The following is a 277,085-nucleotide window of genomic DNA, read 5'->3' on the forward strand; positions in this document are numbered from 1 at the left end:
AGTGGGTGTGTTTTGCACTTCAGGGCCACCGTAGTACGGGAATGTAAATTAATTATTGGAGAAGAAAAAAAGTTTCACATTGCAAGAGCCTTACTGCCTACCTGAGAAGCAAGATCATTTGAGGAAGTGGAGAGGAACTTGAATATTGCAGAGGTCCTGATCTCACTCCCACGTATCATAGTTGTGCAGCGAGTTCTAAGACTTTTCTGTTTGCAATTATATTTGTTCTGTATTCAGTTCAAAATCTTCCTGGCTTCTAGTACAGGTCTGGTGTACTGTCATAATTTACCAGGATTCAGAAATATTTTTCACTCCTAAGGTCCCCCATCTTATCAGGGAGATAATTGCATCACTGAGACTTCCAAGGTCTTTATCTGAAGAAATTCTTACACAAGCCATATGCACAAGATTGGATGGGCTCAAGGTAAGAATGGAGCACAAAGCTATGATCCAAATGTTGTCCCGTAATATCTAAAATCTAGGCAAATGGGAAAACAATCCTGAGCCTCAGCTGCATGCAAAGATATCATTAAGGCGTTCATTCCCAGCTAATGTCAACATTCCAAGCAGCAAAAAGCAGTAAAATCAGAGCTTTCTGCCAGATCAGTGTATACTGCTGGTGTTTTAAAGATCAGTGGGTGCAGAGCCTCAGGCCTATACCTTGTCATCTACAATGCAGTTCATCCACATGTGACACTGTGCGCCCCCGCACTTCTAGTGAGGTTACCACTGTGTCTGACAGTATGATGAATGCTACTGCGACCTGAAGCACAAGTCACCCATGACACTTCCTATCTAGATAATGAGAGGGCCTATTCACCAGCTGAAGCACCCCCATTGCCTGCTTGCATGCACTCCAGTGACAACACTGAACCCTGAGAGGCAGCATATGCCATTACAGTTTTCCTCATTACTGGACCAGCATGCACTGGAGGAGGAGGGGCACTGACTTCAGCTGGACACACACACACACACAGAAAAAGGACATGGGAATCTTCATTGTCAGATGAGAGCCCATCAGTGGTTCTAGCTAGCGGCAACATAGGGTAATGCCTGCGGAAGTATCATTAGTGCTGAAAGTCTTTAAACCCTTTAGGCTCCTTTCCCTTAACCTCCCTGCTGTCCTTCGTCAATTTCCATGGTAACGATTGCTGCGTTGCTTTCGAAACCCCTCTAAGATCAATCAGTCACGAGGTGGGGGATCTGTAGTCGTAGAGAGACGATGGTGTGATAAAGAAACAGGTCTGGGCCCTCCGCATGCAAGGCACTTGTTAACACATTGTCCCATGTGTCCATTCGCCATCCTAGCCCAGCCACATCATAATCAATAACTCTCAGACAGCTTCCTAAAGCATACCCGGCAACAATTTACATTTATTTATTTAGCAGACGTTTTTATCCAAAGCGACTTCCTAGAGAGAGCTTTACAAAGTGCATAGGTCACTGATCAGTGGCGGAACTAGAGTTTTATATATCCAAGGGGTGGCCAAGGCTACTTCAGGGGGTCCATTGTCCAGAGTCTTGGGTCACTGTTTTAATTAATATATACAGTATAATCTGGGTCATAAGTAGCCTGGCTCTGCCCTCCTACGTACTTCAGCTCAATTTGGATTTTGCTTCTGTACTAGGTCTGGGAGTTTGACTTTGAAGTCGGTTTTCAGAAACAATGTTTTTGTAGGTCCAATCAGCGAACAGAGGGAGTGGCTGAGAACAATGACGTTAATGTCGTGCACTAGTTTGAGTAGTTCAGTAATGGCGGCGGAGAAAGATGCGAGCGAAGCTATTCTGCGGTTGTGGCAACGCTGCCGAATATCCATAGGTTAAAGCCGGAGCAAGAACATTCCTTGCTGAGTTTTGTTGGTGGCCATGATGTTGTGGCCCTCCTCCCCACGGGGTTCGGGAAAAGTTTGATTTTCCAGCTACAGCAGCTAGCTCCGTTACAGTAGTGGTGAAGGAGTTGGCTAAGGTGAACGCTTGTGATTGGTTATGGCAAATCAGAGTGGCTCTGGGCAGATCCAATAGTTTTAAACTTCAACAGAGGACCCGCCTTCAAGGAAGTTAACGTTTGTCAATGGAGCAATCCCAGACCCTCTGTACAAATGAAATGTACGAGGGTCTGGTTAGGACCAGGCTAGGTCATAAGTGCTGGAACATACAAAATATTTTTAGGAAAAAAAGCTCAAGCACCAGGGACTTATAATAGCATTTCTGTGTTACAGAAATAACACAGTACATAGTTTATTTACAAAACAAAGTGAATTTACAAACCCCAAAAAACACTGCAATTTGTCTTGACAGGTAGCAAAAATGGACTTGAAAAATATAAATAACTTGCTGCCCAACCACATTACAAATTTACAGTATAATAGTTATGTTCATATATTATATTAACTAATAGCAGCAATCAGTGAGGGCTGTTCGAATAGCGATGTCAAGAAGAGCAGTGGTAAAATACAAGTTATGAAAAGAGACAGCGTCCGTGTCTTTTTGTCCACAGGATCATATACAATTAGATCTAAACCGAACTTACAAAGAGCTCGGTTACACTACCAAAGTTGAATTTGTAATGTTGTTAGCGATGCTAGCGTTATTTTGCAAGAGCTAGCTAGCCTATAACATTTCACTGGGTCTTGCAGCTGTTTGATTAACTGAAATTATTATAAAATGTTATGTTCTACTAGCCATTTGCCTACTTTAGCAAGTCACTGTATTTCCAAGCCCTTAGTGTAACTGAGATAGCCTAAATAATTCCTCTTTCAAGTAATAAGCCCCCGTTCAAGTGTTGAGCATTAAATCAGCTGCACAGTCCGTAGAAATCTTGAGACAAAGCCACTTTTTTGTTCTAAAACCGGATTATAATTTTTTTTACAATTGGAGTAGCCTACAAGCCTACTGACTGTCTCAGTTTGTCTGTTATTGAAGTCGAAGTTCCATCATTAACTTACACAGCTACTGTAGGCTCATCAACATTCGTAAAAAATTATTAGGAAACCTAAACCCAATGCAAACCTTAAAACTTACTTCAAATATTAGGCCTTTTTCAGTCGCAAAAAGAGCTTGTGGAGCTGTGGAAATATTAATTATTCTGCTGTCTGTTCTTCTTATTCTTCTGTATCTCACAACAAATGTCTCTCTTTGATTTGAATAATGCACCGCAACGCAGCTTCTTTCAACAAGAGGTCAAATTAAATGTCAATCAGAATCAAATTTCCTGTAGCGAATTGCATTTTGGGGTGGCACCCGGGGATGCCAATCAGATGTCAGGGGTGTCCAGTGCCACCCCGGATATGGAGCTAGAAAGCTGACAAAAGTATCTGAATTTGAATATGAAAAATCTGAAATATTTGTGTGTCGAATTTCATAAAACTGAAATATTTTGCTGTTGAATATATAATATCTGAATTATTTGTATGCCGAATTTAATAAAACTGAATTATTTTGATCCAAAAATACAAATTTCTAAAATTCAGATTGCAAGAATTCAGATTCTTGAAATTCAGATTGCAGGAATTCAGATTCTTGAAATTCAGATTGCTGAAATTTAGATTCTTGAAATTCAGATTGCGGAAATTCAGATTCAGATTTTGTCTGAACTAGGCCAAAGGTGAAACAGTTTGCCTTCACAGGGAAAAGTAGACAATTTCAGAACGACCGAATCTAGACATTCTCTGACCGAATTTTACCTCAGAACAAAAGCTAAGAGTTGCTCGTTGGAGGAAGAGTATGAGTATGGAGCAAGTGCTTATGAAACTTGTAAAAACTTGTGTCTTCTCCTCTGCCAAAATCGGCAGTTACTGTTACCAAGTGAGTCGAGACAGAGTCGGAGGGCGGCGGAGACCGATGGAAGACGCGGAACAACTGGCAATAGCATATATTTATGTTCCGTTGTTCTGTTTTTCTGTGTTGGAGTTCTTTTAAGAGATTGATGGCATCAACATCCAGCCTGATATAAAATCATGAACTTCAATTGTGTCTCTTAATTATAATACCCACACAGAAAAGACACAGTCAAGCATATTTTTCATTGTCTCCTTATTCCTATCAAAGTCAATGTTCAGCCTATAGACTATGTTCATTTCCTAAGTGACATTTCAGATCGGTTATGGATAGTGAACTATTTGTTGTCTGAGAGATCGGACATAGTATTTAACAGCATAGATATAAGGAGTTATCTATGGTTAACAGGATATATCTGTAGTGCGGCCGGGTGTGATTGGATTCATCGTCCACACGTCGTCTGGAAGTCAGTTTCGATCAAATGCCAACGATCTCCATACTAGATCTTGCCGACGTATCATCTACACATCGGGACATATGTGTGCTTGCTATCCCAGATACGTATGTGTGATCTGGGTATTCCTCCAACTAGCAACTCAGTTTGTTCTGATTTAAAGTTCGGTCGTTCTGAAATCGTCTACTTTTTCCTGTGAAAGCAAGCTGTTTCACCTTTAGCCTAGTTCAGACAAAATCTGAATCTGAATTTCCGCAATCTGAATTTCCGCAATCTGAATTTCAGCAATCTGAATTTCAAGAATCTGAATTTCAGCAATCTGAATTTCAAGAATCTGAATTCCTGCAATCTGAATTTTAGAAATTTGTATTTTTGGATCAAAATAATTCAGTTTTATTAAATTCGGCATACAAATAATTCAGATATTATATATTCAACAGCAAAATATTTAAGTTTTATGAAAACACACAAATATTTCAGATTTTTCATATTCAAATTCAGATACTTTTGTCAGCTTTCTAGCTCCATACCCGGACACCCCTCTGGCTCCGCTACTGTTACTGATAATAACAACAAGATGGCCCCAAAGCATTGCGGGTAGCCAAAACAAGAAGCACACATTGTGAACAACCAAAAAATAAGTGCCAAAGGGAAGAACCATACAAGCATGTAGTTAAGCAAGTTACAAGTTACAAGTTGCAATCTTCTGAGGTTGTTGCTAATTAAATAACCTGTGTCATTCAAACACTGTGTTCACCAGCTAAGCACAGATCAAGAGCCTGAGTGTTGTTAGCTTGTAGGGGCAACGATGACCTCGGAATGGATATAAAGTCTACATTATAAGGGAAACTAGTTATCAGTGTTGGGAGCAGAGCAAAACCTTGTTCACTGCTGGATCAGATCAATAGTCTCTGCCCAAGCCTGCACAGGAATAAAGCCCACAGAGCCGATGATAAAACTCTTGTTGTGGGAGAGCTTGCACCTAGGCTGTGGGTCATCAAATATAAACCAATGAGCTATAAGATCACAAAGCTGTCCACAGCGCTACCACGCCATAGTGATAGAAAGCCTCCCTCTCTTACTCCGCTGGTAAAATACAGGCAATTAATGGGGAGATGTCAGGCGTTGTGTAGTGATTTAAAACCAAAGTCTATTTTCTCTCGTCTCCATTCCTCTCGTGCTAGCCAATTGGCTAAGTGATTAATGAACTTACGAAGCACACTGTGCACTGCACTATCTACTGTGTTTATAAGAGAGAAAACACAAAACATGTCCACTAGCCAATATTTTAGTAAGCTATATACAGCTCAAACTACAGTAGCATCCCATTTCAGATCTTAAGGAGTTTTCAAAATTCATGATCTTGATTTGTGTGTGTGTGTTGGGGGAGGCTACTGTATGTATGTAGACTTGTTCAGATGTGTTGTGGAAATATATCCACAATCCAATTATCATCAAAATGTCCTTGCTGCTCTCACTGTCACACTCGGTATAGTCTATCAGGGGAACATTCTGTCTTCCATCATATTTTTACATAATATAATTAACTGCCAAAGAAAACACACACATTGTCATAATGACAGTCTACTGTATAGTTCTGTTCATACCCAGGGGAAGCTCCCAGGAAAGTCAGTCAACCAATTACCAACTTACAGTATTGTATGAAAATTCAGGAGATAAGACAACCGATAATAATTAAATCCCTATTACAGATGTGACTAATGACAGACATGAATAATAAGAACAGTAGAGGGCAGTCATTCAATAAGGCACTGTTACTTTCATTAAAGTGTTAAAATGTTAAAACAAGCAAAGATAAATGCAGAGGTATGTATAACAACCAAATACTAGATACAAATCTAGACCCCCAGAGGCCAGACAAATGAGGCGAACTGTGAATGTTCCCCTATAATGATAACCCTACTCACGAATGTCTTTCAAGAGCTGTAGCTCAGCATGAGAGTTTGATAGCTAGCCCCAGATTGTCAGTCAGCAGGAAGTTGTTGCTCAGCTCATTAGCACTAGCAGCTGTTTCTTTGTGAACTATCTTGAGTGTTGCTTTCAGAAGAAGGCAGCCATGTCAAAGGGTTTAGGGGGGGGGCAGGTACATCTCACACTGGACCAAGAGGACCACCCAACCACAATGCGGAGAAGCAACTGAAAGTCCAATAACTTACCAAAAACTTGTAATAGGCAACTAGAAAATACAGACAGAAAGAGACAGAAACAGAGAGCAGGGGATCTATCAAATTTCAATGGCCAATGTATGAAGCACAGGATCCTCTGTATCTCATTGAACACCGTGAGGGGAAGACTAAGACCCCTCCAATGAAAACTAAATATCATGATTAATAATTATGCAAGAAGCTGATTCGTTTTACACGTCAGTGTACTTCTTGCAGATGAGTGGTATGAAATTATCTTAATAAAAGTATTACTGTTGCTGGAGGGACCACCGATCATTTAAGTAAATATATTTCACCAATAACTATGAATGAGTAGAGATCATCTGTTGTTTAATACATCCAGTGTGTGCGCTCTAGAAATACGTCTTTCTGCTCCACTCACACTAAATTTAATGACACACTGCCCCCTCTTGGAGAATCATACCCATGAAAAACATATTGAGACACAACTTGGCTTTCTAATGAGCCGATAAACCAAATTCGTGGTGACACCTAAGGCTATGGAACACTGGGAACTTTCATCAAGCCATCCATCAACTGTGTCCAATACCTTTCTTCAGTTAAAATGGGCTCTGAAGAGAAAAACATACAATTTCCAACCTAAGAACACGCTGCTGTCCAACATCTCGCTGGGTTCCCTGGTGTCCATTTGGAAGCCCTATGTCACAGTAATAGGGCTTCCAAACGGACAGTCAGACAGAGTTGCAGCAAAAAATATTTTGGTCCCAGGGCAGAGTGGACGCCTATAAACTGTGAAGCCACAGTGGGGCGATGATTGGGACTGAATGTTGACCTTGGAGCCATATGGTCAGGGAGATGAAGGAGGAGGAGTGGCAGAAGAAAGTATTGATCTGAGAGGAGAGAGACTCTTCAAACCAAGGGAGTCCGATGTCAGCGTTTGCCTGCCTCCCTAGTCGACTTGACTCTATACCCATTAGCAAGTCATCAGTAATCGGACTCACATACCTAATTATCATCATTACAGCAGTAAAAATATCACTTGAGATTCAACTAGGAGGTTGCTGCTGGGGTTTAGAGTTTCTCTCTGATGGGATTGGGCCTGCAATATGCACATTTATTCATAGCTTTAGTTTGCTCAAACACCCGATAGGATGGGATCCGCTGTAGGGATTTATGCCTAGTAGGGGGTTTGTCCTGTCCCACAAACCTGTGCATACAGATAAGCGTGGCTCACTGTACTGAATGCTGAGTGGAAAGAAAGGGCCATTTGATTATTATCAACCTGCTTCGAGACTAAAATCAATATTCCTTCCAGACCTCCCTCCACTGGGCTTGTCACAAAGGAAATCAGCAGTGAATCGGCCTTCTCTGGTCAATGGGTCTCTAATTAGGGACATTAAGTGGCTCTTAGCCTATGGCTCTGGGGAATTCATCCATGGCTTACCAGCATGGCTGTACATTGAGAGGCAAAGAGGACTGATGGGTTCCAGGCTATGTTTGGCACATGTATATTTACTTTTAATGACCATCTCATGGCGTAAAGATGGATGAGGGACTTGTGAGGTGGAACAATGTACGTACATAACGATGTAAGTTCAAAACACCTGACGTGGTATAGGTGGTCAGTCCAATTTCAAGAACAAGTCAGCATGGGTTCAATTTTCCCAACCGTCTCATCCACAGAACCTTTATTGGATCAGGAAATGAGTGCTGGTTCTGCTGATGAATGATGGCCATAAATCCAATAAAGCAGCAGAGATTATTAGAAATGCCAGGGGCCATTTTGTAACGGCTCGATCCGTTATTGGGTACCATATGAAATATGATGTTGATTCGAAGCACAAGCTGGCCATTAAAAGCATATCACTGTCAGGGAAGTTTAATGCTTCATGATTATTCATGAACGTTTACTTGGCTACTTTTGGTCTGGCGGCTACCAGATATTCCTTCCTGCATGGAACAACATATCTGTTATGACAATGTTAAAATGTGTATGTAATGGTTCGATTGCTTGCTTTAACTTATGGATCTGGAATGGGACTTCAGTGACCACCGGTAAACTCCACAAACTTCAGTATCACAAATTTATTTGGTGACAGCGGTGGGATCCCTTAATTAGTTTTGAGGTTGTAGTTGGATAGAGACAGTGAGTATAAGCAACAGCAGTGGTGAAGAAGGGTCCAGTCCCGGCAACATCGAGTGCGACAACTGCCGTGAGGTGTTCCTGGAGTGGCTGCTTGTGAGTTGTGGATGGTGTTCCAGGACGAGAGGGGTGTCTGCATCTTTGCCGTGGACCTTTGGAGGAGGGGACTGCCTGATTTCAGTCTTCTAGAGCTGTTGGACAGAGACGTTGCGGACTGCACTATCCTGTTATAATAAAGATACAGTAAGAGACACTTCAGAATGTCAGAAGAGGAGTATGATGTGGCTGGTCCTAGGGCAGGAACGAGCCATGATGGAGATGACCCACCTGCTTCTTTGTTCAAGGGTGGAGGTAACACTTTGGTACAACTGCAGTCACAGATTTAGGATCTGAGTAGCAAACATGATGCAGTAAGGTCAAGCTTCGTATGGGGCGACAGGATGCGCAAGCTGTTGATCTGTTTTTCTACTTGAGGGAAGCGTTTAGAGAGAAGCGCACTACTCCTCAACTGTTACATGCTTTCTATGCCCGCAGACAGTTAGACGGGGAAGACTTGAGGGATTATTCACATGCGCTCCCTCAGTTACTTACTCTGTAAGTAACTGAGCGCTCTCCAACAATTACGCAATGCAGTAGTTGATACACAGCTAGCACTTAGAGACCAGTTAATTGAAGGTGTGCGTGACTCCATCCTACGGCGTGAATTGCGTAGGTTTATTAGAGAGAGGCCTGAGTCTGATTTGTTTGGTGTACGAGAGGAAGCACTGATGTGGACTCTTGAAGACCACCCAGTAGCTCTAATGTGGCAAGAAACAGAAATCTAGCAGTTGGTGGCCCAGAGGAGGTTTCGGGAGGGGTCAACTTGACAAGTAATGTACCGACTGACATGACATGCTCTCTCTGCAGACTGCCGGTGCAGAAGGTGGTAGTAAGGGTGATAGACCCAGAGTGAAACCAAAGTATACGAATGATGGTCAGCTCATATGTCTGCGTTACATTTACATTTCTGCATTTAGCAGACGCTTTTATCCAAAGCGACTTCCAAGAGAGAGCTTTACAAAAGAGCATAGGTCACTGATCATAACAACGAGGTAGTCCCAAACATTGCAAGCAGCCAAAACATGAAGCATACATTGTGCCCATAAGAGCATGCAGTTATACAAGTTACAAATTAAAAACGACATGAACCACAAAAAGAAATTGTGAGGGTGTGGGGCATATGGCTAGGCAGTGTCCCACGCGTGGGCCAGGAAGTCAATCTACTGTTATGCGTAGTCCGGCGGTGCAGGGAAACGGGACCCCTCCATTGCTATGAGCTGTGCAATGCAAGGAAAGTCAGAAGGCTCAAAGAATCCGTCAACCAAAGAGCACTTCTTAGAAAATGCTGTAGGCAAGTGTCCAGAAGTAGACATCGAGATAGGTGGCATTTCTTTTAGATGCCTACTTGACACAGGAAGTAATGTAAGCACTTTGACAGAAGGATTTTTCAGAGACCATCTTCATGGGGAAGATGAGGACATGCACTGTACAGCTAAGTGGCTTAGAATAACAGCAGCCAACAAATTACCACTACCCTACTTGGGCTACGTAGAGTTAGACATACAAGTGATGGAGCTCACCATTCCAGAGTGTGGGTTCTTAATAATCAAAGATGACAATACAAAGACGGACAACACCAAGGAGTCAGACTCATCTCCACCTGGGATTATTGGAATGAACGTCACCAAACGGTGTAGGCAGTTGGTACTCTCAGAGTTTGACACAACTTTAGAAGTGGAGTTGGGCTCTGCTTGGAGGAAGGCGTTCCACCGGGTGCAAGAGGCAGAACTTATTAGAAAGGTGTCCACTGCTCGTGTGGCTGGCAAACACAAGGTGTATGTACCCGCTCTATCTGTTACCATGGTCAATACAAGGGGCGCCAGGAGACAGTCTGATAGAGACTCCAGCCTTCTGTTTGAGCCGGGTAATGTCGCACTTCCCGGTGGGTTAAAAGTTGTTCCTACTGTTGTATCGGCCAACAGTCATGTATTTTCAGTCACGTAATTAACTTCTCACCGGAGGGTGTCTGGCTACCCGCTAAAGTGAAGTTAGGTATGCTTAGCCAGTGTGAATGTTTTGAGGGTGACCCCTGTGAGGTGAAGTTTCAGCGTATTTCCGCTAACCATGAAGACGTGACTATAAACTGGAGGGACGATAAAGGATCGAACGGTAACATACGGAGCCTACTGGACCGACTCCACCTAGGAGGTACACCAGCACAGCAGGCAGAGCTTGGTGTGCTGCTGATGAAGTATGCAGATGTGTTCGCAGCTCAGGAGGAGGATCTGGGATACACAGATCGAGTTGAACATGAAATCCCTTTGGTAGACGAAACACCGGTCTCCCAGCCCTACCGGTGAATACCACCCAATCAATACAAGGAGGTAAGGGAGCATATCTCGGAGCTGCTGAGGAGAGGAGTGATCCAAGAGAGCTCAAGCTCCTACGCCTCACCGATAGTGTTGGTGCGCAAGTCGGATGGAAGTCTAAGACTATGTGTAGACTACAGGAGGTTGAACTCGAAGACCAGGCGTGACGCGTTTCCACTGCCTCGCATTGACGAAAGTCTGGATGCACTGAGCGGTGCAGAGTTCTTTTCAACAATCGACCTTACAAGCGGATACCACCAAGTGGCGGTTCGGGAAAGCGATAGGGACAAGACGGCGTTTACCACGCCATTTGGCCTATATGAGTACTTGAGAATGCCCTTTGGGTTGTGCAATGCGCCTGCAACCTTTCAGCGCCTTATACAGGCTACACTGAACAATCTGGTCTTCCAAATTGTATTGATTTATTTGGATGATTTGCTTGTGTTTTCACCGACGTTCCAGGATCATCTATTAAGGCTAGAAACAGTTCTACAGAGGTTGAAGGAGACAGGGCTGAAGGTTAAAGTGGAAAAGAGTCATTTCCTCCAGCCTGAGGTCAGGTTTCTTGGTCACAGTGTCAGCTCAAGGCATAAGTACAGACCCTGACAAGATAAGTGCAGTGAAGGCATGGCCTATGCCTAGTACTGTAAAAGAGCTTAGGTCCTTTCTTGGATTTTGTAGTTACCATCAGAGGTTCATTGAGGGTCTTTTCCAAGTTGCAGGGCCTTTGCACGATGTTGTAAATCTCAGTATGAAGGAGAGTAGCCAGGCTAGAGCTAGTCAGTTGTCATGTTCTGCTTGGACACCACAGTGTCTATAAGCGTTTGAGCTGCTCAAGGGAAAGCTAACTAGTACTCCCACACTTGGTTATGCAGACTTTACTGTTCCATTTATACTGGAAACAGACGCTAGTGGTCTAGGTTTGGTTGCAGTTCTGTATCAAGTTCAAGGGGGGAAGAGAAAAGTCATAGCCTATGCGAGTCGGAGGCTCAGAGGGGCTGAGAAGAATGATTGAAATTATAGCAGCATGAAGCTGGAACTCCTTGCGTTAAAGTGAGCGGTCACAGAGAAGTTTAGGAGTTATCTTTTAGGGTCCAAGTTTACCATCATCACAGACAATAACCCTTTGTGTCACCTCTCCACTGCTAAGTTAGGAGCCATTCAGCAGCGATGGGTTGCTCAGCTAGCTGTATTTGAGTTTGATGTGAAGTATCGCCCCGGCCGATGCAATTCTGCAGCCGATTCTCTCTCTTGGCAACCAGCAACTGACGAGCCAGACCCAGACAGTGAAGATGCGGAGTACGACGGGTGTGTGGCCATATGTGACATCCTCAGAACAGGTACCACTCCGCCGCAGCCTAAGATTCGTGCACCCCAGACTCCATTCTTGGCTACTCGCCCACTTGAAGTAGTCGCCGTGGACTACACTATGCTCGAGCGCGCCACAGATGGTCGCGAGAATGTACTTGTCATGACAGATGTCTTCACTAAGTTTAGTCAAGCTTTTGCGACACGAGATCAGAAAGCAGACACAACTGCCAAAGTCATCCTGAAAGAGTGGTTCAGGCAGGAGGACTGAGTAGTTTTGTTGACCGATACTTTATTCCACATGATACAATACATCATTGTAATATTTGATTTGGCGTATGGTTGTGCTTGCAGCGGCTCCCTGCCGCACCCAACGAAGACAGCGTCTCCTGAGACACCGTCTCGACTTCCGGGCAGAGAGCAGCAACAGCATTCCCCCTGAGAAAGAAGAAAAAGAAGACCAGACAAAAGGGTGGAGGCCGGGAGAGTTTGAGTCGCACTAGCAATGCAGGAGCTGGGATCCCTGCTATATACCCCGCCCTATTAGGAGGGTGTGCCTGACGCGTGATGACGGTTTGCTAGTCGCGCTAGGTCTCGCGTCCCCCTGCATGAACCTGCTTCACTTGTTTCATGAAGTACGGGGTGCCAGAACGCCTATACTCGGACCAGGGTAGGAATTTTTTACAGAGAGTTCTGTAATCGCTGAACTATGCAAGTTATATGGAGTGAAGAAGACCCGTACAACACCGCACCATCCTCAGGGGAACCCACAGTGTGAGAGGTTTAACAGAACGGTACATGATCTCTTGCGCACACTTCCACCTGAAAAGAAACACTGTTGGCCTCAACATCTGGCAGAGCTTGTGTATACGTGTAACGTCACGCCACATGCGACCACAGGTTATTCACCCTACCATCTGCTGTTTGGAGTCCACCCACACCTTCCGATTGATGCAATGCTGGGCCAAGAGCGAGAGAAGGATGGCCAACCTTACTGGTTGGTTGAACACCAGGAACGCCTCCAATATGCACACGCAAAAGCAAGAGAGTGTGCTGAGAGGAAGGCTGCAGACAGGCTGGCCCAGCAGCAAGGGAAAGTTTATTGCCTGTAGAAGTTGGGCAAAGGGTGTATCTTCGCTATTGACCGCCAGGAAGGAACAAAATCCAGAGTTTGTGTTGATCAAGGAAGTCAGGTACCCAGTGATTGGGCAAGTGGACGATCGGGAACCTGAGGTGATTGAATAGGCAGAAAGGCATCAGGATGCGGTTCCTAGAGACATGCTCGGGGGTGAGGATCCATTGGGACAGGAGATGAATTACGTTCCTGACGGCAACCCGCTGGTGGAATCCCCGCCTAACATGCATCCCATGCCGAAGAGCCTGTGTTTACCAACTGAGGAACCTGAAGTACAGCCTGTACCTGTTCCAAGGAAGAGGAGGGAAGGAAGTTTTAGAGTAGACACGCCCATTACCCCACCTCTGAAAAGTCAGAGGACGACCGCAGGGATAAACAGAAACCCGTTTAACTTACCAAGGTCAGCAAGCAATGCAGTGTCTTTTAGTCCAGATGTACTCTCTCAGGTGTTGGCGGGCATGGTTCTGCATATCGCAAATCTAAAGGAGTAATGTGTAGGCTGTGTAGGTTATGTAGGAAGTCACCGAGGACGTTGACTTGAAGCACGGGAGAATGTAACCAGGTGAGCAAGGAGTAGGGATTGTTTTTGAGCTGTTTTGAGCTGTTAAATACCATTGTTTGTGTTATTTGCTTAGATAGCGGCTTCTTGGTTGGGGTTACACTGTCACCTTAAGAGCAGTTCACGGTTAGCTCGCGAGGGTGGTGAAATCACGTTTCACGTCATAAAGTTAGCGCGGGTAGAATACTGGAAGAACTAGCTTCCGATACCGTCGTATGGTGAGCTGAAACAGCGGAATAGCAGGGGAGATATTGTTGGTGGTGTCTTTCGGGTTTCCATGTGTGGTTTGGCGCGCAGACTGTACACCAGTAGAAAAAGAGCCACTACTGTTGCTTATACTGTTGCCTATTTTGTACCTATCGAATACATCTTGCTAAGTTAGGAAATGAGTATTTTTCTGTTCTGAAAGCTCCTCCAAGCTTAAAGATTAATACTGTACTTAATTAGTGCAGTCAGGGAATCAAACCCACAAATAAATATTAAAACAATCTTTACATTACTGTGTCCGGTCTGACTATTACCGAGCCACATAAGCATTTAGGTAAAATTTAGTGATAGCGTGGTGGTCTATAGAGGTGATAGTGGCCTAATTGTGGAGGGGAGATGGGTGGAGGAGGTGCAGCCCCTTTGGGTGGTGTGCTCTGATTCAGCTGCTGTCCTATAGTCCTAGTATAAAGTCAGGTAGGTTAGACAAAATAGACCTGTTGGTGGACTTGATGGAAGTGTTGATGAGAGGGTGGGGGTGGTGGTGCCATTTTGCTTGGTGCCAGCTCACATAGGTGTGGTGGGGAGGACAAGAGAGAGCGTGGATGTGGAGGTGCCATTGGGAAAGAGAGAGGTCAAACTTTTGATTAAGGTGGTGCGGACTGGGGTCTAGCAAAGGCAGTGGGATGATTGCCAGAAAGGAAGGTGGTTCTATCGGGTGAGCAGGTGTCTTAGGGGGAGCAGGAGGTAATGTGAAATAGGCTGAAGTTTGGGCACACTGCGTTGAACGTTGAAGGTAATGGGGAAGCATGATTCTGGTTTGTGTGAGATAAAAATAAAGATCTGGAGGTCTTTTTTTGAATATGAAGTTATGTTTACCAACCGTCTCTGGAGGAGGGGATCCCTCTCTGAATTGCTCCTCCCAAGGTTTCTTCCATTTTTTTTCCCGTTGGGAGTTTTTCTGGGAGTTTTTCCTTGTCTTCCTTGAGGGTTTAGGTTGGTTGAGGGGCAGTTCTATGGGCGCATGTGAAGCCCTCTGTGACATGTTTGCGTGTAAAAAGGGCTATACAAATACATTTGATTTGATTTGATTTGATGTTTGCATGCTGTGGGGCAAAAATCCACACAGTTGTCAGCATGTATCTGTTTTATCAGTTAGCATCATTTTCTCGTCAGACATGATAGCTCTGATCTGTCAGGAACACCAAAGCATAGTGACCAAAGATCAGCGTCTCATTTGCAAACACGTTACATTTGTTACTGCCTAGATTTGCAAGCACAGATTAATTTCCCCCTTAATTTGCTTGTTTGTTTGCTTTCCAGATTTGACTAACTCAGAAGAGCAGCTTCATGGATGCAATATTGTTTATGCACATTTTCAAGTATTTTGTACTGTTTAATGTAATGTTTTTCAACATGGCCTTGTATTTATAAATGTTGTTGTCACTAAAACGTTTTCAAATGGACTGTGTGACTATAGCATGGAATGTAAGGCTCAGTGACTCTGGGCGTTGCTATATTTTTTACCTTCCAGGGCTCAGTGTGTAATTACGAACTGTACGTGCCTCCCCACAAAATGCTTACTGGCCAGCTAAAGTGGCCACCACAATGTGCTTCTCCATGTCGATTTTAGATCACATTATTCTGCGCACGTATTCTCAAAATCCTATTTCAATAGTAGTTGGGCATAGAAAGTTGACTTTATTGATTACTTTAGGTCAGAACAGAATCACGTCATCCACAGAAAACTCGATCACAGGATTGAGACGGAAGCTACCCAAAAGTTTCCTCAATAAGTCATCCAGTTCTCCTGTAGTAGGGCTGTGTACTTCCTGCACGTAAAATTAAAAATGTGCACTTCTCATCAGGGGCTTTGGTTTGATGATAAAAGGGTGGGACATGACCCACCCACTTTTTGAAAATGGCAAATTTGCCCCCCTCCCACACTTTTTACTCAAATTATTTTATTTAACAGCAGCATCCTCAGTTATTAAAAAAGCTGTCCCCCGTCATATTTGAAAACGAGCCTATACCCCTGCAACTCACAGTGTGAATTCTCAAAAAGCTCTCATGCTACACCTTCAGGTGCAGAGGTTCTTGTAGGGGTGTAAATCTCAAGTTTCATCACAATGAAATACTTCATTAACACTTTTAGCCAACCATCTTAAAACTTCCATTCTGTGGCCCATACTTTCGACACAGTATTAAGACATAGTACACCTAAGCCCATTCCACTTCCATTTCCTAAAAATAAATAAATAATGGTGAAAAAGATTTTACAAAAACATATCTAAAAACCTAAAGCTTGTTGTTTGGTCCATAAGTTGTCCAATTTCTCGAAAAGTTTGTCCACCATCTGCTTTGCAACAGTGTGTCTCAGTCTGAAATAAATGAAGATACTAACATCATGTTTAACTTTGTCCATTTCATTTTGTTTTTTTTCAGCACTAGTTCAGTTGCTATGAAACATATGGCTTGAGATATGGATTTCCATCACATGAGACAGAAAACATCTGGTAAATAAAAAATGAAAGGACATGGCTTCAAGAAACAACACAAGGCACAAGGTTAGATAACTTGAATTGCTTCAAAGTAGTTTAGGACTTTATTAATATTCATTGACCTGTCTGTCTGATGAATTGTCTGGCTGCTGTTTGCAGGCTGTCCTGCTGCCCCCCTCCACCCCCAGCTCAATGACAGGTTCTCTAACAGGGACAGTGCAGAGCATCTATTATGTTGGGATTGGCTCAAATCCCAACACAATATATCCAGTGCAGTGGTGTGTGTGTGTCTGTGCCTACCTGTGCTGTGTGTTCAGTACACGTGGCTTGGTATGTGTTAAATCCTCCCTTGTGTTAAACACTCCCTTAACCTAGCCGTCCTCCAGAACTACAGACCAGTTTCACTAATACCCTTCTTTTCACAAACAATTGAACGCGCTGTATTTAACCAACTGTCAAACTTTCTCTCTCAGAACAACCTGCTTGACCCCAACCAATTGGGCTTCAAGACTGGCCACTCCACAGAAACTGCCCTCCTGTCAGTCACCTCTGCCCTCCAGTCTGCCACAGTGGCTTCAAGGTCATCCATCATCATTCTGCTGGACCTTTCTGCAGCGTTTGATACGGTTAACCATCAGATCCTGCTCGCCAGACTTTTCTGCAATGGGCATTACTGGCACTGCACTTCAGTGGATCTCATCCTACCTGTCGGGAAGTTCCTACCAGGTCTCCTGGGGAGGCAAAGTGTCAGGACCCCGCCAGCTCTCCACTGGTGTCCCACAAGGCTCCGTCCTTGGACCCCTCCTCTTCTCCCTGTGCACCACCTCACTTGGACCAATAATCACCTCACATGGCTTCTCCTACCACTGCTATGCTGTCGACACACAGCTGTACCTGTCGTACCCCCGGCTGATCCGGGGATCTCAGCTAGGATCGAGGCCTGCCTCACAGACATCTCCGCCTGGATGACCAAGCACCACCTCCAGCTGAACCTTGCCAAAACAGAACTTCTCATCATCCCGGCCAAGCCCTTCATCTCCCACGATCTCTCAATCACCCTGGGATCTGCGACGGTGACCCCTTCATCCTCTGCCAGGAACCTCGGTGACCATGGATGACGAGCTCTCCCTCACAGCCCACATTGCTGCAGTCTCCCAGTCGTGTAGATTCACCTTCTACAACATCCAGAAGATCAAGAGATACCTGTCTGAGCATTCCACCCAGCTGCTAGTCCAAGCACTTGTCCTCTCGAAGTTGGACTACTGCAACTCGCTGCTCACCAGTCTACCAGCATGCGCAACCCACCCTCTCCAGAGGATTCAAAACACAGCAGCCCATCTGGTCTTCACTACCCAGACGCTCCCATGTTACCCCGCTCCTCATCCTCCTTCACTGGCTACCCATCACGGCCCGTATCAGATTCAAGACCCTGGTACTGACCTTCCGAGCGGTGAACGGGACTGCACCCGACTACATCAAGTCTCTCCTCCAGCCTTACACCCCCACCCGCCACCTACGGTCTTCTTCTGACAACCATCTGATGGTCCCAACGCTCAAGAACGCCCGGTCCCAACACAAGCTCTTCTCCTGTCTGGCCCCCCAATGGTGGAATCAACTCCCCATCTCCATCAGAGACACTGACTGTCTCCCCACCTTCAAGAAAAGGCTTAAGATGCACTTGTTCCGGGAGTACAACAGTACTTAGGAATGATTTGCTGGACCAGATGCTAGTTTCCTCCAGGATCATAATGACTCTTATTGAGAGACTTGTTGCTCTTATTGGTTAGTTGTAATGGATTTAAATTATTGTACTCGCTGTGAAATATTTTACTGTTGATTGCTTTTCTACAGGTACACTCTTGCACTTTTTGAGGTTCATGTTGTCTAATTGTAACTTTTTTAACTACATGCTCTTATGGTTCTTCCCTTTGGCACTTATTTGGTTTTTCACAATGTATGCTTCATGTTTTGGCTGCCCGCAATATTTGGGGCTATCTTGTTGTTATGATCAGTGACCTGTGCACTTTTGTAAAGCTCTCTCTTGGAAGTCGCTTTGGATAAAAGCGTCTGCTAAATAAATAAATGTAAATCATTGTTCCTTCTCCCCTCATGTGTTCACCTGTCTGTCTGGCTAGATGCTGATGACATGGCTTCTCTTCAAGCCGTCTGCTGGACACGCTGTTAAATTGTAGGGTGAGTGAGTCCTTGGCTTCTCTTGACAAGTTACTCAAGCCCGGAAATAGGCTGTCAATCACAGGGTGTCCTACGCCCGCAATCATTACAGCAGCCCTCAAGATGGATCCCTCTAAATACAGGAAGTGATTGGTGAGCGCTGTGATTGGTCTGAAAAGGCTGCTGTTGGACTTGTGACAGCTCCTTCTCCTCATTCTCTTTAGAGTTCCTCTCCTTGCTCCAGGCCTCCCTCCCTCCAGCCCTCGGGACACACTCTATTGTCTGGTCCTGCTGCCCAGCCTGAGCTGCAGATGACCTCCAGGGGGTGCCCTGGGTCAGCAGTACGGCCAGGTGTCCCTGCATGCACTGCTCTACAGGCCGTCTCCCCTGCAGGGGTCTCTCATTCCCCTTGCCTGGCAGAGTGACTGGTGGACATACGTACCCCACAGCAGGCTATACGTGCTCTCCAGGTTGCCCCAGCCAATCCCCCCTATATGGGTCAGGGAAGTAGAGAACATAACAGACTGGAGATTGTTTCGTTGGAGCAGATAAGGTGAAGCAGAGAAGGGATTGTCTCCCTCCGTTTAGTGGTAAAGAGGGGTAAGGGGTGTAAACAGGGGTAATGTTCATTTTCATCGTACAGCCATAAAAACCTAACACACCTGTATATTCTTCTAAAGCAATGTGACACTGTCTAACTATATGCTTGTTTTCTACACCACAGATGCTGTCTGTTTTCTATCCTCAATTTTTCATGCCAATTATTGACCCTTCTTTTAGAATGTGATGCACAACCACGAAGACAAGTTATACACTAAAGAATGTCGTTGTATTCATTTATCAAAACAGGAAAGCTGTGGTTCCACACAGAAACGTTGTCTGTCACTCAGCTCATGTGGATAGACACCGTACTCCCCATGTTAAATTACCCTGAATAATTAATTCCATCGCACCTTCATTGGCACTCGCCACATTTCCAACACCAACACCAACTGGACAGAGGCCAACTGTCTGCCGGTATAGAACTGTTCTTGAATTTATGCTTTCATATCGCTTTCACGTTTTTTAAAATACGGTTATTGATGAATTTGATACAAAAACATCATTGCAGTATTATACTTCGGCAAGCGTCCGTTGTCTTGATTGACGGTCTATCCTTGAGAACGCCACTCATCGGGAAAAAGTGCGTGCAGTGGTGCTGAAAAGCTGATCTGTCTTTACACTGTTGTTGATTCCAGTGTTGATTCGTGCCTAACACTTGGGAGGTCATAATACACAGGAAGCCGCACAGCGCAACTTCAAATTGTCTGCTACAATTTGGGATAGATTTATCGGGATAGAAAATTACAACGCAAAAGAAGTTAACTGAGAAACACTAAAGTTACTCAAACATAAGCCAGTTTGTTAACTGTATTTTTTGTTGTAGTCATGGACAAAATGCTACCTGCCCAAGAGGCCGCTAAAATCTATCACACCAATTACGTAAGGAACGCGCGAGCAATAGGCGTCCTATGGGCAATTTTCACAATTTGTTTCGGCATAATCACGGTCGTGGTCTTTATTCAGCCGTACTGGATTGGGGACAGCGTCAACACCCCGCAGGCTGGGTACTTCGGCCTCTTCCACTACTGCATCGGCAACGCTTTAACTTCTGAGCTGACATGCAAGGGCAGCGCATTGGATTTTGCCTCAATCCCCTCCGGAGCCTTCAGAACCGCCTTGTTCTTTGTGGGGACGTCTATGCTATTAATAGTGGGCTGCATGGTGTGCTTTAGTTTATTCTTCTTCTGCAACGCTGGGAGTGTGTACAAGATATGTGCGTGGATGCAGCTTGCTTCAGGTAAGACAATCTGTGTCCAGTAAACAGGGGCGTCGTGGGGAAATGTTAAGCCCATGTTTAGGTGCCCATTAAGTCCACTAGGCACCTTAAAATAGATGTTGATCACCTAGACTATATCTCTACCAACTTTCTGACATTTGGGGCCTGTCAACCCTAAGGAATTGAAACATTCTACAAAACAACTGATAAATAACTTAAATAGATAAATAGTCATTTGATTGTTTGTTACAACCAAAAATTAGCTGTGAGGGTAAGATGAGCTCATTTGTCAAAAGACACCATAATGACACCTCCACGCTGTTTGTAGTGTCGTGTCCAGTTACCTCACAGTTGCTCTAGGTGGCAATTATAGCGGCAATGGATTCTGTTGCAGACGAGATGCTGATATTTATGCCTACGGGGTCAGATAGATGTAACACGATCCAGAAGTTATGCATGCAAACAATTGATAATGTAGGTATAATTATGGAAAAAATGCAACCGTTACGTATACTAATAACATGGTTTTGTCTCGCCGCCGCTGTAGCGGTCCTGATGTTAATGGGTTGCATGATCTACCCGGATGGATGGGACGCCCCGGAGGTGAAGCGCATGTGCGGCCAGCGGACGGACAAGTATAGTCTGGGCAACTGCACAGTGCGCTGGGCCTACATCCTGGCCATCATCAGTATCCTAGACGCCCTTATCCTGGCTTTCCTGGCCTTCAGCCTGGGAAACCGGCAGGATAAGCTGCTGCCAGACGACTTTGAGGTGGAAGGAGCAGGTGAGAAGGTTATGATTTTTCCTGTTGAGAACTGATGTAGGATTTGTGTCAAATAAACCACACAGAAAATGTTTCAAATCATTCTGTACTTTAATATTTTTATTGTCATATTTATTTTTTACTGCCCATCTTCTCATCACAGAAAAGCCTTAAACCAGAAGTGCCCTGACCTGTCTTCCAATAAGGTCAGCGTCAAAGACAACAACTCCATGACTAAGTACAGTATGAAGAGTATCCAGTGCAACAATGGACTGTGTTTTCTTCACATTGTTAATAGAATATTAACATTTTTGGGGCCAATACACCCTACTTTCATGGTTACCAGGCTTTGACTGCAGTGATTTTAATTCGTTTTAGCAGTACAATATAAAACCGAAACATGCTTCTATTACAGCATTGTCTGAATAGGACTTATCAGTGATAGGGATTTTTTTGTAAACAGAATTACATTTTCAATTGTATGTGACTTGTTGCAATATTCATGTCTCTTGAGAAATTGTGTTTTTATTTACTTGCCTGAAAAACAAATCTAATTCCTGAAATAGAAAGTAACCACTTAAACAATTGAATGGGACATTAAATCACATGGGGCGACATTATAAAGCAGGACATAAAAATAAGCTTGCAAACTTCTTCCAAATGCTTTATTAAAACCTTACTACCCAGCCAAATAATTTTAGCTAAGACATAGAATTTGTTAAAAACTGTACAGAACTGTAATATACAGAACAAGGCCAACTCTTTGGTACATGTATATACAGACACACACAAATCGTTTTTTTCTTTTTTTTCTTCACAATTGTTCTCATGAGTCTTTTATGCTTTATATACTGAAATATTCCTGAATCCCATAAAGACCCTGAAGGAAAACCAGCCTCCCAACAAAGTGAACTAACTATTAAGTGACATGGAACTCACTACTGGCAGTACCCATCTTCACGGGCAGCCCCGGGTTCCCTATTAAATACATCTAATGGCTCTATGTGAGGAGATACCGAGACTGCAGTTTCTGCAGTCACTTCAGTCAGTCTAGTCACTCTGCAGCTTCCTAATACTACAGCAATACAAAACAATCATTCCCCACAGGTGTAACATAAGATTATTTTCCATAAAGTGAAAACTGCACTAAGGGCCAAAATGAACTGAACTGGAGAGGCGGGGGGGGGGGGCAGTTTTACAGAGGCTAAAGTGGACATTAAGGGCAATGTTCTCTTCATCTCTTCTGGAGTGTTGAGCAAAACAAAACAAGGATGAGGGAAGCTGCCTGCCTTTAAAACCCAAGTCCTCTTAAAGGGGGAGGTGGAGTGGGTTAGCAGAGCACAGCAGTTTTGTTCCAACAGGACCAATACAACCCCCAAGCACAAAGGGAGGACCGGAATAGATTCAAATACACAAACTGGACAGGAGGATTACTCAACCATTAAAACAAAATGTAAGAAAACCTGAAAACGGAAAAAAAATACTCGTCAGATATGCTTGAGCTGGAAAGTGATCTGTTGCATTCTCTCGTGAATGAGGGAGAGGGATCAAAAAAAAATAAATAAAAAAAAAGTGATAATGAGTTGCAGTGAGGCCAGAGGCCACCACTAGAGGGCAATCCAGGGGTGGCGCAGGCAATCGGCTGCTGTGGCTCTCTTCTCTGGGATGAGCTCCAGCATGGGGAGCAGGAAGTCAGCGAAACACTCAGCCTCCTCCTTGGGCCACTCGTATTTGTCCACCAGCACCTCCATCAGGCCCCAGGGCTTCAGCTTGGTGATGTGCTTCAGGTCACCTGGGGAAGGGAGCACAAGATCATTCATACTGCTTCAATGGGCCGCCATGACAGCGACATGACAATCACACAGGTTGTGACAATAGGAGGCATCAAAAAGGTATCGCTTGGTACACGACACCTAGAATCAGCGACACACACGACAAGGCTTATGGCAGCTGACAAGACATAAGCCTAATATCAGACAAATAGACAGTGCATGTGTACAGTCATGGCCATAAGTTTTGGCAATGACAAATGTTGTGTTTTGCAAAGTTTGCTGGTTCAGTATTTGAGGAAAATGTTTTCACGTTTCTATTAGTGCTATCAAATGATTTAAATATTTAATCGCGATTAAAGTCATAGTTCACTCACAATTAATCGCACATTTTTATCTATTCTAAATGTCCCTTAATTTATTTTTGTCCCATAATTTTTTCTAATTTTAATGCTCTTATCAACTTTTTTTTAAATTGAAAACAATGTTGGCATACTGTAGTGTTCAATTTCACATTAACACTTTCACTTTGAGCATTCATTCACACTTGGAGCAAATAATCCATGTCCATCAATAAAAGGTTGAAAAAAATACTTTGTCACACAGAGAATTCGCATCAGCTGTGTGCTTACTTTGGTCTTGTCAATGGAACAATTTGGCAACTTCGTAAAAGTAAACTTTCCATTCAGAATCCATCCATTGCCATCCATTTTGCATCTAGCGCTCACCATCCACTCAAAGCATAACGTAAGCCGACTACTCTTTGGCTGGCTCGCAAACAAGTGTGTGTGACGTGCCTGTTGTTTTGTTTCCGGTCTATCTACATCCGTTGTGGTGTTGTAGTTTTTCTAACGTTACTAGTTGTTACAACAGCATGTGAAAAAAACTACAACATTTGCTAGGCCAAAAAGAACGCTAATCTCGCGATAAAAAAATGTACGCCGTTAAAATGGGTTTGCGTTAACGCATTTAACTGACAGCACTAGTTTCTATAGAATACTGGAATACAAAGAGGCACATTTCATATTTTTTTGGGGGCAAACATTTTCAATATATGCAAATCGTCCCTTCTTTTACAGCAGTCAATCTGCTCTTAAAATCCAATCAGAATGATTGTGATTTCACCGGGCTAGAACTAGTTCACACTTTCCCCTGTGCTGATGATATGACTTACTGTAATTATGTTAGCGGACATTTTATGCCAAAGCCCAGCAAGCTTTGCAAACACAAAATGTATGTCGCTCCCAATATTTTTGGCCATGGCTGTATATATATCTGTATGTACATATAAATAAATGTTTTTAATGTATGATAAGAAAAGTTGCATCCATCACTTCATTGCGATACGATTAGTTTAACAGAACCGTTTTACCTTTCTTGGTGAAAAAATCCTTGGAATATTTTCCCACCGCTATGAGTTTGCGAGGAACAGTCCCTAGCAGCTCAATGATCAACGCTATGTGGTCTGTCAACGAAATAGATAAGAGTCCCAGCGGACCAGAGGAGAGGGGGAGGGGACGACACAAACAAGTTAATCAGATTTAGTTCTGGTCACTAGGTCCACCTGGGGCGTAGGAGGAAGGGCAGGAACAGGTGATGGGACGGGGTGGTCGCTCTGACAGCATGGAGATGCACCAGCCTATCAGCATGACAGCATCAGTCTGGTACTACTTCCGACCACACCGTAAGATGTTGAGCTACATTCAATTTAGATAATGCTCATCTTTTCCAGATCAGTTGGGGTCTAAAGTTGGAGTGGAATGTCCATAATCACTCACAAGTAGCAGATTGCATCAAATTTAGACCAAAAGCTCCTGCACAGAGTTTAAGTTTTAAAACTGATTACGTATCCAATATTTGCAACAGTCCTGGCTTTTAAGAAGGTGGTTGTGGTTCCCTTGCCTCATTCTGGGCATCAATCAGGGCAGGAAAAGAATACTTAATAAGCATTGGTGCAGCTGGAAAGGTACTGTCAGAGGATCCATTGTACCCCAACCCTCCCTCTCCTTCCTCCTCCACAACCTCCAGATGGGCTTCAAACACAGGGGCAGCGTACCTCTCCTGGTGAAGTATTCCTGTGACAGTTTCCCCCTCAGAGCATAGTGGCGTGGAATTTTACCTAGCAACTCAATAATTAGGGCTAGGTGGTCTGGAAATCGCAGAGAAGGAGCGAGTGAAAACAGGAAGGGGGGTTGAAAGGAAGGGGAAGAGAGGAGAGGAAGCTGGGCATTACATTAAAAGACAAATGGAGAATTATGGATTTAACACGTCATGTAGAGGATGAATCATCATCTGCCTAAAGGCTCTGAACACATCTGACAAAATATGAACGTTAAGGAGCAAGAGGAAGCAATAAATGTAGCCCGTGCGCAAATATATATATATATATATATATAAATGAAAAGTTAAGCTATTAAGATGGAAAAGGTTAAAACTGAGAAGGTTTTAAAAGTGCTGTCAGTTCACATACTCAAAACACACCAAACCAGGGTAGTCAGTGAGAACAGCAGTCAGGACAAGGCTGTAGCAAAGATCTTAATGGTGGTCTGTTTATCAAACGACAATTGAAGAGTTGGTGTACTTTACTTTTTATCTGCAGCCGTGCCAATAAGCCTGAAGCTACATTAACACAAACCTGGCAACCCCTAAGTCTGCACAAATATGTGACGTGGGCATCCGTGAACAAGACAAGCGAAGCAGCAGGAAAGAGTGGTGGAGAGAGTGAGGGAAGGAAGGGGGGGAGGAGAGAGAGGCAGGTGAGCAAAACGTATTCGGGGGAGATAAAAAAATCTTTGGTGGAAATATGGCAATGTATGTTAGAGGGGGAAATAGACACAGGAATGCAGGTACATAACATTACATGACTTGCTTCAAGTAGATTTGATATTGATCCATCAGGAATTTGTAGCAGTACCTATATATTAGCAACACTAGAATACACATTTAAATACTTTCTATATACCTCACAAAGGCTCAAACTAAAATCAAATGACATCATTGCAATGCCGTACCTGAGGCAAACATGTTCTCAAACACAACTGTCATTAATGTGACTCCAATGTTGGACCAGCTACACAAATGGCACAATATTGCCCCTACTGAAAACAGCCCGTTAAGCATTTTAATAACAGTCTATATATGAATAAATACCTACTGGTGAATACATACTCTTTTCAAATTGGAAGGATAAATGTGACCGTGCAGTTATTGAGGGCATTTTACAGTAGATGTGGGTTTAGCATCTTCTCTGTGTGGTGGCTGTACGTGTTTCCAGTAACACCGGACACTATGTCTTGGTTAACCCTTTAGCACGTACACTTATGTGATTTGTTTGCCCCAACAACAATCAAATTCTTGAACAGCTCGACGATGATAAGAGCGTGTGCGTAACACTGGGGTGACCGTTGGATATTTCAGAATTCACGTGCTAAAGGGTTATTAACTTCTTCCAAACAGCACAGCTGACAGATTCACATCTGAAAATATATAATGCAAGAAGGCTGATATGGAGGCCGACAGAGGGACTAGCTCCCAAAGCAAGCAGGCAGTGCACAGCTACCTTCGTCCCTGGAGTAATCTTCCCCCGAATGTGGTTCAAACAAGTAGTCCCCCGTGGCCAGCTCGAACGCCTGCGGATGAAAACCACAGACGGCATGATGACAGGAAACGGACACTAATGCGAGCGAAGGGGGGGAGCGATAATTATAATAATCATCTGTTCTCCACGGGGTCATTAAGACTTCATGAGTAGTGTTAACGGGCCTCACCATGCAGGCAGTGCTCCATACGTCGGCTGGTGTGTTGTATCCGGAGCCAATCAGCACCTCTAGGGAGCGGTACTGCCGTGTCTGAATGTCCTCCGTAAAGTGCTTGTGCTGGAAGGGTGGGATGGGTAGAGTGCACAATTTTGGCAATGATATCAATCAAAGCGACACAACTAACAGAACCAAGGACCCATATAGGGGGAATCTCCATAGAGACAGGCTTTAGCAACAGCAACATCAAATGAAGCCTGCGTTTGAAGAACTTTCTTTGAAACAAAGACTAGAATGGAATCCATTTCCAACTCACTACAAGTGCACCTGTGTGAATTTGGTCCAATGTCAAAGACTCAGGACTTCAAATCCCTGAAGTCATTATCAGACTACTCACCACCCAGCAGGCGTTTCCCAGGTCTGCGATCTTGACATTGATCTTGTCTGCGTTGAGGGGCTCCAGGGGGTTAACCAGGAAGCTGCCGGCAGCGAGTTTGGCTTTGTGGACGGCAGAAGGAGGACAGGGAGAGAGATATGGGGCAAATTTGAGACGATTATAAAATGATTCCCAAAAGACCCATTCTGACTTTTTTTATACACTCAAAAAGCACAAGCCAATTTCACTTGCACAATCAGCTCTGCAACAACCCCTTGGGCATTTCATTAAATGTGATATTGTGGGCAAAAATGTATCACAGTTGTAAAGTGCCTGTCAAACATTTGGAAACACCTAGTGTTTTATCATGCATGCTCCTACTGTTTATATGCAACAAACTAGGTAACTTACAGGTTGAAGATTTACTTCTACTCCCCGAATATTTACTACCCACGACAAATATTGGTACGAAAAGCTTAATTTAACTGTCACCTTGATAAAATGAACCAAATAATTAAAGGCTAGGTGTTTCCAAACTTTTAACAGGCACTGTAATGTCATAAGAACCCCACGTAATTGTTTTCTTCTAATATTCCCATAAGGAGCTCGGAGAAAGGCCATCGTAACACACCCATGTGTGTCGTATCAGGCTGCTGACCGTTTTTTAGGCTCTCCTGGGCTCCGTACTGGCAGTCAACACTCTCCTCCGTCCCCTCAGGACTTTGGCTCTGCAGCTCTCCCTCCTCCAGCCCCCCAGGGGGCCCCCTCTCAGCCGCCCCGATGTTCACAGCCCCGCCTCTACCCTCACTCTCCAGGCCCTGCTCCTCAGGAGAGGGCGAAGGGGATGCCAGCCCGTTGAACACAGGGCCGGGCTGGAAGTCCTCATGTTGCGTCTCCTGGGTGGAACCCGGCACCTCTGCTGGCTCCACGTTGCCGTTGTGTCGGTCCTCTTCCCTCCACAGCACCTGCCCCTGCTCCTCCTCTTTATCCTCCAGGTGGAGGCCGTTACAGTTCACCTCCGCCATGCCCTCTGGTCCCTTCTGCGCCGCCTCCGTGATGGCAATGCACTCTGGGGAAAACAGAAAAGAGATATCGGTGTAAATTATCGATTGAAGCATGTGACGAGCACGGCCCGAGAATGTTCAGTGTGTGGCCAGGGGCGGTTCTAGGGAGGGCCAGTGCCCTTGTGACAAGCTTGGGCCCCCTTGTGGCCCAGCTAAATGTAGTCTGAATAATTATAAACATGGCATTTTGCCTGCTAATGCCTGTGATGCAGTGAAGAAAACTATATGACAACAATAATGTTCAATGTAACTGGCCCCTCTAACAGTACAACTGGCCCCAGCTTGGCCCCCCCCAGTTGAAATGGCCTAGAACCTTCCCTGTGCTTGGCTGGTGTTCCCCGGAACTTACCATCCATCTCCTCGTTCCCTAGCTCCTGCACCGAGGCCTGCCTGAGAGGGACGCACGGTCGCTGGTCTCTGGGGGACTCAGGGTCCTCTTCGTCATCCTCCTCCTCCTCCTCCTCCTGCTCGCGGGTTTCCGGAGCCTTCTCCATCTCCTCCAGGTCCATGATGCACTTCTCCAGCAGCTCCGCCTGGCGCTTCTGCTTCTTCTTTAGTTTCTTCTTCTTGTTCTTAGACATCTTGATGGCCTGAAAAGCAAACATAATTCTGGGGTTAAAAGGGGAACAGGTTTGTGTGGCTTAATAAATAAAAAGCTGTCGTCTTTTCGTGAGGTGACTTACCTGTTTTGGTGCTGGTGCCGTGCTCACTGGAAAAGGGAAATGGAACACAGTTGAATGAGCCAAAGAAATCTGAGCTGATGTGTCTGTGTGTGTCCATGTGTGTGCCCATACCTGCAGATCCTGATGGAGGGGGCGCCCCGGCCTTCTGCCACTCGGTGGCTTCAGCCGCCAGCCTCCTGACGTAGGGCTCGTTGACGCTCATCAGGATGTTCTCCGGCTTGATGTCCGTGTGGATGATCTTACACTTAGTGTGGAGGTAGTCCAGACCCTGGAGAACCTTTGAAGCACAGCCCCAGACACGCGATGGGTTAGTGGAAACTGACTCTGGATCACATTTCACCATGTATCGGCCGCACTACGGTTACAGGAAAATCATTGAGTCTAATGTAAACAGTATGTTTACATTAGAGACAAGACAACACACAAGGACAAAAGTACACAATTTGTCACGGGGAAGAAAATGAAAGATGACACCGGCCTCCAGTTACCTGACGTATGATGCTCTTGACACAGGGCAGGGGCAGGCCCTGGTAGTTGGACTTGATAATCCACTTCAGAAGGTGGTGCCCCAGGACCTCAAAAACCATGCACACGTCTTAGAAAACAGGAGTCAAGGAAGAAAATACTGAAGACTCATTAGGATGGTGTCTGTGTGGAACAAAGGTGTTGATTTAAGTGAGACACTTTGCTATTGCTGGCCCGCCCACCCTAAAGCCTTTGACCTTGTCAGAAATAGTCTGAAAGCAAAGAAGGTCCTTGAATCCTAATGCTGAGGAGAGAGAACGCTAGAAGAGTATCCGTATAGAATCACCTTTTCAAAGTGTTATAAAGGGAAGTGTCATTTTACTCTTCTCCCCAGGATTTAAGGGCAGCTGGGTCAGGGCGTTGAGGCAGACAGAGAGAAAAGAAAAAGGGTTTCTGATTGGAAGAGAACAGACTAGGTTCCATTCTGCCCGCCAATCAGCTGTTGTTTACATTGTGACGGGTATGCAGGTCCTTGGCTATTTGATACTGGAGCGGGGGAGGGCAAATCCTTAGGCATTCTCACCCACTTTTCAAGCCAAGGTATTTTCCATGGGGAAATTACTATGAATGGATACTATGTTGTTGATGTGGAATATAGATATATATGCAAAGAATATAGATATTGAGTCGAGCAAAACAATAAAACATTTTTGACCTGTACCAGATCAAATGGCCCTCAAGACTGAAGGATACGAGTTCCGTTGATGCCAGAGATCTTGAAATCGTCTAGTAGCTGAACCACCATCTCCCTGTTGGGATCATCGGGATCTGTGTTTCGGACCTACACACAAACACAACACTTATATTTCCAACACTAACAAGTATCGTAAAGACACCAGGGGTCTCATTTATGAAACTGTGCGTAGGATTCTTACAAAAAAGAATAACAGTCTGTCCAAATGCCTAAAATGGCATACGCCCAAACCAATTCCGATTTATTAAACCGTGTGTACGCACACCTGTAAGCAATGTTCCCTTTATAATTCACAGATTACCCAGTGTGCGTACATGAATCAGCATCTTATCCCGCCCTGAACACGCCCATTTTCAACCATAAATAGTCAATGCAAAGCACCTCATGAATGCTGATCCAGTATATTAATGACCCTTGCATGCGATTGTTCTTTTATTACGGTGAATCATGGTGACAGGTGGGAAAATAATACTTTCTCAGACACTGACATTGAAATACTAGTAGGCGAGCGTAATACGTTAACACACGTTTCTTCATGCCGGTCTTGTTATGAACAGTATTAAAGTTTGGACTGTAGTGTAGCAATTGCGCAAGAGCTTAACGGCTGTATTTCCAGTTGACATATGATGATATATGCACAGTATTAAATACATTTATTTTGTTAAACACTGTTCTGCTGTTATCTAAAGCTAGGATGTGTGATGTTAAACTGTGTTCCATGCAGTCAGGCCATCTACTTCTCCTGCACTCCAATAGTGAACAATGTGATGGTGACCATGCTGAATTTTGATTTAAGATTTGAGTTGGATTTTACAAGGGGTTTATGGAACAATTATCACTAGTACAAGCACAAATAATACTGCTGAATTTAATCTTCATGATAATGATATGGAGTGGAAAAAAACATGTGTGAGGAAAACTACAAGTAGTGCTGTCAGTTAAATGTGTTATTAAATTAAAAAAAATTATTGTGAGATTAACGTTCTTTTTGGCCTCGCAAACTTTGTTGTTTTTTTCACATGCTGTTGCAACAACTACTGACGTTAGAAAAACTACAACACCACACCGGATCTAGCTAGACCGGAAACAAAACAACAGGCACACTCAGGGCCGGTCCTTCCTATAGGCGACATAGGCACCGGCCTAGGGCGGCATAAAAGGGGGCGGCAATTTCCCAATTGCATCCATTAATTAACCGTCCCGCACTACGCAGGGGGCACCAACCGCGCCAAGTCATTTGTGTTGTAATTGGGGGGCGGCGCCCTGATTTGCGCCTCGAAAAAAGTTGCCAAATGGTTCCACCAAAGTGATCTGAGTGTTTTGGCGTTGTGAACTGAGCTATCATCGCAGCACGTCCAGTCTGAAATACCACTTGATGGCCTATCACACAGCTGATGCGATTTCTCCCCCCCTCGTCAAAGCTAGGCAGTTGCAATGTTGTTTTCAATAAATAAATAAAAATCTTTGCACTAAGCAATCCGATCCACTTTTACATGTTGATAAGAGCATTAAAATGAAAAAAAATTATGGGACAAAAAGAAATCAAGGGACAGTTAGAATAGATAAAAATGTGCGATTAATTGCGAGTTAACTATGACATTAATACAATTAAATATTTTAATTGTTTGACAGCACTAATTACGAGTAATCGTTCTTCCCACATTTACTTTCTGCAGTCTGACTACAGTATACCACCTCACCATCTAGGTCACCCATTCCCACTCACTGCGTTTACATGGATTCGAATAACTGGCTTATTTGGACTGAAATAGAATGATCAGTTTCTTGTTCGAATAATTGCGGTCCGACTACGATCCGATCGACACCCCGGCACAAACAAACAATAGCGCCGTTTGCATTCGCAGTACTCCTATTGTCATCATGCACAAAATGTAGAGGGGCGTAGCTTCACCTTGCTCTCCGTCTTTCTTGAAATGTTGATGTTGTTGTTGTTGGTAGTGGTGAATAGGTCAAGCCGAAAGGGCTGTATCACCACTAGTTGTAATTAAAACAGCGCCACGTATCGTACTGGGATATGACATGCTTTTGGCCAATGATTCGGTTTATTCACTGCCATATATATATATACATATATATTCGGATAATAGCAGTTGCCCCAAAAATTCGTATTATCCGAATAAAGCTAGATTCGAATTGATACCATCATGTAAACGCAGTGACTGTCTCCAAAATGTGCAGGTGTCATAGTTTGCGTGGAGGACCGCACATTCTGCCATCAAGTTTAATTTGTATAAATCGCAAACTTTGCGTGGGAAGTGGCATACGCAAATGTTCAGACCCATTTTGTGCCTACGTCACGTTAACTGTATTACAGTAACTGGATACAAGTCAACCATATGATTATTTAGTTTGTATTGTTCCGTCAAAAGTATATGGCGGAGTGCTCTCATTATGCTTTCAACAGCTACTCACAGATCGGAGCAGTTTGATCTCATCCACAGCTGTCTCTGTGTAATGCTCTGCACTCTTCACCACCTTCATGGCCACAAACCTCTTCATCCTGAAACCATAACGCACATCAGAGCAGAACAAAGATAAATACAATCTATTTGGCGTGGATCTGCAAGACTGATGGCTGGATGAGTTCTTACTGGATATCCCAGGCTAGCCATACAGTTGAGAAATGGCCCCATCCCAGCTTACGGATCACATGGTACTTCCCATTAAAGAGGTCTCCTATTTTAACGTGGTGGTAGCCACCTAGACACAAAAGAGAGCGAGAGAGAGAGAGATGGGTAAACATAGGTGCAGCCTGTGTGAGAAAAGAGGAATGTTGTGTATCCAGAGCTGAGAAGTACGAGGTTCTGTTGGGGGCAAGCTCTCACCCTTGCAGTAGTCATTGGGATCCTCCTGCTCCTCGTCATCAGAGCCCAGGATCTCTTCCTCTGGCTCTTGTGGAGAAACATCTGCCTGGGGTTGCTGCTGCTGGGCCAATCCCCTGGGATGAGCTGGCTGCCTGGAGGACACGCATTGCAAAGAAACATCAACACACACACACAGCATCTGATCGACTTTGACACTATTCTTTTCCTCGATGACCCAAATATTCTCATTAAACAGGATAAATTCATCAAATAAAACAATTGTCCCAACTCCTTCATGTTAAACGCTCACTAAACCACCTTCATTTTAGGTACATTTTGATCCAGGGAGACATTTTTTATCATCATTTCCAATGCTGATGACTGGCTACCTAGCCTGACCTTGACATCTGATAGGCTATATGACTGGTGGCCTTTCAAATCTAGATGTCTTTAACATGAGTTAAACTCCTCAAAATATAAAGCACAAAGCAAAGACACCCCCCCCCCCACACACACACAAAAAAAAAATAATATTTGGAACACATGGCCTTGTGTACCTAATATACAGTACTGTTTGTGATAAAACGCTATGGTTTCAAATGAGTGTACTGGTCAGGGTCATTGAAACATCTGCAAGGCTGGGCTGTTATCATCAAAATGTCACGCTTCACTGGGTAGAGATGCAGGCTTCATAGCTCTTGTTTTAAATATAACAGGAGACATTATGTAACACTCTGGAGGATGCCTGGGATAGCATGGCAGTTAGGTAAATCACAACAATTGTTACTGTAAAAAGTTGGCGAGCATTCCACACTTGGCCAGGCTCTAATTGCATGTTATAGTTTCAGTTCTGCATTGACAATGTGTAATCAAGATACAGCTATTGTGTGCACAAAAAAAGCAGATGTAATTTAAATGTCTTCTGCATATTAGTATTCCCATATCATTATGGCCACCAGTTTGCTTAGAACAATATCTTCTTTGGTCAATTTAAAACAGTAACCCTAACTGATCTGGCCTAACATATCATTGATAGGTTGAAGGGGCAGTCAATCCTGGAATGTATGAACCTCTACACTGACAGGCAGTACGTCCATTAAGCTTGACAGATCTTTTTTAGCACACCCCTCTCAATTAGTGCATTTGTTTTCAGTCAAGATGTAGCTATAAACACATGCCCAGCGTGTTTGTGTAATAATGCAGAATACTAGACAACTTACTTCTTGCTGGTCTTCTTCGCCTTTGCCCTCTTCTTCCTTGCTTGGAGTGCCAGAACTGTAATAAGCAGCCTAGTTTTAGATAACTCCAGATATGTAGAAGACAATTTAGTGATAACAATGCTGGACATTTATAAAATAGTGGCCATAATTATTACGGTTCAAGGTTATATTAAGTTGGAGAGAGATTTGACTAAAACTAGGTTCGCATGCAAACCTAATTTAGACTAGCTGGCGCAAGTTAGCAAGTAGGCTACGTTTTGCATGCAACCAACCTTCTCGGTTACACACACTCCAGTCTTCGTGTGGCCCACAAACATATATTTGGCGTTAACCAACCATGTCACGAACACAATATATTGTTCAATGAGGATTTGCTAAGTGCAATACATCAAATATATAAAGCTAACGCATGATGATGGTTTAGCTAGCGCTGAGAGCTTTGGAACGTCATTAGCTAACACAGTACTAGCTAGCACCTAGCATTTCGTTGCTGCGTGACAGCAATGGCATGCATTTCCAACATTATGTTTCTGCTGATGTGATGGCATTCAGAGAACTGCAGCATTCAAATAAAACATTGAAACATTGTATTAAGTATTGTAAGTTAAAAGTGTAACGTATTGTCATCAGTTGTTTATCTATTTGCTATGTCTTAGGAAGATTACCTTTTCTCTCCATGTTGGCCGGCGGCTTCGAAGCTAGGCTAGCTGAGTAGTTCAACGCATGCGCGTTGTCCAGCTACAAATCTGCAAACCACCTTGCCACTTCCTAAAATCGAGTCATTATTTGGGTCCGATAATAGCATACACTTGTGTAGTGCAAATACATATCCATCCTTTAAAACTTTACTGACGACTTTTCGTTCACAAGCACATGTGATCCCAAACGAATATGAATATTTCTAAACATATATAATATGAATGATGCGATTAATGAAACATTTACCTACATCTGACTACCCTTTGTCTACAGGCTACAGTGCAATAAAACTTGAGAAAACATGCAATGAACAAACGTAACTGATGATAAAGTCTTATTAAATCTAGTGTCTCATTAAATCCATAGATTGTGATTGAAAAATCGTTTTAACACATGTAGACGTGAAACTGAAACATTCCTGGACACATACTGTAACTGCATATACACATTATACATAAATCTTCCAGATGTGTTACGAATTCTGAATATAAGACAATATACACTTCCTTAAAAATAACTGTCTTTATTTCTTTATAAACAAAGGCGTGATGATATTAGTTAAACTGCTGGACTGTAGTATTCAGATATGGGGATGAAAGACACAATACCATACCTTCAGATTATAAATACCTCAACAAAGTATAAATACATCTAATTCCCTCATTCTTTTAGTCATTTCTGTAATATTTTTATGAGCATTGTTTTAGCATAATATTTCAAATTCCTGTAAACACACAACTCACTCTCACACAGACACACGCAAACAAACACAAGATGTACATGCTGATAAAGTGATTGCTTAATGGAATAATAAACCACAGTCGTAAAAGATTCTAAAATAAACTATGGAACAGATATTTACATACATTTGATTCAATTTTGTAAGTTAAACCAACAAATAAACGCTTTCCCTATTTCAGCGCCAGGTTAATTGGCACCTAAAGTCACATACCATCATGGGTCAGACATCTCCATCTAATTTTAAATAATAACTGGTTAGTCATTGGACTATCACCCATCTATTTAGACAAAAGCCCTTGCAAGAGCAGTTTCCTAAAACATCTCTGATGAAGCACGTGAGATGAGATAGAAACTGGAAGCTAAAAAATGAACAAATAAGAAAATATCTACCAGATTACACCACGATGGTTGAGTTTAATGAATAATGTCTGGTTTCCAACCCTAACCATAAGCACTACATCTTATGGTCAAGCAGCAGACCAAAACAATTTCATGAAGGATGAGGTTGTGTATACCCTATACCATATTTATTCTCACTGATTAAAAATGCCCTATAATTTGGTTAAGTTTTCACAGTATTGTAAAAGCCTTGAAGATATCCCTAAATATCCTTAAAAATCCTAATATCCTATGGGCCATTTTGTGACAACCTGTGACACCAGGCTATGATTGACAGATTGGCAGTGTGAGAAACAGTGAATGACAAAGCATTACTCCATCGCTATTCAATCCTAAATTCATAGGCATAATAGCACAGCTATATATTTCCCCCAGGACGTTTCAGCATATTTTTTGAGTGTCACAGTGATAAGTCAGAACTCGCATAAAAACCTCTTTAGAATACAAAACGACTTAAAACAGACAAAAACAGAAGCGTGACTTATTCCAGCAATGAACCAAGGATAGTGGTTGGTTTTGACATGCTTCAGTGTCATTCAAAACATACCATTCATACAAATAATCAGGATTTGTTGACAGTGACAAGCTTCGAGAAGTCTTTTCTTTACCTTAAAAATCGTTTTGGAACTACTACATCAAAATAGTGGGAGAAGAATGCAAGCTTGCCAGATAAAAAATATTGACTATGGTAGGCACTCAAATGATATAGTTTTCCCAAAGGGTCATGTGATACTTATGCAGATCCCTTCAGCTGTTACAGAGTTGTGGGACAGGGGGTGTGCTCTGTGTAGTCAGCGGCTCTCATGATTCCATGTCGTCCCCAAACAATGGAGCCTCAAAACTGACCAGTTCCTCATAAGTTAACCCTGTAAAAAGACATGGAAATGGGAGATAAATGTGATAATGGCACAGTGCATAAAATATCTACAGAACACAATGTTGCACAACTACAAAATGTGTTTAGAGCTTTGTCATCTCCAAATCTCTGTAGCACCTACGTTTCCATTCCTCAATCTCAAGCTCGCGACTCTCGAAACTCTGGTCATACGGTTCAGCCTCCGGTTCATCGTCCGGGTCATGGTACTGAGCGAAGTAGGGATGAGCCAGAGCCTCGGCTGCTGTGATGCGCTTATCAGTGTCCAGAACCAGCATCTTCTCCAACAGGTCCACCGCTACAGCCAGAGCAACATTATAGGCCCAGGAAGATACATCAGGCCACTGACACTGAGAATGATTATGACCACTGACGCAACTCTAAAATCTTTCGCCCATATAGGGATCTGTCTTTCTCAGGCTTATTGCACGTCTGTCCTACCTTGTGGATTGGCTCCTATAAACACATCAGCAAAATTCCTCTTGGGCATTTGTGGTAAAGAGTTGATGTAATTCCTAGCCTGTGGAGAGAAATGTTTTTATTAAACTCAGTCACTGCCAAAGGCAACCTGCTGCCCACATAATATAACCTTGATCTACCCATCCAGCCTACATTAGTGTTTTTCTCTTGATTATTAGACACAAGGAAACAACAGAAGTTCATTCAGGGAGCATGTGAATACGAGAATACTTACTCAGCCACTTAAGCACTGTCACTTGATTACAAAAGATGAGTGCATCAAATTGACAGTGCAGCAGAAAGATTTTGGCAGCAAATTCAGTAAATGAGCACAAAGCCAGTGAAAGGAGGAGAGGGGGGGGGGGAAAAGTTCTCAACTTATTTTTAGGTGTAGTAATGATCGAGTTACTTGTTAAAAAATGTACGCGTAAACTCCTGAGAGTTAGTGTGTTGTGTGAGGCATATTGATGCTCTGCACTGCTTTAGCAAGCAAAATGTTATGAGCCGGTAAAGGTTGCCACTGTCACTCACATGCAGCAGGCAGGTTTCATTTGAATTTGTAGGCGAGACATAAAACTTCTCGGCTGGTTGTCAGCGAACATTCTGTTCCTTTTGGTCAACTAAAGGACACTGGATTAAGGAGACTTGCCATCAATGTTGTTCACGAGGCGGCTAAGCCTAACAGCCAAGATCATTGCCAACTCCTGGATTTATAAAAAGTTCAATAAAAAAAATGTAAATACATCTTTACATTCTTGGCTCTAGGCTTGGTCGAACTTTTTTCCGAGAGCCCGGTCCTGTTCTGGACTACAGAAGGGTTTGTTGTGTGGGTCCTGCTCACCTCGTGGCTGGGCATCCTGCTTATTAGAGACACCGGGGGCGTTCCTGTCAGCCGCATTATCTGCTGAAGCTGGTTTATATCTACGGAGGCGCATGTCAAGGGGGATACAGCGGTAAGGTAGAGATGGTAGCAGCTGGAACCAGTGTGGTGGCCAGAACCTTGACCTCTACGAGAGCAGCCCAATGTTTGAAGTGTGAGGTAAGAGTGAGGGAAGCGTAAGAGGGCAAGGGATGAGAGGAGAGTTAGGCAGCAGGCAGAAACAGGCGATTAAGGCTTGGTGTGTGAGGAAGGAAGGGAAACTTCAGTTAGTGAGGAAGAAAAAGTCAGTAAGAAGTTAATGAGTAATCAGTCTCAGCACGTAACACATGAACGTCTAGGAAATGTCAATCAATAGGGGACTAAATCAGTAACTAGATTTTGCATATGCAGGGAGAGAGAGTAAATGCATACTGATGCATACCAAACCAGTCTTTTCTTTGGGTTGCAAATTTAGAACACAGGACTTGGTAGTGCATATGTGAACTATGAACTCACAGACTCTGAAGAAATTTTCATCAAGAGTTCAGGCCCTGGGGTTCCGACGAGCAGCATGATAAGCTTCAATTGATCAATGTCTACCAGACCACGGTAAAGGAACAGGAACTGGACGCAGACGTGGAGTCATCAGCCGGCACTGACCGGTTAGTACACAACCTCCCTCTCTAGAACACCAAAACTGGTTTTTCTATGTTTATCAACATTGTAATTTATGAGATCCTAATACATTACTTTATTAATAGTTAACTTCCACTGGTATTTTAAGGTGCATGCACTACTCTGGATGGTCAATATCAACAGGATTGTGCACAGTCAGACAACTGCCAAGTGCCATCTAGTGCGTAGATGAGAAACATGGACGCTGAGACAGTTTGCTAATGGAAAACCAGGCCAGAATTGACCCTTCCTTAAAAAGCGGTTGGTGTGACAACCATGGCAGGCAGGCAGGCATGAAGACAAACAGCAAATGGGAGCCAGCACACATTCAGCAGGAACAGAGATTTGATGTCCATAAACAGACGTATAGGTGTGTAGCGAGGGAAGACTGCCGCCAACGTGCTGCAACAAAGGACTTCCTTAGTGTGGAGAAATTATAAGCAGCTGTGGCATGTAGAAAAGTCTGGAAACGGTGCGTGACAAGAACAAGAACTATCAATCAATGCAGACACACTTGAGAGGACTCTACAGCTTCATAAAAAAAACATGCTAGAGGGTAAGAAAGGAGTATAAGAAGGATTAGTGGCACAAAAAGGTAGGACCAAGGACGAGACAGAAGTTAGGAAAAATACACAAGCAAAGACATGGCTCAGAACGCACAAACACGGACAACCATTTTCTGCTACTCAACCTGCAAAAGAAGCCGAAAGCACAACAAAAGCCGGCACGGCTGTCAACTGGTGTGCTCTGGCGCCATGAGTCACCAACCACCCATGTAAATGAACACCTTCAATTATTTAGGTCAAGTCGAGGACTCATATCATGACTAATCAAGACAGCGATGAAAGGATACGGTCAGTGCCAGGAAACAGAGTTCGTCCAGTAAGGAGTTCCGCCATTATGCACCCCACAGACCAGATGTCAACTGAAGAGTAAGTAGGACAACAACATGAGTATCAAAACTTAAACAGAAGCTATTTCAGTGCATGACAGAAGACTTGAACTCCAAAGTAACTTGAAGGGGAGAGTTTGTGAGCAGCCGTTGTGGTCTTCACCTGTCATGTTGTAGTGCATCCAGTTGAGCATGATCTCAGGAGCGCGGTACCAGCGCGTCGCCACGTAGCCCGTCATCTCATCGTCTGTGTGGCGCGCCAGCCCAAAGTCCAGGATCTGCCCAGGTTACGGAGAGACATCATCAGGTGATGCTGACAGGTGAACCATCAAGACGGCTAATACATGGATCACTCTTGATCACTTGGCCTAAAAGTCTGTTCGCCCTGAGCTTCAAGCCAAGGTGAATCTGTGGTTAGCTTAATATAGGGGGGGTGTGACTGACCTTGAGTTCACAGTCTTCGTTCACAGCCAGATTACTTGGTTTCAGGTCCTGGATGGTGTACAAGATTGATGATATTAATCTCCTAATGGTCACATCTCTATTCAAACATCAACGTATTTAACCAGCGCTGACTGGTTCAAGATAAATATGCGCTTTGATTTAGCCTTTGGGTAAAAAAGCTACACAGTGCGAGTCAGTGTGAGATATAAAGTCACTGTTTATCGTTTTTCTTCCTTTTCCTTTTTATTGTGTTTGCACAAGGCGAGCCCTAGCCAGGCAAGGTTGAAGCGCCGTTAAACCAACACAAGGACGCACTGTGTGTACTACAGAGCAGAATGGATGACTGGTCTCTGTCCTGACTGAATCACAGCCACATCAAACAAGGGACTTACTCTGTGAATGATGTCTGCCGAGTGGATGTACTGAGAGGGAAGAGCGGGGGGGAGAGAGAGAGACAGACATAGAGAAAAAAAGGACAGAAAAGATTATTAGATTTAGGTAAAATCATTGATTGATCAGAAATGTATTTATGGGACCAGTTCAACAGTTCCCTGTAACTGAACTGCAGGTTCTGTAATTGTGCTGTGCATCATGTCAAGATGTGCCACCTTAAGTCCCCGGAGAATTTGGTATATTAGGAACTGGACATGGTCGTCTGTCAGTTTCTGACACTTGACAATGTTGTTAAGGTCCGCGCCCATCAGGTGAGTCACCAGGTAGCTGAAAAACACATAGTAGAAAGACCATTTGAAAGAGACTGAGGTTATGACCTCACTTCAAAACACAACAACAAGGCATTGGACACACACAAAAACTTGGAAATGCATCCTCTAGGTCCTTATGTCAGAGAATATGATAAGTGATATGATTTCTGTTGTGTCATGCCACCTTGATCACGATTATGGAAAGGTACAGTGCCAAGAAAAGGCCTTGGGAATGGGATTTGGTAGTTGTGCCAGAACATTTCTGCAGCCACCATCATCTTTTAGATTCCAACCACATCAGCTGTCCCAAAGCACAACAAGTTCCACATTTGGGAACACAAACACAAAAACGTGTGTGTGCAAGACGCTCACAAAACGACACAGCTAAAAAGCTGGTGGGTGTCTGGGCAATCCTGAGGCCATCTTCAGTGAAGGTGAATACTAGCACAGAATAATCATCACTGTCACAGTTCCAGACATTCAGAATGGGAACATTGGTGAGGTATGAAAAAAAACATTAGTGGGAAGAAACAAATTATTTAAATAAATACATTATTGTCTTGCCCACCATTGCATATCCAGGTCATTGCTGTCCCATATTACATGGTTGAGAGTCAGCTCAGGTACCCTGCTCATATGTCCAAGCACCCTAGGCTTTCAGTGGGCCTAGCACTCCACAAATGGAATGTCATTAGACCTAAACCCACACGCACAAAGATAAGTGGTCTTAATGGAGCTGCATCAGTGGACAATACAAATCAAATAACCTTGGCAGTTTATGAAACCTCTACGGTTGTCATGTACTTCAGAGGGAAAGGGGGGAGAGGGGAGGCAGTAGGCCAAGTGGTTAGCAAGTCAGAGGTAACGCCTATCTCATGACTAGACAAAGGCTCATCGACTTTTTTTCACGCAGTAAAGTGAATGCTTGAAATAGCATCCGGTTAAGCTTGGGCTTGTACTTCCTGTCTCTGGTCAGAACGACTGACACCAAATACAAATACACGACACTGGGCAGGGTTGAAAGAAGAAACATTAATAAAATATATTAATAGTGGGTTCCCTCATCAGTCTTGATCCACGGATACTCACAATCCCTTTTCTTGTCCTTCTCCCTCCTCTTCCTATAGAAACAGGAGTAGAGGTGGAGCTATGGACTTCCCCTTGTGTGTCATGCTATCATTGCTGATGGAAAGGGGGGGCATCACTATATTAATATCATGTGGTTTTCCTGGACAGAGCTGAGATCCGTTTCTAAGCTGGCGTGGGCACAGAGATGGAGCAAGTGAAAACAGCTGCTCTGCTGAATGTTTTATTGAGAGCAAGAGGGCAGCAGAGCATTTGAAAGGCAATAGATCAGGATTCCTGATTCTCTCCCTCTGGATCTGTGTGACCAGGTATGACCTCCACTCTCCACAGTGTTCATCTGGGGGCAGTGGGGCAATTTGAGAGCACAAGTGGGGGGGGGGGGGGGTCATTTCAAAACTCAAAACAGACTTAGCTTGGTGCAGAACTAATAGTAACTATCAAAGGACACTCCTCACCAAAGAAAGATTCTTCAACTAGCCCCAGTGAAAAAGTCATTACGTGAAAGAAAATGCCAGCATTCAATCTGCAGGCCAGTCTCCAGGGGCTTGCCTAGCCTTGCATGGCAATCCTGAACAACAAGCAGCTACTGCCATTGCTGTGGTGGATTATTCATGTCAAGCGAGTTTACTCACACATCATTGAACTCCTCCAGACTTGTGGCAGGTGTAAAGACATCAAGAAGCCCGATCACCTATGACAAAGACAAGTCGCTGGACAAGTAAATAATGCACAGACTAGAGCGGTTTAGTGGCTACTGCTTGGTTTAAGCATGAGCTGTCATGCCCTATGTCCTAGGTGAAACAGTGCATCGCTGGTACAGTTGCATATTTTGTTACTCCCTGCAGCTTTTTAAAAGAGGAAGATGATTAAATGTGCGTATCTAAACTGATGTGGTGCTCGTGTGTGTGAGAAAGGAACTCACGTTCTCGTGTTTCATGTGCTTCAGCAGTCGTAACTCTCTGTAAGTTCTCTTGGCGTGGATGATGGACTGGAAAGGCCGAGAAAGTTTCTTCACCGCTATCTTCATACCCGTCTTGTCATCGTACGACGAGCTGCCACAGACACAGAACAATCGGCATGTTATAGCTTTGTCTCCAGCTGCAATTTAATGATGGCTTGGCTAACATTACCCCTTTAACAATGAACAATATCAATCTTGGCATGTCTGAATGGGAATCATTTCCATGCATCAATATGTCACAAGCATTAACTTAGACTTTAGAAATTATGCAAGGTTGTCATCTTACTATAAATGCAGTAGTGTGTGTGTGTGTGTTTTGTGTGTCTGTGGCTCGGTTATCTCCAGAACCGTGCAATGTATAAAGTTAAAATGTGGCAGGTGTATTTCATGCTCTGGACCCAAGGACATGCAGTGAAGTTGAGCGGTTTGCAAGAAACACATACTGAAGTGTTTGCCGGCAACAGGCACTGCAACACTATTCCAGATTTAAACTAATTTTGTCTGTCATTAATTACTTTAAAAAGTCTCACAAAAGGGCTGAGTGCGCAGTTAAAACCATATCAAGTGCTGAATTGAAGGAAAAATAGGAACATCAGCAGAAAATGTCTTCTCTCAGCAAACATAGGTAGGACCTGCAGATCTACTGGTGACAGACTGAGAACTCTCTCTCTCTCTCTCACTCTCTCACTCTCTCACTCTCTCACTCTCTCACTTCCTCTTCTTGTGTCTGAGCTAACCACAGTCAGAATGGATAGATGCCTGCCAAAGTCATTACAGGAGTACACACAGAAGCAATAGTGAGCTCTAGAAATGTTGTAAGGACTCCAAATTCTGTGTTTTATGATTAGAGTAAATAAAATAAAAATCAATCAATGTTATCTGTGCGATAATAAAACAACCTTTAGATTAAATGTTCCTAAATTCCACAACAATTGAAGTTAGGGATGGAAAGATATCACAATTGGCCATTTTAGCTAAATATATACTGTCCTAATAGTCGTTATATATGCGTCTACCGGTCTTTCATTCAGTACACATTTGACCCAATTGTAATCTAACCTGCATCAGATATCCTACTGCTTAGCAACAGTGCAGCTGTCTTCTTTGGGCTGCAAAACAAACATCTGGTGAGAAAAACAACCCTGCCGAGTCCAGCCATGCGGACATGTCCGATTGTCATGTCACAACATGAACTGTCAAGACTGCAGTTTGAGGCTTCACTTTAGTTTCTCTAAAGAACTCAAAACATTTTTTTTTTTAAGTTATTAAGTGATTCTGACAGGGACAAAACAACAAAATATGACTTCCTCCTGTGGGAATTTAGCGAAACGGAACACTGCAATCTTGAAGTAAAATTACGACATCTCTTCAACCTTTCAAACCTAGACATGAGTAATTTAAAAAGCACATCATGATCAATGTACAACCGTTTATAAATCCTATAGTAGCTGGAGGAATGCTAGTTGATCAATGCGCTTCGAAAGTAGGCCTATTATAACTACAGTGTAATATTCATATCTCCTTTCACCATCAATGTAACTAGCTAGCGTTACTAGTAACCAAACTACAGTAAACGCAGTTTGCAGACGGGCGCATTTTCCAAATTACTTAGACAAAGCTGCCAGTCTACAAAACTATAACTGTCAGGCATTAGATTCACGTTTTCCAATTAAACGTCCATGCATAGTTCCAGTACTTGTACTTCCAGTACAAGTTTAAGTTTAACTAATCATTCATCAATCATTTTAGCTTAAGTGTTCCTTGCAATCGCTTATGCTGCAAATTAGAGATCGTGGCCCTCGGCGAGGTGGCTAGCAGGCTAGTACTACTCTAATCTAGGTCCGTAGAGCTAACCTTAGCATCGATGCAGGCCTCTCTCCTAAATGAATGCGGTCGGTGCCTATAGTTTACGTACGCAGACTGGGCTACTTACCAAACCGATCCGTAGGCCCCAGAACCGACAGGGGACAGGCTCTGGTACCGTTCAGGAACCTCCCAAGTAGCCTTGTTGACCTCCTGTCTATAGAACTTGGGTCTTTCTCTTTGCGACATTCCTGCAGAACTCTCACTGAAACCAAGTTGTGACTTCTGCTTTTTCTTAGTCAAGGGTGGTTGCCTAGATTCCTGGAATTTAAGTAAATGTGCGCCCCAGTCTAGAAAGAATCTTAAAACTTCAGATACAAATGAGAATGTATCCCTGAATCGAGGATCCTTTACCAGCAAAGTGCAACCAGTCTTTATTTTAGCAGTTCTGGAAAAAGTCGAGTCAGTAGGCGCTCCTTGCGTGCAGCTTCTGGTATTTCGCTACCAGTGGTTCTCATTAGGTCGACATGTTTTGCTTGCCGGTGTTCGCCAAAACCACAGAAAATAGTTCGGAGCGGCAGTACACAAATTCTGTAACGTGTAAAGAGGTTCAAATACATACAGATTGAACCATAAACTGAAATCGGCAGTCGTGTTTCATCAAAGCTGTAGTGCAGCTAGAATATTTCACGCATGCTATTTTTCCTTGTTGTAGATTAAATACAATTTCCCCACCCGATCAACAGCCGGCAGTCCATGAGCACCAAAACGAATGGACTCTCACATGTCGCGAGACCGGTTCTAACTCTCGAAGGGTAATAAAATACAGTAGGCCCGTAGAAATTACCCCCGCAGCCCCCACACCGCGGGGGCTGCAGATGGTCAGACAGACCGCCGAGCCCGCAGGTAGCTAACTGTAGCATAGCTCTGATCCTGCTACGCGGACTGGTGTTATTGATGGGCCGTCAATGTAATTTTCCAAGCTAAACCTGATCAAAACATCTCAGAAGCTCCATGTCACAACAGAAGCTGTCAGGTCTGGCCATCCTAAGCATAAAGAATACATGTACACGCGCTTACATGTAAAGAGCGTGGTTAAAGACTTTGCACAAAGATTTGCTCATGAATGTCAGCAGCATTTTGAGAGTGGGGGGTCTGGGGATTTCTCCCCTATAATTTGTTTAAAGATGTAGATGCAATTTCCCGCATTCTGGTGCATTTACCACAACTATTTACCATAGTTGTTATAAATATACTGAGGACATAAAAATATTTTGAAAACTAAACTTCCCAATAAGCTATGCCATGGGACATCTTCAACTACCTGTCACCTTTCAGCACTCACCTCAGCAACAGACCTGTCTCCAATGCCCCTGCATGCTGCCCTTGCCTCTGACTCACTCTCAACAACCGAGGCTATATCAGGAGACATGGAGATGCATTGAGCATTCTTTCATATTGATCATTGAAATAAGCTTAATGTAGATTGTTCATATGAAGATTTCTGAGATGTAAATCATGTTATCAGCATATCAAATTCACAATTGGTATAGGTTTAGTGGCCTAACAATTATGTGGGCTACATCCAAAAATTAGCATCTCCCTAAAGCATGACTGGACAGTTCAGAAATTGTCAAACGTGTGTTCAAACCTGTAGTCTTTTCCACAGATCACATCCTTAGGGTATAAGCTTTCAGAGGATATATGGTTTTAATGGTTGAATCAGTTTTGCCTTCATGTTACAGACTAACATGTAGCAATGAAATTCTGCTAATTGCCAAAATTACAAGTTGAGCAACCTTGTTTAATTTGGAAGACAATTCTGAAATAAAGGTTACTTTTTCCTTCTTTTTTTCAGTCGTTAGAAAAACTAGCATGTTAGCTAAGGTTAACTCCAGATTAGGTCACGGTCGTTATGGCAATATAAAAAAACACCAGCAATTTATTTTACATTTAGATTTTTACATTTATTCATTTAGCAGACACTTTTATCCAAAGCGACTTCCAAGAGACAGCTTTACAAAGTGCATAGGTCACTGATAATAACAACAAGATGGCCCCAAAACATTGCAAGTGAGCCAAAACATGAAGCACATATTGTGAACAACCAAAATAAGTGCCAAAGGAACCAAGTTGTAATTAAACAACATGAACCGCTCGCTATAAGTGCAAGTGTACCTGTGGAAAAACAAGCAACCATAAAAACAATATAACACAGCGAGTAGAAACATTTTACTCAGTTACCACTAACCACAAGAGCAACAAGTCTTTAAGCAAGAGTCATTGTGATCCTTGAGGAAACTAACATCGGGTCAAGCAAACCATTCCTAAGTACCGTTGTACAAGTGCGTTTGAGCCTTTTCTTGAAGGTGGAGAGACAGTCAGTGTCTCTGATGGAGGTGGGGAGTTGATTCCACCACTGGGGGGCCAGACAGAAGAAGAGCTTGTGTTGAGACCGGGCGATATTGAGGGGTGGAACCACCTGGCGGTTGTCTGAAGAAGACCGTAGGTGGTGGGTGGGGGTGTAATGCTGCAGGAGAGACTTTTGTAGCTACTCGGAAAAAACTTCCTTGTCATCTCTTTCTGCCTGAAACAGACGCCTAGGTCTGAACACGGCCAAAAGCACAACATATTTCAGACCCAGATTAAGAAATCAACAAATACTGTTCCACTTGTAATGGGTAAATAAAGTAGTATAGGCCTACATGGTATTGCCTAGTGCTAGATGTAAGTAAAAAGCTTGCTCATCTAGCAAGCTATAATTATAATGTTTGCAGAAGGATCTTTGTGACTTAACTAATGCTATTATAGTCAGAGAATGTCTCATAAGGGTGCTTTGGCCACTGAAGGGAAAACTTGGGCAACTCTGACTTACTTTCCTCTTCCTCGAAGAAAACCTCCTTATGTCCATCTCCTCTGTGGAACAGTCATGTCTGAAGTGCTAGCTGCAAGTGCAATGCGTCGATCAATGAGTATGGGAGTTGAATCTGGGTGCGTGATGCTGTTTGTCTAGAAAACGCAGAGTGGACTTCTATATCCATGGATATTCTCCCTACTGATAAAGTGGAACGGATTTGATTGTGAAGCAATGGAAAGATCGCTGGACAAGTAAACCAGTCATGCACTAATATTTAATCGCAAATGTGGGGGGGTCCTAACAATTATTTTTTAGTGAGGGGGACCCCAAGTTACATTGCGGCGACGCCTATGGATTTGCTAAAAGACGCACAATTTAAGATTAAGCCTACTGTTCCTTGTTTATTCAGTTTATAGCAGTTTATTCTTGCTCTGCTAATCAGCTCTGCCAACTGCGAAAGAGCCTTCAGTGCCCAAAAGAGAATACAATCAGATGTCCAAAGCAGTCTCATATCCTCACGCCCTCACGCCTTTCAGACCTGATCCTTATTTCAACAGAAGGCCCAGAGCTTCAGCAGTAGACCGATGAACCATTGTCAGCACTAGAGAGGTGGCTGAAGTCAAGTAGCAAGAGAAAGCCATTTGCAAAAAATTGTAGATTAAATCCATATGCAAAGAATAATTGACAGATAATGTACTTGCATTGTTCATGCATTTCATGTAAAAAGTCTGGCGAGTAAAATAAAAAAAAATACTTGCCAATGGCGACTCAAGCTTCATTGTGTCCGTAGAGGGTTGCATATATATTTACTTTTATAATTTTCACACCCCTAAGGATCCCTCAATATTTGAACTACATAGACATCAAAATGTTCGTATTGGTCCCAGCAAAAAGTGCTTTGTGTCGCACAAGGGAATTCAGTGCTAGCCTAACGTTACAATGCCAGCACACGTTAGTAACGACACATATAAAACGTTCTGGTAGGACTGAGTGATATCAGCAAGCCCTCAGCATTAGTACCGTAGCTAAAAGTCTAGGAAAGTTGAGGCTACTTTTCGCTAGGTAGGCTACCTATGAACATGTCTTAATCTGCTAGACAAGTGGGTTCCCCTTCGTTCTTTTGGTGAGCAATCTCACGAGCCCTACTTACCCGGCGTCATGGAGCCGACCAGCTAAATAGTTATTTAGCACTAGCTTTGCTACCATACTGTACCTACACAGCTGGCAGCTGTGCTCCGTTTTGCTCCTAGATTCAGACCTAACCCCGCTAAATTGTATATTAAGCTATAACTACTAGACTGTGTGGGAATCGCAGGAGCTAACCAGTCGAAGGGCGTACAAAAATACAGGGTGTTGATATTTACAGCCTGGAAACACCCATCTGCAACCGACGCAAGAACACCCCACAATTTCCCCAGAAATTTTTGGCTGTGTGAGAATATTTGTTTGAAAAAAGTCTGGATGTTGCCCCAAACATTATTATTTAACAAAGTTAAATATGTTTCTTTAGATAGATTATCCATAGATAGGCTACTATCCTGCAAGTCATTACATGAGGAAGTTTTAAAATGATATATTTTTTAATTGTACCATATGTGAGTACAGTACCAGCTTTCATCTGTTCTGGTATTGCTCTCAAGCTAAAAACTTCGTCTAAATCTTTCAAAATTAATAATTGAAAATGTTTACATGGACTTTGTACTTGGGGTTTTGTCTTAGTAAGGAAAGTAATGTTTAGTTAGGAAGTCTGGTGCCTTTAGTCTCTTCCACATGGTGGAAGGAAGGTATAAGGTGGAAGGTATATAGTTTATTATTAATTCAACAACGGTATCGGTGCATCCCTAATACAAATATAAGTAAAATATAATGTGCTACGCTACGAAGGGGAACCACGCACCCTGTCCAAAATTATCATAACATTTAAAAAAAATTATAATAAAAAAAAACTTTTCAGGGGTAGAGCCTCAGACTCCCCAGCAGATTTTGTCCCCCCCAATATTGACTCCATGGCTACGGCCTTGTAGCCTGACGTTGTCATACTCATAATTCTAGTCAGAATATGAGTCTGAGAACTCTCCGTTGGGCTTTGACTACAGGGCGTGTTTCAAACGAGCCTGGAAAACAAATGCCTCTTCGCTCAATTGGATAGATCTACAACCAATCAGAGCAACAGAGTATGTGACGTATGTTAAGCACCGCATAGTTGTTGTCAACAGAACTAAACTACAAGCAGACTTGAAGTATGCTTGAAGAATGAATACAAACGATTTTTGCCGGTGTTGTAAAATTAATTAAAGGGTAGGGAGAGTACTTGTTCACACGGTCAACCTTTTTGAGCAAAACAATAAAGGGCAATGCATATACGAAGTTCTCCGTTTAGGATTACAACTCCATCGGGGCCAGCTGATAAATTAAACTTTTACCGAATCCCGTAGGAAGGACGGCAAAAACATATTTTCCATCGACAAATGCCTTGATTTGGTCTCTCTGTTCCTTTTTCAAAATTAATGCGCTGTCGATGTCTTCTAAAACAGACTCGATGGCAGAATCACAACATCCCAGATCTCCAGCGGTAGCCATGTTTGTTCAAAAGGAATTCAACTTAAGCGCTCTTTTGTGACGTGGGTGATTACGTTACTGTTGATCATCTGTCCATCATCGTATAAAGCCCGCCCTGGCAATTTCATTGGTTCGCCCAGATTCTGGTTTTCTGTAGTTGGTCCCCAATATGAGACCCTACAGACCCAATTTCCCGAACAAATTTCTTTTGGGCGGGGAGAAGTTGGGCTGGCAGCCAGGCTAACGGCCTTGTGCGAAAGTAGGAAATAAACTTTTTGACAAAGACGCAAATATCTTTATACGATATTGAAATTCCACGTGAATTGATGCATAAGAAATCTTTGGTCAACAAAACATTAATTAAATATAGCTCCTGATAATACTATTAGTAAAATACACATAAGGCACTGTTCCATGGTTTTGTAAGAACACTTGAAATTAATTAAACAATCATTCAAGCATGACACTTTAACCAACACAACAGTATAAACGGCTGCAATCTATAATCCATAAACAAACTTGTTTTATCTTTGAAAAATTTACAAGAATACAACAAACAATTATAATTCATGGATTGAACCACAGGCATAGTATAGAGTCCACAGAAATGTAATAGCCTTTACACTACTGCTCTACACATCAACAAAGCATTTACAATTTATACTCCCTTATAGAAGTTCACCAGGCATTAAAGTGAAAGTGTAAAAATGAATTTTATTCATAAAAATATAAAATCTACTCATGGCAATAAGTTTTGGCAATGACAAATGTTGTGTTTTGCAAAGTTTGCTGGTTCAGTATTTGAGGAAAATGTTTTAATATGTTTCTATAGAATACTGGAATACAATAAGGCACATTTCATATTTTTTGTTTTTTGGGGGGTGAGAATTTTAATATATGCAAATAGTCCCTTCTTTTACAGCAGTCAATCTGGTCTTAAAAGCCAATCAGAATGATAGAGTGATTTCACCTGGCTACAATTACCTCACACTTTCCCCTGTGCTGATGATATGACTTACTGAAATTATGTTAGCAGTCATTTTATGCCAAGGCCCAGCAAGCTTTGGAAACACAAAATGTATGTCGCTCCCAATACTTTTGGCCACGGCTGTACATCCCCATATATTGTGAAGAAACCTCATGGTGACATTTATAGTAAATGCATGTTGCGTCTTCCAGTATTGTTGGTCCATTCATACAATGCTACTTTGACATCCCATGTTGTTTGAGTACTACACAGGTAGCTCTGTCCCTGCTCTAATTCATCTCCATGTCCAGGCCTGAGGAGGACTTCAGAGGTACAGAATCAAATCCATCAGAGGTTCTCTGTTATGAAAGAAAAGATTGATTAAACTGTTACAAATAACCTAAACCATTGAAACCCAGGTAGAGCTTCTTTTTTTAAAACACATTTTCCAATATTACTTGACTTTTAAGACACACTGATGCTCACCTCTCTTGAGAAGGACTTGATCCTGGTGAAGAAGGATTTCTTGGTGAGGTAGATGAGGTCGTCCTCTGCGTCCTCTCCCTCCATGATGGCGCAGCTGTCTGCAGCAGGGAGCTCACACTCCTTCTCCCCAGAGCTCATGACCAGCTTGGAGTACTTATACTGCAGTCTGGACACACACACACACCAAGTAAAAATAAAAAAACATACGTACATCAATTTTGTATTTTTAAATAAATATTTAAAAAGACGGCATAGACTAATACTGTTGGAAACCGTTGAGAGAAGCAGACCAATAATTCCAATCTACCAGTGCTTGCACAAGGATGAACTTAAACCTGAAGACCACTACTAGTACAACTTCTTGTATACTTCCCATATGCAACTGTCTTTGTAATATGGCACTCATTTGTATTTACACTTTGTGTCTACATGATTTCACAATCCAGAGAACCAACACTGCTGCCATGTACAGTATCCATAGCTAATAAAAAGTGTGTTGCTGTGAATCTAGCAACCCAAAATACTATGGAAACATTTTCCACAAAAGTAACCAAGAAAAAATGAAAACCTGTCTGGAGCCAGACATGGAGTCTCACTTGCGTGTCTTCTTCCAGAAGTAGCAGCTGAGACTGATGAGTAAAAGGGCAGCGATCGTTCCTGTGGTCACTCCGAATTTGAGCCAGATATCCAGGGTCACGCAGGCGCTCACCTTCTGGTCTGGTAGGTATACCCCGCCAGTGCACTGCAAGGGCTGCACCCACACATAGGTGGTTCTCTGAGAAAGTGACAGAGAGAGAGAGAGACACACGCCCACACGTTTAGGACTGCGGTGTATCAGTATGACAAATCTGTTAAATTAATGTGTATAAAGTCATTTCAACTTTCTAGGCTTGTTACCTGAATGCCCTGGATGCAGGCGCTCACTATCTCCCTGTAGTGACTCTCTGTACAGAGGGGACATGCGTACTGAGACTGCCATAGGAAGTGGAAAGAGCAGCCATCACATGTGCCCTCAGAACAGTTGCTGTGAAGCAATGTAATACAGTTACAACACTGAACTTCTAGTCCTGGATTACATGCTGCATTTACTGTATACAATATCTCAGATTTTTTTCTTTATCTTTATCTTCAGATTTCACGTGAAAGCTACACATTAGCTCAAGATGAATTCAATTGACTGCTTTTCATATATGCACTGTAACTCAATAAAATGATTGTAGTGGTTGCTTGTTCAGTTTGTATTTATTTTTAGTATGAAGTATTAGAGGGCATTTGTGGTAGAGAGGCTGCAGTTTCCAAACGTATCCACACGAGGGATAATGTTCACCAAGTATAGACTTGGCACAGTCAAGTCCATCTTCCAAGGTCAGCAGTTCACTCCAGTCAGTCATGGTGTGGTGTACCATACCTTGGCAGGGTAATCTGGTCTTTGGCTGTTAAAGTGGGATCACATCTCAGTCGGATGGTTGTGGACCTGCCCTTTTTACACGCCTGTGTCGTTTCACTGGCCCTGAAGAGACAGATAAGAACATGAACCTTGTGTGTTCATATAAAAAAAGCAAAAGTCGCACGCTTTTTGTGAATGTGAGATGGAAGAGGGCATGACCGCTACCTGTAGTAGAAGATGACATCAGGATGGTCTTGCTGGTTGGGGAAAGAGTGCTGCAGAGAGGAGATGCCACTCAGGCTTGTCTCTGTGGTCACACCTTCACAAACAAACAGAAAACATTCAAAGACAAACTGATTCTATTAAACCATTCTGGCTCACTTCCTTTGATTATTAACATTGATATGACAGTAAACAGTATCACGAGTTGAGAAGGACATGTTCACACCTATTTGAAACACAAGATTACCTCAAGGAGGGAAGTACAGAAAGCACAGTACAAACAGTAAAAGTAAACAATGAGCGCCTTCGATGGTTATGATAAAAAATATATATATTGTAGGTTTAGTATAAAATGACCCTACACAAAGGAGCATTTAGTCATTGTTACAAAGGTTTAAAACGTTATATTCTCGAACCCTAGTCTAGACAACTCCATTACACCAAAACATTATATGAATCAATTAGTCTGTCTACTGTTGTACCATGGATTCCATTTCAGAGCGATGTTAATGTTTGGATGTTTCTTACCGACAAGCTTGTCCCCAATACTGAAGGGCTGGGAAGACACCATGCTCTGGCCCCTGATGTCTGAGGGAACCACGGTGGACTGGCAGGCATAGCCTTCGATCTCCCTTCTGTTCTCTGTCACGTTGTCCACACACCTGGCCATCTTTCTACCCTGCGCACAGTAGTAAAAACCCCAAATACACCTGGTACTACGACCTGATTGAAAACATACAACTTTAACAGAGACAAAAAGTGCAGGAACGTGTATTTGAACGTGAAATAAACGTGAAATAAACGAAATAAACCGTGATCTTGTGCTACGCAAGTAGACAATTTTTCACCTCCGTTCCGCATAGGGCCATGTTGAAGTGATGGAAGTATCTGAGGCCTTTGCTAGTGAAGCGTGAGCCACTCTGGAAGCAGGTGACGTTGGCCATGGGAGAGAAGTCGTAGCGCAGCAACTCCCCTCTGCCGGAGCGCAGAGCCAGACTGCAGTCGCTGACACAGGCTGATCTGGCCTGGGGTGATAACAAAGTTATCCACTTGGAATACACTGAGGGAAAAGTCTTCCATGTAGATTTGTTGAACATTTACGTCAAAGATTCTTGAAAGTACTAGGACAGTAGCACTGGTCTGGTGCTAGGGCTCAAGATCAAGTAATGATAACATATTATAAGTGTGATGGTAAGTGGTTTGTTTACAACAACTACCTTGTTGGTGTGTGTGTTGGGTCCACAGGGTATACAAGCATCCTGTCCTACTTGATGCTCAGCCAGGATGTAGGTGTTGGGCGGACAACTCCTGCACACCCCCGTTCCGTTGACCATGTAGCGTCCAGGGGGACATGGGACGCAGGCGGAGCCCGCGCCGGAGGAACCGAGGGCACAGTGGTGACACCGTGAAGCCACGCCCCCCACAACGTTGGTCACAAGGACTGAGTACATTTTGGCAAAGTCCGCGCTGTACTGTCGTTCCTAGAATAGAGAACACACCCAAAGCCGTGTTATGCTACGTTTGACGGGAAATCCACCCTGAAAAGGACAGATTGGCTCTCCGTGGAAAGAGGCTCTGGCTGGTATGTGCATCTGTTGCATTCCCCTACACACACAGAAACACATACACACACAGACTTAATGATTCTACAAACATTCTAACACGCTACCTTCGAAAAACATCCCACAAAAAAACTGCATGTGCACAATTTCCTCCACCACTCCCCCACCCCCACCTTCACACCCCAACAGCTCAACATAAACTCTGTGACAAAATGTTGAACATGGTGCTGTGTCTAAACAGGCGGAGGCGTGTGTCTCACTGAGCTATATGTCTCGGTGCGCTGAAAGGCCCAGGTGAAACTGGTGGTGCTGTTGCTCCTGACCAGGTAGGAGTATGACTGCTTCCTGCTGGAGCCGGCCCAGCGCTCCACCTCTTCATTGTTCCTCTCATTGTGGCCCTGCGGGAAAGGCGGATTATGGTCATGGCAACGTCACTATTGGCGAGAAACGACTAACTCATGACTTCACAGGGAGAGATGATTTGAATGTGTAAAATGGTGGCTGCATTTCAACGAGTTGGAAACCTGTGAATTTCTAATTTGGAATGATTGAGATGATGTGTTGCTGTGGTGATGATGTGTCTGGAAAAGAATACATTACATTTTGTCATTTAGCCGACGCCCCTTCCAGAGCGACTTACAGTAAGTACAGGGACATTCCCCCCGAGGCAAGTAGGGAGAAGTGCCTTGCCCAAGGACGCAACATCATTTGGCATGGCCGGGAATCAAACCGGCAACCTTCTGATTAATAGCCCAATTCCCAAACCGCTCAGCCATCTGACAATCTGTTCCTTCTGGTTCATGATTATCTGCTGTATTTACTGTATGCACTGTTTGTATGTCACTTTGGATAGAACCATCTGCTTATTGAATAAATGTAAAAAATTATATGGTGTCATGTTTTTCCTCACCGCCAGGAAATGAAGCGTGCAGTCCGCTGTGCACGAGGTCTCAAAGACGAAGGTGATGTGGGAAAGCTCCCTCCTTTCATCGTCTTTGGCCACAGATTGAGGCAGACTGGGAAAGATAGGCCAAAGCTTTTGTAAAGCATTCCACATGAACACAGGCTATACATTCATCACATAGCAAATGAGTCATTGTCAATTATTCACGAACACTTTTGGACTCGCATTAGCGGTTAGTGGTTATTTTATAGGGAGGAGAAGCCCAACGTGTTGTTTGGTTTGTTATGACGCACGGCCCACCTGTATCCGGGGATGGTTAGAGTGAGCATCATGTAGTCCGAGTCCAGGTCTCCTGGGGTGGTGTAGATGTACTCCCCCGCCACCTCCCATGCTGTCACAACAAACCGACCTATCAAGACCCATGCACTGACACACTTCCGCATGACAACCGATAGTCATAGCAAAGCTAAGCTAATTCTAAACCTAAGCTATCACTCTACTGTATGTACTCTGCTACCACTATAACATGTACATTTATTTCAGACCTGCCAAATGTGTGGCCTGTGAACAGATTTTATGTGGCCCGTGAGAAGATTTCCTCATAAATGCAAATAGGATTTTAACAGAATGTGTTTTCACTGAATCTGCGGTCAGCGCACTTATGTGCTTCAACAACGTGATACATGATAATATTAAGTCACATTGATCTGATCTAGTTCAAAGTCAGTCTCTTACCCGTGCTCCTGTGAGAGTCGCTGTACTCTCTGCTGAAGACGGAGCTCCTCATGTTGCTGGGCATCTTGTTCCACCATTTGTACTCAAAGCCCACCTCAGGGGCTGTGCCGACAGGGCAGTCTGAACAGGCTGGCAGAAAGGTAGGGAAAGAGAGGGCATGTTGAAGCAGCAGGCTGAACAGGAGGGCATGGGCCAGAGATAATGCCTTACCTATGGACATGAAACAGAACATTCAGGAAAGTATGTTCATTGTACAACTCCTAAGTAAATGTCCTCATCACAATGGAAGGCATATTCCCACTGGGTTACAATCAGGGTTTCTAAGCATGTTGACTGTTCACACAAAATTTAATTTAGCAATCACAATTTTCAGATCAACACTTGAAACCACTGTAATCCTGTCACAAGTGCTTGATTTTCTTCTGCAGTCAGTAGATACACTTTTGTACTGTATGTCGCTAATTGGTTAAAAGCTTTGACTAATTTAATACAAAAAATCTAATACCCAGACCCCAGACTGTGCCAGATCTCAATTTAAGGAAATGTTCAGGCTTGTAAAACAACAGAATATATAACCAGCTCCTAGTCAGATGCTGTGAAGACCACACGGTTGGAAAAAGACAGGAGGAAGACGGAGGGAGAACAAGATGGAGAGCTGGCAGAGGAGCAGAGGTGGAGGCGAAGGTTACACACCTGTTCCATTGGAGTAGGAACTGGGGGGGCAAGGCATGCAGACGGAGGTGTTGGTGACGTAGAAGCCTGGGTTACAGGGGGGGCAGGTCTCCATCACACCCGAGCCTGGCAAAGACACCCCCCCCTTGGCTGTCTCACTGCAGATCTTGGGCTCAGTCCACTTATACATTAGCTGGGTCTTAGGAACACAGGGTTTGGGGTTAAACCAGGCAGCTGTAATTTGAATATGTTTGCTCCTGGTTCTCCTGAATAATTTGCTGATGGGCCAAAGCAAATGCATTCTGGCAACAGAAAACATTAGGGCCTTGGCAAGTAAACAAGACGAACGTGAAATCAATATCACAGCCAGATGGTGGGATACAGAGTGAAAAGTAAATGCATTTGCATTAATGAATTTCTGAAACTCAACTCCCCTGGTAATGGCTGAACTCCCAGGACGTGGTGATTGTTTCCCTTTCTTACCTGTCCTCTGGAGTCACAGGGAGTGTGTGTGTAGAAGTAGTCGTTGGTCGTGCATGCAGGTCTGGCCTTGCAGCTTGCTGAGCCTGGCTCTGGAGCAGGGGAGCAGGGGAAAATTAGGTGCGTAGGCGCGCTCATGCACTCATACTTGCAGTTGCCGGCACACACTAAGATCCAGTGATATGCCACACATACACTGAGTAACTTTATCGCACACCTATGCATTGAACCCTTCAAATGTGTACATTTACATTCACATGTCGTACACAATACATTTAACTTAAATTGCTAACGTGCTGAAATATACACATCCTGAGCACTAGGCAGCCAGTGGAAGTGAACAGCACGGAACATCTGCTCATACAGTGAAGCGTTCGTGGGTCCATGGGGATGCAGAAAGCTACCTGCATATTTGTCTTTCTCACACTGTTGGCAAACTGTGGCACCCTTGTTGGAATAGGAATCAGCAGGACAGCTGGCACAGTGGGCCGATCCTGGCTTGGCACTGTAGGTTCCAGGCTTACAATGGAAACACTCAGAGGTGTACGCGACCCCTGGAGGACGAGAAACCACATTATCTTTGGGGAATGATTAACAAGGAACAGAGGTCTAGGCAGACCTTTTTTTTTTTTTTATTGTTGATTTGATTGTTCACTGTCAAGTACTGAGTGAAGTTTTTTTTGCAACGTTGATATTGTGTATTTTACAGTAAAAAAGAACACAAAGCTTCTAAAGTTCAAAAGGTTGGGTCAGCAAAGGCCTTCTGAGAATCATCAGAGAATGCAGACCTGAAATGGCGATGTTGCGCAATAGCACAGGTTTGACAGCGCTGCCCATCAGGGCGAACCCAGCGCTCCTCCAGTACAGCACATTGTTGCCACTGTTTAGCTGGACCTGCATGTGGACACATGGACACACGCTCACACACACATAAACATCCACAAGTGTGAGTGTTCATCCCTATCAACACTCACAACCTCAGGACGCATCAGGCTTTAAACAACGTTTGAAACGTGTGAATTTTAGAGTTGTATAAGAGCTCAATTTTGAAACATTTACCCGACAATTTGTAATAGTATGATATTCCAATACCAAGACATGATGAGATGATTTCCTGGAAAGGGTGTTAGTACAAAACATATTTTGTTGGATCATATTAATAATTTAGTGTGTCGAGTGAAAAGCAGAGCACACTCACGCTGTAGGGAGTCCAGTCATTCTCAGACATCTTCATCCAGTGGCCCTCAGAGTCTGTGGACTGACACTGGTCATTCTGAACCTAATCAGATGTAAATACAAGACAGTTCTGTCAATATTCACGTGCTGTGACAACAGCCTGTGAGCGCAGTGTTCACACTGAGACGAGGGGGAAGGGGGGATACCCACGTAGAACTGAAAGAAGATGCTGCTGTCGGGGTAGAAATACTCAAAGGAGACAGCGCCTGGTTTCTTCAGGCTCACTGCATAGGACAAGGTGGTGGTGCACTCATCTGTGTTGGAGGCAATATAGTCACCCTTCGGTGTCCAAGTGGAGCTGCACATGAACAACAACGGCCAAACACAACATATCCAGTTAAAGCAAGATACCCCGCAACAGATGCATGAGCTGCATGCAACCTTTTCAATCGCTTCACCAAATATAGCCGGACGTCAGCCACATTAGGAGCCGCGGTCATAGGCGTACTTGGAACAGTTGGCGTAGATGTCGGATGCGTGCATGTTCATGGCATGGGTGACAAAGCCTGCAGGCAGGTCGTCCCACTCATCGAAGGCCACCCCTGTCCCGAGGGAATAGGTCCCAGCTGCACACTTCTGACACTCCTGGCTGCTCATGTCCAGGAACTCTCCTTCGCTACAGAAGAATGCTGGGCGGTGACAGGAAGGGGAGAGGAGAACAGATGGATGAGGATGAGAGGTCCAAATCAGGGAAATGGTTTAGTGGTAGACATGTAATGGTAAATGTAAGAGTTTTGATGTCCTGCACTACAAGAAGGTAAGGAAATGAAGGAGGTAGGTGAGAAGGTAATGACGAGATTTTATAACAACAGTCACTGTACAAGAAGAATATGTTATTATAAATGCTCTGGGCTAGTATCAAGGACGTCCAGAGGTGGGAGAGATGGGGGGAGGGTAGTACTCACTGCACTGAGTGCCTTTGAGAGGGTCAGGGAGGCCGGTACATGTGTCAGGCTTATTGGGCACTGCTACTCTCCAGCGTGATCCCAGCACATCACATTCTGTGTACTCAAAGTGGTAATCTGACTGCAAGGTAAAACCACACACACACAGGTGAGTGGACGGGACCGTTAATGAGAATCAGGAAAATGACAAACAAGGTTTTTTTATGAAGCGAACACACAAGTTTGTGTATAAAATGCATGGGAGCAGCTGTAAAGGCTTTGTGATACCACACATGCCCAGACCATATGAGGCCCCTATCCTATGGATTTGACAGTTGGTGTTAAATATTCAGTATTTATGACCTCTCATTTAGCTAACTTATGGAAGCTCTACTTAAAATGTAAATGTGAGGAAACACTGTTGGAACATAGTCAGTTGGCACAATGAATAGCATCTGCAAAAAATTCTCACTAAGCCAGACCAACCCCATATTCAAATAGAGCGATTTAAGGGAGTCAATATTGGTTCAGTGGGCTGTCTAAACTGCTGTCTTAACCAACCTCACCACTCTCAGCCAACAGGTCACCCCATAAGGTTGTTTACTCATGAAGTCAGCAAGGGAAAAGCCCATTAATGGAAAATATGTAAACATTATACAAATCCCGTTACAATTGTTGTTAGAAGTTGTTACAATTACAGAGGGATAGTAGGAGTTAGGATGTTAGGTAAGGCAAGGACGTCTAGAAGTTTATCTTACTCAATGTGATTTGAGTTACAGATGTAAACCAACAACAGCTTTATTCCCAATACCCAAAACAACAAACAAATACTAAGTATGAGTAAGGCTCAAAATGTAGGCTGCGAGCACTTAGCTGTGTACAATTGCCCACTGCATTGAGCCATGAGATTAACAGTTAACAAAATAATACCAGTAGCCCTGTTACTCCCTCAGCTTGTTTTCTATTAGTGCTGCTACATTAACTTTCATTGTGCAAGGGGACAAGGAGTGTGTATAAGTGTGTGTGTGTTCATGTAAAAACAACACATCAATTTAGAGATGGGCTCCTGCCTAATCCTACTTTTCTATAAACATTAAGGATACCAAGGCAACAGGACATGGTGACCCTCTTTCTGTATGGTCATAAAGGTGACCATGTCTGCCAACAAATTCACCTGATGAATACAATCTGCCTCGCTGTCCCTTTCCTAAGTCTGTCTTTAAGCTCCCTCACCTTGATGCAAATGTACCGTTTAATGAACTTGGGAAGGCTGTCAACAACACTGTTGTGTAAAATGATCTACGTCTTCAACCAATCTTCAAAGTTCCAAAAATGGCCCTGGAACTCGGCAAAGTTTGATGCAAAGTGTTTATTGGTCTTCAAGGCAGGGCCGTAATCATAATATATATCCCCCCCCCCCCCAATATTCAAATCTGGTCAAAATGTCCCCCCCAATATATTGATGAAATTGATGAAAATATGAATAAAATATAATTGTGCTGCACTACAACAGGCAACCCAATATTTTTTCTTTCTATTTTTTTTTTTTTTTAAAGTTCTCAGGGCGGGACCCTCAGACTCCCCAGCAGATTTAATCCCCCCCAATGTTGACTCCATGGCTACGGCCTTGCTTCAAGGTGACAAAAATCCCAACAAATGTGAGCTGATCCCAGGACCACCTGGTCTTTTACTCTCCAGGCATGCACTTATATACTGTTGTATGTGCCCATCTATTTTCTTATGTTATTTTACTATTGGTAATTTCAGATGCTCATTCTCAAATCTTACTCATACCACAATTGGTCACTTGTTCTGGGGGTTTCAGATTTCACATGCGCCTGAGCTTTGGCGCCTTTGACCTTACTTACATTCTGAGATGTACAGTTTACTGCTGGATGACACCAATTAGTGTTTCTCTTGAAACGGATTCTGTAACTCATCATTCTCATTTTGGTCTCACTGAGTTTATAGGCAAGTTTGTGTCTTGTGGCAGCCATATATCCTGTATATACAGTATTGTTGACAGTTATCTGGGAATTTGTGTTAACTGCTATTGTTAAACAGAATAGTTTTTTTATTTATTAAGCTGGTAGTACTTACTAGTTCTCTGACCACTTACATTTTTTGCAAACAAAACATAATTAGGAACTGGCTACTCCATTGCAATGGGATTGAGATAGGCTGTTCAAGAATATCAAGGGTAAAGTTTTGGCCCAGTCATGTACCATGATACTGTATCAGTCCATCACAGCAGGTCATTCACACATGGGCTTATGTACACTCATAAAAAAAGGAAATGTTTCAACATTATCAAAGAGAACAGTTGTTATGCAAATATAAAGAAAATGAAGGAGACTGTAGGTAGTTGTTTAACTGTGCAACTCAGCACTTGCTTTTTCCGGCCTTACAAAATGACAGCTGTACAATTTAACTAATGCTAGACTAAAATATAATCCAGACCATGTGTGAAGTGTACTCAAGTCGTTTTCAACAACTCATGATAAGAAAAATCGAACAAGAGGGTTTATGTACTGAATTTTAACCCATTATTGACACTCTTTAAGTTTACCCTGACATTACAGGTGCATTGTACCCCTTCCTCTTTGTTAGTGAGTTACCTTTCAAAATGCATTTATAAACGTACATTGTAAAATACACTGTCATTTCATAATTTGATATTCCAGTTGCCTAATGTCATAAAGATATGTCAAATATTGGCTAGACTAAAATATAATCCAGACTAGTGACACCTGTTGGTTTCCCACAGGTCTTGAACCATGTGTGAGGTGTACTCAAGTCGTTTTCAACAACTCATGATAAGAAAAATTTAACAAGAGGGTGTATGTACTGAATTGTAACCCATTATTGACACTCTTTAAGTTTACCCTGACATTACAGGTGTATTGTACCCCTTCCTCTTTGTTAATATGAGTTACCTTTCAAAATGCATTTATAAACGTACATTGTAAAATACACTTTCATTTCATAATTTGATATTCCCCTAATGTCATACAGATATGTTAAATATTGGCTGCTCAAATTACATGCTCTTCTTAGGATTCAGTGTGGACAAAATAGGGCAAATTACCAACCATGATAGGGGCAAACATTATCAGATCGTATTCAATACATTACTTTTCAATATAGGTAGGACTAGACTAAAATAATGGAGTCGTTATCTGCAAATAATGTATTCGCGTTCCTTACCTCTTTACACATGGGCAGTTCCCGGGACGCATCTATTTCGACAAAAAAGAACATAAAAGTGCAAAGTGAAGCTCGGAGCATCTTTGCCTCCACATGCATGTAGATCTAACCAAGTGGCGAGTTGGTGCGATGACTTTAGAGTTGAACCTGTGCCACGACTGATCAGGTTTATCAGTCCTAGCCTACTGGTAGACGGATGTCTCCGCCTCTTTTAACCAAATAGATTGTCATGTGAATTACAAATAATGACGGTTGTATATTCTACGTTTATTGTTTGAGTCAATGTAGGCCTACATTTTAGTTTTTTTATTTGTAATAATATCCTTAATGGTCCCTGCTTTGCAAGCATGCTGTTGTGACAGGCAGCCCTTTTCTTGTGCATATTGAATCAAAATAAATGTAATTGTGCATTAAATATTGTTATAAAGAGCACACACGCACATGCATTTAATGGTGGTGTGTGTGTGTGTGTGTGTGGGGGGGGGGGGGGGGGGGGGTCACACCGGATCTCCTAGCAACCATGAGTTGGTAAACATTCTCGACGGCACCGTTCATAGGAGTTTGGTGGCGAACGTTTTTCCATCGGTTTTATTCCGGCATTTTTGACAATGCCAAGTCAAAGAAATCCTTTTCCATTTCCCAAACATGAGAACGACATTACTTTCAGTGGGGCAGATGATGTTCAACTGGTAAGACCCACATCTGAAGAACTATTAGGTATAGCCTAGCTTTCCAGATAAATGTTACTAGCTGTAGCTCTACGGACAAAATCAAATGAATTTTAACTGCAAACAAACTTACTCTAGTCTACTACTGGTACTAGTCTAGTTTACTTGTACTTGAAGTACAACTTCAAATTGTTTTGGCATATTTCTCTCCAACAACAGACTGCGACATTTGATAAACCAACACACCTTGCGCAAAATGACCAACCGTGGTGTCGTCTCAACGATACGTCTACTTTGGCCAGCACCAGGCGGAGTGTCATGCATTACAACAAGCAGGTCGGCCCAGCTCACCATCAAGTAGGCTACCAAGCCCAAGATTATGGCAAATAATCAGTTTTATCCCTTTTACCAAGGCACCAAAAGACAGCCTAGACTTCCACCTAAAATCCATCTATGATCACCACCAGGAGTTCATGCTTAGTAAGAACCAGACTTTATACCAGAAGGAGACTCTCTTACAGGACCATGACCATGGGTGAGTTTGATGGAGGGGTTTGGTGAATTTTAATTAAATAATTAAGAAACATAATTTTCTTAAGATGGTTTATATGAAACGTGTCCTTAGTGGTTCAACTCCTTAAACTAACCGTTCTACTTTGTAGTAGACCCCTAAAGAACCGTGTGACGTTTGAGGAGCCAACCAAACAGATGGATTTTAAAGTATGGATGAACTCTCAGAGGAATTCACTTTGCAGCATTCAAGGGGCGATAGGTGAGTTGTAAAAACAGTGCCAGGCTTTATTTTAACATGGGTTTACAAGTAACCCAGTTCAAGCTAGGGCGTGTATACCCCTTGATTAAAACAATGCCTTTGTCTGCCTAGAATCTCATCACAACGCCTCAACAAACAGGGGCTACTCAAGAAAGCATGACGGTGGCTTCTACTCAATCTAATCACATTGAATATCTCACACTACATTCTATAACCCCAAAACAATGCTGCGAAAACCATTTGATGTGTAATTAAATGTGTATAATGAAATAAACGTTTTAGAGCACGTGTCTGACTCTTGCCCGATAGTCATTATTGTCGTCTTCTGCCAGCTAGCTACATCATGGTATAGCAAACATGAAAAGAACCACAATTTAGCTTACCAACAAGTCACACTAGCCGATAAATATTTTATTTAAAACATTCTGTACAATATCACATGGCTAGTCATAAGATCCGTTGTTTGACCCTTAATTCAACAAACGTGTAATTAGCGTCCCCGTTGTTCTATCTACGGTACGGTAGCATTAGCTAGCTAGCTAGCGAGCTCATCTTCTTCGTCCAAATATCGTGGTCCACAAGTTTTGAATTTATGGTAAGATCAGAATCGCTTCTATACTCATTGGCCGGGAACGGCACTAGTATATCTGATCAATTCATCATTTCTGACCACAATTTAGAAATTGTGGAGGCCCTGGAATCAGTGAAATGCCTCATGCACACCGCCATTACTGGCTCGCAAGTCGGATTCTATCATTTCTGAACCAGAGGAAGGCCCGGCTCCGTCCAGATCAAATAAGATCACTGTGTAGTTTTAAGAGAAACACAAAAGACGAACATTCACTCTCGCTCATACATATTCACGCTCACAAGCATTCGCACGATCACACGAACACAACCACACCAGCCATTCAACTCAGTCAGAACATGACCGGACGTGTACGCAAGCACAGGGAATTATGGGAAATAGGGTTGATTTAAAATGTTGAGTGCCCTCATGTGGACATAAATGGAAGCGGAGACAAGAAGGATGAGAAAGCCTACAAAGCTGATGGCAAGTTTAGACAGATAGACTCTCCAGCACACAGTCAGTAGCTGACCATGTACAGATCATTAAGGAGTACATCGTTTTCTATTCTACATGGGATGCAAAACACTTTAAAACCAACATGCTGTATATACATTATAACACCAACACACAAATAAACAATTGCAGCAAAAGAGCTATTAGAGAAGAACCACTTGTTTGGCTAGGACTGCACCATTGCACCATTGTCAACCACTACTGAAACATATCTACAATAACCTGGCGACCACACTGGTAACATTATAATACACCCTATTGTGCAATCATGATGGCACCCTGATATAATTGGGTTTCACGTTTATCAGTGTTGGCTGTGAAGACATCGTTTTAGGGTTAGCATAAATAACAGGTACAGCTTAGTAGGGTTTTTAAGTGTGGCCAGTTTTAAAACAGCATTAAGTATAGATTATTTAGACTATAACAAATACTCAAAGAAAACATTTTGTGCTATTTATCACATGCATGTGGGGGATGTCTTTTTTACCAGGTAACATAATAGGTGTACAAAAGTAAAATAAAACCCAAAATGTAAGAACAATTCTTAAAATGTATTTTGTGTGTCCAGTGTGGACAAAGTAATTGGAGGTTATGACAATCATATTAAATTAAAGATTAGAGATAATACTTGTGACAGGAGCCGGAGGGTTACATTTACATTATGATACTTTTGATAGTTATCCTGTACACTTTCTATATGCACTACATAAACATCACAGTTCATTTAAAACGCCAGCAAAACCACTATGGGTTAACTTATTCTTTTTTTAATAATCAACTCAGGAAGCTCTATGTTCACCGTCAGTGCAACCGTGGGGGCAATACTCGGTATGGGCTGTGTGCCATCTGTACATTAACTCTCTGGTGGAGAGACAGACATGAGCAGATGACCAGTGTTAATCTTTTTGTTTGTGCATTTGCATTTGTGATTTATGTTTTTACATACCTGTTGGATGTCCAAGGCCAGCCTTGGGTTGGGTGGGGTGGGGATGTCCTTTCCTCTGATGTGTGCCATGATGTGTTTGTATTTCCAAAAGGCCAGGCCGGCTGTGGGTAGACCTGTCCTGACGGCAAAGCTTCTCCACTCCTTGTATACCTTCGGGGGGTCCCAGTAGTTGGTCACAGTGTGGTTGATAGCGGTGTTAGTGATACGGAGTGCTCTGTGTATGGGAGTGACAAAATACCTCTCGAAGGCTCCTGACTTCCTGTCCTGTTTTTTGATGTTGATGACCAGATTGGAGAGGCCCTGAAGGGCACACCCTGATGATGTTAAGGATGTTTAGGACCCCCCCTTCCCTCTGCGCTGTACATGATGGTCCTCTTCAAGCGCTCCATGGTGCTCCCCCAGATGAGGTGAACATCATATGCTCAATGGTTTTGCTCATCAACCAGTCCGGGGTAAACACCCTGCCGACATACAGGAGAATGAGGAGGATTATTGCCTTTAGGATCAGGATCTTACCTGTCATTGTGAGAGATCTTTTGCTTCGCGTGGCTGAAGGTGTTGGCCCAGATGAGGGTCCCTTTCCCATTGTTCTGGTAGGTTACTCCGAGCAGCTTGATGTTGTCTATCTTTACAGCGAAAGAGGTGGTTACTCGATCTGTCTAGTATTACGATAGGCACAGTTCGCTCTCACCTCGGTTTACCAGGGCGCCAGTAGCTGCACTGTAGTCTTCCACCACTTTTGTTGCCGAGGCGATTGATCGATTATCTACGATGGTGATGTCTGGGCCCCTGGGAGGTGGCAACGCTGGATGAAGTGGTGGATCTGATTTGACAGAGAAAAGGCTCCAGCTAGATCCTGGAGACCCTTGTCTGACCCCAGACCAGATGGGGTCAGTCAGGTGTTTGTTGACCAGGACTCTGCTAGTGATGTTGTCGTAACAGAGCCTGGTCCAATGGATGAGGTGTTGGGGGAAGTTCCTCCTGCCTAGCACCTCCTGCATGAAGCAATGGCTCACCCAGTCGAAAGCTTTCTCTTGGTCGAGGTAGAGGAGCGCAAAGGGGGACCTCCGATCCTAGGTGTGGTAGATGAGGTCTCTCACCAGGAGCAGGTTGTCATTGATGGACCTGCCGGGGACGCCAACGGTCTGGGTTGATGACTCCGGGGAGATGGGTCTGGAAGCACCACATGAGGGTCTTGGTCAGGAGGAGGTTGATGGGGCGTGGACAGATGTTCCTTGGTCTCTGATAGCTCCCGGTTGACGTTGAGGAATCAGCTACATTTTCAATTAAAATGTGAAAGTTTGTGATGAGTGATAGTAGCTAACTAACATAATTTCATCACAAAATTGGGTTAAATTTGAGCGGGGTTGGTTGGCACAGTGCTTTAGAAGATATAGGAATTTAATCAAAAAGTGGTAAAACATGTATTATAGGTGTGATCGGGGAGAGGGGCTACTAGGAGGGCTACTGTTAGGCTACTGTTGGGGTTATTGTCCCTTTCAAAATGTTGTCCAATAAGAACATTGTTGTCAACATTCCGGTCTTCAGTCTTTTTGCCTAATCCTGAGGATTAGGGATAGGGTTAATACCTACATTCCTTCTAATGAATTGCATAAAACATGATATTGAATGATTAATTGGTTAAACTATTCTATTAAATGTTCAAATTGTTTCTATTGCTTGCTTCATTTTGTGTAATTATAGCATTTGAACATTGTGCCAACCAACCCCATATTGTGTGCCAACCAACCCTGTGATGGGGCTGGTTGGCACAAATGCACAACATGACTTTAATCACATATCACCACATTTTGAAAATATTTGTGTACTTTTAAACATATACAATTATAGCTTAGACCATAACGTTTCATTTGCTGCTGGTTAGAATATTCTAACATAAATGATGCCAGAGAAATATGGCAGACAGTGAAAAGTGTGCCAACCAACCCCGGTCTCCCCTAGGCTACTTATTATAATTTAAAACGTATAATTACAGTCCACAAATGACCCATGATCAACCATCATTTTTATGATAGCTTAAGGCGACGGTTGTTGTGCTTTTCAGCAAAACGTTTCACAAACGATATGTGAGAGTAAGTGGATTTTATAGTACTGCTTAGCCAATCATATCAAAATTATCGATCTCCCAACTGGCACTGTATTGTGTGTTGTAACGTAGACTAATGTTGTCTAAACAGCGACCATCAGAAAACGTTAATGGATACAAACAATATATTTAATTATTTTATTAGGCTGTTCTTGTCTTTACTAATATCAAAACTAATCAAAGGGCAGAGTGCTCTTACAAATCACAAGGGAGCAATTTGACTTTTGGCTAACGTAATAGACTCACTGTTTTTGCTGATGCTGAATCGTCTTTAGCATACATTAAATTCATTACAAATGTAACTTTAACTTAAACATACGTGTTTAAATTTCACCTGGGGAAACCTTCAGAGGCTCGGGGGCAGCTCAGTCGCTCCAGTCTTTGCCGAGATGCAGGGCCACTGCACCGTAGCAGACTAGCTGTGTGCGAGCCAGACTGTGTGAACACCGCTCTGTACGTTGGATGTTGGGACGTAGTTAAGTATTTGCAGGGGGCTAAGAATACATTAAAAAAATAAAAATGTTCCCTTTCGGTAAATGTATTGTTCAGTTCAATGTTTTGAGAAGCTTGTGGACAGAGTGGGGGGGGGGGGGGGGCAGCTGCCCCACCTTGCCCCCCTGTAGATCCGCCTATGGTGGGCCTGTAAGTTCTCAAATTGGCCTGAATGTGATTGTTCACAGCCTGTGCATCTACATGGGCACATAGTCAGTTCTGCAACTGAACCATGCTTTACTGTGAATAGGTGGTGGGCCAAAGCTCAAAATTGTGCATTTGAACGATCCCTGGCAATGGAGGAGCTGGATCGCTTTGAAACTTTTCTACAACCCTTACATTTTTCGGGGGCATTTCCATTTTTCAAGGAACAAACATATCGTTTTTTTATCGACACAGGCATGTTTTCCGGACAACTATGGTCCCCATCCAATAAGAGCTCAGGTGTACGATTGGCGGATTTTATGAAGGTGACACCTTTCCACCAATCGTATACCCCGATATTCAAGGCGAGTAAAGTAGGAAGTAAACATTCACGTGTGCATTTTGGTGAGCCGGTATATTGTCAGTGGGTGACTGGGCACATTTTTGGAAAAAAGTAAAACAAATGGGATATTCTGGTATTCTCCAGAGAAACATTGCAACTTTCCACTTAAACAAGCATATTTGTTATATTATTGCGCTGCTATTAATCATTAGAGAAAGTTAACAGTTAAGTGATAAGGAAATGTGCAGAACATTGTTTAAATAAATGTACAGTATTGTTTTAAGTGTGTGTCGCCTAAACATGTAATAATGACATGAATCAATGACATACGTAATTAGCCAAGAGTAGGTATACCATATCAGTAACACTTATCAATACATATTGTCATCTCTGCACACTTTGCAAGTTGGAAAACAAACTTCATTAGCAGAATACACGCATGTGCACATTTATTTTTATTGCTAGCAGTGTATTCAAGGCCACAAGTAGTTGTAATCATGGAATGTTGTATGCATGTAGGTAGCAAACCAAAAGATTTAATCTACCCATTTACTGAAGCTAGTTGGTCCATGTTAGTTCAGACACCATTGCAATTGCAACATTTTGATAGCATTCTTGCAGAAAAATCAGTGGAAAGATTCAACTTAAATTCAGCCACCTCAGAACCCTATTTTAGGTAATGTTGGATTTCACAAGGGTAACTTTACCAACACAACCAATATAGCTAAAGTACGTAAGATGAGTGAAAATGCAGCTCTGGAGAAGGTATGAATTTCTGTAATTTGTATGGCAAGATGTACAGTGGGGCCAGTGTATACAAATAACCTAATGCAAAATCAATTGTGCTGTTACAATCTAAGTGCACCACATTTTATTTGAAATGTAGTTGACATTCATTGCATGCTTATTAAAAGCACAGACAGGACGGGCAGGGAAGAGGACGGGCAGGACGTCTAAGAAGACCTATAATCTGATATGGAATACCATGCCCCTGTAGTCGTCCGAGTGTCTGCTCCCATGTTTTTTTTCATACGACAAAGGTAAACTATGCAAGATGCCTTTTTTCTTACTGGCTGGAGATGAACAGTCTATAGGACAAACATTTTGTATATACTTACAGGTACAATCTGGGGATTTTGTTGCTCAGAGAAAACAGGAGTATGGTTTTGCAAACACTGCCTGTGATCAAATCATAGAGCAAACAGCCAGCAGAGACTCCAAAACTAAAGTTGGACTGACTGGATTCTCCATAAACAAAGATGCAGTGCATAGATGCACCACATCACTCCAACACAGTGAACTGCATGAACCATGAAAAGATAAAAAAGGATATTCAAAACATCATGTCAACAATCAAATGTATGATCACCCGTTTGACCAGACATTGGCGGGAGAAAGTAAGATATCATGAAAACTGGCTTCAGACGCTGTTGTCAGTGACCTTTTTGAGGCTGAAGAGAGAGGAGACAATGCCTTTGTCGTTTGTACAATAAAGGCTATAGAGTGAAGAGATTGAAAAACAATCTTTAAAGACAGAGCAAGAAAGACAAAGGTTAAAGGTCGGGAAATAACTTTTAGAGCAGACCGAGACGTACTATCTCCAGTCAGCTCAGTCTACTATCTCCAGTCAGCTCAGGGTCCCTTCACCAGCCAGCTCAGTCTACAGTACATTCAACAAGAGGTAGACACAAGACAGATTACACCCTCCACCTGGAACACATTATAGCATCAGATGTTTAAAAACACAGTCCAACTTGGATGTTGTGTATTACTTTTTACAGGGTTTTTGGGGATCATTTGCAAGGGCTACCCCCAGGAGCCTGGCCACGTGGGCCGCCCCCCCTGGCCAGATAATGAACACCCCGCCTGCCCCCCCAACCTCACGGCAAAAAAACAACAACTCCTGAACAGAAACGGTATAAAACTTAAATAAATGCATTAGTATTTTTACTATCAAGTCGTCTTATATTGTAATTTGTCACTTTTGTCACGCTACAACATAGACTTATATATTACTAGACACAGCTGCTTTTGTCTTCCAAGATGGCGTCCCCTTCATTTATATGAAAAGTGCTCAGTGGCAGCGCAGTAAGGCAAGCGAAAGTTGTAACAATATAACGACCATAACAATATTGTGATCAGACATGATAACCACATCTTCCTCATCTACCTCATCTTTGTCTTTTTAATATCGCCAGATATTATAACAAATTATATTAGGCTATAATTACGTTTGTCATGCCATGAGTACGGCGGCCCTGAAGTGCAAATCACACCCCCTAATATGAGTACATCCCCCATATGAAAACACTCCCCCCCAATACGAGTCAACTCCCCCCAAATCGGATGACTTGTTCACCTCCCCCCAATACAAAAACACGCTCCCCAAAATGGAAAACGACATTACATTAACTCAAAAACACATTAAATTAACTCTGAACGGAAAGGGTAGGTACTACACTTTAGCGCTGATTGGATGCAGTAGACTAACTAACAAGAAATAAGAAATTGATCGACAGAAGTACAAAATGCAAAAGCCTGACAGAGTTACATGCACCAGGACATTTATTTGGGTATCGAAGCATGTAGCATAGGCTACGTATGCAAAAGCATAAATTGCGTGTTAAACGTAAACATCGATAGCCAAACAACTAGTTCACGTAACTCTGTCATCATCATGAACTTGATTGTTTTGGTTGCAAGGAAAGAGGAAACATTAATGTTTACAATTCAGAGTCATGACACTACTCTTTATTTTAATCAGGACCATTCCTATTAAATAATCTCAGATATGCTGTTAACGTTTCACAATGTAAGTAGCCTATATGCGCATGCTAAAAACGCAGTTGAAGGAAGCAGGACTTCTCAGAAGAAAAAACTAATAGTCCACTACAGAAGAACGAAATGCCACAATGACAGAGTAACGTGGACCAGGATAGTTGTTTGGCTATCGATTTTTACATTTAACACCAAATACTTTTGACAAAGTAACCATTTGCTACGTTCTTCGATAGCCAAACAAATGTTCTGGTGCACGTAGCTCTAACTCTGCCAGGCTACTGTATTTTGTACTTCTGTCGATCAATTTCATATTTCTTGTTAGTTAGCCTACTGCATCCAATCAGCGCTAAAGTGTACCTACCCTTTCCATTCAGAGTTAATGTAATGTGTTTTTGAGTTAACGTAATGTCGTTTTCCATTTGGGGGAGCGTGTTTTTGTATTGGGGGGAGGTGAACAAGTCATCCGATTTGGGGGGAGTTGACTCGTATTGGGGGGGAGTGTTTTCATATGGGGGATGTACTCATATTAGGGGGTGTGATTTGCACTTCAGGGCCACCGTACATGAGCATAATAACGATCATTACAAGATGGTTACATCTGCTTTAAAGTAACGGAAATAAACGCTACAAACAACCTCGTGTGTGTGCAACCATTTGTAAAACTTGCTACAATAAAGCAGGCAACTGTAGATTATCAAGCCCTTTCTCCTTGTTCTCATTCAGCTCAGGTAGGCTAAATCAGCGATTTGCTAATGTTCCCTTTTGTGCTCGTCCCCTGTTCGTATTTGCGTTTCCAGGCAACTTTTCTTGACTAAGCACATAATTGGGGTGCTAGTTTACTAGGGTGACCAGACGTCCTCTTTTACCCGGACATGTCCTCTTTTTGAGACCAAAAAAATGCGTCCGGCAGGGATTCCAAAATCGTCCGGGATTTTGCCTCGTTGGATATTTGTGTTTTTTCTGGGTCTTTCACAAACTAATTATTACGCCCGGCCTTACAAGTTTTGGAAGGGTATCTCCCATAGAGTCAATATAACGTATCTCCCTTAAGTTCCACCTTCTTGCGCGAGCTCTGACCGTAGAGAGAACTGTCATTGGTCAACCACCTTTTCAGTGTTGCCAGATGCACGATAATTATCCTCCAAATACGATGATTGTGAGCCTTTGGTATGATACCATTTCCAATCTGGCAACAATGAGCACCTTGCCGCCTTTGTTGAATATATGAGCAGGACTGAAAAGTGTCTTAATTTTCTTACGTTAATATGTGACCATAAACAATTTATTATTTAGAATTTTGTATTTGTTATCATTACTGCTTTAATATAACAAGCATTAAACAACCACTGAAAGCCACAGAAGCACTGGACTAAATGCTAAGTTGGTGATACTTGAAAGGATCATTGAAATGATAAGATCATAAAGTTATCTTCACACTCAATTTTATGTGTAAGAATGTGTCGACATTGAGGATTTGTGTCAGAGTGAGTTGAGTTAGGCTGCTGCTGTTATTATTGCAAACGTGTAAGATTATCTCTGGCTAGCGAGCTTGCGCTACCTAGTTATCTTGAATCCATTCTCAGCTGTCACTAGTCATAGATAACACACTGTCGCTAGTTTACACTCGAAATTGAAATAAAAGCATGAGCATAGAAGGCAGCATATTTAAACTTACATGAGTTTGTTGATCGATTTGCTTGAAATCATCACAACCGTAGAATACAGCTGCTGTAAACAGTTAAGTAACCAATTTCCATTATACATTTCTGGACCATAAACAGCCTTAACAAGAAAAAGGACGAGCTAGTGATATTTTTCATTTACATCTTTAGTTTTTCCTAGAGTGTATTATGGGACATAATACACAGACAGACACTCTCAAATATGTTCTTAAGAATAGCAAATAGGCCTAAGCTAACAAACAAAAAAGACACTCTCACACACACACATGTAATATGTTTGCTTTTCTCTCTCTTTATGTATATGTATATATTATCGAAAATAATGGAATATTGCACTTAAAATGCTACAGTTTACCTAAATAAATGATCGCCTAAAATGACAATTCATGTTGTGTCTTTCTGTCACTTGCACTAAAAACATCCCCGTCTCATGTTAAGGTCCCGAACCCCCTCCCCTAATCATGACACATCGCATTCGCACATTATCTAAGCACCCATTCCAATAACATGGGATTATCAATAAGACATCATTAGTGTCCATAAGACTAGATGAGCCGTTAAAAAAAACTGCTGCTCTGAGTGATGCAGTGTGTGAGTTTTAAAATAGTAGTTTTTGACAATCATGTGCCACCCCAAATAAAAGACTAGCCGGAGCTGGCCCCCCCAGAAATAATGTCCTGGCTACGCCGCTGGCTACCCCATTCAAGGTCAGCCAGTGTCGATTTTAAGTCTCCACTAAACATTTACATTTAGTCACTTAGCAGACGCTCTTATCCAGTACAGGGACATTCCCCCGAGGCAAGTAGGTTGAAGTGCCTTGCCCAGGGACACAAGAAACTTGTTGCTTTCGAAACAAGAAACTTTGGCAAACTAGGCATCTTGTAATGAGCGACGACGTTTGACGGAAAAATGGGTTGATGGAAAAAATAATTTAACTGCGTCTTTAATAGCACTTACGTAAACATACGCTATGAAAATACAACCCCCTTCATCGGTCTAACTAGCAGACATTTGCTAACGGTCAATTAATTATTCATTGAAATTGTCATAAATGTTTGACATTTGTCATTTCATTGCATAATAACTTTATATACAGATAATTTCGTTGCAGTTTCTTGATTGAACACATGTGGTCCTTTCCTGAATTATTGCCCACCCGACGAACTGACATTGGCAGCGTTTCCCAGATTCGTGTAAAACGCGTCCATTGACGAGAGAGAGAGAGAGAGAGAGAGAGAGAGAGAGAGGGAGAGGGAGAGAGAGAGAGAGAGAGAGAGAGAGAGAGAGAGAGAGAGAGAGAGAGAGAGAGAGAGAGAGAGAGAGAGAGAGAGAGCGCTCAGGACACCGAAGACAGAGGGATGGGTAAAATAAGCAGAGCGTCAGCTGAAGAGGTTTGTTCCTTTTCAGTGTAGCGATTTGACAACTTCGCAACACCTTCGTTATATTATTTTCAACCTAGTTTAGGAGCCTACTCAGTCGCGGGCTGTGATGAACTACGTACACAAGATGAGGGCAGTATTCTTCAACTTTATCTTCATGAGTCTGTTTCTACCAACGGTATGACAAGCTGTTTGTGTTTTATAACTTGTTTAGTTAGTACATATGTGTAACTCCAGTTACAGTAGTACATTTGAGAGAGAGAATGACATCCAGATACTTTTAGACACCCTCTTCTCATAACCAGCAGAAGCCAAGAATTCAGATTCAACACAAGCTTTAAGCTACTGATAAAAGTCAGAACCCTTAAATAGGAAGGCAATGCATGTATTTTAAGTTGGTTTTAACACAATGGCTTTTAGGATTCAATGATGTTTAACTTTGTATCTTGACAGTGGATTTGTTTGAATTCCCTTGTGTTTTCCTGCTGCAGGGGTGCACTAATTTTTAGAGACATGTACACAGAAAAATGATCAATATTATTTACCATCCAATTTTCTTCTTCAAGGTCACTTCCAAAGTTTTAGCCTTAGGGCGTGTGACAGTAGACTTGAAAGACAAGGGCATGTGTGTGTGTGTGCACTTACTTGTGTGCCCATGTGTGTGTGAGAGACAGAGTGAAACAGTGTTGTACTCTTGATGGAGCTTATTGATCACGTTTAACATTTCAATTAAAGCATACACCCATACATAAAAAAGTAATTAATTTCATTGATTCATTGTCAACTGTTTTACCCAATCTCTGCAAGAAAGTAGCTTTAATCATCTTCCTTGCTGTGTTCCTGCAGATGCAGGAAGAGGAAGCAGCCAGCCCTTTGGACTACATAGGTCAGAGTTCACTGGAGCCTGGAACTTCACAGACAACTCCCTATGAGGCTGTGGAGGCAGGAAGAACTTTTGGATCTGCTTTGAAGGTCTCTCAACCAACCAAGGAGCTCCACATCATATCTACCGAGCCCAGGCCTCACAGCTCCATGTCTTGGTCCCAGAAGAACCTCTCCCCCTCCCTGGACCAGTCTCTTTATCGGCCCAGGACCAAACCTAACATCAAGACGCCAACCACCAAGAGCAGGAAGATGTTTAGCTGGGGGGACTTCTACCTCAGTGTTGGGACAGCCAAGTTTAGCCTGCTGCTGACAGGGAAGCTGGTGGACCACGTCAACGGAACTTTTAGCCTCTACTTCCGACACAACACCACTCGTCTGGGGAACCTGTCGGTCAGCATCGTTGCACCTTCCAGGCCTTTGGACTGGGAGATTTCCGAACCTAGAAGGAAGTCTCGGAACCCTCCGGAAGACTCTGAATTCCGGTTCTGGAGCCCCCTCCAGTCCAGCAGCAGCTCTCGGACGGAGCAGCAGCAGCAGCAGCAAGAGAAGATGGTCACTAAGTCCCTGAACTGCTGGCTGGAGTACCAGAGGACCAGCCAGGCCAAGCGGACCCGGCCCTGCCTGTATGATCCGGCCCAGACCTGTTACTCTGAACACAACCAGTCCCACTCTGCCTGGGTCTGTGCCAAACCCTGCAAGGTCCTATGTATTCTTGTGTCTTTTGTCAGTTTGGACTACAAACTGGTGCAGAAGGTCTGCCCGGACTACAATTACCAAGACCACCACCAATACTTTGGCTAAGGGATGAGAGACAGAAGGGAAATGCTAAGGGATGAATGGATAAAGTGCATGTGAGAATGAGTGCATTGTATGTGGTGATCTCAATAGCCTAGTCTGTAAAGATATGCATGAGTGCCTTGTATGCGGTAATCTCAATAGCCAAGTCTGTAAAGATATGCACACATCATTTATAGGGAGTTGATGCCTGTGTGCTCCCGTCCTTGCCTGCCACTTATTAACTTAATAATACAGTTGCATTGCAATCTTTTTTGTCTGTCTCACAAAGCAAAATTGTGTAGCCAATGTAACCAAAATGTTATTGTCTTGTTCCATCTATTGTGTCAAGTGTTGCTATTGGTAGAAGTAGCTGGCCTGTGTGATTTTCCTTACATTAGAGACTACAATAAACATTCAAGGTTACATTGAAACTCATTTTCCTTTTAAATTATGTTCCTACAGATGGCTCCCACGTTTGATTATGAAGTGAAAATAGCAGATGTAACTACCCCGTATTGCTGGTCTGGCCTTCGGTAAACAAAGTGGCCTTGATGACTGTGTATCTCTCCCTCAAGGGACAACATTCAGATTGGCCGGCATGATACAGATCTATAATCCAAGGACAGAAATGACTCGTATTACATGTTGTCCTTCATACTGCTCTGTTCCGTGGGCGGTTGTCATCTATTAACTTTATTTGTTATATTTTTATTACTCATTAATTCATCACGAACGCACACATCACTCATCCTCTCTTCTCTCCATTTCTGGCTGTACCTGTGAGCCCCAAAGAGTGTGGGGCGAGAGGGGGAGGTCTGTGCAGCGAGTGTCCCAGGATGGGCCAGGGGAGCCAGGCCACAGGGGAGCCAGAGATCGGGGTCTGTCCTCCAGCAGGAGAAGGACAAGCATCATCTCCATTCATAGCCTACCTGTATGTCTTGATGTAACAAACATAAATGCTGGTTGAGGGAGGAAGGGGTGCGGGGTGGTAGGAGGAGTGCTAACTAGAATTTCAGACTGTTCAGTTTCAGACTCACTGACATCCCATTGGTGTGTCTGAAGGGGTTGGCTCCACTGACAGTTCCAGGCTGACAACACTAGAGAGAGACAGAGAATAAAGTAAAATAGGCTGTCAGAAAGAAATGTAAGAGAGAGCAAGAGATTCTCTGAAAAGAGTAAATATGGTGAATAATTTCTTCAACATAATCATGTCCATAGCATTGAGGATTGTGACCAAGATTGTGGATGGAGGGGTGAAGTCTAAGGAAGACTCTAAAATCAGCTGTGGATGGATGACAAGGACACACAAAATACAAAAAAGAAAAACCACAAAAGGGTGTTTGTTGATCCATTGGTTGAGTCAATTGGAGGTTTTAAACTGTTGAGAGTGGGAGAGAAAAGGTTGTCTTGACATGTCCCTCAGAAAGAAATGCAGTCCTCTTGGTGGTTGGTTACTTGACTTGATTCTGGCCATTTGACCCTAAATGTGACATACTAAATGTCATGTGCTAGTTTCTCTCTGTATGTTTCTGTGTGTACTGCCAGAAGACGTTATTTTTCCATGTGACATGCTCTGGTCAAGGGGTCATTAAACTCTGCGACAGATAAACAAACGAATGCTCATCCTGTTTACTCTCTCTCTCTCACTTTCTCTCTCACTCCCTCTTTCTCTCTCTGTCTTCTCCATCTCTTTGACTGGTTCTCACGACCTGCCAACTCCTTGACGCAGTTTTTTTATTTGCTGAGTGTGTGTTAGTGTGTGTCTGTGTATGCAAGTGTGTGCCTTGAGAAGGAATCTGGGTGTCAGTGTCTTGCTTGTTTTTGTGTGTTTTGGCCACTAGAGGTCCTCATGCCTGGCTTGCTCAGCTCTGATTTTGTTATTAGGTTCACCTGGGCCTCGTTCTGTTAGGGGTATTTAGGGGACTCTGTCTCATGCCTACCTTGCTTGATGTTTAAGTTTTGCTGATGCCGGTTGCCTATGCCGTTCTAAGTTTTTGCTACTTTTTGTTCATCTTACTTTTGCCGAGCCGATTAAAAAACCTTCAGTCTCTCCAGTTCCAAGTGCGTCTCACTTTTGGGTTCACCCTCCACTCGTGGTTCCAGATCCAAGTTGAGTTCCGGCTCTGACACTGGGTTCATGTATTCAACAGTGCTTGGTCACCAGGTCTACTTGCTGTGTTCTCCTCATGTCTGCCAGTCTGATCAAAGGGACATGTTAATGATCTGACTGTAACATATCAAATAAAACCCATCACACATGGGCCTGGGAATACATGTGGATGTGGGTCTTTGGAGATTAGCCTAAATGAACTGCTAAGCATCCAGAGAGATAGAGAGATCTCATAGGGATACAGAGGCATCACTCAGAAGTGAAAGTCCTTTGAGGCTCTGGGTGTAAGGGGTCCGTACGTCTGCCTGCCCTTCAGGTTGTGACAGGTGACAGGTGTCTGTTGTTCCTGAGCCGGCTGCCTGCTCCTGGAGATGAAAGCACCACCAGTGCTATCTGGGGCCTGGATCTGTGTGTAGAGGAGGCTCTGCACACTGCAGCTAATGAAGAGCTTCCTCCACAGGACCAACACTAACAAACCAGCCACTGGCCCATAGAAACAACAAAAGATGACTTATCTTATGTCACCTGTCTGTTTCACGTATGACATGCACAGAGGAGAGATGAGCCACATCCTTCAGAGTAGACAAGAATAATTTTTATTTCACTTCATTTTGTCTGAATGGTATCCATTCAAACTATGTCAACTACATCAGAAAAGATCTCTAAACATGCACCGTGACAGGATCTCTCTGTGAATGCACCTCTGCAATCTGGCTTCCCTCACAACACAAACGGTTCTTGATAAGTGAATTAGCTAAACTCACAGCCCTGTCCATGGTGAGGGGAGAAAAGCAAACACAGAAAACACACTCTGTGTTTGGGTACACTGACCGGATACATACAGCACCATACAAAGTCACACTATAAAAACAGCAGATACACCAAGCTAATTCAGAAGATTTTAAGACAATTTAGAAACACATTTCTGTCCACATGGAATGACGTGTGGCCAGTTTTACTAGGGCAACACTAGAAAACATTCTGTATGCAGTAAAGGACAGTATATATACAGACACAACACTCGGGGGGTAGTGGGTGCTGTGAGAGCTGTTTGTTCCTCAACCAATCACAACCTTGGTCATTAAGGGAGAGTGTGGAACTGGCCCTGGATCAGGGCCTGGCTGGTGGAGCATGTGACGTCTAGAACTCTGGCCCCTGCTTCTTCAGGTTGTTGTAGTCAGTGGTGATTGACACCAACTGGAGGGAAGAGAGAAATAAAATAATTGTGCTTTCAGATTACAGGGCATTGACACTTTTCTTGACTATTGGTGTGTGTGTGTGTGTGCCGGTTTCTGGGTATTTGCACTACCTTGTACTGGTAGGTCGGGTCTAGCTGGTTCCAGGGCTCAGGGTTCTTAGTCTTGTTCCATCTATGTAAAAGACGAAGAAAGAAGAGGAGAGGGGCGGGGAGGGATGACGAGCGGGAGGAAGAGGAGAAGAGGAGCAGAGCATGACACCATAATCACAGCAGCTCTTTATGTCGTACTTGTTCAGCTTGTTCAGCATAGAAGCCATTGTGGTGGAAATCTGACAATCAATAAACATAAAGTAGTTAAATGTCTTTGTATAAGTATTTATTAAGTGAATCTTTCTGCAGAAAGAGATCAGAGGCCACAGAGTACACTACCAGCACTCTGTGGAGTTCAGATTAAGAACTCTCAATGACAGGCCCTTCATAGCAAGCTCTACAACCACCCTGCACACAACAGGCTCTGTTAATATTATCCGCTCTCAAAGATGCAGCAGAGTACAGCACACAAGGTTACAGCTTTCTCAGCAGTTAACTAGACACTCTTATAGTACAAAAGGTTCCAGTTGTTCCTGAAATGAACTTTATTGGTATTGCCTGAAATAAACTGTAACGGTATTATGAAAATAACCATATTACAATTTCCACTACAGTTTCATAATCCATCTGTAGCCTGAACATGGAAAAAGGAAATGTTATGGTCTTACGTGACGTGGGGTCCCTTTGCCAGACGAACCAGATACATCGAGGCTCCCCCCATTCCCAAACAGATGAAGAAGAACTGAGGGATGAGCTGATGAGCGAGACAGAGGGAGACAGAGGGAGAGACAGAAGGAGAGGGAGAGAAAGATTGGTTCCATAGCAAATGTAGTCAACATGTCAACATACAGTCAACATGTCAAGATACAGTATGATTGCATAACCTATAGGGATGTGTTTTTGCTGTGTCACTCCTGATGGCATGAGGCATGAGGATGACATTTGTGTCTGGTTGTCTCCTAGTGCTATGCTGACTGATATATTCAACAGAGTGCGTGCCACTTTCTATAGAGCAGAGATGGTGGAAAAAGGGCGCATTGACAGGTTGTGCATCAACTATTTGTATTTTCCATACTGTACACCTTTTCCTCTTTAAGATATTAAGTCCAGTGGTAAATCCGTTACATTTTGGCATGAAATCAAATGCTGCTTAGGTACTGTACGGAATTAAATGTTAGATAACTTAGATTACATGAAACAAAATGAGATTCCCGATTAACAAACCTAATTTGTCGAGGCCTAAAAACGTTGGGATATATCTTCAGGAACATGATAAAATAAGAAATCATTGGAACTTACATTGAAAATAAAATACGTTAGAAACGTAAACAATAAACTTTGCATAAAATTGCATGATTAGAAGTTTCAAGCATCAGGGATCAATGGGCCAGGCAATAGCGCTGTTCATATTTCAGAGAGAAATGTCGGAGGCCCTCCTTTTTTCAGGGACCTGTCTGAACTCAATCAACTCCTATGCCTACGTGCGCCTCACTTAAATTCGTTATGTGGGGAACGGTCTACGTGCAGAATGGGGGTTGAACCAAGACTCCTTTGTATTGGACTCTGAACGTTTTCTGTATTTTATCACGTGATGTTTTGATCACCAAGACACCATTTCACGTTTTCGTTTCAAAGTTGTCATTTCTTGCAGGGTCGCGACCTCTGTTGTGAGGAATGGAGCGTGAAAAACTGACAATGAGAGCAGATTAAAACAGGCTACTAAACAAATATTACCATAAAAAGAAAAACATGTTTCATCATAATATTATATATTTCATTGCCATTCTAAATGTGTTTACTTTTTAAAAGTTTAAGTCGATTTACAGGTGTAAGCACTACTTTAGAAAAGCAAATATTTCGTTCATGAATTCTCTTTTTTAAATTTGTATAAAAGGTAGGGTAATATACATGGCACAAATGCGGGATGTTCACTACATGTAGCCTAATCTGCAGACACCGTTGACCATCTTGAGGCGCTGTCCAAAGGCTGAATCTACTAAACGTGTATTCTGCATCTCGGCTTTTAATAATTTTTAATAATTAGAATTTGTTTTATCGTATTTTTGTTGTTGATGTTAACCCTGTAAGCTGAATATGGTAAACCTCCTCAACAACCTTCTTGAGGTGATGTTGTTTTTGTTTGTTAAAGCTATAGAGAAAGACAATCAGGCATTCGCCTGGTTTTAATTAACTCTTGAGTTTTCCTTTTGACATGGAAGGATAAAGGATGGTAATGATGTCTGTGCTAAATGAAAAGGTACTTACGCCGGGGTGCCTTCTTGCGTGATCAATTGCTGTGCGAATCATCATGGACCGTTTTGCTCTCCCAGTAAAACGTGTGTTTTCCAGATGCACTCTGAATCTTGTTTGGGAGTCTTATATTGGACCTGTTGTCCTCTCAGTGCGGGTGGGGCTTAGAGATGGGGGAAGGGAGGGGAGAGGAAGAGTGAAGGAGCCTTTGATCCTATCTGATGTTGGGACAACTTACTGTAGGGTTTCCAAACACTGCTGCTGCACCAAAATCATGTGTACTTAATAAATGTTCACTGGAAGTTTGCAAGATATACATCCACAATTTGTCAGTTGTTCATGCACCCAAAAACATATTCCCCATATTCAAGCAGAAGCCCTCCAACCCCTCTCCCCTCGGGAGAATGAAGGAAATGGAGAGACTACAAAAACTAGAGAAACATACAAACTCGAGTCCCGGGAGGCCAGTGGATTGTCTCTTCACCACTGAGCTGGAAACCGCTTAGGCCTACATTAACATTAGGCTATGCGCACAAGTGGCTTTGAAAAATCCTGAATTGTTTTGTTTCAAATGGGACCTCATTGACTGTTAAAACACTACTCAGTAGTTGCATCGTTTGATGGGGTGAATGGGGTGAACAAAAAAGCCATGCAGTAGGCCTACTTCAATTGACATCTGATTTTCATTTTTTCAGTAGCCTATTTCACTGAATGTAAAGCTCCTAAACTCTTGGAGTAACGGGCTGATCGTTCATATTCTACCCTGTTTTCGTTATCACTGTTGTTCCTCAAAGGAAAACTAAAAACGATGTATAGAAACTAGGCTACCTAAAAATTTGAACTTTTGACAACATTGGATTGTGTTAAACAGAACCCCATGGGGAGAATTAGGAGGACAAAACTGGACAAACAACACGGGTCCAAAGAGGCCGTCCACAATCCTCTGGTAGCCTTTCTTATCCACTCTAATAGCTTCTACAACGGAGAAAATGTGGTCAAACTACTTAATGGCTTAGAGGAGACGTGCACGTATTGTGTGCCTATTGGCTAAATGGGGTTATCAACTCATAAAACACATGATCGTGCGAGAATCTCAGATGTTGTAGAATTTATTTTTGAACTTTCATGCGGGGAGTCCGTCTCCTTTCCACTGGAATAATGGATGAAAGGCACCCCAGATTAGGGTAAAAAGATAAAGGGCTGAAATTAACATTAACGACCGAAGCGAATATTGATTTTCACTTGGAAGTCACACGTGGCCCCTTTTCACAATACGCCTATAACGCGCCCTGTTTTCTGTTAATGTCCTCACTGTCACTGTCTGTTTAGCGTTGATATCTAAACATTGGAGTCCGATGTAATCACGTTATTTCCTGACTCATTTCCTCATCGTTTTGCTAAAACCAGTGAGAACTTCTATTGGTCCTTTTAAGGTTACAGACTCCGTAAAACCCAGTTTTAAAGGTTGAGGCCATTGAGTGAAGAGCTCCTGCTGTTAGAGCTATTTACAAAGAAGGCTGAATACTCAATGTGTTTTTTGCATTTGACCCTCCCAAACAAACAACTTTTTTTTGATGCTATAAGCAACTAATTTTAAAACAGCCATCTTCATCTAAACCATTTTAGTGTCGCAGACTTTAAAATGAACTCAGATTGCATCTTATACAGCTGCACATAGCAAAGAACCCGCACCTTTCAAAGTTACAAATCATTTGCTTGGCCTACAGGTTACTAAATTTTTCAAGAAATTTAGGGGACAAGAGATCTGTTTTATCATAGCCTAAGTTAAACCGCACCATGTGGTTCGCATCTATTTATCAATAGAATCTTCTCGTGGTCAAAATGTTTCCAATCAGTTATAGCCCTATTCACGTTATACTTAAGACAATTATATTTAATGTCTATACATCTTCTGTTACCTATTTCATAAAACTTCCCCACCCACAATGAAACCAATACCCCCCTGGATTTACTTATCCAGCAAACCGATTAGATTTAGACACAGTTTGAGGACAATTGGATATCACATTTCCTTCAATTTAACATAGGCTGAAATCAACTTAGGCTACCTAATTCCTCTAACCTTTGAATACTCCATAGACATTAGTCGAGTAAAACTAGTTTAAATGTAGGCATTCTTCACTTGTGGACAGAGAAAAAGTTGTAGGCTACAGTCACATTTTCATTATATTCTCCCCCCCACACATTTTTTAGTCAGGATTTGTCAAAGATATTGCTTCTATTCTAGCTCGTCTGGACTACTTTGAGGCATTTCTGTCTCAGTAAAAAATCCCTCTTCAGCCAAACCAAAACTAATAGACTTCAACACCACCGCAATTTTGTAATCTAATTTGGCTGTTAGTTCTATAATGGTTTTTAAGATTTTACTGGCTCTGGACACCTTTGAACGGGTATGCAGTTTAAAAAAGCATTTTTAGCGTTCGAAATGCAGATTGAGAACAAAGGATGATTGGACTTTCGATAACAGGGCGCTTAAACTCTGACGAGTTGATTTGGATTGCAGCATAGTGTGTCTGTCTGTCGTCACTTGGCTGTGTATGTAATCTTAAAAAAAAAAAAAAAAAAAAAGTGATCACACTCCTTTTCATTAATCAAACTTTCCTGATTGTTTGATTATACTTGTAATTGTTCTATGTTTGAATGTAAAGTACTTTGTAACTCAGCTTTAAAAACGTGTTGGAAAACATTTAATACCAGAATGATTTGGACAAAGTTCATGTGGTTCATGGGAGCCAGCAGGGTCAGCAGCATTTGAAGCTATTAATTACTCAAGGTGCCCTTATTCAAGCCCTTAAACAAAAAACTAATGAAACTGAGAAGGAGAAAGGTGCAGCAGTAGCATAACACTGGTCATCACCATACATCACTTCCTTTTACTAGTCACAAAGTGAAAATGAGAGTTGAGTTTCACAGCTTCCTTCTGAGTAGCTCAGAATATAAAGACCTTTCATACGACTGATGTAGTGTTCTATCTGAACAGGGCAGGATCTGGATTTCCCACATGAAGTACCTGCTCTGATAGCATCTACACCTCAAGGTGAAAGCCTAGGAACAGTTACTAGGAGGTGTTGGGACCTGACGTAGGTGCAGAAGGTGGTGTTGATGTTCTTTCTCCAGTTTGATTCTGGACCCATGCAGCTGCACACAAACAAGGGCCGGGTTTCCCAGATTTGTTAAGAAGCTCTTAACGCTAAGAGCTTCTTAGGAACATTCTAGAACGCTCTTAGAACGTTCCTAAGAAGCTCTTAGCGTTAAGAACTTCTTAACAAATCTGGGAAACCCGGACAAGGTTGTTCTGCTCCAGGCGAAAGCACACACCTGCAGGATCCGCTGCATGATAAGGACATTGCCAATACCAGATAACCGCTGCACTCAGTCAGTAGGGAAGTCTATAGCACAACCATGACCAAGCATCGCTCTAAATAGCTGTTTTGATGCCCATCCTGGTTTTCCACAACAGTGACAAAGCCGTTATGCAGCGGCAGCATTACAGCTGCCGAGCTACTCCTGCTGGGTTTTGTCTCTGGAACGATGACGGAGTTGTTGATTTTGGCATGCGCTCGGCAGCTGTACTAGCCTGGACACTGAGGGGTCTGTTTCTGACCTCTCACCCCTGGAAAGCCCTATGGAGAGACAGTGCTTGGCTGAACACAGGCTCTGGGGCTAAGGTCTATCATCCACAGAGGCTGCTAGTCTCCATCAAGCAGCCCTAACTTTTTTTACACTGTTGACAAGAAGCAAAAGGCAATGCTACAGTGTCTACTACAGAGCCTAATAACTATCTGGCAGTTCTTTCTTCTGAATCATGTACACTGTAGCATTCAAAAATCCATTTGTCATACTGTACTTAGTCTTGGATCTCTTGACATTATGCACAGTAGTACCCATACAGGTCTGTGTAAACTGTAAATGTATCAGTGTATATTGTTTTTAGGGTTTGGTTGGGGTGAATGTAAGAATGTAAATGTTAGTTGTGTTTGGGGTAGACAGGCCTGCAATTCCTTCAGTCAGGGCAGGCTCAGTCCTGTCCTCAGACAGGCTCGGTCACAATAGAGGATTTGACACTTGAAAGGAGAGGTGAGGGAGCAAGAAGGCACCACAATAGAGGCCAGAGCCACAGGGGGTGGGTGGAGATATGTGTGTGTAGGGGGGTTGGGGGAGGGGTGTATTGTTTAACTGCAATGGCAATCAAATAAACATGTTATTAAAATGTTTATTTAGATTGGGACATTTTGGGTTTAGTGTAAGACGGGGATTGTACTCTAGTGCCCAACAGGCAAGATGTTGAAGCACCTTGTCAAGCAGGCTTGACATAACCCAGCATCATTTTTAAACTTTAGTCCAAACCCCACTTGGGTAAGGTAGCCCCGCTCTCTACCTCTGACCTTCAGCACCCCCAACTCAAAATGCTTTCCCTGAGGAAAGGCTACCGACACCCAGAGACATGGAGGACAAGTTGGAGTGACTTTATCAGTAGTCCTTTATATTTTATAGCACAGTTATCTCCCCTCACACTTTTGAGGGTATTGTCAGTGAAGTCAATGAGATGAAAGACAATGAGCTCATTCGCAGTTAGGTGACAGAGAAGGTATAAACCAGTGGACCCTGACATTGATCAGCATGCTGGTCTCCTCTTAATCACAATAAGTGCATGCGACTCCAGCCCTACAGGCAGACAGGGTGTCTGCCAGAGAGCATCACTTCTCAGCAGGGAACTCTGACCTACTGCCACTGCTCAAGGGGATGAGGTCAATGCAGCTGCACCCCATCAACCCCTCCTCCTTCAAACTACCCCCCCACACACACCTTCATCCAACTCCACCCTTCCTCCACCAAACTACCCCCCCAAACCTACAACAAACTACCTCACTTACATTTGGTTGGTTCTCAGACAACATACCAGGCCATGTGGGGATTAGGCACAACTGTTGACCTGTTTATCCAAATCCCTCAGATTAGACTGGGTCCAACTTTGCCACTGCTGCTTTCTCAAAATACCTTGCCCAAAATACTTAAACTGTAAGGCCTACAGTGAGTAACAGCAATAGACAGGATGGTAAAGCACACCACCCATGTGGACAAATCTTATGTTACCTGCAGCCAAGCTAATGTATAGCTTGCCAACATATCAGAACTAGCTACCTAGTCTGCACCTTCCTGATCCATGCATCCATGATGAGCTGTTAGAATCATGCCACCTAGTGGTACAATTAGTTTTTTCATTGGAAATGAAATACATCATGTGGTCTATACATTCACATGTCATTTCAACATCTATGGTACATTGTTGAGAAGTTGGACAGGGTCACCCATCACACAATATTCTTTTATCCTCATGTTTCAGATGAAAAACCAGTTTGAGGAGTTCACATTCTGATGAAATCATCAGCTAAACTTCAACATATCATGAGCCTGTCGATGCTCTTCGATACGAATCATCTCTACAAATAAAAACCCTTCAGTATTTACATGATCAAATATAAAATGTTTAACAGGCGATCAGCAACAACCAGTAGCACTGCCTATATCTTGCACCTTGGACCAATCATGACAGTAGTAACCATTCAATATGAGTGGTCCCTATTGATCCGTTAGCACTAGTGCTGCTCTGCATCCAAACAAGATATAAACAAACACAAACATGTGTTTGTGTACAGTGGGGATTAAACCTGTATGAACTAGACAGGTACTAATACCAGTGAATCCCCTCCATGTGTTGGGAACACTGTAGAGCAGGTCCATATACCATGGGGCTACGACACAAATAAACCCGCAGAAGAGAGCAGCTCAGTACTGAGCCGTGAGGGTGACAGATGCCTCTATGGAGGACGCCACAGCACTGGGTGAAGCCACTGCGGGCGTCGCCGTGGGAACGGGCGCCGACAGTGCTTCGGCAGGTCGAGGGGTGGGCTTGGCAATCGGCATTGGGATGAAGATGTTGGATGCGGAGTGTTCGCTCAGGTACTCCCCTCCCTTCTCCTCGTAGTCCTGTCTGGTGATCCAGCCCTCCCCCTCCCCTCCCACCCCTCCAGGGGGGTGCTGCAGGGCCCAGTCGCAGGCACCGTACCAGGCATCCAGGGCTGGCCGTGACGCCATGGTCACCTGTGGAGAGAGAGGCCGGGTGTGGTTCCATATGAACTCATGTTGATATGGAACAGGTCCATGTCTACTTAATAGCGCAGCACAGTAAGTGTTGTGGCACCATCTTTAGGCCAGACTTTAAATTTCTGAGACACAGGCTCTGGGTTACCAAAGTAACCTAGGCAGAAATAAGCTGTGAGTCTGTAAACAAGGTATTTCACCTAGGTAACACAGGCCTACAGCAGGTATGCAGCATCCTTAAACTGACCTGAAAGTGTGACTGAAAGGGCCTGAGGGCCAGAAGCTCTCTCTCCACCCTTTCCTTCATGCCTGGGTACAGCAGGTTCCCTCCTGTCAGGAACACATTGCTCACCAGTGCCTCCTGTTGCCCTGGAGTATACCTGCACACAGACAAGAGCACTAAAAAGACTACCATCCACACTTCAACTAATCCCACAACATGATATTGATTATAATTACTGTATTTTTAAGTAAGACTGAGATTGAGGATGTGTGTTTCTGTGTCCCTCACCTGCTCAGCACATATTCCAGGGTCTCCATCAAGCCCATCTGCTCCTCTCCAGTGAGGGACGGCTGAAAGAGGATTTCAGGGACACGCAGTCGCTCCGTGCCCACAAACAGCTGGTGGTACTCTGCCATGTTGAACACCGGCTGGACAGAGGAGAGGGGAGGGTGGGTGAAGCGACAAAGGAAGGAAGAAGAGAAGGGAGGGACGAAGAGAAGGGCCATGTTGTGATTCAGGTGTAGGCCTGCTGTGTCAGTGCCGTTCCCAGCACCATGCTGTGTGTGTGTTTCCGTACCTGTGCTAGGCTGACCGACTTCTCCGTCTCTGTGTTCTCCTCACTGAAGTCTGGCTCTGCCTCGCCCACAACCTCCCCTTCCTCCATTGGATGCTCCAGCTCTGACACCTGACAGAGTTAACAATTCTGCAAGTTGAGACCACTGTCTGCAGTCTGATCAGCTCATACTGCAAATCCTCTTTTCTGGGACACTAGACCAGTGTGGGTGGTGTGTCACTCACCTCAGTCTTGCCCTCGGCCCCCTCACTGTGCAGGAGCCTATGCCTGCCCTGCTCCACAGCCACGCCCAGCTTGGAGATGTACGACTGCAGTTCCTCTGCCGAGTCCATGTTTAGCTCCACCAGCCTCTTATGGAACTGATCCAGGAGACCATCCTCCAGTAACTCCTACACACACACACACACACACAGTTAGGAGTGCCAAGAGTCTGCAATGACGAGACATAGAGCCGAGATCTTCACCTGTATGGCCAGAAGTTTATCCAGGCGTTGTTGGTCTTGCTGGAGCTTCTCCTCTCGGCGGCGGGTGTTAATCTCCTGCAACCTCCTCAGCTGCTGGGCCCTCCTCTCCTGGCGCTCCTCCACACTCACAGCGCCCCCTAGCACCTTGGCTGAGAAGGGCAGCTGTATACGGTGCACCTCCCGCTCATAGAACTCTGGGCTGCGCCACTTCTCCAACTCTTGAGAAGGAAACATTTAAATAAGTTGTGTGTGTGTGTGTTGCCCTGGTGGTAGCTGTGTGTGTGTGTGTATGTGTGTTACCCTGATGGTAGTCTGGGCGTGTGTGTGTTACCCTGGTGGGAGCTGTGTGTGTGTTACCCTGGTGGCAGCTGTGTGTGAGTGTGTGTGTGTAACCCTGGTTGTAGTCTGTGTGTGTGTTACCTTGGTGGTAACTGTATTTGAGTGTCTGTTAGCCTGTCGGTAGTTGTATATGTGTGTGTTACCCTGGTGATAGTCTTTGCGTGTGTGTGCACGTATGTATTGCCCTGGTCTGTGTGTGTGTGTGTCTTCATTTGGTGGTAGTGTGTGGGTTACCCTGGTGGTAGTCTTTGTGTGTGTGTGTTACCATGGTGGTAGTCTTTGTGTGTGTGTGTTACCATGGTGGTAGTCTTTGTGTGTGTGTGTCTTACTCTGGTGGTAGTGTGTGGGTTACTGTGGAGGTAGTCTGTATGTTTGTGTGTGTGTGTGTCTTACTCTGGTAGTAGTGTGTGGGTTACCCTGGTGGTAGTCTTTGTGTGTGTGTGTGTGTGTGTGTCTTACTCTGGTGGTAGTGTGGGTTACCCTGGTGGTAGTCTTTGTGTGTGTGTGTGTGTCTTACTCTGGTGGTAGTGTGTGGGTTACCCTGGTGGTAGTCTGTATGTGTGTGTTACCCTGGTGATAGTCTTTGTGTGTGTGTTATCCTGGTGGTAGCCTGTGTGTGTATGTGTGTGTTACCCTGGTGGTAGTCTGTGTGTGTGTGTTACCCTGGTGGTAGTCTGTGGCAGTGTAGCTGTGCTCATGCAGCAGCTCCTCCATGCGGCTGAGGGTGATGGCTGCTAGGTGGCCTGGGTACTTGAGCTGAAGGAGACGCTGCAGGTAGGACGAGGCATGAAACCCCCCCACGTTCACACGCTTGCAGTTCCCCGCATCCAGCCTGGGGAACCACCGTACGGACAACATTCATGGAGGGCAGAGTATGTCAAAGGGAAAATAACTGACAGTTGATGATTTTATATCAAACATCTAGGCCTCCTAGAGTGAGTTCCTCCTAAATTATTCACGTGTCGTTTACTTTGTCAGATCTCCAAAACTTCACCCAAATGAATAAAACTATTTGTGAGGAGGATAGACTCTACGGTAATCCTAAGGTTTTATTCTCTGCACTCCATAGCCACAGTGACAGACCAGGTTTACCTTCCGTTGATGACAGGCAGGACATGGGAGCAGTGGTAACCTGAGGACAGGATGATGCCGGTATGTGGGGGAGGGAAGCTGTGCTGAGCGTTGTTGTAGGAGAAGCTGTACAAGCTGTCCACGCCGTAGGATACGCTTGGAACTCGGTAACACTCAAACAGCAGCTCCGACATCATCTGGCGACAGTGCAGCGGGTTGCACGGGGCTTCCGTCAACACAATGGGGTGCTCCACGCCGCCCTGGACACAACAGGGTAGAACACACCTGGTCAAAAGAATCAACACAACACATTCCGGAATTCCTTGTTTGTATGAGGTCTACATTTTACCATCAATAGCAATATTACCCGTTAAACCGTAGCCTATTTGTCATCCTACCTACTTTCGTAAACTTCGGTCACTCACCTCCGAGCCAATTCCAAGATGTGTGAATACGTAATCAAACATGAGTTCTTGTATCTCGAAGTTGACTACAACGTTTCGGTCAAACTGGCTTTTCAGTAGCCACCGCAAAGGTTCCAGATTGGATATGTCATTGCCGATCTGAGTTTCACTGCGCGCGGCACCTCTGCTTCTCGCCGCCACGGATTTAAACAGCAGTCGCGGTGCACCCGGTTCTTCGCCTTTACACGCCCAACCAGCCCGCGTTTGGAAAGAGCCATTATCTATGACTATAGGGACAGGTGATGGGACTAAACATCCAGCTGCAATCTCGTAAATGGGGTCGGGAGATGACTTGTAGTCCTGAAAAGAAAATATTTGACATGCTGGTTCTGTTTCGGATGTCATTTTGAAAGTGTGTTGCTACAAAATATGGTCGATAAGAACCATGACACAATAAATAGTTCCGGATACAGCGGAGAACTGAGGCTACGTCACATAAGCCATCAGTACTAATTAAATTGACAAAATGAACATGTATGTTAGATAAACCGTGACATGCATATGTGTAGGTCCACAAGACAAATATCAATGTATTCATCACAATGTTTTATAAGCTCTTTTGAAAGTGTAAAGAAACGACCGCCAGATGGCGCAATTATTTATCTGTAATCTGTCTGCAACAACTGTGTTGTCTTGCCAGACATGAAAAAAGGAGAAATAATTTGTATCTGTTGGTTTTTCACAATTATCAAGGAAACCACCACAAGCAACTGTTTAACACATGAGTTCATATCCTGGACCCAAACAAATTCATGTCTTTCAGAGCTTATATTTTACAGTTTCTGTCTGACATGCCTTTGTCTTGCAAAACGTAATCCCGTCGTTCCTCATCACTTGAGTTGAGTGTATCTCAGGTAGTTTCTGTCCTCTAGTGTGTTTTTAAAGAGAGGAAGTAACACTATCTAATTTTAAACACTGAATAGGGGAAGTTGGGCCTCAGGTGGTGGTTTGAAACATTTAGCTCAGTTCAACATTTACACAACCCTGAGAAACAATACTGCCTTTCAAATGTCATACATCCAAGCTAGATACTGTATTGGAAGAAGGACACATATTAGGGCATAAAGAGGACTGTGCACCTTGATGTTGGGTTATTGAATCAGAGCCACAGTTCAGTGCCCAGGGACAAAGCTCTAAGTGACTGCCCCCTCCTTCCCCCAGTGCCGAGGGTATACCAGATCTAGGTCACCTCACACACTGGCTCCCAGAAGGCAAGACGTGACATTGTGCCGCTGTCCCCAACACAGGCAGCCCACGCTTGTTGTGCATGTCATGTCACACAGCCATGATCTGCATAGGGACTAATAAGCTACAAGCTCTCTGGGACTACCCACCATGTCTGCCCCTTCCACCCTTGCTGCCAGCCTCCATTTTGTTAAGGCACCATCGTCATCATAATAAGGATTTTTAAGTGACAGAAACGGAAGAATACTATGCATGTAAAAGTAACCAGCTTTAAATCAGTTATTATGAGTCATTATTAATGTTATCTTTACAAGAGCTTCATGATACAAATACATTTTTACCATACTAAGATGAGGGGGCATGGGATTTGTAAATATGAAATAACCATAATTGTAATTGTAGTGTTATTTCATGTTTGTCTGTTGGTAGTGGGCTACATTTTATCCGATCCAGAGACTAAATGTCAGGGTTGTATTAGTGATTTGAAGTATTATACTATATAGGGTCATCACCCACACCAGGGCTGTCCTTTGCAGCTTTCGATGGAAGGATAAAATGTTCGTGCTGACCTGTGTGAACGAGAGAGTGGGGAAAAGACAAAAAAGAGCGACAGAATAAAAGCTCCTGTGACAGAGATGAGAGAGGGGAAGGGAACGTGTTTTACGTAACAGGCTGGCTGGGGCTCCTATAGGGAGATTCTGACTGACAGTCTCTGCAGTGTTATGGCGCAGAGGGAAAAAACTTGACTTCTACATCTATTTCTTCTTCCATCTCTATTTTTTTCACTTTGCCTCTCTATTTCTTTGTGTCTTTCTTTATATATATCTATAGATATATTTATATATATCTATATATATATATATCTGTCTCACACACACACACTCTCACCCTCTCTCACATTTTTCTTTCTTTCCCCCACTCTCCTACACACACCCCCACACACACACACACAAACACTCCCCATCAAACACAGAGACTGTCACAATGGCTCTCTTCACCCTCATCCCTGTGAGCAGCACAGATCTTTTGGGGCCATAGGGTGATTAATGTGTTTGTGCACCTGTCACTTTACATGTATTCCCCTCACATGTGTGGGGTGTCTACATCTGTATATGTGTGTGTACATGTGTCTACGTACTTGTGCATCTGTATACGTGCAAGTGTGTTTGCATAGGTGCTTCTATGTGAGTCTCTCCAGTGTAAATTCCCTGTCCTTGAGCACCATTTAATAAAGCAAGCCAGCCTGTGCCCCCCTTCCACAGACCACACCCCCCACCCACACACACACACAGGCTGCCAGCTCTGCAGCTTCTTGCTTTTGATCCTCTGCATCATATCCTCAGCCCCCCTCCCATTGTCAGAACTCTGATTGGCTCAAGTGTTTTTCTCTCTTCCTGCAGCTAGTCTCTCAGACAGGAAGACGGCTCTACCTCCCAATCTCGCTGGCCAATTACAGTGGCCATGGCAACTATCTGAGATTATTGCTCCAGAGTGTGCAGCATGCCTGTTAGTGGGCCCCTAAAGCCCCTCGTATCTACCCCTCAATGCAGCCACACAGTTCCTCTCATCTCAGCTGAATTAATCCTGCCTTTGTTAACCCACAGCTAAATTGGTCACCAGAGCAACCCGTTTAAAACCCTCTCTGAGGCAAACTATATAAGAAATATTTTCATTGCTAATGAATAATATTTTTAGACAAGGAAATCAAATGTTTTTCTGTCATCTGCTGCATATAATACTACCAGCCTACGCGTATTCTATATCATTCTTCACTTCACCTCAAAACTAAATCAAAGGAGCAATTGCAGACAAATGTGAATATACAGTGTGTGTTTGTGTATGTGTGTGACATTTACAGCCTATCCTCTGTCCCAGCATTAGCCCAGGGTTTGCACATGATGGGGGAGGGAAGCTTAGTCACTGAGATGCCCCAAGGACTCTCGCGGGAATATTCTTTCCTCACTGTCCACACACAAACACACCCACCCACACACAGACATACACAGTCTCTCTCACACACACACACACACACACACACACACACTCATGTGCATCCACCCACATAAATGACACACAGACGCACACCACACACATAACTACCTACAAAAACACACAAAAACACAAGCGCACACACAGTGTGCATGCCTGAACACAAATGGCAGCTGGCAAAGCAGCCTAAGCCAAGCATGAAAATATGCGGAACTTTCTCTGTCCTGTGGGTTGATGCTAAATTTAGAGCTTGTGTCGTCTTCCCCTCTCTTTTTGTCTTCCAGTGCATAATTGCACAAGGGCTATACAGCTATGTGACTCCATATTCTACACCCAATTTTCACCATAAACAAGCTGAAATATTACCAATCAGGACTATATTTCTTTAACGTTGAAATTCAGCAGAATAAGTATTTAACTGCACCATACAGGAGGGGAAACGTTGCCAGAATATATTGCAAGCGGCTGAGCAGGACCTGATGACAGCCCTGGCTGATGTGTCGTGGCGTGTCAGAAGCGATTAGAGGGGAGATGAACTGCCTCGACTTCTAAGAGATTACCTCGGAAGACTAAAAGTGGGCTTTTTCTTTTGAAGTTATTTCACTCCATCATTACGTTTATATTAATATTGAGGCATAAAAGCAGAGAAAACCACGGGCATGTGTTAAATTAGATTTGATGCAGTGCGCTCCTTCTGCGACGGATGATTTAGCTTAACATACAATTGAGTGGACGTCCAGTTAACTAGAATTTAAGGTAGCCTATGCGAACTGAATGAATGAAAGTGCAGGTCATTTAAAAAGAACAGGAAACATCATAGTGTGCAGGCTACTGTACCCTCGACATGTGCCAATAAAAAGCGCTGTCCAAGGTCCTGCACTACGCGGGCCGACTACATTTAGACGAATTCATTCGGTTACGGATATTACATTAGAAAGATAAGCAATGTAGACGATGTTATTTAACATTTAAATAAACAGTAAATAAACGGCCACCTATAGCCTTCCTTAATTGATTACTAATCTAGGGGTGAATCTAATCATCAAAAAAATAATAATCATCTTGTTAAAACAAACTACAGGCCTGATAGGGATTATTTTTTATAATTCAGAAACGTGGCAATGTTTAGCCACACTGAATAAAACGGGCTTTGAAAACGAGAATGGATCAAAAAATAGGTTTTCTTTCACCGATTTCTTTGGGGGGGGGGGGGGGGTGAATATTAGAAGTCATTAATATGGCCAATAAAGTATTTTTACATGCTGACCAAAAATGACATTATATTTTAGTGGAACCTTTATTACTCTGGCAGGCCTTTATAATGTTAAATGACGAACTTATTCCTCGAGCTATGCCAGCTCTGTTATAAACTCAAATAATAACCTCCAAAATAATAGCTTAAAGAAACATCAATAAAATTGACGCCATAAACTGAAGAAGATTAAAAAAAAGTTAATGGAAAAGAAATGTCATGGAAATGATTTCATTAATTTAGTTTTTGTTAGAGATAAGTTATATCCATTGGCGGCAACCAAATAAGAATGTATTCGATTTATTTAAACTCAATGTGTTGTGATTTAAATCTTTATCCTACTACATTATTAAGCTCATGGTTAAATTCGGGTCAAAAATCATTCGTATTAAAGATTGTGTCATTGATCCCAAACGAGGGAAATTGCGCCAATTGCGGTTCAGTCATGGGCATCCCCCAACACACTCACACACCCCATTCCTCTATGAGTCTGTCCATCCTAACTACCCTATACCCACCTCCTCTCTCTTCTCTTCCTCTATTTTTTACATTTCATGCCACCGTTTGAGTCAGGAGGGGTCTGTGCATGCTGAGCAAGTCATTACATTGGCAGTCTACGAAGGCACGTGCTTCGTACTCCTCTGACACACAGATTCCACCGCTCGCGCATTGCACTTGTCACTGCTGTGGCACAGCTGAGCACGCGCCATCAGGACCAACAGGAACCGCTGCATTCGAGATCTGAAACGTGGAGATTTTTTCACATTTAAAATCTGATGAGGACTTTGGATAAATCTTATTCCAGGGAAATATTTTGCTTCATTTCTATTTGTTGTCAAGAGTGCAAGGACCGAATTGCGCGTGACATGGATCATCAACACTGGCGACTGATGCTTTAACGGTTGTGGAAAAAAACGGTTGGATAGCCGTTGGGGCAACTTCCAAAGGTCTTATCAACAGGCATGATTTTATAGCAGCAGTATACATCTCCTGCACGTAGGCTAATTTACCACTCTTCACTTTTTTCTTTTTTAAATTTGCATCTGAAACCATTAGTTCATATAAAAAATATGGCTCACTTAATCCGACACAAGATCACCAATAAACTGACCAATGCAGCCCACACGGTGTCCAACAAGTCCCAGGCCAAGGTCAGCGGTGTGTTTGCCAGGCTGGGATTCCAGGCCGCCACAGACGAGGAGGGTCTGGGCTTCGCAGGCTGCGACGACCTGGATTATGACTACAGGCAGGGGATGCAGATGGATGTGCTGCCCGGGGACGAGGAACGGGGAGAGATGGACGGAGACGGAATGATGGAGGGAGACAGCCACTACCAACGAGATGGCACCAGACCCCGCTCCTCCTCAGTCAAAAGCACAGGCCTTCCTAATGAGCTGCAGTCAGAGGACAAACCCAAAATCACTTCGTGGGAAGCAGGGTGGAATGTCACAAATGCTATTCAAGTAGGCTATCATTTAATTTTCGTTAACATTTTGCGACCTTTATTGCCAATTGGCGTTAGGCAATATGCCTGACGCATATGAGGGGGAATTGAACACTTTGGGCCTAAAGTCACCTTGAACAATAAGATGTAGGCTAAGCCTTTTAACCAAAACGATAAAGCATGGTCTGTATTTCGCCATCGAACGAATTCTGGACTGTATTTCGATAGATTCTTAACTTCACATAACCTCAAACAAAGACGTATGTTAACCCTTTATAATATGTTTCGTCGGCTAATTTGGCCAATTAATGCACAACAGTCTCTGTTTTATTATTTATTTAAAGAATAAGGGAATTAATTTGGATTTGACGTGAAATATAATGGGATTATTCATCCTGAAATCTTTTATCGGTCAAAAAACAGCCTCCTCGTCAATTTGAGATCGCGACTGCACGCGCCTGATTAGCCTCGGGCACGATCATGACATCATTATTCTTACAGCCACATAATAAAACGGCATGATTTAAAAAAAGAGGCGATATTTGTTTTTTGCTATCTAGATTCAATGTTGCATGTCTTGAAAATGCCATAGGTAATACACAATGCAAAATAAAATATAACAAAAATAATACTAAGCGCAAAGTCTTCTCTCGGTAGGCCTATTGCCCTCACAAATGTGTTTTTGCACGGCTAATGTGTTTAATTCGTTTATGATATAGTTATATACCAACAATACATGTGATTGATGCGCGGCCGGCTTGGCCGGAGAGGCTGTCACTCTGATGAGGTCTTGTCCATAAACACTCCACTGCGCTTCTGTGTCCGCAGGGCATGTTCGTCCTTGGCTTACCATATGCCATTCTGCATGGCGGATACCTCGGACTCTTCCTCATCATCTTCGCCGCCGTGGTGTGCTGCTACACCGGGAAGATTCTGATCGCCTGTCTTTACGAGGAGAACGAGGACGGACAGCTGGTGCGCGTGAGGGACACGTACGTGGACATCGCCAATGCATGCTGTGCGCCAAGGTTCCCATCCCTGGGCGGACACATCGTGAACGTGGCTCAGATAATTGAGCTGGTGATGACGTGCATCCTGTATGTGGTGGTCAGTGGCAACCTGATGTTAAACAGTTTCCCAAGCCTACCGGTGTCTCAGAAGGCTTGGTCCGTCATCGCTACCGTGGCCCTTCTTCCCTGCGCCTTCCTCAAGAACCTCAAGTCCGTCTCCAAGTTCAGCTTGCTTTGCACCGTCGCACACATTGTCATTAACGTCTTGGTGATCGCCTACTGCCTCTCCAGAGCACGTGACTGGGCCTGGGAGAAAGTCAAGTTCTATATCGACGTAAAGAAGTTTCCCATTTCCATCGGCATCATCGTGTTCAGCTACACATCACAGATTTTTCTTCCATCGTTGGAGGGCAACATGCAGAGGCCAAGCGAGTTCCACTGCATGATGGACTGGACCCACATATCCGCCTGCGTCCTCAAGGGGTTGTTTGCACTGGTGGCTTACTTGACTTGGGCTGACGCCACCAAGGAAGTAATCACCGACAACCTGCCATCCACCATTCGAGCGGTTGTCAACCTGTTCTTGGTTTCCAAGGCGCTGCTCTCCTACCCGCTGCCATTCTTTGCTGCCGTGGAAGTTATGGAAAAGTCCCTGTTCCAGGGCGGAGGCCGCTCCATGCTCCCTGACTGTTACGGGCCTAGCGGCCAATTGAAGTCCTGGGGGCTAGGCCTCCGGATCGGCTTGGTGGTTTTCACGTTGCTCATGGCTATCTTTGTGCCGCATTTCGCTCTCCTAATGGGCCTCACGGGGAGCCTCACAGGGGCAGGCCTATGCTTCTTGCTCCCCAGTCTGTTTCATCTAAAGCTCCTTTGGAGAAAACTCTTATGGCACCATGTGTTCTTTGACGTCGCTATCTTCGTTATAGGTGGCATATGCAGCATATCTGGGTTTATTCACTCTGTTGAGGGGCTGATAGAGGCTTATAAATACAACCTTCATGACTGAAAAAACAGTCATTAAAACATACTTAGCGTTATAAATGTAATTCTTAATGGCGCGTACGGCGCATACGACAGCTCGAGAGGAAACGTGTGTAATTGTGTTTATTTATTTTTTTGCCGTCGTGATTATGTGCAATAATAAACTAACATATAGGGCCTATGTAATAGCTAGCTACTCATATGGTGACGTTTTCTTTCACTAGGGATGAAACAAAGCCGTTCCTCGAGAAAGCATTTTCTAGTGTTACCAGAATCAAGACAGATTATCACAGCTTCTGTAAAGTTGATGACCATCACCGATCCAACTCAGAGTGTATAGTGTTTATATGCGGAATGACATCTATGAATTGTGAAGAATGCAACGAACTTTAATCATTGATTTCGAGCTGCTATAAATAGTTTTACTGAGAAAATTTCCTTACAGGCACTCGTCAAATGGTGCTATGGAAAACAAAAGAAAAGTCAATGTAGTTGTTTACTAATAATATGAACATTTCGATTCGTTTTGAATTGTGAGCCCAGTCTTCGTCAACGCATTAGGTTTTTGGTGTTTCAAGTGTCGTTTTGGATGAAGTGAATTAAGTGCAACTGGCTCCTAAATGTGTTATGAACCGTCAGTCCCATATTGTCTTCCTGTTGAACTTGTTCGTTGTGCTTTCATGGAATTAGGCTAATCATGATGTGTGAGAAACGAAAATTTGTTGAATTATCAGATGAATAAATCGAATATTTTAGCCTCGTGATTTTGTAGCCTATGTGTTTTTGTAGGCTTAACGGGATTCAGGTTTTGAGGTAGAGAGGGGTGTCATTCGTCATTGTAGCCTCCACAGAATTACTGAGAAACATTACATGCACTGTAAAAAACGCGGTCGCACTTTCACTTCCTAATTTGTTTTTATCTTTAGGGTATAGCACACAGTACGAAGTCTTTACTTATCAGAATCATGTCGACGTTCTGAGAACTTCACTGCATGGAGACAAATTGAGCCAATCCATAAGAGTCATACACCACAGTCTATTTTAGCTTTGATAACCTTGTTGTTTTGGGTCCACTGACGGAACCCTGTTCTGCAGGCTCTTCACACATCAGCTCACAGAGCCTCTCTATAAGAGGGAGATGGACTTTATAAAAATCACTCTATAAGGAAGTTGATTTGCCATACGGAGAACCTTGAACCAAACTGCAAACACCTACTGCTGGCTGTCTACTGGGTACATTACATCTTATTTAATGTTAATTTGGAGTTTAGATTATTTAGTTTTCCCCAGGAAAATTGTACAGAGGGGTCTCGTCTGTAACATGTTGCCCTACCTGGTGTTTCTGCTGCTGACTCTTTCCACACACACACATGGAGAGAAGCCTGCTATCAAGCTCATCCTCACAGACAAGGGACTTCAGTATGGTGAGACCCACACTCAACATGACATGCAGGGCAACACTTGTATTTCAATTTATTGATTTGGATAATAACTGTTTGATTATACTGCTCTTTCCTTGAGGGTTTAGGTTGGTTGAGGGGCAGTTCTATGGGCGTATGTGAAGCCCTCTGTGACATGCTTGCGTGTAAAAAGGGCTGTACAAAGAAATTTGATTTGATTTGATTTCTGGGATCTACTGTAAATACATTTAATCAGGTAACGTAATGTCTGAGATACTCCATTGAGTGAATTGGAATTCCCCCAAGGTTCCCAGCTCATGTATCATATTGGGATCATTACAGCAAATCTGATGGAAATAAATATATTTTTGTAATGTAACAAAATGTAATTATCCATAATGTTGACAATATGCTGCCTTTTTTTTTACTTTTTCTTCCTGTTGTCCACTTCTAGGGGAACACATGGCTTCTGTGGTGTTAACGGAGAAGATGAAAAACATGTCCTTTCCTGACATCAGTGGAGGAGTCAGCATTGGTTTGCTAGGAACTGTAGACTATGTCCTCAGTGGGTAAGTAATAGAGATCAGGGAAGAGATTAAGATGAGCTGGGCCCCAACACCAGACTGTCAGTCCTCTACACACCCATCTATGTCAAGGGTATTGTTACATTAACCATCATGGTAGTATTTAGCTGATCTCTGTTAATATTACAACATGGACCAAAATAAAACATCACTAACAACAATACACTCTCTTTTCTCCTGTTCCTGCAGGATGTCTGTCTCCCAGTGTGATTTCCCAGAACCCTCAGTGGACTTTTATGAGGAAGTCGGACTCAAGGCAGTTGTCTCCGACCTAAACATGAGAGTGAATGGGAGATGGAACACCAACTTTGGAATCATGTGAGTCAGTTAGATGTCTCATGTTCCATTGTCCCACCAGGGATTGAGAGTGGACAGGTGAAGGGTAAATTTAAAACCAATTGAATTTAAATATGCTATCTTTTCTGTTCTGTTTTTTCAACCATAAGCTGGTTAAGAGGAAATAAAATAGAGAAAACTATTTTTTGACCCTAGATCAACTGATATTGGCCGCGTTTCCCAGATTCGTTAAGAAGCTCTTAACGCTAGGAGCTTCTTAGGACATTCTAAGAGCGTTCTAGAGCGCTCTTACAATGCTCCTAAGAGCTTCTTAACGAATCTGGGAAATGCGGCCAATATGATTACATTGTGTTTCCTCCATAATTTTATCCTTGTTACGTGTGGTTTGCCATGGGTTGTTCTCTCATTGTTTGAATGTGTGTACGTGCATATGTGTGTTTGTGTATGCGTGTGCTTTTGCAGATATGACAGTGGTTCATTTGACCTGAAAGTTTCCAATGTAGGTGTGACCTCTGTGGTGAGGTTGGCTGACAACGAGGGACACCTGTCAATCTCCAGCGAGGCCTGCTCTGCTGAAATTGGTGATGTCAACATAAACTTCCATGGTGGTGCCAGGTGGGAAGTTAACTGATGGATTGATGGAGAGATTTGTGTGTGTGACAGTGATTGAGACATCAGTATAATTTCACATAATATTTCTTTGTTGACAGTTTCATCTTTCAGCCTTTTGTGGACGGTTTTAAGGGTCGTATCAAAGGTGAAATACTAGGGAAAGTAAGTCATGGTTCCCTGGTAACCTATAGATTCTCTCTGCTCATCATCATCATTTTAATTCTAAAATGGTAACAAGCCTAGTAGTGCTGTTGTAGACTTCAAACAGTAAACACACAATTTCCCATGGATAATCAACTCTCCTCCCAATAAACAAAGAAAACAGTACAATTGCACTGTACTTTTCACGTACGATTTCTTCATCCTGATTACAGATGAAAAAAACTTTTTGTTACTATACCCAGATCTGCCCAGCAATCCAACAACAAACAGAAGAACTGGAGAGACAACTAGCGGCCATTGCAGGTACTGCATATTGAAGTAATTTGAAATATTAAAAACGGGGACAGAATGACTTATTAAAGCATGTCCAGCTAAGATCATTAAGTTGACGGCTAGACTTAAGTGAACTCCAGTGAGCTCAAATGTTGGTGAAGTTCTCTGAGTTGATATCTGAGTGGCAATAAGACAACTCTCAATCTGTTAGTCAAGTTCACTGTGTCAGATGTTAATCTGTTAGTGATGTCTTCTGTGCTGCTTGTGGTCCACCAGTCTCCTTTCAGGTTGGTTCTGATCTGGTTTTGGACGTCCCTCTCTCCAGCTCCCCCCTTGTGGACTCTGCCAGCCTGGAGCTGGACTTCAAGGTAAAGCAACTTCCGCCTGTCTCACATGGATGTTGTGGATACACCAAACACTGGTCCTTGAAACACAATGCACATCTGATCTGAGTACCCTCAGAATCTGATAATAAACCTCAAGGTAGGGGTTGGCTATCCAAGTCAGGATCCTTGCTAAGATTGCTGCAATTAACGATATCTTGGTCTCAGAAAGTCCCAACATGTTGTGGTTTGTGTCATACAGGGTGAGTTCTACAGTGCCAAGAGCCACACAGATCCTCCCTTCCAGGCAGATGACTTCTCTCTGACCCGCCAAGACTCTTACATGCTCTCACTGGGCATGTCTGAGTTCACCGCCAACTCCGTTTCTTACTCCTACTTCTCCACTGGGGTCCTTGTAGCCCACATAACTGACAAAATGGTAAGTTTTTCTGCTGTATGTCTGTGTCTGTTTTTCTGCTACTGAAAAACAACTGTCTTCATGTTCTGCGTCCAATGTGTTCTGTCAGATCCCAGCGTTCTCTCCTCTGCGTCTCAATACCAGCTCCTTTGGTAAACTCATCCCTCAGGTAAACATATTTAGTCTTGAACCTTTTTATTACACTACCATGATTATAGCAGACACACTGGTTGCTTCTCTTTACTATAGGCAGAGATCTACGCAATGAGATTAACAAATATCAGCAGAATAAAGTCAACTTTGCTCACTTTATCTACTCCACTGTTCCTGTTCCATGTCCATCACTTCCTTTCCACCCCTACCTCTTCCTTCTCCTCCCACTGTTTCTCCTCCTCTTCTCCTTCCTCCTCATCCAGCTGCCAAAGCTCTTCCCTGACCTGCTGATGGAGCTCAGTGTGTCAGCCAGGAAGGTCCCCATGTTCTCCTTTCTACCTGGGGAGGTGCAGCTGGGTCTCCCAGGCATGGTCACCGCCTTCGCCGTTCAGAACAACGCAACCCTCACCCCACTATTCAAGCTGCAAGCTGTGAGTACCACGGTGACTCTATGGGATGTCCTATATATTTCCCAAGTTTTCTATGTTGCAATGTAACTCTCTGTGTTGATTATTCCATCCTGTTTGGTGAGTGTCTTTGCAGCTAGATGTGATCAGATGTTGTCTCTCTGCAGGACTCAGTCTTCAGTGGTCAGGTCTCCATCTCAGGGAACAAGGTCCGAGGTTCCGCAGCGCTGAGCAAGTAAGACCCAGAAGTTGTCTGATGAAGATGCTGCTTGTGTTCTGACCATTATCACTCAGTAACACAACTCTCTTTCTGATAGTTTTACCCTCACACTGGTGTCCAGTGAAATTGGACCGTTTAAGGTAGGATGGTTAAACAGTCTCTGTGGTACATTCTAAAAGTCCACGTTAACAGCGACACTGCATAGTGATAAAGACAAGTTCAACATCTACATACCTTTGCAGACTGACCATCATTTTATGTTTTTCTAGGCTGCTTTCCTTGAGAACCTAGTGATGTTGGGGATAAAAACGGTTTTATTGCCTAAACTGAATGGTAAGAACCTGAAAAATGTAATGCATCAAACATACATTTTGTCTCAGTTTTGAACGGAGACAATATACCAGTGCAATAAAGTGAAACTCATATTGACCCAGTGTGAAGCACTATTAGATGTGACTCTCCTTTGTTTCAGCCAAACTGGGAGAGGGGGTGGTTTTACCCAGCCTACATCACATCCAGCTGGTCAACCCAGTCCTGAAGGTGAAAAAGGTCAGTAACCATGCTATTAATTGTACGTCCATTATGTATGAAAGTTGACCTTTTATACGAAACAGATCATTTCAACATGGCTTACCGTGTCTTCTTATGCCTTTCAGGGTTTTGTTGCGTTTTCCTGCGACTTTGATGTCTAGTCTGTAGCCATGGGGCGCCACTGAGTCACATTGCCTTCCACAAGCCAAACTGAAGTTTGATAATCAAACTGACTTCTGACACTTTTATACATCATGTAGGACAAGACAAATGTATGTTAATTGATTCACTCAATCAAATAAGTTGATGACAACTGATTCTGCAACTGCACTTTTCTCAGATACAATACAATGTTGTTTTCAACCATAGGAAGTTGTTGTGAAAGACTTTAATTTCTGTTTATTTTAGGACAGATGAGAGTTTTGTCGTAGATGTATTTCAGATAATCAATCACTAAACTTGTTACATGTCCTTCAAACTTATATTTATGAAGCAGAACAACCATTATACCAACAAAACTATCGTTGACACACAAACATAAGACAACACAAAACCATTGAGCCATGAATCAGATGGGATCTAGGGTAGATCAACACTCTGAAACTCCAACTTTTCGATTCCAGAAAAGCTGATTTTAATTAGTTAAATCAACTAGGAGTGCGTCCACTCTGATTTAAGGGTGGGCATGAGAACTAGCAAGGTTCTAACAGAAGGGTTAACCCTTGTGTTATCTTTGGGTCATTGTGACCCCCCCACGTGTTGCGACAACTTTACCTGGGGTCAGATGGCTGAGCGGTTATGGAATTGGGCTATTAATCAGAAGGTTGCCAGTCCACTATAAGATAATGTATCATGACAGTTTGTATGATTTGGTCATTTATCATCACACCAGCATTTAATTATCACGGCAAACAATTACACTGCACTAAACTGTAAGTGTAAATGTAAAGTGAAAATAACAAAACCAGTCACTATGATGAAGTGAATGACGTATCATTCATGTCTTACTAAAACAGCGGCCACGCGAAAGGGAATGAAGAAACTGTTTCCTCAACTACAAAATAGCCTACAATGCGGGTCACGTGAACAAAGGATAAATCTATAAATAAATCTATCTAGAACGACCGAGTTGGGAAATGAACGAATCGTTCCTCTAGCTACCAGCACAGACAAAGCCAATGCAGGTCACGTGAAAAATGATCCAAAGACTCGTAGAACGACCGAGTTGGGAAATGAACGAATCGTTCCACTAGCTTACAGTACAGAGCCTATGCAGGTCACGTGAAAAATGATCCAAAGACTCCTAGAAAGGCCGAGTCGGTAAATGAACAAATCATTTCTGTTTACCTGGACGAGCCTATGCAACAGTCCCGAATGCCCGGCCATGAGAAATTGAACGAATGACTCTTTGAGAGGAGTCGTTACTCCCGAGTCCTGGTAAGGCTTCGTTCAAAATGAACGAATAGTTCACGAACGACACATCACTACAAACTTGACGTTTTTCCACTGTCGCAACTTTTTTTGCCGACATCAATTTACCAAATAATCGGAGCACTATCTGGTTTGTTTTGTAGATCTGAAACGTAAGGCAGACATAATCAAATGTTTTTTTGTTTTTCATAAGCCAGGCTACATCAAGTATGTTATAATAAGTGGTAGCCTATCACACACTGGCTGTGTCTACTACCGCGCACTTTACAAAGTACACTGCAATACAGTGCACTGCAAAACAGTGCACTTACATATTCAGTGCACTCCGTCGCTGATAAGTGCTGTCTGAAATGGAACACTTGCGTTGAACACTTGACGGAAGTGACGGACGCAAATCTGCCCGCGAGACCCGCAAAACCTGCCAAAATGAACGCGCTTCTCCACCCCAAGTGGAAAAAGCTGCCGAAAGGGCTCCTCCTCTTCCGCTACGTAGCCAAGATGGCGTCTGTTTAGGAGTTGTGTCCATCGATGTACACTGTGGCTTTGTCTACTACCGCGCACTTGTGCACTTTGAGCACTGACTTTCAGTGCTCAGGGCGCTTCAATCACAAAACCAGAATAATTCAGTGCACTGAAAGTACCCGGATGGCGCACTGCAAACGGTCCAAAAGAACAGTGTACAACGATGGACACTACTCGCCCTAAACGGGCGCCATCTTGGCTACGTAGCAGAAAAGGAGGAGCCCTTTCGGCAGCTTTTTCCACTTGAGTGGAGAAGCGCGTTCATTTTGGCAGGTTTTGCGGGTGTGGCAAGCAGATTTGCGTCCGTCACTTCCACCAAGTGTTTAACATAGCAGTGTTCCATTTGAGACAGCACTTAACAGCGACAGAGTGCACTGAATATGTAAGTGCACTGTTTTGCAGGGCACTGTATTGCAGTGTACTTCATAAAGTGCGCGGTAGTAGACACAGCCTGTTTTTTTGGACCGTTTGCAGTGCGCCATCCGGGTACTTTCAGTGCACTGAATTCTTCTGGTTTTGTGAGTGAAGCGCCCTAAGTACTGAAAGTCAGTGCTCGAAGTGCACAAGTGCGCGGTAATAGACACAGCTTATGTGCGTGGGTTGGGACGACGAGTAGGATGACCGGGATTATTAGGATTCCTCCGTAAGGAGGAAACTGATATGGAAGAATTCGAGTGGCACTGTGTAGATCTGAATAGTCAAGGGATATGGTTTCAATACAATGTATTTAGACTATACAATTACATGTGATTAAACAAAGCTTTGCTGATCAGTCATTAACGAAGGAGGTGCCATCCACACAGATCGTTCGTAAGAGTGATAGAGAACTATCACACATGCACTTCCTTATATAAACTTTAGATCAAATGGCATTCTATAAGGTCAATCAATCAATGTAGCAAACTCTGTGATTGGCTAACTCAACTTAGTGACAGTTTGAAACAATACATAATGTCCCAAAGTTATTTGATGTCACAGCTCTCTCCAGAGCAGTAGATAATAAAGCCACAGTAGTTGATCAGTCAAATGGTCAACTGTCCTTTGTGTGACCATCTTCAAACAATACTTTTAATTAACACAAACAATGAACTCTAGCCAAAGTTCAGAGCAACTGCCTTATTGACCCCTTACACTAACCAGAGGACAGAAGGCCATATAAGATGCTTCACCCATCCCCCAGGGCAAGCTGCCCACAGAGCCATCAGCACCTCACATTCCTTTGAACTCAACTTAATTATCTATCCTTCCTGTCTCTTACCAATGAACATAAAAGCTTATAGATTTCATACACATACATCTATGCATATGAACAACATTTCTACAACAAAACCTATTGTTATTGTTAGTTTTATTCTTTTTTTAAATTTTTATTCTTGTACCACGGAAGTCAATGGCAGCCCCTAGAACCATATGGTAATTCTTTGTGAAATTTGGCACACTCATTAAGGACAGTCACTTCTACACTTACACCAAGTTTCATGTATCCCATTAGACCACTCTAGCGCCACCAACGGATCAAAGTTGGACTTGTGTTTACACACGTAACTTTTGAACCGTATGACTGATTTTCAAAAATGAGGTATACATTGGATTCCCTGGATCAAGGAGTAGGGGGTACCTGCAGAGCCGGAGACCCCGGAGGCCCCGGAGAGCCGGAGAGCTGCAGTTTCAGGACCGCAGTTTCAGGACCGCAGTTCTAGGACCCTCGTTTTATCTGACAGCGCCACGTAGTGAATAGAATAAACATGGACCGGAACAAGATAATATTTTCCTGCAGTAGTGAATATTGTAGGATTACGACTCAGAACAAGATGGTCTAGAATCAGAGTGTAAGTAGCTAATGTGAATCGTGTATGGTTATGTATAAAATAATTCTGGTGTCTTGAATTGGACAACGTTAGCTAGCTAACTTCAACTTTGCTGTCAAAATCATTTCAAGACACTGGAGTGGTTTTCAACGTCAAACAAACTAGCTACTTGATTAGCTAGAGCTAACATTCAGTAGTTATAGCACTAGCTAGCTAGCTCTACACACATAGCTTTTAAAAACGAACTGTAAATTGTTACCCTGTTTATTTGTTTAATGAAACAGTAGCGCAACGTAGCTTATGTAAATCAAGTATTGTTCAACATATTTAAGTTAGCTAAATGTTCAAAACAATTCTGGTACAATTATCTGTTTACTTATGATAATTTTATGAAATACAAACTTTTAGACTATGTTTTGTACTTTTTTGTAACTTTTAGACTACTTATGTTTTGTTTTATTGAAACCATAGTGCGATTTTTGCAAGCCCAGACTGTAGGTGTCTCATGATGAAGCCAGCACATAACTAAAACTTGAAAAAAAATGATAGGTTAAAAGTAAGTGGATTCGATCTGTCAGTTAAACAAAATCTGCAGCCTACTGTCTTAAAAATTAACCATATAATTTTTGTAGGCCATCATATAGAGGGTTTTTACGACGCGTCATCAGACCGGAAGTCGCCATATTGGAGGCACTACGCATCACAACAAAGCACAGACACTGAAGTATATACCGAACGTCGTCAAGGAAAATTGTTAATCATTGCCGTGCTTCAGGTTGTACCAATAGGACAGATCGAGAAAAACATTTGGAATATTAGCGACTTCCAAAAGTTAGGCTATTAAAAGCCAGGGACAGGAATACTAGAGATTATCAAAGGAAAGGAGATACTTGTGGTTGGCAATGCTCAACCAAGATCTACAAGGGAAAAAACACGTTTGAGTCACTATTGGCTACACCTTGAGTATCGCAATGATATCATACAGTTAAAGTTAAGTTGGTTAATGACGTTATTGCATTACTTACTTTGGCCTTCACAACACAACGGTCGTTGATAGCACTAACTTGTTACTGCGTCTCCCTCACCCATCCACACACCATCTGGTTATAGGCCTCCAAACCTTTGTAGGATTTAAGGTCTTCCGCTGTGTATGGGCTCGGCGAGAAAACCAAGTTGTTGACTATATCAGGATATGCAACTGAAGGAAGAATCACCGGGTCGTCACGGATCCAAGAAGAGGGATCTAACTCGTAGGGATCTGCACCGCCAATAAATCGTAATTTCTCTAAATATTGTGCCTTTTCTTGTGGTCCGAGTCCTTCCCTCAATGCCTTTGCATCTTGGACGCGATTTGATGAGCTTTTCGGTTGTTTAGACATGGCTATATTCACTTAATGTATCCAAAGCGCACAATACTCCATGCACTCCGTTCAGTTTGTTTACACCGAGTGCCTCCACAATGGCCGCGCATCCGGGTTACAGCCCAGAACGTGACGTCGGTGAAAACCCTCCATAAACTACGGCCTGAGTATGCTGAGGAATCTGTCCCTGTAGGATGCAGAAAATGTCTTCATCTCTGGACCAGTTTATCATCTGAGGTTCTGCACAATGCCATACAACTTCATAATCTACTATTAATACCTTTATTATCAACCACTTAAGTAGGCCTAATGCTAATAAATGTACACTACTTTTTTAGGGTAACTGATATTTATGCTTACTTAGAAGTAATATTGTCTGTACTATTTCAGTGAAGTGGAGGAGTTTGATAGGGGCATATCTAAACAATCGCGCACTGAAGGGAGACCATTCAAATAGTAAGTAGTGCTGTTACCACTATCCACAATGTTTTTTTATATTTGTTTTTCTTGCTTCTATCTGTCATTGAAGGATGAAGTTGTATGGAGGTCTATGTAACCCAGGGTTACAGGGCACAAATTAATTAAATGTAAAATAAAATTATTTATATAAAGAGCAAAAAATAAATAACTATTATATTCACAAAAGTAATATAAAAGAGCTATTATTTATTTGTTGATTAAGAAAAGTGATGCTGGTGTGGTTTGGTCCCAGGTTGATGCTGTGGATCCATGTAAATATTTGTTTCATGTTTTTATGTTGGGATAACTTGCTGTGGGTGAATGTGCATTTCTATTCTATTTGATTTGTATTTTTTTTGACTACCCTGGAGCCAGACACTTGGAACTGGACTGATCACTTTTGTGTTGTTTTGTTGTTTTGAAAGACTTGTACAAAATCGTTTGTGAGTGCGCGTGAGTTCACGCTGCAGCACTGTGTTTGTACCTATGCTGTGATTTAGAGATGAGGTTGGAATGAGGGATTTTTTAGAATTGGTTGTTCTACTACTCGACTTGTGTATTGATATATATATATATATTTTTATACTTGTACTTTCAATCAAATCAATAATCCCTTCATTTAATTAGAGAAAAATAATATCCAAAAAGTCAAGCGTTTTCCAAAATAAGAGTCCCACAATAAAATCAATATAATATAGTGATAATCCCATAGATATTTTACAAGCAAAAATAAACCACAAGCTAATAAGAATAAATAGATAAAACTTAAGTGAATCAGTGAGAACAATTAATTGACACTTTCACATTGATTTGAGGAATTACTATTTTTGTGTTATTGTCATTAAGTCAATTGAAATTGTTGTTTGGTTTGTTAATGTATTTTTTTCATGAGAAGGAAAAAATACAACAGAGGTAATAGAGGAACAAAATATAAAAAATAATAACAACAACAACAATTCTATTACCTCTGAAATATAGCCAACGTGTTTTGTGTGTTTCATTCTGTAGTGCAAACAGTACCATCTTTCCAAAGAACCACATATTCTGATACATCTCCCATTGATCATCATATTATTCTCTGTAGCGGTGTTAAAGTTAGACACTCGTTACATCTAGGTGGAGGTCTAGATGGAGTGATATGGAGGGGATGGAGTGATATGTCGGGGTGATTGCCATTGTTTGACAAATTTTCAAAATAAACAATGTATATCTTGAATCTGCCCTGAGAGTCAACCTTGTGTCTTGCCTCTCTAACATTACACATTTGTGGTTGAGATTGAGTGACTGCAAAAAAAATTGCAAATTGAATAGAATAGAACTTCACTTTTCCAGAACTTTGTGGGGTCAGACACATCCAAAATGTAGCATGCACACAGGCATGTGCAGTATTTACAGGAATTTGAAAGATAATCTGGGGGGTATTCCAGGTAGCGGGTTTAACAAACTCTGAGATTAACCCTGAACTCTGAGTTGAGTTACTCTAACATGGGAAACTCCGAAAATTCGGTTCCAGAAAAGCTGATATGAATTTGTTAACTCAACTCGGAGTACGGCAACTCTGAGGCCCCATCCACACTAGCCCGGGTAAATTTAGAAACGCATACATATGTCTGCGTTTGCACCTCCCGTCCACACTAATACGGCGTATTCGGATACTGAAAACGGAGCTTTTCGAATACGCTCCCCTAGCCGGAGACATTTGAAAACGCCGGGTACGCGTAGTAGTTTGGACGGGGTCCCCGGAGCTTTTCAGATACGATGACGCTCAGTTGCCATGGCACTGGTGTAGCTTGCGCTCTAGAGGTTATAACGTCAAGATGGAAAGTGAAAGAAATATGCTGTTCCGTCTCTATAACTTATTTATAAGTTAGTGTAACAGTTTTTTGTATGACTTTGAATGAATTTTTTTGTTTACCTCAAAACAAGTGTCAGTCTCAGCTGATTGCGTGCATGTAAACAGAGCAGCGTGGCGGGAGGGAGGGAAGTTGGCATGACATTCACATATTCAAACTTCCGGGATCAGTAACTCTATAGCGAAATGTTATCAAATCACAAAAACACACATTTCCTACTGTAGTAAGGTAAACAACGAGCTACAAAGACATTTCCATCAAAACGAGCCGTCCTGCAACCTGAAGAAATAACATTGGCCTCTACGAGCAACCGGCGGTAAGACGAGCGCTTAGGGACCGTCTACAAACTACAACAGCGATACAACAGATACAACAAAAATATTTATTAATTTAATGTTTATATAAGGTCGTTTTTCCAAATTTACCTCAATTAAAACTTGTCTCCTGCTGGTTGTACTACAGCACTTAAAAAAATAAAAAAATAAGCATAATCGTTTTACTCACACATCAATAGTCTTATGTTGGTTGTACTACAGCACTTACTTGAAAAAAATAGGCATAATCATATTTTTGGGGAATATTTTTTGACAAAAACGTTAAATAGTTTTATAATTAAACACAGTTGTGTCTTTAAACTTTCCTCACACATAAATAGCCTTCTGATGATTGTACTACAGCACTTACTTGTCAATTATAAGCATAATCACTATTTTTGGGAATATTTTTTGCAAAAAACGTTTAATCGTTTTCTATATAAATACAGTTGTGTCTTTAAACTTTCCTCAAACATTGACAGTCTTATGTTGGTTGTACCACAGCACTTATGTTTCAAGAATAATTATAATCCTCATTTTGGGGAATGTTTTTTGCAAAAAACGTTTAATAGTTTCCTATATAAATACAGTTGGGTCTTTAAACTTTCCTCACCCATAAGTACTCTTCTGTTGGTTTTACTACAGCACTTACTTTTAAAAAATAAGCATAATCATAATTTTTGGGTAATAGTTTTTGCCAAAAACGTTGAATAGTTTAATCATTAAATTCAGTTGTGTCTTTAAACTTTCCCCACCCATAAGTACTCTTCTTTTGGTTGTACTACAGCACTTACTTATCAAAAATAAGCATAATTAACATTTTGGGGAATATTTTTTGCCAAAAACGTTTAATAGTTGAATCATTAAATACAGTTGTGTCTTTAAACTTTCCTCACACATCAATAGTCTTATGTTGGTTGTAGCACAGCACTTACTTTTCAAAATAGGCATAATCCTATTTTTGGGGAATATTTTTTGTCAAAAACGTTTAAAAGTGTATTCATTAAATACAGTTGTGTCTTTGAACTTTCCTCACACATCAATAGTCTTATGTTGGTTGTACTTCAGCACTTACTTTTCAAAAATAGGCATAATCCTATTTTTGGGGAGTATTTTTTGCCAAAAACTTTTAATAGTTTAATCATTAAATACAGTTTTTTGCCGAAAACGTTTAATAGTTTATTCATGAAGTACAGTTGTGTCTTTAAACTTTCCTCACACATCAATAGTCTTATGTTGGTTGTACTACAGCACTTACTTTTTAAAAATAGGCCTAATCCTATTTTTGGGATTTTTTTTTGTCAAAAACGTTTAATAGTTTATTCATTAAATACAGTTGTGCCTTTGAACTTTCCTCACACATGATTAGTCTTATGTTGGTTGTACTACAGCACTTACTTTTCAAAAATAGGCATAATCCTATTTTTGGGGAATATTTTTTGCCAAAAACGTTTAATAGTTTTCTATATAAATAGTGTTGTGTCTTTAAACTTTCCTCACACATGAATAGTCTTATGTTGGTTGTACTACAGCACTTACTTTTCAAAAATAAGCATAATCCTAATTTGGGGGAATATTTTTTGCTAAAAACGTTTAATAGTTTATTCATTAAATACAGTTGTGTCTTTAAACTTTCCTCACACATCGACAGTCTTATGTTGGTTGTACTACAGCACTTACTTTTCAAAAATAGGCATAATCCTATTTTTGGGGAATATTTTTTGCCAAAAACGTTTTATAGTTTCCTATATAAATACAGTTGTGTCTTTAAACTTTCCTCACACATGATTAGTCTTATGTTGGTTGTACTACAGCACTTACTTTTCAAAAATAGGCATAATCCTATTTTTGGGGAATATTGTTTGCCAAAAACGTTTAATAGTTTTCTATATAAATAGTGTTGTGTCTTTAAACTTTCCTCACACATGAATAGTCTTATGTTGGTTGTACTACAGCACTTACTTTTCAAAAATAAGCATAATCCTAATTTTGGGGAATAATTTTTGCTAAAAACGTTTAATAGTTTATTCATTAAATACAGTTGTGTCTTTAAACTTTCCTCACACATCAATAGTCTTATGTTGGTTGTACTACAGCACTTACTTTTCAAAAATAAGCATAATTAAAATGTTGGGGAATATTTTTGGCCAAAAACATTTAATAGTTTAACCATTAAATACAGTTATGTCTTTAAACTTTCCTCACGCATCAATAGTCTTATGTTGGTTTTACTACAGCACTTACTTTTCAAGAATAATTATAATACTCATTTTGGGGAATATTTTTTGAAAAAAACGTTTAATAGTGTCCTATATAAATACAGTTGTGTCTTTAAACTTTCCTCACACATAACTACTCTTCTGCTGGTTGTACTACAGCACTTACTTTCAAAAATAAGCATAATCATAATTTTTGGGTAATATTTTTTGCAAAAAAAACCGTTTGATATATGTCATAATTACAAAGCGTAATGTATCCAAAACTCCACAAGTACAAGCCCCCCTGCTGGTTTTACTAGATCACTTGACATTTGTTGCCCAAAATTTTGAATAATTGAATAATTATGTAGAATAATGTCTCCACATCGACTTCACACATAGGTGGTTTGTTCTTGGATGACAAAGCCATTCTGGTAAGTTTAAATAATTTTCATATGGTTAATGTAATAGATCATAGGGCTGTCCGTTCTGCTGAGTTCATCATCGGCAGGAAGCTCCTAGCCCTACAGGACACCTACCACACACGATGCCTCAAGATAGCTGGCAGGACTCTAAGATACTGTTACGACCCATCCTTCAGTCTTTTGCCCCGTTGCCTTATAGCAGGCGATACCGAAGCATTCGATCGGATTTACGGTTAGTTTAGGTTATTATGTGTATTAAGAGGTTTAGTATAGTGTATTGAATATTGTATATTATTTGTATATTAGGAGGTTTATATTTTATCTTATTATAGATGTAATCTATGTTTTGTGTGCTTGTGTATGTTATGCCAGGTTGCTTTGCGTTGTCTTGTCCTACGAATTTCAGATTTCAGTGCCCTGTCTGACCCTGTGTTGTTTTGTGCATCTGATAATAAAAGACTTGAACTTCAACTTTCACTGTGTGCACATCCAGCCAAAAATACATTGCATAGATAAATAATACTGAACTTCAGGGCATAAACTATGGATATTTGACACCAATGAAATAGTGTGTTTGTCATTACAAGGAAATGTTTTCATCTGCTTGAAGAAGACTTTGCTGATCAAAACATTTCTTTATTAAGAAAATAAACGATGTAATTGGTAACAAATGTGCAAACCTCCTTTCTGCCCTCCTAATAGATCATCTCATCACTGCAAGGCCACTGTGATTAAACCAATGGAATGAATGATGCCTAGGGTGACAAAGTCACAAGCCAATCAGGAAAAACCTTCAATTAAGTTATACCTGCAGTGATCATATATCATCAGGAGTGTCAAGGGGCCACATACTGCCCACTTTGATCTCAAGTGGGCCAGAACAGTAAAATCATAGCATAATAATGCATACATAACGACAATATTTCTTGATGTTTAAATCATTGGTAAAGTTTTTTTATGACAAACCCTACCCTATTTTAAGGTCTTTCTACAATAAACCAGAAACATAAAGACCAAAAACTCAGACATCAGCCCACTGTTTATCTGCCTGGGCTCTCCTCTGCTGATTCCCTTGTTTTGTGACGCGTTTGACGTCAAACGCGTCACTAAGCGAGCAGCGAGCGCTGCTGCCTGATGCAATGAGCGCTTCTGCCTAAGGAGCAGACATCGCATTTACACAGTTTTTGAAGCAGTTACTGGATCCAGTAAAACAATATAAACGTTTGTACCCATAAACCTCCATATGCCTAATGGACTTTTGGATTCAGAATAGCAGTTACTTTTATAGAAATGCAATTAATGTCTTTCTGTAATTTTCAAACTTAGCAAAGACACCTTACGCCATTGTGGCCGAATGTTTGACATCTCTGCATTAGATCATGTCCTCACTGCAGGTTCACTCCCTTTTAACCAATGAAATGAAGAGTGCACAGGGTGACAATGTCACCAGCCAATCAGGAGCAACCTTCAATTATGTTTTGCAACGATTATCTGCAGTAATCACACATTATATTAGTTTTACTGCAAAACCACCAAGATGGTTGGATGGTTGAACGTTTACTTGACGATTTTCCACAACTCCCGTTCCATGGTTATATGTAAATTATCTTTTATTAATAGTATTATTATCTTTTTTATTTTATTTTCATTGTAGTCAACCCCTGAGAATGTTTTTTTTTTCTTTTCTTCTAAATAGTATTTTTGTAGTCCGTTTATTGCCTTTATTGATAAGACAGAGTAAGATAGAAAAATGGGGAAGAGAAAATTTGATTTGTTTGTTTTATTGCCTTTATAGCTAGGTTGGATTAAAGTGTGAGATAAAGAGGGAATGACTTGCAACAAATGGCCTTAGGTCAGACAAGTCTGCAACAAGGACTGAGCCTCTGTGTATATAAAACGTTTTTGATATTTCTGTATACTGAGGTCCTTAAACACTCTTGGAATTGCATAAACTGGATATGACTGGAAAGCTAAGACTAATGAAGATGATTTTATAAGCAAAATTGTAACCATTCTTATTATCCTTGAAGTATTAATTTCATTGTAGTGAGTCACTTTTGAAAAACTTGGCCTTAGTGTATATATTGACCTATTGTGACCTTGAGGATAACCACAGTCTCATTACACTTTACAAGCACAAAGTGCAGACAAATAGCATTTAGACAGTGTATTGCTTTTATGCATTGAGAATAAGATTGTTGGGGGCTGGTCCAGACCAAAGAATTTGATGGAGGGGTGTCTATGTTGCTCAACTGGTTGTGCAACCAGTGCCCCCATGTACAGAGGCTCAGTCCTTGCTGCTGGAGCAGCAGCTGCGGGTTCAATTCCGAGCTGCATCTCTTTGCTTTATGTCATTCCCCTTTTCTCTCCCTTTTCATGTATTCAACTGTCAAATAAAGGGCTAAAATGCCCAAAATATAATTCTTAAAATACAAAAAGTATTTAATACAAAATTACATCATGAGCTTTCAACCTTGTTAGCAGTTCTGTAGTGGTAGAAACATTTTCAATTTACAGTATAGTAGAGGATAGTTTCAAACCCAAAATTGCTCCAACAGAGACATAATTTAACATACTAAAACGCACTTTATATGGACAAAAGGTTCAAGCTTTGCCTCTCCCCTTTTCCCTAGGTTGGAGGCAATGTGAAGACAATGGGGATAATAAAAAAAGGAAAGAAAGCTCAGAGGAAATGCTTATGGGAAATAGCTGGTGGAATTGAAGCTTTAATAAAATCTCTAAAGAGTGCTAACATTACAACCCGAGATACAGGGTATACCTCGGAAATCTGGTCTGAACTCTCTATTAACTTATTTGGACAAGATGATAAGAAAAACCGTCATTGGCTGTGGGTCATATGGACAAGAAACCGGAATGGAGTGAGAGATTTGATTGTTAAACAGGAAAAGTCATTAGAGATAAATAAAGCTCCAGTAATAGAGAAAATAAATCTAGATTGTGAAAGTAAGGAGCCAAAACAACAAAGCGAGGAGGCACGTTCTGAAGACAATGGATCAGAGGACCAGCCTCTGATCTTGATTCAAAATATCGGACAAAATCATATAATGAAACAGCATTAGAGAATAAGGCAGATGAAAAGCAAAACATTCAAGTAGAGGAAGCAGTCACAGAAGACGACCTATATGATCCTGAAGACAATCAACAGAATATGTTGAGTGGAGTTAAAATTGAGGAAGTAACAGATGAAGATTCATGTCACAATGCTGAAGACAAGCAACAGTATACGTTGTTGCAGAGTGGTACACAACCTGGACTTGGAAAGACATGGAACCATAAAAAATGTAGAAGGTTGCCTGTCATTTCTAAGAAATTCACAATTACAGTGAATCAAAAGAAATGGAAAAAAATTGTTCCACTGCATGGTTCAACAAAACTAAGGCAACCATGGACCAATGTGTTGTACAACAGTTTTAGGGAAAAAAATCTGTGTTGTACGCTTGCTTTCAAGAGCCAGCACATTAAAACTCCTCACAGTCGGAAAACAAATTGTCCTTACTTAAACATAAGTGCAGTTTGTACATCCCCCTTCCTGCAGTGCAAAATACCTCTTTAAAAAGAAAATAGAGCCATTGGGAGAAACCTTGGTTAAGATATCTGTGCTACAAAGTGGAAGAATGAAACACAAAACAACAGAAAAAAAATTCAGACAAGCATCAAATACTAGAAGAGGAAGAATTGCACAAGCTCTACGTAAAGGCATCAGCATACTCTTCTATAATAAACTTTAAAAAACACCCGTTGTTGAACTGATTTCTGGTAACATAACACGCAGTCTGAACAAAAATGTTCTTAAGGTTATCAGTTCAGAGGCTAGGAAAAGTAAAAGGATCCATGACGATGTTTTGATGGAGATGTACCTCACCCAGACATGAAGGAATGTGACTCCAAATTCCACAAGATGCCTGACTACATACAGCACTTTCAAGTTGACCCTTTTGGTGTTCATATGTATACAGAAACAGGAATAAGCTTAGTTGTGCAACACCTGAGAAAAAGGACCCCACTGACCTTATACCTAGATGCTATGGGTAATGTTGCTTCCAAAGTTCCAGGTCGGACCAAAAGGGTACTGTACTACTCACTCTTCCTGGAGGTGGTCAAAATGCACCTCCCCTTCCGGTCTGTGAAATGCTGACAAATGAGCACTCCATACCACCAATCACATTCTGGCTCATGCAGTTCCTCCGAAAACTGTCACAGTACACTAAACTGAGAGTAAACCAGGTTGAAACTGATTACAGTTGGGCACTACTCCAAAGTGTTCTTCTATCTTTCAACAGGGAGAGCATTGTGAGCTACTTGGACAGGGCATTTGCAGTTTGTTCAAAACTGAAGACATGGAAGGAGATCAAAATGTTTACAGTGCTACACATATGCTCTGCCCATGTGATCAAAGCTGTCACCCAGTCAATTGGGAGAAAAACAGCAGACAAAGGTCTAAAAGATTTTGCAACATTTGCATTTGCTAGGTTGCAAAACACTACATCCATACAAACAGCACTCAAAATCATCCGTTCACTGTGCACGGTTGTGACTGGAAAACATAACACAGAAACTGTCCTGAGTAATTTGAAGGACATGCAAGACTTGATAAAAACATGCAAGATTCCCGACATGGAAGGCATAGAAAAGGTACAAGACGGCCCCTTGGCTCAGGAGGAAGAAGATCACGACAGAAGAAATGCCCAGACAATTGTTGGTAGATCTCCCTTCACATATGAGTTCAAGAAAGTCCTGGAGGAGGTGAAGGGAGAGCTGGAAAAAAAGGATGCTGAGAGTGCAGTTGAAGAGGAGAATCCATACTACTGCCCAGGCATTGTCGATGTGTTATTTGACAATTACCTTGGCATTTTCCCCCTTTGGAGTGGCCTGCTATTGGGGAATTTGAAAAGGTATGCATCTGACAAAGAAGATGACAACTTTGACACATGTAAAACAAGGGACACAAACTGCCATGTGGAGAGATGGTTTGGAATAGTCAAACATTCTATTCTGAAAAAGCAGAAGCAACTGAGGCCAGGGACTTTTGTCAGGAAGATGTTTGGCTCTCTACAGGGGAGATACAGAGAACACATCATGTGTCATAACTTATCCGACCAGTTACTCCTCAAACCAGTAAGTAAGTAAGTAAAACTTTATTTATATAGCACTTTTCATACAAGAATTGCAGCTCAAAGTGCTTTACATAAAATCAACAAAAACAATAATACAAGTGTTGATCGAACTAGCCGCATTCTATCTGCGGTCTCTCGAATCCGTCTTAGATCCGAGCTGCCACTTGCAGTTTCTAATACACAAACATGACAAGGGGGTAGACAGGACAAGAAGAAATGTTCAGCATAACATGAGGAGAGAGAGGAGAAAAAAAGGCAACCCCCACACTATGCTCCTAGAGGAGTACAGTGTGGGAACAGGCAAAAAACACCTCAGCACATAAGCACATACATTGTACAACATTACAGAACCACATGACTTGCAACGGGTAGGGGGGGAGGGGTATGGACAAGCAGCATCTGGACCTGCAGCCATACTAGGCGCTGGTCACAGACCCGCCAGCCACACCGGGGGAACAAGCGGGGGAACAAGCAGGCGAAGGCGTTGGATGGGGGAAGGGGTGTGTATGAGTGTGCCTGGGTTGGCGCCTTTGCCTAGGCCACAATCAGTCAGATTCTCAGTTCGCAGATAGTATTGGGGATTAGGGAGTCAGATGGCTGAGCGGTTAGGGAATCGGGCTAGTAATCTGAAGGTCGCCAGTTCGATTCTCGGCCGAGCCAAAATGACGTTGTGTCCTTGGGCAAGGCACTTCACCCTACTTGCCTCGGGGGATTGTCCCTGTACTTACTGTAAGTCGCTCTGGATAAGAGCGTCTGCTAAATGACTAAATGTAAATGTAAATGTAAATGTATTGCCATGGAGATATCCTTGGTCATGACCCAGTGAACCATGAACCAGTGCTACCAGACATCAACCAATCTCATGAAGGTTGGGCAAAGAGAGATGGAATAAAGCCAAACAAGGCCAGCTCCAAATTTTACCCTGCTCCAACATCTGTTCCAGTTCCAAAGAAAACTAAGTCAACCCACAAACAATCACTGACTCCCCTACAGCGGAGCACAGATGACAAGAACACCAGCAATGACCTCACAAGTCAACGATCCTGGCCTGCAACAGAGGTAATTGTTTGCTGATCACTAAAATAAAATCTACGCTCTACATGCAATAAAGACATTTGTTTAGGGAACATTAAATAACTTAAAGCATCAGTGATACAGTGATCACTCAATGACCCAGTTTGAGTCTTTTAATAACGTAACTATAAACATATAGTTACGTTATTAACATAAATATAACAAATTAATACATTTTAATAAGGTGGAAATATTCATGAATACAAAATGAGGTGGGCTTGCTCAATGGCAGCTTTTTGTGCAAGGACTGTGCAGCTAAAGTTTACAAAACTTACATTATTAATGAGTTTGTAAATGATTTATGAAGTGATAACATATTTTTGTTCATATGCTTGTAGGTTGATGCCCTTTGGACACGCAAACCAACTGAAGTTGTTGTGGCTGTTGTGAGATATGCTAAACAAAAGCTTGATTTCACCCTGCGGCACAGAGAATTTCTAAGTTTAAGGCCCGATGAACTGCTCATAGGCGAGGCAAGTATATCATTCAAACTGTAGCTGTCCCACATTTTTATGTCAAATTAATTTATCTGTTTACAAAGTTTAACTAGTTTTGCATAAAATGATATCAAACAAGAATGTCACGCTAGAAGGTGTGACTTCAGCAAAAGTTTGAGCAAAGGTTTTGCAATATTGATCCATTCTCAGACATTTTGACAGTAGCAGGATTTAAAATAGTTTAGCATTAGCCCCTCATTTACAGATTATGTCATGTTTAATTTACCCTACAATTCCTTCAAAAGGTGATTGGGTGCTACATTCAAACAATCCTCAATTCAAACAAGTCTGCTGGCCGACTATACAACATGAGTCACTATGTAATGGGACTAATTTTACATGGGACAAGAGAGGAGATGGCCAGGCAAGGGTTGAAAGATGTAAGTAAAAGTTTAATCGTGCATTATTCCTTTTTATCTTTGTTTTTGCTTCTGTACAGAAACAATAAAGTACTTCCAGTCGCAATTTTATGACAATTTCATTTTGTTAGGTCACATTTGATGACTATGATGGCGCCATTGGATTTGTTAATATACAAAATATGCACTGGAAGTTTGTGGTGAGTACAGTAACGTATGTAGTGCTATGTGCCTTTACAGTATGATCTGTATGGCTTGTGGTTTGTGAATTTAAAGGGTTGTCTGCCTTCATTAAGTAGTATGCCATTAACCTTATCAAGTCAATACATATATGTTAATGTTTTCATGAAACGTGATATACTTTAAACATTTTTGTAAGTAATAAACTCACAGAACTCATTGATGTGTGAGGAAAATTTAAAGACACAACTGTATTTAATGAATAAACTATTAAACGTTTTTGGCAAAAGATATTCCCCTAAAATAGGATTATGCCTATTTTTGAAAAGTAAGTGCTGTAGTACAACCAACATAAGACTATTCATGTGTGAGGAAAGTTTAAAGACACAAATGTATTTAATGATTAAACTATTAAATGTTTTTAGCCAAAAATATTCCCCAAAATTATGATTATGCCTATTTTTGAAAAGTAAGTTCTGTAGTACAACCAAAATAAGACTATTGATGTGTGAGGAAAGTTTAAAGACACAACTGTACTTAATGAATAAACTATTAAACGTTTTCGGCAAAAAATATTCCCCAAAAATAGGATTATGCCTATTTTTTAAAAGTAAGTGCTGTAGTACAACCAAAATAAGACTATTGATGTGTGAGGAAAGTTTAAAGACACAACTTTACTTAATGAATAAACTATTAAACGTTTTCGGCAAAAAAAACTGTATTTAATGATTAAACTATTAAACGTTTTTAGCTAAAAATATTCCCCAAAATTAGGATTATGCTTATTTTTGAAAATTAAGTGCTGTAGTACAACCAATATAAGACTATTGATGTGTGAGGAAAGTTTAAAGACACAACTCTATTTATATAGAAAACTATTAAACGTCTTTAGCAAAAAAATGTTCCCATAAATGAGGATTATGCTTATTTTTTGAAAGTAAGGGCTGTAGTACAACCAACAGGAGACAAGTTATAATAGAGGTAAGTTTGGAAAAACTACCTTATTTAAACATTAAATTAATAAATATTTTTGTTGTATCTGTTTTCGCTGTTGTAGTTTGTAGACGGTCCCTATCCCCAAAATTGTACATTCCAAGAACATTCCCAGAACGTTCCCGTTGGTGTGAAGGACGTCGCCTTATAACGTTCCCGGAACGTCCCATATTGGTCTCAATGTGGAGTTCTTTAAAGGGTAGGAGGACGTTATTTTGGGATCTTTCAGGCCGTTCTGGGAACGTTTAGGGAACCATTATAGGACCTTTCTTCTGTATCAATGCTAACCTTTGCAGAACCTTTTAGTGACATTTAAAACCTTCAGGGGAGTGTTTTCGGTCCTTGCATCCCTTTACCTGAACCACTATTGGAACAATATCTTTATAGAAAATTTGCAGAATCTTTAACATATAAACTAATTACAAGACTTTTCGATAACCTTTTAAGGGATCCAAACATTGCTTTCAGGCCATCACTGTAAATAAGAATTTGTTCTTAATGATCTTACTTGGGTAAATAAAGGTTAAATAAAGTAAAAAATATCTTGAAACATCATCAAAATATGTTTAAACCATCATGTTAAACATTCTCATTGTTCTTTTTCTGCTTCTAGGCTACTGTGGGAGAGCATCATAATAAGCATTACATCACATGGAATGAAGAAACTTGAATTAAGTTAATCTAAATTATTTTATTGAAATAATAAACATGGAAATGATAGGACAGTCAGAGAGTTTGGCTGCGTGTCCACTACAGCGGAGCGGGCAGCGTGTCGGCGTTGGCTTCCAATTCAGATTCTTCTTGTGCCCCAGATTCTTCTTCTGGTGCCTGGAAAAAAACCCATCTTTATTAATCTCTCATTGTTGCATTTAATTACACTTAGATGTGCGTAAGATCCAACTAGGGAGAATATTAACCAAATATTTTTGCCATACAAGAGTAGCTGTTGATATGAAAAGGTGAGATTTTAACTGGTTAAAATATAGATGTCCATTAATCGTAATCATAGAAAAAGAAACGTTTTCAAAAGAGAAAAGGTTAATGGTAGAGTGTTATGCTACCTTAATTTGTTTAATTAAAGGTAAACTTACAGTTATTGGGACCGACCACCTTGGCACGGTGAGGTGCATGCTTGAGGGTATCTCCTATCCATGCCTCGATCTCCTTTTCGCTCACCCTTGGGAACTGCTCATCACAAGCTCCTATTTAAAAAAGCATTACATGTGAAATGTTCTAATATTTATAGACACTGTAAAGGAAAACATTGTATGAAATCAAATTTCTTACGTAAAACAATTTTGTAAAGGGTTGTCCCCATGAAGGGCAGTTTTCCCTTTCGCCCTTTCAGGCTGTAGTTGGACCATGTCTCGTTTGTTGCAACTTTCCGAAGTATTCTTCGGACAGCGTCCCCAATGCTGCTACCTCCCATCAGTTTCAAAAACTTGGTCTATGCAACATGTAAATAAAAATATTTAAAAGCAAGTGTTAGTGTTGCAAATAAACAAATCATAAGCACATCAATAGGATGTACATAGTAAATCAGCATACCATGATTTTTTGTTGTTGGAGGCTCTCTAATTTCAGTTGGAGTTCTGACAGCTCCTGTACTGTTCTGCAGGGTCTCTCAATGGCCTCATGTGGCTGGATGGTCATGGATGCCCCTGGGGACCAGGATGATTGTTTTGAACAGCCTGGACCAGGCGTTCGATAGAATTGGCTATGTCTGCCTGCATTCTATGAATAGCCATTAGGACCCGCTTTTCAGACTCTGCAATTTTTTCATAGAGATCTGACAAATTGAGCGAGAGGGAAAACAAAAAGGTATTTTGACATCCAAGTATTTGCTCAGTGTAAGCATGTGTGGTATTCAAGAAGTAAATGTAGACATTGGCATAGGAAAACAACTATATGATTACCTGCATTTACTGTAGTCTGTGCCTGGCTGTCAATGTGTGTGTTGTCTGTCATTGGCACAAATGTAGTTCAGTCAAGACAATCACGTATTAGATTTGAGCATTTATTGTTACATGACATGGACATGTAGATTTACTTTGGCGGAGTGGATGATCTAAGGGAAGCACTCCCTGCCTCCTCGATGCAACACATACATACATGACATGTGAGGCAGGGAGCAATAGAGATATAATCCCCCTGTTGGATAGATACACAGACAGCATGGGGGAGAAGGGGACGGTGGAGGGTGGCAGCAGCACTGATCATACAACGACCGGGGTGAGTGTGTGCATATCCGCGCGTCTTTTAAAGACGCCTTATCGGATGTGGCCCAATGGATCTGCGCTGCTACATGGGTGTGGTAGTGGGAGGAGTAAGGAAGGTGGAGTAAGACACCTTACGTCCCCGATCACTGACTGACGCGCGCTGCCCGATTGCCCTGCCAGAACTAGCTGCGCTTATGTGTTATGGTTATTGTTTGTATCAGAGGTTATAGTGACCTTTCACCATCGTACAATTTCTGGTCTAAATCTGCACAAACGTTTCATGGATATTATAAACAGAACACTGACAGCGTTAGTTGAGATACAAGTTAAGGTGCAACTTCACTTAATAAGAGCAAATATATGAAGTTAATAGATGCCAGAGGCCCAATATTAAATATGCATACCATTTGAAGAAGTGTCTTCAGTTAATACAGCCATGGATTGCTCGTCGTCCTCATTTGCATGGGCAGTGACGGTGAGGTGAGGTGGCTTTATGAGTTAGCAGTTGGGTAATACATCGAATGGCAGTACTTACTTTCACTAACTGTCCTGTACCTAGAAGGGACAGATCTCTTCCGCCTTTTCTCTTCCTCCTCACTTTCCACATTGGAGCTTTCAGTGGCTTTCATGGCTCTTTTTCTGGCTGTCTTGTAGTTGTCTAAGGTCAGAGTAGTTTATACAATATTCATTTTCAGTATGTAAATGTAGTGTACCTCCATGACTATATCTTTATTCAGTTTCTCACCAGTGCTTGAGATGATCCGTATCTTGTATCGTTTCCAGAGTCTCTTATCCGGAATTTGGGATGTCTTTGCCATGCCACTGGCATTTTTAGGGGGTCAGTTGCACATCTTAACCTAAATCATGTCAGGGAAAAAGGAAAAAAAGTTATAAAAAAGTTAATCATGTATTTTTTCTGAACTATGGGGATTTCACCAGTGTGTATGTACGTGTGTGTGTAAATACGAAATGCAAATACGAACACATGGAAACGAACCTGTATTGTAAAAAATAAGAACATACACTTTAAAAAATAAAGCCAAGAGCACAATCATTTAAGAAACATGAGAAAAATCGCTTTGACAGAAAAAACAACAACACGTACATTATTAACAAAGGGCCCCGCAAGGACTCTAAGATCTCAAAATGCCGGCTATCTGGTAATACCCAAAGTTAAGAAAAAAACTGCTGGAGGTAGGGCGTCCTCATATAGAGCACCTCTTCTTTGGAACAAATTACCCATCTCAATTAAGGAAGCTGATACTGTCTCGACATTTAAAACTAGATTAAAAACGTTCTTGTTTAGTCAATTCTATGATTGTTAAAGGGAAGTATGTGTGTACTTTCTATGTAAACCTGGGGTGTGTGCTTGCCTATGTGTGTATCACATGTAACTTTTAAATTTTAATTATAGCTTATGTTCACATTGCCCAGCTAGATGTTACAAATAAAGTAAACCTGTTACTGTATATTGTTAGTATTATTATTATTATAGTTCCGTTGCTGTATATTGTTACTGTTATAGTTTTTATTACTAGTTGGAGACAACGGGGGACTGGTTGTTTTCATCCTTATTCGTATAAGTATAACCTACTTTAGAGTTCTTTCCCCTGGAACAGATTTCATGTTCCAACTGAGGGGGGCTGTCGTTGTTTTGGTGTGTGGGGCTGCATCAAAGACCCTTTTTGCTCTGTTAAATTGCTGCACTAGTCCACACTTGACCGGTGGGGATCTCATTCTATTATGACTGTAACTGTTAGCTGCTCCTGGCATTCTCTAATCCCTGCTCTCCTCTCTGTCCCCCCCCCACACATTCCCTGTGGTGTGGGGGGTTTGAGCTGTCAGGACCGGCTTGGTCGTCGGTCTGCCTACGCTGAACCAGGTCGTCACCCGGAATCCAGTCTCCATGACGGCCAACAGCGAGTTTCCCGGTCCCATCCAACGTCTATAAAGCCGAACAATGGATTTTGGTGTTTCAAAACCCATTGACACTGTATGACTATGTTTAGCTTGTGTTCTGCTCCTCTCTCTTACCAACCGTCTCTGGAGGAGGGGATCCCTCTCTGAATTGCTCCTCCCAAGGTTTCTTCCATTTTTTCTCCCGGTGGGAGTTTTTCTGGGAGTTTTTCCTTGTCTTACTTGAGGGTTTAGGTTGGTTGAGGGGCAGTTCTATGGGCGCATGTGAAGCCCTCTGTGACATGCTTGCGTGTAAAAAGGGCTATACAAATAAATTTGATTTGATTTGAGTTATTCCAGATCATGGAGGGCAGAAAGAGCCAGTCTGTGGCCATGCTCATCCACCAGGATCATAGCTCTCCCGTTCAAGCTGCTCTTGTTCAGAACCTCCATTTTTGAAGAACCACACAGATAGGCTCCATAGATTCGGGAATCACATGGCTGGGTGTGATATGATTTCAACTCCGAAAATACTCTGCATAAAAACTGTCCGGAGTTGGTCCTCTCCAGCACTTGACAGCAGGATGTTGGGCTGATGATGTAAACATTGTTTGGATGTTTCATTTCAATTGGTCTTGATTGTTCACCTGGTTGAATAGGAATCTGTGAACGTTCTTGGAGCCGTTTTGCCACCTGGATGAGGACATGGTTCCCTGACCTAACCATCTTCTTCAGTTGGTAGAGGTAGCTTTCGAATGTGAAGGCACTACATTTATTCAACGACCCATTACTGGTGGCATCAGCCGCAAGGTGAAGCAGTGAGTGCACGTTGTACACAAGAAATTCTCTTCCGTATATCTGCCGGCCTTCTTCCACAAAGTAGGTCAGGAGTTCATGGGCATACATGCTGTGCGACTGCGTTAAGTGGGGACAGACAAGTATACACATAGCCACACTGAAGGCCATGAAGTGATGATAAAGTCTTTCTGGCAGAATTCCCTGCAGAACAACTTTTCCTGTGTAAAGTAAAATTTGCCTAAACTCAGTGGCCTTCCACCTCTCCAATTCCTTTAGACTGCGTGGCTTCCTGGCAAAAAATGTTGGAATGGCACCTCTAACATTCTTCAGCCTCTGGTCAACGTCCCTTAACTGAGCTGGCGTTAACCTATGCCCCGTCTTGCCGTGTGACCACATTATTAGCAGTTTTTTCATAACTCCCAGGCAGCACTGGTGCATGTAGTCTGCAGGGAAACATCTGACCATGTCAATTTGAAGGTCGCTAAAAGGGCACACTGCATCTTCATGGTGGTGTTCTGGCTGGTGTTTCTCTCTAAATGAGACATCATCCCTGAGATTGAGGTCATGTACTTGTTGATAGGTCATGCGCCCCTCCCAGTTGCCTTTTTGGGTGCATTTATCACAGCCATAGTAGCCACAGAATTGTTTGATGCACTTCAGCATGGCTTTTGCTGGTGCATCACATGTAATGCATCTCAGTCTCACACTTAGTGTTCTTTGTCCCCACTTCAAGCCATGCATCAGTATTGTTTCAAGTTCATCTGCTACAACTTTGATAAAGTCCAGTGATTTGGGCTTGTCCTCGGTAAAAGCAATTGTTAAAGGAAATGTGGTTGCTGGTTTTAGATGAACTGTGCAGAGTACAGGCCAGAAGGATTTACATGTGCTCTTAAAGAGCAGCAGTCCATCTACATTTAGGGAGATCTCAATCTCAGTGATGTCTATAACATCGCAGGGATAACGATTCAGACAAGTGATTAGTTGTTCCATCACTCCAAAATTGACACATTCCACTCCAGACACCATTTGGCTTTCGATACGTTTTGTTTTCAACAATGTTTTAGCCGTAGAGGGAAGGTCCTCATGTCCTTGATCCCTAAGAATTTTGAGCAGGGCATCTGCAGCATTGTGCTTAATGTTGTAGACACTGATCCATTTTTTAAACTCTTCTGCTAAGTTGTCAGTGGCTATTTCATTGTTGTCAGAATTCTCTAATGACACTGTGTCCATGTCGCTATCAGAAGTTTCAGGATCCATATTCCCTGTATCTACAACTATTGTATCATTAATGCTAGTGTTGTGAAATGACATTTCATTCGTGTCACCGTCAGATTTTCCACTTGTATTTTGCAGGTCTGTGTCATTGTGAGACATATTGAAGGTTTCACTGTCTGGCACAGTACTAAGATGCCCTACATTCATTTTACTCGTTCTTCTCTGTACCCTTGTCCAAAGTCTTTTGTACTCTCTCCTCCTGGCTTCTGCAGTCATCCAGCTATGTGATATAGCTCTATGTTTTTGTCTCTACAAATAAGTACACAATGTGCACTTAATATATAATTTGTATTAAATACATAAAGGTAATTTATTCTGACATCGTTCTTTGTTGTTGCAGTAAAGTATTACATTTACCGTCTTACCTTGTAAGATGACATTGTAACAGTGCAGTGAAGAAGGCAGGGTTCCAAAGCGGCAAGGGTCTGGAAAGCATTGGAAAAAATATATATTGTAAAACTTGGCAAATATTTATAACGGATTATAATGTTATCAATGGCAATTATCTTAATGCCACAATATGTCTACTGGACTAGAGTGCTAGGCTACATCAGTAAACAGTTTTTGCGTGGTTCGATTACCGGTCAATGCGGACAGCCTATATTTTGCAGGTTGGAACTTACTTTTACGACTTTCCTTTAACTTCGTTAGAAGTTAACTCTAACATATCCATTTAAAAAATATTTTCCCATTTTGAGAAGGAATTCGATATATGTATGGTTATATAAGCCTGTAGGATATTAGTATTAGACTTGATGTCTGCCAATAACATATGTTCAAATAGAAGACTAGGACATAGACAAATGATAGATGATAGTCTAAATTAAGTAGTTTATTTTTTACTCAGCACGGATTTAAACCAGTCCGAGTTCACTGCGCACTTTAATTCAAAAGACATAGGCAGCTATGAAGCAAAACTTGATCGATTAAACATTAGAGATCCATATAATGCTCCAGGGGTTATTTTTACGACCTTAACAAGTGAAATGGAAAGCCCTGACCTCAGTATCCAGATATTTACAACTATCTAATCAACTTTCCTTCATCTAGCCTACTCTGGTGACTCCGAGAGTCTTTGAAAGCCTACAAAAGCTTGCAGGGATAGAAATGGACGCAATCAGCTGGATTCGTGATGAATATTCAGCTTTGGAGTATACCGGCTAAAAATGGCTTTATCGTCACTGGAACTTAAGGGTAAGTTAAAGTGTAGGCTAACGTTAGTCAGTGTTATAACTAACTAGTAGGCTATAGCTAAAGCGTTAGCTTGTCTGTAACGTTCGCCAACGGTTAGCTACTAACGTTGGCTAACGTACATTATATCATTGCACTTTACATCACAAAAATTAGAGCCATTACAGCCATTAAATCTTTATTACAGGCAGCATTACAATAGGAGCAACTAGCTAACTCGTAACGACTGGCGCTCCACTCTGCTCTCCACTCGGCTCCACTCTCCATTTGTACGACGTAGCAACAGTAACTAAGAGATCATGCGCGTCTGAGTCCGTAACGTGACAGCAACTGTCATTCTGATACTTTTCTCTCGTCTTGGTTGTACAGTAGCTCTAGCTGTCAAAATGTAGCTTCTGTAGAGTTAGACTGGAGCAGTTACGCTACTTTGTAGCCTTCACCTGTCCAAAAGTAGCCAATTCAGCTGTATTTTCTGTATCCTTAAAGGGGCGACACCACTATAGTGGTGTAGTGTAAAGGGCCCTATTATCGTCCGCTCTAAATCTCCAACGTTCGGGGCCCCATTATCGTCCACAACCGTTTCTTCCGTTAATTTCTTAAAAAAGATATGCAGCAGCAACGAAAGAAAGTAACTCATCGATATGTACACATCTTATATTGCTGCACACCAAATTACAGCTTCTTACTTTGAGATTTGAGCATGTAAATACGCTCTCAAACCGTATGTGTAGCATCTGCCTTCCGCAGCGTCAAACTGACATTTATCCATTGAAAGTGGTTGGGTGGACGATAACGGGACCCCCTGGCTAACTGCTAAAATCAGGAAAGTAGCATTTCTAGGCATATTCTGATTGGATTTCAAAACCGGAATGTTATAATATAGGTGTGTATCTATTTATTAAAGTACAAAGCTGTGACATAACGTTTTTAATTTGTAATATAACGACATTTTGGTAACATTTCTAACGAGCTTCGAGAGCTAGGTGGACGATAATGGGACCCCTTACGCTAGCTATCTAAAATGTTTTCGTGGGAAACGTGAGCAGTCGTACTACTTTTCATGAAAATTAAGAAAAGAATAGCTTAGTAATAATACTTAAATGGCTCTGGGTGTACCTATATAAACAATTAAGATTTTGCTAACTTAAGGACTGCTGGCTGTGTATGGATTTCAAAATAAATTCTGTCCTACATGACGGAACGTGTAGTGCAGATGGGCCAAGTAACAATTAGTGGGCATTTGTTTGCGTAGGCCTATTCATTGCGGAGTCATCTGAGCTACATGGTTGTGTGAAATAGCCTACACATTTCTAATGAGGATTATTTACATATTTATTTCATACGTTTTATCTGTATAAAAGTATGTCCGAATGCTACCCCTGATGTGGCGTACAAAAACGTCACAATGGTGTATATTCATACTTAAAGGGGCAATTGACTGCAAAACCGATTTTACCTTGTCATTGTTGAAAAACGACAGTTCGGAGGGTAAACTGAACATACCGTGAATATCAAAGTCTATTGACACCTCTTTCCTATTCAAATCTCAAAAAGAAAAAATTTGGCTGTAAAACGCTAGCTTTTCAACAAAGCCACCGGTCCTACGTAGGACCGGTGATCGCCTATGGAAGCAAATCGTGACCAAAATTCAAATGAAAATGCATTTCCAGAAATGCATTTTCATTTTAAGAATGTGGCTGCATTATTTGACTCATAAATCAAATTAGTATTCAATCATCCTATTTGCATTTTCATTTTCTTCTTTAAGACTGCTCATTCTTTCCCTTAATTAAAATGAAAACGAAAAAGACATTTGAAATTTAATTTTCAAAATATGCCCCAGCAAATAGATACCAAAATTCAATTTGAAATGTAAAATTTGAAAATGAAAATGCATTTCCAGAAATGCATTTTCATTTTCAAGAACGTGGCTGCAAAATCGTGACCACAATTCAAATTCAAATGCATTTCCAAAAATGCATTTTCATTTTCAAGAACGTGGCTGCAAAATCGTGACCACAATTCAAATTCAAATGCATTTCCAAAAATGCATTTTCATTTTCAAGAACGTGGCTGCAAAATCGTGACCACAATTCAAATTCAAATGCATTTTCAGAAATGCATTTTCATTTTAAGAACGTGGCTGCAAAATCGTGACCACAATTCAAATTCAAATGTATTTCCAGAAATGCATTTTCATTTTAAGAATGTGGCTGCATTATTTGACTCATAAATCAAATTAGTACTGATTAGTACTGAGCGGACATTGCATTTTCATTTTCATGTTCTGCCCGCAAAGAACTGCCCATAATTCGAAAACGAAAATGCATTCTGAGCGGCGCAGTAGAGTGACGTCAGTAGCCGCTCTTCTTCAGCTCCCTGCTGACCGAGCTACCCATCTTGTTCGGTAGGGGGCGGTGTGCACATACGCATTGCATTACATGGCAAATGTGCCGGGAAATTGATTGAATTGCCGGGTCTTTAGAGGACGCATCACAGATCATGGCGCTCCCTCAAATTGTGCAGACATTGATAGAATTAGCTGAGCTGGTAGAAACTAATAATATATCTGAGTCTGATGCCCGTGACCGAGTAGAACAAGTCACAGAGAGCTTGGCTGCATACTCTGCCGTCACAGATGTACACATTAATGAGGTTGCCATAGTAAACCTCTCTTCAGTCCTGGAACGGCTGGATGCTGTGGAGCCTCAAATGGGACGGGGACGACCAACCATCCACACATTCACCTTTGGCCTGGTTCAGACAAAATCTGAATTTCCGCAATCTGAATTTGAATTTCCGCAATCTGAATTTCAAGAATCTGAATTCCTGCAATCTGAATTTTAGAATGTTTTATTTTTGGATCAAAATAATTCAGTTGTATTAAATTTGGCATACAAATAATTCAGATATTATATATTCAACAGCAATATATTTCAGTTTTATGAAATTCGACACACAAATATTTCAGATCTTTCATATTCAAATTGAGATACTTTTGTCAGCTTTCTAGCTCCATAAATCCGTTGCTTTGGATCCTCCGACGGATGGTCTGGTGGCCGACAACAGCTCCGCTATGTCCTTTATTTTTAAACCATTTAATAAATCGTTTTCGATGGACTCGAACGGGATGTGGATGGTTGGTCGTCCCCGTCCCATTTGAGGCTCCACAGCATCCAGCCGTTCCAGGACTGAAGAGAGGTTTACTATGGCAACCTCATTAATGTGTACGTCTGTGACGGCAGAGTATGCAGCCAAGCTCTCTGTGACTTGTTCTACTCGGTCACGGGCATCAGACTCAGATATATTATTAGTTTCTACCAGCTCAGCTAATTCTATCAGTGTCTGCACAATTTGAGGGAGCGCCATGATCTGTGATGCGTCCTCTAAAGACCCGGCAATTCAATCAATTTCCCGGCACATTTGCCATGTAATGCAATGCGTATGTGCACACCGCCCCCTACCGAACAAGATGGGTAGCTCGGTCAGCAGGGAGCTGAAGAAGAGCGGCTACTGACGTCACTCAACTGCGCCGCTCAGAATGCATTTTCGTTTTCGAATTATGGGCAGTTCTTTGCGGGCAGAACATGAAAATGAAAATGCAATGTCCGCTCAGTACTAATCAGTACTAATTTGATTTATGAGTCAAATAATGCAGCCACATTCTTAAAATGAAAATGCATTTCTGGAAATACATTTGAATTTGAATTGTGGTCACGATTTTGCAGCCACGTTCTTAAAATGAAAATGCATTTCTGGAAATGCATTTGAATTTGAATTGTGGTCACGATTTTGCAGCCACGTTCTTGAAAATGAAAATGCAATTCTGGAAATGCATTTGAATTTGAATTGTGGTCACGATTTTGCAGCCACGTTCTTAAAATGAAAATGCATTTCTGGAAATGCATTTTCATTTTCAAATTTTACATTTCAAATTGAATTTTGGTATCTATTTGCTGGGGCATATTTTGAAAATTAAATTTCAAATGTCTTTTTCGTTTTCATTTTAATTAAGGGAAAGAATGAGCAGTCTTAAAGAAGAAAATGAAAATGCAAATAGGATGATTGAATACTAATTTGATTTATTAGTCAAATAATGCAGCCACATTCTTAAAATGAAAATGCATTTCTGGAAATGCATTTTCATTTGAATTTTGGTCACGATTTGCTTCCATATGATGGATCCGCGGTATCGAGGTCCCACCCATACACTTGCCCGACCCTAACCCGTTTTTGGCAGCGTGATAAGTTTAGAACTACCCCAAATGACAGAAACCAGCTTTGGAAAAAATGTATTAGACCTGAACTTAGATCAGGCTCAGACAGGGTTTTAATCACCATGAAAGTTTGCACCGACAAGGAATTTACTTTGGCATGAAGGCAGAGCCGCGTTTGTGCAATGGGCAGAAGGGGCTGCTGCCCCGGGCCCCGGCGCGGGAGATAAAAAAATATATATACGTTTTTCCCTTCTCATGATATTTTCAGGCATATATCCAATCGGTGAGTGTCTTTGCTGCTAGATGTGATCAGATGTTGTCTCTCTGCAGGACTCAGTCTTCAGTGGTCTGGTCTCCATCTCAGGAAACAAGGTCCCAGAAGTTGTCTGATGAAGATGCTGCTTGTGTTCTGACCATTATCACTCAGTAACACAACTCTGTTTCTGATAGTTTTACCCTCACATTGGTGTCCAGTGAAATTGGACCGTTCAAGGTAGGATTGTAAACAGGCTCTGTGGTACATTATAATAGTTCACGTTAACACAAACACTGCATAGGGATAAAGACAAGTTCAACATTACATACCTTTGCAGACTGACCCTCATTTCATGTTTTTCTAGGTTGCTTTCCTTGAGAGCGTAGTGATGTTGGGGATAAAAATGGGTGTCCGTGTGTGTAAACTGAATGGTAAGAACCTGAAAAATGCACCAAACATACATTTTGTCTCAGTTTTGAACGGAGACAATATACCACTGCAATAAAGTGAAACTCATATTGACCCAGTGTGAAGCACAATTTGATGTGATTTCCTTTGTTTCAGCCAAACTGGGAGAGAGTTTTTTTTTTACCCAGCCCACATCACATTCAGCTGGTCAACGCAGTCCTGAAGGTGAATAAGGTCAGTAATCATGCCATGAAATATGTATATTATGTATAGAAGAAGACCTTTTATATGAAACAGATTTCAACATGGCTTACCCCATCTTATTATGCCTTTCAGGGTTTTGTAGCGTTTTCCTGCGACTTTGTCTAGTCTGTACACATTGGGCACCACTGAGTCACATTGCCTACCACAAGCTAAACTGAAGTTTGATGATCAAACTGACTTCAGTTTTTGCCATTTTCAATAATTCCACATTTTTATACATCATGTAGGACAGGACAAATTCATTGATTCACTCTAGGATCCATCATGGCACCCGGCGACAAAAAACGTTGGCCTACTTCACCACACTTGAGATATACATTTTATTACGTGATTATGGTCAATCAGAGCACATATTCCAGAAAAAAGCAACATGACTGTAGCAGCGTAAAGACAGTTGGCGTGGGAGACAATTGCTGGCCGAGTCAATGCATACATTTTAATGCAGTAGCCAGTTCAAATTGAACATTTAACCCCACTGTCTGTTAATATTGAAAAAGTGGTGGACTTGGTAAAATAGCATGTTCAATGTTAGATTCAATATAAAACCATAATACGAACAGGTAAGGCATATTTTTCTTAGGCCTATTAACTTGTGATTGTAGTCTCTTCGTCACCTTGGTTTTAATCATATTCGACATGATACAAAGTGAATATCAGTTGATGCCCATTTCAACTAGTAGTAGCAGTTACCCCCAACAGAATGCTTTTCATCACGGGATGATGATTATGATTAAGATGACGAAGAGATTTGCTGTTGCAAAAATGGATGCAGAGATGTATGGTACATGTACGGTAGCTACTGGTAGTTCTCTCCCCATGTGTTTTTTTTACAGGCTTATGTGGAATTGTCAGTTACACTGACATTGGCCAGGTTTCCCAGATTCGTTGAGAAGCTCTTAACGCTAAGAGCTTCTTAGGAGCGTTCTAAGAACGCTTTAGAATGCTCTTAGAATGCTCCTAAGAAGCTCTTGGCGTTAAGAGCTTCTTAACTTATCTGGGAAACCCGGCCATTATGAGAATAATGAATAGAAAAAACGATTTGAGCATTCTGATCCTGTTGAACAGAGCTTGGATGCTGTAAACAGTGAGATGTTCATTTAATGGCCGGGGAATTCTGCATGTGGACCTGTGGAATTTAATGTAATCTCATGTATTCCCAGTTACACGTAAATGAGTTGTACAAACTGCATCCCATGAAGAAAGTGCCAAAAACTGACCAAGAGATGGAGTAGGCCTATATAGGGTAGAAGAAAAAAGGCTAATCTTGAAAAGACATGGGTGAACATTTACTACTGATTAGTAAGTAATTGTTTCAGAATATGTCCACTAAACTATTTTTCCCTGTTTGTTTGATTGAAAAACTATTTCCAAATTGTTAAAATGATTCAATTTTAACTTTTAGAATGGGAAATACACCACTCTACATGCAATTCACCGAAATTCCCCTCATAATCCTTTAGCTATCCATCCAGCTGTGTGCTCCAAAAAAACAAGGACATCAAGTATCCTTTCATCAGGACCCTATTGGGATTTGGGGACTGTATCTTTGGCGTTTATTCATTGAGTATGAGAGACAACTATTCAAAGTGCACTACCGCTACCTACTGGTCATTTCTTGAACCCGTTGATTACAAAAATAATTATGTGAAGTACTTCTCAGTGGAAGGGAGAAAACATTCACATTATCTGATTCCTATCCTTATTGAATACTCAACTTTGCTCTACTTGTGTCTTCTGCCTTGCTCATCTTCCCAAATGTTTTCCCCATATTTCTGCCACTTTATGTGGCCTTTTTTCGTCACAATAATGGACCTGTTGTTGGGGATGCAGAAGTTCTCAGAGATGGCCTTCAAGCATTCATTACTGGAGTTGTTGCTCTCCAAAAAGACGGTGACGTAAAGTGGCCCTCTTTCTATAATTTTGCCAAACTCTTTTTCAGGAATAAGTATGAAGCGGACACGGGAGTCGGCTTTGAAAATCATCCTTGTTGATTGGCTTGCTTCTCCAATCCCAGTGGCATTCCCTCTGGCATTGACTTCAATCACCAGCTCCTCCAGCCGCATAGTATCCACGCTGTAGTAAACCCGGATGGGCATCTCCGAGGCATTGGCCACATGGGTGATTGTGCTCCCCATTATTGATTTCAGAGAAAAAGAGATCTGTGGAGTAAGTGTGAAAGAGGTATTGATGCTTATAATGAATTGCAATTACCAAGCCCCTTTTGAGGATCTATGGCACTTTACAGCAAGGTGGGTGGCAGGTTTATCTTGACCACATGACAAGACGCATATATTAATGTTGCTTAATGTAATATAAGACCTTGTGGGCATGTGGGCAGGTATTTGGCCTTTGGACAAAACTGCCCTGGTTATTTTTCCATGGGATTGTGAACAACAGCAGTTTGTTTCTGTGGCCATAACTAACCTAAGGAAGGTTAAATGAGCAGAGATTTCTAAGATTTATGTTAAGAAAAACAGGCATATTGACAATCCAACATAAACGTTTGTGGAATTAATTCAGTGAAGCCAAAGGTTACCTTCTGAACTTTACCCAGAAGGGCTTAAGATGAATCTGCTTTAGTTGGACCGAAACCCTTTGTTTCAAAAGTGGATTATCTGAAAATCAGAAAGCCTAAACTGTTCTAAGGTCTCTTTAAGTTTGTGTATGTCAACTGCGTGTTTTTCTGTTTCTGTGACCATAACTAACTATAACTTTATGGACGGTTTAAACGAGCCAAGGATATTGTGTTTTCGTTGCAGTTTGTTGTCTGTCTGTTTGCAGGATTATATGTAACAACTACCGGCCCGATTTTCATGAAACTTCGTGGAAAGGTGTCAATAGACTAGGCCTACTTGTAACAGACTGAGAGATTAAAAATTATAGGCCTATAGGATTATGGTCAATCCTATATAAGTATACTTACCAAGGACAAAACGGCAGATTTACGGCTCAAAAGATGAAAAGTCTTCCTGTACTTGAAAAAAGAAAGTGGGTCACTAACGGAATAGGGTCTTCGGTTTCGGTTTAGCTTCTTTCGCTTTTGGCAGTCGCACGTAGCGTTGAAAGTTTCACGTCCGATAAGGCGTCTTTAAAAGACGCGCGGATACGCACACAAATCAAATCAAATGTATTTGTATAGCCCTTTTTACACGCAAGCATGTCACAGAGGGCTTCACATGCGCCCATAGAACTGCCCCTCAACCAACCTAAACCCTCATGGAAGACAAGGAAAAACTCCCAATGGAAGAAAAAATTGAAGAAACCTTGGAAGGAGCAATTCAGAGAGGGATCCCCTCACACTCAGCCCAGTTGTTGTATGATCAGTGCTGGTGCCGCCCTCCGCCATCCTCTTCTCCCCCATGCTGTATGTGTGTTCTATCTATCAGGGCGATTATATCTCTATTGTTCCCTGCCTCATATGTCATGTAGGCTACATGTTGCATCGAGGAGGCAACAATAAATGCTCAAATCTAATACGTGATTGTTGTTTCAGTATGATGTTTTAAATGAATGAATAAAGACAAACACCAATGTCAAGTTCACAAGCCGTGTTCCAACATTGTACAAGTCCCTACACGCGGAGTCCGGGGACCAGTCCGGCTAGTCGATTACCTATGAACTAGACTCCGTAACAATTGTCTTGGCTGAACTGTGCTGTGACTGTCTAGACTCTATATAATGTTGCATCTCTGTTGATGATGGGTGTGGGGCGGTCCGTGTGTGGACCCGGGGCCGCCTTGGGGGAGTATGGAAACAAATCAGTGACATAATGTTTTGAATTGTAAAAAGCATTGAATACCTAATAATGAAATTGAAACACCATCGAATATGTTGGTTTTGATTTCACCTCTTTAAAATTAAAATAGGAATTTATTTACATGTAATCCAAAAATGCAAAGTTCGGAAATTCAGGTTGCTCAAATTCGAACAGTAAAGTTCAGATGCCAATAATTCGAACTTCAACAAGTTGAGTCGAATTTTTGGGATCTGAGTTTCACCATTCAAATTCAGACACGCATATCTTGTTATTGAGAGCATGTGATTCAAACGTTATACACGCGGTATCTCAGCTCACAGAGGCTGAGTTTCACTTCTCACTGAGAGGAAGCTAGTTTATAAACTTCTCAAAATAAGGAAGTGGGGATGTCACAAGGAGAAACCTTGAACCAAACTGCAAACATCTACAGCTGCTTTCTATAAACCGGGTAAATCACATTTTTACATTTAACTGAATGCTTTTTCTACCGTGTTTACCATGGTTCAAATGATAGATTCATTCATTGTGTTTCTAACAGTGGGTATCCAGAAGGGTCTCGTCTGCAGCATGTTGCCTTACCTAGTGTTTCTGCTGCTGAGTCTCTCCACACACACACATGGAGAGAACCCTGCTATCAAGCTCATCCTCACAGACAAGGGACTTCAGTATGGTGAGACCAACTGAGTCATTTCAATTTATTGATTTGGATATATATTGATTGTTTGATCAAACTGCTCCTTCATGGGACAAAAAATGTAATGAGGTGACACAACATAATGACTGAGATAAAAAAAAAAAATACCATATGGTTCACAGCTTGTGTGTTTGTCACTTATCATGCCCAAAGAAATGGCCGAATTGGAATTGTTACAGCATCTTCTGGAATGAAATTGAATTATCCATGATGATCCATATCTTTGATTATTAGTCAAATCTGACATTCTTCTTCCCATTGTACATTTCCAGGGAAACACCTGGGAGCAGGGTTTGTGCAGGACAGGATAAAGGATATGTCATTTGCCGACATTAAAGGAAGAATTGGCCTAGTGAAATATGTCCTCAGTGGGTAGGTAACGAATGTCAGAGAAAGATAAGCTGGGTTCCTACACCAGTCAGTCCTTGGCACACCATCTCTGCCTAATCAGATTTCATATTAAAGAGTCTCGCTTTAGCTACTATCATGTTAACATTTAGCTCTGGCTGTTGCCACAAGGGTCACAATAAAATATTAAATAACAACAATATGCTCTCTTCTCTCCTTTTCCTACAGGGTGTCTGTTTCTCAGTGTGATTTCCCAGAACCCACAGTGGACTTTTATGATGGGGTCGGCTTCAAGACAATGATCTCTGGCCTGAATATCAGAGTGATCGGGAAGTTGAAAATCACATTGGGATTCATGTGAGTTATGACATAACAATACTAAAAACTTAACAATAGAATTGTTACCTTATATTTTTGTGATGAGTGTAGTATATGTCAAACAATACAAATTACTGAATGGTTATTGAAGTACACAATTGACTGTACACAGAATGAATATTTTTTTTTATTATTGGTACATGTAAGCAGAAGTGAAACCGAGAACTTGCTGAGTGACATAGTTGTTTACCCACAGTTCTGCAGACAATGTGATTAAAATGTGTTTCCTCAAATGTATTTCTTTCTTTTACATTATACACAGAGGATTTTGCTAATTTGTGTGTGTGTGTGTGTGTGTGCATTTATGTGTATGTCCATTCATCTGTTTGTGTGCATTTTATTGCAGACATGTGGGTGGTTCCTTTGACCTGGCAGCTTTTAATGTAGGTGTGACTTCTGTGGTGAGGCTGGGTGACAATGAGGGACACCTGTCAATCTCCAGCAAGGCCTGCTCTGCTGAAATTGGTGATGTCAGCATAAACTTCCATGGTGGTGCCAGGTGGGCAGTTGACTGTTGTATTATAGAGATGGAGAGATTCATATATATATGCATGTGTTTGTGTCTGTAATAGAGTAAGTGAATGGGGGAGAGGGGGAGAGAGAGACATAGAGACAGAGAGAAAGGCATCATAACCTTTCTGTGAATGTTTTTCTTACAGTTCAATATCCAAGATGGTTATAAGCCTTTTTAAGGGTCATTTCAAAGGTGAAATTCAGGGTAAAGTAAGTAATGTTTTCCTGGTAACCTATAGATTATCTCTGCTCATCATCATTATCTTAATTCTAAAATGTGAACAAGCCTAGTAGTGTTGTTGTAGACAATTTTCCATGGATACAGTCAACTCTCTCAATAACCACAGGAAATAGTATAATAGTACGTTGACTTTGCTTTGTCAGAATCATTGTTTCATGATAAATACTGATAACAAACATGTTGTGACTGCATTCAGATCTGCCCAGCAATCCAGCAGCAAATAGAGGACCTGGAGAGACAACTAGCGGCCATTGCAGGTACTGCATTTGGAAGTCTTAAAATGAGAACACTGACAACACTGACACACAATGTGTGCCAGTTGTCAATCTGTTAGTCCTGTTCACTGTGTCAGATGTTAATCTGTAAGTGATGTCTTCTGTGTTGCTTGTGGTCCACCAGTCTCCTTTCAGGTTGGTTCTGATCTGGTTTTGGACGTCCCTCTCTCCAGCTCCCCCCTTGTGGACTCTGCCAGCCTGGAGCTGGACTTCAAGGTAAAGCAACTTCCGCCTGTCTCACATGGATGTTGTGGATACACCAAACACTGGTTCTTGAAACACATCTGATCTGAGTACCCTCAGAGTCTGACATTAAACCTCAAGGTAGGGGTATGGGGTCCCCACTGTCCAACTTCAGTCGACTGGATGAGAATTGGGGTTGAGAAGGCCTGAGTCCTCTGGAAATTCACAGCCATCTCCTCTCCACACACAGCTCTGTAGTCCCACAAATTGTGGTCTGCCCGAAAGTCAAACACCTAAGAAACCAATGGGGCTTCCATCTCCATTTGCCTCCTTTTCTCCCCAAGCAGCTGAGGCACTGGAGAAATGCTATCCAAGTCAGGACCCTTGCTAAGATTGTTGTCATTAACGATATCTTCTATCTATCTTGTTCTAGTTCCAACATGTTGTGGTTTGTGTCATACAGGGTGAGTTCTACAGTGCCAAGAACCACACAGATCCTCCCTTCCAGGTGCAAAACTTCTCTCTGACCCGCCAGGACTCTTACATGCTCTCAGCGGGCATGTCTGAGTTCACCGCCAACTCGGTTTCTTACTCCTACTTCTCCACTGGGGTCCTTGTGGCCCGCATAACAGACAAAATGGTGAGTTTTTCTGCTGTATGTCTGTGTCTGTTTTTCTGCTACTGAAAAACAACTGTCTTCATGTTCTGCCTCCAATGTGTTCTGTCAGATTCCAGCGGTCTCTCCTCTGCGTCTCAATACCAGCTCCTTTGGTAAATTCATCCCTCAGGTAAACCCATTTTGTTTTGGACCTTTTTATTACACTACCATGCTTATATCAGACACACTGGTTGCTTCTCTTTACTATAGGCAGAGATCTACGCAATGAGATGAACAAATATCCGCAGAATAAAGTCAACTTTGCTCACTTTATCTACTCAACTGTTCCTGCTCCATGTCCATCACTTCCTTTCCACCCCTACCTCTTCCTTCTCCTCCCACTGTTTCTTCTCCTCCTCTTCCTTCATCTCCTTCTCCTCCGTCACCTCTTCTTCTGTCCTTCTTCTCCTTCTGTTTCTCCTCCTCTTCTCCTTTCTCCTCATCCAGCTGCCAAAGCTCTTCCCTGACCTGCTGATGGAGCTCAGTGTGTCAGCCAGGAAGGTCCCCATGTTCTCCTTTCTACCTGGGGAGGTGCAGCTGGGTCTCCCAGGCATGGTCACCGCCTTCGCCGTTCAGAACAACGCAACCCTCACCCCGCTATTCAAGCTGCAAGCTGTGAGTACCATGGTGACTCTATGGGATGTCCTATATATTTCCCGAGTTTTCTATATTGCAATGTAACTCTCGGTGTTGATTATTTCATCCTGTTCAGTGAGTGTATTTGCAGCTAGATGTGATCAGATGTTGTCTCTCTGCAGGACTCAGTCTTCAGTGGTCAGGTCTCCATCTCAGGGAACAAGGTCCGAGGGTCCGCAGCGCTGAGCAAGTAAGACCCAGAAGTTGTCTAATGAAGATGCTGCTTGTGTTCTGACCATTGTCTCTCAGTAACACAACTCTCTTTCTGATAGTTTTACCCTCACACTGGTGTCCAGTGAAATTGGACCGTTCAAGGTAGGATGGTTGAACAGAGAGATTCTGTCATCATATATACATATGAGCACTGACCATGATATAATACATGTATTTCTAGACTACAGACCTTGAGAACTTGTTGCGGTTTGGGATAAAAACTGGAGTATTGCCCGAACTGAATGGTGAGAACCTGGGTTTTAAATATACAACATTCAACAGACAATACACTATTCTAATGAAGTGAAACTCATATTGACCCAGTGTGAAGCACTATTAGATGTGACTCTCCTTTGTTTCAGCCAAACTGGGAGAGGGGGTGGTTTTACCCAGCCTACATCACATCCAGCTGGTCAACCCAGTCCTGAAGGTGAAAAAGGTCAGTAACCATGCTATTAACTGTACGTCCATTATGTATGAAAGTAGACCTTCATATACGAAACAGAACATTTCAACATGGCTTACCCCATCTTCTTATGCCTTTCAGGGTTTTGTAGATTTTTCCTCTAATGTTGCAGTCTAATCTGTAGAGAAGGGGCACCACAAGCCAAGGCCAACAATTCAACTGACTGTTGGTTTCTGTAAATATGACTACAAAACATTGTATCACAAGATGATTGCTACTGACTAGCTGAATTATAACTGAAATATATTGCTGACAGGTCTAAATATGTACTTTTCACAAATACAATTGCTAAAATGTTGTGAAGTGAAAATGATTTAAAGTACACCCTCACACAGTTGTTTTATAAGACATTTATTTAGGGTTTTTTAGTCACAGAAAAAAACTTTGTATATCCAGGATAACCACAAAGTCTAGAGAACATGACTTTCATTGATGTCCAACTAGTTCTGGAGTTGACAGGGCTAAGGACCTCAATCTCTCACTCCGGTGTGAAACTAAGAGCAAAGCACACAATATTCTTCATGTCTACAAACAGGCTAGTATAATCTGTACATGACAACGTACAACATCTACCACACAATGTTCATGTAATTTTTTGTTGTTGTCGAGACTTTTTCCATTTTGACATTCTCGGAATGTGTACCCTTGATACATTGTTTTATATACACAGCCATGTTTTCTTCAAATAATGTGCATTGTACGACACTACAACCAGAAAACCCGTGTCTGCAGTCAAGCACACAGCAGGAGCCTATGGAGGTTATGAACAGGGAAGGGGAACCGATATCTGGCTCAAATTAAATTCTTTATAAATACACCCTCCCATTTCCTAGATAATCTCTAACATCATCGGATTTGTGAAGAAGAAAAAAACATGGTCCTTTGAAGAGTTATCACAAACCCAATCATGTCTGATCTGTTTCCTTTCAGGAAGGAAGGCTGTATTTTTAGAGATCTCAAACAGAGCCTGGGTCAGTTTGTAGCACCTGAATGGAGGAGTGTATTATATGGTGTTGTGGAACAGAAACACCTAAGCTGGTAGGTAGCTGTACAGATTGGCAGCTTTAGATTCTGTTGACACATCACATAGAACAGCGTGTAAAACAAATAAATACAGACTGACAATAACTGACTACCAATGCCATAGGCAGAAACACATGACAGTTTCGTCACGGTCATAAATACACCTGTTCAATAAATGGTGAGAGCCATTGCAGTGGTTCAAAATATATATAATTGCAACAAGGATGGCTCAATGTACTATACTGAACCAGCTGCAATGACCATGGATTCTGAAAACAACCCGTGGTGTAAATCGTCACCTTACTGTTATGTAAATAAAATATATTTGAAAACAATAAGTTAAACTTACATGAAATTCCAGTTTGCACAATCCTGAAAATGAAGCAGGGTAGCAATGCTCTTAATAAGTGTGTAGTCTTTGAAAGAGGATGTATGTTAAGTAGATTTATGGCCTTAGTTGCATTTTTGTCAGTTTGACTCTACAAACTGTCACTATGATAAGAGAAAAACGGAAGAGGAGAAGCCTGGCGACATACAAGAGGCACTATGTGAATTCAAAATATTAAAAGACTACGAGTCCCACAAGACTCAAGTGCAACCCTGTTCAACCCAGTGTTATATCATCAGCTGGTCTCTACTGATGCGAGGTGGCTGAGGGAAGAAGGAGCGACACACAGGAAGAGCAGTGGGTTGAAACAGGATGTGGATGCTCTGGCATTGAGGTGGTCACCCCTCTGCGGGGATAATGTTCAGTTTCATTGAAGAAGGTGGGCTATCACTTGTCAGCGACAGCTGCCGCCATGGGAGCACGCAATGTGCCACGTGCAGTCACAGCCAGCTCCTCAATCTCAGCGTTTAACCGCCTAATGACCCACTCCATCGCCTCACGCCCCTAAGAACAAAACACACACACGACAAGGTCAACAGGAATGTGATGTCATTTGCCGTCCACTAGCTTTACCTGTGAGAGTGACAGGAATAAACATGAGTGAATACGCAGAGAGAAAAGGGGGAGAGAGGTCAGGGGTCTTACTTTTCCAGCGTTAGTAGAGATTGTATTGGCCATGAGGCCTTCCAGGTAGCTACTCAGACTGAACCCTTTAACAGTGATCAATGCTTCCTGTGTCAGCACCGTCCTAAACACACAAACAAACAGTTAAACATATAACAATTCCACAACTTGTCTTATTCCCACAACTGTACATGACAGAAAGCAGACACTTGGTGTTAAATGGCACTCAGTGTACAGAGCAACACCCTATGAGGATCAACCGCTGGCTTACTTGTCCGGGTCCTGTGGGTGAGGTCTGTAAGTCATCTTCTCGTCCACAGACACCATGTTAGTGAAGGAGATCTGGGGGAGGGAGGGGAGAGACTCAGGGTCATACGGCCTGAGTAACACACGGCCCACAGTAACACGGTTAGACCGCAGGGCTAACTCACATTAGAAGACTTGAGCTCGAAGGTCTTCTCTTTGGGGTCTACCACCGAGTGCTCGTGGACGTACGTGCATGTTCTGGTCGTCCCGATGAGCTGAAGAGAGAGAAGAAAGGAAGAGGAGACGTTAGATGTTGATGTTTCAGATGGTGACGGTGCCCCTGATTATTTGCCTGTTGTCCCCCCACTCAAAGTCAAGGTCACTGAAGCAGACTGTGGAACTGCTCCAATTGAAGACTTTCCTCAGTAGATTTCCCTGAAGACATCTTCCATACTAACATTGGCCAGCTCCAGTTCCACGGTCTGACAAATATTTACCCAAGTCTTACCACTGTCACTGACAAAACTGGTTAGTTTAATTCTAGCAGATAAAACAACCTTGGTTGAAGGTCTCTCAAAAACCTTCAAAACAGGGTGATGTAAACGACTTACAAACCTCATATCATGTTCCTGTTTGTAAACGCCTGATACATTTTCCACAGAAGGGTGATGCCCTTACACAACCAATCAGTGTAGGAAAGTGGTGGAATTAAAATATGAGGCATCTGGAAACTAGGAGAAGTCATACCCAGGTTGAGAGTGAATTTAAGGAGAGTCCTTCAGAACAACAACAATGACTTCCTGGAACAGAAGCACCCTGGTGGGTGAGGAGAGCAATGCTGTACTGAGAGACTTACAGTGTTGGCCATGGACGGCAGACCCCACTCCGTACTGAGCAGCCTCCTACTGTGGAGCCGTCCCTGGGTGTCCACACCGCGGTCCAGCACGTCCACGCCCACCACGCCTGGGTTCATGGGGTTCGGGTACTTCTGCATGGCCGCCTTCGTCACCGTCTCCCAAGGGTGGCTGAGGAGGAAGGGACAACATAATCATCTGACTACTACTACAGCCACAGAACATCAGCTCAAAATGCCAAAATGACTAAAATACATCAATGCACAAAAACAAAAACTACATTAAAACGATATAATATCACCTAGTTTCTGATGGTTAAACAACTTATTCGTGTTGTGTTTGTTTTGGGGGTGATGTCAGGGTTAAGGGTTGTTTCACCAACAGTGAATATACCGAAACACATCTGATAAGTCACAGTGCACAATACTAATGAAACTGCAAGACATAGATATGTATTATTCTGACTGAACACAATTATGGTTTTTGCAACCCAATAACGGTGACATAACTGTCCATCATTGACTTTGTAATTATCTAATCTGTTGTTCCGTTTATTTCATTTAACTTATAATTAGCCTGTGCCGTCCACATTCCCGAATTGATGTGCCTTTGCCGATGAGTTATGACGGTACAGTAATTCTATCGTATGTACAGCCGAGAGACTGTTACGTAAGTGAGAGCGATACATAACGTTACTGTGTGGACAGGCCAGATCGTCGGGTGAGATAAGATCGACATCATTTCCCAAACGAGACAAAGTTAACCAACACGTGTAAGGGCGTCACATTCTGAAATTGGGTATATCACCTCCAGACAGAAGTGGAAACCTCGCTTGTGGCAAAAGCCGCAAAATGAGACTTGCTAATCGTTAGCTAGACTAGCTGTCTGATCCTACCAACAAGGTTGCCGTCGTCTAAAGTTAGCCCTCTTAGCTCTCTTGTGCAATTTTTAGGTAGCTCAAGCCGGTCCACACTCGAACACAGATTCAGATATTAAACATTGGTGGCCATGTTGACTATGTAAATACTTGTTAGCTACCTACACAAGTCTAGCTGTGTTTGCTGTTGTTACGCGATGATTGCTACATAGCTAGCTAAAGTCAAAGAGCTAGCTAGCCTAACGGGACCCGTTGGCCAACAAAACTCCACAAAAGAAACTTCAAATAACTATCTAGAAACTATTTTAGGCTTAAAAGAAAATGAATGACTGTAAGATGAAATCATCACTTACTTGAATATGTGTTCTGATGTCCAGATCTTCATTTTAAAGACCTTTTTTCCAGAGCTCGGGTAACGGTGACAGATGACAGCGTGACCGCTTTTTCTGTGAGGAAGGTGAAAGAGGAATCGGATCAACAGCCCCCCCTCACGGTCAAAATTTGCGCGGCTCCACCCACTTCTCGAAGGAAACACCAATCAAATTGCGCATTTTCACATGGATAATATATTATGATCTTGTGTCTTTAACAGTGCTCCGCGTGCATGTAAACGGTGTACTTTGTTTGACATACCATTTGATATGAAGTAGAAATTAATGACCTAACAACGGTGGCCTACATATTGCTGAAAAGTAACAGCATTCAATAATAGAAAAATGCACGATGGGGTCATGTTCAGTGGCCCGATTAGAGAAACGGCTCGTAATTGGCACGCACTAATACATTTTAATCACACACATCATTTGCAGTAACCAAAGAATATAAAGAGTGACACTACAATCCACTGTGTTGTATTTATTGAACTCTCTCTTGAGGGGCGGTAGCTACTGGCCGCCCAGGCTGTCAATCACACGCGATACGTGTTTCGTAGACAAAGTTTACAACGTCATCACGCACATATCTGACCTGTCCTTGAGCGGAAGATCACTGGCAAAATGGTTGCATACTGGAGACAAGCGGGCCTAAGGTACAATTCTAACATTTTCAGCTGTATGACAAAATATGCCTGTATTCCATCAGTAAAATCATGTACTTAAATATATTTTCTTCTGGAATGCATACTTGCTTGTAACCTGTGTTATGAGCGATAACAAGTCAGTTAACATGCTAGTTTAGCTAAGCGCTCTTTTCTCTTCACTATGTTATACGACCCGTATTTTACGTTACAGTTCACCTTCGCTAGTGTAATAACTCTCGATATGGCGTTGTGTGTATGTCTCAGAATGCAGTTAGGGCTTGAATTTGTTTGTGCGCGTGCGATTATTACAAAATACACCGATTAACGTCTGCACGTTGCTCTGCCCTCTACAGCTACATTCGCTTCTCTGCGATCTGCGCGAGTGTCGTGCGCTCGGCGCTTAAGCCACCGTTTAAAGCTGAAGCACTGAAGCTCGCTGAAGCCAACGTCAAAGTCTCTAAACCAAAATAAGCATGTAAGTATTTGAGCCCATCGTCCATACCTAACAGTCAAACACTAGGTGTGTTCGACTTTATGCAGCGCCGGCGTCGCCTGCAGCCGCCCTTCCTTCAAGTCATCCGGCTGTCGGCGCCGCCGGCGCTGCATGAAGTCGAACATACCTACTGGCATTGCAGTTATGGTTCTGTTGGCAGAAGGGGCACACTTGATTATAGATCATTAAAAAACTAACATTAAAGTAGCCCGTCTGGGCCAGGACTTCAGTAACCAAACTGGCAAGGAAATAACTTTTTTTTTTATATCAAACTATATCCTAATGATCATTTATTGTGTTTTTCAGGATCGAAGGTCATCTTAAAGACATCTAATGGGAGTTCTTCTGGCGTTTGAGGACCAGCCTTACAAATCTGTGCATCTATGATTGGACAGAGATGGAAGGACGACATTTGTCTGTTGATGGTGAAGAGATGTGGGAGCTACTTTAATGGAACTAAAATGTTGTTCTTCTTTAATTTGTAACAAAGGAAATAAATTACTGTATTAAAACTATTTGAAATGGGACATTACTGTGTATGTAAATTTACTGTAGCAATGTATTTATTATTTATTGAATGTTTTGGATAATTTCCCACATACTAGTACTATATTCACACAAATACTTTATTTTGACATCAAATAAGGAATAAGCATCATGTACAGAGAGAATAGTACAGGGCAACATGAGGTTAGATACCAAAAGTATGTCACTGGAAAGGATTTATCTGCACAATGAGTAGGCTTGACATGAGATGGTCACATATTTTTCATATTTCTAAGGGATTATGGCCTGCTGTTGTAAAACATTGTAGAAACAGTCAGTAGTTAAAAATGCATGCATTTTTTGCAATCACAATGTGAACTTGAGATAACTGACAGTGAACAATAAGAAAGTGTTTGATATATTGTCCTCTTTATGATAGCGATGATGTCTGTCTGCCCTCTCAGGAATAGATATTACAAGATGGCAGCTCCATGCTTTTGCTGGATAAAAGTCTCAATATTTGAAATAGTTGGAATTTGCATCGCCCGCCACCAATCAAGATTGGTTTGAGCGATGGCCATCATGGTTTAACCTATATATTCCGGTCAGATGTAGCCTGGTAAAAGCTTCCAAGGGAACCTTCTGGGCCACCCATCTTTAGCTGTCCTTCTTCTCTCTGGTCATCTTGATCATGGTCTCTGGTGAGCGGTAGAGGAAGATAAGCTTCTCAACCATTGTTTCCTCCAGCTCCATCTCACCTGTCTCCCTCACCACAAAGATGTCTGTACAGAGCTTCAGAACACGGTCTACACAAGGCAGTTCCTCAAACATGATAGAGCGTGAAATCCCGTTGAAGAACTCCCGGACAAATTTCCCGATGACCAACACCACTGACATGTACAGACCCACAATGCTGTGGAAGAGAAGGATAGATCAAGGGGTTTTAGGCAAGAAGAGGCTTGGGTGTGGATGTGTGTATATATGTTGTGACAACCAGTGAGTGTGACCGCTGAGACAAATACAATTTACAAGACCTGAGGCAGAAAACAATGCGTTTTAAAATTAAACAAAAAGTGACAACAGAAAACTAGTCTTCCAGGGAGCTTCGATCCACCCTTGTTGGCCACTCACGCCTGTTCGTGAGGCACCCCAAAACTATTTTGTAACTATTATGTTATCTGCCAGGAGTGTTCATGCTGGTGACTGGCTCTCACCCTTTCTCTCTCAGACTCCCTCTGGCTTAAGGCTCTACTCCCTCCTGAGCCCTGTCAGCCATTTTGCTTAGGGAGCAGGAAACAGCTCGACGTTAATGCCCATGACCGGGCTGTAAGGGCCGCTCTTCCTGGTTTGACCCTCTGGGGATGTCACAATTGCGTGTGTGGTATGCGTATACGTGTCGTATGCATGTGCGTGTGTATAGCCTATGTGTGGTATGCGTGTGTGACCTACCCGTGTCCTGCCAGGAAGCCCAAACTGGATGGGCTGACCTTGTTGTTGAACACTCCTATCTCAATGCTGCCACAGCTGCTCTGGACATGGATGGGACCTGGAGCACACTCCTCCACCACCCACCACTGACCCCCCTCACTCCCATTGCTGCGCTGCAGCTTTATGGACAGGGGGCGGAAGAAGGCGAAGGTTTTTATGTCGTCTGGCCGGTCAGAGTGCTCTGGAAGGAACAGATGGAAACAAAGGAGGAACAGAGAAGTATAGAGAGGCAGAGAATGACAAGGTGGGTCAGCAAGGAAAAGACAGAAAGAGGAGTTGTAGAAAGTGGAGAAAAGAAAGAGAGGCAGGTGTGGTGTTTGTGACTAAAGGGCTGTATCGTTCTCTTGCACTATCTGTATTTTTAGGTTAAATTGTAAATTATGGCTACTTATATTTTATTTTTTATTTTTTACTCCCCTTAGTATTAGCTAGACCCCCCTTAGTATTAGCTAGACTTTGCTCCTTTTGTATAGTTAGTCCACATATTTAAGTTTCAATATTCCTATATGTTTAATGTATGCACCTCCCTGCCAAAGTTAATTCCTTGTTTGTGCAAACATTCATGGTGAATAAAATCCCTTCTGATTCTGATTCTGAGACACATACCTGTATGTAAAATGTGTAACTATGTTCAAACCTGAGTAACACTTTGTAAGCCTTTTATGTATTATATACAGTCCATCTAGTTTCAAGTTTTAATTGTCAGGTGCACAGAACAACACAAGGTCAGACTAGGCACTGAAATTCTTGGGACAAGACAATGCAAAGCAACCTGGCATAACATAACATAAGTACTAAGAATATAGATTACATCTATGATAAGCTAAAATAGAATAGAAATAAAATAATAATAAATCTCCTAAATATACAAAATGGTTTGCAATATACAATACAATGTACTAGACCTCTAATACACATAATGACCTATACTAACCTTATAGACTTAACTAAAAGACAAGACCTACATTAACCTAAGACAAGTGGGCAAAGTACGTGCAGTAGTGCAATAATTTACTGAAAGTGTGTTAAGTGACTAATGAGAAATGTATCAATGTAAAGTAACCAGTGAGAAATGTATCAATGTCCATATCAATGTCCATTCAGAAGCCTGCTGACCCTTGGATGGAAACCATTGGAACTTCCATTCTACTGGAACTTCTACAGGAACTTCCATTCCCTGTGTTGGAGTGAGAGTCAGAGTGTTACTACTTACCGACCTGTAGTCTGGACGCCATCTTGGATTCTGGGCCAGAGGGCCCTCGGATGAACTTGGGTAGTAGGTTGTGAATAATCCTGTCAAACGGAACAAGAGAGACTGAACAACAAGGGAAGGTCAAATCTTCTCTACAAAGGTAGTTTGTTTGATGGGGTTTTATTGATAAAGGGCCCCAAAAGCCTCTAAGTCAGCAAGAGCTGGAATTTATGATGACTCACACAGGTTCACTGTGTGTCCCTTTAAGCATCCGGATTAATGCGTCTCTCAGCACTTGGTCCTCATACTTCACAGTGTGTTCTCCCACTGACTCTGCGTGCTCCGACAGAGAGGCATTTCTGGACACAACACACACACACACAGAGACACACACTCACACACAAACGTACAAGCATATTTGAAGCCATACACATAGAAGTCCAGGGGCTGGTGCTAGTGAGCATGCTCCACCTGAGCAGTGTCCAATGGAGGGTGATGTATATGTGGGAGGAGTTGCTGAGCTCCTGGATCATGGCTTCTCTGCTGGCTGGGCTGATGGTCCACAGCAGACTGGCATCACTCTTGAGCTTAGCCGTCACAAGGTCCTCGGCCCCGTAGTTCACTATGAACTGCATCGCTGACTGGGGGAGTGAGAAGGAGGGATGGCCGGGGGGGGGGAGTGAGTGTGAGAAAGAGGCAGAGAGTGGACATGGATGAAGGCAGACAGGTGAATTTCAGGTTTGGGTTCAGGGGGGTGATGGGAAGGCTTACTGGATGAGTGGCATAGCGGTTGGTAAGACGGTTGAAGCCCGCTCCAGAGTATGGAACCAGGTTCTGCTCTTGGGCACTCATGGTGAACAGAGGCTGTGAAGGCAGACACACACACACACACGTCATCACTGGTCAGCAGTCACAGTGGGGGAGAGGGCAGAGACAGATTAAGAGTTCCTATTTTAGTGGGTTACTGCCTACCTCATATCCTGCTATGCCTAGCTGGATGGACACATCAAGAGGCTGATTGATCACCCCTGCCACTGATTTGACCAATGACATGAAGAGAAGAGGGAACCAGATGATGCAAATGAGTGCGAAGATGATGAAGCCTCCCATCCCATACTTCACCACCTTCTTCTTCTTCTGGCCAGGCACGTGGGGGTATTTCTGGAGCAACACATCACTCGTATGATCTCCAGAAACCAGACAGTGTTCGACTTGAGCACTCGATCTTGTGTTGAAGTTGCATTCAAATTCCTCATTGATTCACACAAGCAATTTGTGTAGATCTAGTCTGGGGGGAGCACGTGTGCACACTGACCTTCTCCGACTCCCTCCCGCACCTGAGGATGAAGATGTTGGCGTAGATGTCCTCCACACAGATCCAGCTGGACAGGCTGAGGGTGGTGTCGGTCCAGACCCAGTCCATCACTGCCCGCATCTCAGTCAGGAATGGAACCATCCGGAAGCTGAGTGCGTGGGGAGAGAGGAGGAGGAAGGCAAGGTAACTCATATCATTTGGCTTGTGTCCAGTACTGAGTATTTCTGAGATTCATCCATCTGAGAGGTGAACCGTCCTCACCCCTGGAAAAGGAAGAGGTTGAGGAAGTTGTAGTTCTTGGTGAGGAAGTTTCCCAAGACGCGGTTGGGGTAGCCACACTTGATCTGATAGGCTGACAGGCCAAAGTAGATACACTTTACGAAGTACCAGAGCTGGGCCACTTTGTTCTGGTTGAACCTCCTGAAACATGTAACGGAACCCAGTAACATCAGACATCATAGATCAGACAAGGTTTCTTACACATACACACAGAGAAAATTCCTTGGACATCAACATCAAAATGCACTCTGTGATCCTTGGGATGGATTATGTCAAACATAATTGTACATTGATGCAGGAAAATGCAGGAAATCGCAATTTCTTCCACAGGATGGCCCTGACTTAAACCATATATTTAACTGAAATAAACCAAACTGTAACCTAGCCAGGTCCTAACTTAACCTAACCACGAGTTACCATCCAATAGTCACTGATGTCAAATTCAGTACGTTAACATCTCATTTGGGCAACACAGCTTTTTCAGTTGGAGAACTCCGACCTCTCTGTGACCCCAGGCAAGATGAAGAACATCCAGAAGTGGATTCCAAACACCAGGCCCACTTGAAACACACACTTCCCCATCAGGGTCTTCTTTAGATAGAGGGCCCGGTCCACGATCATGGTGCCAAACTGGATCAGCAGCATGACCAGGAAGGCCTCAGGAACCTGGTCCTCAGACAGAGACTCTGTGATGTCTGCTGATGCACTGTGTTTCTGAGGGGACGACAACACACAGGTAAGGAGAGGAGAGTACAAGGGAGGACAGTATTTTAAAAGGATAGGAGACATGTCTTTTCTCCTCTCTCCAACTCCATAGGTACTAACCCCAAAGGCCCAGTATCCGAATATGATGACGATGAAGTTGACGACATCAATGATGAACATAAGAGTGTAGACGTCACACACTGGGCTGTACTCTGGGTGGATGATGTCATAAAAGAACTGCCTGATGGGAAGGTAGATGTGTAGCGCTCTGTAGAGACAGCAACAACACAGATGAATATCAAACTAACATCCAAGTTAGAGATATAAGGCTGACCCAAAGACCACCCAGTGTCAGATTAGGATTTAAAAAAAAAAGTGATTTTGTTTGAATCTAAGTGCTCACACTTCTATGACTGCAGCCTTGGCCTCCAGAATCCTCTCTCTGATCTGCTGCTTGAGTCTCTCTTTCCTGGTCAGGGGAACCTTAGAGTGGCCTCTCCTCCTCTTGGAGTGGCGATTCTTAACCTGCACGCCTCCTGTGGAATAGTGGCAGTTCGTCGACAGGCAGCCAGGTAAAAGCTGAATTCAATCAGGTAGGAATGCTAAACTAGTCCAAAACACAATGCTAACACAGCAGCATCTCTCCACCACCAACAGACAAACACAACACACAATGCTCAAATAGTCCCCAAAAGTTTCTTAGTTAACTTTGACTTTAGATGATCCACTTCAATGAAGAAATCCACCTGTCAAGGTGTCAGTACTGTATATGTGACCCTTCATAGAGCACCACTAGTGTGATGTATCTGTTAGAACATGCTAGTCCCGTGTACCGTTCTCTGTGGAGCTGTCCCCCTTCCGTCTGCAAAACCATGATGTAGTGGAGGCCTGGAGGGGAAGGAATGGCACCCGTCGCTTCCCTGCCCCCTTCTCTCCTCTCTCTCCTGCCATCTTTTTCTTCTCTGTCTTCTTCTTCAGCTTCTTGAAGAAGTCAGGCATCTCCACTTCTTTGTTGTCCCACAAGCCGTGGCACTGCAGAGGTGACGACAGGACAGGTGAGAGAGTTGAGGCAGTGACATCAACAGCACAGACCTAGGCTTGTCTACTGTCTGGTAGGAGTAGGAGCCAGTTGGTTCACAGCAGGATGTATTCTTTCACATATTCACTGACACACACTTTTATTCAGACGTGTGGGTTGTATCTCTACTATCAGATACGAATACACACACACACACACAGTCAGTAGACCTTAAGGATGGAGCGATGGAAGAAGAGAGCGAGTAGTTGAATCAGGTCGAAAAGGACATATCCGTCTTTCTTCTCCACGCCGACGATGTTGGGCAGGGCGAAGGGACGGTCTGCGTTGATGCCGCGGTAGGCTGAGGTGGCCCAGGGGAAGAAGCCAAACTGGAAGAAATACTTCACCACCACAGTCAGCTGGGAGAGAGGGGAGTCATACAGCATACAGTTCAGAACACATTTAGATGTGCATGCACTATCTGTACAGTACGTGTGTGTGTGTGTGTACCTCTGTGTATATAATAGCAGCCATCCAGAAGCGTTTGGTGGGCCTGGGGACAGACAGCATGGCCCAGAGGAAGATGAGGATGGGGAGGATCAGGGTGAGCATCGAGGCAGACACAACGTGGTTGAGGATGATGACAAAGTAGCACAGCATCTCTGACTGGGACACCATGATGTTGTAGAGGGCCAGTGACAGGCGCAGGTGTCTGGGCAGAGACTGGTAGAACTTATCCGACTCGCCAATCTCATCATTGTCAAACATGCTGCAGGGGAGAAGGGGGCCGAGAGAAATATATGAGATAATTATAATGCGTAAAAAGAAAAATAAATCTTAATTGGCAAAGTTAAATAGCGTGATCGTGCCCACAACACCATTTTATACACATCATTTAATATGAATTCAGTTGAACCTTTTATCCGAAGCGATGTCCAAACAACATCAGCACAGCCATGGATGGACTAATGAACTAATAATAACAGTATCATGCAACAGTATGTTGGTGTTCAGAAAACCAAGGAGTGGTGTGTATTTATTCAAGCCCTGTGGACAGGAATGGTTTCTGGATGAGCTAACACATTTAAAAACTACATATCCCATGATGACCCACTTGTTAAGAAGGAGCTCGCTGGCAGTGAGGTTCCTGGTCTCCTGGCTCAATGGCCTGGGGGAGTCTGGGAGATCCACGCTCAGCCCCTCACGGTCCACGACCTCCAGGAGATCAGCTTTCTCCTCCTCCTCCACCTCCTCCTCCTCCTCCTCCTCCTCCTCCTCCTCCTCCTCCTCCTCCTCCTCCTCCTCCTCCTCCTCCTCCTCCTCTTCTTCTCTCCACTGCTCCTGTCCCTGTGCTCCTTCTCTCCACTCCTCCTCTTGGTCAGCCGTGTCCGCCTCCCCTTGCTTCTGCTCCTCCTGTTCTTCCTCTTTAGACTGGGGCTCTGTCTCTCTGTCCTCCCCCTCAGCATCTTCAAGGCTGTTGTACAGTCATACCCAGACATACAGCCAGGGGTCAAAAGAGACACTTCTTTCTGACAGGAAGGAGAGGGGAGACCTGAGACCAGACATGAAAACAAACATGTACCCCCTGACCCCTGACCTGGGAGGAGGCTCGTCACTCTCCACATTGGCCATCTTGAGAAGCTTGCGTCTGAGCTCGTGGACGGGAGGCTCCAGGAGAGGAGGGTCTTCCAGGTCATCCTGGGTGGGCTGACGAGACATCAGCAGGGTATCATCTGTCATGCAGCTGGGACGAAACACACAAACAGGCCACCCCCCCGCACACACATCATTTAGTTCCAAAAACTAAAATTGGTATATTTTTTTGTATGTTGGTATGGTAATGTATAACAGCCGACCTGGAAATACTGCTGCCCCAGGACAGCTTGGAATGGGCGTGCCTCAGCTTGACGTAGCCCCGGGGGGAGGAGGGGAGGGGCGGGGGCGAGGAGGCGGGGGTCAGAGGTACCTCATCCTCGTCATCCAGCGAGGCCAGCGTGCTCTGTCTGGACCTCCAGTTGTCATAGAAACGCTTCACGCTGTCCTGAGACACTTCCTTACCCTGGGGGCAGAGGGAGGGGGGAGAGTAGATATTTGAATAGATGTGTAACAATCTTAGCAATTTTAGCTCATATTTATCCAGAGTTATGCATAAGTCTGGCTCTGGAGGACAGGACAGGACTTGGCACTGTGTAACAATCTTAGCAATTTTAGCTCATATTTATCCAGAGTTATGCATAAGTCTGGCTCTGGAGGACAGGACTTGAAGAAACTCTCAGAGGTGTGGTCATGTGGTCTAGCTGTGCTGCTGCCTGTGGAGAGGTCCTACCTTCTTTTGCTGCTCGTTCAGCAGGGCCCTCTCAAAGCGCAGCACCTTAGAAATGGCCAGGTTGTTTTTGCAAAAGGAGTTCAGGCCCTCTGTGAGGTCATCAATCAGCGACAGGAGGACGACCCATCCGAATCTGAGAGTGTCCAGACAGCGCTGGAGAATATTCTCTGTGGGAGGAGCAACATCTCTTAAAAGATCAGTTCAGATGAGGTCATTCTAAAGCAGGTGATGTCATCCTAAATGAGCCAACAGCGGATAAAACAGCCATACTGTACTACAGCAGAAAATAGCATAGACCTTTCTCCTCATCGCCATCTTCATTCGGACAGCTTTCTTCCAACTCATCCTCGCTGGAGTCTGCTCTGTCGATACCTGGGAGAGTACACACACACAGACACACAAGCACACATACACAAAGTACAGAAGTACAGAAGTACTGTTACAGAAGAACACATACCTCAGCAGCTATGGTACTGTGCTCTGCGGTTCCTCACTTTTACCCTGCTGTCTCTGGAGCTCTCTCTTTGCTCTCCTCTTCTCCTCCTTTTTCATCTTCTTCTCCTCCTTCTTATGTCCTTTCAGTGCTGCCTTGGAGCTGGTTACCCAGGCATCATAGGCAAGCTGAGGACCACACACACACACACACAGCCTGCAGGTTTATATTTATCTCAGAAATATTTATGCCCATCATCAGTGTTTATAGGGTAACTTTCATACAACATGGCGGATCAGCAGGTTTCACCTGAAAGGCAGTTTTCTTCTTAGGTGGTGCATCTTCCTCTTTGCTCTCTTGAACCTCCTCCTCCTCTTCTTCACTGTCACTCTCAAACAGGTGATATCCACAAGAGTCCCCCACTGGAGGACCCAGGAAAATAATCTTTTAGTAGTACTCAATGGTAATTGTATTTTCTACAATGCACTCGACCACTGTGATCACTAATCACTGGATGAGGGTGAAGATGCCTCAGCCCTGCCTCTGTGCCTCTGAACGTACAGTCCTGTTCTGACAGAGCAGCACTCACCTGTGGGCTGGGAGACCCATGGCTTCCACCATTGACCCTGGTCTCCCTGTCCTCCACTCTCTCTTCCCACACTCCCATCTGGAAAACACAGTCCCTCCTTCACTCCTTCATCCATGGCTACATCCATGTGGTCATTCGTTCAGTGAAAACGGCACTGAGAAACGGCACTGAGAACTTAATTCAATAATCATGTGATTCTGGATTTTACCATGTGTGTCCTGGACTGCAGGGGGTGCTGTTGTTCCGGAAGGTCCTGCAGGATGACTCGTTTGCTTGGACTTGATCTTCTCCATCCTAGAGAGAGAAGAGATCACCAAAGTACACATACAGTACAATGTCTCCTGTTTAGTAAAGCCTTACAGTTCTAGCCTGTCCTGCTTCAACTTGATTGGGGAGTGAAGGCATCTGTGAGATCTAGAGATGTGATCCGTTTCTTACTGTTTCTTCAGCGTCTCCACAGATTTCTTCTCCATCTCCAACCTGGCAGCCACCAGCTTCTTCACCTTGGCCTCAAACAGCTCAGCTCCCCTGGAAACCACAGAGAGGGACTGAACCCTTAAATGCTAACCCCATCGACCCTGCTGGTCAGTTGGCCTCAGAGAGGCGAACTTAAAGCCAAACTTACAGATAGACATCATGAGTGACACAGCGCCATCCGAGGACTACTAAGAAAAAAAGACCGGCTGTGTTTGGAATGCGTTTGGGAAATTTAGAAACCAGCTAAATCTGGAGACTGACCTGGCGGCTAGGATCTTGGAGGCCCGGAGGTCTGACACCACGTACAGGAAGTAGTAGCTGAGGAAGACTCGTCTCTGCACTAGGAGGACGGTGAAGCAGATGGCGTCCCACACGATGCCAGCCTCGCCCTCCGGCAGCTCACATTTGTCATCCGGGGCCGCTTCATCGCACAGGGGAATGAACACATACATCCAGAGATGAGACTACTCACACAGTACAGTACATACACGAAGGTATACACTGAAACAAAAGGGTTGCTGTTTATTTAAGAGATGCTCTTACGGATATCGTAGCCCTTAATGGTGCAGACCATGCTGAAGGCCTGGATGAGCCAGCAACCATTTTTCAGCAGGCTGTCCAGGTACGCACAGGAGCCAAGCTGTGATGCACACGCACATTAGCAGCACTATAAAGAGGTGTATTAACAATAGCCTGTCTTTCCATAAGTGCATGGGATGCCCATGACGTAAAGGAAACTCCTTCATCACAACAGCACTCTGGCTCCATAATCAACATCTGAGTCAACTGCCAGAGAGAAGAGCAGACTTACAGACAACAGGTTCTTCATGGCGATGACGAAGCAGGTGTAGCCAATCAGCCAGTCCCACAGACGCAGGATGTAGCGCACTGGCTTCATGAGCAGGCTGCCCCCAAACAACATGAAGTAGAAGCAGGCCACCAGGTAGCCCAGGCAGAAGAGGTTGATGCGTGTTGTGCCCGTGATGAAGATAAGACACAACACCAGCCAGAAGAAGTAGCTGAACGCAAACACCTTCACCATGTCCAAGTAGGACCTGGAGGGAGTGGACACGCAGGGGAAAAAGCAATGTTTTTATTATGTGTGTTTCTGTGTTTGTGTGTATGAGTGTGGTTGTGTGTGTCTGTGTACGTGTGTGAGTGTTTGTGTGTGTGTCCCAGACCTGCAGTGGAGGAAGTTGTTAACAGGGATATACTGGTTGAGGGAGCAGGGGTCCAGGCTGCGGCTGATCTCAACGTTCTCCCCGGCCAGGAGACGCACGGCCGCACGGTTCTCCTCCTGAAACACGTGCAACTGCAGCGCCGCACACAGCAACAGGAAGTGGTCATCTGCAAACAAAACACAACTTCCACAAATGGCAGTCCTGCTTTCTTCCATGTAACAAGAAAAGACCAAATAATGGCAGACAATTGATCATCCTATAACAGATTTCAAATCTGTCGGTTCTGATATTTTTGTGTCACTGTACATGGTGAGGCAGACTGACTCACATAGGATGAAGGAAGGGTTGGGCCTCATGGCAAAGTCTGGCATGTAGAACCACTTGATGATGTTGGAGGTCAGGGTCTGGCTGGAGGTCCTCCAGGGGTAGTCTGACAGAGAGGAGGAGGGGAGGAAAGGGGGGAGGGCACAAGAACACAACACAGCTCAGTTACTGTATTGGGTGGACACGCCTTTAAAAGTCAGCTTAAGGTATTTCTCTTTACTCCATTCCTCAGAGTGACTGCCATTGAGTCACTGAGGCATTGTGTTACCGAGGCAGAAGGCAGGGGGCAGTCCGATGCAGAGCAGGTACTGGAGGATCATCAGGCCTGTTGTGAAGTAACAGTACTTGAGCCAAACCTCCCCAATGGCCTTTCTACGACGCCGGGACAGGACAGCCAATAGCGCGCAGGAGTGTAGCAGTGCGTAGAAATCCATACGCTGGCCAATCACATTCACTGCCACGATTAAGCACACCTGGGAAAAAGTGGTAAGTCCACATGTTATAGGCTGGAGGAACTGTCAGTCACATGTTGGCAAATATAGTCTTATGCAAACTTGCTGTTGGCATGGTCCCATATAAGTCTGTCAAGTCTGATTATGAAATTCAGATTTTAATCCTGAGGTACCTCCAGTCCAAACTTGTAGTAGGCGTAGTTGACCATGTACTTGAGGCAGGGTAGGATGCCTTGGTCCAGGTGTTGCCGGGTGATTCCTTGGAAGATGATGCTGAACGGAGGGGTCTTCAGGTCGTTATGGAGACGGTAGTAGAGCTGGTGACGGTGCACGGTCACCTCAAACAGAAGCACGCCCAGAACCATCAGGTGGTTCTGAGAAGGCATAGAACACGGAACCCTTAGAACTTTCAGAAACTTTTGGGAGAGTCACAGAACGATCAACAATATTACAGGTTAAATATCTAGAAAGCTCCTCCACACACACACACACGCACACACACACAAAAGAAACACCAAACCCCAAAATAATTTGAAGAATCCTTGTATCTAGTGAAATCATAATTGGGGCAAATATGTTATTTTTGTGGTATGTGTTCCTTAGTTCCTTAGTTAGATCTGCAGGTGTGTGAGTTTTCCCGAGGCAGGAGAGGAGGTCCTACCCGCAGGCAGGGGAGGATCCGCTCCTCACACTTCCTCAGCTCTCCACACCACACGGCTGGATCCACAGGTTCCACGTATAAAACTGACCTCTTCAGCAGCTCAGCCATGTTCCCTTCCAGAACCGGATCTGTTCCATTGACTGATAACAAATGCTGCAACACAGACACATATTACAGTACACACCACACATAGACATTTCTAGACAGTGTTTGGTTAAGGTCTGTCAGCAGGCGCTGGACTCACGTCGGTGCAGTTGGAGGAGTACTCAAGAGGCTTGATGACTTTGAGCTGATACATCATCTTACACACCACCATGATGCAGGCCCACACACAGGATACACTGGAGGCAAGGGGCCGGAGGTGGGGCATGGGCAGGGCCAGAGTCCACAGCACCAGGAACAGGAAGTTCATCAGGGACACCTGGAGCACACAGGCACACTTTTAGTAGCAGCGGATATGCACCTTGTAAAACGAGCAGTTATAGAAGGATGGTGTCTACTTGAAGGCACATCACACACACACACACACGCTCGGACCTCTTGCAAGGATACCCAGATGATAACAGTGGAGACAATCTTGAGGCTGTGGAGCTCTAGGATTCTCCAGCCTATCTCCTGGGCCCTTTGGAGGCCTAGCAGGCCTTGCAGCAACAACAGGCTGGCTTGGTCTACAATCCGCGTCCACTTGCCCAATGGTTCCCCTGGGCTGCCTGAGACAAACAGGCACACAAATGTACACAAAACAACGACACCGAGGGACAAATGAGGCTCAAAACCCCTAAGCTAGTCTGCTAAGCTTAAGCCTGAGATTTCATGTGGTATTTCACCGAGGTAAAAGCCTCCTGGTTCCTGTTTGGGTTCAGAAACCAATTGAATATGCTGGTACTGGTGGATGACACCAGTGTACCAGTAACTTGCCAGATACCTTTCTCTTCCTGCTGTGCATCTTTCCCTTCAGAGGATGTGGACAGTCCAATACTGTCCAGGGTCTCCTGGCTCTCCCCACTCAGCTGCTCCTTCACCAGTCTGCCAGTAGAAACAGAGTAGAAAACACCACAGTCAGACTCTGCATTTTTGGGTTCACCACACTAATTGCAGTGCTGGGATGTAATTACTGATGATTAATAAATTCATAATCCAAGATAAGGATCTGTTACCTTTGCTGGAGCTTCTCAATGTTTTCTTTGATCCTGAGGAGATAAGGATTCATTTTAGAATCTGAAGTCTACTAGGCCTTTTACTAGACAAGTATATCCCATCAACAATTTCAGGCAGAGCATTATGTTAACGCGATGTGATTAATGTGCTTGGTTGGATGAGGAAAAATCAAAACAAACGTGTATCTCTCTCTATTCTCATAATGGCACCTCTATGTACTCATCACAATGTGAGAATATCTTTCCCTTGCCTCCAGTTATTGATTCTGCTCAGCTAAGTCTTCTCGGAGTGAGCCAGCTGTGTGTGTAAAGCAGCGAGGTGTGCAGCCAGTAGGGATGCAGCACACTCTTTTGGAGCAGTTTCCAAAAGGGCTTCCTTGGTTGTACCTACAGGAGAAACCTTCTGGAAAAACCTTCTCTGGTCCTTTTACAACATTCGTTCTTTAACGTCCTTAAATTCTCGCATAGGAACCACCAAAGACATTTCTAGAAAGCACCTAGTTGACCTTCCTGGTGCAAATGAGTGTACTTCACCATAAAAAATGATCAGCAGTGCATCATGCCAGATAGGGAAACAGTGGGCTGGCTCTTACGTGTCAGAGATCACACTGACTGAGTCCCTCAGCTCCTTCTCTCTGGGTGCGGGAACACATAAACACAACAACCACACACACTGTTAGGCTGAGTTACCATCCATCCACCACAAAGCAATCTGCTGTTTGCTGCAGAGCAGTGGGACTTTTCAAGGCTGGTAACTGCAACCCTACAGGCCATGTTCTGTATGGAAAACACAACCATGGAGATGATATGAACGAATCATGAAATAGGATCAGTTTCCATCCTCCCAACTAAAGTGAAGACCGGCTACAGGTTGGTGGTAGCATTTCTGGCTGACCTGTCTGCTCCCTGGCGGACAGGGACGTTGTCAAGGTCCGTGAGCTCCAGGAAGTCGTTGTTGAAGTAGTGCAGCTGCAGGATGCAGGCCAGCAGGAAGGTGGCGGGGAGCAGGATCTTGGCAAACAGCTCCACCGTGTCGTACTGCTCCAGACCCAGGTCACGCAGGCTGCAGCGCGACGGCAGACACACACACACACACGCGCGGAGGAAAGGCTCAGTAGACAGAGACATACCGTGACAGAGATGGTTTTGATTTGTCCCAGCCATGCCATTTCAAGGCCTGTTCAGATTTGACCTTTGACCCACGTGAGCCTCACCCCTCCTCTGACATGCCCATGATCTGCCTGAAGAGGCCTGAGACACTCCTGAACTGATACATGTAGATGGCGATGAGCACTAGCATGGAGTAGCCCACCACCACCGCCCAGAAGTACTTCAGCACCCGGCGCCACACATCGTAACGAACCTGATGGAGGGATAGAGGTTAGAGGGTGGAGAAGATGAGGGAGAGGATGAGAGTCAGCAACAGGCAGAAGGAAAGGGGATGACTCGACTGGGTCGTGTTTCAGATGTCAACTCAGGTAAAAAGGCTGCTGTTCAAAATTCTTGACCTACAGTATAAGCTAATGCTGATTATGAAGCACTCCCATGGCCTTCTTAAGTGGAGGACAACAAGTGGGGACGCAGGAATAGCACAGAAACAAAGGTTTATGTGGGTGTTCAGTCTCTGTGTGAGGCTGGGCCAGGCCATTAGGCAGCTCTTAGTGGCCACTTTACCAGGTCAGCAGAAACACTAGAAGGGCAGAAACAGGGAAAACAGCAGCAGAAATGTTTGTGTCTGTGTTTATGAATCAGAATCAATACTCATAACAGCCAGCGTATTGATGAGGGACTTCTGAGAGGTGCAGGAAGAGGGGGGAGGGAAGGGGGAAGTGAGGTGGCAGGAAGAGAGGGTGAGGAAAGGGGGGAGACGGGTGAACGTGGCACAACTTGATTCCTTCCACTCACTCCAGGTTTGTAAACAACTTGTTAAGCGCTGCTTTGTTTTTAGGTAGATACCCTGAATGCATCTCTAGTTTCTTAGATGAAAGGTAGGGACAAGCACACCCACACGCACACAAACACAGAGGACTTTACCACCTGGTAGAGTATGATGCAGAAGAGGAAGAGGACGATATAGAGGATCTTGTAGACCATCACCTTCCCCGAGAAGCTGACCACGAAGAACATGGAGCAGCAAAACAGGATCCAGTACTTCACCAGGAAGCCCCTCAGCTCCTTGCCCAGCAGAGAGGCCAAGGGGGAGGGTTCTGGTTCCTCCGCTGAGGGGGGGTTGGGGGGTGGGGAGAGAGGGGTGAGGAAAGGTGGGCAGGGGGTGGTGGGAGGGGGGTGACGGTAATGAAGAAGAAGGTGAAAAACATGGGAAAAGGGAGAGGATATGTTATAACGATACGTTATTGCTGCTTGGAGATGGAATGATGAACGGATCCTTTCCAGAAGGGAAGTGGAAAAGGAGGTGAAGTACGTGGCAGAACTTTGACTTCATCCAGAGTCTCCATCTCCTGCTGGCTCTGCTCCTCCTTTCGCTCCCGCAGTTGCTGACGGAACAGCAGCCAGAAACTGAAGGCATAGCACACCTGGAGACACAGGGAGCCGTCAGCAAACAGCACAGAGAAGCAGAACAACAACATCCTCCGGCTCGACCCTGTGACCTCCCTGACCTTGGCTCCCAGGTGGGCGCAGGGTGCAGAGGAGCTGCTGAGGTCAAAGTCCACCACCATGGCGGGGTGCAGGTGGGGGTAGAGCTCATCCCTGCTCAGTCTCAGCCCGCTGAGCCAGGCCGCGCCCACCAGCACTGTGCCGTACACCGCCAGGAAGGGTGCGCTCAGCATGGCGTAGCGCCGGCGGTCACGCATCATCCAGATGGCGCAGGACCATACCAGCAGGGCAAAGGTCAACCAGCTGTTGTAGGTGATGCTCCACACCTGGGAAACAGGGACGCAGAGTCCAAGGTCAGTAGCATAAAGACCCTAAAAAGAGGGTCTTTATGCTTGAGTTTGAAAGGATTCAAACCCACCCCTCCCTTCAAAGCCACTCCTATTTTATTTCAGCAAATATAACAAAAAGTGCTTCTCCCTGTAAGCCTACGTATTGTACTGTAAACAGAAATGTATGAAACCCATATTACATACTGAAGAATACATCATAGCTCTCAACCCACATGGTAACTCTAAGAGTCTGATCCATATTGTAAACATGCAGAGTGAGGCTGGGTACCATCATGATGATGAGGGCGCTAACGTAGCTGTGTTTCATGACCAGCAGACCAAATACAACCAGACCACTGGGGGCCGGCGTGGGGGGAGGAGTCTCCACACCACTTCCTAATAACTCAGTCTTCTCTTTCTCCTCTGCTTCTGTGTCTAACTCTGAGGAAGGGAGTGGATAGAAGAGGGGAGGAGAGGGAACAAGAGAGGAGTGGGGAGGGGAGGGAATAAAAGCAAATGAAAGGAAATGAGAGGAGATTGCATGGTAACTATACAATACCTTTCAAACAACTCAGAACTATCCATCACTAAATCATTTTTGTCTTTGTTCCTTTGGGGGCACCACATTACCTACACCACTGGCTACTAAACTAAAGCCTAACTCCATGGAGACATAGAGAAGACAGCTGGTACCTTCTGACAGTGAGTCTGCTCCTTCATACTGGGGAGGAGGGTAGCAGTTGGTGTAGCCGCCCTCACCCAGCCGTGAGCCCAGCTGGTGGCTGCGCAAGTCATGCCAGGAAGTCCCCCCCATTAGCACCATGGGCTGGGGAGCGGGAATACACACCACACCGTCAACACAAGCCCTCATTAAAACAGTACAGATAAATTATCACTGAGGAAAATCAAATTAGAATAAAAGTCGTAAAGACAAAAAAGGTAAATTGAACTGAGGTTTGTTAAACAATCCATTCTTTGGTTTCCTTCTCAAGAATCATCATGGCTACCTCGTCTGGTAGGTAGGTCTCTTCGTCTGTGCTGGTTAGAAGCTGTGAATGACAGTGACAAACAAAGAATAAACACAGGATGTATGCTCAAACTCAAATATCAGAACAGAGATTTTGTTGGAAATGTTAATACAGCAGGAACATGTTCAAATGTTCTCGAGTGGTTCCTCACCTCGTTCCTGTCTCCAGGGATATACAGGATCTTACAGAAGCTTGGAGGCTCCTGCTCAGGGCTCTCCACTGGAGTCTCCGGCTTCTCCTCTGTCACCTACCAGCCACACAGCCAATGCTGAAAACCCACACAAAGCCCCCTGACACGCACACAAATGCACACACACCAAGCGGTGGGTTGTGGTACCTGTTCCTCGCTGAGATGGACCCACTTGTGCAGCAAGGCCACCAGGGTGTAGTACAGCAGCAGCAGAGCCAGTGGGTTGGTGAACACAGGCCAGCTAGCGTCAGCGTGCAAGCCCAGGCTGTAGGGCTCTGACTGGTTGGTGTGGATGAACGCTGTCATGCCAAACAACCTGGGGAGTGTGTGTGTGTGTGTGTGGGGGGGGGGGGGGGTGTGGATGGAAGAGAGAGAGAGGTCAAAGAGGCTCAAGGGAGGGGTTAGGAGTAGCGGGTCGTTGGTGGGTTTTCGAAGTAGCAGCACACCAAACTTGACAGTATCCTCTCAGATACCCTCCCCTGCCCAGCCCCGTGGGGTCTACCTGGCGTAGACGTCGTGGGGGGGCACAAGATGCTGGGCCAGGGGCAGCTGGTAGAGGTAGAGGGCCAGAAGGTGCCCAGCGCTGAAGATGGCCATGAACACACACAGGGTGCTGAAGACTAGCAGGTTGATGGAGCGCCCAAACACCCACCACCACACTAGGCCCAAGAATGTCCCGAAATACACCCCAGACGTCAGGGAGGGTAGGGCGATGCCTGCAGGGAAGGAAGAGTAGATATGGTATGTATGAGTGTGGTGGAGTAGGGTTCTGTAGCATGGGCGTTATGAGTTCTGTAGTATGGGGGTATAGGGTTCTCTAATATGGTAGTAGAGGGTTTTCTAGAATGGGAGTAGAGGGTTCTGTAGTATGGGGGTCCTACCAGCCAGGCCCAGTAGTATGGTGACCACCACCTTCCCTGCAGTGTTCATGATGGTGGACAGGACGAGTCGGACCCCTGCAGCAAACACCAACAGCTTTGTGATAAACTGTGGCGGGGATGACTGGACCGGTGTGCTCTCATCTGAGGTGTCACAGGATGAGCCGTCTGTGATGTCACTTCCTCCCTCAGACTCTGTATCCGACACTTCTTCTTCCTGCTGTGGTCACACGGACATTGGGTTGAATTTCTCCCTCGCTATCTCTCTTTAGCTAATTTCTTATCTTTCACTCTCACCCTCTCTCTCTCCACCTCTCCTGTCCATTGGCCTCATGTATAAAAGAGCAGCTTTCATACCAGAATAAAAGCGCAGCTTTAATACCAGAAGATGGCGTATGGCCAAAACTTGAAAAGTACCTATGCATAGAAATTATCACATGTATAAAACCGGTCGTACGCCAGGTCCTGCGCACCTTTCTTTATAAATCACAATCAACGTGAGTTTGACCACACGTGAACGAGCCACTGACCCCGCCTTGCCTCCTCCCATAAATGAATATGCAAATAGCCTATAAATGAGCTCCTGAGGTAATTTCTTTGTCTGAATCTGAATTTTTTGTCAAAAGAAAGTCGGCGGAGTGTAAAACTATTTACGCCCTTTCTTGTTTTTTACCTGTAGCACTTTGAGATTTAGCTAAATGTAAAGTGCATTACAAATAAAATCATCATTATTATTATTATGGGCCAAATGCTGTGGGTTTGGGGAACCGGACCATGGCAGATATTAAGAAGAAATGGTCCGATGTAAAACTTGAAATTAAGAAACGAGTGGTGGCGCATCGTAACAGCATGGCAGCTAGGGTTAGCGTGACATAAATTCCCTGAGTGATTTTGTAGTTCGTTTCACACCCTCAAGTTTAACAGAAGTTAGTGGTGGCAAATTAAACAGTAGGCTATATAACATATCCCATTTTGGGTTTTGGCATTTTGATGTGATCATCCACATTAATGATCAAACTTTTATTGTTATGTTTTTTGAATAGTCAACGTCATAGACCTATGACAATAACTGTAGTGGAAACTTTATTTTACATTGTTTGTTGAGTTTCGGCACTTTTCAGTAAGAATTCGCCATGTTACAGAGCCAGACAAGACTTTGCGGATGGTCCGCACATTTTCACGTGTGCTCAAAAGTTTCCGTGACGGCCCGCACATTCTCAAGTACATTTTTTAAACATCACACCGTGTGCATGAAAAAAAGCGTACGCTTTTTGTGCGTACGCAACGTTTATACATTTTTTGTAGGTCCAATCAGCGAACAGAGGGAGTGGCTGAGAACGATGACGTTAATGTTGTGCACTAGTTTGAGTAGTTCAGTAATGGCGGCGGAGAAAGATGCGAGCGAAGCTATTCTGCGGTTGTGGCAACGCTGCCGAATATCCATAGGTTAAAGCCGGAGCAAGAACATTCCTTGCAGAGTTTTGTTGGTGGCCATGATGTTGTGGCCCTCCTCCCCACAGGGTTTGGGAAAAGTTTGATTTTCCAACTACGGCAGCTAGCTCCATTACAGTAGTGGTGAAGGAGTTGGCTAAGGAGAACGCTTGCGATTGGTTATGGCAAATCAGAGTGGCTCTGGGCAGATCCAATAGTCTTAAACTAACGTAAACTTCGTAAACTTCAACAGAGGACTCGCCTTCAAGGAAGTTAACGTTTGTCAATGGAGCGATCCCAGACCCTCTGTACAAATGAAATGTACGAGGGTCTGGTTAGGATCAGGCTACCAGGTGCCTACCTCAGAGGAGGTGATGCCGTTGTCATGGAAACTGATCTGGGGAGCGGGGCGCAGCAGCTTCTTGCAGAGGCGGAGCAGAAAGAGTCCAGACAGGAAGAGCCCCAGGTCTGGAGCCAGGAGACGCACAATGTTACCTGGATCCACCACACTGAACCTGGACACACACCCACACACACACATACACACACACACACACACAGCAAGTTTAGACTAATGCTGGTGATATCACAGACTTTTACAATTATTTTAGAACAAAGAAGTGGTCCTACCGTACAATGCCCAGATGGTAGAAAACATTCTCTGTATATTCTGTGGCTGTTGAACAAACACAGCATGGTCTCACTTTACTTGTGACATGTACCTGTCACAAACTAGTTCATTACTGTATTACAGTATACATCTCAAAGTCTGAAGTGAGAAAAGAGGGTTGGTTTTGGATTGCAGCTGAACATGCTTTAGTTAGTGAAGGAAGTGGGGATGGGTCTTACAGTTTAGGGGAACGTAGGCAAAGGTGATCTGCATGAAACACTGCAGAGCTAGGAAGGTCACACTGGTGGAACAAATCAACACCAGGAACCTGCCTGTCCTCCCTTCATACAGCACAGAGAGAAGGAGGAAAGAAGGTAGAGGAGAGGAAAAGAAGAGAGGAGAAGAGAAGAGGAGGGGAGGGGAAGAAGAGCAGATGGAAGGTTTCATTGTTGATGATGAGATCAAATGCAGCCATGTAGTCCAGGCTCACAATGTATTCAGTTGGCTACAAGTACCCTGTCTACTTACATAGTGTACTGTCTAAAGTAGCCTACTGAATACATATATTACTCTATATTTCTGACACTAGTCTGGGGCACACAGGCCTGGTATACAGACTATGTAGGGAGACTCAGACCGAGACAGAGAGAGTACAGGCGTCGCTACGCTATAGACATCACTATCTATAACCATTAAAATGGATGGAATGGAGCAGAAATTAGCTATAAATCATAACAGCATAATTAAAACCTGCTAGCATGGTTGCCCCGTAGAAGATTGTGGAGGCAGATAGATACATTTGTGGAGACAGTACTGCAGGATACTGTGATTAGGAAGACAGGGAAAACTAATTAGAATACTGACATCCAGAAGAGAGGTGTTCGTCATTTAAGTATAAAGTACACAATCTTCATTTGGGATCTTGACATTGCCGAAGCCAACCCCATGGTGTAATCATACTTAACTGGAAAATTGAAGATGTGGCCTCAATTAAAAAGTTATTACGAAGTGGAAATAAGAATTCTATGTTATCTGGCTACAGATGAAACCACACCTGCTTTTGAGTAAATAAATAGGGTTGAAGCATACTTTAAAAAAGAAATGTAATTGTACATACTCATATTATCTATACATATTACGTATAAACATCTTCCATTCCATCCATCTACAGACTAAGTCTAATCCTCTGTGTTGGACCATTACACACAAGTCAAAACAACTACAGTTACAGTAGGTGCTGAGCCAGCAAATGTGTTTCCGATGTGTTTTTTTTAACTAAAAGCTTTGTTTCATTTAAACCTTTCCCCCTCCATCAGGTCTAATATGATCTGTTTAATCCCCTCACCACTCTCCCCTCAGAGTGATGTCATGTCAGCATGGTAGCACAGTCTCGAAGCATCTGGAGTCATCTAAGAATCCAGAAGTTTCTTCGAGACTCAAACAGGCCTGCATGCAAGAAAAGCGCCCACAAATGCTGACACCACTACTTTTAATGTAATTAGTATTACCAGGTTATACATAATTGATAAGTGCTAACGGTCGTTTCCTCTTTACTCACAACTCAGAATGATACATTAATTCATCAGCGTGTATCGTCAATCAATGCCTATCTTTCTCTCTCTCTCTCTCTCTCTCTCTCTCTCTCTCTCTCTCTCTCTCTCTCTCTCTCTCTCTCCCTCACACACACACACACACACACACACATACAGAAACACACAAACAGGTATTGTGGACTTGCTGTGGCACATTACAAGACCATACTTACTGCTTCCACTATGTAAACACATACACACACACACAGACATGCCAGCTAGGTGATTCTAAGATGTGTTACCTTTCATGGAGGTGAGGGTGGGGTTGGGGAGTAAGGGCAGGGTGAGCAGGAACAAGAAATACACCACTGACAGACCATTGTAGCGAAAAGATGTTGCTGAGATAGAAAGAAAAAAGGCACGTCACGCACTCCACGAACACACACAAATATGCACACAAAAAAAACCTTCGCTCAATCAACAGACTGGAAAGATAGGTCAGATATCATTGCAAAGAGGCTTCCCATGAAAAGATCAAAGGTCAGTTAGGTCACTGATATAAAACACTTTAGCTACAGCTAATCCGATCGATCACATTCGTACACAGATCGCAGAATTGCTCGACTGTGTTTTATTTTGCATGTGTAATGTCAAACTTTAAAGACAAACTCATTACTAAATATGTTTACGTATAGTGATATTATGATTAGTATCAGAGTTATTTATTACACGTATTTAATATTTCCCTATAGAAAAGAAGAGTCATCAAGAACAGTTCACAGAATACACACCAGTACATCGCTACACACTGACCCCGTTTCCTATGGTAAAATCATTGCACAGTGGCCGTTTGGGCGAACAAGAATAAACGGATGAATGTATCAAAACAACACAATTAATGCATTTGTTAGACATGTTTTTGTCCTACAATAGTTTAAATCTTTCAGTTAATTAGACAGTTTTTGGAAAGACTTGGAACCTCACCACTGTACTCTAATACAACCAACAGCATCACATGTGTAGTTAATAAACTGTCTCCTATTTTCCGGTATCATGCTGTATTCCCAAAGCTTACAAAGGGATAACAGGACAAACGTGAGTTCAGCCAGCCCACTCACCTGCTAGCAGGAGGAGAGGAAACATCAGGTTGTACAGCATCCCCACCACCAGGTCCCCTGCCATGGCTGCACAGAGACACTCACGCTCTCTCTTCCTCTCTCTGCTGTTTGGGTCTGCAGTGGACTCTCACCACCTCACACATCGCCCTGGGGGAAGCTCCCCCTTTCTCTCTCTCTCTCTTGGTCTCCCCCTGTCAGACACTCACAAAGTCGCTCCACCTAGTCTCTTTCCTAGTCTCCCTGCCAGTCAGAGGAGTTTGGTTATCCCCCAATGTTCTCTTCTTCTTGTCTTTGACCCAGTCTCTCCCTAAGTCACATAACCAGAGCCAGCCCTGGTTTCCGCAACTTCAGTACCCCCAGCCTCTGCCTGGGGTGCTCCCAGTCCCTCTCAGCAGCTGCTGACACCACAGACAAGGTAGCAACAAGACAGGATCAATAGATCTGAGGACCAAGAGACGAAAACTACACAACAACAGCATGGACCGTAGTGTGTAGATCAGATACAGGTGAAGCAAAGTTAGAGGAGAAGTTTTAATACATGGGATGATGTTTTGCTCGCTCGCTTCTGCCTCCTCTATTCATTTCATGCTTTCTACCCATCGGTCCTTGTCTTTCTCTATACTCCACTTATCTTTGTCTCTCATTCTAGATGTCTCTCTCATTTTTCTCTCTCTCTCTTTCACCCCTTGCCACTTCCTTCTCTCTCCCCCCACCCTTCCCTGTCTAAGTTGCCCCTCCATCCCTTCGCAGTCCACAAAGCCAGTGATCCGGTGTTGTTACCTCACAAGGAAATCTCCTCTCCATCATCAGGTCTGCCAAGAACCCTCACCGTTCAAACAGGAAGAAACAAATAAAAAAAGAGACAACTGCTATCAGTTCAGCACACGCAAGAATGTTCAACCATTCAGTGTGTTTCGGTAGCGAACCTACTTTTTGTCAGGACCCAGACATTTCGGAGTCTGATATGTTTGAGGTGTTCTCTGTTCTCAGTTGCTGGACTGTGTGTGTGTGCTTCTGTTTTCAAGGCTGGCTCATCAGTTTTCTCTGGAGAAGGGGAAGTGTATGTAATATTCATGGATGCTAGTGAGACCATTAGGAGATTGTGACTACAGCAATGAACTGTGGACAGGGCCTTGTGGACAGGGTAGTTTGGAGGGAGAAAGCAGGGAGAGGGTAGCTAGATGGATCAGGAGAAATGCTCAGCCATCAAACTACTCGTTTTATCATCCTGATCCCTTAAACAGGCACAGCCTTCTCACTGAGCTGGTGACCTGAGATGTGGAAAGTGGACAACCTTTGATCTGTTCCACATTAATGGCACGTAGCAATATACTACAAAGTTTTGCCATGGATGACACGTTTATTTCGTGGATAGGAATTCATTATTGATATTAGTTCTTTATAAAGATCTAACCGCAGACACAAGGCCACAGAGGCCAAAGTAGCTGCAGAAAGGTTTTTAGAAAAGGGCTACCTTTTACTTTATTAAGTACCACAAAATACCTTTGGGAACATGGTTCCAGGTAGACTGTATTACCCCTGACTAAAGCTAGAACCTTAAAAGTTAAACACAAATTGTTCACCTGACAGGACAAAAGTGGATGGGACAGCAGCAGACCAGGTATTGAGTCTCTCAGCAGTTCCTCTGCCTTGACGCTGATGTTGTCAGCAGCACCACTGATCCATGGACAACAAACTGGACCTCAGAATCATACATCCAGTACCAAGCGACACACACAACAGCTAGTCGATGGAAGCCACTGGAACCTGTAATTAAAGAGGCTTCTAAACGGACATCCATTTGCTTCCCCATGATGGAAGTTTCAGGGGGAGGGGGGGGGGGGAGGTTGCCTGATATACTGGTAATCACCCCTGCCCCACAACACATGTTCTTGTGTGAGTCTCTCATTTAACTAAGAGCATAGACTCCAAATGGCTCTACTCAATAGCTCTACTCAACTACTCAGTTGAAAAATCCCTATCCTTTTCTATGGGCTCACTCATTCAATACAAACTGAACTAAGCAAGGACCTTCAACTGAACTACAGGACTGATCCATAGGTCAGTGTGGGGTTATAAAGCCAGCCGATGGCGAGCTAACACAACAATGTGTGTGCAAGCAGGCGTCTCATACCCAGCCCTGACAAGGGACTCAACTCCGCCCTGGAGAGAGCCACTCAATTACTCTCTGAAGACTACAGAGAATATATATATACATTGATTATGGGAATGAGTGCTGAGACTGCAGCTCTTATTTAATGGCAGCGGAGACCAGGAGAGCGAGAGGACGAGGCGGAGGCGCACTACTACTCAAGTGGAGCTCTGAGTAACACGCTAAGGATGTTCAGGACTTCTGAGAAGCAGGAAGTAGCCCCCTGAGGATGCCCGTCTTGCTGACAGGCAGGTCTCGTGAAGCAGTCACTAGCGGGGTAGTCAGGAGTGGTAGTTCCAGCTAAACTTGTCCTCAACCGTGGCTAGGGTGACCACCTGACCCGCCTTGCAATGTATCGCATAGCATTTTCACCCCTTGTCCTGCACGTCGCATATCGCACAGCATATTGAAAATGTGCGATACAACGCAAAGCGGGACAGCTGGTCAGCCTAACCGTAGTTCTGGGTTTACTCCAAAAAGACAGACTCTGACAGACATACTGGCTTAATCCTTTTATAGAAAAAAAGCCCATCAATTACATTTATGAAACTCTTTGAATATTGTTGTGGAAGTTTTTGCAGACAATCAATCGTTTTAAGCTGAAGTCTGGTGAAGTATAGAGTTAATGTTTATTTGAGGTAGATTTAAACATAATAACGTTACCAACATAACATCATCAGCACACAAACATAAGACAATAACACAAAGACAATTCCATACAGCTCCATCTAGCATTCTAGAATGGAACCGGGAGAATCCAGCCCACCAGCACAACCCAGCTGATGGCCCTGAACCCCCCAGAACATTCTTCAACAGACCATTTTATAGATACGACAGTTCTCAAAAGTCATTGGTCCATCCTCCAGACATGAAGCTATACCAAATCTCTTCTGTCATTGGTTAAATCCTTAGAACAATACAGTTGAATCCACATTGTCTTCAGACCAACTGTCTCTTCTCCCCAGGTGACAAGAACTCTTTCAGGTCACCCAGACTTCATGTCTCCTAGTTAGGTGTTATAAAACTACAGGTGGCAACCTCTGGGAGGTTGTCTTGGTCTAACGTTGGTAATGTGTTGAGCCTGCATCTATATTGTAGGAGCTTCAAATACTAAAACGTGCATTTACTTGTGTTCCTTCAGCGGGCCAAGTGCTAAGGTTTACTCTTTTACTACTCATTTTACCTGATCATGTCCACTCGTATCAGTCAAGCTCAACCAAGCATAGCATCAACCTGCATTCAGAGTGAAGAGGATTTCACATATTGTTTGACCCATGTTGATCTTACTGTTAATAATTGTGGGGTTGGACCCATCTAGTGTTGAGAAGACATAACTGCAATTGTATGGAGTTAGATTAGTTTCATAATTCAAACAAACAAACGCAACACGATTCAAACAAATTTAACACGATCCAAACAAACGTAACACGATTCATACAAACATAACACGATTCAAACAAACAAACGTAACACGATTCAAACAAACGTAACACGATTCACAAATGTATTTCGTGATTCACAATTGTAACGCGATTCACAAATAAATGACCCTATTACATTCGTTTGCAACCTGACAAACACAAGTTACAAATCCCTGCATTCGTTGGTGTGAATCCTTGCATTCGTTCGTGTGGATTTTTGGAACTTTCCTGACGCGCTTTGATCCACAAATGCATTTTTTCTAAAAGATATCCTCAGCAGCCTATCAGGTCGTCTCTTCCAATTTTAGCCAATCACATTAACGTGTCTATGTGGACTTCAACAACCTGCCATAATGACGGACATCGTCTCCTTCAGATCATGAGCAATGTCGTCTGGTTGCATGTAGGTGAAATATTGCTTGTTACTCTTATTAAACCGATGATCATACCTGATTAAATATTGTTGAGAATGGCAGGATTCATGTTTAGTCATTTTCCGTGTTTCCTAGGCTAACGCAGAGCCCGTCTACCCATATTAGACATTCTCCGGTGATTGGCTAAAATTGGAAGAGACGACCTGATAGGCTGCTGAGGATATCTTTTAGAAAAAATGCATTTGTGGATCAAAGCGCGTCAGGAAAGTTCCAAAAATCCACACGAACGAATGCAAGGATTCACACCAACGAATGCAGGGATTTGTAACTTGTGTTTGTCAGGTTGCAAACGAATGTAATAGGGTCATTTATTTGTGAATCGCGTTACATTTGTGAATCACGAAATACATTTGTGAATCGTGTTACGTTTGTTTGTTTGAATCGTGTTATGTTTGTATGAATCGTGTTACGTTTGTTTGGATCGTGTTAAGTTTGTTTGAATCGTGTTGCGTTTGTTTGTTTGAATTATGAAACTAATCTAACTCCATACAATTGTCCCTCAAGTGTGAGGAGAATATTGTGAAATGTCCCTTTACAGTTTTTTCCAACTGCTTACACGTCAAATCCTTACTTGTCACACAATTTCTGAAACCTGACAATCAAACACCAGAACCACACATCAAATTTGCAAAACCACAACACACATTTTTGGCCTTTCACTCAGTTTTCAATTTCATAAAACACTTTTTGCAAAACACAACACCCAGTTCTTCACGTAACACACAAAATTCTCTTGATTTCCTTTTTCAAACACAACCAATCAAAGTGCCACACTAATTCATCAGGGCCTCACACTAACTCCTCACATGTGCAAGCACTCATTGCTTTACTCAACACTAACCAATTATGGCTTAGGAATAGGCCTATAAATAGCCTAATTTGAGTCGATTTACAGTGGTGGGTATAATTTGAACCTTTACTGTAGAAATTATGACAGCTATGTAACAATCTACTGTAATGTACACATGTTCTAATGTACACATAATAGCTGTTTCAGCACAACACACGGTATACTATACACATACATATATTTTGGCACCCACGCATCAATGGACTGCAGTGCACTGCATGATGGTCACAGTCTGGTGGATTACTGTATCATACTGTGCAACAGTACAGTGACTGTAAGAAGACATTCTTACAATATTGTAGAAAATAGTATATATTACTGTATGCTCCTGTTCATGGCGCGCACACGCACGCACACACACACACACACACACCATTCCGTAATCCCCTTTTTCAAAACTAGGTTTGGTTTCTGTCATACTACAGTCTTTCTTTCGTACTGTGTAATACTGTATTCACAACCACAAATACTTAGTTAAAAAAATTTTGGTTTCAATCTTGTTTTTGTGTTTACCATGCATTTTTCAACATCTTTGCCATAACAGAAATGTACATAGGAGCTCATGAAAGAAGAGATTTAGATTCTGAATAACTGTGTGTATGTGGCATATCCAAAAATGTAATATTATGGCAAAGGTGTTTGCAACGTAAGACAAATGTTTGCTTTCAAAACGTCTTGGTGATATTTTGAATGCAGTGCTTCCTTTTGCAAGAGATGCGAGAAATTTTGCATTTTGTGTGTGCAATTCTTGGATTTGATCATTCATGTACATTCCATATTACATCTGCAATAGTTTGCTCAGTCTCTCTGCTCATTCAAACTGTGTGTGCTGTCAATTATTTGATTATCAATATGTTAGATTGTAGACAGGGCAGGAGAGAATTAGTGACAGTGTGTGTGTATTATCTCAAAACTTACCAGGGATTTGTGTTTTTGAGCATAAGACCGAGGCCAAAAGATGCCCAGACTCCCTCATGTTGTCTTGGTCTCACAGCTGATGCTTGGACTTAATTTGGTAGGCATGCCTATAATCAAGTTCCAGAAAGAGACATAGATAAATATGCCATTGTGTCAAAAATGCTGTTTAACTGTGTGCGTGTAATGTGTGAGCATGTGTTTGTGAGACAGAGAGATAGAGAGAGAGAGAGAGAGAGAGAGAGAGAGAGAGAGAGAGAGAGAGAGAGAGAGAGAGAGAGAGAGAGAGAGAGAGAGAGGGGTGTGGGGTTCTTGAACCCATTGGGACCTGACAGGACATTACAATGTGTGGCCACAGGGTGTCAGTCGAAGGTATTTTTGCTCCTTGTTGCCTGGCCACCATGTTCAGCTACAGGAGGAATGGGCTGCTGCTGCTGCGGTTCGGACAGAGGACCTGGCTACTCTCCACACTGATCTGGCCACCTGGAGCCACTAACATTTTTTCATAACACTGTCTGGAAGGAATGACAGAAGGCGCACAGGCTACTTTGTGGCCGCAAAGGTTGATTTAATAGATACATTTCTATTTGACATGCAAAGCCAACGCACACGGCACAAATAATCAAGGTCCCCCAAAACTCCCATTGGCCCCGGGTTGAGGGTCCAGTCAGCCATTTCTTTACAGGGGGCGCCGTTTTCTCCGCAGAATGTCGCCATGCTGACGTTCTGAGCTATCATGTGATGGAGCTCTCGGTTCTTCCCAGGGTTCAATGAGCGCTGTTTGCCCCACCCCGTCTCTTCAGCGCTGTCTATCTCTATGTACTATTCCCGGAGAAAAGGGGAAAATAATACCTTCAAGAATAGGTAATTCCCTTCTCCAACTTCCACGATCATCCCGGGAGGAAGCAGCCGTCACAGTGGAATGTGTTATTATAGCCTGTGTCATATTTGTGAATGTAAATGCACATGTAGGCTCAATCTACCACTCGGTTTAAAAAGGAATATAAAACTGAGACTGACAGCGGGCTACAGGCTACCTGCAAGAAACGGGAAAAATTCGAAGGATTTTAGCATTTTTGTCACGTTTTGAAGAATCGAAACCAATCTGAGAATGAGTTGGAGACTAACCGTACGTTATTAGGAAGCTTGCTCATGTGAAGAGGGTTAAACATTTCAGCAACAAAAGAGAAGACTAAGAGGGGCCTTTGGATTGAGAAAAACCAGCAAGGAACAGCCATCGCAAATAAGGAGGAAAATCAGGAAAATTCAATTATTCGGAGGATCTAACCCTAAAACCGGAGTCACAGTTAAGCCCTTTGAACATGTTTTGCATATTATAAAGGAGTCTAATGAAGACGGAAGCAGAGAAATTATTACACATGTAGCCCGTTTAGGTGTAAATATTTTTCTAGTGTCCCTCTGTCGTCACTGCGTGGGGAAAGACAGGCTTTACGGAAATACATTGAAAACATCAATTTTCTTTAAAGAAATGCTTTTTTTAAACAGTGTCAAAAAGATCCGTGCCATTTGACAGTCGGAGTTATTCTGTCATGCCGAGTTTGGGTAGCTGTCACGGGCAACAGTGAGACGTGAGACCCGGGCCGCTCGTGAAATAAAAATAGGTTATTTATGTTGTGTTCAGTTGGAATCATAACAAGTAAAAGCGTATATTAACACATTAATCTGTGGATTATAATCTTTATCGGTACATAAAAACTACACGTGAGGAAGGAAAACCCGAAGAGAATTGACAAAACTGAGAAGGCGGCCTTGATGTCGTCACTAGCAGTATCCTGGCCCTTCTGACAGCAGAATCTAGTGAAAATACGCATTATGGACACATAATTTCCAACCAAGGACGGCAACATTGTTACACAGACATTAGTTTGACGCAACACTAAACTTCAAACTGTATACATGTCGTTGATATTGCTCCCAAATTCGTGGGTCAAACGAGGGATCTAGAATAGTTTGTTTATTTATTTATTTTTTCCACACACCCCCCCTCCCCTGGACCCCTTTTCTTGCGGGAAGATGGGTTGTTTGAGCAACAGTAAGACGGAAGACCAGCGAAATGAGGAGAAGGCTCAAAGAGAAGCAAACAAAAAGATAGAGAAGCAGCTTCAGAAGGACAAACAGTTATACAGAGCAACACACAGACTACTACTTCTGGGTGAGTTCATGAAACAGGTACCAGATCTGGTGCAGGCCAGGCCAGGCTGGTTCCAACCTATAGTTTTCGTCCTGTATATACAGTACACTGTGCTATCTGATGTGTGAAGTGGATTATTGAGTTGCCAAACTAGGACCTCCTGCATTTTGTACTGCTATGGTTGAGTGTGTGTTACAAGCTGACATTCACCTCCTCAGCCATGTGTGTATGTAGCCTTCAGGAAGATCACTTTATTCAGCCACAACAGTAAATCAGATATATTGTTGCATTCCAAACATTACCAGGGGTCTATTAGATTGTTACCCCCTCAACATGTGGTTGTTCGTGCGTGTGTACTTCGGAAGCACAAATGCAACAGCCTGTTGCTATGAACACAGGCCTGCCATTATGAGTGAAGCTTTTGTAGCTAACTGAGGGCTATTCCCATTCTTCTGGTCTGTACTGTCTCTTCTGAACTCTGATGATAGTACAGTGTTATCATGCACAAGCAGTCATAATGTACCCATGTTAATGATAATATTTGATTAGAGAATGCCCATGAAGAGTATATTAAATGACATACCAGTATTTCCTACTTGGAGGAAGTTGTGGTAACAGCAGGCAAAAGCAGAAGATAACCATAACAATACCTGTTTAGTAGCACTGGCGGTTTACTGTTTACTTCTTAATCACTGTCAGGCAGGCCTGCAGGTGATGTTAATGGTGTCAACTGTAAACGCTCTGGTTAATGTGGCAGAGTTCACATGATGATTTTATGAGATTCTACATCCAGACTATCATAAGAGAGGATATTCTCCTGATGTCATCACACTGATGGTCAGATCTGGGCTGTAGAGCAAGTTCTCAGATGTAGAAAACTGGTACTTGGTAATTAGTCATAGTTTTCACCATGTGAAGATAAGTGACAATATTCTGTCATTTGGATGGCTATACAGTCTTCATCTCTACTGTTTATCTGACTTTTTACCTCAGTCTTAATTTTCAGCCCTTGTCTGCAAACTGTGAACTTGTTCACCTAGCAACCAGTACCTCAAACCAGTCATACCTGGCCGAGTTTGCTAACCTGGTCAGTCGCTGTCCACTATTCCTGGATTAGTACACCAGTCCTGCCCAGGATGGGAACTGTGATTCTCAAGAAGGATAGAATGTCATTAGGAGTTGTAGTCAGTGTGGTTTTAGTGGCCATGGGTCTTTTATGTTGGCTATAAGAACCCCTATAAACCAAATATATAAAACTGAAAGGCCTTTACATTTGCATTTGTGTGACTAGAAGTATTTTGTGGTGATGGGGGATACCTCATGGTAGATGTGTCCCTTTGAACTCTGAGACTGTCTGTCCAGTCCAGTTTTATTTTGTGGTTCTGCCGTAGAAGACATAAGTCATGTTTTTGATGCCAAATATGTTCTAATATTCATATCCCCTCTCTCTCTCTCTCTCTCTCTCTCTCTCTCTCTCTCTCTCTCTCTCTCTCTCTCTCTCTCTCTCTCTCTCTCTCTCTCTCTCTCTCTCTCTCTCTCTCTCCTCTTTCCATTTCTGTCTGGATCTCACTATCCCATCTCTCCCTCTTACACTTGGATCTCTTTGATTTGATTTCTTTCGATCTGTCTGTCTGTCTCTCTGTGTCTCCTCCCATCTCTTTCTTCAGGGGCTGGAGAGTCAGGGAAGAGCACTATAGTCAAGCAGATGAGGATCCTGCACGTCAATGGCTTCAATGCAGAGTAAGTATCTTTCGGTCTGAAAGGTTCAGATGGGAAGAGGGGTGGTGCTACCAACACTTAGGCTGTGGTTTCAGTCTCAGCTTGGATCTCATATGGTAATCCGGGCATGTTTTGATGGATGGGTTATTGGAAGGGTGTCTCAATGTCGACATAGAAACATGTACTGTGGATCAAACAGAAATGCTTGGACAGTACTTCTATTTCTGCAACGTTGAGAAACGTTTCACCACGCTGGATGCACAATTTAGTTTTACAGCAAGGTGAGGGAGCTTCCTCAGGTGTGTTTCCCTGTGTGTGTGTGTGTGTGTGTGTGTGTGTGTGTGTTGAGGTAGCAATGGAGCCTTTCTGCCTCAATATGAATTCTTAATCTGAATACCATAACTACACCAGTCACATCTGTTCGAAGAAGGGAAATTCTGACAACTGCTGTTGTACTGTTTGATCAGGACGAATATCATTTTTAATAACATTTCTAGAAGTGTTTCAAAGTTTCTTAAGACTAAACAGAAACCCTCTTCATGGAACGGGTGACCTGTGGTGTGTTGGGGGTGTGTTTGTGTGTGTACATGGTCGTCCTTGTGTGTGAAGATCCAGCACTGGGACTAGCAGATCAGCACCTAAGGCGTACAATGGCGTGTGATCCATCTCGTGACTCCTCAACACTTGAAAGTGTGTTTTTGTGCTCCACCAAAAACATGTTCTTGCTTGTGTTGTGTGTGTTAGTCTATACCAGCACAAATGTTGTGCTCACATCTGTAGTCCAGATTGATTATGGTGTTGCTTTATGCCCGTCTACATAGCTATGGATGAACTAACTGTCGTTAACAAGTATGTATTGGTGGCATCCTTTGAAAGTACCACAGAAGAAATGTGTGTTGTAGTCCTGTCCCTGTGTTGTTGAGTTCATCAGGAAGTCCTGAAACATAAACCTCCACTATTCCTCACAAGCTTCCCATTTTCTGTCTCACTTTCTCTCCCCTGCATACACACACATTGACGCACACATAGGCACACATTCACACACGCACACACATCTGAGTGTACACACACCGCTTTGTAAGAGCCATGTGATTTTTAATGACTATCATGTTGAAAATGTAAACAAGGCCTTCTCAATCTCCCTCCTAACCCAATAAACAAGAGGGCGTGTCCACCCCCCCCCGCCTTTATCTTTACTCCCCCCTCTCTTGCTTTCTCTATCTCTCTTTCTCTCCTTCTTCTGTCGAACACAAACCTTTACAATCCCTGTCTCACTTACCATACATCTCTATGTGTTCTTGTCTATCTCTGTCTCTCATTTCATGTAAACACGGACATCCTCCACTTCCCCCTAGTGTATTTGTGGTTCTGTCTCAGATACTTACTAGTCAGTCACTTCTAGAAGGTTCTGCCCTCTACCAGTATCAGCCCCCTCCCCCCAGTCCCCCTCCCCAGGCAGGTCAGAGAGAGGACCATAGCCCCCCCCTCCCCCATCAGGGCTGCTGTTATAGTGGGCCAGTTTGGCTCTTTCAGGTACGGTTCAATGGGAATAGGTTGAGATGGAACACTTAACCTTCTGTTATTCTGTTGCAGAGAGAAAAAGCAGAAAATACAAGACATCAAGAATAACATTAAAGAAGCTATAGAGGTAAGTTTTTCCATTCAATATCAACCCTTTGACAGGGATAACCACCAAAGCAATGTACTGTCTAATAAACCTAGAAGAATGACAACAATGTGTGTGTGTGCCCTCCACTCCCCAGACCATAGTAACAGCTATGAGTACCCTGACGCCCCCAGTGCAGCTGGCCAGCCCAGAGAACCAGTACCGGATCCAGTACGTCCTCTGTCAGAAGGAGCAGAAAGACTTTGAGTTTCCATCCGTAAGTAGAACCACTAGCCACACACAAACACACACACTCTTTGATTGTATTGCTCTTGTTCTCTCTCGGTAATTAGGGTCGAGTGCATGCGCGTGTGTGGTTGCATGCGGGTGTGCTGTGTGTAATCACAACCCTGGCCAGCGGCCCCCAGGTACGCTGGGAGCTCTAGACCCAGGCTGCTGTGTGAGCTGTTGGAGCTCTAATGAGCACAGCGCCTGTCTCTGTGGTATCTTAGCCAGGTAATAGAGAGAGCCGAGGGACGGAGCCAGGAGGTCCCACAGCACCTCAGCTTTACTGTCGAGCTGTTTAACAACACTAAACACCCCCCCTGGGAGCCACACCAGGCCCCCAACCTCACACAATGGCGCCTCAGAGCAAGCTTTTGTGCTTCTTCGTAGACCTGGCCTGTTTTCCTTCTGCTTCCTTAGACCTGAGCTGGGTGAAAATAGGATGGACATGGAGAGTTCAGTTAGCCATGTTTGATCGTCCATGACTCCTTGTGCTATTGTTAGTTAGTTGAGTAACATCAGTTTTTTCTTGTCACATCCCTAGTTGCGGTCAGTTTACACTGAATCCCAAGGGTCAAAGCTGTTCTCAGAAGGCCGAGGAAGCCTCAGTAGACAAAAGCCACCTGGTCCACTGCCCACCCCTCTTCCCCCATGATCATATCTATCCTCTCCTGGTTCTGTCAGTCTGTCCTGATCCTCTAACTCTCTCTAAGCCATCTCCTCCTCTCACCTCCATCCTGTCTTCCCAGTCATGTCTCCACCCCACTACCTCCTCTCCACACCCCCCCCCCCCCCTCCCCACACACACACACACACACACACACACACACACACACACACACACACACACACACACACACACACACACACCTCCTACCCCATCCACTCCTCCTCCCATCCTTCCCGTGAGGCGTAGAAGGAACCGGTTAGACGGGTCACCTGATCTCAAAGTACAGCAGGTTGAAAAAGAGAGAGTAGGACATGGGGGAGGGGGGAAAGGACCGAGGGGATGAGTGCAGGCAGCCACTGTTATGAACATGGAACTTCAGAGTTGGTATTCCAGTTCACACACACAGGCGGAGTTTCTGTGCTGCCGAGTTTGTTTCCAGAGTCTGGCGTATACGTAGGACACAACCTGATATTTGGCATCTTTGGATGCATGTCCCCCTGGAGGGGTGTTGGTCCTACAGCTGTAGGAAGACATGTTGATCGTCCAGATGCGGCTAGTTCACCTGATTGGTCTATCTTATTGGAAGCAGTGCCTGTGATGAACACAACATACAGCTGTCTGTCTGAGGAGAGGCTGACATGGGAATGATGGAAAGGAAACAGAACTCACTTCCCCTTCAGACGGCCCCGCACAACCGACTGAGGAAAACAATATGGCATTGAGTCTCTGTCCCCCAAAGAATTGTGGTTAGTCTTCTGTAACGCAATAAGGAGTCACTAGAAAGGGAGTTTTTTCTCTCTCCGTAAGCGCATGACAGATGATGAAGGACGACTCTGTTACCAAGGCCTGTGAGGAGGAGCTCTTGAGAAGAAGTGCATGCAGGGAAGGCTTTCTCTACTGTACTTTCGTCCAGTAAGCCCACTGTTGAACGTGGTATAGCTGCGTAAATGTTATGTAAATAGGGGAAGATGATGTCCTGATCGCTGTTCCTGTCAAGGGTCCTGTGCGTGTGTCAGCGTGCGTGTGTGAGCGTGCCTGTCTTTCATGTGTGTGCTCATGTGTCTTTGTGCGTATTTCCCTGTCATTAGAGTAGACAGCATCTAGTACTGAGTGGTCACCTGTGTGGACATTCCCTCCTTATGCAATAGGTGTTGAACCAGGAAGTGTGTGTTTGGCTTGGAGATAGGACAGTTGACCTGTGTGACTCGCCTGTTGACACACCTGTTGTCATCAGCCTGACAAACATCCCACAAACATTTAAACTAAATTTGTTTTAACGTCAGAAAAATCTTGCAAATTGTGTTTCCATCCTAGCAGTTGTCTACGTAATCTTACTGTCTCTGACCTAAAAAGCAGTCCAGCTGTCAATTAGATCACCTATGCCAGTCTATAGACTAGGCCTTATCAGGAATGCTACAGTTGGGATGCTAGCTAGGTCTATCTGCTCGCTACATCTGCTAAATGTTTGCCATCTTTGCTTGCTAGTTCTGTCTGCCAGCAAGGTATACTTCATGTTAGCTATATCTCCTGGCTAGGTCTGATAGACGTAAGATTTGATAACTAGTTCTGTCTGCTAGCAAGATGTGATAGATGTTAGCTGTATCTGCTAGCTAGGTCTGTCTGCTAGCTAGGTCTGCTAGATATGATCTGGAAAGGTCTGAAGGACGTGTGCTGGTAGGTCTGTATGATTAGGTATGCTTGGTCTTTTTCCTGAGTCTCTGTTCAGGTCTGCAGGCATGGTCAGCTAGATCTGATAGATGTCTGACACCAAGATAGGCCTGCCATGATGGACTGCTAGCTTTGCAGGTGTGGTAGCTACAACTCTTAGGTCATCTGGGTTTGTCAGGACTGTCTCTGTAGGATTGTGTATCTCCATACCCCTATTTACCTTTACTAACATGTACACAGGCCTAGGCCTGCACAAAGCACACAGCATGTGTTGTCAACAGAAGATACCACACACTCCGATGTCCTCCAAGAGATTGAAGACAACAGCTCTGGCCCTCTGCCTGTTCTTCACTTCTTGATTCAGTTGTAGATGTATTGGTTTATTGTCACAGATATGGCATTTTATTTATTCTACGCTTTGTTAATGCTAATATTGAATTTCGATTGATATATTTGTCTTCTTTGCTTCCCTTCTTCCTCTCTTTATTTGGGTCTCTTCTTCTCTACCTCCTCTCTTCTTCAGGAGTTCTATGAGCATGCCAAAACTCTGTGGCTGGATGAGGGCGTAAGGGCGTGCTTCGAGAGGTCCAACGAGTACCAGCTGATCGACTGTGCTCAGTAGTAAGTATTACACAAGAAATGACCAGACCTTAAACACACTGCCCAAATGGTTGAGGTGCTCTTGATTGAAATCTTGTGTCACTGCCACAATAGAATCAGATCAAAAGTGATCCAATTTGTGATCAAATTTGAGTTCCAATCAAATTCACCTCCCGTATTTGATCTGTGTGTTTTCTCCAAGTGTGGTCCCTCCAGGCCTGGCATGGGTTCTGTGTTTGACCCAGCAGGTTGAGGAGGGTGTGTTAGTGTTCTTGTGGATGGGGAATTGTCTGGTTCTGGTTAGGCTGAAAGACTAAGTTTAAAGCTAGATTCCAAAATTGTCTTTACTCCTCCACCCAGTCCAGACCAATAGTCTTAGTAGCCCCATAGTCTTTTCTTTTTGTCGTCCCCCCTCCATTCCTCTGGAGCTGTACGCTCTTTCATGGCTTTCCTTTTTATATATATATATAATGTATTTATTGAAGGAATAGCACAATACAGGTTATCACAAGCAGTAAAATTTTCCTCCATGTTTTCATTCATTCTTTTTTTTTTTTTTACACGAACGCACAAAGATTACGGCTTTCCTTTTTACTTATGCTTTTTTTTTTGCTCACATTCAACCTTCCCCCCTTTCCTCTCTCTCTATGTCTCTCTTGCTGTCTCTCTATCTCTGTCTGTCTCTTACTTTCCCTCTTTTTTCCTAAGCTGTGAGGTGTAGCATTCTATCACCTGATCTCGGGAATTTGCAATGACAGGGACCAAAAATGGCAGCTCCTGAGTCATATGGAGTAAGAGAGGGAGGTCTAACCAACACAGGAGTGGTGGGAGGGAAACATCACTAAACAGCACTGGCTTGAGCCTGTCGGGTTTTCTGGGAAGGTGGTGTGATGTTTCATCTGACAACGTTATGTATCCAGTAGCATGGTGTGTGTAAGGATGTTTGGAACAGTGCTGTGTATTGTATTGGTGTAGGAGACCCCCTCCCCTCTCAGGTGGCATAGATGGTACAGTCCAATCTTTTGTTCCCTCCCTCCCTCTCTCTGTCGTTCTCTCCCACTCTGCAGTGCTCTCTTGCTCACACAGACTGTCCCGCTCCCTTTTTCTCTCCCTCCCTCTCCCTCTCTCACAAATGCCTCAGTCTTTTCTTTCTCTTTCTCTCTTTTCCCCTCCCTCTCCTTTTTTCTCTCTCTCGCTGGCCCTACTCCAGTCACACAAGATTTGGAGCTGATAGTCTATTTATAGCGCCTGTGGTTCTGTCTCCATGGCAACCATGCTGGAGGCCAGGGCGCTAGGGAGCTATTTTTGAATCTGCTCTGTAATGTCAGACTCTACGCTTTCATTTTCTCCATCTTTTTCTTTCTCTTTATGTCATTTTTTCTCTCTCCCTCTGTCAGTGACTCCCACACATAAACACACTCATGTCCTCCATCTCTTTCACTCCCTTCTATTCTTATCTGCTCCCTCCCTCCCTTCCCCTCTCTCTTTTTCTCTCTCATCCTCCATCCTAACTCATTCTTTCTCCCACTTATGTAGACATGCGAGTTATTGAAAGTTATTTAAAAGGATGGAACAGGCTAATGCCATGTTTACTCTGAATCATGCCGAATTCAGAATTGCAAACATGTCATGAGTTTAGTTTTTTGGGAGTAGATATCCCATAGCAGAGGTTGCTCTTGTGTGTCTTGTGGTCATCTCTGTTGCCACAACTAAGGGTGGTAATGCGCATGTGTGTGAACAGAGTCATGCTCTACCCTTCTGTCTCGGCCTCTCTCTCTCTCCCTTCATCTGTCTATCCACCTCTTCCTGCTTGTCCCTGGTGCGTCTCTCCACCCAACTGTCAGTGCAGACTGGTTTCAGCTTTGTGTCTCACCTGGAGTAATTCCTGTCACATTTCACCCCAGCCTGCCACATTCCTGCTTATCCAGCCTTCTGGCATTCCTCTCTGCCTCTTCACACTGTGGCCAGCATGCCCGTCTCCTCTCACACACACACACACACACACACGGCTCAAAGACTGTGTGGAGGTCACTAGACTCCCATCAGCCCATCTCAAACTACCATAAATGTAGGTTAGTTAACCCTGCAGTGACTCTTATGGAATTACAACTGAAGACATAGACATTCTATTATGGACAGAGCAATGTACAAACAAGGTTTATTCCAGCACATAACTTTTATACTTGTTTAAGCTATGAAGGTCTGCTGTTCTACATCATCACCAAACACCTTGTTTGTGGATCGGTTGAGTTAGGGTTTTGGTGGGAATTAGAATAAATGATTCCCCCACGTTATGTTACAACCGTGTTCCAAAATGGATTAAATGAATTTTTCCCCCAAAATTCTACACACAATATAATGATAATGTAAAAAGTTTTGAAACTGTTGCAAATCTCTTAAAAAGAATAATAATTTAAAAACTCAAATCGTATGTACATAAGTATTCACAACCACTCAAAATTGAGCTCAGGTTTATCCTGTTTCCACTGATCATCCTTGAGATGTTTCTACAACTTAATTGGATTCCACCTGTGGTAAATTCAGTTCATTGGACATGATCTCGAAATGCACACACCTCTATATAACTGCCCACAGTTGACAGTGCATGTCAGAGCACAAACCAAGCTATGAAGTCCAAGGAATTGTCTGTAGACCTCCGAGACAGGATTGCATCGAGGCACAGATCTGGGGAAGGGTACAGAAAAAGCCTTGAAGGTCCCATTGAGCACAGTGGCCTCCATCATCCATAAATGGAAGAAGTTTGGAACCACCAGGACTCTTCCTAAAGTTGGCCGCCCGGCCGAACTGAGCGATCGGGGGAGAAGGGCCTTAGTCAGGGAGGTGACCAAGAACCCGATGGTCACTCTGCCAGAATTCCAGCGTTATTCTGTGACAAAAGGAGAACCTTCCAGAAAAACAACCATCTCTTCTGCACTCCACCAATCAGGCCTTTATGGTAGAGTGGCCAGATGGAAGCCACTCCTCAGTAAAAAGCACATGACAGCCCGTCTGGAGTTTGCCATAAGGCACCTGAAGGACTCTCAGACCATGAGAAACAAAACTATCTGGTGTTATGAAACAAAGATTGAACTCTTTGGTCTGAATGCCAAGCGTCATGTCTGGAGGAAATCAGGCACTGCTCATCCATCACCTGGCCAATACCATCCCTACAGTGAAGCGTGGTGGTGGCAGCACCATGCTGTGGGGATGTTTTTCAGTGGCAGGAACTGGGAGACGAGTCAGGATCGAGGGAAAGATGAATGCAGCAATGTACAGAGATATCCTTGATGAGAACCTGCTCCAGAGCACTCTGGAGCTCAGACTGGGGCGAAGGTTCATCTTCCTGCAGGACAACAACCCTAAGCACACAAGAAAACAAAGGAGTGGCTTTGGGACAACTATGAATGTTCTTGAGTGGTCCAGCCAGAGCCCAGAGTTGAACCCATTGAACATCTCTGGAGAGATACAAAAATAGCTGTGTACCAACGCTCCCCATCCAACCTGATGGAGGTTGAGAGGTCCTGCAAAGAAGAATGGGAGAAACTCCCCAAAAATGGGTGTGCCAAGCATCATACTCAAAAAGACTTGAGGCTGTAATTGCTGCCAAAGGCGCTTCCACAAAGTATTGATCAAAGGGTGTGAAAACTTATGTACTGTATTTATTATTTATTTTTTACAAATCTATTAAAAATATGAAAAACCTTTTTCACTCTGTTATTATGGGTTATATTTTGTGAATCATTTTGAGAAAAAAGATGAATTGGATCCATTTTGGAATAAGGCTGGAACATAACCAAATGTGGAAAAAGTGAAGTGCTGTGAATACTTTCCCGATGCACTGTAGGTATTACCCTGTGGTGTAGTTCAGTTGTTATGTAGATAGTTACCAGTAAGGTTGAACGTTATGTTGATTCAATGCTGTCTGATTGGCTGCCTTGCTGTCCTCCTTACACCTTTCTCTCCCTGATCTCTGCAGTTTTCTTGACAAGATTGACATTGTCAAACAGAATGACTACACTCCCACAGACCAGGTAAGTGTGTTTGCGTGGGAAAGGGGGCGTGTGACAGTGTGTGCATGCACACCCTCCTGTGTTAATTTTGCACTGTGTGTCTGACTGTATGTGTTGAGGAGGTCCTCAAAACCTGACTGTGGTTTCCTCTCTGAAACTCCTGATGCAATGTATACAAAATGCTATTATGCACTGGAGGACGTAACCTTCTACCCTTCTGACAGGATCTGCTGAGGTGCAGAGTGCTCACTTCTGGGATCTTCGAGACGAGATTCCAGGTGGACAAGGTCAATTTCCAGTAAGTATAATCCATGTAAAGTATGGCGCACAGGAAGTAGAATTTTTGCAAAGCAGGAGTCCTGGTCCAGGTATTAATTGAAAATACATTATTCACCAGTGCATGCCTACTGTAGGTGGGTAAGCTCTTTAGATGTGATTCCTAGTTTACCCACAGGGTGGCGGTGTCTGCTAGGCCAGTCTCCTTGACTAACTTTCTGTTTCTCTACCCCCTCCTCCCCTCCAGCATGTTCGATGTTGGAGGCCAGAGGGATGAACGTCGGAAATGGATCCAGTGCTTTAATGGTAACGTTTCAACGTCCTGTTGAGAGATGCACCTTTACACTGACACAACTTAGATTTCAGGTTCACACAGGGTGATACAGACATGTATATCTCATATTCAGCTTAAATCCTTACTCTTTTTTGTCTCCCTCTTTACCTCTCTTTACTTACATTGTATGCTCACTCCTTCTCCTGCTCCTCTGTCTGCCTCACACACAGATGTAACGGCCATTATCTTCGTGGTGGCAAGTAGCAGCTACAACATGGTGATCCGGGAGGACAACCAGACCAACCGTTTACAGGAAGCCCTTAACCTGTTCAAGAACATCTGGAACAACAGGTAACAAGTTACTACGCGAGCGAGCGAGCGCGCCCGCACACACACACACATTGTGTATATGTTTTGAATACAACATTTGTGTGTGTCTAGGTGGCTGCGGACCATCTCCGTCATCCTGTTCCTGAATAAGCAGGACCTGCTAGCAGAGAAAGTTCTGGCAGGGAAATCCAAGATAGAAGAATACTTCCCAGAGTTTGCGCGGTACACCACACCGGACGATGGTGAGAAAACACACACACACTCTCACACACACTCACATGAACCATTATCCACTGGATGAGTGCTTTATCACATTCTGCCACAAGAGAAAGCTAGTTTAATAGTTTTCGTCTTCATCAGTTCTCTCCTCCTCTTCCTCAGCATCACCGGAACCTGGTGAGGACCCTCGTGTCACAAGGGCAAAGTACTTTATAAGAGATGAGTTCCTGGTAGGTGCAGAAACACCCATCCTATTGTTTTCATAAACCAATCACTTTGAACAGCTTGCGGAATAGACCTAATTCTTCCTGTGTGTGTGTGTGTTCTGCAGAGGATCAGCACAGCCAGCGGTGACGGCCGCCACTACTGCTACCCCCATTTCACCTGCGCCGTTGACACAGAAAACATTCGGCGCGTCTTCAACGACTGTCGTGACATCATCCAGAGGATGCACCTGAGGCAGTACGAGCTCTTGTGATGGGAGGGGGCCGAAACACAGACTCTGGACCCCCCCCCCCCTCCCACCTATGGTCTACTCCTGTATTCCCCACCCTACCCCCTTACCCCTGGCCACTCCCCCCTTCCCACCCCCCCACTACACCTCCTGACCTGCAACCTGCTCTAGTCTGTGTGGGTGTGGTCTGTCTCCAGGGCGATGGATGAGGTCAGACTACAGATACAGAGCTCCACAGCGCCGCCTGGAGGGTGCGTTGGGTCACAGCATATAGAACGGAACTCTACTGTACTTTAGCACTGTGCTCAGGACTTGAACCCATAAGAATTCGCACACACACAAACACAACTATCTCCCAAACTCTTTGGTCATTTATTGTCACGTAAATTCCCTTGTTACACACACACAAACACACATACACCACACATTCTCTCACAGAAACAGACATCTACACCTGCTCTCTTACCCTCAAATACCTGCTTGCATACAGAAAAAGAACACACGCTTTAACTGGACTGCATGGGCAGGGTGAGCCCAGAGTTTTTGTTGTCTACTTGCTGGCTAGTTGGCTGGCTTATAGGACACCTGGCTGGTTGGCTAGCTGACTGTCGCAGTGACAGCGGCTGGAACAGAGGCTGTTTGTGAGGAAGAGGAGGAGGGACCATATCTCGGTGAGATCTAAGGAAGAGATCAGACACACCTATGGCAACAATGACAATGCCCTTCCTCCTCTCCAGGATGGTCACCTGACTTTGCCTTTTTGGTACAACAGGAAGAAAAAAAAGAAAAAAAAGGCAAACTTTTACTGAACTTGGTGGAGAGCCAGAATCCTGACTCTACAGTACAGCACCATCTACGTTACAGATCTCATTAACCCTTCTACCGTCTCCACAGTTGGTTTGTCTGTGTAGACTGTTGTGCCATTGTGCCCTGTGCGCTCTTTCTCTTAAATACACTCTTCTCTCCCTTCCTCCCTTCCACCCGTCACCTCTTTCTCCTTTCCTCTCTCACTTTACCGTACCCTGCACTGTTACTTTACTGGCGACGCTCTTTGTTTTGTTTTTAGAGAAAAAAGTAATCTTGAAATTAAGAAAAGACAAAGAAGACAATGACAAATGGGACACTAATCTTTACTCATGGTGTCATTCCCCCCCATCCCTCTCACCTTCCTCAGTCCCTTCATCTCTCTCCCTCCCTTCCTCTTTCCATCCCTCCTCCCCTTGCTCTTTGTACGTCTGTCTTTACTTTACTGCTCAACTATTATTCTTGTACAGACTGTAAAATGTATTATTTTGTACAACTTTATTGAAAAAAAATAACTTTTAGAAGATCCCTGTGCCTTGATCACGACTGTGCGTGTCTAATGAGCTAACGTGGGTGTTATACTGCGCTGTATGGCTTGGCCAGTCCCCTCCCCTCCCCCCTCTCTCTACAGGGGGAGGTGACAACATTCGTAGCTTCTGAGTTTTATTTCTGTCCCCCCCCCCCAACACACCCCATTTATGATTTCAATATCTATTTTGGATCCATATACCAAAAAAGATGAATATATGAAATGTATATGGATTTTAAAAAGTATTTTATTAGAATCAATGAACCTTGACACAAATTGTACACTTTAATACAGTGTGCGTATTGCTATGACTTAAATCCTTTTCAATGGAGGTTTTGTTCAGGTTTGTTGCATTAGCGAACATCTGCAAATGACATTCTGAGGGCGAGTGTTTATTTACCATTTTAATTTCTTTTCTTTTTTTAGCTTTAAGGTAAAAAGGTGATGAGAAATACCCAAATGCAAGACATTGCTTGTTTCTACATGAATCTTTTTCTTTTGCTAAAGAAAAAAAAAAAAAAAAAAAGTCCTATTGTTTTTTTGGGGTCCTTATTAGCGTTGCACAACAGAGACAGGCTGTATAGTATTACACTTACACTTCAGTGCCCAACTTTGACTTTACTGTGTACATCGGATATGGCTCTCAACCTTCAAAGGTGGAGCTCGGAGAAATAAAGGTTTTTGGTGCAGACAGCCACAGGCCCGTCCTTACAAACACACACACACACACACACACACACACAGCCAACCTGGACACTGACTGGGTCCACATGTTTTACAACCCAGATTAATAATAGGGGGGGGACTTTCCCCTGGGCTCAAACAGGTAAATCAGCCAGACACTCATGCCTTCTGTAACATGGGTGCCCTCTTACGTGTGTTTGACCATTTTGTTAAGGTCCTGGTATCCTCACCCAATCACTGGTCACAAAGCACTTTGTCTGCCTCACTAGGAGTTCTGTTCTTACTCCATCCAAACTCAAATCAAGTGCACCTTGACCGAAAAGCAGATATTTGGAATGCAGTACAGAATATGGTATCTTCCACAGTTCAGTCTATTGCAAATATATCGGCAAACTGTACTGATATGTCTTCGCAAAATAAGTATCACTGCACAGGAAAGGTGTGTTCTGTCTCTGACATAAGAGAGGAACCATTTCCAGTATGTATTAGTATTGATACACCTGGTACCCCCAGCACAACATGGGTGCAGACAGTAAAGGATGAAATCAGGTAGCCTAGCTAGTGTACAACACCTGTTGCTTCTACCAAGCATGGTGTCAGGTTAGATGATTATATGTATTTATAGTCAGATTAGTCCTGACACTATGCAGCATCATTAGTATCAATAGCCTTTGAAAAGCATAATTAGTGGTCTATAGCTTCGATTCCAGAGAGGCATAACGTGACCAGGAGCAGAACAGGGCTGTAACTCATTTATTTTCTAGATATTTCTGATTTGACAGAAGAGAGTCAGATGGCTGAGTGGTGAGGGAGTCGGGCTAGTAATCAGAAGGTTGCCGGATCGATTCCCCGCCCCGCCAATATGACGTTGTGTCCTTGGGCAAGGCACTTCACCCTACTTGCCTCGGGGGGAATGTCCCTGTACTTACTGTAAGTCGCTCTGGATAAGAGCGTCTGCTAAATGACTAAATGTAAATGTAAATGTAAGAGACTGCGTGTCTTTGTACGTTGGATCCGCCCACTGACGTACATGACGTCGTTTTCGTCACACGTAGTCCTTCCTTTACCCATTCTGCTTGTTAGCATAGCTTAGCATAGCTTCAGCTGTTTTCGGCAGTCCAAGTGGTGGTGTATCCGTGATCTCTCTCTTTACCTGAGGACGGGCTGCATTTAAAACCTTTAAAGCAACCATCGTTAACAAGTGCTGCGGCATAAAACACCGGTAGTTTCTCCTCAAAGGTGCACCGCACGTCTGGGCCATGGCCAGAACAGAACAAGTCCTACTGCTCGAACCACAACACGAACTAAAATTCAGAGGTAAGACTGAGAGGGCAGGGCCCGTCAGTTCGGGATTCAAGTACTTGACCACTGACTAGCCAGCTTTCTACTTGCTCGTGTTTTGCATGATCAACACATATGTTATTGACGTTTGATACACCATCAAAATGTATTGCGTATAATGTGCCCCTACTTTTTTGCCGTTTGGTTTCTTTGCCACATCATTGTTATAGTGAAGTATTGCGCACAAACGACTGCTACCTATCACAGCTAGCTAATAGGCTAGCTGTCATTTTCCAAGGCTAACGTCGTTAGCTTGGTATGGCCCAGTTCTTTCCAAGACGGCAGAGCCGCCCCCATTGCCATTTCCTCAATCGATGTCAATGGGTGTTTCAGTATGCATAGCATACGAATGCTACATATGTTGGTCTCAAAGTTGACACGTATACATCCAATCTGACAACTTAATGATTTCGTGATGAAGTTAACAGTACATAGCGTTTCATATCTAGTACTTAGCAGAGCTGGTTAGGTCAGATCAGGCAAAGGGCTAGAACTCACTAAGCCAAGGCTAGCAAGATTATTAACTAGCTGCACTATGCGGGTGAGTGCATAGTCTCCAAGCTCTAGCTAGTTAAGTAGTTTTGCGGCTATCATTTCCGCGTTGAATTGGTATCATGCGATTCCAACGCTTGCTGATAATAACCCATGTACAATGCACGCAGGCCAGAGGTGGAAGACTTGTGGTTAAAACCACATTTTGGTATCATTGCAACGTACTTAACCTGTGATTCCAGAATCTCTGACGGGAAAGATTAAGTATTATACTGAACAGGAAAAAGAGATTCTAATATATGTAAATTAAAGGCTCTGCCAGCTATAATGAAGGACAAACATTGTCCATCAGTCTATGGTCCCAGCCCTAAAGAACCCCCTGTGTGAGATAAATGACCAAAGATATGGTGGCTATGTGAACTGATGATTTGTTTTTGTTTCTCCCTTTTTCTCCATTCCTCCATCCCTCCACCCAGGCCCATTCACTGATGTAGTCACCACCACGCTGAAGCTGAGCAATCCAACAGACAGAAATGTGTGTTTTAAAGTGAAGACCACTGCGCCTCGCCGGTACTGTGTCCGGCCCAACAGCGGCATTATTGATGCAGGAACCTCTATCAATGTATCTGGTGAGTAGCCACCATCCCAGGAGCATTAGATACAAATTAACCAAATGTCCAAAATCCAATTTTTTGCATTGTTGGAATTAACATTGACTAATGCAGCTGCATAACTAATAAATAGCTATGCAGCTATTTAACAGAACATTTAACTGTTGGACTATTGTACCATGGGATAATCTAGGCTATTAAATCATGCTTAGTTTCGGTAGAAGATTTCCTGTAACTTGGTCTGTCTTGTCTCTACAGTTATGTTGCAGCCATTTGACTATGATCCCAATGAGAAGAGCAAACACAAGTTCATGGTTCAGTCTCTGCTGGCACCTTACGACATGACGGACATGGAGGGGGTGGTGAGTGTCCCGGCAGGGAACGAGGAGGTCTCTTCATTGTGTATACCTGATGTCAACAAGACCTTGGTTAAGATCTAGTCCCTCTGCTCTCTGTGCTCCCCAGTGGAAAGAGGCCAAGCCTGATGAGCTAATGGACTCGAAGTTGAGGTGTGCTTTTGAGATGCCACTAGAAAATGACAAAACTGTAAGTTCAAAAAACAAAATATGTATATTTTTATTTTATTTATGTTAGTCTAACATCTGAGAGCTTGGAGGGTTATCCACCTTGTCCCTGTCTGCTTCAGTCACACTAATTTTTTTGCACCCCTTGTCAATGCATTTTTTACTGTTAACTTAAAACCGCACAAAGTTACATCAAATCCCTGTACTTGATATCATTTAATGTTTTGTGTAACACCTAGTAGAAGTATAATCTGTATAAGCAATAGCCATTAGAGATCATAAAACAGATGTTGTGCACTCTAACCTATCTTCCATAACCTTCACACCCTTACAACGACGTAATCTCCATAACGCTGTTCTGTAGACTTTTTTCTCTCTCTATCATTTATTTAATTTATTTTGTATTTGTTTTTATTCTCCCCCTCCCACCCCCCTTATGCTCTGCATCTGCATGCCCCCCTCTCTCCACAGCATGACAGTGATAGCAACAAACTTGTGTCCCCCTCTACCCCCATAAAGTCTGAGCTGACCTCCCTGCCCAAGTCTGCCAGCGCCTCCCTGGATGATGGGGAGGTGAAGAAGATAATGGAGGAGTGTAAGAGGCTTCAGATGGAGGTCCAGCGGTTACGGGAAGAGAACAAACAGATCAGGGTAAGGCTCTGGGTTGGGTCTGGTTTTAGGGCTCTCACCTGCACACTCACACCTCCCCCAATCTTTTTCCTTGGGATACGGAGCTCAGGGGTTGTTGTAGGTCAAAGGTTATTTGTGATGCACAATGCCTTGTGTTGATTGGTGGATGGGCCAAGAGCTTACCTCTGATGTGTGACTCTTCTCCTTAGGAGGATGATGGGCTGAGGAAGAGGAAGGTGACGGTCATGGCTGCCCACTCCTCTTCCTCGTCTGCAGCTGTGGCGACAGGCATGAGGGAGGAGGGGCTGAGTACCCGCATTCTGGCGCTCTGCGTGCTGTTCTTTGTGCTTGGGGTCATAATCGGCAAGCTGGTCCTGTAAACGACAACAACAAGGATGGGATGTCCACTTGATTTTGTTTTGTTTATTTGTTATTTGATTTGTTAACTTTTTTTTGTTTTGTTTTTTTGCATAAGGCAATATCACATGGGTTTATTTGCGTAGTGGGGAGTATTTAACGTAATGACAAAAATAATTAAACAAATGAAGGTTATCTAAACAGTCGTGTAAAGTATAACAACCAACGTCTTCACAGGTCTTGCCTTCTGATCACTCTGATGTTCTCTTTCTCCGTCCCTGCCTCCATTCCTCCATCCCTTCATCCCTCCCTCCGTCATTCCTACTTGCACAGAAACAGAGCGTGGTAAGGGGGGAGGCTAGTCTACTATGTGTCCTATTATGATAACGTGTCAATGGTTATAATGTGCACCAGTGAAGCCAAGGCTTTTTTCCTACTGAAGAACCGATGTGATTGAAGATAACGATGGAAGTTGATCTAATGCTGCGTGAATGTTTTAATCACTGTTCTTTTTTAAAGGCAAAGGTGTGTGTGTGTGTGTGTGGCTGAGTTTTAGTGTGAGGGGTGAGACAACACGGCAGGTCTGTCACCCTGCCGGTTCCTGTGTAAAACACAAACATGGCGTTTGGACTTCACTGAAAATAAAACTAATCATGATTATCATGTTTGATCCCACCAATACAATAGGCTGCTTTTTAAAAGGTCTACTAATTGTGTTAATCATATTTGCAATTGCTGTGAAACCTATTATGCGAACAGTTTCCCCTGTTGCAGTGAGCTAGTTATTCAAACACGTGAAAGCTTTGTTTCTAAGTATGCTGGATGGGTCCAGACTGAAGTCTCAACAGGGTGAGAACTGACAGGTTGTCATGCCCATAGGCTGATGTTGGGTCACTTGATGTATGTGACCTCTGGAGGTTGATAGTCAGGGGTGGGTAAGATCGTACACCCGGCTCCAGGCAGCTTCTTTGTGAAACAGGGATGCCCTCTGTTCTTGAGACAGCAGTGTAGTGTACCTCAGAAGACGGCACAGTAGGTCTCACCTGTGGATGTCTCGCTCTGTACAAATGGATCCAATGGCGAGACACTAAACAGGTTAAGTATAAAGTCTATATTGTAGAGCTGGGTGTCTCTCAACACTGCCCATCTAACATCATAGGGGTCTTGCTTTAGTTACTTTTTTTTGTTTTGTTACTATCATATAGCCCACAGTTGTGTTGTAGTTCATTTAAAATCAATGCTCTGTACTCTGGTAGACAGATTTCACTGTGTTATGTTCAGCATGGACACCAACCCCTAGATTAACATTATTTCCTTTCTTTCCAAAACAATCTTTTTTTATAAGGGACCATCTCGCGTCAGGGTTGATGTACTCTAAATTGGTTTATTATTTTGAGCTTGATTTGTTTGGTCATGGTTATCAGGACGTCCCCTCTCCTGCCAGTCAGCCTATCACGTCAGGATGTCTCATGGCTGCCTGGGGGTGTCAGGAGAGGAGGGAGCTGTGAACACTACATAGAAAAGAAACTTGCTTCAGATATGTCAGAAATGACCATTACACAAAATGTAACCACAACGATTGGATACTTTTTTGTATGTACATAAATAATAAACATGTAAAGAATTAAATATAAATGGGCAACATTATTATACTAACATCAGTAGTCAATGGTGTGATGAACAATGCAACCATAATGGATCATGTAGCATCACAAATAAATTAAAATGCATACATTCCCCAACTGTTTGTCCTTTGTTCCATGTTTGTTGACTGACTGCCAGGAGTGTCATGCAGAGAGAGAATGTCTATCAGGCTTGTTTGAGGGTGGATGTCAAAAGTGTGACCTTAATTGGTCAGATTCACTTTTCTTACCTGCCTAATTAGCTGTAGGAGAGAAGGAGGGTTGATGGAAACATTCATGATAGAAGTTCGTCATGGTTATGGCTCTGTTATGTGGACTGTCCTCAAAATCAGTCCATTGCTGATGCCTATTATTTAAGTAATGTTACCGGTTGTGCGTGTAATCGTTAAATGATTGCAGATACATGACCAAAGTTTAAAATCTCATGCCTGCAATAATTTCATAAATACAGTAAATGGAAAGATACCCTGCAACTTCTCAGATTAACTAACTAACGAAGTAAAAGTAGAAAAAGTCAACTTTCTCAGGAGTAGGCTCAATGTTTAAAGCTATTAGTAACAGTTTAGTCAAAGTTCCTTGCTTTCTTGATTGCTTAATATAACAAGAATTTCTTCCGGGATTAATAAAGTGAATTGAGTTCAGTAACCAACCAGCCGAATACCCCAGCGCGGTTAGTGTATGAAAAACTGATATTAATAACCTCTAGTTTATACTTCTTTATACCAGTAGCTGGAGTCAGAGCACCACTGACCAACACCCAAATCGTATTGAGAGGAAACCACCCCAGATACTGTATTACGTCATTGGGCCTTATCAGGAAGTGAGAAATATCAACAATTCGGGTCTGGGTGAACTGTCACCGTTGCCTGCTTATAGCTAGCTAAAGACCATTTCACGGTTTTATAGATAGTTTTCTATATATTTTGAGATTTATTATCTCTATAATGTCTTTGTTTGGGAAGCTGTTCGGCAGTGGTGGTAAAGGTGGCAAGGGCCCGAGTCCTCAAGAAGCGATCCAGAAGCTCCGAGAGACAGAGGAGATGCTAACGAAGAAACAAGATTTTTTAGAGAAGAAAATCGATCAGGAGCTTATAACCGCAAAGAAAAACGGCACTAAAAACAAACGAGGTGAGTTGTTTAATCACAATCAGAACACGCGTTTTATTTTGATGCAGCTGAGGCTTCAATCGGAAGTCCTACCAGTGGCTAGTCTTGCTAACGTTATGTATGGTGTTTGTCACTAAGCTACCACCATGGTGACATGTTATGTTTCCAAACCCCGGCTCGCCCTATTTTAAGTGGGTGCTGCTACCAACACGACGTGCACCACCCCTGTCCTCGGGCTCGAACCACTGTCCCAACCGCTCGTATTGGGGTTCAGACTTGAGATAGGATAAAGTTCCTAAGCTTTTTAGCAACTCTAAAGTTTAGCCAACTTATTGCCAGTGTTAGCCGTGTTTCACACAGTCATCATGATAATGATCTACCGTACTCATTCGCCGTTATTGTAGGTAGTGCTAGCTAGCTGGTCAGTCAACTGTCGTCTCAGGGTAAGGACTCTGATCATGGAGGTTCACTGGTGACTGAAGAAGTCCAGGGTTTTACATAACATACAATCGTATCCTGTATCTTAACAGACTCCTACCCCTCCCCTCTCATTCAGGTTGACTTTGGTCGAAAGATAAGGATCAGTGACTTTTGCATTTTTAAAAGTTGCTATCAAGTTTTACATTCAAGTTTACACCAACATACTGCACAAACAATTTCAGTCGTGCACCTAGCATGTATAATGTATAGAATGAAGATAAATAGAACACATAATACATAGAAAGATACATAGAATGTATCCTTGTGACATTATCCTATAAATCCATATCCCCCTAAACTTTTTGCCCCCTTCATCTTCCTCAGCTGCTCTGCAGGCCTTGAAAAGGAAGAAGCGTTATGAGAAGCAGCTGGCTCAGATTGATGGCACTCTGTCCACCATTGAGTTCCAGAGGGAGGCACTAGAGAATGCCAACACTAACACAGAGGTGCTGAAGAACATGGGCTTTGCTGCCAAGGCCATGAAGTCTGCTCACGAGAACATGTAAGCCTCCTCCGGCCTGGGCATTTTGGAGAAATGAAATGGAGAAATAGATGAAAAATAAAAATATATAGAAATTCTACTTTGAGTCTTCACATAAATCAAAAAAGTCTAGTGAAGATATGTTTGTACCTTAGTTGTTATGTTTTGAGGATTGAGTGACTTGTGACTTGGTTGTTGCAGGGACATAGACAAGGTGGATGACCTGATGCAGGACATCACAGAGCAGCAGGAGCTGGCCCAAGAGATATCAGACGCCATCTCTAAACCTGTGGGCTTCGGGGAGGAGTTTGATGAGGCAGGCATAGAACCTACACCTTCCATAAAGGCCTAGTCGGATGTTTAAGGAGAACCGACACAGCTTCCCTTTCGTGCTTAATCGAGTAGCAGACACATACAGCTGTTTTTGTGCCTCTGTACCCCCGTTACAGGATGAGCTTCTGGCAGAACTTGATGAGCTTGAGCAGGAGGAACTGGACAAGAACCTGCTGGAGATCGGAGGAACAGATAATGTTCCTCTACCTAACGTGCCTTCCACTTCACTCCCCTCCAGACCTGGTAGGTCCTCGACTGTCCGTTTTGCTAGTAAAGTTGTTGATACAGGAATGTAATTTATAAATGCATCATGTAAGTATAGCTCTCTCTCACTCTTGAACCGGAAAAGGGTCATTTTCATCCTTTCACTCTGGGTTTCGTCTACAGAAACACAAATGGTTCCCCTTAGAATGACAGCAAAATACACAATGCATGTATGTATATATTATATTAGGATTTCCTCTCAGGTAGTTTAAAACTGGTTTGTTTCTGTGGTTGTTGTTCAGCCAAAAAGGTGGAGGAGGATGAAGATGACATGGAGGACCTGCAGCGCTGGGCCATGGAGGCCATGTAACTGCAGCACACTCACCGCCTGCATCATAGAGGAAAACAGAAAACAAAGGACTTATGGAATATTGCATTTAGTAGTTTTATGTCCAAGGAGAGCTGATCACTTTCTGAAAAAACACTACATTATGGCATACAATGCTGTAGATTATATTCCCAGCCCAAAATCTGAAACTAGGTACCATGTCCGTCTCTGTAGAGGCACTCAGGAGGATGTGTCAAAGCTACGAATCAGTTGCCTTGACAATTTCTCCCACTCTACCAAACATTCGAACACCGGTGAAGGATATCCAACCAGCTGTGTGCTTGGCGACAGTTATTGTAATGTCACTGAATTGAATACGTGTTGTGGTATTGACATTACTGACAAACAGCAAAGGCTCATTCATGTACGGAAGCTAATCCCAGAGTGGGTCTCTTTTCAACAGATACATATTTAGTGTGTGTGTGTGTGTGTGGATGGGTGTGTGGTTAGTTGGACGGTTTTATTATTCCTACTTTTTGTTTGTGATCTACTCCTGAGATAGGAATTAAGTTGGGCATGTTATCATGGCATTGTTCTGAAGTGTCCAGGCTCCTCCTCCTGAAATGTTGTACTGCTTTGAACTTTTTTGTTTTCCCCACCTCCCTAAGCACCCCCCTCCACCTCTGGTCCTTGTTATCTGGTGTATATATCTAAATCTATTTTTGCTGTTGGGCCCCAGAAGGCTCTCCATGTTGTGCATCAGCATGCAACGATGAAAGACCATAACTCTCCACCGCACGGCAACAGACATTAACTTCACCTTTATCTGGGTCTTTTATGAACTTTTTTTATTTTATTGTATGATGTTGAAGAAGATGTCATCATAGCTTCATTAAAAAAAAGAAAAGATGGTTTATTAAATTAGATGAGAACAGATAACAGCTTTTTGGATTTGAGGATGACAGTTTAGTTTTTCCAAACACAATGTACATTTTTTACATAGAAAATAAATATGTAACACAATGACAATGGCATGTTTAAATTTCTGTTTATTTATCCAGATGGATTTTGTCCAGGAAAATCATCAGTTTTTGGATTATTTTACCATGGAGGAAGTTGTTTTCCTTATGTAAAGTCTCCACATAATATAATTATGTGAATTCAAAGTTCATAATAAAATAAACAGAACTGTTAGTTGAGTCTGTATTTACTCATCATTATTGCAAATTTATTTTCTTTTATAGTTTTATATCCATGTTTCAAATTGCACCGTCGTTTTAAATAGGAATACGATTCTGAAGACATTAGGCAGCCGGCTGCTTTGAAGCTGAGAATGCTCTATGTGAGAATGCCAATGGCTGCTTCAAGTCAGCCGGGCTGCAGGCGGCTGCAGGCGACGCCGGCGCTACCTGAAGCCGAACGTACCTATTCTCTGGTCGTAGCGGCTAGCCGATCGTAGCCGAGCCGATCGTGACGCGTCCAGGCGCTTCGCAGCCAGTGTGTCCTAGGCGTGAATCTGCACACGACTGATAATTGATAATAAGTAATAAGTAGGCTATTAGTCATTCAAAAATGGGTTATGTTCATTTATGAGGGGTTGTGTGGAACGTGTTCCAAAAAGTTTACGCTAGTTATTTTTTAACAATTGGTGTTTTGAATGCACCCCAACTGCACAAGCAGCAAAAATGTCGCAAAGTATTGACGTGAGGGAATTGCTTGGCGCATGCGCATTGGAAACCCAGCGCTGATGCAAGACATTTGAGCGTCGCTTGCTTGCTGGAGAAATTGACCAGCGGATACAAACTTTTCAGGAGCTATAAATATACAGCAAACATGTCAGGAGACGAGGTAACTATCACGTTTTATCCGCCGACATCTTAACTCTATTTTATGAGGGAGTCTAATGAAATGACACTACATACTAGGGGGGATCGTTGAGAATGAACGACTTTGGGCCTCACATAGACCGCCAAGGCTTCTCCTGTAGCTAAGCTACTAGTACTAGCTAGCTTCGACATCATTTCCAACACATGGTGATTGCATGCTCAGCTAATATGCTAACGTTAGCTGGCTGGAACAATGTAGGTTGCGAGATAGCCAGCTTGAAAACATATTAAACTTACCAAACGTTTTACAATGTGGGGGAATGTATGGTACAATTAATCTAATTGAGTATGTCTAATGAGGAATGTAATTTACCATATTGAGTGCTCTGTCAGATAGCTAACATAATTTTTCCGGTCTTTTGTGAGGAGTGGCATCATATAACTGACTGGTTTACATCGATATGTGCAGTATTTATCTGCCAATGTGTGTCCATTCCGAGATGAGGCGATCAGATCCACATTTTTGTTGTTGTGTCATCTGGGCGTCGGGTTTAAGATGTATCGACGCAGTCATACTAAACCTTTTTTAAATGAGCTAGTCACTATTACTAGTTGTCTAGATAACCAGTTCTGGCCATCATCCAAATCAATCACGTTGTCAGTAACATCCATGTCCAACAATCTTGAGCGGTCAATTCAAATACCCTTTTCTCCGATATTCCTCAGATGATTTTCGACCCCAACATGAGTAAGAAAAAGAAGAAGAAGAAGAAGCCTTTCATGCTGGAGGAGGAAGGAGGAGACGGGCAGGGGGAGGAGCCCCAGCAGGTGGAGGCCAAGGAGGTTGAGCCTGACGGTGGGGATGACAGGGAGCTGGACCTGGACGAGGATGACAGCAGGAAGAAAGGTAAGGTGTCATCCCAAAACAGGGTGTGACCTCACAGGTCCTTGGGCGCTGTCCCAATTTCACCCCTTCCAAAGTAAGGTAAGGAGGGGCCTTAAACCTCTGCCGAAGCTTCCCCTCATTTAATAAACTATCATAAATATTCTTAGGCTCCATTCTTTACAAAACAGTCCCATATAACCTCTAATTCTAAGTGTTTTGTCAAGATGTATGAATAAGTATAAAAGCAATTTGTCTCATGCCATGTTTGCTGAACAGTATTAGTGCGCCATTTAGAGTCAGCTCTGATGTTATACCAACAAGTAAGTAATGGTGTGTTACACTTTGTTTCTCAGAGCAATCAGATGACCTAGATGATCTGAACTTCTTCAATCAGAAGAAGAAGAAAAAGAAGCCGAAGAAGGTGTTTGAAAACGACATTGAGGAAGGGGTCAAGGTCAGTTGTTCTCTTGGTTGTATAAAATGGGGTCAGATGGCTGAGTGGTTAGGGAGTTGGGCTATTAATCAGAAGGTTGTTGGTTCGATTCCCGGCCGTGCCTCGGGAAAATGTCCCTGTACTTACTGTAAGTCGGTCTGGATAAGAGCGATGACTAAATGTTAGGGTTGTAAAGATACACTCAGCTCACGATACAATACGTATCACGATACTGGGTGTATGATACAATACGTATCACGATACTGGGTGTATGATACAATACGTATCACAATATTTTGAACAACATTCAAAATGAAACCGAAATTCAATTCACAGATTTATTTCCAAAACATGAAAAATGTTCAATAATTTTCTTTGTTGTACATACAATTTAGTTAACTCAGTTCAAGCGATTTCTGTGAATGCAGTGAACACGCGTGGCGCAGGTTCAGAGTATGTCGCGCCCTGGTAGCTCAACAAATAGGATCAAACGCTCGTCATATTGTAAAAATATTGCTATAACTCAACAATACATATTATTACATTTTTGTATTGCAATATATATTGTTCCACAATATATTGTTACACCCCTACTAAATGTAAATGTATATGTATGATTGTGTAATGGGCATGTGTAGACACACACTCAAGACAATTCCGAGTGGGATGATCACACGCTTCAACTGCTTCTCATGACCAGGCCCAAACGGAATACGCTGATTTTTTTCACATTTTCTGCGGTTATTCAGACTGAAAATGTGCGGAATTCCGCTAGCCTTCCTGTTCTTATGTCGGAGCGACCAAAGATGTTCCACAACAGTTTGACGGCGAATATGGTCGATTGAATGTTGACAGACTTTGCAAAAAAGTATTGATCCACCCTCATAAAGATCGGCTGAAAACTCCCTGGCCCTGTCTCTTGCTGTAATCTGGGTCGATAAAAGTTTCCTTTTCAATTCTTAGCATTTTTGGCTAACGTTTTAATAATAGAGACGTAATATGAGTTGAAAAGTGTATTTACATTTTGCCTCAGACCAATGCGTTCTATTTGAAAATCCGCGGGTTTTCGTCGGAATTCTGCGCCCGAGTATTCCGTTTGGGCCTGCTCATGACCGACAATGTTTTAGTCCTATGTGTAGTTGTACTTGTGCTCACTTTTTAAAATCTGATTTAACCCTCTTATCCTCTCTCTCTTCCTCTCCTGTGATACCTCCAGGAGTTGAAGATTGAGGGTGAGCAGACAGAGGTTATGGAGGAGGACGACTTGGACCTGATGCTGCCGGCCAAGAAGAAGAAGCCTAAGAAGGTCGACTTCCAGGAGGAGGGAGAGGACCTGGAAAAAGACGACGGTATGGATAACCCTGGACATCCTGCTTAACACCTTTTGGCCTCTGCATGAGTAGAGCTTCATTTTTAGATAGCTGTGGCCCCATAACTTCACTCCTTATCTCCAGAGGACTGCGCCTGTCCCTATTACCTCACAGGGACATCACATCTGCATTTCATGCCAAGTCAAATTCCAGGTTTAAAGTTGTGATCTGGAAAATGGTCGTTATCATTTTCAAAAATCCGTTTGGGATTCAAAAAGGAAAAAGCCTTTTCACGAATTTTTTCATGTGGTTTGCTTTGATGTAACAAGCCTAAAACTATATTTCTGTGCATGTGGAGGATTGTAAGAGCTCAGGTAACTGAGATGCAGAATGGTTTCATGTAATGTTGTCACAGTACTAACATTTCAGTAGTCGGTACCAATACCAGTGACATTTCACGGTACTCTATATCATTTTCGATATTAAAATGGGTTACTCAACAACTCATTTGTTGACATTAACAGTCACCTACAATATCTAAGGCTGAAGCCTACTTATGACAACACAGGGTTTCCCGCAGAAAATGTGTTAGTTAAGGTGGTAGGGTTTGCTGTCAGACCAGGGGCGGGGTTAGTTTGTGCGATAGACTTATGCATTCTGCAGAGAAGGGAGGCTGGCGTTGGTCACGGTTTGGACTGGAAAGGAGAAAACAGGACAACGGCGGATGTCACTATTTAAAAAACGACGTTGTTAAGGCGGCAGGCGTGTGTTGCTTGGGTGGCTGCCTTAACTGAAAAGTGCTGCGGGAAACCCTGACAACAGAACATTAATACAATCACAATGCATGTAGGGCTAAAGGCAAAACATGTGTAGACATTAAGCAAACTCAGCAGATGACTTGGAGATCATTGTCTTCAAAAATATAAATCTTGACTTAAACATAATCCATAAGAAGCAGAACGAGTGGATTCAACACGATCCATGGGGCTCTTAAAATTTTGGTCGCACTTCAAGCACAAAACGTAAATATACATCCCAAACTCCAAAACACACATTTTGGCAAATTGTCATCTAAAAGCCTCGGTAAAAATGTTAACCATGTGGTGCCCTCTCCTTTTGTACGCCCCAGTTTTAGTTATTCTAAACGTGGCTCTTCCACTTTTCTTGTCGACAACTTTTAGTGTAGCCCCTGCTGCATTAGCTGCTTGTCCAGTGTTGCCAATTTAACAATTTGTCACTAGATTTAGTGACTTTTCCCCTTCCCTATTGAAAAAAAATCAAATCTAGCAACTTTTATCAACTTTTCAGAGAGCCACTAGTGACTTAATGGTGAGATTTATTTGGCAACACTGTGCTTGTGAGTGTCCAACTCTGCATGGGTACCAGGTACACCCAGTTACCCAGGTACCAGTTACTACAGTAACTTCAGATATTCTGGTATTGTACCGTTTTCTTTGAGTACCGAAGTACCGTTTTTTGTGACAACACTAGTTTCTTGTATCTCTTTTGTGGCATACAAATGCAGCATTCACTTATACCATGTTGCTGTTTAGCTCTGGAAGATGAGGAGGGGAAGAACAACGATGGCATCTCCTTCAGCTCACAGACCGGGCCGGCATGGGCGGGGACAGAGAGAGACTACACGTATGACGAGGTAGGCTTGTCTCTTCCATTCACAAGGTCAGTCATTCATCCTTGCTATTTAGTGCCATCCACAAAGTAGCCATTGGTGTATTAGGATGTGCTTTTGGTCCAATTATTCTGTAACAATGAAAGGTAAACCTGTAGCGACATAGACAAGTCAGTTATAAAACCCTAATCTTCATCAACCATAATCTTGCATCCTTAGCTGTTAAACCGGGTCTTCAACATCATGCGTGAGAAGAACCCAGACATGGTCGCTGGGGAGAAGAGGAAATTTGTGATGAAGCCACCCCAGGTGGTTAGAGTGGGCACCAAGAAGACCTCCTTTGTCAACTTTACTGACATCTGCAAACTGTAAGACTCCATCATTGCTTACACTTGTCTCTAAGTACACTCGCTGTACCATTTCTTTTTTTTTTCCCCTGTGTTTTCATTCAGTGGATGTAATTCACTATTGTAAGAGAGCCAGTATATAAATACTGCAATGCAGGTATAATGGTATGCCTGTTTGAAGAAGTAAGTTATATTTGAGTGTGTTTTCAACTGCTGTCTCATGTTCTTGGTTTTAGGTTGCATCGTCAGCCCAAACATCTCCTCGCCTTTCTATTGGCTGAGCTGGGAACAAGGTAAAATTATTTCCCTTCTCGTGCTTCCTTATCATTCCATTCTGTATTCAGGATATTACTACTAGGGATATACCAATATGGAAATTGTGGCCGATACCAATAACTCTTTTATATTTGGAAGCTGACAACCGATACATGCCGATAGACACAAAGTCTGAGTCTGTTGACAAAAACTAAAGGAAAACAAATACAGTTGACAATTGCTTTTATAAAAACCTTAACTGCATAAAACATCTAAATGTTTATTTTACTAAAATGACATATTTCTTAAATGTCACCAAAAAAAAGAAGTGGTTCAACAGCGGGAAATAATCCTTAATTTACTGGCTTTAATTTATCGACCACATTTTCTTATTGGACCTATAACAACACTGAAAATGAACATTCATCGGCCAATAGCAATAAGGCCGCCGATATATCGTTTATCCCTAATTTCTACGATTACTTGTTAATCAATGGTTGATAGTAACATTATAAACATCCGTATAAAATGTTTGCTAAACTTCTCTTTCAGTGGCTCCATAGATGGAAATAACCAACTTGTGATCAAAGGAAGATTTCAACAGAAACAGATTGAAAATGTCTTGAGAAGATATATCAGTAAGTTGGGAATAGATTATTCCTTTGCGTCAACATGTCTGTCCTTCTCTCGGACTGCTCCCCAGTCTCAGCCCCTTCCTTTTGTATCGGGACCTCACCCATCTCTCTGTCTCATCTCTGCAGAGGAGTATGTGACGTGCCACACCTGCCGGTCCCCAGACACCATCCTCCAGAAGGACACGCGTCTCTACTTCCTGCAGTGTGAGACCTGCCACTCCCGCTGTTCTGTGGCCAGCATCAAGACCGGCTTCCAGGCTGTCACCGGCAAGAGGGCCCAGCTCCGCGCCAAGGCCAACTAGAGGCCCCTTTAACTGGGCCTCCTACCTGCTTTCGCCCTTACCCCTGGGGCCTGGGGCAGGATGAAGGCCCCCCCTTGATAATTGGACTGTCCTATTATTGGACAGTGAGGGTTTGGTAGTGCTGCGATGTGCCCCCTCCCCCCCCTCCCCATCCACCCAGTATGTGAGAAGAAGAGTGTAAAGCTGTGTGCCTACTGGTTTAAAGGTTTCTGAGGCTGAAAGGAGCTGTTAATGGATGCATCAGTCCCACAAACACCCCCACCACACCACCATCGCTAACCTTTTTTTCCCCAGTTGCTGTGATTTCCGGAGGAAAAAAGAAAAACTTCTTTTTACAAGTTAACCTTGACATGATATAGCTTGAAACTTCCTCCCTATTCTGTTTTTTCATGGTGTGAATGAATGCAACCCACATGTCTGACCAACGATATAAAAACACTTACACACACGTGACAAGATGATTATGGTGTTGTGCAAAACGATGAGTTAGCATGTACCCAGAGTGCAGAGTAGTAGTACTTCTACTATTACAGCCAACTGTACATTGAATACTATGCCCTACATCCTAAGTACTCATTGAGATTGTCCAGGTTTGATCCCTGCATGTGTACAGGTTGTTCTTAGATCTTGGTGTGGTACAGTGTCTTGTTTAGCAGCCTCTGTTATATCTACCTCCTTATTGCTGTACAGCAAAAGGGGGTCAAGTGCAACCTTCGCAGAAGATTGTCAGGTTTGGGGAGTGCACAAGACAACATATGGGTATTTGGTCTAGAGTGTGAGAGGACTGAACATTTTACTGATAACTGTATTTTATGGCATTGACAGGAATTTCCTTTTGAGTAAGCATACTTCTCACCTTGCACCTCATGTCATACAAAGGTATCATTTATTTCCATTTCAGTTGTAGTAGACAAGAGTATCATCTGGCAAATGGAGATTAAGTCATTTGTCCAAATAAAACATGAAGAAAGTCCCTTTCGAAATGTTTTGAAACTGGTTTTTACACAAATAAAAGATTAGACTCTCACCGCTGGCTTTTGTAATGGACGTTGTGGCCTTTTATTCTTTTGAATCCGTTTATTTTTAACCCCCCCTTCATTTTGCCTGTTAGTGTCTGCACTGCAGTGAAGAAAACTATACGATAGGAATGTTTAATACAACTGACCACAGCTTTCCCTTCCTCGGTTGAAATAGTCCAGAACCTCTACATTTATCACTTTCAGCACTGTCGGGGAGACATGTAAAGGACAAGTTGACAGAGAAGGCTTCAGAGAATTCTCGCGCGGTTTCCAAGCGGCGTCACGAATGGATTTAAATACATTGAGCTGACGTAGGGATGAACGGAACGACCAACGAACGAAGTAGTTTAAACGTTGTGTTTCGTTGAATACCTTGCTTTTTAGCATACTAAATATCCTCAAATATGCCTCGCGTGTATGTTGGGCGTCTGAGTTATCATGTTCGTGAAAAAGACATCCAGAGATTTTTTAGTGGATATGGAAAGCTTATCGAAATCGATTTGAAAAATGGGTGAGTCAGCTAGGCGAGCCTACTGTAGCTAGAATAACGTCACTGGTCGTGAAAATGACCTACTGTAGTGAGCTTAGCTAGGAAATAGTGCAGGTAATGTTCCCTAAATGCCGTGTTAGTTTACTTTTGTTGATGTCAACTGTCAAAGTTGTAGTTTAGATGTATCTTGCTGTCTAGCCAGGTACAGTAGCGACTTAGTTCATTGCATGGTTCCAACCGCATGGCCAAAATGGCTGTAACGTTAGCCATGTTTTTGTTAATAGTTGGCTAGCTAGCTGTCCTGCTCCAAATACGCTCCTGCAAGTAATCTTAAAGCAACTTTACGGGCAATGTTGTGTAGAGAGACCACGCATAGCATACATTTTGAATTGCATGCTTAATGTTTCAGATACGGATTTGTGGAGTTCGAAGACAACCGGGACGCTGACGACGCAGTGTATGAGCTAAATGGGAAAGAGTTGTGTGGGGAACGCGTCATCATCGAACATGCCAGAGGACCGCGACGTGACCGGGATGGATACGGTGGGGGTCACGGGGGAAGTGGGCGCAGTAAGTGCAGTGTATTCAAAAATACTCCTTCTCCCGTTTCTCCTGGAGTTAAGAAATTATGATCTGCATACGTGTAGGAAGTGATCCTGCTGACAACTGATAAAGCAGATGGGTCTAACTGGCAGATTCAGCATGTTGAGTGCATGCTATCGGAATAAACGTCAAGAAGCAATCGTAGGTTACTTAATATGGTCTCTCTTTGCCACGGGGTAGGAATATGATGGTGTAAATACACTTTTTCTTGTAATTTCAATGAACAAGTATACTGTCCATAAGGTTCCCCTCTAGGTTATTGTGAATACTTCCATCAAAGAAGAAAATGTTCGTTATGTTCCCCTGTCCAGCACTTGATCATGTTTGTGGACAATCAAGGTTGCCTGAAATAGGATCATACTTTAGTTAACAAAAACAAATATTTTATTAGTTGGATTGATGTATGATTGAAAATGTTCATAATGACCTTCTCTTCCCCAGTGTTAGCTTCCTGGAGGATGTCAACTTTAAATATATTTTTTTAATTGTCAGCAAATGTATTTACAACTGCAAATACTCATTTGATCATCCATGTAGTCTGGTTAGTTAAATACCATTACATGTGAAATGTTTTTTTTTTCTTCAGTTTGATTTTTTTCAACATTAACAAAAGTCCTTGATGTTTCAATTTGAAAGAGTCCAGTTGCGGGCTGAGTCCGAGTCCATTGAGGCTAAAGATGACTGGCTAAGATGACTGCCTGTCCCGTTTGGCCTTGGCTTTCACCTTACAATGTGTGTGTGACCTTTGCCCCTTGACCCTTGGCTGACCTAACCGGAAGCCATGATGACAGCAGCCTTTTGCCAATAGACCAGGGGTGATGGTGAGGATTCCCATTGGTTTCTATGTTGACAGAATAAGTGGAGCGATCATTGTTACCGCTTACTGTAAGTCAGAAAACCAAACTTGATAGTATTTAGGTTGACAACCAGTCAAAACGACAACTCTGTAGTGTAATGATGACAAGATGGCAGTCTTACAAAATTGTAAGCAGTTTTGAGGAAGGCCCTTTATCTGTGTTCCTAGGTTCCATGGTGTGCTAGAGCATCACTGTCCATCTGTTGACAAGGCTAAAGCACGACAACCGTCTTGCCCAGCCAAACATGCTGTGTAGCTGCTAACAGATACAGTGGTGTTCATAGCAGAGAACCACCTCCCAGAGGCTGTACAGACTTACTAAGACCCAGTGCCCAAGGCTTGTACCGAAATGTTTGTGTTGACCTCACCAGTGGACACATCATAAGAGTGTAAACCTTACTTCTGTCCCTGCTAGCAAGCAGTTTCTTGTGTTTAGCTAAGCCCCACAGTCTTAGGGCTGTCTGTACCAGGGTGTCTGGGTCTGACTGTGTGTGTCCTGTCCTCCTAAAGGCGGTAGTGGTGGTTACAGCAGCAGGAGCCGTACTGGCAGGGACAAGTATGGGCCGCCAGTCCGCACAGAGTATCGGCTAATCGTGGAAAACCTATCGAGTCGCTGCAGCTGGCAGGACCTCAAGGTAACAGAAAGAGGACGTGGTGGGTTGCTATCAAAAAAAACTTGAAAGTTTGTTTTTAGATGCCAGGCTGGTGGTCTGACTTCTGTTTCCGCTCTTGTGTCTGGCAGGACTTCATGCGACAGGCCGGCGAGGTCACGTACGCCGACGCGCACAAGGAGCGCACCAATGAGGGCGTGATCGAGTTTCGCTCCCACTCGGACATGAAGCGGGCCCTGGACAAGCTGGATGGGACTGACATCAACGGCAGGAAGATCCGCCTGGTGGCGGACCGGCCCCGCCGCCGCCGTTCCTACTCCGGCAGCCGCTCCAGGTGAGACAATGGGGGCTCCAGGTGAGACAGTGGGGGCTCCAGGTGAGACAGTGGGGGCCCCGGGTGAGACAGTGGGGGCCCCAGGTGAGACAGTGGGGGCTCCAGGTGAGACAGTGGGGGCCCCGGGTGAGACAGTGGGGGCCCCAGGTGAGACAGTGGGGGCTCCAGGTGAGACAGTGGGGGCCCCGGGTGAGACAGTGGGGGCTTCAGGTGAGACAGTGGGGGCCCCAGGTGAGACAGTGGGGGCTCCAGGTGAGACAGTGGGGGCTCCAGGTGAGACAGTGGGGGCCCCAGGTGAGACAGTGGGGGCTCCAGGTGAGACAGTGGGGGCCCCAGGTAAGACAGTGGGGGCTCCAGGTGAGAGGGAAGGCCCGTAGTAGGGCAGGGGAAGTTGTTGTGCTGCACTCAGGCTTGTAGTGGGGTTTAATGTGCCTGGTCCAGATGACTGTTGAGCAGTGTAGCTGGTCCTGTCATTTGACTGGTCCCGCCTCCTCCAGGTCTCGCAGCTGCCGTCGTTCTCGCAGCAGGAGCTCCCAGAGCCGCTCCAGATCTCGCTCCAGGTAATGTGGCTCTCCTTCCCCTCTCCCTCCCGCCTCTTACCCATAACCCTCTGACCTTTTCTTCTTTATTCTCCTGTAAAAGTACCCCCCCATCCCCATACAAAGACAAGTAACTTGAGTGTCCTGAGTTTTTCTAAACATTCCAGGTTTTGTCCCATCTTGCAGTTCTCGTTCCCACAGCCACAAGGGACGGCGTTCCCGCTCCAGGTCTGACAGGAAGGCTCGTTCCAAGTCGGCCTCCAATAAATCCCGCTCTGGCATGCGCAAGTCCCGCTCCCGCTCAGGCAACAGGAAGTCCCGCTCCCAGTCCCGCTCCCAGTCCCGCTCCCAGTCCCGCTCCAAGTCCCGCTCCAAGTCCCGCTCCAAGGTGACGTCTGAGCGGGATACCCGCAGCCAGTCCAAGGAGTCCAAGTCTGTCAGTAAGAAGCCCCGGAGCCGCTCCGCCTCGCCCGTGGAGAATGGGACTGAGGAGCCCACTGCCAAGTCTGGCTCCCCCTCCCCGCCCACAGACAAGCGTCGCTCGAAATCGGCAGAGAAGCGCTCGGCCTCTCGCTCCAAGTCCCGCTCTCCGTCTCGCTCCAAGTCCCGCTCTCCGTCTCGCTCCAGGTCTAGATCCACCTCCCAGGATTAGGGTCCCATCAGCCGTCTTCCTGTTTGCTTCATGCGTGTCCTGTAGAACCCACAAGACATCCCTGGAGTGGGGAGGATGTTGGTGTGACTGACCTAGAGCAGCCCTGGGGGGCGGGTCCTGTGTAGAGTTGACACGATTGGCTCCCACACTGCCGCAGTCACGTAAACTTCATCTACACCGTGTAGTTTTGTGGCAGTTGGTAACGCTGCTCATCTTGACTCCCTCCCAGTTTTTCTTTATTGTATATTCATTGTCCATGGAGCTTTTCAAAACAGGCTTTGTAATGAGGTCAAGCCTGTTCTTTGATTTGAGTTTGATGTTTACTTTGGCTTTAAATGTTATCTTTTGGTCATAACCTGATCAAATACTTTTGTGGAGCTTGATTTTCTTAATTTAATTTGACATGGAAAAATGTAATGGAGAAGACCTTGATTAAGTCCTTATCTGTCTACTGCTTGTTAAAGGAACAGGATGTAGTTAGGTATGCCTGATTGTAAATGGAGTCTTGACAGGTTTGTCCTGAGGAGCACCACCAGAATTTGGCTCGTGTCAAGGGTCTTCTACCAAATAACTTAAGTTGGGCCCAGTCAACCAGGCTGACATGTTCTCACCTCTGTTCGATGGCCCGTCGCACCCTGAAACACAGCTGAGACTCGGTTCAAATTTATGTAACCATGTCAATCTTTTTTTGTTTTGTTTTTTATTACATTTAATAAAATTGTATTAAAATGCACTGGTTTGTGTTTTGCATGTGATATGTTTTCAATCCGTCAATGGGACGTTGAATATAAATTGGGAATCAAACGAGGCTTGTCATTTAACCTTTTACAGCTTGTGGTTTTCAAAATCATCGATGAAATGATATACAGCCATTATGGAAGTAGGACGGTACATCAGAGGAGAGCTGAGGGTACGATGTATAAAGTGACTGTTCCACGCATGCGCTATGAGACATCTATACGCGCAGGAGATACCGCTGGTAAGCCAAATTGAATTTAGGAATGGGATTGATCAGCAAGCATGAACTCATTTTACCGTTACTGTAATCCAATAACCGTCGCAGACATTGTCATCTTTAAATTGCAATCTTAATAAATGGTAAGATTTAAATTGTTTATGCGCTTGACAGATGCAGCGTGCATGGACTTTAGAATATAATTAGCAATAAAGCTATATGGTACCACTGGTGTAAAATAAATACATTTTCTGTATAGTGTTATAAGGACGACCGCAGAATGATAATGGTGGTGGCGTTCCTTTTTTCGCTTGTCATGAAACGACGCTTATTCATTCGAGGTTGCCAGGATTGGTTGGGTTCATTTTTAGAAATAGAATAGTCTCAGCTTTTTCCCTCAATTTGCTCCAAGGGTTTCTGATCCTCCGCCATTTTAACGGAATTGTTCCGTTTTGAGAAAATTAATAATATAATCTTAGGTTTTTATTTTGTGAATCGACTTTTGTTCTTTGGAGGTTTTGTAAATTGGCTAAAATTGGGTTTTAAAATGCCATAAAGTCACGCGAGGTGACAGCGAATGAGATTCTGTTTTAATGAAGAGCAATGCCTGTACTTAAGCTGCCTACTGTACTTTCCATCTCTGTATTGCTTTGGGGATGTATGATACGCAGCCACTGTGTCCCCAGTAGCAATCAGTCAAGAAACCAGTGCAAGTGCAGTCCAATTGCCACTTCAGTTTCACCTCTTCAAACGGAAATTAATTGAATAACTATGGGCAGTTTTACATTTCTGTCAATGACACCCATTGACTTTTTCTTGGAAGGTTGAGAACTAATCCATCTCATGAGAGAAGACCATCTGGCATTCACTTACATGAAGTTTCAAACTTTCTGTACTGGAGTAGCTGGTGGTTTATCTCGTCTCTTTGTCTTTTTCCAGTGGCAGTGACGGAGGTTGGCCATGAGTGCCAAAGTGGACACAGAAGCTCTTCCCCAAGAACCTAAAGACTCAGTGACCCCTGACCCCACCCCTAGCGATGAATTGTCCTCCAATGACAATCAGGCAAAGAAGCTACGCACCCAGACCACGACAACTCTCCTCCTGCCTGGTAAGAGCTGGGAAGACTGCATGGATGTAACAATTATGTATTTAACTTCAGCAATCCCTCGCAGTGTAGTAACCCATTTTTCCCTCCCTTCACCCTGAGCTCTCCCAGCCCAGGAGGTGGGTGTGGCTCCAGCTGCTGATGCAGGGTTGGGAGCTGGACCTGGAGATATGGCCACGCCTCTAGCCGCTCATGTGGGCGGGGCCTGCAGCATTGTCCATGTGCTGGAGTGGAAAGAGGGGATGGCCATTCTACCCAGCAGCAGCCTCAAGGTGACACTCTATGTAAACTTGTAGTAGACAGAGACAGGGTTAAATCAAAATTTCAATATAAGACTGTGTGCGCTAAAGCGATGGTATTGCCAAACGCATATTTCAGCCCACAGGTCTTAGACAGTAACGCTTGTAACCTGCATGGTCACAGATCCGACACTTTGTCTTGTGTATATCTGTACAGTTCTGTGTGAGTGAGGTCGGACCTCTGGGTGTGGTCAGCCCGGCCATAACATGCAGAGCTGATCCAACTGCAGGGACTTCTGGGAAGTCTGCAGATGCACAGACCAAACCCACTGACCGAACAGGTGAGCAGCAGGCAGCCTCGCTGTAGCAGGACAGGAGGGCCACTGTGTCCACTATGTGATCATAAACTGATGAGTAAAGCAATACTTCTTTTCTCCAACATTTGTGTCTGTTATTTTGTTGAGGTCCCACCTCCTGTTTGTCCTGGTAGTATCTCCAGCACCTCTCCTCTCACTCCTGCTTCTCTGCAGATGTGCCTCCCCAAAGTTCAGTGCAGGTCTCGGCTGTGGAGCAGCTCCACGACAGACCGATCAAGACAGAGCCGGAGGTCCAGGGATTTCTGGGAGGTGCAGTCCGAAGGGAGGGCTGTGAGCCACTGATGCAGAGAACCTACCCAGCAGAACTACGCAGGGAGCCAATGACAGAGAAGTAAGAGAACAGCGCATTTGGACAGCCCTGTGCAAGTGCGCACCCACACAGACACACACACACACTAACACAGACACACTCCTGTGGGCTCTTCATTCAGGAGGAGCGTGGGCGTGGAGAAGGTTCCGGCAGGGGGCAGGGTGTCGTCTCTGAACCCTGAACTGCTAAAGCCCATGAAGAAGAGGAAGAGGAAGGAGTACCTGAGTCCGTCCGAGGAAGACTCTGACCTGGATGCCCTGGTGAGGGAGCGGCGGTTCACAGTAGTCACAGAGTAACATACAGCAGGATGTGGAGGTCTTACACATGGCTTTGGATTTCAGGAGGAGAAGATGGAGATGGACATGAAGGCAGAGGACAGACACCACAGAGCAGGTAAGGCTCATTTGAATCATTTGCTGATTCACCCATTCATGGATTGATTCATCCATGGTTCATCCATGTCTGTGTGTGGGACCCGACCCGCAGGTGCTGGAGATGGGAAGGAGGAGCCATGGACCTGGGCTCTGTACCTAGAGGAGCAGAAAGCGGTTGCAGCTCCAGTCAAGCTCTTCCAGGAGGTCTGTGTCATTTCCTGCTTATCGCTCTCCTGGTGCTGAGCTGTGTGTTGTATTGTACTGACAAGGCCTGTAGCTCCATGAAAAGGTGTTTGATGTTTTTCGTGATGCATTTTCAATTAAATGTGTCCATAAATTGTGTGTGTGTGTGTCTGTGTATGTAGTCTCAGAGAGTCCCCCAGTGTAAGAGCGGTTTCCGGCAAGGGATGAAACTGGAGGGCATTGACCCCCAGCACCCTTCAATGTACTTCGTCCTTACAGTGGCCGAGGTAGGTCTTCATAAACACCCCTTCTATAGCCCTCTGCTGTATCAGCATTTTTGTCCTCTCCACTGCTTTCACACTACTCACGCACTACAGAGGGTCCCTGCTGGTTCAAATCAATCAGAGAACAAGAGGAGAGATAGACCAAAAATGGATGAGGCAGAGAGAGAAAGAGAGGAGGGATTAAGAGAATTAGAGCAAAAGGTTTCACACACAGACTCCCTGGGGTGTTCTAGGTGTGTGGTTACAGGCTACGCCTCCATTTCGACGGCTACTCCGACTGCCATGACTTCTGGGTAAACGCCAACTCCCCGGACATCCATCCCGCCGGCTGGTGTGAGAGCACCGGACACAAACTGTACACCCCCAAAGGTGAAATGCTGCTGGGCTTGGGCGGGGACGGGGGTGGGGGGGAGCTGTTGTGTCCTGATACTGAGCTACAAACCAGTATCTGTGTGTTTGCTCCCCAGGTTGTAAAGAGGAGGAGTTTACCTGGGCCAACTATCTGAGGATGACTAAAGCACAGGCTGCCCCCAAGGAGTTGTTTGCCAGTGCTGGCAGGGTACGTTTCCCAGCACTCTGCTGTCATGACGCAACGTAGACCTTCATGACCTTTGGATGTGTGTGTGTGTGATTTTGTTTGACAGACTGACATGGACTGCGGGTTTGAGGTGGGCATGAAACTAGAGGCGGTCGACCGTATGAATCCCTCGCTCATCTGCGTAGCCACGGTAACCGACGTGGTGGACAAGCGCTTCCTGGTTCACTTTGACAACTGGGATGACACCTATGACTACTGGTGAGGCTCTGCCAACTCTGTTGCAACCTGCCAGAAATAGGAAATTACCATTTAAACACGGAAGTGAGGTCAGCCCGGTTATGGCATGCTCGTCTTGTACCTGATAGGTCAGTCTCGCCTTCTGTCTTTCACGTAGGTGTGATGCCAGCAGCCCATACATCCACCCCATTGGCTGGTGCCTGGAAAGGAACCTCCCCCTCACGCCACCGCAGGGTGAGTCTAGCCAGTTATTGGTGTGTCATCTTTGTTCCAGCCTGACCAACTCTAATGGTAGGAGTCTATCCTTTGTCCCGTGTGACTTGAGACATAATTATGTCTAGCTGTTTAGCGCTGAGTACAGGCCCTCTGACTCACACAGTGACTTGAAGGCACATAGTGTCCAGGCCCAGGTCTGGTTCAGATATGACAGTGTGGTTCTGTCTGGTCAGACTACCCAGATCCAGGACGCTTCTCCTGGACTCGGTACCTGGATGAGACCGGTTCCACCGCAGTGTCTGCTGAGAACTTCACGGTGGTGAGTACATTTCTGGCACTTTGGGACCCAGGACATTCAGTCAGACAGGATATACCAGCGCACTACTTAACCTGGACAGTAGCCACACCAATATCATGAGCTAATACAAAGGGGCTGGAGTGTGGGAGCTGTAAGATCTGGGATGGGTGTCTGTGATGCTCCGTAATGCATGTTTGTTTACTTGATTGTGTTGTTTTATTTCCTTATATCGTCAGCGGCCAGCACATGGTTTCCTGCCCCAGATGCATCTGGAGGTTGTGGACAAGAGGAGCCCTGGTCTGATCAGGGTGGCCACAGTGGAGGAGGTGGACACACACCGCATCAAGGTTGGTGTGCGTGTGTGGTGTCTGCAAAACATAACTTTTTGTGATGTAATATTTGAGATAAGATGTTGTTGTACTTTGTATAGTGTAAACACAGACTGTTCCTTGGTATTGTTGGCACAGTTAGCACTGTGAATGGTCCTCCTTGATTTTTCTGCTGCACTTATTCTATGAACTTTTGTATGTCGCTCTAGATAAAAAATGTCTACCAAATGAATACAATTTCAAATGTATATGTGTGTGTATCCTTTCTTCCCTCTGTCTAACCAGGTTCACTATGATGGCTGGAGTCACATGTATGATGAGTGGATGGACTCTGACAACGGGGACCTTCATCCTGTGGGCTGGTGTGAGAGCACAGGTCACCCCCTGAAGGTGCCCCCCCGAGAATCCAAAATACAGCAGCCCCCAGGTAAAAGCCTCCACACTCTGTACTGCATCTTATGAAACAGTATCATCCAGTGCTGCTGAACTAGTTTCATAGGTCTCCATCTCTACCTCTAAACCCTGTAGCTTTGTGAACCCTCCTGATGTCACCAGCAGCATTCATTTTCCCTCCAGTGAATGGAGCTTTCAACTAAGCAGTTTTACGTCAGCGATTCCCGTTTGTGTCCTCTTAATAGCTTTCATTGACTACTTCTATGCCCTCTCTATTTACGGGTGTATTTATGTACGTGTGTGTGTGTGCGTGCATGTGTTTGTGTGTGTATGTGTGTGTGTTTGTGCATCCATGTGTGCGTGCGAATGCATGCGTGTGTGTGTGTATAAAGGTCCCAGGGAACCCGCCACTACAGGTCAGTCCAGTTACCCCTCCATGGCCTGTAAAAGCCTCAGCCACCCCAGAAGCACCAAGTACAGCTTCCACCACAGGTCAGCCTGTCCACAGCCTCACTCCCTCTAGCACCGCCACCCTATGGCTGCCATAACTGGAGCTCTCCAATTCCAGTAGAAGTGTGGAACCGTGTTCTGAAATATCTTTAAAGCAGTACAATGCATGTATTTCTCCCATGCCTTAGTTACTTCGAAAGTACTTACTTTGAAAGTTAATAGGGATTGAACACCAAATGGACAGTGTATTTCATCAGGTTCAGGTTGTGCTTTCTGATTTGCTGAGGGAGTCAGCCTTGCTGTGTCACACAGGAAGTGTCCCACACCGGGGTGTGACGGCTCGGGCCATGTGACTGGTCGGTTCACTGCGCATCACTGTCTGTCAGGCTGCCCGTTGGCTGAGAGGAACCAGGGTCGGCTGAAGGCAGACCTATCAGACACAGAAGCGGGTGGGGCTAAAAGGAACCTGCTGGTCTTTGGACAGAGGGCCAAGAAGTCGCGCTATGGCAGGTAACCACACATACACACACATGCCTGCATACACACACACACAGGTAGGCTGAGAGCGAGAAAATTATTGTGTGTTTGTGTGAGAGAGCAGGTGTTCAGGACTTCTAGATAACCCACTACCAGTGTTGGGTGTAACGCGTTACAATGCGTTACAATGTAATGCGTTACAAGAGTCAGACTACTTTTGTTAGGTAACGAGTAACTTAACATGTTACTTATTGAATTGAATGAATCCGTTACTAGTTCCTTGTTCAAACAAGTAACACGTTACTTAATTTAGTCTTTTAGTCGCAAGCCCCTCAGCATGTAACTAAAAGTCTAGGAAAGTTGAGTATACTTTTTGCTTGCTATCCAGGAAAACGTCTTAATCTGCTAGTGAGGTGGGTTCCCATTCGTTCTTTTGGTGAGCAGTCTCACGAGCCCAATTTACCCGGCGTAACATTAAAATATTAAATAATGTATTTAACTCAAGCTTTTGCTCCTAGATTCAAACCTGGTCCTGGTAAATTGTAGAGCTAGCTAACTACTAGACTTCTGCCTGGCATTTTTATTATTATTTATATTATTATTTTATACATTATTCATTGATTAAAGAGTTTCATGATGATGCTTGTTTGGCTATAAAATTTTGCGTTTAACACGCAATTTATGCTTTTGCATATGTAGCCTACTATTTGCTACATTCTTCGATAGTCAAACAAATGTCCTAGTGCACGTAACTCTGTCAGGCTATTGCATTTTGTACTTCTGTCGATCAATTTCTTATTTATGTATTGTTAGTTAGCCTACTGCATCCAATCAGCGACGAAGTGTAGTACCAACCCTTTCTGTTTTGAGTTAATGCAATGTGTTTTTGAGTTAATGTAATGTCGTATCCCATTTGGGAGCGTGTCTTTGTATTGGAGGGAGGTGAGCACGTCATTCTATTTGGGGAAAGTTGACTCGTATTTGGGGGGAGTGTTTTCATTTGGGGGATGCACTCATATTAGTGGGTGTGATTTGCACTTCAGGGCCACAGTAGTCAACCCATTAAATGTGCTTTCTGGGCATAAGAGTGACCAAGGTGAATTGTCTTAGAAATAAAAGACTTTTCCTAATGTAACGCAAAAGTAACGTAACGCCTTCCTCTCTACAGCAAGTAACTAAGTAATGTAACTAGTTACTTTACAAGGAATGTAACAAGTAACTGTAATTAGTTACTTTAAGTAATGTTACCCAACACTGCCCACTACCCCTTTAACATCCACTCCTCCCTCATTCTCCTCCTCTCCTTCTTTCCTCTCCTCTTCCAAAGGATTGGCCGACCCCCGAAATACAGAAAAAATCAGCAGAGAACATACCAGTGTGAGTATCCCAGCTGTATGCCTGCCATTGGCACTGTGTGTACATCAAGAATTTGATGTTATCTGTCACTATTTTCAACTGCAATTCTGTGTGTGCGTGTGTGCCTGCCTGTGTTGTAGCAATGGCCTCGGAAGGCGTGTATCCATCTCTGTTCATGTCGGGCCTGTCGTGCCCACCAGACCGCCCCCTGTCTCTGTGCTGGGAGCAGCACTGCAAGCTGCTCCCTGGAGTCCAGGGAATACACGCCAGCCAAGTGGCCACCTGGAAAGTAGAGGAGGTAACACTCATAACACAGACAGACACTCACTCTGGGACACACAACACCCAGATATTGACTTAAACTGACTCGGTTTTACACCAGCCTCTCCCCACTGTGTTAAGGTATTGGTTGTGTTTGTGTCCCAGGTGTTTGAGTTTGTCCAGAACCTGATTGGCTGTGAGGAGCAGGCACGTCTCTTCAAAGAGGAAGTAAGTGTCGCTGTGGAGCACACAGAACTCAGACACTACAAAGACCTAGGCCTTTACCTTGATGACTGACTGAATACGAACATGTTTCATTTTGTTACCTGTGGTCAACGGTCTCTTAGGTTTGTTGATCTCCTGTCTGGGTGTCTTGCTGCTCCTGTTGAAACTCGGCTCCATGTCGTTGTCTGTAGATGATTGACGGGGAGGCCTTCCTACTGCTAACCCAGATGGACATCGTCAAGATCATGAGCATCAAGCTGGGTCCTGCCCTCAAGATCTCCAATGCTATACTGATGTTCAAGAGCACCGACGAGGGCCTCAAGTGACCCCCCGGCCCCCACCTCCAACCTACATTCTGTCAGCCGCCGATCATTACGTGCCAAATCCATTCCAAATCTCCCTCACCCATGTCATGTGTTTGGTGTTGGGAACCCATCAGAGTGGGAGGGTGGGAGGGAGGGAGGGAGGCATGGAGGTAGATAGGGAGGGAGAGGGGGGGGGGGCATGGAGGTAGTTAGGGAGGAAGTGCGGGGGGGGGCAGGTGTGGGGGACAGAGAAGAGAGAAGAACGTGGACATGGAATGTGGTAAGAGTGAGGAAGCTGAGCTGCTTCACAGCTTGTGCAATAACAGGTCTGGACAGCGCTGAACTGTTGACTTTCCTGTCTGTGTGAGTAGACTAGTCGTGTGTGAACATCAGATATAGAAGAGGATTCAAATGTTCAAATTGTTGTTGTTGTTTTTTCTTTATGCAAAATATGAGGAGTTATTTTTGTGACTGTAACTGAAGAAAATTGTAAATGAGAATGTTGACTGATATTTCGGCACATTGTGAATGCCAGGGTATTACCATGCTGCTGTTTATGTAATTATAATAAACACTAGGTGGAGCAAATACCCCAGTTTTAGAACTAGGAAGTTCTCAAGCACTGAGTGTGTTTCCATGACAAAAAAACTAATGGAGAGTTAAAGTTTCAAAATGTTTACATTTTCGGTCAGACATGACTAATTGTTTTGATATTATTTGGTAAATTCAGGTTATTGGAAGTGAATCTTACAAGGGCTCTGGCTTTTTAGAATAGAACCAATGTGTGTCTCTGGTGGGCTACATGTGTGTAAAAATTACCTTGGGTCAACATGCCATTATTTCCATATGAACAAATAAATGTCCAGTTATGTCCGCCTGACCTGCTGTTGGAACAATTGGCCAATACTTAGTCAGGACATATCTACCTGTAAATGTGTGTGTGTACGTGCGTGCGTGCGCGCGCGCGGGCGTGTGCTTGTCTGTATGTGTGTAAGAGAACTGTATGGGTGAATACGGTTTATGGGTGCGTTTGTACACTATTGACTATAAACCTACCCATGATGGTTTGTTTAGCCTACTTTGTATAATATTCCCCTACTGCCTGTATTGTCATTAACAGTATGTGGTGGTGGCAACTTTTAACGAACACCGTTCTTTTCCATCTTCTTATCTTTTATATTCTACTGCGCAGGCTAGCGCCTTATCCAACTAATGCCTGGTAAACAGTTGATTAACAATCTTACCAACGCAACATCTTTCGCGTCGTATTTGTTTTAGCGTAAATGTTGGCCATTCGCACAAGCAAAGGTGTTACATTGGTGACAACTAGTCCCTACGTATGTGCGGACATTCTCTCTGGTTATGACTCTGTAGTCGAAGTATTTGTGGGGATCATGTTAAGAAAGAGTGAGTGTGAGAGAGAGTGCGAGTGAGTAGTTGCGAGAGAGCTCTCCGCCCCCTCGGTTTAACGTTTCATCAATGATTCACTTTTCTCTTCGGAACCACCCTTTCATGACGTGACCTCTACGGAGCTTTGCTATCTTTGATGATGCAGGCAAGGCAGCAGCACTCCGAGCTGTCTTCGACACTCGGCCCACTGGAGCTCGCCCCAGACAGTTCACCGACAGCGTTTTCCTGACCGCACCTGTATCAGCCACAGGTAAGTTCTCCACACCTCGTCATGAAAAGTTGCTATTATAGTTTTACTGACTTAAGAACGAGAAATACATATCCACCATAACCATATATAGAAATTCAGCAGGTTATGTAAATGCTTAGAGAGTTAACTTATTCGTAGAACTATAGAAAGTTTGTCAAATAGGAGCACCTATGCAGCCCGAGTCCGTTGGAATCCAGACTGCTGAGATTCGAGAATAGATTTTAGACTGTTTTGATTTCATTAGGGATTTAAGGATATTAACTGAGGCTGTGTCAAGGATTTCCAAATGGTCTAAAGACTGATGATAAACCTGTTACCTCTAATGTAGAAAGGGGGTCCTGTGACAGTGGAACAATAATGATGAGTCAGAGTCATGCGTTAGATGGACTATAGCAGAGATGAAAATCCCTTTAGGCCCGTCGGCAACTGTTGAGGTGAGGTCTGGAATCAACGTGAATCTTGATAAGGGTAACTTAAGCTGTCCCACAGATGTATTCACATAAGGCACACACAAACACGCACACACACCTGCACGCACGTACCCGAGAATGTCTGTTTACCATGGAAACATGGTAACATGAAATGTAGTCCTCAAAGAGAGGACGCTCTCTCTTTCTCTCTCATTCTGCCTGCATTCAAATAACCAAACTCGGACCAAACCAGATCCACCAGTTTCTTAGGGACAAACTGGCATAAGGGACCAGCAGCCATGTCAAACGCACACATACACATTTACACACACACACACACACACACATACACACACAGCACACAGGCAGTTACTAACACATGCTCTTACCTTAGGCTCCATGTCGGTTGCTGTTTTTTAAACAAAACTTTAATCCTCGGGTCCTCTTTCTGTTGTGTGTTCCGTGTAATGTTTGTTTGTCTGCAGGGCTGTGGTTAAGTTTTCATTGGAAATGTGAATGTATTAAAATGATATTCTGTTCCAGTAGACTCTGATGTAAGCTCCTCAGTGGGCAAGGAATGGACCAGGACCATGGCACATTGTAACCCAGTAAGTCTCTCCAGCATGTCAAAGACTGTCCCTTCTGGCCCCCAACCACAGACCTCAGCAGAATGTGGTACCTGCAGCTAAGTCAAAGGAGGACCTGTAGTCACCTCTCCTGTAGGGACACTTACCAGAGGGCCCAGCTCCTGTAGAGAAAATCTCTACTGAGTGATATTCGATTGTGTCTGGGCCAGTGCTCCAGTGCTCATGGATATAGGTGTGAGTGTATTTGTATTGCACCTCCTCTCTAATGGGACCACTGACTGTTTCCATGACACCCGCTCCTTCTCTGTTAACTCTGCCTCGTCTGCGTTTTCGTGTGTGTTTTCCAGCACAGATCACCGTCCTCCTCTAGTGATGAAGTCAACCTGGGGCCCTCTGCTAACCCACAGTATGTACCCAAAGTCAGATTTTATCAGACCTTATGAAACATGAGACTGTTGTCTTCCTTGTGGTTGCAGCTTCATTTTTTTTTTTTTTTTGCTTTCCCAGTTTTGTTATGTAATAGTGACGCCGTGAAAAAAAGATCATGTTGTGCTCTCTTGAACTGAATGATTCTAGTCAGACAGTTAATGTGTAATGCACTGAATTGGGTTATCATGATATGGGATACCACCATCTGTATGACACCTATCTGTCACATTCCTGTTTATTTTAGCGCCAAGCCCACTGACTTTGACTTCCTGGCTGTCATTGGTAAAGGGACCTTCGGAAAGGTGAGCAAGAAAGAAAGAAAGAAAGAAAGAGAGAATGCAGTATGTTCATCTGATAAAGAGCTTTGTCTTAAATTATTAACTTGGCTTACCTGGAAGTCAAAAATGCCTCAGGTAAAACGAGTGTGGAAAAGAATGAGAAACCCAGAAAATAGCACACATCATGTGCTGACGTTGTCCTTCAGTTACTCAAAAGGTTCAGGGTGTTGTCCTTCTGAGAGGCCAGACCATGTTAACGTAAACAGGAAGTACTCCCCCTCTCACTCTTGTACCTGAGCAGTGAGCCATGGTCAAACTATAGTGTGTTTCCCGTCTTCTGTGTGTCCTGCATCTAATGTTGTGTTCAGGAATGACATTTTGCTCACCCGATGGAATGTGGATCAGTTGCGTTACATTGTAAAAAAAAAAAGAAATGACATATTCGGATTCCACATTCACAAATACTCTCTCAGAACCGTTCTCTGTTGAGGGTAACACAACTAACTGATGTTCCCCACGCAGGTCCTGCTCGCCAAACTCAAAGCCGACAACAAATTCTATGCTGTCAAAGTTCTCCAGAAGAAGGTCATCCTGAAGAAGAAGGAGGTAGGTCTAGTAAGACCCATCCGAGGGTCACATTGGTGCTAAGCAGTGAGGTGAGAGGTCAGGGGAACATGGAGAGCAGAGAGAGAGAGAGAGAGAGAGACCAGGTCTGGAAGATCATCCCCTGTGCCACTCTCCAGTCTGCGTGTTTTGGAGATTATATCTAATCTGATCTGGAGGGTGCCCTGTGTTCTGGATTGTGTCCTGCTCTTTGTCCTTAGGCAGAGTTTTACAGCCTGTTGTCAGTCTTAAGTTCTCGAGGAGGGGAAGAGGGTTGTGGGAGGTGTGGGGGGGGGGGGGGGTATTGGTACTTGCCCATGTCTCACAGCACCACATGGGTGTTCAGGATCCACAGATCAGATCCTGTGTTTATTACTGTGAGGTGGAACCAGTTCGGCGCTGTGCTAAACAACTATTTCATCCCAGACTCCATTAATGGGAATGTTTACCTCTATGTTGTTACACTGTGAGAGGCTAACTGTCAGGACCATAAACGCAGGTTATAAACTCAAGTGTTAAAACCTGGGACCTTTCCCTCTCTCATTCACAGTGATTTAGGTAAACAGGACACAGTAAGAGTGCAAGGCAGTCCCTTTCTCTCGCTTTCTGCGTCTACTCTCACTATGCCTCTCTCTCCCTTCTCTCTTATGTACCCAATTCCATAGTCATCCTTAACCACTCTTTCCTAAGTGTGTACTTGCACACCATTGCACACAAACGAGCGATAGCAAAGAGTCCCCCAGCCCTGTTCGCAGCCCTTAACAGAAGGATCTGGACATACGCAGGGCAGACGGGACTGCTGCAAACCATGCGAGACCATGATGCCAACGGGGACAGAGAGAGATCTGTGCCCTGCTGACGAGCCTCCTCGTGTCTCCTGGTTCAATACTGCTTTGTGTCCATCGACACCCTCCTCCCCACCACCACCACCACCACCACCACCACCCCCGCTTTCGTTCCACTCCTCACCCCTTCTCCTCCTCCTCCTCCACCCACCCCCACCCCACACACTTCCACCCGTTCCCCTCCTGCAGCAAAAGAACATCATGGCCGAGAGGAACGTCCTCTTGAAGAGCCTTAAACACCCCTTCCTGGTGGGGCTCCACTACTCCTTCCAGACCCCAGAGAAGCTCTACTTCGTCCTGGACTATGTCAATGGAGGCGAGGTAGGCCCGCAGCCTCACACACACAAACACACACATACACGTGTTTAACTCGGTCATGTAGGTCTCCACAGCAACCCCCCCCCCCCCCCCCCCCCCCCCCCAAATCTCCTTTCAGGCCTACTGCCACACACGGTTCATGGAAGCGTTCATGGGTGCCTCTGTAAAACTCACAGATACCTATTTTCCAGATCTTGCATTGTACTGACTCTAAGTTGGTGATGCCACCACTGGCTAAGGGTTCCTGTCTGGGTTAAGTGTTGCTATGGCAGGTGAATAAGTCTGTCATTAACCACTGATCAATTCAGCAGGATACCGGACTGTAACAATGTTCCAAATAAGTAATCCTTTATTTAGATATGATGAGCCAGGAGGAAGGCCAGCATGCTTCCAAGACTTTGTACTGGTTGGGTCCAGCCCCGTTTCTGCACTGACTCTATACTTCTGCTAGTGCAGCCTTGTGGAAACTGTGGAAGTATTAGTCTAGTCCAGTCACAGTCATGGCCCCATACAGGAAAAGTTATAGTTTAGTCATGCCCAAGCCCCGGCCCCAGCCCTATTTTTCAGTCCTTCACCATTTTAAAATGAGACTGTGTACTAGTGGTTATGTCACATGGTTGTAGCCCAGGGCACAGCTGAATAAACATCTCTCTTTGTCGGTCTCTCTCACACACACACACTTTTGTCTCTCTGTGTTCTCTGTCCTCCAGCTGTTCTTCCACCTGCAGAGAGAGAGGTGCTTCTCTGAGCCCAGAGCCAGGCTTTATGCTGCTGAGGTGGCCAGCGCTATCGGCTACCTCCACTCCCTCAACATCGTTTACAGGTCTCTCTCTCTCTTTGTATTTCTCTCTGCATCTCTCCCTCTCTCTCTGTGTATCTTTCCCTCTCTCTGTATCTATCTCTCTCCCCTCTCTCTCTCTCTCTCTCTCTCTCTCTCTCTCTCTCTCTCTCTCTCTCTCTGTATTGCTCTCATAAACACACACACACCCCTCAAACACTCAGAAATGCTTGCGCACACAAACACTTTCAAACTTTTTTTTTTGTATCCATTGTAGAGATCTGAAGCCAGAGAACATACTCTTAGATTCTCAAGTAAGTCCTTTTCCTAGAAGTGCTTCCTTCAGATGACATCAACGCACATTCCTATAATGCATTATAAATCACATCACAGATTGAGTGTGTGTTTTGTGTTCCAGGGCCACGTGGTGCTGACAGACTTTGGGCTGTGTAAAGAAGGGGTGGAGCCAGAGAGCACAACCTCTACCTTCTGTGGAACCCCAGAGGTGAGACCACGCCCCTCAGGGTTTCAACCATCAACTATCAGGAAGTCAAAGGATTCATTTGTAGTAACTGTATACTGACCCAAGTCAAGTCAGTTTATTAATAAAGCACGTTTAAAAACACTAAATGCTAAATGCATAAATGTAAAAACAGCCAACGCCGACCAAAGTCCTGTTCAAAGTTATCAACTAAGGCAAACAATAAACAGAAACAAGAGACAAACAAAACAATTAAGCACCAGTGACTCTAAACTGACTCGAAAGCCAAAGCATAAAAATACGTTTTAAGACCAGACTTAAATGTCTCGGTGATGTAACAACACCTTTAAACCTGGGGAGTCAGATGGCTAAGCGGTTAGGGAATCGGACTAGTAATCTGAAGGTTGCCAGATCGATTCCCGGCCGTGGAAAATGACGTTGTGTCCTTGGGCAAGGCACTTCACCCTACTTGCCTCGGGGGGAATTGCCTCGGGGGACCTGTACTTTCTGTAAGTCGCTCTGGATAAGTGCGTCTGCTAAATGACTAAATGTAAATGTAAACCTAGCACTCAACAGTGAAACATTCTGGGAAAACATGCCTAGTGACTTGTGGGTGTCTGTGTACGCGTAGTACCTAGCCCCTGAGGTCCTGAGGAAGGAGCCGTATGACAGGACAGTGGACTGGTGGTGTTTGGGAGCTGTGCTGTATGAGATGATCTACAGTCTGGTCAGTCTCATCCATCCATCTGTCTGTCTATATATCCATCCATCTGTCTGTCTATATATCCATCCATCTGTCTGTCTATATATCCATCCATCTGTCTGTCTATATATCCATCTGTCTGTCTATTTTTCCATCCATCTGTCTGTCTATATATCCATCCATCTGTCTGTCTATATATCCATCCATCTATCTATATAACCACCCATGCATCTATCGATATATCCATCCATCAATTTCTGTGAGACGACCGAGAGACAAAAATGGTTGATCCATCATTTCAATCACTTACGTATTTGCAACTCTAACTAGATGATTGATGGTGAAACATAATCCCCCCCCCCCCAGCCTCCGTTCTACAGTCGCGACGTGTCGGAGATGTATGATGGGATCCTGCACAAGCCCCTCCCCCTGCCCCCGGGGAAGTCTGACGCCCTGTGCAGCCTCCTCCTGGCTCTGCTGCAGAAGGACCAGCGCAGACGCCTTGGGGCCATCGCAGACTTTGTGAGTCTCAGCACCACGCCTGGGTTCACTACTGTTGCAAAGCCCGTCCAATACTTGGCGTGCTCTTGATTTAGATTACCCTGTGAGGAAAATACAAAGATATTTAGTACTTTCAAGGAATGGAGTTAGTTATGTCCTGTGGGTTAATGGAGCTAGCATGGACCAGGTGCACTGTCCTGTCTCTCTAATATACCTTCAGCCTCTTCTCTGTATGACAACTCTCTCCCTGGACTGTGCTGCGTTTTGTCTCCAGCTGGAAATAAAGAACCACATGTTTTTCTCACCAATAAACTGGGATGACCTGTACCACAAGAGGATCACTCCTCCATACAACCCCAACGTTGTGAGTTTCCACACACACACACACACACGCCCGTTTGCCTCTCGAGTCTCCCCCTCGCATCCCCTGTCTGCTCTCCCTGACACTCCCCCCCCCCCCCCCCCCCCCCCTCCCTCTTCCAGAAAGGTCCAGCTGACACGCAGCACATCGACCCAGAGTTCACCAGAGAGGTGGTGCCAGGCTCGGTGGGCCGGACTCCGGAGATGACCACCGGCGCCGGCAGCTCCAACGCCTTCAACGGCTTCTCCTACGTCTCCAGTGATGACAGCTACCTCTGAGACCAGGAACCTACGCAAGAAAAGCATCACGCCGTCACTAAATTCACATTTGATCTGGACTTCCTGCTGCCCTGGCATTTCCTTCCTGTTTCTGTATGTTCCTTGTTTTGTGGAAGCAGGGAAGCTGCATTGGCCTTTGTAGAACTAGAATGCAAAAGATACTGTCTTCATCTTTCTCTTATGGGTGGACTGGCGTAGCGTCCGTCTTTGATGTGGACTGTCGTCTAGACATCCACAGCAGACACGGATGTGTTGTTGAGGGCAAGGGTAGGCTCGTTTTTTAATGAAGATCGACCTCTATGGACTGCTACCCATGTTGCCTGTTTCTATGCTGGTAGTCTTAGCTAGGAGTAAGGGTTCTTGAACGCACATTTCAGGACAATTTGGTGTCTTAGACTGATGTTTAGACATTAAATAACAGACTGAATTATCCTTTATGGTAGAGTTGGCATGGGGACTTTATCAAAGTAGTGCATTATGCAGCATGTAAATATTCTTTAGCTACTGTATCTGGAACCAAGAAAAATGTTTAAAATGAATGTTATTTTGATGGAACTCAATGTATTGATGTTAATAATTGATTTGGATTGTCTGTGTTAATCTAATGTGCAGGGTTCTTCCGTTGTCATGACAATGTCCAGAACCAGGGCTGGTTCTGTCAACAGAACAGAATGTGATGACAGCGGCCCTTAGTGACGCACAGTCGGTGTATACATAGACAACTTTCCTCTGTCAGACATCTTGGCATGAACATTTACCAGCTCTTGATGATGTGTAAAACACAGAAGGTGATAAGTTCATAGATTTTGGACGTTTATTGTCAAATAAAACAAAACAATAAAGCAATAAACATGCAAACCACCTAAATGCCAAAAATCAAACTCTACGACAGGGCATGAACATGTGAACTTTTAGAACTGTCTTTTTTTAGTATTTAATGAGGGTAAACTCATTCCACAAATCTATTAAATACATTTTTTTTTTTTTGGAAGAACAAAAAAAAAAAGATGAGATATGGGTCATTTACAGGCCGTCACGTTTGTGTGTGTTTTTTTTAAGTGTCAACAAACTGAGCTTTATTCATCCATGAATGACAACCTAAGGTTGAAGTGGCAATCTGCTACCAACAAACAGACATGCAGATAGGCAGGCAGGCAGACATACAAGCAGGCAAACAGACAGACAGGCAGGCAGGCAGACAGACAGAAATACAAGCAGGCAAACAGACAGACAGGCAGGCAGGCAGACATACAAGCAGGCAAACAGACAGACAGACAGGCAGGCAGGCAGGCAGGCAGGCAGGCAGACAGACAGACATACAAGCAGGCAAACAGACAGACAGGCAGGCAGGCAGACATACAAGCAGGCAAACAGACAGACAGGCAGGCAGACAGACAGACATACAAGCAGGCAAACAGACAGACAGGCAGGCAGGCAGACATACAAGCAGGCAAACAGACAGACAGGCAGGCAGACAGACATACAAGCAGGCAAACAGGCAGACAGACAGACAGACATACAAGCAGGCAAACAGACAGACAGGCAGGCAGACATACAAGCAGGCAAACAGACAGATAGGCAGGCAGGCAGGCAGACATACGGGCGGACAGACAGACAGGCAGGCAGGCGTATGAGTGTTAGGCCTTAGATGATCGCAGCTTGAAGAAGAATCCAGCCATCAGCAGGGCCACAAAGATGCCCAGGAAGATGCCCAGTCCCAGACCAGAGGGCAGAACGTGATGGGGGAACGCTCCGTACACAAACACACTGAAGGTGGTGGTCAGCTGGCAGTAGCTGCACACACACACACACAGTATTCTTGCATGAAACTGTTATTCATGCTACGCATGACATGTACAAAATGAAATGAAATACGCACACACTTCCTAACCTGTATCTGGGGTCCACCACGATGGCCTTGAAGATGTACATGCCGTTATATTCAGGGAAGAGTACTCGGTTGCCAGAGTCCTTGTTGAGGACCTGATACTGGGCTGTAGGCTCAGAGAGAGGAGGCCCGTCAGAGTCCAGGCAGCTCACATAGTTCTGGACACACACACACACAACACACACACACAGCTATAGAACATCCCTATGTTTCTCACTGTGAAAGTGCCAGCCACCATCCAGGTACAAAGTATAACAAAAAAGGTACACGGATTCATCATCAAGCAGACACAAGGAGAAATCTTCGGAAGCCTTGAGATGGCTGAAACGGTGCCTGCTGCGGGGCGAGTGTGGAGGCGGCGTGCGGGCGTACTTGTCGGTTCCAGGCGGTGTGGGGGTCCGGCTGGTGCTGCTGGCTCAGTTGGGCGGTCCAGTTCTGTGGCTGGGAGACACATTCAGCGCCGCGGACCGTCTGGGTGTACTCGTAGTTGTGCATCCCGTGGACCTCAAACAGGATGAAGTCTGCCTTCACGTCCTCCACAAACGTTTCCCCTTGCCACCTTCAGTCGCAGCGGCGGAGGACGGAAACGAGAGGACGGGAGGGGGCAAGAGATGAGAGGACAGGACAGAGAGGGGAGGTGGACAGGGGCGGGAGAGCGGTCGCAGGGGTTAAGCTGTAGTCTGGTGGATCTTCTTAACCTCGTGACCTCCCGAGTGTTTGCGGCAACGTTTTCACACAACGTCTGAGCTCCAGTGACATGCTTGTGTCCGAGTGCCGGTGTACCAGCTAGGTTCAGCGTTCCGATTACGGTCTCAACCGCAGCCACTCACCGCTCGAGTGTGTGTGTGTGTGTGCCAGCCACTCACAGCTGCAGTGAGGGTATCCAGGGGGTGCCTTTGAAGACCAGCAGAGGGCAGACGTAGTCTACGACGCTGTAGGGCAGGATCAGGTCACGTAAAGCCTTGCCAGGCCTTGCCAGGAACTCGGGGTCGTACACCTCTCTGGATGGAGGGAGAGGGGGGAAGGAGGGGGGAGAGGGGGGAGTCAGGAGAGGAGTGCAGGGGTTGTAACAGGCTGTTTCTTTCACAACAGTGATATATTCCAGAACTCCTATCCACCTCCCACACTGGAGGGGGGAGTAGAAAGACAAAATTGTCGATGGACCGGCGGCAGGGAGCTTGCGAGCCACAGAGGGATTGGACCTACTTTGGAATGAGGTAGGTAAAGTTGTCTTGGAGCGTCTCCTGGGAGATGATGTCTTTGGTGCACGTCGTCACTTTCCTGGCACAAGGACGCAGGCATGAGCACACACACACACACACAGACACACACTGGAAACAACCATGATATGGTGAGTTATATTGGTAAAAAGAAATGCATGGATGTGCCGGCACCATGTTGCAGATCCTCTGGCCTTACTTCAGTACTCGAATGTGCTTCCCGGGTGGACAGCCGTTGATGATGTGAGCTTTCTACCACGGGGACACACAAACACAGGTGGACGGATCCCTGTTGTTGTTGCCGTGCACGGGTCACAAATAATCAGTGGAAACGCCCATTCTGCTCACCAGTCCGACTCACAGGGTGGCTAGGTGTGGTTGTCAGTAACCGTCGTTTCCCCTTGTACACGTGAGTGTGTGTGTGTGAGGGTGAGGGTGTGTGGAGGTGAGGGCTCTCACCAGGGGGTTCAGGTTATTGCAGGACACATATCGCCCCATCAATTCAACAGCAACGGTGGAGAGGCCGCTTGCACGAGAGCTGGAACGCACACACACACACACACACGGCTCTAGAGAGCACACGGGCCTTTCTGAAAGGAACAGACAGACTGGCGCGTGCCGTTCAAACCGCCACCGGGCTGCAGGTCTCCATCTCGCGCCAGGCAGAAGAGGAGTGACTGGCCTGCAGGGGGCGACATCCCGCCACCCCCCGGAGGTGTACTCTCACCTGCCGCCTTGACTTCCACTTCCTAAATTGGTGTAGCCCAGCTCACGCAGCTTGATGTCCTACCAACCACATGGACAGCAGGTCAGAACAGAGGCCAGAGGTCACGTTGAGTTGGCATTACCGATCGGGGAATGCGACCTAAGTGTCGTCGGGGGAGACGGGAGGGACACACGCACGCCACCAAACACACACACGCTACCATGCGGTATTTCTTGGTGCCTCTTCGGGTGATGCCGTCCAACACGAAGACCACTTTGGTTGAGAGGAGCTGGGAGTTTGTCACTGTCACCTGGGAGACACGCACGAGTTGGAACGGCGTGCACGTCCACACTGGACCAGGCAACAGGCAAATGTGTGTGAGCGCGTACCAGGGGGAAGAAGGTGCAAACAGGTGAGGGGACGTAGACAGCAGACAGCTCCAGGGTGCCGTCCATGTCGATGTAGAAGTGCTCTCCTTGAAACGTGCTGTCAAATTCCTCCACCTAGAGGGCGAATGGGAGTACCGATTCTACAGAGAGCTATGCCACCCTGGCCCTACATTTACGCTTAGTCATTTAGCAGACGCTCTTATCCAGAGCGACTTACAGTAAGTACAGGGACATTGATGCCCTGAGGCAAGTACGGTGAAGTGCCTTGCCCAAGGACGCAACGTCATTTGGAAACGGCCGGGAATCGAACTGGCAACCTTCAGATTGCTAGCCCGATTCCCTAACCGCTCAGCCACCTGACTCCCAAGCATGAGTCCTATCTCCAGTCGTAGCCCTAGCCCAGGTGACTCACTTGGCAGCCCTGTATAAGCAGGGAGATGCGCGCCAGCTCCTGCTGGATGAAGACAGTCTTATGGTCAAAGTCCACCAGCCCGTGGACAAGGTCCTCGTAGACCTTGATGAGAAGCAGGTCTCCGTAGTGTGTGAACAGCATCACGTCCACTTGGGTCAGGTCCAGCAACATGGTCATCTGGACCACGGCAAAACAGGAAATTAGACCTAGCAGGTAACTACATCACTCGACTGGCCCCTACAGCAACATATCTTGGTGTCAGTCCCTATTGTATGCAAACAAGAATAGATATATTCTTTTACATTTGTATGGATGATATAGTATGCAGTGTGAATAGACACTGTGTACCTGCACTACTGTTCTATGCAACGGTGTTCCTGTGCATGCAGCTCACCTTCATGACTTTAGCCTCCATCCCCATCCTGCCATAGTACAGGGCCCCATCACTGGTCATCACAGCAATCACTGCAGTGTTATCTAAACACCACACACACAGGGAGGGGGGGCACCGTACTCTGGCAAACCATGGCAGTTTGGTTAACAATCGTATTCTGTCTTTCACACACGCACGCACGCACGCACACACAAACACACACCAATGGTGGAGGAGACGTGTTACCTGTGGCAACTTGTATGACGGTGACATTTTCAGGGGGGAGGAGGTCCTGCCCTTGGTTGATCACGGCCACCGTCTGGAGGACAATACCGTGGTTGGGTGAGTAGAGCAGCATGTTGGGGGACCAGATGATGAGGTGGCCTCTCATCCCGGCTGTCTGGATCACGTTCAAGGTCGACGGGGGGTCCATCAAGGGGTGATGCTCCGACTCCTGGCTGCTGCTCCCTGCGGTGTAGCGTAAAGAAAACTGCGGACAGACTGACGGCTGATACACCCGCTCCCTTCTGCCCCCCCCCCCCCCCCCCCCCCCCCCCGCGCCTGGCCTGGCCTGGCCCACTCATAGAGAAGAGGGTTCTTCATTTCAGAGAGGTCGGGGAATCATTTTACAGTTCTCCTGGCCCAAATGGGTGAACTGTTTTTTTTTGGCTTCCCTGCTGGAAAATTAGGGTCAAACATCAGTGTTTGAACCCCCCCCCCTTTCCCCTCTGTGAAGCGCATTGTGGTGCCACTCAGTATGAAATGCCCAATATAAAGTTTGATTCGATTCGACCTCAGTTATCCGTGTGTGAGATGGGAAGGACCCATTGAGAACACTTTGGGGTTCTTGGAAGGATTGGTGAGATGGTTTGTATTTAGCTATAGCACACAGACCACTGAAGAGTGGCAGATGATGTGAGGCAGCGCCTGGTTTCTACGAGTGCACCAGAGAGGGCTAAAGGTTCACGTCTCACCATGTTATGCTCATCGATGATCATCTCCACGATGCTGGACACGGTGGGCATGTTAAACAGCCCTCCAATGAGCTCCTGTGGAGTTAAGTCGAGATCAGTGGGTCTCCTTGTCTACCACATCTACTCAGCACTGCGCTACTCTTTACTGTATGTGTGTGGTTGTGTTTGGTGGATGATTGAAATACAGACTCAAGCCAAATATACTTTGGTGTGTTATTCTGTATTGGCTGCCACAAACCAGCTGTGTTTCGTCTCCTGTCACGCATGCTTGGGGTTCTGCTCACGTTTGAGTGGTGGGGAACGCTGTACTTCTGGAAGGACAACCCTCCGTTCGTGGACATGTATATCCGACCGAGATCCAGACGGCTTCCCAGGCTGTACAGCAGCACCACTGAGCTCACTTCCTGTGGCCGGCACAGACACACGGTCACTTCCATTCGTCAGAAAAGGTGCATTGCATGTCGGTGAGCAGCGACGCTCGAGTTTACCAAGCAGGAGCCTTCTTTGCTGAAGCAGCACTGGTGTGTGGAGATCGTGTCCACTGGGGTGTCCACACCTGAGGGGACAGATGTTAGGGTTATACGAGTGTTCAAGTCCAGACAGAGATTGTTAATTAGCGATTCTGTAGCAGCTCACTGTTGTCACTAGAAAATCCAGTTCATAACCCTCAACTCCTGCCAAACCACAACGTGACTGCCAATGTGTCTTTAGGAGGCTGGCTATGAACTGTGTCTTGACCAAAGTCATCCTCGATTGACTGTTCTAGCTATCCGCACACCTGTTTGTGTTTTCATATCTGCATGTACAGTTGGCGTGTAAAGCTATAGGCTACAGTATTGCTCTGAGCCTCATGCTCAAACCTATAGACGTTCTATGGAATCGAGTGGCCTTGAATGTTCCTATCGTCCTGACCTTGGGAGGATGTCCATGTTTGGTCTTCCAGAGAGTAGATGTATAGCTTCTCATCAATCACTATGGCCAAGCTGTCTAGGACAAATGCAGCTGTACTGACAGCACCGATCAAACGCTAATAACAGAACATATAGATACGGTTATGGACATTGCAATATCATGAAATAACACCTACTTTAGTGACACAACATTATATTTAAGCGGGTGAGTAGCCTTACTTACATCTGGTCCTAAATAGGAGAGAAGAAAACCTGACTCTTCAAAAAATGACCGGGTTATCAGAATCCATCTCCTGTTATTAGTCACAAATAAAGCATCAGGCAGGGGTGACAAGTAATGTAGCCTATGGAATATAATGTTTGGGAGGAAACAGCACTTATTCACCCCATAAAAAGTACCAGATCATCGTTGCAATGATTTCGCACCAAAGTGTCCCTACTCTCCTTGTAATACAACAACATCTAGAGAGGAAAAGTGACGTGTTAGCATGGATCATTACATTGTTGCCACCGGTAGCATAGACTAGCCCCCCCCCCCCCCCCCCCCCCACACACACACAAAAAAAAAACAACGTTCAATTATTTACCTCAGTCGGCTCTGGATCTGATTTATCTTCTAGATAGCGGGACCACCCTGGACTTTGATGACAAAATAAACACAACTACTAAATTAACTAAATTAAAGCAGACATGTTAAGTCACTTCCCAAATAATTGAAAATGTGTCATTTAACTAAGCTGGTTTACAGCCCATTTTTATAAAGAATTCATGAGTTAGCACTAGCGTTAGTACTTAGCTAGGCTAGCTAGGCTAACTCAACTACTAACAACAGTAAACTAATCTAAACCCACTTCATACCTGACTTTTGAAAGACAAAAAGGCAACATGAATAAGGTCATTATTAACTTTTTTTTTATATGAGCTTCTAACATTGCTTCTTTAATTTAATCAGCTGACAGTCAGTCATACAGTCTATGAGGATTAGAGCTAACGAGCGCAGTCCGAAACTAGCCGTCGCAGATGATCGGTTTGGCCTGGTATGAGACCGCTCTAGTCCAATCCCTGGTTCTTTGCCTTGATTTGCACATGACGTCACGTAACAAAATGCGCTTTCCAGATCATTTGGCGGGCATCATTTATTTTTGTATATCTTTATTATTCTAAATCATATATTAGTGAGGTGAAAAGTTATGTTTGTACGCCATTGACCAAGCCAACAGTGCTTATCTATAAAAGTTGGACAGTTTAATGGGGATTTTGTTAATATCAAAGTTACATTTAAAAGGAATTTCAGACCACCGATTGTCTTAAATAGGAATTTTGGGAAGATGTGCCGTATGCTGTTTTGATTCTTAAAATATCTAATAATCCAGTTTATTTTAAATAATATTCATATTACAGTTAAGCCACCTAGCTCAATAGTATTTCTTATAACTGCTTTACTGAGGTAATGTGTTTTATTTTTCCATACAAAGTTATACAGTAGGCTAACTTATCAATTTCCTTAATGATGTTTGAGGCATATCGAGAGAGTGTGAAACCTAGACAGATCTTGAGATACCTTCAGCTTTTGATAACAACGCTCTACCATAATGACTATATTAACAGCCAGATCAAATCTTTTCTTCATTTTTTTCAATTTTATAATCAAAATGGCATTTTAGGATTTGTTTTGCATCCTTACATATGGTAACACCCAAATATGTGACATCTCATATTGTCAGGATGTTTGCTATCTTTAATTGATTGCATTCTTTCATTGGGAATAGTACCGATGTATCAACATTCATAACTAGACCGGATGCAGCAGAGAATTCCTCAACAGATTTAATAGTTTTAGTAATCTCTTCCTCACAACTAATGAATAACGCAGTGTCATCTGCCAATTGACAGTTTCAGTTCCTTATCGCTGAATTTGATAACGACAAAGTTGGAGTTCTTAACATGAAGAGCCATAATCTGTATCGCCAGTAAAAAATAAAATTGAGAAATTGGACAACCTTGCCTAATGCCACGATTTTCATAAAACCTCTGTGGTTCAAAGCAATTGTTGTCCATCTTGTTCTTAAAGTTATATGCATCTGTAGGCATGTAGCCTACCATTTTTCCAATGTGTACCATGCAACCCAATGTCAAAAAAGTCCACAAGTAAAAAGTATTTGGTTTTCTCCCTCCACAGGAAGAGCTCGCGATATCTGGATACAATTCTGTGATTATGAGATGGAAGCAATGACATTGATCTGGTACTGATTTGGCCTGCGACACCACTGAAGCCTCAGACAGCTGTTTCAATAGATCTACAGCGAATCTTTGCAGCTCTGCAGCTCGAATGTGGGGTGTCCTTGAGGGGCATCACCTTAGCTTCCAAGCATGTAAACTCTTCTTGGAAGGTAGTTATAATCTTATGTTGCTTAGTGAAGAACTATCCTTCTCTTCAACTATATATTTTAGTGTTGTTTTTGTCTGTCTAATTGAGTGACCATTTTCAGATACTTGAGCTATACAGAAAACTCACGAATGAATCATTTGAGGAGTTCAAATTCTTCATTTCTGAGATGGACACAGGCAGAATGTTGGCAGAAAAACACCACTAACTTCAGATGGCACTAAATGTCCTCTCTGTCCCAAGGTAGGAACAATTTAATGGCATGTACAAAAACAATAACATACATTTATAATCGTATTGATGCAATGTTTCTTCCTTTTATTTAAGCAAAATGGCCATCAAATTGTGGCAGCCGATGCCTTGTTTGGGCTGCCACGAAAGCAATCTTCTGGGTCCAGTCTGGAGGATCCAAACAGGTTGTTTTTTTGCCATTCAGAAAGAGATTGACCATTTTTTATAACACAGGACAGGAGGCCTGTAGGCCTACTACAAATCAAGATAACGTTAACAAGGTCACTTCAGGTTCAACCCAGGGTTTTCTGTATCACGACGGTGGATCACTGTTACCGGGTAACTCATGCTGAACACATAACCTGGTTGGGAGCAGGTTAAATGGGAGATCAGAGATCAACAGGTATAAAAGCACCGCCCACTGACCCATTAATTCTTGATGATAATGCCGTCACTGTTTTTAGAAATCCTATGGAGCTTGATGCGCGGATAGTGAGAGCTTCGCTCAGAAAACCCAGAACATTCAGAGGCCGACAAAACCCTTTCGCATTCCCTGATGCAGTGCGGCTGCTAACCATTTTGGTGCCCTAAGCAAGTTTCTTTGACTACCCGATAAATTCATGGCAGTTGGGAGTGCTCCTTCTCAACTAAAATGCATTAGGATGGATGAGACTGTGACCAAGTATGTACTACTTCCATTCAGGAACACATTTGTAGACATGCCATTACTCCATTTGTCATAAATGGGAGCTGAGTGTTGTGTTGTATTGGGGCTAAGTATAAAACCTGAATTATTTTTGTGCTGAAAAAAATGTATAGCATAGAGTATCAAAAGATGTTGTACATAAAGTTAGCATAATTTTCTACAATTATATATGTTAGTGTTTTTTATCATTTGGCATGTAAAATTAAATATGTGTTAACTGTTTAATGTTCTTTGCACCTGCATTTAACCAATGAAAATACATGACTAAACCATGGTCTAGGTCAGGGGTGGGCAATTAATCTTTACATGGGGCAACATGAAAAACATGAAATGCGTTGGAGGGCTGCATCAACAATAACTTGAACTTAATTCTGCTATTAATTTTCTCCCATTGTAAAAAGCAGTAAAGTATATATTTTAATTAGCTGCTACTGGTTATCAGAAGAATAAGGATATTCTGTAAATATTTATATAAATACATGAAATTGTGGTGTAGGTCAAATAGGAAAAGACTATAGAAGTAATACACAGTAAAAAACAATAAAAATCATTACATCAGTGTTTCATTTTATTTCTAACTAGTTAATCTACACAAACACTGAAAAGTTGTTTGTGTTGTCATGTTTTTTTCAGTTAATTTTGTTCTGTGAAAGAAATTCAGTGGGCTTGAACAAGTGCATCAAAATCTGGCTAAATGTCTGAGGTGGATATGCGAAGGACAGCTGACAGGTGATAATCAGGGTCTGCAGCTTAACTGCAAACCATCAGCGGCCCGTACCCACTGAATCAGTCAAGTTCTTGTATTTGTCTGCGTGTTTAGTCCGTCAGTGCAAATTGTTATCCTTCAACACAGCGAGCTGTTCTCCACAAACTAAGAACACAGCTTTGCCTTTGACTTCAGTAAACAGATACTTAGAAGTAATTATCACTTACTTGATCCACAAATATTTTTAGCTGTAGTAGTTATTCTGTAGACCAATTCCTTTTCTGGTCATAGACAATGTACCATATTGTTGACTTTCTGGACACGGGAGACAAAGAAGTTGTTCCAGCCTCTTGGGTAGCAAATGGAAGAAGCTGCCTCCCTACAAAGCCAGGGAGCGATGCAACAGGGCCATAATGGGACCAGACCCACCTGAAGAACCGTGGGCAAATCATAACATCAGGTAGCCTGATGTTGTCATACTCATAATTCTAGTCAGAATATGAGTCGGAAAACGCTCCGTTGGGCTGTGAGTATGGGGCGTATTTCAGCCGAACCTGGAAAAAAATGCCTCTTCGCTAAATTGGATAGACCTACAACCAATCAGAGCAACGTAATATGTTGTTTGTTGAAAATGAATTCAACCCAAGCGCTCTTTGGTGAAGTAGTTGATTACGCTACCGTTGATCATCTGTCTATCATGTATAAACCCGCCCCGGCAACTTGATTGGTCCGAACAGCTCCTGTTCGGTGAGATGGGCATGAGGGTGTCCTTGCTCTAGAGAGAAGGGAGACCCCCCCCCCCCCCCCCCCCCCCCCCGTCCATCAGCAAATCTCACCCTACCACCTTGGCTAACACATTTTCTGCGGGAAACCCTGCATTAAATTCAAAACATTTTATTACGTCCAGTGAGATGGTCAAGTTTGTTTTTAGTGAGTGGACCTGGAATTCTAACCTGGACCTGAGAGCTGGACGATAGGGGACCCCTTAATCTGCAATTCATTGTTGCTAGCTCTAATCAGATGTACTAACTAGGCTAATAAGAATAGACTAACTTTGTATGCCAACGAATACCAATAACTAGAACTAATTTGACAGACTATAAACCAATGGACTTCTGGTTATGATTCACATGCTCTCTAGCTAGCTACAGTAAAAGTGTTGCTTACGTTAGATTCTAGACCTACAGTCTAGCTCTAACTGCATTTGGAAACTAACAACCTATAATCTTATGATACACTTTAAATAAAGCTGGCTTCATAAAGTACTACTAATAACAATTGATAAGAGGTCCACTAATGTGTTGAAATATGAAAAAATGCAGTAATTTGATACATTTACCAGCTTACTTGCTCTGGAACCACTAAAAAGGAATGGGATTGAACCGTGGAAAATACAATGTTTGGAACTATAGGTCGCATGAGACATGCTTTACTTCCGCGTTCTTCGATTACAATGAAAGTCTATGGAAGTTTCACAACTCTCTTTTTCCATGGCTCTGAGGGTGGCCATGGCACCCGCTGGGGACGCCCCTTCCATTACCTCAATACTGTGTAAATGAGTCAAGTTGTTGTAAAATTCAATTTTCTTCATTTTGTATGAATCACATCGCATAGGCCTATCCGTGCAGGTCTGTTACTGCACGGATAGAGGAGGAGTCAGATGGCTGAGCGGTGAGGGAGTCGGGCTAGTATCCCGCCGTGCCAAATGACGTTGTGTCCTTGGGCAAGGCACTTCACCCTACTTGCCTCGGGGGGAATGTCACTGTACTTACTGTAAATTGCTCTGGATAAGGGCGTCTGCTAAAATGACTATTTCTTTTAAAAATGTTACTAAATGTAGAGACCTACTCACTTTCCTCCACCAATCTGCGCTGGGAGTTAATTCGTACAACTGCACTGTGTCGCAATTATTAGCTAGGCTTCTAAGGCCAATTGGCTTGCTGGAATTACAAGATAAAAACTGAACATAATGAAAACATGTATTTAAACCTTTTAACCAATTAACTACAGATCCCACGAGCAAGATCAAAGACAATCTTGAATAGCTATCTAAACAGGAACGGAAATATGCAGTTTAGGGTTGCCCAACGTTTCAAATTACCGTTGATGACGGTTTGAAGTGCAACGGTGATGTTCTTGAACAAACACTGTTAGTCCCCGTCCCGGGAAAAATCTACCAAAGCAAGCTGGGCGCCAGAAAGAAACAGTAGAGCAAGCCTTTTTGTAATCCTATTTGCTTTATTGATATTGAGGATTACTGTACAGTATTGTAACTGATTACAAAAACGAGGCTGCGACGGTAAAACTAAAGAGGGTTTTCAGACACCGGGGAAATGTCGTTGTGGTCGAGCGGGTAAGACTGGAATCTTTGTTGCATGATGTAGCCAGCATAGCAACTTGGTCTACTGTCTAGCTCTAATTATTAGATTATACGTTCTTAAGACACCTACAGTATGGCCATACCTAGAGTATGTAGTCATATTATTGTATCGGTTTAACCTTCTGACAACTGATTTTTGAACATACATGCATATTTGATGTTGCCCGATGTGTATCCGTTGTTGTTCCACTGGAACCAGCAGGCAGTGAAACTAGAGTTACTGGTAACTGCTAGTTAGTCGCTAGCACATTTACCAATCTTACGGCCGCAAATCAACCAGAAGTTTTCAATAGTTAATGGCCTGTAGGACATCCATTTGTATGTTCATATCTACTGTAATTCAATGTGGACGTGTGCCAGAGGATGCATGTGATTGTTTTTAAGCCAACGTTCAGTCACCACTTGCCGGACGGACGGTTCATTCTACACCACACAGTTGTACTTGACTAGTCAACAGTCAAAACGTCTGTTAGCATGGTGTTAGCAATAGAGGTAGCTAACATTGCATTAGCTAAAAAGCTAACAGCGAGCCTTCTTGGGAGTGCTTCGTTTTGTTGCTGGTGTCGGGCACACTCGAAATTACCGAAAGCAAGTGTGCACTAGCGCTTTACGACCTGATGCATACATTTAATTGCTGCTTATAGGTGATCTAATTCAACGTTATTGTGGCTGTTACTTAGTTAAAATTCGAAGTAACACATTGTATCCACGTCGAGGTCAGTTTGTAACAGCCAGGCGCACCAACTCCACTTTAAAACCCCCAAAACAATTTGTAGCCGACTTTTGATATAATTAATATTACAATGTAAGGTTGATTGGAAGAAGTGATGTTGTTTTGTTCTAGCTACTTTTTGTTTTGTTATGGTCTTGCAGTTTCCACAAAGTGATTACCTTTATTTCAGAAACACGATTCTTTCTATTCTTTTGATCTTACTCCCACCTCTGTTTCTCTTTCTCCTGAATCTCCATCTGCTCTGGGCAGCATGAACGAGGAAGGTGAGGGGGGACTGTGCGTGGACACAGACTCTGATGAAGGGGAGCAGAGGGATAGCGGTAAGGTCAAGGTGAAGTGGACTCCCGAGGAGGTGAGTTTTAACAGCCATTCTTGGACCTGTTTGAATACTTAACATGCATCCTACCTTCCGTATGCGGAGAGCATAACTACATAGATTTAAAGACCACCAGAGGCAAACTTTTTACAACTTTATTTTTTATTTGCAGGATGAAAATCTCAAGATTCTGGTGCACAATTTTGGACATAAAGATTGGAAGACCATTGCCAGCTTTTTACCAGTAAATACTAAGAACAAACACAGTGTGTGCTGTATGTATGCGTGAGAGAGAAAACAATCTGACACCTCTTGTGTTCTCAGGGCAGGACAGACTACCAGTGCATGCACCGCTACAGGAAGTACCTAGACCCCGACCTGGTGAAGGGAGCATGGACCAAAGAGGAGGACGATAAGGTGAGATCTCAAAGAGTTTACAAGTAGCCCCCGTAAATAAATGTTGCCTTGGAAAATGGTTCTGCTCATACGACTAGTCTCATATGACTAGCCATGGTGTTTTCAAATGTCATACTTTGTATATTGTCTAAAATTGGATGTATGCTGTGTGTCTTTCTATTGTTATTGGCATAATCAACCTTTTGGTATGTGCATGGTGTATATATAATGTGGTCAGTGACGTGAGCACCCCACTACCTTTCCCTCGCTCCTCTGCAGGTGATTAAGCTGGTGGCTATCTACGGCACCAAGCACTGGGCCATGGTGGCCCGCCACCTGAAGGGGCGCCAGGGGAAGCAGTGCCGCGAGCGCTGGCACAATCACCTGGACCCGGATGTGAAGAAGACCTGCTGGACCGCCGAAGAGGACCTGATCATCTACAAAGCCCACAGCGTGCTGGGGAACCGCTGGGCCGAGATCTCCAAGCTGCTGCCTGGCAGGTAGGTGGAGAGGAGTGGTTGGACGGACAAGTAGAAAAATACAGCAGCTACAGTGGTTCGCTATCGTTATCATGGAGTAAAACCGTTGCCAAATGAATTGAGAGTAGGGGAAACAATAACAAGATCTCATATTTGAATAACAAATATTATGGACAACTTCTGCCTGTGTGACAGAACGGACAATGCCGTGAAGAACCACTGGAATTCGACCATAAGACGCAAGGCTGAGATGGGATACTTCAGCCTGGATGAGCATGGACACCCTCTAGCCGTCCTGGAGCAGGGAGAGGTCAGGCACCATATTACCCACCTGTTTCAGCAATCGGGATTGATGAGTAAGAGGTGGACTGTAGTAAGTAGAGAGGTGTCGAGATTGACCCGGTCTCCTCACTTACAGGTGGACTTCCATTGTGATGTTGTGTTAGACACTGAGGCTGAGTCTGCAGAACTGGTGAGCATGTCACCTGTAGATCTACTCACACTCACCTGTCGCTCTGTTCATGTTCAGAATATGCAGTGAAATAAACATATTTGGTAACCATCCTCTCTCTGCTCCTGCTAGATTCAGGGCTCAGCCAGCTATGAGGTCCCCAGGCGCCAGTTGATCAAGGGGAAGAATAGGTCCAGGCCCAGACCCAAGCCCAGGCTCAAGGCCGTATCCCTCCCACCCATAACCCTTTCGTCCAGGATGGACGCCGGCAGCACCTTCTCCACCTCTTCCACCAACTCTGGGCGCCAGAAGAACATCACTGGGCCAGTGCTGAGGATGATAGCAGAGGACATGCTGCCTCTCAGGTGAGCCAACGACCACTGCTCTGCCATCACTGACCACTGCTCTGCCATCACTAGGCTTAAGGGACAATGCTGTGTGTGTGTGTGTGTGTGGAATAGAGAAAGGTGTGTAAGTGCCTGAGACCTGCAACTTTTTGCGTGTGCGTCTCAGGTGCGCTGTGTCAACGAGTAAGAAAATGGTCTGACATGAACTCGTACTCTAACCCATCCTACTGTAGCTTGGTGGAAGGTTCTGGATTCAGACACTTCATGTCAGTGGTGGGCCCCCAGTACCAGAAGCTGTCCCAGCGGGGCGTGGGGCTGCGTCTGTACGACGAGGTGGAGAAGCAGATCAAGCCCCAGCTGATCCGCGACCTCAAGTCCTGCCTGACGTCGAGCGGCGGCCACGCCGTGGTGCACGCCACCCTGGACCTCTGGACCACCAGCTACGCCGAGCCCATAGTTGCCGTGCAGCTGCACTTCCTCGACAACGACTGGCAGGTCCGCCGGCCCATCGTGGCGTTCCGCCACGTGGCCCAGAAGAACCCCACGGCGGGCGTGGCGAGGGAGCTGGAGGGCGTGCTGCTCAGCTACGGCCTGTTCCCCCACAACGTTGGCTACATCCTGACCAGCCAGGCCAAGGCCGCCATCACCGCCTACGAGCTCTTCTGCGACTACAAGGTCATGCTGCCCTTGCAGCGCGGCGACCCGGAGGAGGAGGAGATGCTGGCCTTCCTGGGGGACCAGCCCCCTGTCAGTGCGGCCGCCTCGGCGGCCGACGACCCCTTCTCTGAGGTGGTGTACGGCACGCGGGCCAGCTGTGTGGTGCACACCCTGCACCAGGTCATCAAGGAGGCTCTGAAGAACTCCAGGGTGGTGGAGAACCTCCTGTCTCAGGTTCACAGCGTGGTGGCCTTCTTCAGGAGCAGTGTGTACTGGAGCGAGGTAAGGAGGACTGGAAGGACTTCCATGTATTTAATGTACAGGGCTTTAATTTGCGACCATTTTGGTCACATACGCTCCCAAAATTGTATTTGTGCTACCTCAAAATATATTTGGGAGCATTTGTGCGAGTGCGAATAATCCGTATGGTGTGACCTGTGTTCATTTCTTTACAAAACGCTTGTAAATTATCCTTGTGCACTGTATGTGGCTGCTGTGAGCTGATACAGTGACCGGTCCAGAAATCTATCCAACGTTACTTAACCGGTTGAACTTCATCTCCACGTTTTTAACTTTAATGTCGATTTTAGATTGTTAAATATTACCTGTCAGTCACTTCTTGTCACTGCGCTCTGTTGTCACCTGACAGAGGGTACGCTAAATAGGAAGAGCTGAAAAGACGATATGGACATTTTCAGTGGGTGTTCAAAATTTTTCCTGGTGTGCCTAACTTTTTTAAGTTGGGAGAACCAGTGTTACCAGTAAAAAATGTAAAGCCCTGTGTATATGTAAAAAAAAAAAAAATATATATATATATATAAGGTTTTTTCAGTGTTTATTGAAGTTTAATCCCAGTCAATAATCTGAAATGGTTCAAAGGTAAGCGGTAAACTGCCAGAGGTAAAAGAAAAAAAAAATGTTTTGGTTTTTCAATTAACATAGGAAGAAAGACAAACCATTATCACCCTTTAAAGTGTAGGTCTTGACTTTAGATAGAAATTGCAAAGGAAACCAAGGTGTCAGTGAGTACAGTTTCCTACACCATCAAAAGGCACTTAGAAATTGGAGGAAACTCTGACAGGAAGAGGTCTGGCAGACCCAAAACCACAACAGAATCAGAAAACTAGTTTCTGAAAGTCAACAGCTTGGGTGATAGGCAGCTCACATGACAACAGCTTCAAGCACAGCTTAACACTGGTAGAAGTAAGCAAGTCTCACTTGATGGTTGAAAGTGATGGTTTTGGGGCTCTTTTGCTGGATCCAGAGTTGGCGACTTCCACGAGTGAGGGGTACCCTGAACCAAAACTACCACAGCATTTTCCAGCATTTCAAACATCAATTGAGACTTGCTCACTTCGACCAGTGTTAAGCTCTGCTTAGAAACGTGTCTTCTGATTCTGTTTTGGCTTTGGGTCTGCCAGACACGCACCTCTCGCTCCTCTTCCTGTCAGAGTTTCCTCCAATTTCTAAGTGCCTTTTGATGGTGTAGGAAACTGTACTCACTGACACCTTGGCTTTCTTGGCAATTTCTATCAAAAGTAAAGACCTGCACTTTTAAGGGTTATAATGGTCTATCTGTCTTCCTTTGTTAATTGAAAAACCAGAACTTTTTTTTAACCCCCTGGCAGTTTACCTTTGCACCATTTCAGGTTATTCTCTGGACTTGAACTGCTTAAATAAAAATAAAAAAATAATAAATAAATGGGGGTGTTTAAAAACTTTTGATTGGTAGTGTATTTACATACTGTGTATTGTAGATAATAAATATATAATCTATTGTGATCTAAGTAGTTGGTTGTTTGCTTATGTTGTACAAAATATATCTGCTGGTCTCCTGATGAGTCATCTTGAGGACTCTTTTCTATCAGAGAGAGGCTTAGTACCTCCAGCCAGACAGCGTCAGAGCACCATCCCTGTCTAGTGGGGATTTTTAAACATCAAACTCTTTTAACTTAGCTGCACTGTTTGGTTCTGACTTCCTTTTGTTGTCCAATCAGGTGCTGCTGAAGGAGTGCGGCCTGGCGCTGGCCCCGCCCTCTCAGGGATGCAAGTGGAACTCCACCCTGATGGCAGTGAACCGCATGGTGGGAGAGGCAGCCTGGACCTCGGTCATGTCAGTGCTGGCCCAGGCCCGCATCGAGGCCAAGGACTCGGCCAGCTCCCCGCCCATGGTGAGGGCCAAGCGGGAGCAGGTGGTGGACATCCTGGGCCTGCTGGAGCCCTTTGAGGAGGCCATGCAGGTCCTGCAGGACGACGGGATCACCTTCTCCCTCATCATCCCCTCCCTGGTCGGCCTGGACCTAACCCTGGAGGGCCTCGCCACCAACTACGGCCCCTTCTGCAAGGCCTTGCGCTTGGGCCTGCACGCCCGCTTCCAGCCTTTGCTCCTCCAGAGGGACCTGATCCTGGCCACAATCCTCGACCCACGCATCAAGCTGCAGCCCTTCAACGACGCCAAGCAGGAGGAGAGCGCCACCACCCTAACGGCTCCCTCCAAGTTCCAGGCGCGGACGCTGGTGGAGGCCACTATAGGGGAAGACGAGGCAGGGGAGGAGGGGAAGGCGGGGAAGGCCCTGGGGGAGGAGCTGGATGTGGTCAGTGTGATGGTGAAGCAGGAGGAGGAGGAGGAGGGCAGGTCGGGGGAGGATGGCGAGACCTCGGCCGGCTCCCACAACGGCAAGAGGAAATCCATATTCCACTTCCTCCAGCCGCCGGCGAAGACGGCCAAACACGGCGAGCTCGACGTCTACCTATCGGAGCCGGTGCTGTCCGGCGAGGACTCCCCCCAGGCGTTCTGGGGCGGGGCGTCCCGCTTCCCCCACCTGAGGAGCGTGGCCAGGAAGCTGCTCGCCGTGCCGGCCACCTCAGGGGGCTTCGACCGCCTCTACCCCATGGCCACCTGCATGGTGAAGGCCAGGAGGAGCCGGCTGCCCCCCCACACCACCGAGAGACTACTCCTGTACAGAGAGGCTGTCAAAAGACCCAACAGCAGCACCTAGTCTGTGTCTGGTAAACTGGTCTTCATCACTGGGGGACATCTGAAAGTAGGACATATTACATGATATATCAACCCAGCCAGGGGCGCAAGCCACAATCCCTCTTATTCAGGGCTGGGTGTCAAGCTGCTCTGGGCCGGTTGACAGACAGGGAGGGATGGACTAGCTAGCTTGACGTTCGGCTGGAAACCTGGCAGCGCCTGACCACCGACCTGACGAATGGAATCACCAAATGTGTCACCCAATGCAAACGATACCTCTGAAATGAATCATGTTTCATTTTTGTTATATATTCACAAAGTTGCTTTCGGTACTCAATGAATTGAGCTGTGAGAAAGTGGTCTTTCTTACTCTGTTAGGAGGACCTATATCTTATTCTGTTGTTTTCTCATAGAGGTTTATCAGATCATTCCTGAACTGTTCACAAACCACATTATGAATTTCAATTTAGTTACTCATATGAGAGACCTGACAAAGCTGCAAACTGACTTGAAATGTTGTCTACCTGATGAGTCTTTGATTTTCATTAGGTCTCGCTGTACCTACTCAGTTGGTTTGAATTATTTTATTTTATGATGGGATTGGTGATGGATGTTCACTAGTGACAGATTCATACTGAATTGTGAGTGGTCTTCTGTTAAGTGACAATGAAATGACATTTTCAACTTTTTTTTACTTGACTGATTTGACCAGTGGATGTCTAAACAGTTATAGAATAAATCTACCTTGCCTTAAACTGTATTGTATCTTTTTGTCATGGTAATTTGCCTGAGATGCAGTACTGTTTCATATCAAACATATCCTGGAATCATGCAAGTGCATTGTACGACCCTTGATAGGCTTTGTATTATATCTGTTCATGTTGCTCTCGAGGGTTCCCCACTTATGTCCGTGAACATGTATCTATTTAAGAGCTAAACTTATCTAAATAATACATTGATATGTGTTAATCAGATACTGTGTTGTATCCATACAATGCCAAGTGGATTGATTGAATGTAGCCTAAAGTTAGCCTAATGGGGGTTAAAATCTAACCTGGTAACCCATGTAATCAAGATTCCTTGAACTAATGCCCAACTGCTTCGTCAAGGAGGACATTACAACCTGGCAAACTCTAATAAACTCTGCTTTAACTGAACTGTTCATAACCAGATTCTGATGTCAGGCGAATGTAACAATAAATAAAGATACACGTTTTACTGTAATTGTTATTGTCTCGCGTATGTAATAGTGTCGGAGTGATCTCCATGAAATACCACTCTCAACCTTTAGAGGGAAGTCTTGTTTTTCCGTTGGAACTAGAACGTTATTCACTTCCTCCCAACACCAAACCAGCGATTGGTCGAAGTCAGGTCTTATGTCAGACGAAAACACTGTATGTTTTGTAACTGACAATAATATCTAAAAACCGGCGGACTCTGTGCTTCCCGAAGCGAATTTAAAGGTAAATTAACTGCACTTAACGTGTGTGCAAGGCTAGGAATGTGTTTTGTTGGAGGCTAAATAGATATTGAAGGCTTTAGGGAAGCATTTAATATTTTCCCAGCACACCACTATGAAAGTATTTTAAATGTGTTGTCAATGTGGGTTTATAACGCATCGGGTGAAAATAAATTAATCAAAATAATCGGTTAGTTACTCATTCCTCACAGAATGGCAAAGGTTCCCAAGGTGTGTCTCTCCGGGGGGCTGGAGATATGCCGCATCCTCAACGGCATGTGGCAAGTGTCCGGAGCACACGGTCCGGTAGACATCCCTAAAGCAGGTATCATTCAGTTAAAGTTCATTCGTATGTTTTATGGTCGATAACGTAATATAAGACCCACACAAAAGGACAGTTCAACTGATCATGTAGATTATTTATTAGCATCAACCCATTCAGCAATAACCCAATGTATTTTCTCTCATGTTCTCCATTCTAAAACTCCCCTCTGTAGTGCAGGCCATGCAGGCATATGTGGATGCAGGACTGACCACCTTTGACATGGCTGACATATATGGACCAGCAGAGGAGATCTATGGACTCTTCAACAGACAGGTAGGAAAAGACAGTACCTTCTCGCTGTCCCTCCCTCCCGCTCCCGCTCCCGCTCTCGCTCTCGCTGTCTCTCTCTCTCTCTCACACACACTCAAGCTAGAGCTCTGATCTTCTACAATTACCATCCAACCAATAAGGTTCTCCTGGCCTGTCTCTTCCCTAGCTGAGGACCCAGACAACTGAAGGTTCCACCGTGGTTCTCCAGGGTTTGACCAAGTGGGTTCCTCGACCAAGTCCAATGGACCCCAAGGTAAGACTCTGAGAAAAACAATGTTTGTCTCATCACATCGGTGGCATTATCTCATTTGAACCAGATCTCAAATCAGTAGCTCACTGTAGCATCCTGTAATAGCACACCTGCAGCCACCAGGTTGTAGTGTGTCACCTTTGCAAGTTGTCAGTGTTTATTGTAGCTGCATATACCTCTTCCCCAGTGCTTCTTCAAATGACTGTCTGTGTGTTTGGACATTGAGTCTTGAGCCTCAAGTCAAGAGTCTTGTGACCCGTGGCTAGTCAAAAGTGTTGCGCCTGTGTGCAGGTGGTGAAGGCAGCGTTGCAGCGCTCCATGTCCCGTATGGAGGTGGACAGGCTGGACTGTGTCCAGTTCCACTGGTGGGACTACGGAGACAAGAGATACCTCCAGGCACTGGGATACCTGGCTGACCTGCAACAGGATGGACTCATAGGTACACATACACGTCTAGATATACACACAAACACAGACGTGTACCTACACTTATTTTTTACCTCTATATTGTCATTATTGTGACACAAATTGGACTTTACTACTCACACACCAGTGTTCCACATGCTCACTGGACTGTGCTTGCTGTGGTAAAACGTTTCAGGAGACCTGGCTCTCACTAACTTCGACACTCACAGGCTTGAGGAAATCACCAGCAAGGGCATCCCCATTTCCAGCAACCAGGTGAATACTGACACACGCAAGAAAACCCCACCCACACACACATGCAAGAATAGCCCACCTACACACACACTCACATGCAATAATACCCCACATACACACTGACACAGATGTTAATGATGCGGGTGTGGGTACTTTGTGTTCCAGGTGCAGTACTCGCTCATTGACCAGCGTCCTGCAGCCAAGATGGAGGAGTTCTGTTTGTCTCACAACATCCAGCTCCTCACCTACGGCACTCTGGGTAAGAAACACTCGGGTCAGATGGCTGAGCGCTTAGGGAATCGGGCTATTGATCAGAAGGTTGCTGGTTTGATTCAGGCCATGCCAGATGACGTTGTGTCCTTGGGCAAGTCATTTCACCCAACTTGCCTTGGGGGGTATGTCCCTTTACTTACTGTAAGTCGCTCTGGATAAGAGCGTCTGCTAAATGACTAAATGTAAACACAATTAACTATTATCTACAAAAATACTGTACATCTCCTATCTGGGAAGTATAAATGAGACATGAAACCACTGGTACAGTATGAGACAGAGTTCTTATGCATAATTAGGAGTGGTATAAAACCGAAGGGCTTCTAAGATGGAGGTGAGACCCAACGATGCTTCTGTCTCGGTCCTGCTCATTCTGCATGATTCTCTACCCCCCCCCCCCCCTCTATTTCCTAATCCTAACCTCCCTACTCTGTTTCTCCTTTTATCACCCCCCACCTCCTTCACTCCCTCCCTCCCTCCCGCCTGACTTTCTCTCTGGTAACCGTAACTCTCTTTCTTTTTTACTCCAATCCTGCGCTGTGTTCATCTCTTCTGCTTCCCTCCCCTTTTCTGTCAACCTATTTTCTCTCCTTGTCTCTACATGCTTGAGCACTCTTATCTGTCTCTTCCTTTTTGTATCACCCTTGCAACTTCCCTCCCACCCTCTCCTCCTCCCTTTCCCTCCTTCTCTCCTTCCCTCCCCCTCTGACAGCTGGTGGTCTGCTTTCGGAGCGCTATCTCGGGAAGGCGGAACCCAAAGGCCGGGCGGAGCTCTGCACCGCCTCGCTAAGCAAGTACAAGAACATGATCGACAGCTGGGGAGGGTGGGGCTTGTTCCAGGAGTTGCTGGTTGCCTTGGACACCGTCGCTACGGGACACGGCTGCTCCATCGCCAATGTGGCGACCCGCTACATCCTGGACCGCCCTGCGGTGGGCGGGGTCATCGTGGGCTGCCGTCTGGGCGTGGCGGGGGCGGAGCATATCGAGGACACCCTGCGGAGCTGCAGCCCGGAGCTGCTTCTCACGCCAGCGGACCTGCAGACGATAGATGCTGTTCTGGCACGTTCCAGAAACCTGCTGCAGCTTCTAGGAGACTGTGGGGGCGAGTACAGATGAGGGGAGGGAGGACTGAGGTGTGGTGGAGAAGCAAGGGACAAGGTTGACGTTGAGAGGAGATGGTGGATGAAAGTACGGCTGAGTATAGGTGGAGGAGTAAGACATTTGGATGACAAACGGAGACTGGTGACAAGCCCGTAGGGAAGGAAGAGAGAATACAAGGCACAAACAATTTAACCTTGTAAATAATATATCAATGCTGTTTGTTTAAAGTCATTACAGAGCTGCTTGTATCATGCCCATTCAGCCAAAACAAAGTTCTTCCCTGGTGTAACTTTCATATGTTTGAATCATGATTAAATCCATAAACGTGTTAGTGTATTACAGATTTCTTGGTATGTGTATGTATCACAGTGTAAGAGCATGCCTATTAGGCAGACAGTATTCACAGTAGACAACCTTCTAGATCTGGGTACAGGAGAGTATATAGTAGTAATGAACCCTGACAGACTACACATTGAACGCTCAGGGCGGTTAACAAGGAAGGGTTGGGGCGAGAGGGGGTTTGGGGCGGGGGGGGGCAGAGGCTGGAGGAGGTGTGGGGGTACAGGCACTGGGGGCGGGGATAAGTTCAGAGGTTTGTAGTTCCAGCTTGGGGGTCTGTGTCTTGGTGTCCTGTTTAAATAGAGGTGGGTATCGGATCTGACAGGCAGACGTATAGTTTGAGGAGGAGGGACATGCCAGATACTCAGAGAGGCCGGGGGAGAGGCCGGGGGGGGAGAGGCCGGGGGGCGAGAGGCTGGGGAGAGAGGGACGGGTTTGGTCGGAGAGGACGGGAGTGAATGAATGGGGTGCAGAAGACTGGGGAAGACAGGGGGAAACACCAGGAGAAAAACAGACACGGAGAGAGGCTGGGAGGCTGATAGGGCAGAGAGGCCAGGAGCGAGAGGCTGGGGTAGACAGCGGGGGAGAGAGGCTGGGGTGGACAGCGGGGGAGAGAGGAACAGTCTCTGTCCCATCTGCTTGCTCTCATGGAATCTCCCCTTAGGGACCAAAGTTCAGAGCAGACATCACATCCACTCATCTGAAGATAGAGCTCACACCCCCCCCTTCCTCCTGGGAGTACAGTCACTACACGAGGAGTGAGGAGGGGTCAACTACCCCGGCTCAGTGTACACATCCTAAACACTCTATAGTGCCCCTGAATCTTTCAAAAAGGCTGCCTCAATTATTTAGACACATGAAATATGCACAGCGCACGGTGGCCATGCGCGTGTGTGAGCCCACTACCTGCAGGCAGGGCCTCAGAACTACGTTCTACTCTGATGGAAATATGTTTGTTTGTTTCAGCGCTCGGTGACTGGGGTTGTCCATACATACAGGGTTCAGCTGGTCTCAATAAGGAAGATCAGGCAAAGAAAGAAGGAGACAAAGCTTGTGAAGAAACTATTCCTTTATTGGTGAGTAGTGTCCAGTCAAGTCTGCCAGGGGGGAACGGTTCGAACTGTAGTCTGTCGAAACCCAAACCAGGTTCACTCACACACTCGCTCTACTGGTTGGTGATTGGTGGTTGGGGGGGGGGGGGGGGCTGGGACTGGGTGTATGAGGTGCGAATGTGCATGTTTGCTACCCCCCAAAAAGGGGAATCCATCTTTTACCCTGAAACAATGTTTAGACCTTAGCCATACTAATGATGTATTCCTTCTGGGGTGGGGGTTAGGGGTGAGAGAGGGTTGTGGGAGGTGGGGGCAACAGAACTCCCAACAAGGCTCAACGAGTCAGGACATGGTGTAGGTGGGAAGAGGATAGGGGCTCAAAAACACATCAGAAAATAACATCGGAAAACCCCCTAACCCATTTTATTCTTCCATTTATTCTAAACTCATTCATTCCCCTCTTTTGCCGGAGAGGGAGGGGGCAGAGGGAGGGGGGGGGGGGGAGCGGTGTGACCAGAAGTGCTCCCCTTCCCTCGTCCGTCGCAGCGGAATCTGGGACGGCACTCGCCGTGGCGAACCTGCCCTTCTACTTGGAGTTGGCGGAGCCGCTCAGCATCTTGCGGACGGCCTGGGCGATGGCGTCGCGGTCGATGCCGAAGATCTTCAGCAGCTCCTGAGGTTTGCCGCTGCGGGGGACGTGGGCCACCGCCAGTCGGTGCACGCTGTAGCCCGCCTCGCTCGCCACCGCCGAGCACACCGCCTCCCCCAGACCACCTGTGGAAGCGCAGCCACACGGAGATGTACAGCCTCAAACATAGAACGGATTTGACTGCAATACCCATCACCCCAAGGTCAGAGGTCCAGAGAAATCAAAGCTAATCACTGACAGAGAGTCTGTGGTGTTTTTCTTTCTTCCTTTGTCTCGGCTGCCTTTGTGCAGTGGCATCCCACTTTGTCGTATATCGTGCTGTACGTTAAAGTAGCAGCCAGGCTGCCCTATAGCTGTGTCTGTGTTCCGGCCCATTAACCACACTGTCAGCCCCTCCCCCCTCCCACACACACACACACCTCTCTGCCCCACTGAGCAACGGGCTGATGGAATCTGCGGTGACAGCCTTGACGACCCTCCCCGCCCCGCCCCCCCACACCCACACCCACAAAACACACCCGCACGCACTCCTGTCCTTCACCCATACATTCACCCTGGGCTCCTCCTACTCCTTCCACTTGGAGACCGTTTGCACGAAGGGGGGGGGGGGGGGTGGAGAGTGGATGGTGAAGGGTAGGGGGCCACGGGGTGCTCCATAATTCTATCCAGCCCCCTCTCATGACACCCCCCCCCCCCACCTCCTCCCCTCTCTACGACCTACACAGGGCCCACCACACAAACACAGCCTCCACCCTGTCTTAACCTTCCCCAGCAACCACTCCTCAGCCCCCTTCCCCCTCTCTCACATAGTGTACACCCCCCTCACCCCCACCCCGCTATGCTCGCCTCACCCCCCCCGTGGCTAAGTGGAGCAGACCCCCACACCCACAACGACCCCCCCCCCCCTCCCCCCTTCCTCTCCCTCGCATCCTCACCTGTCATAATGCACTATTCATGTTCAATGTTCACGTTCGGGGAGTGGGGTTGGGGGTGGGGTTGGGGGTGGGGGGTCTGGACCCTGGGCGATGGGGGATGTTGATGCTGACCGCAGCGTGGCTCTGTCTACCGCAGGATATCGGCTCATTTCTGAGGGCCGTTGACACGCACATGAACGTGCACGCACAGGGTTATTTCCTGTTTTCACTTCCCCCTGCTGAGAAGAGCAAGCTGGTGGAAACCCACAGACCACCATAGTGTCTCCAGGGCCACAGCTCTGCTGTGTCTTCATCATGGAATGAGATGCTCCCTCGTTCAGAGTGGATGGATAGTTTTACCGCTAAGCCCTCTGGAGAACTTGGCAGGCAAACGAGTCCGGTTCTCTCATTTGTCCACACATTGCTTTTATTCACTAGGTTAAACTGGGTGACATGGCTAGTGTGTGTGTGTTTGTGTGTCAGGTGGCTGAGTGGTGAGGGAGTCGGGCTAGTAATCTGAAGGTTGCCAGTTCGATTCTCGGCCGTGTCAAATGACGTTGTGTCCTTGGACAAGGCACTTCACCCTACTTCCTTTGGGGGGAATGTCCCTGTACTTACTGTAGGTCGCTTTGGATAAAATAAATAACTCAATGTAAATGTGTGTGTGTGTGTGTGTGTGTGTGTGGGGTAAGAGTACCCACCCTCATAGTAGTGGTCCTCCACAGTGAGGATGCGTCCCCTGGTGGCCCTGGCGTTGTCGATGATTGTCTTGGAGTCCAGGGGCTTGATGGTGAACGGGTCGATCACACGAATGTTGATCCTCTCTGACACAGAGTAGTCACACGGTTAAACGTGTGTGTACTGTGCCAACCTGTGTGTCATGAGAGAGTGTGTGTGTGTGAGTCTGGTACCTTTCTTTAGCTGCTCCGCTGCAGCCAAGGCCTCATGCAGGGTCACCCCGGCTCCTATCACGGTCACATGATCATCGTTGGTCTTATACACCACCTGACACACAGAATCATCCCACTGTATCAACAGCATACGTCTGAGGTCTACAGCAACCCCAGAATCACAGTCAAAACAGGAACCGTACATCAGCAATTCGTATCTGTAGCGATATCAGTGATGAGAAGTACCTTCGCCTGGCCCACATGGAAGTCCTCGGTGCTGTTGTAGAGGATGGCGTTCTCTGGACGACTGGTTCTGATGAAACACACACCCTGAGAGTAGCACACACACACACACACGTCAGCAGGTCATTTCGGGGATAGGTTCTGTGAGGGTAATCTGGATGGTCTAGACCACTGGTCTTCAAACCTGGTCCTCAGGGACCCCCTCTCCTGCATGTTTTAGATGTTTCCCTGCTCCAACACACCTGATTCAACTGAATGGTTATCTAGTTATGCAGAAGCCTGTTAACGACCATTAATTTGAATCAGGTGTGTTGGAGCAGGGAAACATCTAAAACGTGCAGGACAGGGAGTCCCTGAGGACCAGGGTTGAAGACCTCTGGTCTAGACTAGCATCAAGCATGGTGGTACCTTGGTGTTGGCTGCCAGCTCTACAGCTTTCTCTGTGGAAACCCCATCGCTAGGGTAGAATACCGTTGCCGTGGGGATGGCCCTGAACATGGCCAGATCCTCCAGGCCCATCTGAGAAGGCCCATCCTCACCTGGAACCATCACACACACACACACACAAACCAACACACACACATCAGATACCACAGCACTTGGAGTGTTGAGGGTGGTTGAAGTGTGATCCAGTGGACGGGCATGCGTTAGCTCTGAGGCCGTAGACATGCGATGTACCTGAGGAGGTGAGAGATCACCTGGCCAACCGTCACTACCTCCATGATGGAGAGAGAGAAGGAGGGAGGGAGGGCCGGCGAGAGGAAGGGGCGGAGGAAGGGACGAATGTGGGTGGGCAGAGGACAAGAATGTGAAGAAAGGAGAGTGAAAAGTTCAGGCCGGGTCAGGAGAGAGAGCAGGAGCTCAACAGAAGAAGATCACCAGAGAGAAGAGGTGCAGCCCAAAGCAGGAACAGGGTTAGGGAGACAGGACCCACTGCTGCTAGCTACACTAGCTTCAGCTGAAAACAGGCCCACACCGCTCTAACGTACTGTCAACACTTGGGGCGTGTTCAATTTAGCTGCCTGACAGCATTCCTGCCCAGGCTCCGGCTGCTGTGGGCTGCACCGGACCAACGGAAAATCAACCGAGGTCAGGGAGAGGACAGAAGGAGGGATTCAGGGATTGAACTACAAGTAGCTGGTTTAGGGAGAGGGGTGGGTGAATCAAGACTACAGACTAGAGGTCAGGGGTCAGAGAGGGGACTGACCGATGGAGATGCCACAGTGCGAGCCGCAGAGGTTGATGTTGCTCTCGGAGATAGCGGCCATGCGGATCTGGTCGTAGGCGCGGGAGAAGAAGGTGGCGAAGGTGCTGGCGAACACCACGTTGCGGTCCCGAACGGCGCAACCCATGGCAACACTCACCTAGGTGATGGAGAGGGGGTGGGGGTAGGGGATTTCACCAGTGAGTGCGTTTCAAAGGTAACCATCTGCACCTCAAGACATTCTGTTCAATGCGTAGCTACTGATATGGTGTCAGAACTGACAGTCCGGTATGGTTCATGAAGTCGTGCATGTCAAATAGGATCGTGTCATTGGTCATCTCATGTCTGACAGACACAGAGATGCTGTCATCCACATGACCCATCACGATGTCGCTAACATGTCACGACAGCACAGACAGAGCCGCTTATTTGAATTAAGATGAGCGACCTACATTTGGTTGGATTGTTGTAACATGCCACGCACACACGCACACATATCCGCAAGTGAGCCAACCAGCAGACACTCACACACGCACACATTCATTACATTACATTTAGTGATTTAGCCGACGCTCTTATGCAGAGCGACTTACAGTAAGTACAGGGACATTCCCCCCCCCCCCCGAGGCAAGTAGGGTGAAGTGCCTTGCCCAAGGACACAACGTCATTTGACACGGTCGGGAATTGAACCGGCGACCTTCTGATTACTAGCCAGATTCCCTAACCGCTCAGCCACCTGACTCCCATTCAGCCTGAGACCATAACACTGAAGGTATTACAATCATGTGAACGGGCTGCACTGGGGTAAAGGTTAACAGGTCATGCAACATCAACTAACCCTAACCCCCTCAGGTGAGGGAGTTAGGAGTTGGCTATCTCACCACGCTCGAGAAGCTACCTCACGTCAACACCAGCTAGTGACGCTGAACAAAGGCACAGACAGTGAAGGACACAGAACCTTCCAGAGCCGGCGTCTCACCATGTTCTGCTCGGCAATGTAGCACTCCACGTAGCGGTTGGGGTGCTCGTTCTTGAAGATCTCAGAGAAGGTGGAGTTCTTGGTGTCTCCGTCCAGAGCCACCACGCGCTCGTTGTAGCGGCCCAGCTTAGCCAGAGCCATGCCATAGGCCTTCCTTGTGGCGATCTGGACACAAACACACACGCACACACACGTGTCATCCCAGATCCCCAAAATCATCTAAGTGGGACTGACTACCCAGGGCCCCAATGGGTGGAGGGCCCCTCGAAAAGCTTGACCTGAAAACGTGCTGAAAGAAAAAATGGACAAAGCCAAAATGGGGAAGGAGGGAGCAAAGTGCAATCTCTTCATGGGGCCCCAAAATTCTTAGGGGCGCCTTTGATCACAATCACACACGCCCCCATTGCCCTGGCCTTCCCCTCGTTCAAACACCAAACATTTCCTTTCAGCTACTTCTCCGCCCAGTTTCTCCTCGTGCCCAGAAACGGTTGCTACTCCCTCCCTTGCTACCTACCTCCTCCACCCCCCAGCCCTCTACCTTGTCCCGGTCTTGTGGCCCCTACCTTGTCCCCGGTCTTGTAGCTGGGCGCGCTGGGCATCCTGATGTTGCGCAGGCTGACCGGCGGGGCATCCTCGCTGGGCGTGGCCGGGTACAGACGCTTGTTGCTGGTGACCATGCGCCCCTGCAGCTCCTTCATCACACCCTCCGCCATGTCCTTAGGCAGGGGCTTGCCGTGCCAGCCCATCTTGTCCTCTGCAGCTGTGGACGTACACACACACAAACACACAAAGGAGGTGAACGTGTATGTATTATCTCGTTTTCGGGATATTCCCTGTATCTCCTGATTCTTTAATGTCACCTTCAACTCACAGTTTACACCTCGCTAAATCGAGGCCACCGGACTGAGACAACACACGCACACACTCACACACAACTCAACAATGGGAAGTGATGTGCGTGTATCCTACACATTCTGAGGGATTACTGGGCTGCAGCAGCTAAACATATAAATCAGGACCAGGATTAGAGCAGGGTTAGGGAGCCCCCAGGATCAGAGGGTAGGAGTCTGTGTGTGTGTGTGTGTGTGTGTGTGTGTGTGTGTGTGTGTGTGGAGGGATGTCACTGTACCTGGTATGCCCTTGCCCTTGATGGTCTTGGCGATGATAGCGAGGGGCTGGTGGCGAGGCTGACTCAAAACCTTACACAGCTCCTCCACACTGTGCCCATCTACAATGACAGCATGCCAGCTGCACACACACACACACACACCACAGAGAACAAGAAGAAAACACATGTTGTTTCCTCCCGTGTTTTTTCTGCAGGTCAGAGGTTGTCCTCAAACAATCACTAACCTAAGACAACACACCACACACACACTCCACCCCCTCTCCTGCCAGGTCGTACCCAAAGGCCTCGCAGCGTTTCTGGTACTTCTCCACATGGTGCTGCAGGGGCGTTGGGTCGCTCTGGCCCAGACGGTTGATGTCCAGGATGGCCACCAGGTTGTCCAGCTGGTAGTAGGAGGCGAAGGCCATGGCCTCCCACACCGCCCCCTCGGACATCTCCCCGTCCCCCAGCAGGCAGTACACACGGTAGCTGGAGGAGACACGGGAGATACACACTCATGATCACCCGCACACTGTGGAATGGGATGAAGTTGTCTATGGTTATCATACGGCAGGCTTAAGGCGGGGGCGAAGAGATACAACAATGTTGTCGCTCCCTTTGTTTGGCCTGCCCGTCATACGCCCAACGTTTCCATTCAGTTACTCTCTGCCCAGTTTTTCTCTCCTCGTGCCCAGAAGCTGTTGCTGCTCCCCTCCCCTCCCCTCTGATCATCCCTATTTGGTCTTCAGGGGTAACAAGGCCTGACAGGTTTCCAGTCAAATAGGCCCATTCTTCTCCCAGCCAGGAGACAGATTGAGACACCCAGCTTTGAGGCTAGCATTCCTGCCCTGCCCCGAGAGGAGCTGCATTCCACAGCCGGGCCCTGGAACCACAGACCGGCACCTGGGACAGAACCACCTTAACCCCTGCTCTCCTGCATCCCCAGGGTTCTCCAGGGTTCCTCCTTGGTTAAAACAGAGTTCTTCTTATAGAGAGGTTGAGGTGACCCCTGGAGGATCCTCGTGACACCTGGGCAGAGCCACCAACCACCAAACCATGTCCATGTGATGCTGATAGTAGTGCTGGAAGTACGGTGAGTGTGAAGTTTGTGTGTTCAGTTTAGTGTGTGTGTGTGCTCAGTAGGGTGTGTGTGTGTGTGTTCAGTACGGTGTGCGTGTTCAGTACGGTGTGTGTAGCCACTATGGTGTGTGTATGTGTGTTCAGTATGGTGTGTGTGTTCACTATGGTGTGTGTGTTCAGTATGGTGTGTGTGTGTGTTCAGTATGGTGTGTGTGTTCAGTATGGTGTGTGTGTTCTTGATGTCCTTGTCCATGACACCAGATGAAAGGTCACAGTACGGGCCCCTCGTGAAAACACAATGGAATCGGGTGATGATGGATCATGGGCAGTCCCTACACACACACACACACACACACACACACACACACACACACACACACACACACACACACACACACACACACACACACACACACTCCTATGATGCTATGTGATGTGAGTGTGTTCTACACATTCTAAGGGATTACTGGGGTGCTGCAGTTAAACATATACATTGGGACCAGGATTAGAGCAGGGTTAGGGACCCCCAGAAGCAGAGGGTAGAAGTGTGTGTCTGTGTGTGTGTGTATGTATGTTCAGGCTCAAGTTAGGCAGCCCCTAGAAGGTCTTAGCAAAACAAACAGGGCCTCTGAAATACTTCAAAGGAATAAAATAAGTGAACATATATTCAAAGACTATAGGGGAACTTGTGGCTCTGTTGACAGAGAATGAGCTCTTTGTGAAGGCATCCTTATAATAAGACACCCTTGTGCTACTAAACCTGTCACACCAGTGAATAGCTCTTAGTAGCTAAGATACCCTTGGGATTTCAGAGTGCCTCACATACTAGTACAGAAATGCCAACAAAGCCAGGAGATAAGAGTCGATCTATTGAATTTTCAAGGCCAGGAAGAACAGCCGTCAGGAAGAATGTGTCAGAAGCTGTGAGATTTTTTGAACCTTTTTTTTCACACCCCATGAATTCTCCCTCTCTCTCCCTCTCTCTCCCTCTCTCTCCCTCTCTCTCCCTCTCTCTCTCTATCTCTCTCTCTCTCCCTCTCCCTCTCTCTCCCTCTCTCCCTCTCTCCCTCTCTCTCTCTCTCTCCCTCTCTCTTTCTCTCACATATTCAAGGGTGAGAACATTAACAGATGAGAAGGCTTCCAGCTCACACCTCCCTCTGTCCAAACCTGAACCTGCTTCTCAGCCCGGGGCTGGCTTAGAACGATTACCATCACCCCTTATTCATGTGGAAACAGCCGAGTGGGAAACGACTGATGAGAGCCACGGCCCAGAAAACCTGCCCTGTGACATTTCCAGTGGTGGGTAAAGCATTAAGCAGTGATTAACAGCTTAATCACGCTGGGTTCAGTCACGGAACGTGAGCCTGCTTGGAAAGAGCTGGGCGAAAAGCCGAGAGGTTGTAATTATGTAATGGTGTGGCGTGCTGAACTGCAGATGACACTTTCATTCATAGACCCCCGCCCCTCCACAACTAGCAGATGATGTAGGCCTGTAGTAGGTCTGGGTCACACCAAGAGAGAGTATGTGTGTGTGTGTGTGTGTGTGTGAGAAGCATAAGCTAGTGAGGAATGTGTGTATGTGTGTTGGTGTGGCCCACGCGTACTTACATCCATCCGTGTGCACATGAATGTGTGAGGAGAGAAAGTGCGTGTGTGTGTGTTGATGAGAGAGCAGCGCGTCGGATGAGTAACAATTAGAGCTCGTGTTACAGTGGCTCCGTTCAACATGCTGCTCATTCCCAGCCCAGAAGCACACACAAGGACGAAGCCCTACTACCCTGAAGGCGAAGGGCGAGAGGCATAGTGCGCGAGCGCGCGCGAGAGAGAGGGCCATATGAAGAGAGAGTGAAGTCTACAGGGAGACAGAGAGAGAGAGAGAGAGAGGCTGTGCGAGAGTGAAACAGAGCGAGGGAGGAGAGGGGGTGAGGCGGCTCCCAAATCTCTGATTATTAGAGCAGAAGAATTTGACTGAACGCAATATATGACGAGGGAGCGAGAGAGAGAGAGAGAGAGAGAGAGAGAGAGAGAGAGAGAGAGAGAGAGAGAGAGAGAGAGAGAGAGAGAGAGAGAGAGAGAGAGAGAGAGGGGAAGAAGAGAGAGAGAGAGAGAGAGAGAGAGAGAGAGAGAGAGAGAGAGAGAGAGAGAAAGAGAGCAGGGGAGAGACAGGGGGGTGGAGAGAAAAACATGGAGCCAGCACATCACACATGTACAGTATTTTACAGCAGAGTAAGCATGGTAGACAGCAAAAAATATAAATAATGAGCATTTCAAAGTCTACTCCCAAAGTAGACTCCCAAAGTTCAGCTCCACTACTTCACCCTCTTTGTCTTTGTTATTGTTTATTCAGTTTATTCCTTATAAGAGGAAAAGAGAGAGGGGGGAGAGGGAGCGAGAGATAAAGAGGAATAGAGAGAGAGTGGGAAAGAGATAAAGAGGTATATAGAGAGAGAGACAGAGAGGGAGAAATAGAGAGAAAGAAAGGACCAAACTGGAGCATCAGCAGCAGGCGCCATTGTGTGTCAGTATTCCACGTGGTTCTAGAACCCACGAGTCTCTAGGAAACAAAGATGCGGCGACCCCCCTCGGCCAGCATGCTGCGACCCAGCTGGCATCTCTCCAGGACCTCACAAATGGACCCCCGCCTCCTCCCATCTCCTCGCCTCCTCGCCTCCCAGCTGCCCCCCCCCCCCCTCCTCCTCCTGTCACACCTAGTTACCCCGCCCCCCCCCAGGGCCAGGGTGAAATGTCACATCAGCCTGGCTTACTGTTAGCAGTGCGACACACCAGAAAACTGCTGGGTGCGTGCCCATCGATGTGGGTTGGACTGTGTCTGTGGGCTCACCTGGCTTTGTCAAAGAATTTTCCAGTGTAAGCCATCCCACAGGCAGCCCCCAGGCCCTGGCCGAGAGAGCCGGTGGCCACGTCCACAAACTGCTGCTTCTGTAAACACACACGCACAAACACATTTAATAGTGGCTTTCATCAAATGTTACTGTCTGAGTATCTGTGTGTCGGTTTGTCTGTCTGTGTCTGTCTGTCTGTGTGTGTCTATCTGTCCGTATGTCTGCCTGTCTGAGCCTGGACAGGCATGACTGTGGCATGACTGTGTCGACCATAGAGGAGTCTGGGACAGGCTGACACGGTCACACAATCACATATTTGTTGCCCCTGTGTGTGTACAGTGTGTGTGTGGGTTGTGAAGAGAGGGAGTGTGTTCCAGTCATGTACTAGCGGGGTCAGACTGCAGGGCATCTCTCTTCCGGCCCGTTAAACAAAAGAGTCTGGAGCTAAAGAATGAGCATAATAGAGTGACTGTGTTACAAAATGGGCATGTGTATGTGACTATTCTAACTTTGATTTAAGGAATTTGTAGTTGTGTTAGAGGATTAATACACTGGTTTACACTGACTTAGGCTGCCGAACCTGGTGAGACACATACTTTTGCCTCTCACACAGAAATATCAGTCTATAGAAACACATGGTAACCATGCAGGTGGATCTAGGTCTAGGTCAGACAGGAGACTGGAGGACAGCTGCTGAAAGGGGGCCTGAGGTGACATCCTGAGGGGGTTCAGAAGGCTGACCCAGAGTCCCAGCTCACCGGCACAGGGTGTCCCTCCAGGATGGAGTCCACCTTACGCAGGTTCACCAGCTCGCTCTCCTTCAGGTAGCCCGTCTCTGCCCACACCGCGTACAGCACGGGGGCCGCGTGCCCCTGGAGGACGGAGAGAGGGAGGGAGGGATGGAGGGAAGCGGAGGTAGAGAAAGACAGACAGAAAGATACAGACGGAGAAACATTTATTGCACTCAAAGAATTAGGCCTTGTTAATGATTGTTAAGATGACATGTTTTTATCTCTACAGCACAGGTAGAAGATAATTTGCGTACACCACTGTTTAGAGACTTTTAATCCAGGAAAGATTAAAGGTCACTAACAATCAGTGTCAGTAGACAGTGTCTGTATGTCAATAGACAGTGTTTGTAGTGCCTGTAGACAGTGTCTGTGTCAGTAGACAGTGTCTGAAGTGTCTGCAAATGGTGTCTGTAGACAGTATGTGTCAGTAGACAGTGTCTGTGTCAGTAGACAGTGTCTGTAGTGCCTGTAGACAGTGTCTGTGTCAGTAGACAGTGTCTGTAGTGTCAGTAGACAGTGTCTGTGTCAGTAGACAGTGTCTGAAGTGTCTGCAAATGGTGTCTGTAGACAGTATGTGTCAGTAGACAGTGTCTGTGTCAGTAGACAGTGTCTGTAGTGTCTGTAGACAGTGTGTTTCAGTAGACAGTGTCTGAAGTGTCTGCAAATGGTGTCTGTAGACAGTATGTGTCAGTAGACAGTGTCTGTGTCAGTAGACAGTGTGTTTCAGTAGACAGTGTCTGCAGATGGTGTCTGTAGACAGTGTGTGTCAGTAGACAGTGTCTGAAGTGTCTGCAAATGGTGTCTGTAGACAGTATGTGTCAGTAAACAGTGTCCGTGTCAGTAGACAGTGTCTGTAGTGTCTGTAGACAGTGTGTTTCAGTAGACAGTGTCTGCAGATGGTGTCTGTAGACAGTGTGTGTCAGTAGACAGTGTCTGAAGTGTCTGCAAATGGTGTCTGTAGACAGTGTGTGTCAGTAGACAGTGTGTGTCAGTAGACAGTGTCTGTCGTGTCAGTAGACAGTGTCTGTGTCAGTAGACAGTGTCTGTCGTGTCTGTAGACAGTGGAGGTCTGGCACCTTGGAGAGGATAAAGCGGTCATTGTTGGGGTTGCGTGGGTCGTCAGGGCGATACTTCATGGTGTGGAAGAAGAGCACAGACATGATCTCTGCAACACTGCAGCATGATGAGGGGTGTCTGAAGGAACAGGACAGGGGTATACAGTTACACACACACACTCTTTAAAAGTGCTCTCTCACTAGTACACACACATAGTCTCCCACACGGCACAGACAGAGATATCACACACAGCAGCAGCACACACACACACACATCCTCCTGTGATGTCATAGCCTGGTCAGCACACACAGAGCTGCTCCACTGAGGGTGAACCCTGCCTGCTCTCCTCCAGCCCAGACGGCCCTGATGTAACCTAGAGTCAAACTGCTGTCTGTCTGCCAGGACCCCCCTTCTCCTGCACTCAGACACGACCAATCAACCTCAGAGAGCGGTCAGGCAGCCACCAGAGCAGGCAGGCAACAGGAACTTGCGTTTGAAAATGACTGAAATCAAATGTTTGATTTATTCAGAGAGCATAATTGCCACTTGTTACTGTGAAATCAATCTGAAGTTCACACACTGTTGGTTGGTAGGCCTGGTTGAACATGCGTTATCTCAAAGTATCTGTCTAGTAGTTATGATCAACACCATTACACACAAGCATGTTAGAGATCACTGGATAAAAAGTATAATAATTTATTGTGCAGTAGTATTTTTGTCCAATACCATGCAGAATAAACTTGTGTTGTTTTGTTTCTATGTTTGCAGAACAAATATCAGTTAATTTGTACATGGGTATACAGTAACAACAGCTTTATTGTTATTTAACGCTCAACATGCCCGTGAACAATACTTCACCATGGACAGAGCTTGATAATGCAGCTCATACACTTTATTTCCAACCTGAAAGGGAAAGTTTGCCATTACATTTTTATAATTTAAATTTAACAATAATCAAGCAAACAGTGAAGAACAAAATTAACTTATTGCATATTACATAACACTACCTCTAACGAACTACCGAACATTAACCCTGCTCTCCAAATAGTTAATAATTTAATCCTAGCGTCTTTCCCAAGTCATAAGGAAAGAAACATTCTTCACTTTTACAACTGAAAAAAACACAAATTACATAGGCATACGGAAGATCGAACAACATTAAGTAAATATGTATGGACGAGGAGGGATTGAGTCCGGAGAAGCGCATTGACTTCAGGGCGCACTCACTTATCACGTCTCGTGCGCGCAGGGGACAACAAGGAAAAGTTGTACGCAAGCGCATAGGACTGCCAGGCACGAGCGCGGTCCCTTTTAGAATTGTGTTGCGGCGGACGATTCCATTCCACAAACTGCAAAGCCCACGTCCCCACTGCATAATGACCAGTTCGTGACGGGATCATAGGCATAAAATCTGTTTACACTGTCTGTTTTATATAAACGTAAAAAATATAAGGAAAGACACGCGAGATTAGATAAGTGCATCAATGCACCTGCCACCAGTGAGATGAAGTAGGATATCTGATGCCTAGGCTAAAACGTAATAAAATGTTAATGAAATGTGCATAGGTTTTATATTATACGTACAACATGTGCACATTGATTCATGCATATGTAGCCTACCGAAAGGTTGATGATAAATCTGAAGCACACGCGTTGCTTTCATAATAACAATTTAACCGTTTCTGGAGCAATGCATAATACGCGCAAAACCCCAAATTGGCACGAAATTGTTTTCTTTATAAAAAAAACAAAACCTCCGTGGAAATACTCATAGTAGCCTATTTGCATTCACAAATTTAGTTTCTCAAATGCACATTTTACCCAAAACAGTTGTATATGTCATGCTCTCATCCCCTTACCCGCTGCCCGCTGCTGTTGTCGCCTTGATGGAGTTGATCCGGAGCCGGTTGGCAAGGTTCTTGAGCGCCTGTACGGTCTGTTGGTCGGGTTTGTGATAGTCCTCCATACTGGTGCACTGCTGACCGTATGTAAACAAACTACAACTTTGTCAAATGCTGTCCCAGAAAGAGGAAACACAAGCTTAGACGTCAAAGATAGAGTAAAATCACCTTGACCCTGTCCCGTGAATATGCAGGCAGATAGAAATGAAGACAGAGATACAGAGATGAGAGCGGAGATTGTCGGGGGGCGTGTTCGAAAGCAATGAATATGGCTATTCTTGGGCTAAAAGAAGACCAGCAAGCGCATAGGCTCAACGAAGGCAGAGTGCAAGTGCGTGTCTGTGGCACTGCACAAAGTACAGTTACGTTCCAAACAGTCACGCATGGGCAAAGTAGATAGGGAGGCGGGGACGCCGAGGCCAAGTGCTAGGACCCCACCCCCAGAGCTGCCCCGCGTCACAGCCCTCCCTTCACAGCGAGTCTCGTCAGAAACACCCAGATCTCAGGCTGTCCGACTCCGAGCAAGCTGCGGATGCATTGACCCGCAAGGAGGGTGGATGGATTCACCTACGCCCCCACTACAACAGTAGGGTTCTAGCAGTAGTTCTCTGACAGTTGATTTAAGAATACTAGATTTGGTGACGTGGATTTGGTTAATCTGTGCCGACCCAAGAAATAACGAGATGCAATCATAACTTTTTTAAGTATCTGATCTCTGTGAATGTGTTTAGCCTATTGAGATCTAATAGCTCCATTGCTGTAGGTCATCTATGTGCTCCGAGTTTAACCCACCACCAGGACAGTAATCTAATCTCCATCCTAATCCCGTACAATTAACTGAACCATCACACCAGTAGGAGCACCTTCATCTGGCACAGCACAGGCATGTTAGGGTCCAGCACTACTCACCTAGGTCATCCATTACTGACAAGATACTGACCTTTTGTATTTTATTTCATTGTAAACACACTATTCATTGAACTTTACAATGATGTATGCATCAATGAAGATTTACGAGAAAGTATAGGCTAATGTAGCTATATAAGAGCGTGGAGCCAGTGTGAGCAGGTGCATCGTAGCCCACAGAGAAGTGCGACGGTGAAGCGCTAAACACCATATATTGCCATCTAGGGGCAACTTTGAGAAACTGCTGTTAGTAAAACGAAGGGAGCAGACGAGTAGCGATTCTAAACTGCGAGGAATGTTATTATATTAATATTGACGATACGATTATATGACATTTTCCATAATTTATTTACTTATGTGTAAACACATCTCCACATCCGTCTACAAGTACAACTTTTTGAAGAATAAAACCAAATGGCTAAAATGGTTGAGTTAACTAAAACTCATAAATTTAGGCTTATCTGAGAACACATTAATTTGCGGATTTCCTGCACTTTCCCCAAATATATATTTTTTACTCTGTCTCCTCTTCGGCCCTTGACATCTGGACTCTTTCATGGCTATGGAGTGTCGTCAACTAGCGTTGCCTACTGCTGACTCATACATTTCACGATCACTTCTCATTAACACCCTTTTAGCCAGGTGGTTCCAGGTGGGTGGTAGGGTACTATTGTGAATTTAACCAATTCATCTCGGTTATAGTGGTGGCAGACCCTGTCAATACACTTGTCTGTCGGAGAACATTTTATTATCACAAAATAGGATGTCATACGAAAACAAAAGTACACAGTGATAATAAAAATTGTGATTGATTCAGAAATATACTCCCAAAACAACGTCACAATATACACAGTTTGTCTGAACAATGAAAGCCACATTTTAACTAAGTGTAGAAGAACATTAAAAATCTTAAAACATGGAGACTGGCTTTAAAAAAATCTTTCCAAACCTTTTCTGTTGTGCTTAAGTAGGCGTTCCAGGTGAAATAATATGTAGCATACACGCATCGTCCTACCGTATGAATGAAACCATATAGACAGGCTGCTCGTAAAATACTGTTTTACTGGATGGACATGAAGCATGAACAAGGTGCATCAGAATCACGTCGAGTGTTACCACATACAAACTGAGTAAAACTGATCAGAGATCAGTCAAGGTAAAGTTGTCATGGAAACACATTGCTTGAGAACGCGCTGTGCCAGTGGATGTTGCGGTTTGTAGCGGTGACCATGTATATCTGTGTGTCTCCGTAAAAGGCACACTCCAGTCTAGACAGAAGTGGTCGGTGTGTCAGATAAGTGGCCCGGCATCCACACCACATCCCCCTCCCTATACCCCCCCCCCCCCCCCCCCCCCCCCCCCACACACACACACACACACGCACACACACACACAGATAGATAGACAGACAGAGACACCGACAGAACGTACTGCGCATTGCATATCAAGGTTGAAAGGGTAAAATCTGAAAACAAAGTTCAGTTCACTTCCTTGCATGAGCAATTTGACAACAAAACAAATCAATTGGATGTTGATCGCAGTGTTAAACACACAAGATTTCTTGTCCGTTTGTTTTAAAAGGCACCTTCTAGAATACGCCGGTCTGGTCTACCTCTTTGACAAAAACACTTCCTATAGGTACAGAAGTGCAAAATCCGAGCTGCTGTTACTGTTAACATTTCCATTAGCATTCAAATATTTGTAAACAAACTGCTAGAACACCATAATATGTCACCGACGATATTGACCCTGGCACACTCTCGCACACTCAAAGCCTGCTGAAGTGAATGGCTGTGCCTTTAAAGAGGGAGTCGTTTAATGCTGCCTGGTGCGGCCAGCTCAGGTTCAGTGCTGCAGTAGCCTTTACTGCAAAAGAACATGGGTACAATTCTACTGCAAAAGAATCTCCTTTAGTCCAGACACTGGGACCATATCCAGGTAAATGGGCCATGTAGATAGATAGATAGATCGAGGCCTGGTTCTAGCACATGGTCAGAGAGAGGCTGCCCTGATGGATAGTTTAATGAGGGGTGAGGGAGAGAGAGAAATAGTGAAAATGAAGGAATCATGGGGGGGGGGGGAGTGTCAGATATTTGTATTTGGGTCTGGTGCCTGAACAGATCTAAAACAGGAGACAGACGATGCGTTGGTGGGGACCACCTGTCCTCCACCTCCTCATCACATCGCCCTCTGGTGGTGAAGACCTCTACCCACCACTGAGTCCGTGTTGAACATGCTGTGGCACCCGTGAGTGGTACAGCCTCTCCCCCCCCCCCCCTCCTCCCACCCCCACTAGTCTGTATGCAGACAGGGCCGGGCTGGGTCCAGGAGCAGGGCTGTACGTCCGAGATCCTTTTCCTGTTTTGTTCTTGCACTCCATTGGTTACTCCACACACACATATAAAATACAGACAGTCTCTGCGCTGGAGCACCAGTGCATATGTGTGTGTGAGTCCTCAAAGTCCCAGGGGTTCCCCAGTCCCCCTTCCACTGTCCCTGTCATCCGCTCCGTCCTGTCGGGAGGTCAGTATCTGGTTACCTTGCCATGACCCGCACAGTCCAAGGGTCCAGGGTGGAACGTGGAGGGAGTGTGGCTATAGCTGGACGTTGGCCAGGTCCTTGGAGAGACTCTGCAGGTAGGCGTCATGGATGGTGCTGAGGAAGGCT

The 277,085-nt window shown here is 44.2% G+C and overlaps 27 protein-coding genes, 1 long non-coding RNA gene and 1 other non-coding gene across 47 annotated transcripts in view; 17 read left to right on the top strand and 12 right to left on the bottom strand.

Moving 5' to 3' along the window:
• The first annotated feature begins 13,731 nt into the window (after positions 1 to 13,731).
• Positions 13,732 to 17,141, top strand: LOC124480714. Its single transcript, XR_006957572.1, has 3 exons — positions 13,732 to 13,934; positions 16,581 to 16,702; positions 17,110 to 17,141. It is a non-coding gene; the product is annotated as an uncharacterized LOC124480714 (long non-coding RNA).
• A 1,527-nt stretch (positions 17,142 to 18,668) lies between these two features.
• lhfpl5b (LHFPL tetraspan subfamily member 5b) lies at positions 18,669 to 21,939 on the top strand. Its single transcript, XM_047040262.1, has 3 exons — positions 18,669 to 20,648; positions 21,175 to 21,411; positions 21,554 to 21,939. The coding sequence occupies exons 1-3, from the start codon at positions 20,237 to 20,239 to the stop codon at positions 21,562 to 21,564; spliced, it is 660 nt and encodes a 219-aa protein (XP_046896218.1). The 5' UTR covers positions 18,669 to 20,236; the 3' UTR covers positions 21,565 to 21,939.
• Positions 21,483 to 35,021, bottom strand: srpk1a (SRSF protein kinase 1a). Of its 2 annotated transcripts, none has more exons than XM_047040219.1 (16): positions 34,967 to 35,021; positions 34,302 to 34,356; positions 33,103 to 33,233; positions 32,869 to 32,977; positions 32,690 to 32,777; positions 30,256 to 30,343; positions 29,526 to 29,632; positions 29,149 to 29,314; positions 29,038 to 29,063; positions 28,704 to 28,944; positions 27,949 to 28,359; positions 27,312 to 27,412; positions 26,927 to 27,034; positions 26,719 to 26,788; positions 24,532 to 24,624; positions 21,483 to 23,182 (listed from the first exon to the last, which is right to left on the bottom strand). In XM_047040219.1, exons 1-16 carry the CDS (start codon positions 34,977 to 34,979, stop codon positions 22,998 to 23,000), a joined length of 1,992 nt encoding a protein of 663 aa, XP_046896175.1. In that variant the 5' UTR covers positions 34,980 to 35,021; the 3' UTR covers positions 21,483 to 22,997. The 2 variants fall into 2 exon arrangements, with proteins under 2 accessions (XP_046896175.1, XP_046896174.1); XM_047040218.1 differs by having other exon boundaries at positions 27,922 to 28,359.
• A 486-nt stretch (positions 35,022 to 35,507) lies between these two features.
• Positions 35,508 to 45,428, bottom strand: mapk14a (mitogen-activated protein kinase 14a). Of its 2 annotated transcripts, none has more exons than XM_047040245.1 (12): positions 45,028 to 45,428; positions 43,056 to 43,185; positions 42,766 to 42,824; positions 40,952 to 41,063; positions 40,736 to 40,765; positions 40,344 to 40,391; positions 40,063 to 40,177; positions 39,861 to 39,932; positions 38,315 to 38,394; positions 37,456 to 37,534; positions 37,139 to 37,312; positions 35,508 to 37,006 (listed from the first exon to the last, which is right to left on the bottom strand). In XM_047040245.1, the coding sequence occupies exons 1-12, from the start codon at positions 45,144 to 45,146 to the stop codon at positions 36,942 to 36,944; spliced, it is 1,083 nt and encodes a 360-aa protein (XP_046896201.1). In that variant the 5' UTR covers positions 45,147 to 45,428; the 3' UTR covers positions 35,508 to 36,941. The 2 variants fall into 2 exon arrangements, with proteins under 2 accessions (XP_046896201.1, XP_046896200.1); XM_047040244.1 differs by lacking the exon at positions 38,315 to 38,394 and adding an exon at positions 38,849 to 38,928.
• A 5,157-nt stretch (positions 45,429 to 50,585) lies between these two features.
• On the bottom strand, positions 50,586 to 63,224 carry elapor1 (endosome-lysosome associated apoptosis and autophagy regulator 1). Its single transcript, XM_047040209.1, has 22 exons — positions 63,056 to 63,224; positions 59,870 to 59,990; positions 59,413 to 59,593; positions 59,115 to 59,262; positions 58,927 to 59,007; positions 58,517 to 58,622; positions 58,133 to 58,282; positions 57,732 to 57,820; positions 57,270 to 57,447; positions 56,577 to 56,705; positions 56,142 to 56,232; positions 55,848 to 55,953; positions 55,198 to 55,335; positions 54,593 to 54,856; positions 54,224 to 54,400; positions 53,904 to 54,054; positions 53,379 to 53,472; positions 53,175 to 53,276; positions 52,664 to 52,790; positions 52,363 to 52,541; positions 51,767 to 51,932; positions 50,586 to 51,639 (listed from the first exon to the last, which is right to left on the bottom strand). The coding sequence occupies exons 1-22, from the start codon at positions 63,152 to 63,154 to the stop codon at positions 51,571 to 51,573; spliced, it is 2,946 nt and encodes a 981-aa protein (XP_046896165.1). The 5' UTR covers positions 63,155 to 63,224; the 3' UTR covers positions 50,586 to 51,570.
• Positions 63,225 to 63,559: 335 nt separating this feature from the next.
• Positions 63,560 to 64,795, top strand: cfap276 (cilia and flagella associated protein 276). 5 transcript variants are annotated; one of them, XM_047040274.1, is made up of 5 exons: positions 63,560 to 63,744; positions 63,943 to 64,059; positions 64,191 to 64,258; positions 64,386 to 64,495; positions 64,607 to 64,795. In XM_047040274.1, the coding sequence occupies exons 1-5, from the start codon at positions 63,664 to 63,666 to the stop codon at positions 64,675 to 64,677; spliced, it is 447 nt and encodes a 148-aa protein (XP_046896230.1). In that variant the 5' UTR covers positions 63,560 to 63,663; the 3' UTR covers positions 64,678 to 64,795. The 5 variants fall into 5 exon arrangements, with proteins under 5 accessions (XP_046896230.1, XP_046896229.1, XP_046896227.1 ...); XM_047040273.1 differs by having other exon boundaries at positions 63,573 to 63,744; positions 63,943 to 64,080; XM_047040271.1 differs by having other exon boundaries at positions 63,573 to 63,744; positions 64,137 to 64,258.
• A 296-nt stretch (positions 64,796 to 65,091) lies between these two features.
• On the bottom strand, positions 65,092 to 65,436 carry LOC124481285. Its single transcript, XR_006957634.1, has one exon. It is a non-coding gene; the product is annotated as a small Cajal body-specific RNA 2 (non-coding RNA).
• Positions 65,437 to 75,435: 9,999 nt separating this feature from the next.
• LOC124480695 (neurexophilin-2-like) lies at positions 75,436 to 77,498 on the top strand. The gene is made up of 2 exons (XM_047040250.1): positions 75,436 to 75,631; positions 76,300 to 77,498. The coding sequence occupies exons 1-2, from the start codon at positions 75,563 to 75,565 to the stop codon at positions 77,137 to 77,139; spliced, it is 909 nt and encodes a 302-aa protein (XP_046896206.1). The 5' UTR covers positions 75,436 to 75,562; the 3' UTR covers positions 77,140 to 77,498.
• Positions 77,499 to 79,798: 2,300 nt separating this feature from the next.
• Positions 79,799 to 83,103, bottom strand: ndufa4l2a (NDUFA4 mitochondrial complex associated like 2a). Its single transcript, XM_047040276.1, has 4 exons — positions 82,779 to 83,103; positions 81,182 to 81,267; positions 80,535 to 80,595; positions 79,799 to 80,422 (listed from the first exon to the last, which is right to left on the bottom strand). The coding sequence occupies exons 1-4, from the start codon at positions 82,821 to 82,823 to the stop codon at positions 80,366 to 80,368; spliced, it is 249 nt and encodes an 82-aa protein (XP_046896232.1). The 5' UTR covers positions 82,824 to 83,103; the 3' UTR covers positions 79,799 to 80,365.
• A 2,933-nt stretch (positions 83,104 to 86,036) lies between these two features.
• Positions 86,037 to 92,375, bottom strand: actr5 (actin related protein 5). Its single transcript, XM_047040222.1, has 9 exons — positions 91,983 to 92,375; positions 91,579 to 91,817; positions 91,149 to 91,318; positions 90,148 to 90,365; positions 89,908 to 90,072; positions 89,687 to 89,794; positions 89,398 to 89,537; positions 89,134 to 89,266; positions 86,037 to 88,886 (listed from the first exon to the last, which is right to left on the bottom strand). Exons 1-9 carry the CDS (start codon positions 92,364 to 92,366, stop codon positions 88,572 to 88,574), a joined length of 1,872 nt encoding a protein of 623 aa, XP_046896178.1. The 5' UTR covers positions 92,367 to 92,375; the 3' UTR covers positions 86,037 to 88,571.
• Positions 92,376 to 97,347: 4,972 nt separating this feature from the next.
• Positions 97,348 to 100,638, top strand: LOC124480683 (vesicular inhibitory amino acid transporter-like). The gene is made up of 2 exons (XM_047040230.1): positions 97,348 to 97,910; positions 98,720 to 100,638. The coding sequence occupies exons 1-2, from the start codon at positions 97,518 to 97,520 to the stop codon at positions 99,905 to 99,907; spliced, it is 1,581 nt and encodes a 526-aa protein (XP_046896186.1). The 5' UTR covers positions 97,348 to 97,517; the 3' UTR covers positions 99,908 to 100,638.
• A 202-nt stretch (positions 100,639 to 100,840) lies between these two features.
• On the top strand, positions 100,841 to 105,601 carry LOC124480684 (bactericidal permeability-increasing protein-like). 2 transcript variants are annotated; one of them, XM_047040231.1, is made up of 15 exons: positions 100,841 to 101,306; positions 101,737 to 101,851; positions 102,056 to 102,184; positions 102,626 to 102,778; positions 102,874 to 102,937; positions 103,180 to 103,240; positions 103,487 to 103,578; positions 103,796 to 103,972; positions 104,061 to 104,120; positions 104,368 to 104,535; positions 104,679 to 104,746; positions 104,829 to 104,871; positions 105,001 to 105,064; positions 105,204 to 105,280; positions 105,388 to 105,601. In XM_047040231.1, the coding sequence occupies exons 1-15, from the start codon at positions 101,135 to 101,137 to the stop codon at positions 105,421 to 105,423; spliced, it is 1,479 nt and encodes a 492-aa protein (XP_046896187.1). In that variant the 5' UTR covers positions 100,841 to 101,134; the 3' UTR covers positions 105,424 to 105,601. The 2 variants fall into 2 exon arrangements, with proteins under 2 accessions (XP_046896187.1, XP_046896188.1); XM_047040232.1 differs by lacking the exon at positions 100,841 to 101,306 and adding an exon at positions 101,509 to 101,538.
• Positions 105,602 to 124,587: 18,986 nt separating this feature from the next.
• Positions 124,588 to 137,273, bottom strand: LOC124480701. Of its 3 annotated transcripts, none has more exons than XR_006957562.1 (9): positions 136,053 to 137,273; positions 130,425 to 130,484; positions 126,836 to 126,947; positions 126,626 to 126,748; positions 125,788 to 125,832; positions 125,420 to 125,660; positions 125,159 to 125,318; positions 124,963 to 125,073; positions 124,588 to 124,699 (listed from the first exon to the last, which is right to left on the bottom strand). XR_006957562.1 is itself a non-coding variant. In XM_047040259.1 (9 exons), exons 3-9 carry the CDS (start codon positions 126,906 to 126,908, stop codon positions 124,662 to 124,664), a joined length of 663 nt encoding a protein of 220 aa, XP_046896215.1. In that variant the 5' UTR covers positions 126,909 to 126,947; positions 130,425 to 130,484; positions 136,053 to 137,273; the 3' UTR covers positions 124,588 to 124,661. The 3 variants fall into 3 exon arrangements, 2 of the variants coding, with proteins under 2 accessions (XP_046896215.1, XP_046896217.1); XM_047040259.1 differs by having other exon boundaries at positions 125,420 to 125,532; XM_047040261.1 differs by lacking the exon at positions 125,788 to 125,832 and having other exon boundaries at positions 125,420 to 125,532.
• Positions 137,274 to 140,489: 3,216 nt separating this feature from the next.
• LOC124480685 (lipopolysaccharide-binding protein-like) lies at positions 140,490 to 145,055 on the top strand. Its single transcript, XM_047040233.1, has 16 exons — positions 140,490 to 140,600; positions 140,691 to 140,822; positions 141,119 to 141,218; positions 141,423 to 141,551; positions 141,919 to 142,071; positions 142,232 to 142,295; positions 142,523 to 142,583; positions 142,726 to 142,817; positions 143,248 to 143,424; positions 143,513 to 143,572; positions 143,890 to 144,057; positions 144,201 to 144,268; positions 144,351 to 144,393; positions 144,473 to 144,536; positions 144,654 to 144,730; positions 144,839 to 145,055. The coding sequence occupies exons 2-16, from the start codon at positions 140,720 to 140,722 to the stop codon at positions 144,872 to 144,874; spliced, it is 1,395 nt and encodes a 464-aa protein (XP_046896189.1). The 5' UTR covers positions 140,490 to 140,600; positions 140,691 to 140,719; the 3' UTR covers positions 144,875 to 145,055.
• Positions 145,056 to 145,376: 321 nt separating this feature from the next.
• LOC124480704 (PRELI domain containing protein 3B-like) lies at positions 145,377 to 149,246 on the bottom strand. The gene is made up of 6 exons (XM_047040270.1): positions 149,123 to 149,246; positions 147,895 to 148,063; positions 147,224 to 147,313; positions 147,064 to 147,134; positions 146,814 to 146,916; positions 145,377 to 146,672 (listed from the first exon to the last, which is right to left on the bottom strand). The coding sequence occupies exons 1-6, from the start codon at positions 149,152 to 149,154 to the stop codon at positions 146,556 to 146,558; spliced, it is 582 nt and encodes a 193-aa protein (XP_046896226.1). The 5' UTR covers positions 149,155 to 149,246; the 3' UTR covers positions 145,377 to 146,555.
• A 445-nt stretch (positions 149,247 to 149,691) lies between these two features.
• On the top strand, positions 149,692 to 150,807 carry atp5f1e (ATP synthase F1 subunit epsilon). The gene is made up of 3 exons (XM_047040277.1): positions 149,692 to 149,796; positions 150,141 to 150,262; positions 150,587 to 150,807. Exons 1-2 carry the CDS (start codon positions 149,765 to 149,767, stop codon positions 150,256 to 150,258), a joined length of 150 nt encoding a protein of 49 aa, XP_046896233.1. The 5' UTR covers positions 149,692 to 149,764; the 3' UTR covers positions 150,259 to 150,262; positions 150,587 to 150,807.
• A 90-nt stretch (positions 150,808 to 150,897) lies between these two features.
• On the bottom strand, positions 150,898 to 174,410 carry si:dkey-11f4.7 (piezo-type mechanosensitive ion channel component 2). Its single transcript, XM_047040205.1, has 55 exons — positions 174,036 to 174,410; positions 173,220 to 173,315; positions 171,625 to 171,726; positions 171,406 to 171,451; positions 171,137 to 171,290; positions 169,348 to 169,564; positions 168,969 to 169,182; positions 168,614 to 168,782; positions 168,428 to 168,523; positions 168,256 to 168,297; positions 167,942 to 168,074; positions 167,538 to 167,689; positions 166,982 to 167,245; positions 166,786 to 166,897; positions 166,401 to 166,582; positions 165,578 to 165,726; positions 165,259 to 165,426; positions 164,957 to 164,998; positions 164,364 to 164,396; positions 164,132 to 164,232; positions 163,744 to 163,916; positions 163,451 to 163,627; positions 163,207 to 163,359; positions 162,719 to 162,919; positions 162,362 to 162,566; positions 162,098 to 162,199; positions 161,770 to 161,935; positions 161,400 to 161,643; positions 161,132 to 161,228; positions 160,850 to 161,009; positions 160,550 to 160,639; positions 160,320 to 160,405; positions 160,112 to 160,189; positions 159,832 to 159,944; positions 159,590 to 159,710; positions 159,387 to 159,461; positions 159,090 to 159,256; positions 158,620 to 158,822; positions 158,361 to 158,507; positions 157,878 to 158,237; positions 157,274 to 157,532; positions 156,994 to 157,182; positions 156,579 to 156,777; positions 156,149 to 156,281; positions 155,866 to 156,013; positions 155,540 to 155,754; positions 155,023 to 155,181; positions 154,762 to 154,909; positions 154,419 to 154,607; positions 154,218 to 154,310; positions 153,918 to 154,087; positions 153,689 to 153,805; positions 153,468 to 153,547; positions 152,216 to 152,435; positions 150,898 to 151,679 (listed from the first exon to the last, which is right to left on the bottom strand). The coding sequence occupies exons 1-55, from the start codon at positions 174,097 to 174,099 to the stop codon at positions 151,424 to 151,426; spliced, it is 8,229 nt and encodes a 2,742-aa protein (XP_046896161.1). The 5' UTR covers positions 174,100 to 174,410; the 3' UTR covers positions 150,898 to 151,423.
• Positions 174,411 to 180,562: 6,152 nt separating this feature from the next.
• On the top strand, positions 180,563 to 195,322 carry gnas (GNAS complex locus). 2 transcript variants are annotated; one of them, XM_047040237.1, is made up of 12 exons: positions 180,563 to 181,980; positions 183,627 to 183,699; positions 185,272 to 185,326; positions 185,442 to 185,561; positions 188,431 to 188,528; positions 192,484 to 192,538; positions 192,742 to 192,815; positions 193,041 to 193,099; positions 193,298 to 193,418; positions 193,509 to 193,639; positions 193,758 to 193,846; positions 193,948 to 195,322. In XM_047040237.1, the coding sequence occupies exons 1-12, from the start codon at positions 181,842 to 181,844 to the stop codon at positions 194,092 to 194,094; spliced, it is 1,161 nt and encodes a 386-aa protein (XP_046896193.1). In that variant the 5' UTR covers positions 180,563 to 181,841; the 3' UTR covers positions 194,095 to 195,322. The 2 variants fall into 2 exon arrangements, with proteins under 2 accessions (XP_046896193.1, XP_046896194.1); XM_047040238.1 differs by having other exon boundaries at positions 180,564 to 181,980; positions 193,779 to 193,846.
• A 1,834-nt stretch (positions 195,323 to 197,156) lies between these two features.
• On the top strand, positions 197,157 to 201,784 carry LOC124480698 (vesicle-associated membrane protein-associated protein B-like). Of its 2 annotated transcripts, none has more exons than XM_047040256.1 (6): positions 197,157 to 197,404; positions 198,397 to 198,549; positions 198,790 to 198,893; positions 198,997 to 199,077; positions 199,575 to 199,706; positions 199,895 to 201,784. In XM_047040256.1, exons 1-6 carry the CDS (start codon positions 197,347 to 197,349, stop codon positions 200,063 to 200,065), a joined length of 699 nt encoding a protein of 232 aa, XP_046896212.1. In that variant the 5' UTR covers positions 197,157 to 197,346; the 3' UTR covers positions 200,066 to 201,784. The 2 variants fall into 2 exon arrangements, with proteins under 2 accessions (XP_046896212.1, XP_046896211.1); XM_047040255.1 differs by having other exon boundaries at positions 197,158 to 197,404; positions 199,527 to 199,706.
• A 691-nt stretch (positions 201,785 to 202,475) lies between these two features.
• On the top strand, positions 202,476 to 205,812 carry chmp4ba (charged multivesicular body protein 4Ba). Its single transcript, XM_047040258.1, has 5 exons — positions 202,476 to 202,813; positions 203,597 to 203,774; positions 203,955 to 204,069; positions 204,203 to 204,329; positions 204,593 to 205,812. Exons 1-5 carry the CDS (start codon positions 202,630 to 202,632, stop codon positions 204,658 to 204,660), a joined length of 672 nt encoding a protein of 223 aa, XP_046896214.1. The 5' UTR covers positions 202,476 to 202,629; the 3' UTR covers positions 204,661 to 205,812.
• Positions 205,813 to 206,342: 530 nt separating this feature from the next.
• On the top strand, positions 206,343 to 213,275 carry eif2s2 (eukaryotic translation initiation factor 2, subunit 2 beta). The gene is made up of 9 exons (XM_047040248.1): positions 206,343 to 206,466; positions 207,171 to 207,351; positions 207,684 to 207,784; positions 208,980 to 209,112; positions 210,627 to 210,727; positions 210,923 to 211,071; positions 211,287 to 211,343; positions 211,858 to 211,943; positions 212,067 to 213,275. Exons 1-9 carry the CDS (start codon positions 206,452 to 206,454, stop codon positions 212,240 to 212,242), a joined length of 999 nt encoding a protein of 332 aa, XP_046896204.1. The 5' UTR covers positions 206,343 to 206,451; the 3' UTR covers positions 212,243 to 213,275.
• A 269-nt stretch (positions 213,276 to 213,544) lies between these two features.
• LOC124480688 (serine/arginine-rich splicing factor 6-like) lies at positions 213,545 to 218,079 on the top strand. Its single transcript, XM_047040239.1, has 6 exons — positions 213,545 to 213,772; positions 214,161 to 214,321; positions 215,721 to 215,845; positions 215,953 to 216,155; positions 216,653 to 216,715; positions 216,881 to 218,079. Exons 1-6 carry the CDS (start codon positions 213,666 to 213,668, stop codon positions 217,344 to 217,346), a joined length of 1,125 nt encoding a protein of 374 aa, XP_046896195.1. The 5' UTR covers positions 213,545 to 213,665; the 3' UTR covers positions 217,347 to 218,079.
• Positions 218,080 to 219,648: 1,569 nt separating this feature from the next.
• l3mbtl1 (L3MBTL histone methyl-lysine binding protein 1) lies at positions 219,649 to 226,388 on the top strand. The gene is made up of 20 exons (XM_047039433.1): positions 219,649 to 219,678; positions 219,863 to 219,986; positions 220,176 to 220,353; positions 220,454 to 220,592; positions 220,674 to 220,725; positions 220,819 to 220,910; positions 221,072 to 221,176; positions 221,407 to 221,542; positions 221,641 to 221,732; positions 221,818 to 221,969; positions 222,106 to 222,182; positions 222,398 to 222,483; positions 222,699 to 222,809; positions 223,077 to 223,218; positions 223,577 to 223,676; positions 223,947 to 224,144; positions 225,439 to 225,488; positions 225,608 to 225,765; positions 225,894 to 225,956; positions 226,145 to 226,388. Exons 1-20 carry the CDS (start codon positions 219,649 to 219,651, stop codon positions 226,277 to 226,279), a joined length of 2,220 nt encoding a protein of 739 aa, XP_046895389.1. The 3' UTR covers positions 226,280 to 226,388.
• A 1,246-nt stretch (positions 226,389 to 227,634) lies between these two features.
• sgk2a (serum/glucocorticoid regulated kinase 2a) lies at positions 227,635 to 235,521 on the top strand. Of its 2 annotated transcripts, none has more exons than XM_047040242.1 (13): positions 227,635 to 227,918; positions 228,872 to 228,936; positions 229,263 to 229,321; positions 229,589 to 229,646; positions 230,145 to 230,228; positions 231,260 to 231,391; positions 232,099 to 232,211; positions 232,444 to 232,480; positions 232,585 to 232,671; positions 233,279 to 233,374; positions 233,717 to 233,872; positions 234,126 to 234,215; positions 234,335 to 235,521. In XM_047040242.1, exons 2-13 carry the CDS (start codon positions 228,919 to 228,921, stop codon positions 234,488 to 234,490), a joined length of 1,086 nt encoding a protein of 361 aa, XP_046896198.1. In that variant the 5' UTR covers positions 227,635 to 227,918; positions 228,872 to 228,918; the 3' UTR covers positions 234,491 to 235,521. The 2 variants fall into 2 exon arrangements, with proteins under 2 accessions (XP_046896198.1, XP_046896197.1); XM_047040241.1 differs by having other exon boundaries at positions 228,875 to 228,936.
• A 606-nt stretch (positions 235,522 to 236,127) lies between these two features.
• Positions 236,128 to 241,770, bottom strand: LOC124480292 (cation channel sperm-associated protein subunit delta-like). Its single transcript, XM_047039434.1, has 18 exons — positions 241,763 to 241,770; positions 241,365 to 241,459; positions 240,941 to 241,008; positions 240,737 to 240,856; positions 240,453 to 240,527; positions 239,725 to 239,968; positions 239,500 to 239,582; positions 239,106 to 239,282; positions 238,694 to 238,807; positions 238,525 to 238,614; positions 238,326 to 238,384; positions 238,058 to 238,136; positions 237,798 to 237,850; positions 237,585 to 237,659; positions 237,245 to 237,379; positions 236,751 to 236,937; positions 236,382 to 236,536; positions 236,128 to 236,284 (listed from the first exon to the last, which is right to left on the bottom strand). Exons 1-18 carry the CDS (start codon positions 241,768 to 241,770, stop codon positions 236,128 to 236,130), a joined length of 1,974 nt encoding a protein of 657 aa, XP_046895390.1.
• A 5,736-nt stretch (positions 241,771 to 247,506) lies between these two features.
• On the top strand, positions 247,507 to 254,614 carry mybl2a (v-myb avian myeloblastosis viral oncogene homolog-like 2a). Its single transcript, XM_047040216.1, has 10 exons — positions 247,507 to 247,745; positions 248,755 to 248,857; positions 248,994 to 249,065; positions 249,146 to 249,238; positions 249,497 to 249,717; positions 249,892 to 250,006; positions 250,115 to 250,168; positions 250,280 to 250,512; positions 250,728 to 251,433; positions 253,149 to 254,614. Exons 1-10 carry the CDS (start codon positions 247,726 to 247,728, stop codon positions 254,148 to 254,150), a joined length of 2,619 nt encoding a protein of 872 aa, XP_046896172.1. The 5' UTR covers positions 247,507 to 247,725; the 3' UTR covers positions 254,151 to 254,614.
• Positions 254,615 to 255,416: 802 nt separating this feature from the next.
• LOC124480692 (uncharacterized oxidoreductase At1g06690, chloroplastic-like) lies at positions 255,417 to 258,785 on the top strand. 2 transcript variants are annotated; one of them, XM_047040247.1, is made up of 8 exons: positions 255,417 to 255,591; positions 255,783 to 255,912; positions 256,085 to 256,185; positions 256,349 to 256,435; positions 256,724 to 256,871; positions 257,034 to 257,113; positions 257,258 to 257,351; positions 258,075 to 258,785. In XM_047040247.1, the coding sequence occupies exons 2-8, from the start codon at positions 255,801 to 255,803 to the stop codon at positions 258,476 to 258,478; spliced, it is 1,026 nt and encodes a 341-aa protein (XP_046896203.1). In that variant the 5' UTR covers positions 255,417 to 255,591; positions 255,783 to 255,800; the 3' UTR covers positions 258,479 to 258,785. The 2 variants fall into 2 exon arrangements, with proteins under 2 accessions (XP_046896203.1, XP_046896202.1); XM_047040246.1 differs by having other exon boundaries at positions 255,800 to 255,912.
• Positions 258,786 to 259,871: 1,086 nt separating this feature from the next.
• On the bottom strand, positions 259,872 to 273,854 carry LOC124480611 (transketolase-like). Of its 3 annotated transcripts, XM_047040096.1 has the most exons (15): positions 273,681 to 273,854; positions 273,471 to 273,586; positions 271,632 to 271,749; positions 270,523 to 270,636; positions 269,764 to 269,861; positions 266,139 to 266,330; positions 265,863 to 265,981; positions 265,297 to 265,493; positions 264,734 to 264,898; positions 263,758 to 263,914; positions 262,959 to 263,089; positions 262,554 to 262,637; positions 262,329 to 262,422; positions 262,119 to 262,241; positions 259,872 to 260,628 (listed from the first exon to the last, which is right to left on the bottom strand). In XM_047040096.1, exons 2-15 carry the CDS (start codon positions 273,575 to 273,577, stop codon positions 260,441 to 260,443), a joined length of 1,887 nt encoding a protein of 628 aa, XP_046896052.1. In that variant the 5' UTR covers positions 273,578 to 273,586; positions 273,681 to 273,854; the 3' UTR covers positions 259,872 to 260,440. The 3 variants fall into 3 exon arrangements, with proteins under 3 accessions (XP_046896052.1, XP_046896051.1, XP_046896054.1); XM_047040095.1 differs by having other exon boundaries at positions 273,471 to 273,854; XM_047040098.1 differs by lacking the exons at positions 273,471 to 273,586; positions 273,681 to 273,854 and adding an exon at positions 272,470 to 272,493.
• Positions 273,855 to 275,765: 1,911 nt separating this feature from the next.
• dcp1a (decapping mRNA 1A) overlaps positions 275,766 to 277,085 on the bottom strand; it is a 7,443-nt gene continuing 6,123 nt past the window's right edge. For all 4 annotated transcript variants that reach the window (XM_047040101.1, XM_047040100.1, XM_047040099.1 and 1 more), the window contains one exon: positions 275,766 to 277,085. This exon is cut by the window's right edge and continues 8 nt beyond it. In XM_047040101.1, the coding sequence (XP_046896057.1) occupies positions 277,013 to 277,085 (73 nt within the window). In that variant the 3' untranslated portion in view covers positions 275,766 to 277,012.

Source organism: Hypomesus transpacificus, chromosome 18, assembly GCF_021917145.1.
Source record: "Hypomesus transpacificus isolate Combined female chromosome 18, fHypTra1, whole genome shotgun sequence".
Classification (NCBI taxonomy): Eukaryota; Metazoa; Chordata; class Actinopteri; order Osmeriformes; family Osmeridae; genus Hypomesus; species Hypomesus transpacificus.

Excerpts from the sequence above, each read along its gene's own strand:
- eif2s2 (XM_047040248.1), top strand. Across the intron at positions 207,352-207,683 it reads GGATGACAGCAGGAAGAAAG|AGCAATCAGATGACCTAGAT; the intron begins GTAAGGTGTCAT and ends TTTGTTTCTCAG. Across the intron at positions 211,944-212,066 it reads TGTCTTGAGAAGATATATCA|AGGAGTATGTGACGTGCCAC; the intron begins GTAAGTTGGGAA and ends TCATCTCTGCAG.
- mapk14a (XM_047040245.1), bottom strand. The coding sequence starts at position 45,146 with ATGTCGCAAAGAGAAAGACCCAAGTTCTATAGACAGGAGGTCAACAAG. Across the intron at positions 43,186-45,027 it reads GGGGCCTACGGATCGGTTTG|CTCGTCGTACGATGACAAGA; the intron begins GTAAGTAGCCCA and ends TGTCTGTGGCAG. Across the intron at positions 39,933-40,062 it reads GATGCACTACAACATGACAG|TTGACATCTGGTCTGTGGGG; the intron begins GTGAAGACCACA and ends CTTACTCTTCAG.
- LOC124480692 (XM_047040247.1), top strand. The coding sequence starts at position 255,801 with ATGGCAAAGGTTCCCAAGGTGTGTCTCTCCGGGGGGCTGGAGATATGC. Across the intron at positions 256,186-256,348 it reads ATGGACTCTTCAACAGACAG|CTGAGGACCCAGACAACTGA; the intron begins GTAGGAAAAGAC and ends TCTCTTCCCTAG. Across the intron at positions 257,114-257,257 it reads TCCCCATTTCCAGCAACCAG|GTGCAGTACTCGCTCATTGA; the intron begins GTGAATACTGAC and ends TTTGTGTTCCAG.
- chmp4ba (XM_047040258.1), top strand. The coding sequence starts at position 202,630 with ATGTCTTTGTTTGGGAAGCTGTTCGGCAGTGGTGGTAAAGGTGGCAAG. Across the intron at positions 202,814-203,596 it reads CGGCACTAAAAACAAACGAG|CTGCTCTGCAGGCCTTGAAA; the intron begins GTGAGTTGTTTA and ends CATCTTCCTCAG. Across the intron at positions 204,070-204,202 it reads TCGGGGAGGAGTTTGATGAG|GATGAGCTTCTGGCAGAACT; the intron begins GCAGGCATAGAA and ends CCCCCGTTACAG.
- l3mbtl1 (XM_047039433.1), top strand. The coding sequence starts at position 219,649 with ATGGCCATTCTACCCAGCAGCAGCCTCAAG. Across the intron at positions 220,911-221,071 it reads CAGTCAAGCTCTTCCAGGAG|TCTCAGAGAGTCCCCCAGTG; the intron begins GTCTGTGTCATT and ends CTGTGTATGTAG. Across the intron at positions 221,543-221,640 it reads CAAACTGTACACCCCCAAAG|GTTGTAAAGAGGAGGAGTTT; the intron begins GTGAAATGCTGC and ends TTTGCTCCCCAG.
- LOC124480683 (XM_047040230.1), top strand. The coding sequence starts at position 97,518 with ATGGCTCACTTAATCCGACACAAGATCACCAATAAACTGACCAATGCA. Across the intron at positions 97,911-98,719 it reads ATGTCACAAATGCTATTCAA|GGCATGTTCGTCCTTGGCTT; the intron begins GTAGGCTATCAT and ends CTGTGTCCGCAG.
- LOC124480701 (XM_047040259.1), bottom strand. The coding sequence starts at position 126,908 with ATGGCAAAGACATCCCAAATTCCGGATAAGAGACTCTGGAAACGATAC. Across the intron at positions 126,749-126,835 it reads ACGGATCATCTCAAGCACTG|ACAACTACAAGACAGCCAGA; the intron begins GTGAGAAACTGA and ends CTCTGACCTTAG. Across the intron at positions 125,833-126,625 it reads GTACAGGACAGTTAGTGAAA|ACAACACACACATTGACAGC; the intron begins GTAAGTACTGCC and ends TGCCAATGACAG.
- LOC124480698 (XM_047040255.1), top strand. The coding sequence starts at position 197,347 with ATGGCCAGAACAGAACAAGTCCTACTGCTCGAACCACAACACGAACTA. Across the intron at positions 198,894-198,996 it reads TGACGGACATGGAGGGGGTG|TGGAAAGAGGCCAAGCCTGA; the intron begins GTGAGTGTCCCG and ends TGTGCTCCCCAG. Across the intron at positions 199,707-199,894 it reads AAGAGAACAAACAGATCAGG|GAGGATGATGGGCTGAGGAA; the intron begins GTAAGGCTCTGG and ends TCTTCTCCTTAG.
- elapor1 (XM_047040209.1), bottom strand. The coding sequence starts at position 63,154 with ATGCATGTGGAGGCAAAGATGCTCCGAGCTTCACTTTGCACTTTTATG. Across the intron at positions 57,448-57,731 it reads CCTGTGACTCCAGAGGACAG|ACCCAGCTAATGTATAAGTG; the intron begins GTAAGAAAGGGA and ends TGTGTTCCTAAG. Across the intron at positions 53,277-53,378 it reads GATGTCATCTTCTACTACAG|GGCCAGTGAAACGACACAGG; the intron begins GTAGCGGTCATG and ends CTGTCTCTTCAG.
- ndufa4l2a (XM_047040276.1), bottom strand. The coding sequence starts at position 82,823 with ATGATGATTCGCACAGCAATTGATCACGCAAGAAGGCACCCCGGC. Across the intron at positions 81,268-82,778 it reads ACGCAAGAAGGCACCCCGGC|CTCATCCCTCAGTTCTTCTT; the intron begins GTAAGTACCTTT and ends CTCGCTCATCAG. Across the intron at positions 80,423-80,534 it reads ACCCGACCTACCAGTACAAG|TTGGTGTCAATCACCACTGA; the intron begins GTAGTGCAAATA and ends TCTTCCCTCCAG.
- cfap276 (XM_047040271.1), top strand. The coding sequence starts at position 63,664 with ATGCCAAGTCAAAGAAATCCTTTTCCATTTCCCAAACATGAGAACGAC. Across the intron at positions 63,745-63,942 it reads GGGCAGATGATGTTCAACTG|ACTGCGACATTTGATAAACC; the intron begins GTAAGACCCACA and ends CTCCAACAACAG. Across the intron at positions 64,496-64,606 it reads CAGCATTCAAGGGGCGATAG|AATCTCATCACAACGCCTCA; the intron begins GTGAGTTGTAAA and ends TTGTCTGCCTAG.
- actr5 (XM_047040222.1), bottom strand. The coding sequence starts at position 92,366 with ATGACATCCGAAACAGAACCAGCATGTCAAATATTTTCTTTTCAGGAC. Across the intron at positions 89,795-89,907 it reads GGGCCGAGGGCAAGACTGAG|GTGTCAGAGCTGGAGCATCC; the intron begins GTGAGTGACACA and ends TAACTCTGTCAG. Across the intron at positions 89,267-89,397 it reads CTGGAATATGTGCTGAGCAG|GTATACTCCAGGGCAACAGG; the intron begins GTGAGGGACACA and ends GTCTGTGTGCAG.
- mybl2a (XM_047040216.1), top strand. The coding sequence starts at position 247,726 with ATGTCGTTGTGGTCGAGCGG. Across the intron at positions 249,239-249,496 it reads CCAAAGAGGAGGACGATAAG|GTGATTAAGCTGGTGGCTAT; the intron begins GTGAGATCTCAA and ends GCTCCTCTGCAG. Across the intron at positions 251,434-253,148 it reads GCAGTGTGTACTGGAGCGAG|GTGCTGCTGAAGGAGTGCGG; the intron begins GTAAGGAGGACT and ends TTGTCCAATCAG.
- atp5f1e (XM_047040277.1), top strand. The coding sequence starts at position 149,765 with ATGGTTGCATACTGGAGACAAGCGGGCCTAAG. Across the intron at positions 149,797-150,140 it reads TGGAGACAAGCGGGCCTAAG|CTACATTCGCTTCTCTGCGA; the intron begins GTACAATTCTAA and ends TGCCCTCTACAG.
- LOC124480684 (XM_047040231.1), top strand. The coding sequence starts at position 101,135 with ATGTTAATTTGGAGTTTAGATTATTTAGTTTTCCCCAGGAAAATTGTA. Across the intron at positions 102,779-102,873 it reads AACTTCCATGGTGGTGCCAG|TTTCATCTTTCAGCCTTTTG; the intron begins GTGGGAAGTTAA and ends CTTTGTTGACAG. Across the intron at positions 103,579-103,795 it reads GCCTGGAGCTGGACTTCAAG|GGTGAGTTCTACAGTGCCAA; the intron begins GTAAAGCAACTT and ends TGTGTCATACAG.
- LOC124480704 (XM_047040270.1), bottom strand. The coding sequence starts at position 149,154 with ATGAAGATCTGGACATCAGAACACATATTCAA. Across the intron at positions 147,314-147,894 it reads TGCCGTCCATGGCCAACACT|CTCATCGGGACGACCAGAAC; the intron begins GTAAGTCTCTCA and ends CTCTCTCTTCAG. Across the intron at positions 146,673-146,813 it reads TCTCTACTAACGCTGGAAAA|GGGCGTGAGGCGATGGAGTG; the intron begins GTAAGACCCCTG and ends TTTTGTTCTTAG.
- si:dkey-11f4.7 (XM_047040205.1), bottom strand. The coding sequence starts at position 174,099 with ATGGCAGGGGACCTGGTGGTGGGGATGCTGTACAACCTGATGTTTCCT. Across the intron at positions 158,508-158,619 it reads TGGGGCAGCAGTATTTCCAG|CTGCATGACAGATGATACCC; the intron begins GTCGGCTGTTAT and ends GTTTCGTCCCAG. Across the intron at positions 156,014-156,148 it reads AAGGCTGCAGTCATAGAAGT|AGCGCTACACATCTACCTTC; the intron begins GTGAGCACTTAG and ends CTGTCTCTACAG.
- LOC124480695 (XM_047040250.1), top strand. The coding sequence starts at position 75,563 with ATGAACTACGTACACAAGATGAGGGCAGTATTCTTCAACTTTATCTTC. Across the intron at positions 75,632-76,299 it reads TGAGTCTGTTTCTACCAACG|ATGCAGGAAGAGGAAGCAGC; the intron begins GTATGACAAGCT and ends GTGTTCCTGCAG.
- LOC124480292 (XM_047039434.1), bottom strand. Across the intron at positions 238,808-239,105 it reads TGCTTATACAGGGCTGCCAA|GTGGAGGAATTTGACAGCAC; the intron begins GTGAGTCACCTG and ends TTCGCCCTCTAG. Across the intron at positions 237,660-237,797 it reads AAGCACATTCGAGTACTGAA|GAAAGTGACGACGTGCACCA; the intron begins GTAAGGCCAGAG and ends TCCTTGTGCCAG.
- gnas (XM_047040237.1), top strand. The coding sequence starts at position 181,842 with ATGGGTTGTTTGAGCAACAGTAAGACGGAAGACCAGCGAAATGAGGAG. Across the intron at positions 183,700-185,271 it reads GTCAATGGCTTCAATGCAGA|AGAGAAAAAGCAGAAAATAC; the intron begins GTAAGTATCTTT and ends ATTCTGTTGCAG. Across the intron at positions 192,816-193,040 it reads GTGGACAAGGTCAATTTCCA|CATGTTCGATGTTGGAGGCC; the intron begins GTAAGTATAATC and ends CCTCCCCTCCAG.
- LOC124480685 (XM_047040233.1), top strand. The coding sequence starts at position 140,720 with ATGTTGCCTTACCTAGTGTTTCTGCTGCTGAGTCTCTCCACACACACA. Across the intron at positions 142,072-142,231 it reads AACTTCCATGGTGGTGCCAG|TTCAATATCCAAGATGGTTA; the intron begins GTGGGCAGTTGA and ends TTTTTCTTACAG. Across the intron at positions 143,573-143,889 it reads TTGGTAAATTCATCCCTCAG|CTGCCAAAGCTCTTCCCTGA; the intron begins GTAAACCCATTT and ends CTCCTCATCCAG.
- LOC124480611 (XM_047040096.1), bottom strand. The coding sequence starts at position 273,577 with ATGGAGGACTATCACAAACCCGACCAACAGACCGTACAGGCGCTCAAG. Across the intron at positions 265,494-265,862 it reads CAAGGGCAAGGGCATACCAG|CTGCAGAGGACAAGATGGGC; the intron begins GTACAGTGACAT and ends GTACGTCCACAG. Across the intron at positions 264,899-265,296 it reads GCTACAAGACCGGGGACAAG|ATCGCCACAAGGAAGGCCTA; the intron begins GTAGGGGCCACA and ends GTTTGTGTCCAG.
- LOC124480688 (XM_047040239.1), top strand. The coding sequence starts at position 213,666 with ATGCCTCGCGTGTATGTTGGGCGTCTGAGTTATCATGTTCGTGAAAAA. Across the intron at positions 213,773-214,160 it reads GAAATCGATTTGAAAAATGG|ATACGGATTTGTGGAGTTCG; the intron begins GTGAGTCAGCTA and ends TTAATGTTTCAG. Across the intron at positions 216,716-216,880 it reads CGCTCCAGATCTCGCTCCAG|TTCTCGTTCCCACAGCCACA; the intron begins GTAATGTGGCTC and ends CCCATCTTGCAG.
- srpk1a (XM_047040218.1), bottom strand. Across the intron at positions 28,360-28,703 it reads AGGGAACGAGGAGATGGATG|AGTGCATTGCCATCACGGAG; the intron begins GTAAGTTCCGGG and ends TGTTTTCCCCAG. Across the intron at positions 26,789-26,926 it reads TATGGAGCACTGCCTGCATG|GCGTTCGAGCTGGCCACGGG; the intron begins GTGAGGCCCGTT and ends TTTCATCCGCAG.
- sgk2a (XM_047040242.1), top strand. Across the intron at positions 231,392-232,098 it reads ACTATGTCAATGGAGGCGAG|CTGTTCTTCCACCTGCAGAG; the intron begins GTAGGCCCGCAG and ends TCTGTCCTCCAG. Across the intron at positions 232,672-233,278 it reads CCTTCTGTGGAACCCCAGAG|TACCTAGCCCCTGAGGTCCT; the intron begins GTGAGACCACGC and ends GTGTACGCGTAG.
- lhfpl5b (XM_047040262.1), top strand. The coding sequence starts at position 20,237 with ATGGACAAAATGCTACCTGCCCAAGAGGCCGCTAAAATCTATCACACC. Across the intron at positions 20,649-21,174 it reads GTGGATGCAGCTTGCTTCAG|CGGTCCTGATGTTAATGGGT; the intron begins GTAAGACAATCT and ends CCGCCGCTGTAG.